We start from the raw sequence: 243,793 nt of genomic DNA, 5'->3' as shown, positions 1-243,793 counted from the left end.
GCAGAGCCCCACGGTGTAAGCACAAGGCTGAGAGCCAGCTCCATCCGCTAATCCCCTCCTGACACAGATCCCTTTCTCTGCTCAGAAATAAAATGAAAAAGGAAATAAAAAAAAGCTCTGAGCTGCCTTCCCAGCCCAAGCGGGGTCCCCCATGCCAGCACATCCCCAGCCCCTCCATCCCAGCCCCTTTCCACTGGAGAAACCCTATAAAAAAGGCACCGTTGGCAGCGGGCCTGGCCAAGGTGGAAAGCCGCACTGGTCTCAGGGCTGGAATTTAAGCCAGTTTTAGTTGAATTTAGTTTAAACATAACTTTACAAGCCCAGCCCTGCATCCCCCCCACCCCGGTCAGCGGCACTTCAAGTCTTCCCAAACCTGTACCTGTCGGCAAAGCTCTGTCTGTCCATCCATCCCCTTGCAGAGCCGCCCCCAGGGGACGGGGACATGGAAAATCAGGATCACCAGAGGCGGACGGGACAGCAATTACCTTTGGGAAAACCCTGGCAGTGGCAGGGATGGGAGCGCAGGGGGTTGCAGGGCAGAGCAGCAGGTCACTGGGGACGCTCCTCTCCAAAATCGAGCCAAGGGCATCTTGTTCCGGATGCAACCTGGGATCCAGACGCGACGTGGGCTCTAGGAAAAGCTTGGAGAGATGTTGGTCAAAGCGGCACCACTGGCTCCCTAGTCCCAGGGTGAAACCCGCCAAGAACTGAGCTACCAGCAGCAATGCTTATTTAAAAGGTTTATTTAACGTTTTAATTTGAGGTAAAATACTTTTTTTTTTTCTTTCAACTTCCATAACAAAATACAGAGCTATCAGATACCCCTGGAAAAAATATGTATATTATACATATATTTCTATAACATTACATCATATATATATAATATATATATGCAAACTTTTTTTTTTTTGAAGACTTTATAGAAAGTGGAACGTCTAAAGGCACTGCACAATGGAGTATTTAAAGACTACTTTACATTGTTATGTACATATACACACACGTTCAATCCTGCTCTCCGTGGACAGACAGCTCAAACTAACCACGTCCCCGCCATACGTGTATGCATCCACACTAATCCCTGCTGAATCAATTCTAGTAAAGTCAAAGAACATGCCTCAGGAAAAGTGATTTGTTTTTCTTTAAAAAAAAACCCAACCAAAAAAACAACTTTCTATTGGTAAATACTTTCTCCTTAAAAGCACTCTAAAAAATCGAACTTTTTTTTAAACAATCTGATTACGATTATTTCAAACCAAAAGAAGAAATTCATTTTTTTTAAACCCACCAGGATCCATAAGACAAAAAGAGAAAAAAAAAAAACCACGAAAAAAAGTTACTTTAAAAACAAAAACATAATTATGGAATAAATAAAAGCAAGGGACAACCAAGCAATGGGTGGAACCTCCCACAGGCAATGAGGGCAATTCGATCGGCTGCCAAGGTTAATGCTTCTGGAGAGGGGCTCTTCCTCCTCCTCCTCCTCCTCCTCCCCCCTGGCATTTTGAGGAGGGGATGGGCACAGTGGCCCCAGCCCGGGGCTCGTTTTGGCTCTGCAGCTCGTTAAGTTCTGCCAAGCTTGCTCACCGCCGCAGGGAGATGTATGGCTAATCCTCCCTGCCCCATCTTGATCTTTTCTTTCCCCCCCCCCCCAAAATCTTGGCTTACTGCTGGTTGTCCGATTAAAGTCTCTTTCCTACAGATTCTCTATGACTAAACAAAGCAAAAATGGTTTAAACATTAACATGCTCTTGATTAATTAATACAGGTGGACGTTGAGATTTCAACCATTTAAACTTTACAAGTTTAAATATTTTGGCACATCGGAATATATATATTTTTTTTTCATTTATTATTTAAAATGTATTTATAAGCGCCCTCCTCCGAGGCTGCTGCTAGGCAATGTGAAGTCTGGTCGGGAGGAGCCCCCGCCTTGCACTGAGGTGACCCCCTGAGCCGGTGGGGACGTGGATGATGCTGCCAGCGTGGAGGGAGCGGGGAAGGGGGGGCTGGCTGGCCACCCCCCGCCCACCCCTTACCCCCCCTCCTTTCCAAAGCGGAGCCCATCACCCGCAGTCGGTCACTGGTCCGTTGTCCTGAGAACCTGAGTCCTTTATCCCTGAACGCGGAGCTCCCGGTTTGCAGTGCAATGGCTATGAAGACAACACCCCCTCCCTCCCCTCCCCAGGCCCCCAAAACCAATTACAAACTTTTAAAGCCAAACAACAGTTCAACTTTTCTGTTTTTTGTTGGTTTTTTTGCCTTAAATTAAGGGCAAGAAGAGTGGCTCCCTGCCCCGCCAGCCCCCTCCTCAAACAGGAGAGGCACCCACGGGCTCTGGCACTTGGGCACGAGGAAGGGTGACGATATGCATTACTGATGGAAAAGGCCTCGTGTTTCTAATTCCTGAGTTCACTCGATCCCCTCTCCGGGACCGGATTGAGGGGTTCCTTCCCCCTTTCCTCCACACTCGGCTCTGGCCGTGGAGGTAAATCCAGGTGCCGGGGGTCCGGAGCTGAGCTCAGCCAGGTAAGCGGATTACGGCTCCTGCATCCCCCCCTCCCCGGGACCTCTCCAGGTACCATGCACGGAATCTTCTTTCGGCAGGGCCCAACCAGCCCCATCTAACAATGTCTGCAAATAATCTTGTGCTCACACACGCTCCCTGCCCTCCTCCAACAGTTACTGAGTCCTCGACTGGAAAAATCTGCCCGCGCACGCCTCTCGCCTACGACCGCGTGAATAATCAGCCGCTCTCTGGATACAGCTCTTAGCCCCATGGAGATGGGTTGTTTCCAAGCTCCTTTCAAGGAATCGTTAGGGATTCGTCCCGACGCAGCGGGAGACAAGCGTGTTCCTCGGTGTAATCCGGAGCCTAAGTTAATCAGCCTAACAAGAAACGCAGCTGCGTAGGGAAATAGCAGATTTATAGCAAAAATACAGCGAGATTTACATGGCGAACCCCGCCTCGACCCAGCCTGCGGAGACAGAGCCCGGCAGGCACAGCTGCCCCTCCATCATCCTTCGCTCCCACAACCACCGCACTCTCCATCACTTCTCCGTCATCAGGCAAAATTCAAAATCTCCGCGAAACCCAACCTCGGCCAAGCGCATCTGGCTCTGGCGCAGGCTGCTCCTGTCAATAGACCCTGCTCGCATAAAGTGTACTCGTAGTTAAGGCATGAGTCAAAGTGATAGGGGAACCAAACAAAGGAAGTAAGATTTAACAAAGCTCCTGTCATTCCTTCTCTATGAACTCACCACAATCATTTCAGTGTTAATCTTCCAATCACTCCCAACTCCACCCATACAATTAGGAAAAAAAAAAAAAAACCTAGGGTACATTTTAATGCGTATATTAAAGGCATTAGGTTATTTTTTTCCCACCCCACTCCCATCCCTGAAAGATTTTTTTGGTTTTTTTTTGTTTTTTTTTTTTTTTGTTTTGTTTTTTGTTTTTTTTTTTTTTTTTTTTTTAAATCTTTTGCTCATGGCTTCTGCAGTATTTCAGAAAGGCAAAAAGGACGACTAACGTATCCTGAAGCGCTACCAAGATCCGCTCGCCGGGAACACGGCTCCCTCTCTCCAGCAGCGTCCCACCTTGCTGGCGCGCAAGTGACTTTCCGAGTTGTCTTTCTGCAACCTTCTCCACTCCACAGACAGTGCAATATTCCCTCTGCCTGTCCCCCAGCACCCCCTCCCCGGAAAATACAGACGGCTTCTGAGGCTGACGCACGGCACGTCTTGAACGGGCAGGAAATCCTCTCCCACCATCGCACCAGGCTCCATATATAAAAAAAAAAAAGGGAACTAGATGAATTCAGAGATTCCTGCTTCTATAAATGCTAGAGTGTATATAAAATAGACCGTGTCTGGAGTTCCTCCGTCCCGGTGGAGGCCTCAACCCCACTGGAGTTCATGCAAGGCCTGAAGCTCACGCACAAGGGCGGCCGGCTTCCCTCGCCTCTCCTAATTGGAGCAAGACAACCGCGTCTCACCTGCAATTCAACAATGAAAACAAAGAACACAAACCCCCTAGTTTCTAGAATTACCAAACCAGGCTAGCCCCAGCCCCCCGCCCGCCCCCCACACTCTGCAACCTTGCTACATAAATACACAGATGTTTTCAGCACAGAAGGACTGCAAAGCTCCCCCAGGCTTAGGTGTCGGAGGCAGCTGTGGCCGTCATGGCCTTGGGACCTGCCGTGAGGTGTGGGCTGCCCAGTGCCCCGTTCCAGTGGACTCGGCCATTCTGGCGCTCCTCGGGGACGTCTGCTTGCCGGTCACCGTTCCAGCGGCGCTTGAGACGCAGCTTCGGAGGCATCAGGGCATCCTCTCTCTTCTCCTGAGCCCCCGATTCTCCAGCAGACTCTCGGGATGACTTCTCCCCGCTGCTCTCCCCTTGCTCCTGGGATTCTTCAGCTGAGAAGCCTGCTTGGGTGGGTGCCAGTGGAGCTGGGTGCCACGACGGGGCAGCTGGTCTGACAAACACAGGCCCTTTTTCCTCTTCTAGGCTGGCTGCCACGCCAGAGCCTTCCTCTCTCTCACTTTTGTCTTTTCCTTTCGCTGGTGGCTCTTCGGACTCTGCCTCCTTGTCCATCATGGGCTCAACCTTGACCCTGGGAGGAGGAGTAGCTAGCTGGGGGGCTGCCGGCTCCTCAGCACTTTCCAGTCTCTCTCTGTTTTTGCGCCCCACAGGTGGAGGCTGTAGCTTGATGGGGAACTGGGGCTGCTCCTCAAGGGGCATTTGGCACTGTAGTGGCGGCACCATGAGCGGATAGCGGGGGAAAGTCCGCGGACTCAGGTGGTAGTTGAAGACGGAGCAAGCTTGCGAATGCAGGTAGTGTTTCATTTCCTCGGGGTTAAAAGAGAAGCAGCTGCTACCTGTGAAGGGGCTGAGGCCCGGAGAGGGGCTGTAGGAGAAAAGGGTGGGAGTCAGGGACAACGCAGGAGAGATTGGGACGTTTAGGACCCCGCCGCGCCCTGGCAGAGGGGACACGGCAAAGGGGCTGTGAGGATCTGGGTAGATCCCGGGCCTGGTGAAGAGAGGGAGCATAATATCGGGCTTGCGCTTCTGGTGGTTGATGCTACCAGTGCCCATGGCATTCCGCGACGCCATAAGATCCACACCACGGCGCCAATCCGAGGAGCCGTCCTCCAGCTCTGGCATGTCCGGCTTCCTCTCGCTGCCGTCACCCAGCACTTCTGGGTTGGATGGGACCAGGGACCCACCGGAGAACCGACCAGGCTGGGCATCTTCGGTGGGAGAGTGGCTGTCCAGTGGTGGGAAATGGAAGCGGGATGAAGCTGTGGGGACAGGAGGAGCGCTCTGTGGCACAACACCTGGGACAGGGAGGGGAAAAGAGAAAGAGTACGGGAGAGAGTTAAGAGCGCAGCTGCTGAGGGAGTTAAATCACAGGTAAAGAGCTGCTTTTTGGCCTGTACCCGCAGGCGTTTGGAAGAGTAACACAAAAATACCATGCGCTATCAACAACACAGCAGGCGATTAGATGGGAGGTGCCTCTCCCATCTGCTCCCTTCCCCTGCATAGCTCCAGTCTCCTCTGCCCACCTCAAAACCTCGCCACTGCTGGGGATGAATATTCTCCTCTCTCCACCCTGGCTGAGGTTTCATGAACCTCCAGTGCCACTGAAATAACTTCCACTTTCAGACGCCCTCCCCTGACCTCCCCGCTCTGGTTTAACCAGAAAACATCTCGGCAACGGTGCGTTAGGTTAAGCAATTGTGCTCGAATGCCACCGGCAGAAGCGCTGCTGGTAAACCTCAAGCTCTCAGGGCTGACTGAAAGTCACTGATTTGTGCTTTTCTGGGAAGACATCTTTTCTCCAATGTTTCTGCCGGCAACACTGCCAGCTCTCGCTGGCTCCTCTTCCACTGCCGTTCCTATGAAGCCGCCTGTCTACAACTTACTCGTGCCATAACGAGCCATATTGAGGCAAATTCTTCCACCCGCTTTCTCACCTCCACAACACACCCGTTGATTCTCCCTTCCCTTCAAAACTGCACAAGCGAGAGTTGAGAGAAGAAACCTGATTCCAGTGCCCCAAACAGGTTTGATATCCCAACCCCCACCCCAGCCAGAAGGAAAGAAAACAGGTTGTAATTAGACAAGTGCATTCCAGTTCTCCAAACTTCTTTTTTTAAATGCATGCCCCAGAGATAGGAGGGAGTGGCTGCAAACAGGGAAAAGGAACAGCAGTGAGCAATATTGAGCTGGAACTGCCCAGACTCGTTGCTGCAAGTAATTATAGATTTGCAGCGCAGCTTCATACTACATCTTACACCCCCATGCTTTGGCTAAGGACTCCTGGAGAATACACTTCCTTCTCCTCACTGCCATAAAGGCAGCGTGTCCCACACAGGTGAAGCAGAATGCCTTTATGAATATTTCTATTCTCTCAGCCCTGTTTTGGGGTTACTGTTTGCTTAGAAGACAATGCCTTGAAATCGCATTTGTGCTCATGCCCGGCTGGGACTCCCCTGGGGCGGGGAGGGATGCAGGTCGCTTCAACTGCCAAGATGAACGAGCAGTCACCGCTGTATGTCGGCACAGGCTACACGAGCACTGATGAGAAATACTCTTGCCCACATGTAACCTGTTTTTCTCAGCCGCCGGGGTTTCAGAGTCAACATTCAATCCCCACTTTCCCCTGCTCTCTCCCTGCTAGATGAATCTTCAAGGCTTCCCCTGGGGCACTCCTCACAAGGTGAGAACTAAGTGCACAGTGCTGTAAGAAAGGCCGGCTCAGGCGCCTCTGCGTTCATGCTTTCTTTGCTGTGGAGAGTTTGCAGTCTCGGGCCTCGCTGTAATGACTTCCAGAAGGGCTGGGGTTTTTTTTGATGGACTCGATGGCCACTAATTTCCCTGGTTGTGTGGTGGCTGTGCAGTTATGGAGGCAATCACCCCAGCTGTAGAAATCTAGCTATGGGGGGACTTAACTCCACCAAAAAGTATCTAGCGAACAAAGGACCCTCTTCCAGAGAAACCACAGCAGTACTGCTGACTCTGGGACAAACCCAGAGTGAACTCCTGCTACTGCTCCTGGCAAGAGACTCAAAGGCCTTTTAGAACGAGAAGGGAACAATTATGCTCCATTCCCAAACTCTTTTTCGTTATCCTGAACGTCAGCACGCCGTTCTGCCGCAGGGAGAATCGAGAAATACCTGTGATTTTAGTCAAACTCAGACGAGTTACTACTCTTCTCTGGAAACTGCACTGCGCTTGCTATCACGTTCCTCTGAACTCTAGACAGAAGTTGGTCAAGAAAAGTTCCTTTTGATTTAAAAGGACCAGAACTGAAGCAAACAAGGGGCCTTTGCAGAAGCAGGGAGGAGAGCAAACTGCTGCTAAGCTGCAAACTTTCTGATAGTGCTCACATGCATGTCTTGCCATGCACCTCTAAGCTCCTTGTCAAGAAGGGTCACATTTATATGGCACCATAAAATTACGTTACAAGCATGTGAGTGAGGCAAGGTCCCTGCAACAGAACTAAACCCCTCTTATCCCAAGGACACCCGCCACCCGACAGCAAAGCAAAGCAAACCTGCGGCACCCGTAAAGACAGTCCAACAAGCAAGCTCAAATAGGAAACCAAGATGTCTCCAGTCTCCCCTGAAGACAACGACAGATGTGTCTGTGACAAACCCGAGGGAAAGAGCACTCCAGATAAGGCTTTATCAACGTCCAGACATTCCCACCACAGCAGCACTGATTGCCCCAGCAGTCTTTCAAGTGTAGGAGATGACTGATAGGGGATCTGCAGAGGCTGCGGGGTTGGTCCCGGCCCTGTTCCACATGCCAAGAGCAGGGACAGTTAAAAGAAGCCCCGAACCTGCACTCACCATTAGGCCGAATGTTAATGAATGGGTAGTTAGGCATCACCAGCTTGTTGAAGTTGAACTTGTAGGTAAACCTCTTGCCTTTTGTCTTGTGGAGAATCCTCTTGTTGTAATAGTATCTGTTAATGAAAGTGAAAGAGATCAATCAAAACATGTGGTGATCCGTTTAAAGCGCTCGTTTCTTTTAGCGCCACCAACATCCACCTACGACGTATCTACAAAAACAAAGTTGTCCAGAGAATTTATGTTATTAATACAAGAAAATATTAGTCAATCGGGAAGTTTCCAAATGACACCCACTCCTTTTACAACACATTCTTTAGCAGTAGGTTTCAAACCATTTTACAGGCCATTATGTTCCTTAGAACATGTGGGAAAAGGTGAGATCCTGAAAGGAAGCGAAAGCTGAACAACAGGCCAAGCCTGTACACGCTGTTCTCACCCCTGTCCAAACTGGGACCAGTGCCATGGGCTGGAGGGGTCTCGTACAAGCATCCCACATGGCGCTGGCATTACCTCCCTAATCCTATCTGCGCCAAGTGCCCTGCAGCCAGTGAAACATGCATGGTCGCTCCACATGGGCTGTGACTGCTGGGGAAATGTTACAGGACCCAGAACAGGACGGGAAAATTCAGGTGAACCTGTGCTAAGACACTGAACTGAAAGAGGGGAACGTGTACCTGGGCTAGGGCAGAACAAAACTCAGTGCAATGACGGAGCTAAGCAAAAGGGACCAAATTAACGAGATAGCCTCAGATTTGTTTTTTATTTCTACAACCTTCAAGGCCCTGGGTATTTGTAACAGCGTACAAGGCATCAGACTGGAAATGGGGAGAGCTGGTTTCTGCTGCTCTCACGCCGATGAGCAAGTTGCTTCCCTTCTGTTCACCCATTCACAGCTTCGGACTAGAAACACTCCCTCACCTTTGCAGGCAGCATTGATCAGGGCTGCGGAGGGCAGGCGTTTGGAGCCAGCCCTGACCGCTGGCCAGCCTCCCTTCCTCACCTTCCCAGCACCAAATGAAGGCAGAAGAACTTGGCCACAGGTATAATCCCCACCGCAGCCTCCTCCCCACTTACACCACCACTGTTTGTCCTCAGCCTCCTAAGACTGGTGTACAAACAAAGGTGTTACATGCGGATCATCGCCACCGTTCTCGGTACGTAGAGGTGGATTAACACATGCTGCCTGTTGCCACAGCGCGCACCAAATAAGGCAGGGCCAGCTCTGAGCAGGAGGGGGGAAGGAGCCACAGGTCCCGAGCCGAAGTGGCTGCTGATACCTGCAGTGCTGTTGCTCTTCTGCTGTCACACTCAGCATCAAGATGCCAAGACGTGATCAGTATTGGCAGGTGGAGGCTATTTTCCACTCCCATCCACCAATTACAGCCTCAGTGCCATTCAATTTATTGTTTCCTTCCTGTTCCAGTACAAGACTCTTGTGTTTGCTGCCTTGTTTGTCTTTGTCAGCTCCACCCAGGAGGTATCAGAGGGCGTAAGGCAACGAAGTCCACGTTACAGACTGATAATGCCAGAACCTGTTAGGAACCCAGCCACTCCTGCAGGTGACAGGCTTGAAATGCTGAAATACTTCAGAGGGTCATGCTAGTTTTCCACTGACTTCAAAATACATAGTGATAACCAGAAAAAAAAAACAACCAACACCTATGGAAGGGTCAAAATAGAGGGCAAAGTTGTACTGGAGGCTTTGGAGTTACAAAGTGCAAAGTGAGGAACGCTCAGCCCCTGTCTCACGCAAGGGGACACTGGTGGCCAAAGGGTGTCCTTAAGGACACCCAAATTCATGTCATCAGGGCTCAGGAAACACCCAGTCCAGGCCCTCATCCTGGGACTGGCACTGAACCTCTGCCTCGCACAGATTCAGCAGTAAAGAGGTGAGTACAAATTATGTTAGAAGTGCAGTTGCTTTCTCTGAAACGGTACCCTTGACGATGTGATAATAGAGTAACACCTCTGGTTTCCTCCCACACCTTCATTGCTCAAGCCAGCAGCGGCTATGGAAGCTGAGAAAGAGACAGAAAAGCTCCCCGGAAGGAAGCCATCCTGATAATAACAACCTGAACTAAAGGTGCAAACTTACACTGTGAAGCAGAACACAGCACGGTGAACCAGGGACTCCCTCCCCAATCACACCCAAGTACAGTCAGACCTACCAAAGCAATCTGGCATCCCAGAACTCAAAATTTCATACAAACCTCCCAGAAGTCTGGGTGCCACCAAACCAGGGACTGAATACCTATAGTCACCCAAATGAGGCAGGGAAGGATGAAGGGAGAGCTCGTTAGAAGCCCCTGACCTCCAAGGAAACTCCTGCTCACCTGAGAGCCCGGCTCAGCTTGTCGTAGTTCATCTGGGGTTTGCATTTTCTTCTGCCCCAGAGCCGGGCCACCTCGTCAGGGTCCTTGATGACGAACTCGCCGTAGTCGCCTTGCTGCCAAGCGATGACATGGCGAAACTCCTCCTTCCGCAGCAGCTCCAGGATGAAGTGCCATAACTGGATTTGCCGGGAGCCGGGGCTGGACTCAGTCTTGTAAGCCCACTCTGGGAAATGATAACCTTGGGAAAGGCCACAAAAAAAACCCCAAACCCAACCAAAAAAAAGAAAAAGTCATTCAGACAGCAACAGGAGCTCACCACTGCCAAGCTCTACTGTGTTTTCTCCAGAGCGAGACCACAGAGCATTGCTGGGGGTTGTAATTCTATTAAATATTCAACGTGGAAGCAGAGAAACCCGGCTCTCCTACTCTAGCTGCTCATTTTCGTCCTCCTTTTAGCCCCCTTGCCTTGGAGAATGCCCAAACAGCACCAAAAAAATGGTAAGACTGAAAGGGACATAAGCATGAGCAGCAGTGGAAAGGAGCCCAAAAGCTTTAGACATCGCTACAGTTTGGACTCCAGGTGGCTGAAATAAGGCAAATAATCCAGATTTGAGCATTTGGTGCGCTGATGTCGAGGAGGGGGTGAGGGCGGATAGCTCTCAGCGACTCCAGCTCCCCCTGATTTCAGAGCATGGCAGCCCGCTCCAGCTTCAACTGCACCGGCAGATGTTTCTGAGTGACTGCCAAGTTCAGCTTTCTCAGAATAGTTTCCCAGCACAACTACTAACGCAAGGGTTTTTTTTTTTTCTGTTGTGTTTTTTTTTTTGTTTGGTTGTTTTTTTCCCCCCAAAACATCATGGCCACAATTTCAGGCTCCGGCAGCGTGGAAGAAGTCACATCATGCTCCAACGCCACCCACACCACTATTGCAGGCTGCGATGGGAGACAAAACCAGGCACGAGCTGTACCAGACTGGAGGGGATCCACCTTAGAGATCCCAAATCCTTACAAATAAAACATCTCCGCGAAGATTTATTTGCATGTTAAACCCGGCGCTCTTAAAAATTCGCTGACAGCCCATCACGCAGACGTCTGATCGATCCACACTCACATGCGGCTTTTGCCCACATACGAAAGCTTTTGGGAGAGGTGGAATTAATCCTGCCTGAGCTCCTTTATCCTGGGAAAAGAATTCGTAACAGCTGAACAACTCAGCCTTTAGACTTCCTTACCTCCTCCTCCTTCTGGCTTATCCACAATGCTGCAGCCTGCTTTCATTTTCTCCCTCCTGCTGACTGCGAAACAGAAGGAAATCTGCATCAGCGACATCAACACGCCATCATCGCAGGCGGCACTTGGAATTTCTCTGGAGAGGCCACCTCGAGCTGTAGCCCTGCCCATGCCCAGAGATGCTGCCCGGGGTCTCCCTGACCATAATCATCCCTGTCCGTCTTTCCCAAAAACTGGCATTTAATCCCTGCCTCCCTCCTGCCCTGCCATTAAAGCCCATGAACGAAATGCGGCGGCACAGCGAGGCCGTCAGACAGACAAAACAAGCCAAACACAGTTTGTCTTCTGTTACTAGACGGGCTCTACTGCCAAAATACACAAGCTGCTGAGCTCGCCCAGATGTACCAGCGAGGGAAAAAGAGGGGGGGGGGCGGGAATAAAATCCCGGTTCCCGATCCCCTTCGGATATGGCACGTCTGATTCCAATCGCTTTAGGTGGGCTCAGCTCAAAGCTGTACCTGCCAGTGCCTCGGAAATCAAGCGTTGTTGGGGGGGATGTAGGGTGGGTGTCCCCCAAAAATGTAAAAGGGGCTCTAGTGTGCAACAGCAGCGACAGCCGCCGGTTCTGGGGCGGGGGGGAGCCCCCCTCCCACCAAAGACCCGGCAGCCAGCCGAGCCCCCGCGAGGAACCGGCCCCGCTAGGCTTTCCTGCTTTGAAATGTTCAAAGTATGTAAATGGCTGCCAGGAGGAGACCAGGCGCCGCCGCGGCGGCCGGGCCCGGGCTGCCGGGCTCCCGTTACAGCCGCCGCCGCCCCCCCATCCACCCCCCCCCCCCCCGCCGGCCTGCCCCGGCCTGCCCGCCCGCCGAGCCGCTCCCTCCCCTGCCCCGGGCAGGGCAGCGCCGGCACGGCCGCCCCCCCCCCCCCCCCCCAGCCCAGGGAGCTCCGGGAAGAGCCCAGGCCGCCGCCACCCCCCTAACCCCCCCCCCCCCCCCCCCCCCGAACCCTTCCGCCGCCCGGGCCCTCCCGGTTACCGGGGCCATTTCCCCCCCGCCCCCAGCCGTCGGGAACCATTCACCCCCATCGACCTCCTACGTACCGAGGCGCTCGGTTACCGGGAGGGTCCCCCATTACGGCTCCCCGTAACCGTACATCGTTCCCGCAGCCCCTCCCGCCGAGCGCCTCCCGGTAACCGGGGGCTCCCCACTTACCCCCCCCCCCCCCCCCCCCGCATCGCCGCCAAAGGCCTCCGGTAGCCGGGCCCGCCGCGGCCTCCGCCTCACCGAGGGCCGCCCGGTTCCCCGTGGCACCCACGTCCCCGTATCGTCATCCGTCCCCCCCTACCCCCCCGCCTCCAGTAACCGGCGCCCTAGGCCCCCTCCTCGCCAGCAACCGAGCCCCCAAGCCCGCGCGTACGAAGCGGCCCCACCGGAGGCCGGGAGGCGGCGGTGGCGGCGTACTCGGCCCACCTCGGTCCCGGGACCCACCTGCGGGGGCGGCGCGGGCCGGGCCGGGTCCGGCGGGTTGAAGCGGGTGCGGTGGGGCGGCGGAGCGCGCCCGGGCCGCGGTGCCGATGCGGGGTACGCGCCGCTTGCCTCGCTCCTGCCGCTGCCGCCGCTGCCTCCCCCGCACGGCCGCCGGAACCGGAACCGCCGCCACCGCCCACACACTTCCGGGCACGCTCCCACGCGCTTCCGCTTCCGGCTAGGGGGCGGGGCGGGCGGGCGCGCGCACACGGCCCCGCCTCCCCCGCCCCGCCCCTGCGACGGGTGGTGGCTGGGGACAAAGGAGGGCGGAAAGCAAAGGGCCCGGCTGGGCCGGCATCCAGCTGTGCAGAGGTCCTGGTATACGGGGGTCCAGCTGTGCAGGGGTCCCACTTTACAGGGATCCAGCTGTGCGGGGATCCAGCTGTGCAGGGGTCCCACCTTGCTGGGACCCAGCTGTGCAGGGGTCTTGGTATATGGGGACCCAGCTGTGCAGGGGTCCCACCTTGCTGGGATCCAGTTGTGCAGGGATGCCGCTGCATGGGGATCCAGCTGTGAAGACATCCTACTTTACTGGGATCCAGCTGTGCAGGAGTGTGACTGTATGAGTATCCAGCTGTGCAGGTGTATGACTGCATTGGGATCCACCTGTGTAGGGATCCAGTCATGCAGGATTCGGCCCTATGGGGACCAGGCCCTATGGGGATGAGGCTGTATGGGGGGACCTGCTTGTGCAGGATCCAGCCCTGGGGTGCGGGCAGCTGGGGAGGCCCCACACTCTAGGAGAGGGCACCCTGTGACCCACCCCTGACCTGCTGCACAGAGGCATGGGGTGCTATTCCCTGCCCCCCCATCACCCAGAGACCCCCACCACGCTGCAGAGCCCCCACACCTCTGGGTGCCCCAGGGAGGACTTTGGCCCCCATAAATCCACCCACACCTCACCTTCAACCACCTTTATTGGAGTCACACATGAGCCAAGGGGTGGGGATGGAGGTTGGCCTCCCCCCCCCTCCAGCCTGTCCCACACCCCCATCCCTGCCAGGCTGCTCTTGCGTTTGGGGAAAGGGGATGTGGCAGCCCCCAGGGCTGCTGCTTGCCACCCCCCCCCAACCCCCTGCCCCGAGTCCTGCTTTGCTCTCACAGCAGAGGTGGGGGAACATAGAGGATGCGGTGGGGGGGGTACACGAGTGTCCGTCAGCCCACGGCTTCATGTGGCAGCCACTCCTGCCCAGTGTCACGGGGGATCAGTGGGTCCCATCCTGCAGCTCCAGCTGTCCTGCTTGGGGACAATCACTGCTGGGACAGAGCCGGGTCCCTCTGCAGCTAGTGGGATGAGGATGGAGCCCCCGCCAGTGCCGGCATGGACGAGATGCCAGCGGCACTCACCAGCTGTGGCAGGCAAGGCAACTGTCTCGGCCCAGCTGCCTGTGCCTGCCTGCAGCTAGCTGTAGATGGTGGTGGGGTGGTCTTGCTTCTTGGGGCCAGAAAACAGGGAGAACCCCCCCCTGAGCCACCCACCTTTTGGCAGGGGGATGGTCACAGCCGCTCCCTGGCTGGGGACGAGCCCCCCGGGGACATGGTAGCCCTGGAAAGTGCCCTTCAATGTCACCTCGCAGCACCTCCCCGTCCACCCCAGGAGCCGCTTCCAGGGGGATGGGGCTTGAGGAAGGGGGCTGCAGCCCCCAGCTCAGGGGACTTCAGGGACATGGAGGGACCCTCAACCTGGAGAGAAGGGCTGAAAGCTGGAGCCTGGCCCCAGCATGAGCCAAATTCGGCCCCAGCATCACTGTGCAACTGGCCAGGAGCCAAATTTGGCTCCGGCCCCCCAGCCTCACCCACTCATGCGTCTCTGGGGGGGGGGTTCTCCTTTGGATCTTGGCATAAAATGGCTCCGGCAGAGCATCCTCGCTCGAGGGGGAGGCGAGGGCGGCTGTGGAGAGAGGAGCAGGTGGGAGTGAGCCGAGGGGAGCTGGGATGCGGGGAAGGAGGTGATGGAGCCATCCTGGTCCAGGCAGGGGCAGGCAGGCAGAGCCACAGCAAAGGAAAAAAGCCGGTTCCCTCTTTCCCAGCTCTGTTTGCCAAGCAATCCTGGCTGCGAGGACATAGCCTTGACCCAGCAGCACCCACCTCCCTCGGCTGCTTTCTTTCTCCTCTTCTTCCTCCGCAGCCAGTCGACGCTGAGCAGGGCTCCCACGCCCACGGCCAGCAGCCCCAGGCACATATGCCACCTCCACCAGTCAGGCGTCCCTGCTGCGACAAGCCGTGGTGGGTGCCAGGACCCCACTGGTTGGGTGGCAGTGGGTGCCGGGGGGGTGGGGTGGGTGCTTACCCTGCTGGCACAGGGCGTCCAGGCGGATGGAGGTGTTCTTCTCCTGGATGGGATTTTGGGCCACGCAGGTGTAGCTGGAGCTGAAGGTGCTGGCAGGCACGGCCAGGCACAGCGTCTGGCTGTCTTCACAGAGCTGTCCCCACGGCGTCCTGGGGGAGCTACTGAGCTGCCAGATGGCTTCAGCATTGCTGCTGGCCGGCACCCAGCACCGCAGGGTGACATTGAACCCTTGGGTGGTGAGGGGGAGCAGCCGGTGCTGGATCCCCGGCACTGGCACCGGCCCTGTTTAAGGTGTAAACAAAACCTGTCATGGAACCCAGCCTGCCCAGGGACACCCTTGATCCCCCAGGGAGAGCAAGCTGGGCCGGAGGGGCAGCAAGGGGGTGCGGGAAGGGGAAGTGCAGGTGGGGGTGGATTGTGGTTAGTCATAAACCCAGGAAAATTCCCATGACAGATGCTCAGCAGCAAGAGCAATTTCTCTTCCCCTTTCCTGGGCGCTGATAACTCCGGGCGTAGAAGGGTTTTATTGCCTCTCCCGCAGGCTGGTCCCGCTGGGGCTGTAAACCCAACTCTACCACCTGCTGCTTTGCAGCCGCTCACTGTAGACGGAGAGGTTGAAGGACTGATTCTCCACCACTGCTGGGTGCAGTTTAATCCAAGCCCCGTAGACCCCACTGTTGTCCCACTCCAGGGCCCCGATCTTCAGCGCTGTCTTGTTGAACATCTCCAGCCGGTCCTTGAACCGGTCCTTGGGGTCAGGGCGCTTGAAGGCACTGGGGCCAAACTCTTCCACTTGAATGGTGGCACCGGCACCGACTGAAAAGTTCCACTCGATCTCCTTCACTGTCTTGTTGGGGGGCAGAGCCGGGGAGAGCAGCATAGACCCCTCCCAGGACGCCGTTCACGTGCCAGGGCTGGGCAGCCGCAGCACCTGGCCAGGACAGGGATAGTGTGGAGGATGGGGACCCCCAGCAGACCCCCTGTTCCTGCCCACAGCCCCCACCTGAGGTACCTGTGGGCACCTGCCCACTGGTGCCTTAGTCATGAGAGTGCAGTGCCTGCCTGAGATGATTCATTTAATCCTACACCCATCACCTCTCCTGCCAGCATCCCTGGTGGCTGGGTACCACGCACGGGGCTGGGCATCCCCCGGGGCCAGGGGGGATGCTGGGCGCTCATGGTGCCTTCCCAGTATCATCTTGTGTTGTCCCAGTGTCACCCCACACTGTGCATGGGTCATCCCCATGATAGGGACCAGCCAGGGCTTCACGGAGAGGACAGGGATGCTCTCCCCACCATGCCTGCACCCAAGCAGGGCTCAAAACAGGGCGCATTTCAGGTTAAACCTTTGGGAAACGTGCCCATGGGTCCCAGTGGGGACAGGGACCCTCCGTCCAGGGCTGTGGGACAGCTCAGCGCTGAGCTTTTGGGGGGGCGCAGCCCCTCTATTCCTGGGGTGACAGTGAGATGCTCCCAGCAGCAGAGCTACCCACGCTGGGCGATGCAACTCCAAGACGTTGAATGCTGTGAGATGTCGATGCAGCCACCCCCGGACAGGGGAAAGACAGCCAGCCAACCATGTCCACACATCGCAGGGCTCATTCTGCACCCCAACTTGCCAGTTACTCACCTCTTGCGTGCTTTGGGGCCGGCTTTGACGTCTCCCTCCACTGCTTTGGTTTTCAGAGAGGAAGGCGAGGTGAAGGGCACCACACAGCCAGCATAGCTGCAAAATGCACGCACCAGCGCAGCGTTGGGGGGTTCATCACACCATCATGCGAGCATGGCCGTGGACACCCCCACCCCCCAGTTCAGGGCATGCGCTCCCCTGGGAGCGGAGTGGGGGGATTCATTTGGGTACCACCACGTCAGGTGCTGGCGGGATGCTGCGCTCAGTTCAGCGGCTGTGTGCGGTGGTGGGGAGCAAGACCATGGCACTGCCGTGTCCCAGCCGTCCCTGGGGGCACCCAGCTAGGTGGTGGTTAAATGCTGGGCAGCACCCAACCCCTGCCCACTCATTGCACCCATCGAGCGTTTTCCAGGTGCACCCGACAGCTGCAGGATACAGCCGCCCCCCCCCCCGCCCCCAAACCCCGAAGAGGTGGGTATGTAGCAGTAATGCTGCAGCACAGCCGGAGCAGCCCAGGGCCAAGCCACCCTTTGGCGTCCCTCTTCCTCCTCACGGAAACACACAGGCAAACAAAGAGGGGAGACTGCCCCTCCTTGCCTTCCTCCGTAACTCGCCAAAATTAATTTTCCTTTTTCCTGTGGCGGGTTGGCTGGGCCGAGGGTGTCCAAGCAGCAGCCACAGAGCAGAAGAAGGAGGAAACAGCCCCAGGTGCTGGCCCTGGGGTCCGTAAACCTCTCGAGGATTGATTTATGCCAGCAATAAAGTGAGGAGGGGAGGCTGAGCAATGCCCCACATCATTTCCCCCCATCAGCTGCAAGCAAGCAGCCCCAGCTTGCCCCAGCTCACCCTGGCAAGGAACCACCAGTGCCCTGATACATCATTCCCGGCTCCTTCGCAGAGGGAAATTCCTGTTCTTGCCCTTAATATTTCATGTATTTTCTGAACTCCCAGGGCTAGGGTTCATTTTGCAACTGGGACCCAAAGCCACGCCCCCCAGCTCTCTCCCACCGCCACCCGCTCCCTAAAAAATGGGGGTCACAAGCATCGGAACAGCCATGGTCCCCTCCCAGCACAGTTGCTGCCCTCCCCTCACTCCTACCTGCCACCACGAGGAGCAGCACCAGCAGCCAGGGGACACGGGGACATGGGCAGCCGAGCGACATCCCCATTGCTCCAACACTGCTGCGAGCTCAAAGCCTTGATCTCAGCTCGATGTACCAGCTTGGAGGGAGTGAACATGCAAATCTACCCACGTATGGTAACGCACCTTCCCAGAGGAGTGGTGACACAAGGACACCATGGGGACATCACCAAGCCACAGCCAGCACAGCCCAGCCATGGGTTGGGGTCAGTGGGATCTCTCCCTCCAGCTGCACCAAGGGTTTTTTGCTGGTCCCCAAAACCCCCAAGCTGATCCCCACTGCCCAGCCCTTGATTTCCCCCTGGGAACCAGGTGTAATAAATAAAGGAAGGAGCCGGATGCTATCTTCTCCTGCCTGCTGTTGGGTAAATAATACCAGCTGGGCTGGCTGCCTGTATGGAGCTGAGCACACCTGGGATAAGGATGAGTCCTTGTTCCCACCATGGGGCCAAGCTGGGGTGGCTGCTCTTCCCAAGGAGGGTTTCCCTGGCTTTAAATTGAGGGGAGAGGGTCCCTGTTGGCTTGGAAATGTCCTGGTTGGGTTCCCAGTGTCCAGGATGTTCCATCCCCATCACCCAGGATGTCCTGTTCCCCTGCCCTGATGCTGCACTTCTTGCTGGGGGCTTGGCCAGTTTCTCACCACCAGCAGCAAAGTCTTTGCTTGAGAAGCTTTTGCTGCACCAAACCCCCCACAGCAGCAGCAGAAGACAGGTAAAATAGGAGCAGGTCTCTGGGGACAGCCCTGCCCTGTCCCCATGGCGGTTGTCACCCCTTGGGACTCCCAGCTGTGATGGAGGGTCAGGCTGCGAGAGCCCCCTGGGTTTCAGGGAGGGATGTGGGGGGCCGGGCTGGCCCCAGGCAGCACACAGACCACAAGCAGAGGTCATGCCGCTGCTGCCTTTCCAAAAAGGGAAGAGAGAGGCAGCTGTGTCCCTCCCCTGCACACAGGGGGCCGGGCTGGGGTTTCTTGGGGTGCAGCCCCAAACCTGGGCAGTTTGCACGGCCCCGGGATGTTTTTACTGCAACGGGTCCACGTGCGGATGCACAAAGAGGTGTACGTGTGCACACGTATATGCATGCACACACAGGTATATGCATGCACACACACGCACATGCATGCACACACATGTACTTGCATGCCCACGCATGCCCACGCGTGCCCGCTCTGCCAGCTCTCCCCTGTGATCTCACCAACATTTATTTGCTGTTTTTACAACGGTGGGAGGTCTGGCCGAGCGAGGGGCCCCGTGACAGTAGATGCTGGACACACAGGCAGTGGGACACCCCCTCCATCGTCACAATACCGGCTACATAGGCAACAGCTCGGGGAGTAGGGAAGGGGGGGGTGCTTCTCAGTGGGTCTGCTTGGGCGACAGTCCCTTCTGCATCCCTCCATGGCCCTGGAGATGCCACCCAGCTCCACTCCAGTGGAAGCTGCATGGGATGGGGCTGGGGGGACACCCCAGTGTCCCCCCTCCCCGTGTCTCTGTGGCAGCAGCGAAGCGGGTGGGCAGGTCCACCCTGCGTGGGCATCTCCCGACAGAGGGTCCCTGTGAGGCCCTGGGGGGGAGCTGGAGGTGGGGGGGAGGCCTGGGAATGGGTGGGAGTGGGATGGGTTGGGGGTTGTCAGTGTGCCCAAGGGGGTCTCATCCTGGACGTGCAGTGCCGTGCTGAAGCAGCATGGCCTGGCTGGCACCAGGATGTGCCCCTGCCCTCCCCAATGCCCCCAGCCCCGGCCAAGCCCGGCAGTGGCGGCACGTGGGAGGTGAACCCCGGTGTGTGTGTGTGTGTGTGTCCCCATCCCGGGGTAACTGGGGACCACAGAGGGTCCCCCATCTTCGCTGCCACTTGTCTCTGCCTTGGTCCGGGATCCTGCTCCCCAAAACAGTCTCGAAGGGCATCAGACAAGGAGATTGGAGAGAAACCGGAGGTGGGGGGGAAAGTATCCGGCCGGTTATGGCCCCGAGATGGTGTCTCCCATCCCTGGAGCCAAAAGGGGGGCTGAAGGGTTCGGATTTGGCACACAACGCACTTTACAGCCCTTCCGGGAAATCCCGATGCTCCGGCTCTGCGGGTGCCTGTGGGAGAGAGGAGCCCCTTCAGCCTCCGCAGTGTGCAGTGATGGAGGTTCAGGGGGTCCCCACATACAGACACCCCCCGCAACCCGGCATCAGTCTTTTTTTGGGGGCAGCCCCCCCGCACCTGAGGGCCTATGTCACTTCTTCGGCTGTGTCCTCTGGCGCCCGGCGGATCTGCTCGTAGACGGTGGTGACCAGTGCTTTCTGTGGCGGGCTCTGCTCCTGGTTATTTTCGGGGTGACTGAGGCCCTGCGGCAGAAATTGGGGGGCTGCTGAGGGACCCGCCAGCCCCAATCCCCTCCCCAGCCCTGGGGAGGGCCTGCCGGTTGCTCTGCCCTGGCACGGAGTTCAGCCTGCACCCATGGGTGTCCCGTGGGGCCAGGACACTGCTGTGGTCAGGACCCCCAGTGTGACCAGGTCCCTGGTGTGGCTGGGACGCCGGTGTGGCTGGGACCCCCAGTGTTGATGGGACCCCTGGCATTGCTGGGACCCCCAGTGTGGCTGGGACCCCCAGTGTGGCCATGACCCCCAGTGTGGCCATGACTCCAGTGTGACTGGGACCCCCAGTGTGGCTGGGGCCCCCATGATGCCATGACCTCAGCGTGACTGGGACCCCTGGTGTAGCCAAGACCCTGGTGTGGCCAGGACCCCCGGTTTGGCAGGACCCCCAGTTTGAACAGGACTCAACTGTGGCTGGGACCCCCAGTGTTGTCATAAGCCCAGTGTGGCTGGGACCCCAGTTTGGCCAGGACCCCCTGGCATGGCTGGGGCCCCCAGTGTTGTTAAGACCCCAGCGTGGCCAGGACTCCCAGTCAGCCAAGACCCCCAATGTGGCTGGGACCCCCAGTGTTGTTAAGACCCCAGCGTGGCCAGGACTCCCAGTCAGCCAAGACCCCCAATGTGGCTGGGACCCCCAGTGTTGCCATGACTCCCGGCTTGACTGGGACTCCTGGAGTTGTCAGGACCCCAGCATGGCTGGGACCCCAGTTTGGCTGGGACCCCCTCAGCATGGCTGGGACCCCCCAGCACAGCCCTCCCTGGGCGGCAGCCCCCAGCCCCCCGGGGGCCTCACCTGGTCATTACCTTCCGGGGGGCTCCGGCGCACGATCTCGGTGTACTGGGGGTCAGAGGGGCTCTCCTCGGCGGGCACCGTGGGGGTGGCAGCTGCAGGGGAGCAGGGCATGAGGGGGGGCCAGGAACCCCCACACACACTCCCCCAGGCCCCTCAAAGCCATGCCAGCTCTCGGGGAGGGGGGCGGCTTCACTTGCCTGGGTCTGCTGCCTTCTCACTATTCATCCGCCAGCACCAGAAGGCTCCCCCCAAGCTCACCGCCAGCAGGATGAGGGTCAGGACGATGTACCCTGACTTTGAGAAGGATGTCTGTCCCCCTGGGTGGGTAGAGAGAGCGGTGCCAACCCCCCATCAAGGGCTGAGCCCCCCCGCCTCCCCGTGCCGAGCCAGCCAGCTGATGATGGACACCTGTGCATCCCCGGGGCAAGGGTCTCACCTCCGCTTTGGCAGATGGCTTGCAGGTCAAAGAGGACGACTTTCTGGTCAGCAGGGTTGCTGACGGTGCAGGCGTAGGTGACATTGGCGGCAGTGGGTGGTAGGGCCAACCGTAGGGTGGTCCCATCCGGGGAGAGCTGGTGGCGGTCAGAGGTCAGGTCCCAGATGACGTTGTCCTTCTTCCAGGTGACATTGACGGCGCCTTTGCCGGCGCCCTGGCACTGCAATGTCAGGTTGCACCACTCCAGGGTGCTGGCCAGGAGCTGGCTGCGAGTCCGGGGGCTTGGCACCGACTCTGCATCCGATGGAGGGGACGGATCAGCATGGGACAGCAGGGATTTCTCCACGCTGCTCATCCCCACCATCATGCTTGTCCCCAGCCGGGCATGGCACAGCCAGCCCGGGGGCCCCTGTGGTGGCAGGATTTGGCCTTTTGCAGAGCTTGAGGGGCTGCAGGCACTGGGGTGCAAAGGCAAGGGTCTAACCTAACCCTGGTAAACCCCAACATTGCTCCGTGCCTCAGTTTCCCCACCTGTAAATGTGTTAGTGCTCGCACTCAGGGCTTTCTAGGTTTGCCCCCAGCACCTCTGCCAAAACCCCAGCATGCAGCTGCTCACCATAGATGGAGAGGTTGAAGAACTGATCCTCCACCAGCGCCGGCTGCAGTTTAATCCGAGCCCCGTAGACCCCGCTGTCGTCCCGCTCCAGGGCCCTGATCTTCAGCGCCGTCTTGTTGAACATCTCCAGCCGGTCCTTGAACCGGTCCTTGGGGTCGGGGCGCTCAAAGCCGCCGGGGCCAAACTCTGCCACTTGAATGGTGGCACCAGCACCAGCTGAAAAGCTCCACTCGATCTCCTTCACTGTCTTGTTGGGGGGCAGAGCCGGGGAGAGCAGCACGGTCCCCCCCAGGACACCATTCACCTGCTGGGGCTGTGCCCTGGCTTGGCCGAAGAGGAGCTCTACGGACAAGGCAGAAAGTCATCGGGTGCGTGGGGACAAGACGGGGACAGCAGGGAAAAGACAGGGACAGAAGGACCCCTGGGGACGTGTCCCTTTTCAGGCGGAAGAAGCAGCATCTCCCCACCCTGACGCAGCCACCTGGTCTCTCCGCCGGCTGGTCCCTTTCTGGGCTGGGGACGGGGATGTCCCCACCCAAAAGACCCCATATCCCGACGGAGCCACTTCCTACTCTGGCAGGGAGGGAAGGATGCAGGGCTTGGAGACTGGTTGCCGAAAAAAAAATAAAGCATCTACTGGTTCAGATGCGGGTGCCCCATCTGAACGGTGCCATCCCCGGGGCTGCAGCCGGGCTCTCACCAGAGCAACGCTCCAACAGAGTCTGGGAGGAGTTCCCAGCCAGCATCTGCAAAACCTCATTGTCCGCCTTAAAACGCACCTCGGCCAAGATGCCTACAAAAGATCAACAAGGGTTAAGGTGATGGGGGAGAGCTGGGATGGTTGCTGGGGTCCCTGCATGGTGGAGATGCTGGACCCAGAAGGGATGGAGCCACCTCCGAGATGCAGGACCAGGGTGATTCCTGCAGGGATGGAGTTTGCTGTCTCTACCCCAGGCAGCTCCCCAGCAAGTTTCAGCAAGGGGCAAGTTTCAGCCCCTCCATCTGAGCTGCCACCATGGGGTTTTTTTTGGCAGCATCGACAGCTCTCTGCAAAATCATGCCAGGAGCTGCTCGGCACCACCTCCCTCGCTCCTGGCAGCTCCCGCCTACCTACAAGCTGTCTCCTCTGCCGGCCCCGGCCCCCGCAGCCCCCCACGCTTCTCTGCCACTGGGATAACAGCCTCCCCTTCTCCCTCTCCTTGTCCCACATGGGGACCGGGTTGCCCAGCTGTTGGAATGGCGAGGTCGGGGCAAGCGGCTTTCCCCCTGTCCTGGCTAGGATGGGTCCCCACAATGGGTTGATGGGTCCTGCATCGCCTCGGTGCAGCCCCCTGCCGCCTCCCCTCCTCTCCCCCCGCCCACAGGAGGCAGAAACAGATGTGCCTGTATATTAAAGCAGATTAAACACAGACATTCGAGTGTTTACTTTGTATAAAACCCTCCAGCAGCCCCACATTACAAGCTGCCTCTTCGCTTTGCTTTATAAGAAGTGCTCCATGTCACTGGAGCTTTTGTTGCGCTGATCCTGCTTATCCCAGGCTCGATTCCTGTTCTTCCAGGCGAATCATAAGCCCGATCAGATTTCTACCGCTTTCCTGGGTGCCTGTGAAGTTTTCGGGGCCCTGTGAAGCTGCCCCGGCCGTGGGCACCATCGACGCGTGGCTCTCGCTGAGCTTTAAGGGAGGATGCTGAGCCTGTGCGTGGGAGTGGGGTGGCATGGGGGGATCAGTGGGATAGTGAGGGGGAAGCTGGGAGTCCTGAGATACCAGGTTTGGGGTCTGGGGGGGGACAGAAGGGGACAGCCAGCACCCTGAGTAGGAAAAAGGAGCTGGGGGGGTCCTGCAGAAGCTCATCAGGTTCCTTATGGAGGACGTTGGGCAGATGCTCTTCCCCCATCCCTCGCCACAGCCATGCGAAGGCTGGAGGTGCATGTGTGCCCCGTCTGCCCGCCATCCATCTGTCCGTCAGCCGTGCTTCCCCAGTGGCGCTGCCCACCGCGTTTAAACCAGGGGTTGCTCACCTAGGGCACCGTGCAGGCAACGGCATGGGCACGGCATGGGCATCCTCCCTGCACGCCTCCCGGCGTTTTCCACCCTCCCACAGTACATCCGCCAGCTGTGGCTCTGTGGGGGGGTCCCCGCTGGCCACCCCCACCCTATTGTATGAGCGGTTAGAGGAAATGACGGCTGGGAAAAGCCGGCTGGTTCCAGGCCTCTGCCGAGCCCAGCCGCCGCCTTGCCTCCCCGGCATCCTCCCGGTTCATCCTGTTTACCACAGGATTCCGGGAACCCGACTCTCCATAGCCACAACTCCAAGGCAGGATCCAGTGGGCGAGGGAGGGGGACAAACACGTTGATGCTCGATGCATCATGATGCATTTGGCACCCAGATTAGTCCAACTCGGGTCTCCATCAGACCCTCAAAAAAACAGCTACAGGGCTGATTTTAGCCCAGTATTTATTCACCGCCAGCCCAGATTTTGCTCTTTCTCATCACACACACCCCCCACCCCACTACACTCTGATATCAAATAATTTTGATCAAAGAAAGCAGCTGGAAAACTCCAAAGCATCATTAACAGTCTATTTTCCATCTAGCTGGGTCAGATATTTGTCATCAGTGTGGCAGAGCTGGCACCTTGTACCACAGCCCTCCTGCCCAATGGCTGGCGACAGCCTGTCTTGCTCGTGAAGCCAATTAATCATTAGGAAGATAACCCCCCTGCCGCTAATCTGCCTGTACTACTAGATGCTTTCTGTAGGAATTGGAGGTTTTATGGGAATTATTAAAAGTGTGGATTAGCACGCTGGGAATTAAGGGGATTCCTCGCTCCTGCTTTACGTAAGGAGCTGCTTCACAGTCAGATCTGACACGGTCCCGGGGGGTTAAAGGGCTCCGTGGGGCGACAGCAGCACCAGGCAGAAGCCACGTTAGGGGTGAGGGGACCCTCACGGGGGGATGGAGTCAGGGGGTCCGTGGCCGCTTGGCTGCCGCCTCATTATGAAACCTCTCATTAAGGCTGGACCGCTAAACCAGCATTCCAGAAATCATCTCGCGCCCAGCTGGGAGTGTAGAGGGATGGAGGGGCAGCGTTGGGGTGGGCTGCAATTAGCCAGCAGCAGGCAGGGAGAAGGCAGGATGGGGTCGGCATCCCTGCCCGTAGCCCACCCTGCACCAGCCCCCTGCCACAAGGCTCCCGAGGGACGAGGGCTCAGCAGCGGCCGCCCACCCACTCACCTGGCCCGAGGCTGAGCAGCGCCAGGAGCAGCGAGGGTAGCTGGGCTTTGCTCCTGGCCAATTCCCCCTCCATTTCTCCTCCTCGACTCTTCGTGTGGCTCAGTGGGCAGAGTCAGCAGCAGGAGAGATGGGGAGGAGCAAAGCTGCCTCTCCCTGCAAGTCGTAGGAAGCCGTGCATAGCAGGGCACAGCCAGCTTATTAATTAGCTGGCCATAAATGATGAGGTGGTCAAGGGGGGGAAGCGTGCAGGACCCATGCCACCGAGGATGCTAAGCGAGCATGGTGGGGGCTGCTGGTGACCCCCGACCCTGCAGCATCCCTCATCAGCCTGGTTCAGTGCCTGAATTAACGCTGGCGATGCCCAGCACAGCCCTACCAGGTCTCCCCCACTGGCCCTGGGGATGACCGAGGGCTCATTGAAATGGGCTTCCCAATATCAAGAGCACTTCCCTGGGGAAACCCAGGCAGCAGGAGCGTCCTGGAGCTGGGTGGTGGGAGCACCCCCAGTTCCACTCCCATGGGGAGCATGGGGGTGCCTGAGCCCCCTTGGGTGCAGAAAACAGCATGGGAGGGGATGTCCCTGAGCAGATGGGAGGTCTTGCCTGAATCACAGGGGGCACACCTGGGAAATAGATGCCTTGGCAGGGTCTGGTGGTAATGCCAAGGCAGCCGTGGACCCACCAAATCGTCCCCATGGGCTCCCCCCAGTCCCTCACACACCTCTCCCTCTCAGGGGGCTGCAGAAGCCACCCACCAAGCCCTCCAGCCACAATGTCAGAGCCCTGAGCTGCTGCGGGGGCCGTGGCTGGAAGGAAGCACTTTGCATTAGCAGCACAGAAAGCTTATTTTTTATTTAAAACCTCCAGCAACTCAAAATGGAAAACAGGGAGGGGGAAAGCAGCCTCTGCAGCAGGGCTGCAGGAGAGAGCAGATGGGACAGTGTTCACTGCTCCCCACCTATGAGCAAGTCATTAACCTGCACCCAGGGGACTATTAACTCCAGCGCTTCTCCTGGGGCACTTTCAAAGAGGGTCCTCAAAGCACTGGGGAAACTGAGGCTGGTGCAGAGAGGGACACGGGCTGTTTGTGGCCGGTGAATGTCCCAAAACTGCCCGTTGGGGACCCCTGAGAGGAGCAGGCAGCCAAGCAGGGGCTGGACATGCTGCCCACTCTGCCAGTTCCTCCCACATCTCTCAAGGGCAGAGGGGAAATAAAAATCGCTGAGTTGAAAATTCCAGCTAACGGGGAAGTCCAGCTGGTCCTCTGAGAGCCAAGGAGAAGAAGAAGAATGCAGCTGGATGGCATGAAGGCCATCCATCTGGAGGCAGGGGTCTGCGGCAGGCGCTTGCTGGGGATGTCACCAGCTCTTGTGCAAGGCAGGGGCTTCCTCCTGCCAAATTCTCCTGCCTGTGAGCTGGCACTGAGGGGTTCTGCAAGCTGGGACATCCCTGGCGAGGTGAAGCATCACTGTACTGGACATCCCCCGTGGTACCTGCGTGAATGAGGAGACGGGCAGCATCTCACCAGGGCTTGTCTGGCTGGGTGGGCTGAAAGCACCAGGTGCTGGCTCAGGACTTCGGGAAACACCAAGCAGAGCTGCTGGATCTGTCACTCCCCCACAATCGCGCCGGGAAAAGCTGCTGACTCGGTCCTCTACGGGGATGTCAGGGTGTCCATGGGACCCAGGGGAAGGAGATGGTATCAGTCCCAAGGTCATCATTCCTGTCAGCACGTGCTGCTCCCAGAGCCGCTGTGGCTGGGGCCGTCTGACCATGGAAACAGGCTACGGTTCTTGGCATGTGACAGCGAGGGATGTCCCCGCCACACAAGGAGCTGGCCCGAAGGGGCAGCCAGGCAGCGCCAATGCAAAGTGGAGAGCATCAGTGAAGGCGGCCATGGAGGTCTGAGCCGTTACTACATCCCTCTTCTTCAGGGACGGTGCTGCGGAGGGACTTGGGGAAACTCCAGCGTGGTGGCGTAGGCTGCCAGGAGCACCACTGCAGCCACCGTGGTCTAGCAGCCGGGCCTGATGCTGTCCCCTGTGATGGGGAAAGGACCACAGTGAGGGGATGCCCGGCTCCCAAACCAGCCCTTTGCGGGGCAGCAGGGAGCTTGTGGGTGCCTGGAAATACCAGGAGAGCCCCCCAAGACCCTCACCTCCCCTCTGATCCCTCCATGCTGCCCTCACCTCCGCTCCAGCACATGCTGGCCAGGTCTATGGATTGGCTCCTCTCCTCCAGGTCATGCCAGACCCTGCAGGTGAGGGTGGTGTTGGGGGAGCTGGGCTGCACCCCAACACGGAGCACACTGCTGCAGAGGGGATGCACCCTGACACCCCCCCGGCTCTCCCCGGGGTTTCATCCAGATGATGGTGCCCCCAGCCCCGCTGGGTATGTGGCACCACAGCATGAGGTGGCACCACATGGGGCTCCTTGAAAGCAGCCAGCTCTGGATTTCAGGGTCCGGCAGCGGCTCTGCAGCAGAAGGGAATTATACACACTGGCAAAAGCAGATGCTCCCTGCTGCCCTCCTTTATTGGGGGAGCTCAGGGGCAACCAAAAGGTTGGGCAGAGGCTGGGAACAGCCAGGACGCAGCCCAACACGCACCATGGCTGCGGGGACCAGCCACACGCCCTGTGCCGCAGCCAGCTGCCAGAGTCAATTAGCTCAAGCCCGGCGTGGCTGCAGCATGATGGAGCGAGGAGGTCAGGAAACAGTGCAGGAGCAGGAAGCTCAGAGCCGGAGCTGCCTACGTGCTCACCAGCCTTGGCTCGGCAGCTGCCGTTTGACGCACGAGGAGCAGCGAGCGCCTGCGTGCCGTGCTGGGGGGAACGCGGGGCCCCGGTGTGCAGCCAGCAGCCCGGTGCACGGCTGATGCTGAGCGGCGCTGAGTCCTGGCTGGGCGGGGGGCAGGGACCGTGCTTTTTCACAGCCAGGAAAACCACAGAATGTACTGAGAACTCAGCTCGAGTGATTATAAATTGTCACTTTGCACACAAGGGGGGAAGAGGGACATGGGGGCGAATCTGTTCCCAGGGCTGGAAACATCCCAACTGCACTAGCAGAGGGGCCACGCACGCTGGCGTTTAGTGCCCAAATGAAAGAATTTCTGTAAAACCCATCCCCCCGCTTTGCAACCACCGGAGATGAAGAGGTTGAAGAACGGATCCTCCACCAGCGCCGGCTGCAGTTTAATCCGAGCCCCGTAGACCCCGCTGTCACCCCGCTCCAGGGCCCTGATCTTCAGCGCCGTCTTGTTGAACATCTCTAGCTCGTCCTTGAACCGGTCCTTGGGGTTGGGGTGCTCAAAGCTGCCGGGGCCAAACTCTGCCACTCGAATGCTGGCACCGTCACCATTTGAAAAGCTCCACTCGATCTCCTTCACCATCTTGTTGGGGGGCAGAGCCGGGGAGAGCAGCACAGACACCCCCAGGACACCATTCACCTGCTGGGGCTGTGCCCAGGCTTGGGGTAATTAAGTGTCTGAAAAACAGGGTGCAGAAGAGAAGTTAAGGGAGGTCCCAGGAGCTCGTTGCCCCGTCCCTCACCCCAGGGCTGCAGGCACAGGGCGATGAGGGACCGCAAACTACCTGCAGCAGGGGATCTGACTGCTGCAGCCGACCTAAGCCTACCGTCCCCAGCCATTTTGCAGACAACTCTGCTCTTGCCCTTCACCCACCTGCAAAGCCGGCGGCTGCGGTCAGCAAGGCGACCCCAAAAAGGCAGACACGGTGCCTGCCCATCCTCAACCCTTGCTGCCTTCTCATGCAGCAGCAAATGAAAGCACAAAGCTGTGGGGTTCCACATTCGCACTCCGGCATCTATAAGTAGCAACAACCCCCCGCAATTTCACACGTCACCCGTTTGCCAGCCTGCAGCTCAGCAAAGCCTTCCTTCACCTCCCGCCTCACGACCTGCGCTGCTGTCCCTGCGTTAGCAGGGTCAGAGTGACAAGGAGGGGACATTGCGTTGCCACCCGCCGTGCCACCCCTGCTGCTGTGGCCCCCCCAGGCGCAGCCCTGCCAGACAGGGAAGGAGGGAGGGCTGAGAAGTGACGTCCCTGCACCAGAACCGGGGGATCCCCCTGGCCCTGGGGCTGCCAGCTGGTGTCAAGTCCCCCTCAGCCAGGTCTTGGCAGTGGGGTGAGCGAGGGGGGTCCTGGGCGTCAGAGCCCACTTCTCTTTGTCCCCATCACTGTCACAGTAGCGATGACAAAGTCTGCTCAGAGCATGGGCTCGGCTGAGCCCCACGAGCAGCATAACCTCCTGGTGGGCATGCCTCAGGGCTGGATCCAGCCCTCCTCACCCACCGTCCCCCAGCCTCTCCCATCTTTCAGACAGCCACATTCAGGCTGCCCGGCGTCATCTCGCAGATGTTGGTCCCCACGGGCAGTGGTGCCCGCAGCTGCCACACTCCACAGACCCCAGGCTCAGCTGGCAGGCGAGGAGGAGGAGCAGTGCCTGGCCAGACCGTGCCCCTCGCTTCGGCTCCCGAAATGGGTGCGAAAGTGTCGTGTCCGAGGCACCGCCACATGTTTTCCTCACCCAGTGCACTGTCGGTCGTTTCTGTGCCTGCAGGCGACAACCCGAGGGGGTTTGGGGGTTTCCCCACTGCTCCCAGTAAACAAGATCTTATGAATGGAGAAGGATGTGCCCATGTGGCCTTCCAGCAGAGGGAAGTGTGGCCTCAGGAAAGGACTCAGCGACAGTCACAGCTAATCATCACCCGGTGCAGACAGAAAACATGTTATTTTGTAGGGATCTTGTGGGTCCCATGGGGCTGCACCAGCCCACGGCCTTGCTTTCAGCCCCCCATTCCATAGGGTACCCCTGCTGCAGCCACCCCGTTACCACCCTGCCCCGGCGCAGGGTTGGGATCTCATCCCCCACGACCCGGACTCCGGACTCGCCCCCAGTGCTGCCATCTCATGCCCCGAAGCACGAGAAGGAGCCAGGGGCCAGCATAGGCTGCGGGGGCGGGGCACGGACACCCCTCCCCCCCCCGGCAAGCTGATGCCAGCTCCCGGTTCCCTCCAGCACACACCAGTGACCGAAAACCAACCATTTAAAACCATGAGGGACTCAGCAGGTAACATAAACTGGGGGTGCCTGTGCACCCCACAGCCACGGCCAGAGCTCAACCTGCCAGTGTCGGTGCCGGGTCCTGATTTTGACCCTCTGCGAGGGGCAGAGATGGCCAAACTCAAAATAGTTAAGACACTTTTGCTCCTCAGAAAAAGAGTCGCGACATGGTTAAAGCACCAAGGGCTGCTGTGAGCGAGTCCCACATGCAGCAAGTGCCCCTGCCATGAAAGCGCATGTTGTGAAACAGGCCACTGCTCCAGAAACGGCTGCTGGAGGGGGCTGAGAACGCAGGGAGAAGAGAAACACAGTCTTTTATTATTTACCACCAATGGTTAGGGATAGAGATTCACTCTTACATATCGCTTCCTCCAGAGGCAGGCCAGCAGTAACACAATTTAGCACTTTGCAGGCAGCATCTTCACCAGGAGAGCCCAGCAGCGCTCTGCAAACCCCATCCTGTCCCTTCCTGCCTCCTCTCCCATCACTCTTGGGCATGGGCCTGGCCGCTGTGGCCGCCTCTGGGCCTCAACTGTGCCCTCCGGGCTGCTCTTGCCGAGGCTGAGGAGACCCCGCGCTGCTTGGGGTGCAGCCGGGGACAGAGGCCTGCCTGTGGGTGAGGCTGCAGATGGAAGCGAGGGGACAGACCCTGCCCACCTCAGCCAAGCTGCTGCCCCCCAGCCAGGGAGCAAAACAGGGTTATGGGGGTAGCAGACCCGCCCCCCCAAGGTCCCCAGTGCCCCCCAGCTCTGGGTGGAGCCCCCAGGCTCAGGCCCCAGCCCTGGGCCTACCACAGCCCCGGGCCTCAGCGTTCCCCCCAACACCTCTGGAGGCTCCCGCTCCCCTCAGGCCCCCACAGCCCAGTGCCCTCTGACCCTACCAAGGGCCCCTCAACCCCCAGCCCCCACCCCAGACTCCCGGGGACCCCCCTCCGCTGCTGCTTCCAGGCCCCAACCGGCACCCCCCGCCCCAGGGCGTGGCTGCCGCCGGGCACCGACTGATGACGCACGAAGGGAACGGCAACAGGCAAACCCCGCCCCGTCCCGCCCCGCCTCGTTCTCACCTGACGGCGGCCCCACCCAAGTCTCGCGGGATTCCGGAGGCTATAAGTAGCCCCGCTGTGGGGGCGGGGCTTCTCAGTGCCCGGCCGGGGCGGGGAGGGGCGGGGCGGGGAGGGCCTGGGACCGGCGGTCTTGGGGCTGGAGGTCCTGCGGCAGCTCGGGAGAGCCGGGGCGGTTGTCCTGAAGGGGCGATGCCGAGGCCTGAAGCCTGTGAGGGCCGAGGCCCGGCGCTGAGGCCTGCTCCGGAGGCCTGTGAGGGCCGAGGGCTGCTGCTGAGGCCTGCTCCGGAGCCCCGTGAGGGCAAGGCCTGGCGCTGAGGCCTGCTCCGGAGCCCCGTGAGGGCAAGGCCTGGCGCTGAGGCCTGCTCTGGAGCCCCGTGAGGGTAAGGCCTGGTGCTGAGGCCTGCTGCGGAGGCCTGTGAGGGCCGAGGACTGCTGCTGAGGCCTGCTCTGGAGGCCTGTGAGGGCCGAGGACTGGCACTTGGGGGGGTGCGTCTCATGCCCTCGGCCCCTCTTCTCCACTGAACTCAAAGCAGCTGTCTTGCCCAAGGGCTGCAGCTGGAGGGGTGGCCACTGGGTCACGCTGTCCCAGGGTCAGTGCCCTCCCGGTTTGCTCCCAGGACTTACCTGGCCCTGCCAGTAGGCAGCATCTGCTTGTCCTCTGCCTGTAACCTCTGCTTTGGGTGTTTGTGTTAAGCGCTGAGCTGGGGTGCTGGCATTAGCTCCCAATTCTATGTTGTTCTGCCACGCAGACAAATTCAGGGAACCTTAACCCTCCCGCTGTCTTTCTTCTCCAAGAGTTCATGACTTATTAGGAACGAAATCAAATTATATTTTATCGCCAGCCTGGGTAACAGATTAAATTCCAGCATGACAACCAGCACTGAGGGAAGGGACAGGAATTGTATCTCTCTTTGGTTACAGCGTGTTGTTATCAGGCGCTGGGCTCTGAGAGACAAATGATGGTTTTCATGAAGGAATCTTTAATTTTTTTTTTTTTTTTTTTTTCCTCACTGTAGTCGTCAGGGTGACTCAAGCTCCAAGCTGCAGGGTTGTGTTTCTTGGGCTGGATTTTGGAGAAAACCCTGGGATGTGAAGGTGGGTACGTCTTGGTGTCGTCCCGCCCCAAATGCGGGGACAAGGGCAGGGGTTTCACCTGCACCCCCAAACTTTGGCAAGAGATGCTACCCTCCTGCCTGCCACCCTCCTCTCTGTCACATTGAGGGGAGAATGGGTGTGCAGGGAGATGGAAGCAACAATAAAATCACACAGCCCACCCCAAATTCCGCCCCCTCCTGCTCCCCCCCCCCGCCGAAGGCTTCGACCTCAGTGAGGGAAGCGGGAGGAAGAACGAAGCGAGAGATTTCTGTGCTGCTGCAAGGAGACGGTGAGCCTGCCGCCGTCCTGGGGAATAAATTAGAATACATCTTGGGAATAAATTAGCCGGATGGCGAGGAGGGGAGATTTGTTTCCTGGGGAAAGGAGGCTGCCTCTTCAGCAAGGTAGAAACACCTTCGGGGCTTGGATTTCAGCGCTGAGCTGATCTCTTTGAAGCTGCCTGGCTTGGTTCGTGTGGCAGCGTTTGAGTTAGAGGGGTTATGGACGGAGAAGAAACTTAATGTCTCTTCCTTTCCTCCGTGTCCATCTATCCGTGCTTCCAGCTGCCTGCTCCTCGCTCCAGCAAAAACCATTAAGGATGACAAAGCACCTTTTTTGTTTTAAAGATGGGTCCCCAGGAGCAGGAGGCAAATTGCTTGGTTGATGCATAATAAACCAGGCGTGGAAACACGCCGAGTAATAGGCTACATTTGTAAGGAAACAAAATCATTAAGCGAGCCTGTTTGCAGGGTTTTCTGGAAAAAAAAAAAAAAAAAAAAAAAGCCAGGCTGGGTGTGGAGGGGCTGGCAAGCCTCCCCTGCCCCTCTTGGCATCGGCTCCGGCTAAAAGCATCACTGAAATAGGTCAGCGGAGCCCAGCGCGCATCCTGCTGCCCCCTCAGCTGCTTGGTTGGTGTCTGCAGGGCCAGTGGACCCTCCCTGGCCTGCCGACCCATGTCCCCGCTGGGGACGGGAACCAGAGCAAGTGTTCAAGTGTTGCCCCTTGCTGGGCATGGAGAAGGAGGTCGTCCCTCCCCGGGGCAGCTGTAGCACCTATGTCCCCAATGCGGGGTCCCCCAAGACCTTGCGGACCCCCCCCCCAGCCCCTCTGAGCTGCTCTGTCCCATGGGGGGGGGGGGGGTGTGTCACTTGCGCCCACCCCGTCACGATGCTCCCACAGAACAAAGGCGAACTGCAGCCCCCTTTTTTAACATTTATATTTATATATATATATAAAAAAATTAAATATATATAATATATTGTGTTTAAGACTAAAAATATAGTACATAATATTTAAAAAAAAGGAGAATGAAAAATAAAAAATGGGAGGTTGGGGCAGGATGGGGGATCACAGATACGTGTCTCTAGGGGTCTAAAACAGCCTGTGCTAAGGAAGGGACCCGCTCACCCGGTGCCGGAAGGGGTGGGGCTCAGCCGTGGTCTCGGGGTGGGCTGGGGGGGAGTCCCATTCCCCACCCCGGGGGAGTTTTAATTTAAAGCTTCGGCTTCGATTCACGGCACCCGGGGATGGCTGGGGAGGGTGCCCGTCCCGCGCTGCCGCAGTGGCTATTGCTATCGACGTGGGGGTGCAGCACCTGGGATGGGAGCCCCCCAAAAACGGGGCCGTCCCCGGGGAGGGTGTGTGTGTGTGGAGGGGTGCGGGGCGAGGAGGAGGGTGTTGGGGTGGGGGTTACATCAGGCACCATTAAAAGAAATGGCACGCAGTCCTGCAGTCGGAGGCTCAGGCTGGGCGCGGGCTCAGCACCTTCCAGGGTTTGGCCCGTCCTGACAGTACCTTTTGGGGGTGGTCGAGGAGGAAAGGAGGGGGGTAAGTGATTCCGCCCCCCCGGCTGTGCCACTGGGGCTGCATCAGCATCACGGCTCTGCCAGCCCCTTCCCAAACCCTCCCAGCAGCCTTCCAAAATCGTACCTGCTGGCGACGGGGCCAGATTCAGCTCACCGCGGTCCAGCTCTGTTGGCGGCTGGGAACAGGGTGTGCTCAGTGGGACGGGGACCCCAAAGTACGTCCCCCTTCCTGTGGCAGACCCCGTGGGGCAGGCATACATGGGGAGGTGTTTCGTACCTAATCCCAGGGGACCACAGGGACAGCTTTGGGCAGCAATGTGACTGGGAAAGGCTCCCCAGCCAAAACCCGCCTTGTGCCTCCACCCTCCCTCCAAAACTCATCACACGCCGGCAAGACCCCTGTCCCCCAGCTCCTGAGCTGGTGGCCAGGTGAGCATTATTGCTGCAGGCAGCGAAATCAGGGCCCCCATCGCCCTGGCTGCCCAGTGCCTCCCAGTCCTTGGAGCTGGGGGACTGGCCGAGCTCCCGCTCCTGGCTGGTTTGGTTTGCCACGGCTCAAAACATTCACCAAACCCTCGGGGCTGGGGCGTGAGCATGCTGGGGATGGGGTTGCAGAGCTGTAACGCTTGCTGGTGGCTGGGAGGGTGCTTACACCCCTTATATATGCCTTTATATACATTCATAAGAGGGACCCCCCCCCCTTCCCCAAATCCCCACGCCGGCTGGTGCCACCAGCTGTGGCAGTGATGGTGGGACAGAGCTGGCTGGTCCAACAGCGTGTTGCTCAGGGTCAGGCTGACAACAGCGGGATGGAAATCCACCGCTGCCTGTCCCATAGGTATGAGTGTGCGTATGGGGGGGGGGGCACACAGATGCCGGGGGTCTGCTGTTCAGAACTCACTGGTCCTGATCCCCTGGGACCCCTGGGGCACCCCCTGCTTGCAGCTCCAAGGGTGGGTGCAGGGGCTGTGGGCAGGTGGGACGGATGGGGAAGTGGGGAGCCGGCCCCGAGTCAGGGCTGTCCCCGAAATCAAGGCACAGGGAACGGGAATGGGCTGGGATGGGGCTTTTTTGCGCGAAACCAGAAACCAGGCATTGCATATATGTATGTACATACAGACACGTATATACGCACATATAGCACCTCCCTGCTCCCTCGCACGGGGGTCTGGCTGGGATGGGGGAGGTGTTTCTGGGGGCAGCTCATGTGCAGCCCCCTGCTCCTGCAGAGGAGGGAGAAGCGGGTGCTGGCTCAGGGGCACTGGGGACCCATCGGGGAAGGATCTGGCCCTGTGGAGCTCGGGGGGGGATCTGGGATGGTGGGAGAGCAGAGGCTGCAGAGCTGGCCCCGACAGCTGCGCGGACCTGCACGCACCCGCTGAGGCTGGGTGGGAAGGGGGGGAGATGGGGTGGGCACGGGGGGGAGGGTTCCCCCCAACCCTCTCCCTCCTCTGGGAAGGTACCGAAAAAGAACTGAATGTGTGGAAGCTCGAAGAGACTTGGGGCACATCCCCACCGCCAGCAAACCCCGGCATGGGGAGTCCAGCTGCCGGAGGAGAAGCGGGACAGGAGGGTCAGGATGAGCCCCTGAATATCAGGGGACAGTCTTGAGGTACCTGTGGACCCCTGCTACCTGTGCACCCCCACCCCCCTGTTTTCGGTGCTGCCTGCCAGCCCCCGCCCACCCTAGACGTGTGTCTGCATCCGCTGCTGGAAGCGCTGCCCGTAGTCCGAGTGCTGGGAGGTGTAGGAGAAGCGGGTGGCACTGGCGTACTTGCCCATGGGGTCGTAGGCGTCATAGGGTGCCCGGTCCAGGCTGGGGGGCTGACCGTACCCCAGGCGGTAGGTGGCATAACCGGTGCCGGCTGGGAAGGCAGCGTGACCCCCATAGTTCTCATAGGAGAGCTGGCTTGCCGTCTCACCACCTGCTGTGCCGGGAGGGGGTCCGGGACCCGGTGCCGCTTCGGCGTTGTAGTCGGACGTGGGACCACGGCTGTAGGTGTTGAGCTGAGCGTAGCCGCTGGAGTGGGAGAGGCGGGAGGGTGGGCGGGTGTCGTAGCGTGCTGGGCCGGGGTTGCGGTAGTCGGCGTAGAGGACGGTGCGGGAGGATGGGCGGTCCTCATGGGCGCGGACATTGTAGTAGCCGTTGGTGGGGTCCTGCAAGGAGACGGGGATAGTGGGGGGACATGCTGAGCCTAGCAGGGACTGGGCTCTGCAGGGGAGAGGACCCACGAGTCCCGGCCCCCTCCACTGAGCATCTCGCAGCCTCCTGACTCGGGACAAAACCGGGACTTGCCCCTCTTCTACACCCCACGTGCCCCAGCACCATCACCGGACCTTGAGCTCGTACTCCTCGCGGGTGTCGATGGTGTCACAGCGAAGGTCCTGCTTCAAGTCCACATCATCCTTGAACGACTGCAGGAGAGGGGGGAGAGATGGGCTCATTCCTCCCTGGTCCGATCTGTCCCGGCGCAGGGCAGGGAAGGATGCTTGCAGGGCGACACCCCGGCATGGGGTGTCCCTTACCGAGTAGATGGCCTTCATGACACGGGTGGCCGTGGAGACGCTGGCCGTGTCCTCGTCGCGGTCTGCATGCAGCGTCAGGGGCTCCCTGTTCACTGTCTCCACCTTGATGTCCAGCTTGCGCAGGGTGACATCCTTACGGCCTGGGGACATGGGGGATCAGGGATGGAGGTGGCCACCAGCAGCATCCTCCCACTCCCCGCCCCGTGGGCAGCATCCCCCCATGGGTAGCACCCATGTTCCCCTCTTGTGGCTGCAGACCCCCCGTGTCCCTCACTCACTTCCTTTCCGGCGCCGGTAGAGGAAGCAGGTGAGTGCGATGAGGAAGCTGATGACGAGGATGCTGGCCCCAATGGTGGCACCGGCGATGATGCCCACGGGCAAGACCTCTACAGGAGATGGGGAGACATTAGCTGGGGACAGGGGACAGGGGCACTACCAGGAGGTGGCTGTGGCAGGAGGGCACCTGCTGTTGCTGAAGCCCCGTTGCCTGCAACGCCTGAGACCTAGCCGGGCTCCCCAGTGTCCCGGCGTGCCAGGCAGCCACGGTGCCATGCCGGCGCTACCTTTCTCCTCCAGCTGGATGATAGCGGTCCCTGGCCCAAAGCTGTTCCAGGCCGTGCAGTTGTAGCGGGTCTGGAAGTCGGCGTCCATGACGTTGTTGATGGTGAGGGTGGAGAGGACCCCGCTGCCCGTGTTAGTCCGCTCCACTGTGTACCGCTCCAGCGTCCCTGCCTCCAAAATGTTCTCCTTCCAGGCCCATGCCTGGCCCCGCCAGGGTAGGGGAGAGGGGGCTGCGTCAGCACCTGCAGGTCAGCGTTGTCCCCAGCACCCCCATGGCACTCCCGGCCCCCCGCCGCGGCACTCACGATGCGGTCCGGGGGTGGTGTGCTGCCGATGAAACACTCCACCTTGCCGCGGTCCCCACGTACCGCGTACTGCACGGCCTCGCTCGAGATGATGGGGGGTCCTGCAAGAAGCAAGGGGGAGCTTGACTGAAACGCTGGGTTGAGGGGGACACATGCTGTGCCACAGGCACTGCTCATCATGGGCATCGCAATGCCATCAACCCATCTGTGTCCTGGAGCAGGGTCTGTCACGGGGGGGCTGGTACCTGCTCCCAGGGTGGGGAGCACTCACCATTGACAAAGAGGGTGACCTCGCGTTCGCCCACGCCTATGCGGGGGACGATGGCTTTGCAGACGTACTGCCCTGCGTCGGCTTGCGTGACAGACTTCAGGTACAACTGGTTGCTGTTGCTCAGGACCTGGATGCAAGTGCCATGGGGTCATCAGGGAGGGGGCACGAGGCCCCCCTGGACCACCCCCCCACCCCGGCCACCAGACCCTACCATGTTGGACTCCTTTTTGGTCCAGGTGAGGGTCAGCGGTGGGTTGCCGGACCACACGCACGTCAGTGTCACGTCGGAGCCAATGTCTGTGATGGTGGGTTTGGGGTCCACCACAATCCGAGGGGCAACTGGAGAGTGGGGGGAGGAAGAGGGTGAGGAGCAGAGCCTGGGGGGGGGGTGGCAGCAGCAGCTTGGGGGTGTCGGGGAGGGGGCTGCCCCACTCACAGTGCACGTCCACCAGCGTGCTGACGTTGGTGCTGCCAATGTCGTTGTGCACCTCGCAGGAGACGGGCTCCGTGAAGAAAGTGTAATCCACCTGTGTGTCGTACTTGTTCTCCTTGGCATCCTCAATGATCACCCCTCCCTTGGCCCACCTGGGGGGGGGGCAGAGACCCAAGGTGGGCATGTTCAGGGGACCCCCAGGGCCCCTTTTAAACCCCCCCATCTCCATATGATGCTGAACCCAAGCCAGGAGGTTGGGGGGGGACCTCCTGGGGTCCTGCGGGACCCTCACCTGTAGCCTTTGATCTCAGGGTTGGCAGTCGCCATGCAGGTGAACACAACCCTCTCGCCCTCCTGCACCGTCTGGGGCTGGATGGACAGGGTGACAGTCGGGGGATCTGCGGGGAGGGCAGATGGAGCCATCACGGGTGCTGGTACAGGCTCAGCGTGGCAGAGGGAGAGGGGACAAAGAGAAAAATCCCCCTGCCCAGCGCTGCCTGCATCATCCCCTCCCCACGCTGCCACCCAGGGCATGGCCCGTGGTGTGGGAGATCCCAAAAGCTCTGATGCTTGGTGTGGGCAACCAGCATCCCTGTCCATTGTGGGTGCTCATCGTGGGTGCCCTGCATCCCTTCCCAGTGTGGGCACCCAGTATCCCTGCCTGGTGTGGGTGCTCACCGTGGGTGCCCAGCATTCCTTCTCGGTGCGGATGCTTGCTGTGGGCACCCAGCATCCCTTCCTGGTGTGGGCACCCAGCATCCGTGCCCGGTGTGGGTGCTGGCGGTGGGTGCCGGGCCCTGGCAGAGCAGAGCCTTCCCGCAGCAGCCACTGGAGGTCGGTGTTCACCACGAAGACCCAGCCTGGCCTCCCGCCTCCAGCCGGGTGGGACTGGGTGAATCCCCCCCGTGGGCACAGCCCCTCTGCAGGGACACAGCTCCAAACACGGGGCTGGGGTCCCCCACGACACCCAGGTACCCCCAGAGCTTGTCTCCAGTTCCCTGTCCCAGCTGCAACCCTGTGCCACCTCTCCCTGCCTTCCTTGTGCCACCAACATGCAGGGATTGTCCCTTCTGCCCCCAGCACTGACTCACGGTGAACGTTGAGCTTGATGAAGGTCTCCTTGCCCGCTGGGATGGCATCATTGGTGCTGCGGCAGGAGAACACCCGCCCGATGTCAAGGTCAGTTGGGTTGATGGCAAGCTGGCTGGTGGTCGTCTCCCGCTTGCCGTCGGCCAACACCTCCTGCCAGGGAGAGGGGATGGTCCCTGTTGGCTCCCAGCACAGCCCTGGGGACACTGAGGCATGGTGTGGGGTGGAGGGGATGGATGCGGGATCCCGGCGCGTCCTCGTACCGTGCTGGTGATGGCTCCGTCCTGCTGGAGCCCATCCCGGTACCAGACAATGGTGGCCGCCGGCTTGGCGTTGCGTGCCCGGCAGGTCAGATTGTACGGCGTCCCCGCGCGCAGCAGGATCTCAGGGGCTCCATCGATGCTGGGGTCCTCGGGGGGGACTGCAGAGGGGAGAGGGGACACCGGGTGGGTGCCAGCTGCTTGGAGCCAGGGCTCCTGCCTGCAGCCCCAGGCACAGGCAGACCCCGCTCTGCACCACATGATGCTGAAAAATTGATGCTGCTCTGATAACGGGAGAGTGATTTAAGGGCAGCGGAGGCAGACCTCCTCCCTGCTGCCTGCAACTGCAGGCAGCATTTGACAGCAGAGTGTCAACTGGGCCGGCGCCACGTGGGTATTAATCCCCTTTTTGATCAGGAGCTAAAGCCCCATTACTGATTTATTAGGGCTCAGCTCTCGGGGAGAGGTAAAGATGCCATTTGGTGTTGGGAAGGTGACACTGTGCCGGCAGAAGCCGGGGCAGGAGGCACAAGCCAGGCACAGTTGCCTGGCCTGGGTCGTCCCTGATGTGGGGGCTTGGAGAGGGGGGCTTGGGGGTTTTGTGCCATGTGTGCGGAGATGGATGTGCTGGAACAGCCTTGGCTGTTTGCGAACCGCCCCGGGGAGCTGGCGGTAATGATGGAATGGGGACCGGGTGTCTGGTGGAAGAGTGTGGTAGTAGGACGGGCAGAGGTGGTTGTAGGATGGGCGGAGAGGGAGGGTCCCCCTTTTTCTGGGGACCCCAATACCCACAGGAGCCTCCTCTGCCCAGGGACCCCCATGCCCAGGGACCCCCCTGCCTGAGGAACCCCCTGCCTGGGACGCCCACCCTGTCCAGGGACCCCCCAGCCTGGCAATCTCTCTGCCCAGGGACCTCCCTGCCTGGAGAACCCCCTGCCCTGCCCCAGATGAGCCCCAACAATGGGCAGGGGATGCAGGGGGACCCCAATAAGCTTGGCAGGGGATGGAGGAGACCCCAGGTACCCCCAGCCTTGGCAGTGCCACCCCAAAGACCCTGGGGCAAGGCTGTTCCCACCGGCTCACAGGCCCCCAGGCCAAGCACGGTCCCTTTGGGCTGGGGGTCCCCAGGGACAGTCCCTGCCTGGGGGGGCTCCAGTGGCTGCGGCATGGGGAGAACCATGCTGCTCAGTACCCCAGCCACATCTCCTGCTTGCGTGCCTTTTATCTCCTGTCTTTCTAATGGGAATTTCAATGCCAGGGGAAGAAGGAGAAAGAGGGAAAAAAAAAAATTATTAAGAAAAGAAAGAAATCTGCCCCAAAACCCCATTCATGCAACATTTCTGCTGCGGCTCCAGCATCTTCTTTCCTTTTTTTTTCTTTTTTTACAAGACACAAAAGTCAGGGAAATCAAAGTTACTGCACTCGTAGGTCCCGTAACTCAGCCACGGCGTGAATATAGATTAAGGCATTAAAGATAATGGCACATCCAGGCTGCCAGAGGGAAGGGGGAGGGCAGCAGTGCAGGCAGCGACAGCCTTTCCTGTGCCTGCGAGCCGCCGTGCTGCCTGCGATGGCTCGGGAGACGTGGGGTGCAGTGGGGGACACGGGGTGCAGTGAGGGGCTGGCGTCTTACTCAGCACGGTGAGCTTGGCCCGGCGGGACCGCAGTGCAGCCTCGGTGGCCTGGCACTCATACACGGCGTCATCGGAGAGCTCGGCGTCAGTGATCTCCAGGTTGTACTGGCCGGAGTCGGCTGTGCCCACGATGCGGTAGCGTGGCCAGGCTGCAGGGACAGCACGGGGAGGGTCAACATGGAGGGGACGGGGTTTACCCAAATTCTCTAGGGCTGGGGGGATGCTCCAGGGCCCCTTTTTTAGGGAGGAGAGGCCGGTGTGGAAGGGAACCCCCTGTTCATGGAGAATCAGCTCCTGCCCATTTGGGTACATCTTGGGCAGACCTGAGGGGCTGCCAGCTTGCAGGCAGGTCTCTGCCTGTACCTGATGCCAGCCCTGGAGGGGACATGGGCAGCCAGCGGGGACCTGGCGCATGTGGGATCCCTGGTGCATGTGGGATGCTCAGTGCATGCAGGGACCCCAGTGCACGTGGGGACCCTGGTGTGCACAGGGACCCCAGAACATGCAGGAAGGAGCACAGCATGGGCACCCAGCCCCAGCTGGTGCTTTGCTTCTGGGGCACCTGGCACCGGCCCCACGGCAGCCGGGGATGCTCCACAGGGAGCTGGGAAACAGAGAGGAGGGAAGCAGCCATCGCACGAGACATAACACCCAAGAGCCTCCCGCTCGGTGACAGCCCCTGCCCCACACGGTGACGTCCCCAGAACTGCCTGCGGCCCCGTGTGTACCTTTGAGCCCCTGCCCCATCCCCAGGGCGAGGCCGTCTTTGGTCCATTGCACGATCCCGGAATAATTGAGCACCACGCAGGAGAGGACGATCCTCTGGCCAGCCACCACTGTCTGGTCCTCTGGTTCCTCCACGAACCGCGTCTGTGCCACTGTGGACAGAGGAAGGGGATCAGCCAGGGCTTGGGGTGCCCTGCATGCTGGTGGCCATGCCGGCAGCGCCGAGTGCTCCGTCATGGAGCTGCCACGGAGCTGCCTCCAGCACGGCCCCACTGGGAACCCCCCCAGAGGTCCCCGTGGTCCCTGGAGGTTTTGGAGAGGCTGCTGGGGGTGTTGGACCCCCCCAAGCCGGGCTCCGCTGTGCCCCTGAGCCCCAGCCCTGTGCAGCAACTGGGATTGATCTCGGTGCCCCAGCACGGCACCCGTCACATGGCTAGTGGGTATTGACCAGGACGCGGCGGGGGGGGACGCGTGGCATGTGCCAGTGCGGGTGTGCCTGACACATGTGTGTGCTGCTGGCCCCAAGGCAGGGGACGGGGACCAGGACCCTGGGAGGGTAGTGGGGAGAGGGGCATTGAGGCGGAGGAGCTGCCTCTCCTCCAGCGGTTCCCTCCCTTAAGAGCCTTTTTTCTAAAATATTCAAATGATTTCCGCCGTGGTGCGGGAGAGGGGGAGGCAGAAATCCCTTTTGGGGATGAGCGAGCTGTGGATAATGAAGCCACTAAGTCCCCAGCACGGCCTCCGCCTGCGTGGCCCTGCTGGGCCTGGCACGGCACGGCACGGCACGGCATGACCGTGCCATTCATGGGGTGCCCCATGCCCTTGCCACGGCCATGACAGACACAGCCACAGCTCAAGCACCCCAACCTGCTCAGATTTGTCCCCAGGTTGTGCTGCGTCCCGGGAGAGCTGGGGGCTCCGGCCTCCCTTCTGCCTTTGATCCTGCAAACAAAGCCCCCGACAGCTCCTGAAATCCCCCTGCCGCAGCCCAGGCTGCTGCCTCCCTTCCTGGCAGCCTCCGCCCTCCCGCCTGCCCCGAGGACATTGTGGTGCTGAGGCGCAGCCAGGCTGCCTGTTCCCGCCAAAGGGACGGGGACATGCTGGCGCTTGGCACCCTCCTCGCCATGCCCGCCACGGGGGACGGATCCGCCACCATCGCCCCGGTGCCTGCCCATGGGTCTTGGCACAGGGTGGGGATATGGCAATCCACAGGGTCCTGAGCTGGAGAGACCCCACAACCCACAGGTGGCATCCCCAGGTGCCAAACTTTGCCAAGAGGTACGCTGAAAGAGTCAGCATCAGACATCCCCAAAACCCCAGGATGGTGCACCCCAGGATCACCGGGACATGGCACCCCAGGACCCATGGGATGGGGTACCCTGGGATTCCCTGGGACTAAGCACTCCACGATTGCTGGGATGTGGCACCTCAGCATCCCCAGGATGGGGTACCCAGGGATCCTTGGGATGGGGTACCCTGGATCAGGCATCCCAGGATCCCCAGGATGGGGCACACCAGGATCCCTGGGACCTGGTATATTTTGGGATTGCTGGGACATAGCACCCCAGGATCCCTGGGATCGGGCACCCCATGATCACTGGGACATGGCACCCCAGATCCCTGGGATTGGGCACTCCACGATCCCCAGGACATCACACCCCAGATCCCTGGGATGAGGTATCCCAGGTTCCCCAGAATGTGGTACCCAGGTATCCCTGGGATAGGGCACCCCCAGATCAGACACCCCAGGATCCCCAGGATGGGGTACCCTAGGATCCCTGGGATGGGGTACCCAGGTACCCCTGGGATAAGACACCTCCAGATCAGACACCCCAGGATCCCCATGATGGGCCACCCCAGCACAACAGGGTGCAGCCAACAGGCCTCGCAGCACTGCTGGCTGTGCACCAGGGACCTGCAGCCCACAGTGGTGATTTGGGGACAGTCACTGCTCCTGGCCCCCCCTGGACTGACCCCGTGCCACCACCCTGGCCCCACTCCCCCAGCCCATGCCTGCCAGCCCTGTGGCCCCCCCCCGGGAGGGGAGACAGAGCAGGGATGCAGGCAGGGAGGGAGATAAAGGGAAGGAAAGAGTGGGAGAGGTGGGGGAAGGAGGGGAGGGATGGAGCAGGAATGGCGGGCCGAGGGGAGGGGGGAATAAAAAGCAGAGCGCAGATCAAAGAGGAAGGTGCCTGGAGAGAGGTGGGCGTGAGGGAAGATCAGAGCCGGGAAAGGGGGAGCGAGACGGGTGGGAGGAGGCAAAGGCAGCGGCGGCCGCCTGCCAGACAGCACGGGAGGGACACCCGCAGCCCTCTGCCTGCCCGACGGGCAGCGGTGGCCTGGCACCCGGCTGGCACGGCACAGGCCTGGCATGGTACGACGCTGGCATGGCGCAACACGGGTGATGTTTTCGGCAGATGAAGGTGACAACGGCAGGCAGCGAGGAGCTGCCCGCTCTGGATGCTCTGCCCTCCTCCAGCTGTGCCAGCATCCCCAGTGCAGGGGATGTTGCCCCTGCTCAGCTCCGGCAAACTCCAACTCGGCTGCTAATCCCAGCAGCGGATAATCGGCTGCCACGGGTATTTAGGGTGCGAGCTACCCAGGCAGCATCTCCCTCCTCCCCGGCAGGGCGAGGGCACCGCCGCAGCAGGGATGCCCCATGGTACCCACCCGGTGCAGAGGGGATGCAACTGCCACTGGCCCCCCGTGCCCATCACCACGCAGCTGTCCCCAAGCACTGAAACACCCATCGCCAGGACCCTCCCACACCCCAGCACCCTATGCAGCAGTTCCCCGGGGCAAGGACCGGTGGGTGCTGGTGCTACCCCCCCCTCCCCGTGCCAGCCGAGGCGACGGGTCACCAGTGGGTGCTGGCGGCGGTTGACACAGCGCGGGAGCCATCAGCACGTGTTGCACGCCAGCTTGCAGGGGGTTTCTGCCTCCTTCCCTTTCCTCTCCTCCTCAAATGAGCTTTGCTGGGGGTGCTCCAAGGGATCAGGGTGGGGTGGGGGGGCTTGAATGTCTCCACCCTCATCAAGCAACCCCCTGCGCTGCCTGTCCTGCTGGGCAAAGGGCTGTTTAGTCTGGAGGAGGGTGATAAGGGGCCAGAGGGCGCGGGGGAGGCTGCACGCCGAGCGATTGCCACGGCACAGCGAGGGCTGAAAGTCTTTCCATGTTGCAGGGGCCTTGACATTATGCTGAGGAGACGGGCAGCTTCCCAAAGGCTGGAGGCTTAAAAGGCAAGGGGTGCCTGCCTCGCCTCCATGCCCTCCCTTGCCTCGTCACCGTGCCCGCCTTGGCTCGCCACGCCGCCCACCCCGGGAAGCGTTGGCACCTCGGCACAGCCGATCCCACACGCTCCTCACCCTGCGGCAGGCATGGAGAGGGTTGTGGCCCTGGGCTCTAAGCGTGCATGCATATATGTGTGCATGGGAACACGTGCCTGTGTGCATGGGAACACATGCATGCATGCATGGGATTGTGCATGTGTGCATGGCAACATGCCTGTGTGTGTGGGAACACACATGCGTGCATGGGAATGCACGGGAGCATATGCATGTGTGCATGGCAATACACATGTGTGCATGGGAGCATGTACCCGTGTGCATGGGAACACATGCATGTGAGCATGGGAACGTGCATATGTGCATGGGAATGTGCCTGTGTGCATGGGAACGTGCACGTGTGTGGGAATGCACACGTGTGCCCGGGAGCATATACATGCGTGCATGGGAATTCACACGTGTGCCTGGGAACACACACATGGGTGTTGGGAACATGCATGTGCGCAGGGGAATGTGTCTGCGTGTGGGAACACGCATGGGGGGCATGGGCAGAGGCAGGCGTGTGGGATACCTGCAGGGCTCTCCCGTGCCCCCGACGGACCCACACGTGGACCCACGTGCGGCTCCCGCGTGTCTCCTGGGCGTGGGGCAGGCCGGCGAGGCGCAGGGACCCGGTGGGGGCCGGGGAGCCCCACTCCCGGCCCTGTCTCCCTCTATTTATCAAATGAAGGGCTGATTAAGCCCTGGGGCTGGTGCTCCAATCTCCCTCTCTCTCCTCTTGCTATTAAACTCAGGGTTCAAAGAAAAGCTTTTTATTTGCGCTGACAGCTTTCAGATGGAGCTAAATCTCTCCATGCTAGAGTTTTTGTTTTTTTTTTTTTTTATTATTTTATCTCTCTCCCTCCTCCCCTTCCTCTTCTGGCTGCTTTTAAATTTAAGCCTTTCCCCCTTCCTCTTCCCAAGTTGTTCGCTTCTATTTATATTGAAAAAAAAGAAAAAATAAAAAAATTAGACAGGGAGGGAAAGAGAAAAAAAAAAAACCCTCCACTGGTTTCATTCTGTGGGAGAGAAAAGAGGATTTGGCTTCCTTGTGGCCCTGCCTGGCAGAGCGGAAAGGAAGAGATGGGAGAAGAGGGCAGGATGAGGCCGTGGCTGGATGCTGTGGACGGGGCATCGCTCCTGTCCCGCTCCCCATCGCTGTCCCCCCTCTGCTGTCACCATGCTGTCACGGCCCCGGCGCCAGCGCCCCAAGCCACTTGTCACCCAGGGCGAGGCAATGGTATGGAAAAAAAAAAAGCACAAGTGCTGCAGCCAGCCCTGAAATAACCCAACAATGGAGGGGACCCTGTGGACCCCTCGCCTGCGACCAGCTGTGTGGGGAAACTGAGGCACGGAAGGGGCCTGAGCTCAACCCCAGCCAGCAGCACCGTGGCCTGCTGATGGATCCCACTGGGGACAGGGACGCAGCCCCTGCAGGGTCCCATCCTGCCGGGTGCTGGCAGAGCTGTGCCGTGCCTTGCCGCAGGGACGTGCCGGCGCCAAGACGTGATCGGCCCTGGCACATCCCCGCGCTCCCCCCTCGCCGCCTGGCGTCGGGGTCTATTTTTGGCTCCAGCAATTTGGGTCTTTCAGCTAAACCCAGCCACGTCTCTGGGTGGTTGGTGGGGGCCAGTGACCCCCCCACCCTGCGTGTCCCTGAGGGGGCCCAGGGTGGCAGCGGGGCCCCATCCTGACCCCAGGGCTGGGAAGCAGGGCTGGGACAAGGCTCTGGCGAGGTTTTCCGGAGAGGACCCGGGAGGGTCCTCACTTTGGGAATGCCCCCGACCATCTCCTGTAGCATCCCCTGGTCACTGCTGGCCCCAGCAGAATGGGGACCCAACCAGTGGCCGCCCACCCTGGCAGTGCTCTCGCCCGCAGCTCCCAGCCAGTAAATTGATATTTGCTCGAGAGGGTCCCTGTTGCCATCAACAATTTATGAGCCTCCTTTGCCGTGATTACCCCAGCATGACAGCGCTGGCCAGGAACAGGCAGAGCCGGGCGCTCTGAAAGCAGCTTGGCAGGAGAAGCCGCTTCCGCTCCTTGTTCGAAGTCACTCAATGCCGCCTTCTATTTTCTTCTCTTTCCTCTTGGCTTTTTAACGCTAATGTGGCTGGATGGTGGGTGGCAAAGCCGGAGCAGTTCCAGAGGGGACCCTGGGATGGTGATGTTGGGGGCACCGGCAACCGGGGACCCATCCTGGTGCCCGCCATACCATTTGGGGGTTGAAGCTCTGTTGTGTCCCCCCCCTCCGGCTTCATTATCAGCCCCTGGCGCATCCTTGTCAGAACAGCATCGACCCCATTTGACCAAAATCTCTCTCCTATAATCCTGCTCTGATTGACATTAATTGAATACTACTATCCTTTAATTCCTCATTAATTGAATCCCGCAGCCGCTGCTCCATGATGTGCGGGGAGCTGGCAGCATCCCTGCCGCGCCAGCATCCTTGGTGGCCAGTTGTCCCCATCCCTGTCCCCATCCTGGCTGCCTCTGGACCCTGTGCCCTGGCTCTGCTCCCAGTGCTGGCGGGTCCTCCCCATCCCGGCAGGAACGGAAAGTATTTCAACACCATCATATGACGCCAGCGCATCGTTGGCGAGCGCCCAGCGCCCGGGCTTGGGAGGCACTGGGACGGGGCTGCATCCAGCTCAGCCCCACTCCACCCCAGCCGCCATCTTGGGGGGCATTGCTTCGCCCAGCCGAGCATCCCCGGCCACCGCTGCGTTTGACGCCATTACTTCTGTGTGTGCGATGGCAGTGGCAGAACTGGGGCTGTTTTAACCCAACCCCCCCCGACGGGGAAAACCAGGCTGGGGGGGACACAGGAGCCCCCACAAACCACCCACAGACTCCCCTGTAGCCATGCTGTGCCTTAGTTTCCCCTGGGGCTGCGCATCCCTCCCCGTGGCTGGGGACACTGGGGCATCCCCAGCAGGCCGGCAGGGTGCTGGCAGGGGCTGCTCCATGCCTCCCCACTCCGCTCCTCGCTCCCGAAGCTGGTGGTAGCGAAGCTCTCCAGGGAAAGGATGCTCCAGTTATTTTCATTTTTTAAAAGGCAAAATTATAAAAACAAATGAGGAGGAGATTGGTTCCCCTCCCCCGGCCCCGCCGCCTCTCCTCCCCACCCGCTTTCAGCAGCGCCGGGTCCCCACGGCCTCCCTGTGCCCCGATCGGGGTCACCTTGACCGTGCCACCCTGGCACAGCATCCCCCGGAGCATCAGGATGCGGGATGGGTGCCCATCGGGACCGGGGCTCCCCATCCCCTCCGTGCCACCGAAGTGCACACGGTGATCCTGGCTCTGCCGTTCCTCCATGTCCCTGGCAAACCAACACGCCATGTCCCCACCGCAGCAGCACTGGCTTCTCCCGTAACCCGATTTCTCATTTCCCAGTCCTGGTCACCATCACTGGTGGCACCAATCTCACAACAAATTTAGCAGCTCATTTCCCATCCGATCAAATATTCCACCTCAATTATTCCCTGGGCAGGGAGATGGACGCTGCCATGCCGTGCTGGCATCCCCGTGTCGGACCCCATCAATAGCCTGGTGGGAGGATGCCCATGGTGGTGGGGACAGTCCCTGGTACCCCGTGTACCACTCCCTGGGTTGCCATGGTCCCCAGGAGATGCTGGCCATCCTTGTGGGGAAACTGAGGCACAGGGAAGGGAGAGATCAAGGAGAGATGGGAGTCTATCAGCTCCAAGGATAACCCCATCCCCTCTGCTGCCGGTGTGACCCATCCCCAAATTTTCCACCAGAATCTCCTGCCTTTTACAGCCAGCCCAGGTACATGGTGGGGGAAGATGGGCTGAGGCCCCAGGTCATCATTAGAGGCAGGGTAAAAACACGCAACGCGGGGACCATGCAAAACAATTTTCAATTAAAATCTCGTTGGGAAGAGGCATAAATACCGGGGGAGATGACGTGGTGGAATTGGGTTCTATTTTTCCTTCCTGAGGAGCCTTAAATATTCCCCACCTAATAATAATAATATAAAAAAAATGAACTCCCAACTTACAAAACAACATATAAATTCCCCTCGTAATTACATTACTTTCAGCACTGCAAAGATGCCAATAAAATATAAACCAGTGCCGGGCAGAGAGAGAAAATATAGAAGAAAATAAATGAATTGCTTTAGTGCGGTATGGCAAACGAGCCAGGCTGGGGGTGGAGGGGGAACTGTGGGGGGCTGGGACCCCCATTGCTGCCCCACAGGGACACCACTGCTGCCCCACGGGGCTCAGTGCATGTCCCCAAGGCCACACATGGGGGTCCAGGGTAGAATGGAGCCCCCCTCACCCCCCTGAGGAGGTACCAAGGGTTCATCCTAAGGGGACCCTGGTTTGGGGGTCCTGGCAGGAATCCCTGCACCCTGATATCCCGCTCCTGCCCCCCACCTAGTGCAGGCAGGGGCTGGGGGGGAAAAGGGGGAAGGCTGGGGGTCTTTCTCTCCCTCCCACCTGCCCTATGCTGGGGAAGGACCCACCGGCCACCCAAAGTTGGTGGAAAAACTCGGCCCCTTTCTCCCGCCATCAATCCCCGTGAAAGGGGGCAGCCAGGCAGAAAGACAAAGGGCTCAGCCGGCCCCGAGCGGGGCAATGCGGGGCGATGCAGGGGGCACGGGGAGCACAGGGGGCACGGGAGGAGGGTGCAGGGGGCACCGGGCAAGGCCAGCAGGCAAGGGGTGCAAGGGGTGATGTGGGGGGCATACACTGGCTGTATGCTTGCACGTGTGCATGTGTGTGTGCACACCAGCTGTGTGCTTGCAATGGAATGCATGTGCATGTGTGCACATCCCAGCTGTGTGCGTGCACACCAGCTCTGTCCTTGCCATGGAGTGCATGTGCACGAGTGTGTGCATGCACTGGCTGTGTGCTTGCACGGGGTGTGTGTGTATACATACCAGCTATGTGTTTGCACATGGGTGTATGTGCGTGCATGCGCTAGCCTGTGTGCTCACACAGGAATGTGTCAGTGTGTGTGCATGCACCAGCTGCATGCTTGCACGGGAGTGTGTGTGTGCACACCAGCTCTGTCCTTGCAATGATGTACATGTGCACATGTGTGTGCATGCATGCACTGGTTGTGCGCTTGCATGGGAGTGTGTGTGTGCACGCACGCACCAGCTGGGTGCTTGTGCAGGAGCGGGCACGTGTGTGCATGCACCCGCCGGGTGCTTGCACAGGAATATCTGTGTCTGTAAGAGCTGGGAGCAGGAGCGCAGGCCATGTGTGTGCACACGTGTGTGCCTGCGTGTGCAGCTGTGTGCATGCCCCAGGCGAGGACAGACACCACCGCGCCACCCCCAAACGAGCTCCTTTGGCCCCGCAGCACCCCTGGGTGGGGGGGTCCCTGACAGGTCCCGGGGGCCTTTGCACGCTCCTGCCTCTGAGCCAGGGTCGAGCTGCACCTTTGATGCTCAGGGGCTCTGCAGAAGGGGCGAGGGCACAGATCGGCTGCCTTTGCACCCCAGACTTCCTCCTCCTCCACCTCCTCCTCTTCCCAGCACTGCTCTTTGCACCGCTGCCAAAGGCCTGGGCTGCAGATGTGCGGGACGCTACAGATGTGCGGGATGCTGCAGATGTTGCTCCCACCCGGGTTTCCCGGGGCCAGCCCACTCCTCCCTGCACCCAGCCCCCCCCGCATCCTAGTGGTCCTCTACCCTGAGCATCCTACCCCATGCGATGTCCCCAGGGACACCCAGCATCTCCCAGTGGGGACCAGAGCCAGTGGGTCCCCAGGTCAGAGCCCCACAACGACAGTGCAGACCCTGACCCGAGCCCCCCGCAAACTGTCGTGGGGGAACCCAGGCATCCGGGCCCCCTCCACCCCCCAGCAGACAGAAGGAGCTGGTGGAACCTCTCCCCTTGTTATTTCCTTTTCATTTCTGGGGCTGTCAGAATTATGGAGCAGTGCTGTTTATTGGCTTGAGTTTAATTAATTTGTGTAATATCCCTGTTAGGAACAATGTCTAATTAAGACTTTTGTTTGTGTGTGCGCGTGGGGCGGGGGGAGGGAGGGGAGCTCTTCTTTGGGAAAAGTGTGTCTGTGTGGGGCGAAATAAAAATCCCTAATCATTAATGAAGGGGGAAAAAAAAAAATATTTAAACAGCGCTGGCATCCTTCCACCAAGCTGCTGGTAAGCGCTCTCATTACAGATGTCTTAATGAGACATCTCCTAATAATGGGATTATCATTCACATTGAATCGGGACAAGCAGCTGTGAGAGCATGAGGCTCCGATACGGGCCTCCGCGTCCCAACATATGGAAAAGGATGAGTCAGAGGACGAGCCCCGGCCTCGTTAGCCACCCGATTAGGGTCAGGGGGACCACATGTGCGATGGGGCGTGCACGCCTCATGCCGTGCCTCAGTTTCCCCATGGGTGGCTTGAGTCCTGACTGGTAAAGGCGGCACCATGAGCATCGGTAACGAGATGAGGTTCAATTCAACATCTCTGATGGAGTTGGCAGCAGCTCGTTTCGATCCCTGGCAAAGGGGGTTTCATAAAAAAACAAATCTGGGAGGAAATGGGTTTGAAGGTAAAAAAAAATCCCTGGGGATTGGGTGTGAGTTGGTGTCTCCCTCTGGCTGGACCCCAAATGTGGTGGGGACCCCAGGTTGTGTGTCCCCCCCCCCAGCCTGGATGCTCCCTTCCCCCTCTGCTCCCAAAGGGAGAACATGGACAGGAATTTTGGCTCCTTCCTCCCCAACCATGCCTGGCTGTGGAGTCATTGCCCCGGCACAGCATGGCGGCAGTGCGGGGCACCCGGTGGGGTGGGAGCCCCACGAGAGCTGGCCACCCAAACCGCAAGGCTCCCCACGCTGGGGAACCCCAGCTGCCACGTCATATCCCATAACCAGCCACAGGGCCCCCCTGTGAGGATTTGGGGTTCTTGGGTCCCCGAGGGACTCAGGACCCCACTTGGGACATCTGGGGCGGGGTGGGGGGCGGGAGGCAAGTGGTGTCCCATGGAAGTTTGAGCCCAGCAGTCCGCACACCAGCTTGGTCACCCCAAGCTGGGTGCTGGGGCCCCTATGAGCATCACATCTCCGACCATGGGGGAACCCACCCCAGTGGGGTGACCCTGGGGTTTGGGGGGGACACTCAGCCCTCCCTCCCCTCTGGGGCTCTGCAAATCCTGCTCAGGAGAAGTTGGAGCTGGAGGGAGCAGCCCTGGCTTCTGCTCCCCACTCCTGCGGTCAGAGCCCAGCAATGATCCCACAAGCCTGGAATTTGAGGAATTTCCTGCCAAGGCTCTCTGGAAGACGAGGGAGAGAAAGAAAACCCAGAGCTTAACCCTCAGCTCCCCATGCCTGCCCCGCAGTGAGTAGGGGGCTGAGACCCCAGGCAAGGGGCGGGGGGGGGGTGGGGAGTGCATTTTAGGGGGGAACATTTAGCTTTAGGGGGTTGCTTCTCATTGCTCCCCAGCTTTTTGGGCCAACGCTGCTGGGTGCAGAGCTGGCTGGAGAGCTGGGGCCCTGCATCGGGGTTGCCCATGTTGATGGGGAAAGCAAAGTGCTTTGTGCCTCAGTTTCCCCACTGCCGCTCTCCTGGCTCCTCCTTGGCCCCAGGGAGCCTGCTCCAGCCTTCACCCAAACACACCACCCTGCAGCACCCAGCCCATCACCCTGCATCCCCCATCCCATCATGAGCCCCCGAGACACCTCCAGCAGCCCACCGGCCCCAGCCAGGGGGGCTCAGCACCCCCAGCCCTCCCTGGGGACACATGATGGAGCTCCGCATGCCCCAAACCAAGGCTGGCAGTGGTGCAGGACAGGAAATCCCCTCTTTAAAGCTATTATTTTAAATCAAATCCACTTGAAAAGTTGGGGGTTTGGGGGGTTTCTTTTGAATAAAAAGAAAAAGGGATGGGAGGAAGCAAGAGAGGGGGTGTCTGGAACCCCCCCCCCATAAGGGGTTAAGAGGGTGCTTGCTCTGTCTGGGGGAGCGATGGGAACTGGGCACCCAGACCAGCCCCGCTTTGTCCTCGGCACCCCCTGAGCCTGGCGGCGGCACCTGGATATTCCCATCTCCGGCACCACAGTACTCCCATGCCTACAAGGATGCTCAGTGGCAACCTGAGGAGGGAACAACCTGGGTGCCCCCCCCAATCCCGCAGCACCCACGGGATGGAGCTCACTGCATGTCCCTGGTGTCAGAGGCCAAGGGCGACATGTTTGCCCTAGGGGAGACCCCAACGAGGGGGCTGCAGCCTTCATCCCGCTCCTCTGCATTGCCTCACCGCTCTACCCACTTCCCCCTTCATGCCTGTGATGCTTCCCGCAGGCACACGCACCCCCTCGCATGCCCACGTGCTCCCTCGCACACCTACACGCTCCCTCGCACGCCCCCGCATGCGCGCGCTCCCTCACACACCCACGCGCTCCCTCGCGCACACTTTCCCAGCTCCCTTTCTTTGCCGTTCCTATGGCAACCCCTCCAAGGCACACAACTGCTCTCCGATTGGAAATAAAAGTTGTTTTTCCTCCCCTCCTCCTTTACTCCACTCTTTTGCTTTCCCCCCCCCCCTTATTTTGATTTCCATTTGGATCATAATCCGCCCGTTGCCATGGCAGCGCTGGCAGCCCTTTATGTCCCAACCCTTGCAGAAAAGGCCTCTCTCCCCCTTTTTCCCTTACCTACGCCTTCCCCAAGTGGGTTTGCTCTTTAAATACCTCCTTCCGGCCAACCCCTCGCGGCGGCGACCCCAGCATCGCCGGGATCCAGCCCAGCACCAGGGCCTGGCGTCACCAGCCACGGCACATCTGATGCCACGCCGACGGGACTTTTGTGGCGGGTGGGTGGAAAGGAGCTCGTTTTCCAGCTCCCAGCCCCTGTGGATGTATTGCAGCAAAGTCCAGGCTGCATCCCGGACCAGAGCTCCATCCCTTTTCCAGATACGCTTAACTCTGCCCCATCGCCTGGCTGCGCTGCTTGCCAAGCACCCTCCCCTTTGGGCTGGTACCTGGCGGGGGGTCCTCACCTGAGCACCCTCTCCTGTGGGCTGCTACCCAGCCCTGCCCGCTTGCCCATCCGGAGGGTGACACAGTGGCCATGCTGCCACTGAGAGAAGTGACGTGGGTCACGCAGCCAGCGTGGGATGGTCCCTCCGTCCCCTCCATCTTCCCTGCTCGCTGCCTCCCTCCCACTCCGTGCCCACTCCTGGCTGGGAGCAGGAGGTTATGAAAATGAGCTGTGTGCCCAGGAGACTGTAATTATCTGCTAAGTGTGAAAGCTAGAGTGATTAATTAAGAGATAATAAAAAGAAAAGGAGGCTAGAGAGGGAATAACGGATGCTTTGATGATAAAACCTGAGGTAAGGCAAGCAATTAGGGGAATCTTTATGGAGAGTTAGCTATAATCCCCGTGTTGCCCACATGGTGGGGGGCTGCATGCCAGACGGACGGATGGACCCATGGATGGCAGTGGTGGAGCACCGAGGCCGGGCAGCCACTGCGTGCCACAGTTCCGTGACCGGAGCTGGCTCCGGCATTCCTGGGGATGTGCTCACCAGGATGGGCGTGCATCCCTGAGAGCCAGGATCCCAGGTAGGATCTAGGCCAGGAGGAAAGCTGGCTCGGGATTAAACCAATCCCAAATTAAAGGATGGGAATGTAATTAATGCCACTCAGCTCTGGTCAGTGGGAGAGGGGTGCCCAACGACCCTGATTTCACCTCTGGATGGTTGGGTTGCCAGAGGTCACCGCAGACAGACAAACGGACAGCTCTGGGTCCCGCAGAAAACAGGCAGGATGCTGCTGGCACAGGCAGTGCTTGGGGCCGGCACGGGAGGCTGCTGGGGGGCCTCCGTGGTTGGGCTGGCTGCCTCTCCGCCGGCGAACCGGGCCCCAGCGCGGCAGCGGGTGATTCAGCCCTGGCACAGACTGCCCAGGCAAGTCCCGGCACGGGGTGGTGGCTGCCGCGGCAGGGCCCGTCCCGTCGGCCCCAAAGGCTGCCTTGGCCCTGGCCCCACAGTGGGGCAGAGCTGGGGGCCTGATCCGGACCCCTCCTGCAGGGCTGCGATGCACCCTTCCCTCATTCTACTTCCCTGAGGAAAGATGGAGGCATCCCCAGGGTGGGAAAGGGGTTTCATCCCCTTCCTGTGCCCGTCCTGGAGAAGGGAAAAGCATTGGCAAAACCCCACTGGTGCCTGAGAGCCCCCATCCAAGTTGCCAGAATGGTTTCCTGCAGGGTGGCTGCGGGGCTGGGGGTGTCATCCTGCTGTGGGGAGGCTGCGGTGACCCGCTGTGGCTCTGTCCCCTCCACCAAGGGGTTTTGGGGACAGGGGTCCAGAGGGGTGGCAGGTACAATCGTGGTGACCCAGGCTCCTGCCTGGCGGGGACGTGGGGGACAACTGGCACAGGTCCGCAGAGCATCAGAGGGTGGGAGGTACACTGCAAGGGAGAACCCGGCCACCGTCAACACGCTGCCGGACACAGCAAGGCCAAACTGGGGCGAGGGATGGATCAGCTCCTCCAGGAGAGCAGCTCTGGGCTGAGGGCACCGTGTGCCCACAGGGATGGTGGGTTCACCCCAGGCAAGCACCCAAGGGAAGCCCGGGGACCCCCAGGATTGGACAGAGCCCAGGGGTCACCAGTATCACCACCAGTCCCCAAGTGCCCATGGCCAGGGCATGATGCCGAACACCACCAGCTCTGGTGCAGCCCCCAGCCGCAGGGAGGCGGGGGGTGAGGGCCACCATCCTCCCCCACCGCCACATCTCAGCCCTGGAGCGTCTCCTGGGGGTTTTTATTACCCTGCAGCAGACAACGGTCATCTTACAAACCACATCACGCCACCGTGGCTCCGGCAGCGTGCGGGGAGCTGAGCCGCTTCTGCTGCCGCTCCACCGGAGGAAGGATGGGCAGGTGCCCGCTGCCATCCCCATCATCATCTCCCCATCCCCATCATCATCTCGGCTGTGCTGGGACCACCAGGACCTTCTTTCACCTCCTTCCCCATTGGGGAGCCACCGAGGGCATTAACATCCCAGTTCAGGGCCAGCCAGCGTTGTCCCGTGCCCTGGCACTGTCCCTCCTGCCCCGGCACTGTCCCTCCTGCCCTAGAAATCGGGCCAAGGTGCCACATCCCTCCATCCAAGCTCCATCCAAGCTCACATGAAAAAGTCCCCAGCAACGGGACCAGGCTGACCCCAAACCACCTGGTGCCACCCCTGCTCATTCAGCGGTGACATCTCCTAAGGGAGCAGGGCTTGGCTGGGGACATGTAGTGAGCGTGCTGGGTCTCAGAGCCACACACTGGGGCAGCCCACAAGCCACAGGGTGGCTGGCATGAGCCCCCCCAAGGACAAGTCCCTGCTGCCACCCCTCCATCAGCCCCCATCTCTCCGCTGTTTCAATTTTGCAGCTTTTGAGAGGGAAGGGGGGGGGGGGGGAACCACAGAGAGAAAGAATCGCCCAGAAAATGAATAAATATTTCAATTTGAGGCGCAATCACGGTGAGTGATTGAAATGGGGGGAAGAATAATGGGTTTCATTTAGATAAGATACAGAAAATTATTTAGTGAGAAATGAAGAGTGATGAAACCCATTCAACATCTTTGTGTGCAAGGACATGAATGGCACCGGCCCCCCCCACACGCGTGCACATGCCGGCTAGCACGGCCCCGGCTCCAGGGGGAGGGAACCCCAAATTTTGTCCCCCAACAAAAGCAGGATCCTCCCCCTCCTGCACCCCCATTTAGAGCAAGGCTCTTCTCCGAGGCTAGAGCAAAACTTAGACAGTGGGGACTGCCGTGGGACGGGGCTGCTCAGGAGGGACCGGGGGGTCACCGGGTCCCTCGCCCAGCGATGTGACCAACCTCCCCTCCCACCAGAGCCCTGGGCCCAACCACCTGACTCTTTCCTCTGCCGATGCTGGAGCTGGGCCCCTCTCGCCGATGAGATCCACATGGCACCGGGCGGGAGAGCGGGCGCTTTTGTTCCTGGGAGGGCAGCGGAGTCCCGCGGTGTTTCCCCCAGCCCTGCGCAGGGGAGCCTGGGATCTGCCCCCCCGCCCCCGGCCCCCTAAGAGGCTTTGCACGCTCCTTTTAAACCCCGGGTCAACTCAATTTTTTTCCCTCCTCCTGGCATCTTAGCAACGCCGCCCCCTTAATTAAAAATTAGATTGGATTTTGCAGCAGGGAAGGAACCGGAGGCCGTGCAGGGGCTGCTTCAGTGCAGGGCAATGCCCGGCTCCAGCCCTGTGGAGGGACAAGCCAGCTGAGACCTCGCGAGCTCGCTGCATGCATGGCGTGCTTCCCCACTCCCCTCGCACAGCGGGGCAGGGAGGCTGAGCATCAGGGAGGCCCTGGGGGATGGGGGGCAGCGGGGCTGTCCCCCCACTCTGCTTCTCTTGGTCTGCGTGACCTTGGCCGAGCAACTCCCCGTGCCTCAGTTTCCTCAAGAGGGCACCTTGCAGTCCTTTGGGGGTCAGACAGGGACTTGGGGGGGGGGGGGGGGGGCTCAGGCTGTTCCCCGGCTTACAGCAAGCCCTGGAAAGCAAGCATGGGGGGGGAGGAAGGGTGCCCCATGCTCCCCCCAGCCCCTCTCCCAAGGGCTGCCCAGGTCAGGAGCCGGGGGTCCTGACTGTTCCCCAGAGATACCCCCTTCACTCCCTGCGGATAGACGGATGGACAGACAACAGCCCCCACTCAGCTCCCCGCCAGCATCGCCATGTCCAGGCCGGGTGCCCCTGTCACCCTCACAGCCCTGGCTCCCCCCCAGCACCTGGGGTGCCCAGAGCTGGGTCCCCACTGCTGGGGCACCCTACTGACCCTGGGTCCCCCCTCCCCACCTGCCCTGGCTTCCCAACATCCACAACTTCCCACATTCCGCCACTGCTGCCCACCCCATACCCCGACTTCTCCAGCCTCACCACGACCTCCCCGGCTCCGGCAGCACCGGGCCTGGGGACCCCCGTGCGACCAGGCTGGGGGGGACCAGGACCCAGATGTGGGGTGGGAGGGGACACATGATGACACAGGGGGGACACACAAGACCTTGACCCCAGACCGGGGCATCCAACAGGACCAGACCCGGGGGAACAGACACAGCCCCGGGGTGGCAGGAGGAGAACCCGACCCGGCTCCATCACGACTCCCCCAGTAACGGAGGGGGTTGGTCCACGAGGACCGGACCCGGGGTACAAGCACCCGGGCCGGGGCCTGGGGTCGCACCGACACCAGGATCCGCCCCCCCCCGCCCAGACCAAACCGCCGGTTCCCGGCGGACGAAACCACCGCCTTCCCCGCTCGAACCCGCTTTTATCCCACCGGGAACGGGGAGTGGGGGGGCACCGGATGGGAGCGGAGCCGTTGCCCGAACCCGGCCGGGGCTGGAGCGCTGCCCGCGGAGTTGGGAGTCGTACTTGGGGCGGCCCCGCGCTGCCGCTATTCGGTACTGCCCGGTACCCACCTTGTCCGTGGGTATCAGCGAGAGTCAGAAGGCAGAGGAAGAGGATCCGCATGCTCCCGTCCCGGCCGCGCTCCGGGCAGGGGGCGCGAGGGGGGGGGGGGCCCGCTGCCCCGCTCCGCTCCTCCGCCCCGCTCGGCCCCGCGCCCCGGTACCGGCACCGGCACCGCTAGAGCATGACCCGGCCGGGCAGAACTCGGGACCGGGAACAGGGGATGGAACCGGAGAAGGGCCACAGGCTCCGCACCGCTCCGCGCCGAGCTCCGGAGTGCGCTGCTGCCGGCGGGGCGGGGCGGGGCGGGGAGGGGCAGGGGGCGGCAACTCGGGACGGCTGGGGGGGAGTGGGGGAGAGGGCGGAGGCGGGCTTCTGGGGGGGGAGGGGGGGTGGGGGGGGGCTCTACGCGTGCATGTTGGGGGGTGAATTTGTGTGTGTGTGCGCGCGCGTGGGGGGGTGCATGCATGTCGGGGTGTGTACATGCATGTCGGGGTGTGTACATGCATGTTGGGGTACGTACATGCATGTCGGGGTGCATATATGCATGTTGGCATGTGTACATACATGTTGGGGTGCGTACATGCATGTTGGGGCGCGTACATACATGTCGGGGTGTGTACGCATATGTTGGGGTACATACATGCATGTTGGGGTGCGTACATGCATGTTGGGGTGTGCGTTTGCTTGGGTGTGCATGTTGGGGTGCATATATGCATGTTGGGGTGCGTACATGCATGTTGGGATGTGCATTTGCGTGGGTGTGCATGTCGGGGTGTGTACATGTGTGTTGTGGTGCATACACGTATGTTGGGGTGTGTGCTTGCATGTGTGTGCATGTTGGGGTGTGCATGCATGCACGTTGGGGTGTGCATCCACATGTTCTTTTGCACGCCGGGGTGCTTGCATGTGTGTGCATGTGTGCATGCATGTCGGGGTGTCTGTGTTCGTGTGTTTGTATGTTGGGGGCTTTTTGTGTGTGCCCGTTGGCACGCCTGTGTGCGTGCACATGGTCGCACGCTGGTGTGCATGCGTGCGTGTCCATGTTGGGGTGTCTACACGTACATGAGCATGCCGGGCTGGGTTTGTGCTTCTGTGTGCATCCATGTGTGTGTGCATCTGTGCATGCGTGTTGGGGGAAGTGTGCATGTCTCTGTGAGTATGTGTGTGCACACTGGGGCCAGTGCACGCTGTGGCTGGCTGGGTGTGTGGCCCCCCCCAGCACTCCCAGGGCAGAGCACGCGGGTGCCTGTGCTGCACCCCTCGCCCTCACCCTCGCCCTCGCCCTCTCGTCCCGTGTCCCAGGCACGTTCCTCTCCCCTCCCCGCACTGCACACGCTTTCAGCTTTTCCTCTTGCTATTGCTCTTTGGAAAACTTCCTAAGCTCCAGCTAAAGGCCCTGGATATCCGCGCCTCCAAAAATCCTCTTGCCCGCAGGCTCCTGGGAAGGGAAGCTTTCCAAGTTGAGTAGAACAAGCTAAGCTCTTGGTGGAGGCAGAAGCTTCAGCTTTCATGGTGGGGTTGGGGTTTTTTTGGTGCTTTTTTTTTCTTGTTGTTGTTGGGTTTCTTTCTTTTCTTTTCTTTTCTTTTCTTTTCTTTTCTTTTCTTTTCTTTTCTTTTCTTTTCTTTTCTTTTCTTTTCTTTTCTCTTTTCTTTTCTTTTCTTTTCTTTTCCCTTCTTAAATAGAATTTCTAGCCCTGAGGGTTTTAGAGAAAACATTGCAAATGAGAACCAGCGCCTGAGTCAGCAGGCATCTCCCGCGCTTCGCCGGCGGCTGCCGGCTTTGCCAAGGGGGTAGGAGACCAATGCTGCCCGGCCGCGGGATTGATTCGGGGCAGGAGTTAAGGCTGCTGAACTGCCACATGTGACAGCAAAAAGTCCAAATTTTTTGGCTCTGATGGGGATTTCTAGAAGGGATTTCTCGCCCCCAGGCTGGGCTGGGGTCTTGCACCCCTGCCCGGAGGCTGTGATTTGGCACGTCGCCGGCATCCCTGGTGTGACGCAGGAGGTGGCTCTCAGCTGACACACCGGGCACCGGCCTCCCCCTGAGTTCCCTGCCTGGGGGACTCCAGGCTCTCTCCTCTTCCTCAGGGACTTCCTTCAGCTGCAGCTTTTCTCCAGGGACCCGCTGCTCCTGGATGGGGAGTGACACCCAGAGACCCCCCCCCCCAGATAGAGCTGGGGACCCCCAAGCCCCTCCCAGCACAGCCCCCAGGGGCACCAGGAACCTTCGTGGGTTCTGAAGCAGCTGAGACAGATGATTGCAATAAAAAGGGATGATAATAAAGGATGTTTTATTAAAAGTAATAACAGCAGCTCTTCTCGGGAGGCAGCTGGTGGGCGATGCAGGTTGTGTCCGGATCGGCACAGGGGGGATGGGAGGTGTCGATGGGAGGACTGTGGCCATGCTGTCCCCAGGCACTGCCATGTCTGTTGGCTTCTCCTACCCCAAATCCAGCCAAACTCTTCCCTCAGCACTGGAGGGTCTCCCAGGGGACGGGCGGCCCCGCAGAACTACCCCCCCCTCACCCCCCCCAGCCACTCGGAGGAATTTGAGTAGGAGAGGAGATGGCTGCGGAGTGGAGAGAAATATGAAGGAGTTTGTCCAGCATGGAGAAAGGGGAGAGAGGTCAGGGAGGAGCAGTGACGGCGGCTGGGAATTTGCTGACAGGAGGAGAGGAGAGCGCCATCGTGTTCGCTGCTCAGGACTGGGGATGGCCAGGGTCCGGGACTGCGTTCCTCTGGGAACGGGGCTGGGCTGGGAGGTCAGGGGGAGCAGCAAAGGCAGTGTTGGACCTCCAAGGCCCCAAAAGCTTGGCAGATTGGGGGGCAAAGTCCCCATAGGACAGCACGGCTCAACCAACTTGGCGTTAGGCCCATCAACCCCGGCATCGGAGCGGGTTGAGCAAGCCCATCCTTGTGGTGAGCACCGGCCATCGCAGCCCTGGGGACATCCTTGGTGGCACGGTCCCCACGGTGCCAGGTGAGAGGTCCTTCCTCCCGTGCCATCCCACCACACTACTCAGGCTGGGGTGGAAGACTGAGGGGGGGAGCAGCCAGATCGGGGCAGGGGGGTACATGACCCCCCCCGCCCAGCACCGTACAGAGCTGGGACTGGCATCGGCAATTTGTTTTCTCCCACTCGCCGAGCACCGGAGGCAGAACAGGATCTCCCGCAGTGCGCGGCGGGCCATGAAAGCCCATCTGCGCCAATAATAATAACAATCATAATGATATTTATACAGAGTCTAATGTCTCCGAGCAGCTTCCAGAACCCATTTGGAAGCAGCCGCTCGCCTTTCCTCATTACGAACGATGCACTGGAGCGGAATGGCTAACGAAGTCGCTCGTTAGCCGTCCCCAGTCCGTGCTGGGTCAGGACCCGGGGGTCTCCGGGGAGTTGCAATGCCTGATGCTCCCACTGCGGCTGAGGTGGGATGCAGGGTAAGGGATTTTGCTTCCCACTTGCCAGGAGACAAGGCCAGAGAGCAGAAAAAAATAGTTTGAGATATTTTTTGGCTTATGAAAAGCACCTTGGCGGGGAAAGGCAGGTGAATTCCTTGCTTAGATAAGTGGCCAGGCTGAAGAAGTCTATACCTCAGCCCTTCAGACCTGCGTTAGGTCTCTTTACTATTATTATTTTTTTTTTTTCAAAAGCAATTACGAGGAAGCCTCTTTGCTGTGCTCGTATGCTCCTGCTGGCATGACCTCTATTCCATGGTAATTAACTGCCTTCCAGGAGGGGCTGTGGCGGGCACTGCTTGCCCAGCTCCTGCCTGCTTGGCGGATGGTGATTTGCAAAGAGCTGCAGGAAACTTGATTTCCTAAGGAAAGGCAGCTCCTCTCGCTTCTCTGGCCTCCTTCCCCCTGCCAATAACTCCTCAACTCCTTGGCTGATTTAAAACAAATTTCACAAGTGGGTCAAAGTCACAGGGATAAAGCAGATGGGATGAGAAGGGGGCTGGGGAGGTGGGAGCTGTTGGGGCTGCACTCAGTGGGTTCAGCCCTATATTAGACATCAGAGCATCCCCACCAGGTGCTGCAGGAAGCCAGGCACCAAACCCTCCACAACTCGCTGATGTCGTTTTTTCTTTAATTCCTTTATTTTTTGGAGCACAGATGAGTCCCAGGGAGAAATGGTTGAGAGGGAACTCCAGCCCGGGGGACCAGCCGCTCTGGCTTCCCCAGTTGGTTTCAGGGTGGATGCTGGGTGCCAGCGGGTGCTGGGTGCCACCCGGGTGCTGGGTGCCAGCTCACAGCTGGTCCTCACAGAGGCATTTGCTAAACGGACACCAAACAGATGGGGATGTGCCGGAGAGCCCCCGCAGGGCCGGCGTGCTGTGGCATCCACCACTGCCTCGATCACCGCCGTTCTCAGCTGAGCCGGGATGAAGGCAGTCGGGCGGGGGGGGGGGGGGCAGTGCCCTGGATCCGGCCGCAGGCAGCAGGTGATGGTGACCCAGCCCTGCCCTGGCATCAGTACCCCATCCCCAGCACCCCAAAGCGCTTGGCCAGCCACCCCCCAACAGTTCCTTGGACTAATCCTACACGGGGGGAAAATCTGCTCTCCTTCCTCCTGGCCCCAGACGGTGGCCGAAGACTGAGCCTGTTTTGCCAGCACTAATCTGTCTCTGTAACCCGCTGCCTGTGCTGCCTGTCCTTCCCCGGCTGCTCCCCGTCACCGCAACCAGGGTTTCCTCCACAAAGGGCTCCTCGAGATGAGTCTCCCTTGGGCGCCATGGACGCATCCCTTTGCCCCTCCGTGCCTCAGTTTCCCCATCTCCCAAATCCTGCTGCTCCCTGATGCTGGGCTCAGGCAAGGAGAGCAGATTTGGGTGTCACGGGGTGAAAAGGGAACACAATCTCACCCAGCAGCTCTGGTTGCACCCCTCGGTGCAGGGCCCCAGGGACAGCCAGGTGCCATCTAGCAGGGGATTTAGCTGAAACGCAGCCTCCAGCATCACCCCGGCGCTGGTCCAGCCCCAGGTCCGAGCATCACCTCCCTCTACTTCACCCAGCATGAGCAGCCATCTCAGGAGTGCCGTCGCCTTTTAATATTTATTTTTTCCCCCTCACACTAATTTCTGGCGTGTGCTTACATCTTCTAACGAGGGTTTTATTTGTTGTGTTTGTTTGTTTGCCTCCCAGGCTCGGCTCTCGGACAGAGGTGCTAATAAAGCAGACATCTGTCACCGGGGATTAGATTGTGTTCTTGTTAACATGCTGTTTCCTTTAAATAAATAATTGTCCCCCAAACCGGCATTCAATTATTAAAGCAAACACTGGTGCAGGCCTGATGCATGGGTGATGGCCAAGCAGGGCTCCCATGGGGACCCAGCGGAGTGGCCAGGGTGGCTTTTGCGCTGAAGCGGATGCAGGAGCATCCCCAGGGAGACCCATCCCCATTCCGATCCCCTCTCTGCGGGGGCAAATCCAGTTCTCCCACTGCGGATAACTGTGCAGCATCCTGGTCGCCCATTAAACCCCCAGCTCTCACACGTGAATTTTCTTCTCTCCTGCCTCACCCCCCCCTCCCCAACTCATCATCTTCCATGATTGATTTAATTGCCTCCATCACAGGCTGTGCCTCGTCACAGGGAAGGCACTTCCCCACCCCATCACCCCACGAGGTCGAGCTGTGCTTAATGTATTATTTTAATCAGCTCCACTCCTGGAATAAAAGGCAGAGCAAAGAGATTCATCGAAAGCGGCTGCAGTTCCCACGTACTAGTGGCGGGGAGAGGGATGGTAAAAGTGGAGGAATCCCCTCCCGGGGCTCGCGACTTTGTGCTTTGCCTCTGCATTGGGGTTGCAGCTGTCAAGCTCCTTGGGTGATGCTTTAATTATGCCCAGGACCTGGTAGAAATATGGTTCTTGGTGTGCTCGAGACATCGAGAGCAACCCTGGGCTGCTGGCAGGGAGGATTTAGGCTTGTTGGGGGAGATGGAAATGCATGCTTGCCGGGCGATGATTATAATGGCAATAAAACATATGGCCAGTGCAGTGTGCCATAGCCTGCAGGCAATAAAGCACAGGTAATGAGCCCAGGGCTGCCGCGGGGTTGCTTGAGGTGACTGGGGTGCTGGGGGGAACGCTTGTGGATTTGGGGGAGCCCCACTGACTCCCTCCTGCAATGGGGAATAGCGGAGCACGGCTGGGAGTGAGTGCTGCTTCCTCAGGCATTGCTGCAGGAAGCTGTCCACCGCTGGGATCACTGCCTGACCCTGGGATCACTGCCTGACCCTGGGATCGCTGCCTGTCCCTGGGATCAGTGTGGGACCCCGGGGATCACTGCCTGACCCCGGGATCACTGCCTGACACCGGAATCACTGCCTGACCCTGGGATCGCTGCCTGACCCCGGGATCGCTGCCTGACCCCAGGATTGCTGCTTGACCCTGGGATCACTGCCCGACCCTGGGATCACTGCGGGACCACGGGATTGCTGCTTGACCTTGGGATTGCTGAGGGACCCTGGGATTCCTGCTTGAGCCTGGGATTGCTGCCTGACTCCGGGATCACTGTGGGACCCCGGGATCGGTGCTTGACCCTGGATGGCTGCCTGACTGGTGCCTGTAGCTGGAAGGAGGGTGCTGAACACCCCAGGGTGGGGACAGTCCCCCTGGGACCAGTGCATAGGGCAGACCAGGATCTGTCCTGCCTGGTACCCAGCCAGCGGCTGTTGGGACGGGGCAGCACCGGGGATGCATTCGGGATGAAACGTCACGGTGAAGCAAAACCCTCGGGTGTCCTGGCAGGGCTCTCCTTCCTAATCGTCCTTATTTGCCCAGGCCTAATTCATAAATCAGCAGGCACGAGTAATTTCCCCAGGAGAGCATTTAGACGGGAGATTGAATGAGTAATTTACTGGGAACATTAAGACGGCACCAGATAACTTATTTATGAGAACTTTTTGACAGATCTGCCACTCAATAATTTATGCCACGCAGCATTTAGTCAGGGTCACCAGTAAATAATTCACTTATTATAAACTATAGAAGGTTTTATGAAATGCTGAATTATTATCTCGCACTGGATTTGGGGCCGTAAATATGAAACCGATGATGTCCCAGTAACAGAGGTGTCCCTGGATCAGGTGTGCTGAGACCCCATGCTGTTGCATGCTCAGTGCAGGGGCTGCACCAGGATGTGTTTTGGTCCTGCCGGGTGCCGGGGAGCTGCCGAGCACCCCATGGGCTGCTGTGGCCTCTGGAAGGAATAGGCATTGCTGCATTTTGGGGCAGCTGCTTGTGCAACAAATGAGGAAACTGGGTTTCACTTCGCATCCTTGAGGGGCCTTTATTAGAGCAATCTTGGCTTTCCCTGGCTGGGGAAACGGAGGCAGGGGAGCCACCACACCCGGAGCCCCGAATACGGGCTCATCGCTGCCATGGGGACAATCCCTGTGGAGCAGTGATGCTGAGGGGCTCAGACCCCACTCTCGGCCCCACTGAGACCTCATCCCCCAGCTAGGTGCCTTTGTCCCTGGTCACGATGTGAACAGTGGCTACCAGCATCAGCAGTAGCCCGAAGACGGTGGCCATGAGATACCCTTTCACCACACAGTTGTAGTCCTGCACCCCACATGCCTCCGGCCCACTGCTGCCGCCTGGGGGCTGCCCCCCACCTCTGCCCTGTGTCCCGGTATCTCCTGCATCAGGCTCGGTCACTCCCCTAGGTCCCACGGTGCTCCTGCTCTGTGCTCCCGTGTCACTGGTCCCGGCTGGCGTCATGGGCAAGCCTCCTACGGGCACAGGGCATGGCATGAGCCATGGGGCCAGTGGCTGTTTTGGGGACCAAGGACCGACCCCCACCTTGGGGGGGGGGCTGGGTGTCACCGGGGCTGGGTGCAGTGGGTGCAGCGGATGAGCGCAGGCACCGAAAGAGGAAGGGGAATTTCTCCACTGACCATGCTCATCCTGGGCTCCTCTGCATGGTCAAGGGGGAGATGTCATGGGATGGGTGGGCTCAGGGCTGGGGGCCTTACACAGTGGGAAAGCCCACCCCCATGGGGACATGCCCAGGGTGGACTGAACCCAAGCCTGGTCCCCACAACCCTCCTCCCTCCATCCTTGGACTTACCATGAACCCTCAATAAGTAGGAAAATGTCTTTGGTTTGGTGGGGTCAGACAAGGTGTCCATGACCACCTCGTACTTTCCGCTGTCCCCCAGCTTCAGTGGTCCGATCTCCAGTGACAGATTGGTGGGGTGGATGAACAGCCGGCCACAGAACCTGGGCACGTAGTCGATGGTGAACCTCTTCTCCTTGGGCTTGGCCTCAGTGATGTGGGTCCCCTGGGACCTCCAGGTGACCCGTGTGATATCTGCAAAGAAGGGGTGCAGGGCCGGGAAGGACAGGGACTATCCCTTCAGGCCCTTCAGCAACTCAATATCGCAACAGAGACACAGACCTGCAAGGCACCGGGTGCCACGAGACGGTTGCGGGGGGGACATGACCACAGCAGTGGCGATTGTAAGGGCAAGGGTGGTCTCCACCCCCCCCCCAGAAAAAAACACCCCAAAACCCTGAAGCATCCCAGGGTGCTCCAGCCCACCTGTCCCAGCATCCCAGCCCTGCCTGCGGCAAACTGCCCACCCCAGCTCTAGGAGCATCCTTACCCCCATCTGCAGCTAGCAGCATGCAGCAAAGAAGTGTGACCCTGGCTCCAACCATGTCCCCTCCTTGCATGGGGCTGGCTGGGGGGGGCTGAGCAGATGCTGTGGCCCCCAACACATGGGGCTGAGCCCCCCCCCAGGGCCAGGAAACCCCCTAGGGCTGGTGACAACGCTGGCAGAGAGGGATTGCACAAGGCTTGCTACCGGGAAGGACATGGGTTTTTGTGGGGCAAGGGAAGTGGTGACTTGGTGGGTGGGATGGGCTTCATGGAGGATGTGGTGGCAGCTGGTGTTTGCCAGGATGTACCAGGGCCTGACTCTGCCCTGGGACAGGCAGGAGAGCAAGGGGCTGCTCCCACTTCACCAGTCTTGTGCGGATGATGAATAACCCGGCAGAGGTGATGGGACCAGAGGCAGAGGGGAGGCAGAGGTTTAAGATCCTGCTTGCTGGGTATGACCAGCCCGGGGCTACAGGCAGAGCTGGGGCTGGGGTCCTTCCCCTGCGCATCCCGGCCTTTTTCCCACCGGAACCAGCTGGGAAGGGGGACACGGCTGCAGGGGCTGCCCCCCAGGACAGGTGAATTTTAGCTGGGGCTGGGGGATGCTCAGGTGCTCTATAAAATGCTCTGGGTGGAAAGCTGCTTTCCCCTGGATGCAGTCCCATCCTCCATCCCTGTCCCACTCAAAAGTGAAGGTTTCCACCCAGTTATCTCTTTCCCAAGTGATTTGGGATCAGCGTACAGAACCAGGGCTCAGCTCCTGTGGGGTCGATGCTGGGGGTGGGGGGTGGGGGGTCAGGGACCCCCACCCAGGGCCAGGCCTAGGCCCCCCAGGGACAAGCCCAGCCTGGCTGCCACCGAGCGCGGTCGCATGCTGCCACCTCTCGGGCAGAGCCACGCTCCGGCCTGGGAGAGAGTATTTTGGTTAAAAAAAAAAAAAAAAAAAGTAGCTTTTCCTCCCTCCGTGGTTTAGAAGCGGAGCGCAGGTAGAATGCTGCGGGGATGGGCTGCAGGCCCATTAAAACAGAAAAAGCATTTAAAACCTGCCTCTCTGAGAAGTGTATGTGTGGGGGCTGTGAGGGTCCCCATGGGGACCCCGACAGTGGCATCCGTGTAAAAGCTTCATACAGGATGGCCGCCCACTTCCCGCTCCCATCCTGCAGCTGTTTTGGCTGTACCGGCTGCGTTTCTGAACACCAGAGGGATGCTGGAACCAGGAAAGCAGCCACGCATCCCCGAGTTGTCGCCACCACAAGAGCAGCTCTGCCTGTGCAGACCCCCCCCAGCCCTCCGCCGGCCTCCTCGCCTGCGCATCTCCTGGGCCAAATTTAGCTGGAAGGGGAATGAGAAACCGCGGATGATGCGCTGAATAAAAACACCCTCTGCAATGCGGTGCTTCAAGTATGCAGCATCTTCCCTTCCTCCTCAACGTGGTATGTGAAAGATGGTAAATGTTCCCCTTTCATTCCCTCCCCCCTTTTTTTCCCCCCTCTCGCACTCCCTGGGCAAAGCTCTTCCAGCCCAAGGAAGGTCCCCTTGATGTAAATTGTTCCCTACATGTTGAATGGAGCCGCAGACAAAAGCTCTAATTAATCGGCTCAGCCCCTTCTCTGGAGCGGAGGTTTTCAACCTTGCAAAACGCTGCTTTTCCCTTTGTAGCCTTAATTAGTTTTTTTGCTCCTCTGCCTGCAAGGGGGAGGAAGGGGCCGTGGGATCCAGTGTGTCCCACGTCACTGCCGGGGCACCACAGGGGGAAGGAAAGCCCCGTCTCTGTCTGGGCTTGTGGGGTCAGGCCGTGCCTCAGTTTCCCCCACCGGCGGAGTTGAAGCCATTGCACTGTGGTCACTGCTGGGTGATGGAGCGGGGACCCATTGGCTTGTGCATCCTTGGGTGGGCATGCTGGTGGGTTTCAGGCTTGCAGGAACCCGCTCCAGCTGCTGGAGAGGCTGAGCTGATCCCATCTCTCTCTGATCCCCGTGCCACAGCCTTTTTCCAAGACTTTTGCTGGGAATCTGCCCCTTTCCCACCTGTTCGCCCAGTTCCCAGCAGAACCAGCCAACGGCCCCTTCTCGGTGTGGCTGTTTCGCAGCGGGGACCCCTGCTCCCCAACTCATCCCATGCATCACCCAGTTCCCAGCCACGGTTTCCCTGCCGGCATCCAACCCGGCATTGGAGCCGGGGAATGGCTCGGGGCCACCGCAGAGGCAATGAGCTTACCATAAGGTGATTAGTGGCATGGATCAGAGGGCAGAAGCAGACGCTGGGGCGATCGGATTAGGGGCTGCTGGCCCCTGCGCCTCTTGCTCTCTTCCAGTGGCACCGCGGCTGCCTGCAACCCACTGGCCCCAAATGATGCTGCTGGGCAGGGGATGGTGTGGACATTGGGGAAGCGTGGCCTCAGCAGGGCCGTGCTGGGCTTGGGCATCCCTGATATCCCAAGGAAAAGCCGAGACTGCTGCTGGATCCTAGCAAAACCACTCTCAGGACAAGCTCATTAACATCTACCAGCGATTTAACGAGGTGGTATCTGTTGGCCGGGGCTAGATAAGGGACAAACAAACTGCTGCTGCGCCCAGATAACATGATACTCCTTCCACAAGGCGCCCCATCTGCGGTTTATCTAAACGTGTCAGATCTGGAGTTAAGATATTTGGGAGAGGGAATAAACCTCCGGCGATGAGTGGGTGACACGCCGAGCTGCTTTGTTAAAGGATGGGAAGGAGAGTTAACGCAAGGCTGGGGTGGGGTAATGCTCCTCAGTCCCTGCATCCCGATCCCATCGGGATGGCTCCATCCCAGAGCGAGGAGTCTGGCAGGACGGTAGGGAGGGGAGTGTGTCCCTGTTTGCTCAAAACCGGAGGGACAACACCACCCCTGGGGTCTCTTCTGGGGTGGGGGGAAGCTTTGCCCTGGGCTGTTGGAGGGGAGCCTCATCTTTTGGGGTGAAAACCCCCGCAGCCAATTTGATCTGTCCTCTCCACAGAACAGCCCAGAACTTGTTCATGAACCCAAAATACAGAATACTGGGGGAAAAAAAAAGAAGCAGATTTTTCTTTAATCCATGCTCAGGTGGGTTAACAGCTCTCTGCAGTTAAAAGCAGCTCATTTGTTGGGGAGTTTTGAGGCCTGATGTGATGCACAAAGTGGGGTGGGGTCCGGTGGCTGCTTTGCAGGCTCCCCCTTTGAGGGGTCCTACCCAGTACCCAAAGAGCCGGGAGCAAGGTGGGAAGGGGGTTCTTGCTGCCAGACAAGGACGTGTGTGATGGCCACGGCTGCGACCAGGCTGCCCAGCAGCAGCAGCCAGAGGAGCCCTTTCACTCTGCAGTAGGACAAGGAAACACCTGCAAATAGAGAGAGACGCTGGGGATGGGGGGGACATCCCCTGCCCCCCCCGGGGGGCACCGAGGCTGGGTTGGGTGCCAGGTTGGATGCACAGGCTCAGAGCACTTGCGCGATCAATCCTGCCACATCCCCACCGCTGCCAGCTACGGTTCACAGCCACGCAGCACCTTCCACGCTAGCTGCGCGCTGCACCGCGGCCCCAGCCCATGGCTACATCTCCCGCCTACTCATCCCAAACGGATTTAAGTCCCAAATCTCATTTTGGAGCTGGAGGGGCAGAAACTCCCCCCCCCCAAACATTTGTCTCACAAACCTGAGGCCACGGCTTGGCAGGAAGCTACCGTGATGTTGGTGCTGTCTGTGCTCCAGCTCACCGGGTTGCTCACGTTGCAGCGGCAGATGGTGGGGCCAGCATCCCCATGGACCTCCAGGTGCAGCCAGGACTGGTGCTCCAGGGCTCCCCGGGGATCCCCACTGCAGGACCAGCTGTAGGAGACGTTGCCAGCACCAGACACAGTGCAGACCAGTGAGAGGTTGCACCAGCCCTGTTCCCGGTCCAGGACATGTGTCTCCAGGTGCAGCGAGTGGACGGGCTCTACGGGGACAGAGCTGGTGAGAGGGGACAGGAGGAACAGGCTGACGGGGTGATGGGGACCTGGCTACTCACCCCACACCGACACACGGAAGCACCGGGTAGTCAAGGTGCCTGATGTGTCCTCAAATTCTAACCGGGCTGATCCGCAGGGAGAAGGTCTCCTGCTGGAAAACAGCTCTCCCAAAAAAAGTACTGTTGGAGAATAGGTCAGCTTTATTCTTCTCAACCGTCAGGATCCGCTGCTGGTATCCTGCATCCAGTCTCACTCTCCATGTGACCTTTGTCCATCCCTGCGGGGGTTTCTCCGGCTGCAGGTGCAGCGCTCCGTTGGCAGACACGGCTTGTTCCCAGCACTCCAGGGGTCCTAAAGCAGAAAGGCATGAGCGAGGGCTTGCAGCCCTGGGAGATGCTCCATGGCTGGGGAGGGGGCATGGTCACCGCCACCACTGTGGGGTCCCACACCTGGCACAGCCCGGCTCTGTCCGTCCCTGGTGATCTGGGGCTCAAAGCCTCTGGCATTGTGCGCCTTCAGCCATCCCTTGGTTGCCCCTGGTGCGGCTGAGCACAGTTTGGCAAGCTGTTTTCAGTTCCTCCTTCTCTCTCATCCTCCGCCTCTGCTTACCTTTGGTTGGTAAGAAACAGCTACTCCAAACAGTGCATGTGGGGGTTATTTTCTCCCAATATATATTTGTTATCTAAGGCTAACATAAAGGGGATTCCATTTTCCAAAGACAGGGGAAGCACTGACAAAGCTCTCGCTCACTGCCCTCCCCCGTGCCTCCTACAGCAAGTCAAATCCTCACAAGCAGAGCATTTTTTCCTAGACACGCAGCCTTTTCTTAAAAAAATGGACAATTTTTCATAAAAATTCCTTCTCAATGGCCCAATTTAAGTGATACCTGTAGTGCTGAGGTTTTCTGATGCTCAAAAAGAGCTTTTTGCTTTTGGCTTCGGTTTGTGGGTTTGTTTTTTTTTCCCTCACCTGACAACCTGAGAGACTGCTCTGATCTCATGACAAGCTGTTTGCTTGCTAGTTTGCACAAGGAAAAAAACCCAAAAACCAACCCAGAGCAAGCACTGACCCTGGGCATGCTTTTAAAAGCAGTTTCCCAAGGAACATACCAGCCCCATGTGGATGCCTGGCACAGAGGCTGGACACAACTCATTGCAGCTCCCGTGGCAGAGCTGGGGGCCACCCACCCACGCTTACCTTGGGCTCGGCAGAGGAAGAAGAGGGAGATGAAGAGGAGAAGGATGATATGCTCCATTGCTGTGCCAGGGAAAGGTGGGAATTGGGGTTGGAGATCAGGGCAGGCACAGGGGGAGGATCAGCCCCCGCTCCGCATCCGCTGCCCCCCACATCTCCTGGGAGCCCCCCCGGCTGGGCTGCACTGCTCCCCAACTCCCTGACCACAAGGCACACAGGTTTTTGGGCTGACCACTGCTACCCAATGGGCCGAATCCTGCTGCTCAGGGCTGTCCCTGGCCTGCCGTCAGGGTGCTGGACACATCCGCACATTACAAAGTGCTGCCGTGCAGCTCCAAAGTCAAGCTGCAAAGGGAAAGCAAAACGCCTCAAACCTGCCCCCACCCCCTTGGGTAATTAAAATTAGTTTCCTCTGAGGTTTGCAGCCACCCAGCCCTGTAGCCGAACTTGCCGGGGCAGCCAGCAGCCCATCCTTCCCCACTGTGTTCTGCCCCACGGGGACTCGGGGTACCCTGGCATCCATGCTGGCGTCCACCACAGGGGAGAGTTGGGCTTGGGAGGGTGTGACAGTGGGGTCAAGAGTGGCCGTGTGGAGGATAACACATAGAGGCGGAGGGTGCAAAGGAACCGCAGGCGGGAGAGGAAGTTGCTGTGGGACAGTCGCCAGCTCTGAGGGGTTTTGCACCTCTCTGGCTGCAAGGCAGCTCGCTCGGGTGCCATTTGAAGATGCACTGGGATCGGGATCCCTGGTGCCCACTGGCACCGTCGGTGCTGCTCTGCCTGGTGCTGCTGGCTGCGGCCAGCGGCCAAGGTGAGGAAGGGGAACGCGGTGCTAGGCTCGCTGGGAGGATGGGTGCTCACTGGGAGGATGGGGGCTCGCTGCCTGGGTGCTGGCAGCATTCGCAGGCAGGGCAGGAGGGATGCACGGATGGGAAGGTGTTGCCGCTGCCTGCCCCAGGGAGCTGGGTGCTGGAGAAAGGCTGACTGTGCTGCTGGCGTGAAGGCATCCACAGGAACTCAGGCCAGGGAGGGCTGCGGGGTCATGGGCAGTGAGCCGGGCTTGGGGTCCCTCGGGAGATGGAGTGGGGCTAGCTTGGGTTTTTTTTGGCTTTTCTTCAGTTTTCTGTGTCCAGTCCTGCCCAGAGCAGGTAGAACCAGGACAGCTTTCAGGCAGCGCCGATTCCCCTTCACAGGCAGCATTGCTGCCTGCACCATGCAGGGTTTGCTTGAAAGAAGTCACTTCCCTGACAGAGCTGAGCCCACACCCCGTGGCCGGCCCTGACCTTTCCTGCACCCAGAAATGCAGCTTTTCAAGGCCAGGTCTCTCCACTGAACAAACACGGCACCTTTCCCCCACGATTTCAGTGGAGCTGGTGGTGGCTGAGGGTCTTCTTCCTAAAACCAGCAACTCCTGCATGAGGGGAACAGACAAACGCTCAATTTCGGGGGCCAGCTTGATGCCTGGAGCATCTCCTGGCTGCATTTCTGTATCCCCCATCATGCCACCCTTCCCTGTTCATGGGGAGAGCAGGCAAGTATCACCTCCACCTTCCCTCTCTCAGCACCCTAAGATGCGTCTCCCAACCCCATTGCCCACCCTGATGGTGCAGGGCTGGGGGGCACTCGCTGCTCAGGGGTGGGTGCACAAGATGGGGTGTTGCTTGCTTAAAGCAGTAAAGCCCACAGCAGGCACAGGCTCAGCTGAGCTGCAAAACCTCCTTGCAGGTGCTGGCGTGGTTAACCCGCAGCGTGCTGCACCGGCCTGACCCCAGCACTTATGCCAGCTGTAGGCAGTGGGTTACAATCACACCTCCAGGTTGCAGGGTGTGTTTTTGCATTGTTTGTTCCCTGACTCTGCACACCCACTGCCCTAGCACCCTCCCTCCAGGGCAGCTCCAGGAGCCTAGGATGAGGGCATTAAGGTGCCCTTACATCTTTCTTGCAGTTTTAGATGCCTGCAAAACAGTAATAAGTAATAACCCCTATTTCTTGCAGGCTGTTTAGTACCTGGGGTGGTGGGAAGGGCCCCCTTTGTAATGAGCTGCAGGTCCCAGGTGTGAGCCATCAGGGGTGGGAACTGATAAATAGAGCCTGCCCCTTCATTTCTCCAGGGGAGGCTGTTTCTGCCTTTGCTTGCTCTGGCTGATTGTATTCCTAGATCCGTTGAGTATGGGGATGTCTTCTCTACACCCCAGGGTCTGGTGAGGGCAGGAGTCCTCATGCCTGCGGCTTTGCAAAGACAAGGTTTAAGCTGGAGCTGCTTGGGGTCTTTTGGCTATGCCAGGAGATAGCAAAGCTGGTGGCTCCACAGGTGTCCTCCAAGCATGGCTCGGTGTTCGGACCGCTTGCATGGAGACAAAGCCTTGCCGGGGGCTGTGGGCTGGGTGGGCTAAGCCAAGCGCTGAAGGCTGATGCTTGCCTTGATGGCTGTGCAAGCCGGGCTTTGCTGAGGGCTGCAAGGCAGGTGATTGTGTGGGGCTGTACTGGACAAAGTCTACCCACGGCTGAGGCAGCTCCCGGCACTGCTCTGACCACATGCAGCCGTGAGGAAGCCATGAGGTTGTGTGCACACTTGGCCCCGGCAGCCATGGGTGTTCGTTTGTTTTAGGGGCTTTTTTATCTCGCCTCTGCCAGAGCCCTTGACATCCGGGGCTGCACTGAAAAGAGGGAGGCAAGCACAGAAACTCAAGAAAAAAGGTCCAGCGGGCAAAATTCCTGCTGTTCCCCAGGCTGGATGGGCAAGGAAGGAGCTGAGGCACAAACAAGCAACCAGATGCTATGATTAGAGGGTCTGCAACCATCCCTGCTCAGGGCAGGGCAGAGGCTATTGCGTGAGCATCTGCAATGCATGGCCAGAGCAGCTGCTGCAGTCAGACACACAACCAACCTGGGCTGGTGCAGAGCAAAGGGTACCACCATCTTGGGGATGATGATGGAGAATCAGGCTGAGCTCACCCCTGAGGAGCAGGAGGGGCTGTGCTGGGGACACAGGTGGCCTCCAGCAGCTGTGCCTCCTCCCCAGCCATGGAGCATCTCCCAGGGCTGCAAGCCCTCGCTCATGCCTTTCTGCTTTAGGACCCCTGGAGTGCTGGGAACAAGCCGTGTCTGCCAACGGAGCGCTGCACCTGCAGCCGGAGAAACCCCCGCAGGGATGGACAAAGGTCACATGGAGAGTGAGACTGGATGCAGGATACCAGCAGCGGATCCTGACGGTTGAGAAGAATAAAGCTGACCTATTCTCCAACAGTACTTTTTTTGGGAGAGCTGTTTTCCAGCAGGAGACCTTCTCCCTGCAGATCAGCCCAGTTAGCACAGCAGACAGTGGGGTCTATGAGGCAGAATTTGAGGACACATCAGGCACCTTGACTACCCGGTGCTTCCGTGTGTCGGTGTGGGGTGAGTAGCCAGGTCCCCATCACCCCGTCAGCCTGTTCCTCCTGTCCCCTCTCACCAGCTCTGTCCCCGTAGAGCCCGTCCACTCGCTGCACCTGGAGACACATGTTCTGGACCGGGAACAGGGCTGGTGCAACCTCTCACTGGTCTGCACTGTGTCTGGTGCTGGCAACGTCTCCTACAGCTGGTCCTGCAGTGGGGATCCCCGGGGAGCCCTGGAGCACCAGTCCTGGCTGCACCTGGAGGTCCATGGGGATGCTGGCCCCACCATCTGCCGCTGCAACGTGAGCAACCCGGTGAGCTGGAGCACAGACAGCACCAACATCACGGTAGCTTCCTGCCAAGCCGTGGCCTCAGGTTTGTGAGACAAATGTTTGGGGGGGGGGAGTTTCTGCCCCTCCAGCTCCAAAATGAGATTTGGGACTTAAATCCGTTTGGGATGAGTAGGCGGGAGATGTAGCCATGGGCTGGGGCCGCGGTGCAGCGCGCAGCTAGCGTGGAAGGTGCTGCGTGGCTGTGAACCGTAGCTGGCAGCGGTGGGGATGTGGCAGGATTGATCGCGCAAGTGCTCTGAGCCTGTGCATCCAACCTGGCACCCAACCCAGCCTTGGTGCCCAGGGACAATTAGCCTCAGCTCTGCAAAAGCAGGATTTAGGGGGCGTGCAAGCCGCACTGCTTCCAGTCCTCTCTCGGGGCCCTTCATCTCCCTGCCTGGGCCAGTGAAACCATGGAGGCTGTCACACTGACGCCAAAATGTGCCCAGCTTCCTCTCCTGGGAAAGAACCGGGGCTGAGGTTTCCTGGCCAGGTCTCTTCCCCTTGTGCTGTGATCTGTGATGGAGACTGTGTTTAGAAATGGCTCAAGGCTCTGCCCTGCATCGAAGATGTCCCCTTCTCCTTTCCTTCCTCCCCAGGGCATTCCAGCATCATTCCATGGTGGGCAGTGGCTGTGTCCCTGGGGCTGGCACTGGCCATCTCCATAGCCCTCATTGTCACCTGCAACTGGCGGAGGAAGCGAGCAAAGGACCCCCTGGCAGGTTTGTCCCTGGGGTTGGTGCAGTAGCTGGTGGGATGGGCAGCCATGGGCTTTTGGCTTTGCAGCCCCTGCTCTCCTCCTGACTGCTGTGACACTCCTAATGCTCTCTGTGCTGGCCCTGGGGTTCTCCTTCTCCAGTCCTGGGGCTGGTGCCTGATAAGCCACTGGGCACTGTCACCCCCCTGCCAGGTGCTGCACAAGGCATGAAGTCTTTGCCCATCCCTGCTGATGCAGGGTGGTCCAGGTTGATGAGCTAGATGAAGTATCCCAGCAGCCCAAGCATTGGTGCCCAAACCTGGAGGCCTTGTCCCATGGGGTCTAGAGGACTGTTTGGGTTTGGATATTCATTTTATTCTGAGTTGGCCCATCCCTCCCCAGCCCCTGCCAGGTGCCAACAAAGTAAAACCTCCCAGTTGCCAAGGGACTTTGCTTTGCTTGAGGGCTGAACCCCCCCAGTCTGGGGGCTCTAACATGTCAGCTGTCTTAAACTGACCCTTCAAACTCCCCCAGGACAAGTTGAGCAGATGCTGACTGTCTACGAGGAGGTGGGCAAAGCCCAAACTGGCCAAAACCCTGTAAGTGCCAGGGCTGTCCCTGGGCATCCCTTCCCCACACTGCCTGGAGGGATGGAACCTCTGTTTGGAAATGTCTGTCACCCCAGGCTGCATCCTTTAACCAGTCTGGGGTTGCTTTGTCCCCCAGAATGGGACCAGTGAGGCCACCATGGGAGGAAACACCATCTACGCTGTCATCTGCACCAAAATGCAGGTAGGGTCAGTCCTGTGCTGGTGAGGGGGGATTGGAGCTGCCTTGTGGGCTTGGCTGCGCAGCCCCTGTGCTGATTGCATCTATAACAACTGTCAAGATGACCCCTTTTGCCCAAAATTTGTTTTTCTTTGCGCATCTTGACCGTTTTTCCCTGGCAGGGACCCAGCCACCCTCAGGAGCCCAAAAGCTACACCATCTATTCCACGGTTCAGCCCAACAGGAAGGTGAAGTTGCCCCACTGTGACCCCGGCCCCTCCGCAGTGGCACTGAAACCCAGGTCCCCTCGGTTCATCAACCAGGTGCTGGGTTCACTGTCCTGCTCGTGCGTTGCCTAACGGCAGGTTTTTGCTCTGCTCCGCAGTCGTCTTCTCTCAAGAAGAAGAGGCTGGACCCAGCTTTGGTTTCCACTGCCTACGTAGAGGTAACAGGCACTGGACCAGTGGGAAGACAAGACCTGGGTATCTCCAAAGCTCATCAGCTTTTTGGGGCTGTGGCGTGCTAAACCTCACCCATTTCCTTGCAGGCTACGGCAGGTTCTAGAAGCTGGTGTCCCCCGTTGCAGACATCGCCCCTGGCTCCTGCTGGCCACCACCATTCCTAGTGCCCCAGCTGCCTCAGCAAGACCTTCCCTTCCCTACAGGCCTCTTCTCCAGGATCACACAGAGACCTCCAGCACGCACCAGGACCCCAACCAGGAAAGCCGGGGGCTTGCTCGGAATGGGAATGGTCAGACGCGGGTTTTTGCAAGGATGCAAACCCCAGCTGTGCCTTGGAGGCTTTCCTGTGAGGGAAGGAGGAAAGACTTGGTGATGGAAACCTGTCTTCGGAGGAGATGGATGTGAAATTGGACAGATGGGGTTGTGGGGGAAGAGGACACATGTGATGTGTATGTGTTTAGTGCCAGTGTGTGATCTTGTGGGTTTTTATAGGTCTTGACAGGTTTGATAGACCTTGGGAATTTATTTTTAGGCGCTAATATAAGCTGAACTGTATGAGGCATTATGGTGCTTGTTTAATTAGCTTAATTGGCTATTTATAGCCTGAAGTGTACCTCGGGCTCAGGGAGGAAGTGGGAATTGTCTTGTTTGTGGCTCGGGACCCTCTGAAGTGATCAGAATCTTGTGCACAGATGCACTTTGCAGAGTTTCAGCCACGTGTGTCGGGTAGGGGAGAGGTGGCCCTGGGCAGGATGGTCCCTGCCTACATTGGCTGGGCACGGCCCCGGATGCCCCATGGTGAGCTGAGACCAGAGACGCTGCCATGTCCCTTCCCACCTAAGTTATCCCATGCTCCTACAACATGAGTGGCCATGGGAGGAGGAGGTGAAGAAGGGCTCTGGCTTCAAAGATCTTCCCAAAGGCAAGATCAAGGGCTTTTCTTTGGGATGAAAATGAAACGTGGCACTTTGATGGCAGCATGGGGAGTAATGGTGGCTCCGCAATGCTCCTCTCCTGCCCGAGTCCCTGGATCAAAATAGCTTTGTGGCTGCTCCCTGTGAAACAAGCATTAATTGGGATCATTAACCGGAGCTGCGCTAGGAGGCTGGCACAGGGAGGGAGGGGGTGTCTGGCTGCCACAACAAGGGAATTTAGGGGGCTGGGCTGGCATGGATGGGGACTCAGTCTCAGCATGCCGGCACTGCCACCAGAGTTGGGCTGGTTTACAACATCCCAAGCCCTATGCTCTGCTTTTCACAATGTGCAGGTGTGAGTCAAATACTTCTTGCACTGTAAGGGCATTCCCCTCTGCATGTGGCAGGTGGCAGTGGGGCCTGTGGCCGGCTGAATTCAGTGGGAAAAGTTCAGGCATGATGGAGGGGATGGAAGTCCTTTAGCACAGGTGCTGGGGATGTGGTGGCCGTCCTTGCTGGGCTGTGGCTGCTGCCTGGGAGCAGGGGCTAAAGCAGGAGCCACAACTCAGCCCCTTTGCAGCCCAAAACATCTGGTCCCCATGCTCCTGACGAGCAGAAATGCCTGAAGGCGACAGCACAGAGCCTGGGAGCTGCCGCATCCATCAACATGTAGGGTTCCTGCTGAAGCCACGCTCCATCACGGGGCTGTAATTTATGCTAATGACCTGCTTTTGCATATTGGAGATAATTTGCAGCACTTGCTGCAAGCGCTGAGGCAGCACTTTGCTCCCTGCCAGGGAAGTTTGCTTTCCCATCTCCATTTGTTTCTATCAGCATGGTGTAATCAGGCGTGGGGACAAGCCAGTGGGTGCTCGGCACCGCAGTGCCACTGACTCGGTGCCAGTGATCCGGCCATAGCATCATTGCGTGCCTGCTGACGTGCTTATACTAATGTCTCCCTGTGCTGACATCGGATCTCCTCTCCGATGGACGGGGACCGCTCAGGGCTGAAATTAAACTGGGTCAGGGCTCAGCGGGTGCTGCTGTCGCCCTTTGTTCACGGCTGGGGTCGGCCCCTGTAGTCCTTACTTGTGGCTGGGGTGGTGCGTGGGAAGATGCCGGCAGCTGTTTGCCCCCGACGTGGGGGCTGTGCTGGCTTCGCTGCCCCACATATCCCTCGGCCGGTGCCAAACAAAGGGCCTGAAATGTTGTCTTTCAGAAAGGAATCCAGGTTGTAATTAAAATCATTTTAAGCATCTGCCCTGGTCAGAGGCCAGCATGCTGGGCTGTGGCATGTGCTTTAGCATCAGCAAGTCATTCCTCCCATCTCTTTCCCACCTGCAAACCAGGATCATGGGGACACCCTGAAGGCTGGTGCCAGTGGTCCCCACTCAAGCTGGGGCTGCTCAATGCATGTCCAGGGGCCAGACCTTGATGAGGAAACAGACCTGGGTTTGCATGTGGACAAATGGGAACCCTGTGGGTTAGTTATAGCAGCTGTAAAGGGGAGATGTGACCCTTGGGGTCTGCTTTTCATTTACTGTCAGGATAGCGGGGCGACTCTGATGGGGGGTGGGGGTGTCAGGGATCCATGGGGTGCAGTGCGTGGTGTCCCCAAGGAGGCTCAGGGGTCCATGGGGTCCTGTGCGTGGTTTCCTCAAGGAGGGTCAGGGGTGCAGTGCCTGTTCTCACTGGCCGCCCACTGGACGGCGTCACAAACCTCCCCCAAACCCCGCGTGGGTGACTTCCCTTAAGGGAGACGGAAGTGGTGGAGGAAGTGTGGTGGGTTCGTCACCTCCCAGCTGCATGGCCGCACAGCCAGCCCCCTTCCTGCAGAGGCCCCCCTCCTGGCCCTGGGTTTAGGGACGGTGGCAAGGGGCTGCAGACTCGGGGTGTCTTCGGTGAGCAGCTGCCTGGTGAGGAGGATTTCCACTCTGGGGTTTGGGTGCAGACGCAGAGAGAAGATGATGATGGGGCTTACAAGGGTGTTCCTCTTCCTCTTCTTCATCAGGCAAAGTATGGCGGTGGGTTCTCTGGGGGTGAGGGTGCTGGGTTGGGGGGGAGATGGCTTTGGGGATGGTGGGGGACCTTGGGGATGTGCCTGCAGGTAAACCCTCCCTGTCCCCGCTCTCTCCCCTGGCTTTTCCCATTCCAGCACAGGGCCCAAGGTGTGACCCACCGGCTCCCTTCCTGCGGGAGCCCCTGGCATCACCACCACCAAGCTGAGGGTTGAGGGGCTGCTCTGGGTGAGCCTGGAGCGGTGAAAGGACCCCAAAAATGAAAGCAAAGAGGGGAAAGAAAAAAAAACCACCGGGGCATCTGGGTGGTTGCATGCTCAGGGTGGAGAGGTGGAAATTCCGCCACCAGCTGTAGGGCTTGTTCATGCCACATGCCTCCAAGGCCAAGAGAGCGCAAAGCTGTTAGGAATTAGTAAGCAAATGGGTTATTTGCATTTTTTATGTGTCTGGGAGGAATGGAGGTCCCTGGGGATGAGTTCCAGGGAAGAGTGGGCTGTGTCTGGCTGGCCAAGCAGTACCGGTCTCTGCTTTCTCAGCAGCCTGGGCACAACACGGTCCATTGGAGGTGGTAGGGGCTGTTCATGGGGTGGCATATCTCAGCCCCAGACTGCAAACCCAGACCTCCTATCACCAAATCCACTGGCGGCGCAACAACTCGGTGAAGATCGCCAGCTGGGACAGCAGGGGGAAGGTCTGGTATGCCAACAGCACCTACAAGGGACGCCTGGAGCTCTTCCCCAACAACAACACCCTAAAAATCAGCTGCCTGCAGAAAAATGACAGCAGCATGTACCAGGTGTACCTGGAGGATGAGGTGGGCAAGGAGCACATTGAAAACATCCTTCTGACAGTGTACGGTGAGCTGGGAGAATGGGAGGGTTGTCCCAGCACCCCGTGGGGGGACAGGGTGGCTGTGACATCCCGCTGCCTCTTGCAGAGCTGGTCCCGAAGCCCACTGTGAACGCCAACGTGATCAGGGGTGACTCGACATGGTGCAAAGCCACCCTGGAGTGCTCAGTGGGGCTCGAAGGGGTGACCTACGAGTGGATCCCCCCCAGCAAGCTCCCGCTGGAGGATGTGGGTGCCTCTGAGCAGCATGTCTCCTTTGACCCCTTGATAGAAACCTACACCTGCAAAGTCAGCAACCCTGTCTCCTCCAACAATGCCTCACTGACCTACAGGCACCCTTGCTCCTGGACAGGTACTGCCTGCGGTGCACACATGAAATGGCAAAACTTGGGTGGGATGGGCTGCAAGGTGGCCTTGGCTTTGGAGGGTCCCCAGAGCAGTGGTGATGACCCTGAGGACAGTGAGTCCCTGCAAGGCTGAAGGTGGCCCATGGGTCAGGAGTGGTGGGTGCCTTTTCCCCCTGCACCGTGGGCTGGTGGGTGGCAGGAGCCCAGCTGGGGAGGGGATCGGGGGGGGTCCCCTGCCAGGGCTGGACAGCCCACAGCCCTCTCCATGTCCCAGGTCTCTCTTTGCTTCCAGGTGAGTCCTCCGCTGCTGCAGCCTGCACCACCACCAGCACGCTGGTGGTCCTGGGACACCTCCTCCCCCTCTTCTTGCTCCTCAGTCTGGCTTAAGGATGCTCTGTGGTTGACATCTCTCCTCATCTCATCACCCTCAGTGCCTGGATGAGGTCCCTAAACTGGCTGGATGCAGAATGATGCGGTTGCTCAAGGGAACCATTATAACCAGTGTCTGTTACACCAGCACCCACCTGCTTCCCACCAGCCCAGGCTCTGGCCTCTCTGCCGCTGCCTTCAGGGTAGTTCTGTGCTTCACTTTCCCTCCTCACCTTTTCTACTTTGCTTCAATCAGAGGTCATGTTCTCCAGATCTGAACAAAACTGGGATGAACACTGTTGCAATGGTGTTTCAAGAACCCTGGCAATCTAAATTGTTAAGTTCATGGTTAACTTCTTGGAAATCCTCCTCTCCCCAGCCCTGAGATCTGTGGGGAGACCCAATCTGAGCCTTTCCCAGGGGTGCCCATGGACTTGGAGGGATCCTTGGCCATTGCCTGCTGTTGATGATGCCCTTTATGGTGCTGATGAGCAGCGTGATGGTGCAGGACAGTACATGACGTGTTTAGCCTGAAACCTGTGACACCGGCATGGATGCAACTGGGTGCTGCCTGACCTCCAGGTCTGGAGCACCAGAACATCTTGAGGGGGCAGAGCTAAGATGGCTTTCTCTGCAAGGGAGTATTCAGCAGGGCAAGTATGGCCTCTGCCTTCAGAAATGTGTCTGTGTATACATTAAATTAATTTTAACCTTAAACACCACCTTTTTAGGTGCCTGTTCTGCATTCTCCTCTGGGTTGGGGTTGGCCACAGAGGGTGCTCAGGGACTGGGGAGGTGACGGAGGGACCCACTTTCCCTCCCCAACACCCTTGCTGGGGACAGAAGCCCTTCCACAGTTGTCCCCCATAGGAGGAGCTGGCTCTGGATGGTGGGACACAGGCCCATTGGTGTGGGAGGATGTGTCTTGTGAGCAGTGGAGACGGTCCCTCAACCTGCAAGGAGGGACGGGGACATGTTTCAGGGCCACTGCAGCCCTGGGATGCTGCTGCTCCTGCCAGTTCCAGCACACCAGCCCAAGAAAAGGGAGAACCGGGCTCTACTCTCTGTAAAACCCAAGAAGCATCACCTTCCAGAGCCATCTTTAAGCAAAGACTCCTAAGGGCAGATTCATCAAAGGGTCAACAGGGACCTTGCTGGCTCATTTGAAAAATCAATAATGAGCACCAGTTGTTCCAGCTCCTGGGTCTAATGAGCAGCTCGGGGTAATTCCTGCCATGTGGCTGATGGTTTTAGCACCAATGTATATTTTTGCAGAAATCTTCCCCCTTGAAAATATTTGCTTGGGTCTTGGTCCATTCCCATATGGAGGTTTGGGGCTTTTCTGCCTCTGACAAAATCCAAGATGACCGCTGAGCAACAGCATCATCATAAAACCTCCTGTGATGAATAAATACAGAGCCTGGTGCTGTGCCTCAGTCATCTTTCTAGCCAGGAGACTTCAGCCTGAGCTGAAGGGGAAAGTAAAGGCATTTAGGATCATTATTTTCAGTTAAAGGAGGTTTTTCTGTGACTGCCTGTATGTTTTTTGTGCCCCTAGGTGCCTCCTGGAAGGATTTTTTTCCTTGACAGTTTTGCTTATTAAATAATTTTTCCCATTTCTCCTGGCTGGTGCCAGCCCAGCCTGGGGCATGATGCTGTGGTAGGGCCCCATGGGTGATACTGGCATTTTATAGTTTTCCTGGACTAGGTTGCCATCAACAGTCTTCTCCATGCCGGCACAGCCTGTACCCAAGTGCAGGGCGCCTGTCTGTGGCAAGGGGAAGGTTGGGGACCATCCTGCTGCCCTACCTGGGGGGCTGAGCTGAAGGACCCCATCCACTGGAGACCCCTGTCCTGACCACCAACTTTTCAGGTGGGATTTGTGCCGGGGAAGCTTGCTGCTCTGCAAAATAGCCCAAGGCGATGTCTTTGCCCCTCTACCATCTGGCCATTCGGTCTGGGAGCTGGCTGCCTCTGGTAGGAACCACCGCCATGTTTCAGCTGAGTTGAAGCTCCTTGTGTGCATGTGGCAAGAGAAGGAGCTGAGTCCCTTCGTACTGCTCTTACTCATCCTTTCTTTTTCAGGCCTCTGTGGAGCTCTTCCCTTCAGCAAACTGCTGATTATTGGGAAATGGCTTGCGTTTTTTGGTTTGGTTTTTTTTTTTTTTTCTTTTCTCAGCCAGATGCTTTCTGAGCAGGAAAGGAGCGGCCTAGTAGGATGCTGGGGTGGTTTTAGGGTTTTTATCATTAGAAATAATTTAATGGCAACAAAACTCTTGGAGCTTGTCTCCACTGAAAAGCAGTGGGCTGCAAGATCACCCTTTATTTCCTTGTGGCACTCAAATTTGGTTTAAAACAGCGGAGGAATTCCTGCTTTGTGCTGTTGCCTCTGCTCTTTTCTCAAAGCCAAATAAAGCAATGAAAACTTGAAGAAAGCAATAGGAAAAAAACATTCTCCTATTTTAAAGCTGTGCGGGCTGAGCACCGACAGAGATGAATAATTCATTCCACTAAAACCAGAAAAACAACCAAGCTTTTCTCACCCCTTTTCAGCAGTGGAACAAGTGAGCGGTGTTTTCCCTGCGCTCCCCATCCCCAGCTCTCCGTTGAGTGCGGGAGGGTGCAGTCCCCTCTCCATGCCCACCCGGAGGGGGACACCAGCAGGACGGGTGACTGTCCCCGTCCCTGAGCACCCACTATGGCGTTGAACGATGGCAAATTAAAGTCCAGGTCACCTCCCTGAGCACTCAGCCTGAGAACAAGGATTGGGCTTTTCCTCGGTGAGTTTCTGAAGACCACCTGTACTCCTCCTTGCTGTAGATCCCGTGCAGCCCAAAGTAGGGGTATGGGTTTATCCCAGAATATTTGGGGTTTTCCTGCACCGGTAGGCATTGTGGCTACGAGCACAAGTGCACACCGTCTCTCTGGGTGAGCTTCGTGCTGGGTACCGGCCCCACGGCACTGGGATTGAACAGCAGCGGTTGGGACGATGCCACGTGGGGGGAGCGGCCGCCCGCCCCCGCTGTGGTAGCAGGGTTTGAAGGCTCTGTACAGCCCCGGGAAGCTGTTACTGTATGTGAAATTATTAACTTGCTGGTCGTTTCCTCTTCTTTTGCCGTTGGGTTAAGGACCTGTGGCAGGATGATGCTGTTCTGGCACAAACTATAAATTGATGCTCTGCTTCCTTCTGCAGGTCTCTTGGGCTGACTCTGGTGAAGCGTTCAGCAGCACGAATCAGCGCTTTGAATACTTTCCACTGAAGAAAAAAAAAAGAGAAGGGTTATTCAGCCAAAAACAGGAAACACATGGCCCAAGGCATCGTCTCTGATTTGAGTACACCTGTCCTTATAATGAGCTCGGCAGTAGATATTAACTCCACTGCAGCAGAGGCTCTGTGAACCAAGGCATGGGCTGCAGTGTGTGTCTCTGGCTGCTGATCTCTCTTGGCCGTGTTTGGGGTATGTATATTTTCCTCTCCGTGCAATACTTGGGTTGGATTGTTTGGGGATTTTTGTCAGATATTAAGACCTTTAGAAATCATGAGCTGTGTGCCAGGCAGATGGGCAGATTGAGTATAAATATGCATATAAAAGATAAATGGCTTGCAACTCCAAGCTGGATGTGTGGTGCATCCCTAATATGCTCCTACTAGTCAGGCTGAGGGAGGAGAGAATGAAAGATGATGAACAAAGATGGTGATGGACAAAGTGTAGCTGCAATAGTGAAGCACTCTACTGTGTGTTTTAATGGGGTATTAATAGCACTGAGCAAATAATTTAGTACCAGTTGTGAATTGAGATACTTGAGATGAAGGTCCTTGGTGGATTGTCTCACTCTGCGATACCAGGTGCCTCAGATCAAGAGGTGCCAGTGGGCTGGGAGACGGTACCCAAGCAATAAAATGTGTATAAGCCAAGTGGAAAGGGACTGGCAGCGGGGCAATGGTTGTTTTCTGGGTGCCCAAAGAGCTCTGGCTGGCTGTGGATGGTGTCCTGGGGATGATGGTGTCCCAGACAAGTCAAAATTCCCCCCAGACCAGCTGGTCAGGAAGTGAGGACCACCCGGACCCACCAGGGCTCCTGAGTCCTCTCCTCCCAGCTCGTCAGCAGTTACGGGAGGATGTTGCAAAATTGGTTTCCGTGGTAGTGAGCCTGCGCAAAAGCACTCGGGTGAGTTGGGGCCCCTGAGCAGAGCAGAGCAAAGGGAGATGTGACTAATCCTGATGCTCTTCTTGGTCCCAGCGTGATGTCTGTTCCCCTTCCCTGGGGATGCTGTGTGTCCTTGCAGCCCCGTCAGCCCTCTGCCACTGCATCTGTGTAATTATGGGGTATCAAACGAAGGGCTTGGCCAGAAAACCAGTAACCTTGGCAGAGCTGGGGCTTCTCCTCAGCTCTGCTGGCTCACTGTTACTAGAATACCTGCTTTTAAAATCCCCCCGGGGTTTTCTGCCTAGCCAGCACGCTGAAAGTCCCATGAACCCAATACCTGATGCGAGGGCTGCTCTGGACCTAGTGCTGTGCTGGGGTGGATTGCTTACCTTCCTCCATTTGGGCTTCAGTACAGATGGTTTCAGACCTCTTTACATCCCTCCTCCTGCAGTCTTGCTTCAGATGAGTCGTCTTCCCCGCAAAGGAGATGCTTCTCTCTGGGGTAGAGGGTTTTTCTAATGTGATGTAAAAAGGGCTTTTCCATTTGGTAATTAATGAGGAGCCTAACTGCTGTGTGTCAAAAACACATGTTTCTGAGAAAATACACCATCCGTCTGCATGCTGGGCTTTACAATAAATGTATCAGCAAAAAATGTATGAGGTACTAGGTCAGACAGACTGTGGGGCTTCTGGGGGATGACGACCATGTCCACATGGCTGCTTCAATGCTGGGGAGATGCAGTCCACAGGGACAGCTCAGAAACTACTGTGTTTCATGCCATGGAAGGGCCAAAAAGAAGTAATGCCACTCACTTGGGATGGCGGCAGGGAGTGTTTGCTCTGTAGTTTTTACTGGAACCATATGTGCCGCAGGAGAGGCAGATACTGGGCTTACCTGGGCCTTTCTAGACCTGTTCTTCTGGGGTAGCTCCTCGTCTTTTCTTTTCTGCTCTGGGGCAAAGCCTTGCCCCAATGGAAAGAAGTCGATAGGAAATGTGGAGGTGACACGGTGGGGTCCCTTCCATGTTCAGGGTGGCTGGCAGCAATGGTGAGCTGGCACTTCTCCCCACGCTGTTTCCTATGCAAACAAACTTGTTTGCTCAGGGGTGTGGGTAATCACTGCCTTGCAGCAAAAGACAGGAAAGGGTTTGGGGGAGAAGATCCTCCTGCATGCCTTCCAGGAAATCCGGGTGATTCAGATGCTTCAGGACACGTGGGAGATGCTTGCACTCTTCTTAAGAGCACTTTTCTGTGGCCACCAAGAAATGCACCTGGGACCACCTCGACCAGAAGGACAACCTGGGATTTACACCTGAGCCCACCTCCAAATTCTTGCAATTTCTACAAGAAAAGTCCCGCTGAAGGTTTCTGGCACTGAGGTGCTTGAGGGAGGTGGGTGCCATGACATGCACCCAACTGCAGGCTTTGGCCAAGAACCACTGAGCATCGCTTCCCTCTGGACTGCCCTGGTGTCACTGGGACTTCTCCAGGCTGGTCCCACCACAGCCAGCACCCTTCTCCCAGGACCAGCATCCCCACCAGACTGGGACCACAAGCGCCTTCCCCTGCTTGAGGCAGCCCCACTCCATGGGGTGATGTTTCACTGTTCTGGCTGGCTGCTGTTGTGCCAACAGAAAGTCCAGAGCCTTAAACCAGGATTCGGCCATCGTGCACAGCGGTGCCTGATGCAGGAGAATGCTGAGGCTGATGCAGATAAAGACTCTCGCCTTGCTCCAGGAGAGGAGCAGAGGAAGGCAATGCTTCCCCTCCGGCTCCTGAGCCAAGCCCTCAACCCACATCCTTCAGGGTCAAAGATGTGGGGCCAAGGGCTGGGGGTCGCTCCTTTGGTTCTGGGGATGGTCCTGTGAGGTGGGCATGGGGCAGAGCTCGTACTGAGCCCTGATTTACAGCGCAACTCATGTTCCCACCTGCTGGCAATCACTGGTGCAGGATGTGCTGGATAATCCAGAGCTTGAAAATGTGGTTCAATAATCTGTTCAATTTTTGACCCATTTGTCTCACGCAACCCAAGCTGTCCCCAATCTGTGGATTACCAGGGTGGGTCCAAAGCCATCGCTGGCTACCGCAGCTCTGCGGGCATCCGCCCTCCTCCAGCAGAGCCGGGATGGGGGGCGGGGGGCGGGGGATGTGGTTGTTCTGAGCCGTCCTGTGCCTCCCTGCCTGTCTCAGCCGTTCTCTCTGGTCTCCTGCCAGGCATGGGCCGTGGGGCGAGGGAGACTGTGCTGGGCACCTTGGGGAAGGCGACAATGTTGCGGATCCCCCCTGAACTCCAGGAGCTCACCCTGCGCTTTGGGGCAGCCGTCTGGAAGCGGGACACAGAGGACCCACAGAGGAAGCTTGTCCTGCTCAAGTACTCAGATGGCAACTACACCAACTACATGCAGGGACGAACTCGCTTCCACAAGTTGGACTTCTCCCTGGAGATCCTGAACACCAAGCGGCAGGACAGGCAGCTCTATGAATACATAGTCAGCAAGGGGCCGGAGGAGAAAGTCTGGCAGATACAGCTGGAGGTGTATGGTGAGACATGCTGCTTTGGGAGGACAGTGCTGGGTGCTCCCAGCCTCTCGTGGTGCTGGGAGCAGGTTTGGGAGGTGGGTGGTGGTCAAGGAGGTGTGGGAGATGCCCACCCTGATGTCAAGGTGCTGCAGTGAGTCTTTCAGCCCCATCTGGGTACCCTCAGGAGCCTTTGGGTACGTACAGACCATGTCCCTCCCTAATGCTGTTTGCAGTGGTTCTGGGGCCAGACCGGTTCCTCTCCATCTCCCAGGGATTTAGGAGAGGCCAGCAGGATTTCCCAGGCAGGGGCCAAGGCAACATTTGCATCCTTTCCCAGACACAAACTTTTACCCCTTCCCTCCCTCCCTCTCTCCAGAGCCGGTGTCTGATCCCAGCATCCAGATCCTCAGCTGGGTGCTGGCCAATGGCAGCTGCACTGTCACCCTCAACTGCACGGCGGAGCAAGGGGACAAAGTCTCCTACAGCTGGGGCAGCTGGGACACAAGCACCTTGGGGCTCTGCTCCCGCAATGGCAGCCTCCTGCACCTCTCCTACCCCCTGCAGAACACAAGCATCCCCTGCACCTGCACGGCCAGCAACCCAGTCAGCAGCCGGGTTGTTGCCTTCAACTTCTCCGAGTGCAGCTATGAGCAAGGGGGTAAGTAAGTCCCCAGTTGCTGATGTGGCTCTTTCCAGCCTCCTAGTCCTGCTCTTGCTTTGCAGGGGACTTCTTTTGCATGCTGCTTTAGGCAGCCTCAAAGGAGCCTTTTGCAAGAAAAGTGGCTGCCGTGTCACCTGCCCAGGGTTGCTGAGTCTTCCTGTAAATGCCGGTCGCAGAGCTGCAGGTCCCACCTGCCTCCCCGGTCAGCCAGGCCACTGCACTCGCTGTGCCCCAGTGCTCGAGGCTCATTTTAAATGCATGAGACTCATACGCCGGGTGATGTGGGGAGGATAAAAACCTCGGTGACAACTTCCCCTTCAGAGGCTCTCGGGGCAAAAGTCACGCTCTGTCTCACTGGGATTTTCTAGCACTCCCTTGTGACATGGGGGACTTTTGCCGGGGCTGGGAAGCATGGTGGCTGCCCCTTTCCCTGGGGACCCAGAGGTGAAGTCACACCTCTGCTGGGGCTCTCTCAGTGACCTGTGCTGAGAAAACATCCCCATGGGAAAAAAGGTCAGGACTTTTGCTTAGGAAAAGGAGGTGCTGAAATGAGATGCTCCAGGAGGGTTTCGGGCTTGTTTCTCAACCCGCCTTGCCCCATAACCCCTTACACTGTGGGACACCCCTGCATGGTGTCACCGTTAGTGATCCAGGAGCGGGGCCACTCTGGGTGCCTCCCGGCAGTGGGAGCCCAGCTGGCAGCTGGAGCTGCAGAGCTCCGTCCCAGGGCCCTCTTTCTCACACACCTGCAATGCAAGGGCATTATACAAAGGGGCTGCCTCCCCGCAGGCCTCCGTAAAGCCACCAGCGATGTTTTGAGGGCTTTGTCTGGCCCTCAGCAGTTTTTTTGCTGACTTTTGCTGTCTGGAGGTGATTAAAGAGAGCTTTGCTCAAGAGAAGCACTTCCTGCCCCTTGTTTCCTGTTCTACCGAAATCATCAGCCCAAAATTAGGTGGTGAGATGAAGAAAGATTTTAGCAGCCTGTTCTGCTCAGCTCTAGGTGACCCTGGGCCCCAGGGCCAGTGGCTGACCCCCTCCTCTCTCTGCCCCCCATACCAGGCAGTGCCGAGCTGAGGACAGAGCATCTCGTGCTGATGGTGGCGGTGCCCATCGCTGCAGTGATGGTCATCACTGGGGTGTTTGTGGCTGCCTATTTGGCCATGCCAATCGGTGAGTGCCACAAGGGAGGGGTGCTGGGGCAGTTGGTGGTCCATGAGTGGGGTGAGCCTTGTGGGGGGACAGAAGCTGCCCGCAGCCAGCCCTAGTGAATGGACCAAGGGGCTGATTCCTGCGGGCACCTTGTTTACCGAGTACCCTGGCCCTTGGGATGAGTGAAACCTGTTTCTCTTGAAGCACAGAGTAAAAGGCAGGAAGGAAATGAGCTTAAAAAAAAGAAAAAAAAGAAAAAAGAAAAAAAAGAAAAAAGAAAAAAAAAAGAAATGAACCTGCACATGATATCCAACACTCTACCCAGATGATGGGCTTCTAAGCTCATGTTGCACAGTCTCAAGGGGATTTGAATGATCCCAGCCCAAATTAGAGAGCGCCTTATCTCTATGAGTGCCTCATCCGGGCCGTGCTCCCCCTTCCCATTCCCTGTGTAATGACAGATTTGCAAAGCTGACCTGTGGCAGCCAGAAATCCTCCGACTGCGGCCGGGTGGCTACAGCGATATGGATGCAGCCGGGTCCAGCCAGCGGGCATCATGCTGGGGATGAATCCAGCATGGGCTCACCCTTGCTGTGCCTTGGAGCACAGGAGCAGGATGTGGCTTGCAAAGCGCTGGGGTCCCCCCCAGTCCTGCTCCCCTTGCATCTTGGTGACTTGCTTATCCCCCCGCAGCCAGCCAGGAGCAGGAGCAGGAGCACTTGCCACTCGCCGAGGACAATGCAGTGCACACCATCTACTCCCAAGTGCAGCGGGTGGAGGTGAGCCATGACCAGCATGACCCCAGCCGGCCTCAGCACCTGGGTGGAAAAATGCTCCATTAGTGATGGAAATGCTCCTTTAGTAATAGGACCCCGAATGCTGCAGCCGGTGGGGAGCGCGGGCATGACCCTGCCAGGGTTTCTTGGGTGGGGGTCTTGGACAGCGGCAGCTTGGCTTTGGGCAGCAGCAGCACCCAAAGCTCTGGGTCATTGCTGGGTGCCTCCTAGCTGGTCTGCGGCACCCTCTGATGGGCTTTGACCACTGGGTGTCAACACAGCCCTGTGGCTGGCAAGGGAGAAAGTGAAATTGCGAGCGGGGTGGGGGGGACACTGGGGTGGCCACGGGCTCCCTGGACTCACCCATCCCTGCCATTCCAGGAGTCAGCCCAGTCACCATTAATTTAGGAATTGCTGGGAATAAGGTTGGGTGCTGCAACTTCCCCAGCCCCCAGCAGCCCAGGGTGGCTTTGGGGCCAGACTGTGTGGTTTTCCCCCCTCCCTGAGTCCTGCTCAGCGCAAACTGAGGAGGAAACAGTGGGTCCATGTAGGGTGGAGGGAGGGAAGGGCCCCTGTGGCAAGCTGCCTACCGCTGCTCATCCTTCACTCTCCAAACAGAAGCAGAAAGGGGTCCCTGCCGCCGAGCACCCCTCCTGCACCACCATCTACGCTGCAGCCACTGGCCTGCCTCCGGACACAGTCCCAGCCCCCGGCAGAGCCCCACGACCCCCACACAGCCGCCCGGCAGAGCCGTCTGCCCCACAGGGCTACCCATCCCTCTCGCAGGTAAGGGTGGCTGCCCCCCACCAGGTCCTCACCCTGGCTGGGCATCACCATGGGGCAACCCACAGCCTCCCCTCCTCAGCTCAGGCACCTTGCTGACCCCTTTGCTTCCCTGATCCTTGCTGCAGAGCCCCGACAAGGAGCCTATGACAGTTTACGCCAGCGTGATGATGCCCATGGCCTGAGCCTCTCCAGGCAGTGGGCAGCAGCCGAGCCCAGCCTCCGCCTCTGCTCGCTGGGCACTGACATCCACGTTCCCGACTGGAGGATACTCCGCTCGTCCCTAGGGAATCGGGGCAAAACCCTCTGGCACACACTGACCCCCCACTGCAGCCAAGCTGGGGCTGCAATGGTGGCCGCGGAGGTGAAGGACGGTGGAGCAAAGAGCAGGGTTGAAGACAGGCAAGAAATCTCCCCAGGCTGTGGCTAAGGGTGGCCGGCAAGATGCTAAAGCACCGGGAGGGGGTCGAGGGGCTCTGGATACAACCCTGCAGCTGGGCATAAGCGAGGGAGAGAGAATCGGTGCCTCAGAGGGGAAGGGTCAGCCTTGTTAGCACAGTGAGGCAGCACTGGGAAGCGTGGCCAGAGCAGGTTTGCATCCCAATCTCATCCCGGCCCCATGGGTTTTCACCCTATGGCCTCATCCTGTGGCCCCTGGCTTCACTAGAGGGAGCCCCCAGCTCCTGGCAGCTAGTGACACTGGTGATGTGCAGGGATGTGGGTTCAATGGCAGCGGAGAAAAAAATCAGAAACGAGTTTTGTTTTTTGACCTCTGCTCAGCAACTGGTTACAAAATGCCTGGGTTTTGGTCCAAGCACTGAAGAAAGTTTTGCAGTCCCCTTGGGGCTGAGCCCTGCCCGGTGCCTGCCCAGCCCCAGCTGCCTCCTGCACTGGGGACACCGGCAGCCCATGCCCGTGCTTGGGGAAGCAGCTGCGTCCCACTGCACTTTTCCATCCCCATCCTTTTCCACTGATGACTACGGGAACAGGCGAGGATCTTCCAAGTGGACTATTTAAAGCTGAATTTCTGGCTGAGAGGGGGAGGCAGCCCCTGCCTGTGCCTTGGCCACCCCCTGCCTGCAGCAGCTCCTGACCTCCCTACAGAAATATCTGGTGTGGGGATGCTGGAGATGGCCTGGATGAGGGACCAAGGCTGTAAAATCTTTCCAACTCCCCGCTGAGTCCGAGCTATTTTATAATCCAAACATAACTCAGCTCGTACAGTAGGTCTGATCTTGTGTGCCGCTGCTAAGGGAAAGGAAAATAAATTTATAGTAAAGTGTTTTGGAAAGGTTTGCTGGAGGAGTGTGTCAGATGCTGCATCAGGCTTTAGGGGGAAGAGAAATCAGCATTTTTGCACCTCCCTAGCTTCCTTTTTTCATTGCAACAGAAAACCAGCTGAGCGGCTTCCTTGGAAAAGTCCACCCGCAAAGCAACCGCTTCCCCAAGGAGCTTGGGGGGGTCCAGGAGAGGGCAAGGTCACGCTTGCCCTTCTGCCTCTAAAATGGTGCAAAAGCCCCAAATTCTGTGCCTGGCACTTGCGCAGGATGGAGCCCAGCACTACCTGTGTTGGTCCTTGCAGAATAATGGGGAAGGTGCCTGACCCTGCAACGCACAGCCCAGGCATGTGTGCACTCATTGCAGCCCACCCCATGGCTCCAAGGGGTCATCAGATGCTCAATATGGGGAAAAGTTCAAATAAAACCGCTAATATTGCCATTGCAGAGGAGCACTGAGACACAATGCCACAGACACCCCCCCCCCCCCAGCTCCCAGGTGGTGGTTGGAGGTGGCAAAGGGGGGTTATGGGGTAGCTCATCCCTCAGAGCGTCTCTTTGTGCCTCTCATCTCAGCCTCCCTGCCAGGGTGTTGTGAAACACAAGCTGCTTTTAGGAGTTCAGGATCTTCCAAGTGGACTATTTAAAGCTGAATTTCTGGCTGAGAGGGGGAGGCAGCCCCTGCCACAGTACTGAAGGGCAACAGCAGCCCCCACTTCCTCGCTGGGTAGAGGAACCAGGGATATTTTAAAGCCTGACATCCCCCAGCTTGTCCAGCACGCTTCCCCCACCTGAATTTCAGTATGACACCGGTGTCATGCTACTTCCCAGAATAATCTGAATTAGGGAAGTGGCTGGTTTCCCTGCAGTTGTCATTCAGCTGTCCTGTCTAGGGGGGATGGAGTTTGAGGGGATGGGAGAGTTTGGATCTCAGCATCCCTTATGAAGGATGCCCTTGGTGATATTGGTCCATGGGCACCAGTGTGCTCCTGGGCACTGACCTGCGATGGTCTCCACGACACCCCTCTCTTAGAGCTGGTTCCCATAGAAGAGCTGGGACACTTGTCACACATGGCCATGATGATTCTCTTTGTCCCAGCTGCCACACTCATCTTTCCTTCAAAATGGAGTTTTTCAGCTCAAGTTTTTATTATGCATGTGGGATTTTCCTTCTTGTCATACCCCTTCTGGTACCAGACAGGGTATGTCTGTCACGTCACTGCAATGATGACACTGCCTGATGTCACTGGTGATCAGCCACTGGAGCGGAAGCTGTGTGGGTGCAGGCGCATACGTCTTCCTCTTGCTATCATGCATGATCTGTAGTAGATGCTGTGTGCGGTGAGCCGCTCTCCGTGTGCCGTGAGGCAATGGACGTGTTTTGGTGCCTGCTGCTCGCCCTCCTCCTCCTCCACCAAGCAAGTAAGTACAAGGTGCTCATTTTCCCTTAGTGGTGGAAGGGAAGGAGCCCACAGGGGGCTTGGGGTGGTTTTAGGGACTCCTGGGAGAGCAGGGACAGGGCTGGCATGTGTGGGACCAGCGGTGCAAAGTGCAGGTGCAGCTCTGCGGTGATGGAGTTTGTCCCAAGGATGTTGGGCAAACCAGGGTGAAAGACGCCCAGCGCAACCCGGTGCTGGCCTCTTGCTCTCGTGTGGTCCCCTTCTGCTAATGAGGGAATGCATCAGGTCTCAGCTCCAGCCCAGCCTCTGTCCAGCTGCTGCCAGATGTGCACCAGCCACCAAGTTTACCGATCTGCTCCTTGTTCAGGGTCTGTCCCCACCGTGTCATCTCTGAGTTTTCTATGTTCCTGTGGTTTCATTGTGGGGTATTTAGGACTGTTTGGAACAGGAGACACTTTCTGCCTTTTTTCAGGCAAGAGGGAAATGGGCAGACGCTGGCTCTGCCCCGGCCCCCTCCCTGCAGTCTCAAGGAGGGTTTTACCACCGGATGAGTCCTCATCTGCTGTTTTAGCTGAATTTCCTTCTGCAAGTTTATCCTCCCCGACCAGCTCTTCCTTCCATGTGGTCAAGAGATGCCTGCTCTCAATGTTCTGGAGGCATCCCCATGGGGTTAGGCAGTGGTGAGCAGAAATGCAGAGCCCTGGGGAGAGGTGACAACCTCGGGGTCTGGCTGCCTGGCTAAGCCAGGATCAGTTCCCTTTCCAGGAGCTGGGGAGAAAACTTTTGTCCCCAGTCCAGACTGGGCAGCACTGATTTTTAAAATGGGAAGTAGACAAAATAAGGGAAAAGTCGTCTTCCTCAGAAGAGGGAAGAAGCAGCTGCACATTTGGGGAAGAGGTTATCTGTTTTCTTGCCTGCCGATGTAGGTGAGCTTTGCCTTTTGGACCGGTGATGAAAGGGAACCAGCCTGACCTTTCTGAGCCATTGCAAACTCCCTCTTGCACTTTCATTTTGCACCTCAAGGGTCTGTCCCTTGCACCCCCTTTGCACGTGGGAAGAAGCGTGGGTGTCCAGTAGCTGCAGGGGAAGCTGGTGCTGCTCACTTCACAAGCTCTTCGGGTATGCGAAAGCACAGGTCCTCCTCAGCCCAGAGCCTCAGAGGCAATTAGTTTATTTAAAATAAAAAGGAATCCCCTAATTCCTGCAATCACCCCGCAATGGAGTGGTTCCTCAGTGCTCTCCATATCCAGTGTCAGTGATCCAGCATGCATCCTTGTCCCCAGGGATGCCCCAGAGAGTTTGGGTAAGCCAGCAATGCGTGCCTGCACCGCAGAAAACCAATTATGTCCTGGGGTGCATAGAGATAAGTGTGGCCGGCAGGTTGAGGGAGGAGATTCTGCCCCTCTGCTCCGCTCTGGTGAGACCCCACCTGCAGTACTGCGTCCAGCTCTGGGATCCTCAGCGCAGGAAAGGCACGGACCTGTTGGATTGGGTCCAGAGGAGGCCCACAAAAATGATCCAAGGGCTGGAACACCTCTGCTATGGAGAGAGGCTGAGAGAGCTGGGAGAAGAGAAGGCTCCAGGGAGACCTCACTGCGGCCTTTCAATACTTATAAGAAAGGTGGGGACAGACTTTTTAGTAGGGCCTGTAGCGATAGGACAAGGGGTGATGGTTTTAAACTAAAAGAGGGGAGATTCAGACCAGATGTCAGGAAGAAATGTTTTATGCTGCGGGTGGTGAGGCACTGGCCCAGGGTACGCAGAGAAGTGGTCGATGCCCCATCACTGGAGACATTCGAGGTCGGGTTGGACGGGGCTCTGAGCAACCCAATCGAGTGGGAGATGTCCCTGCTCATGGTGGGTGGGTCAGACTAGGTGACCTTTAAAGGTGCCTTCCAACCCAAACCATTCTATGACTTTACCCGCAGCTGAACAGAGGTACTGTGTGCGCGATAGCACAGGGGGCTCTGGCCCCTATAGATCAGCCTGTCCATGGCATCATGCTGTGTGATTGCAGCAGGGTGAGGCTCTTCTTTTCGGCTGAAGCTCTTCTTTTTGGCCAAGGACCCTTCCCCAAGCCCTCCTGCCTTCTCCACCAGCCAGCCCCCAAGCTTGCTGTGCATCCTCTCCCTGGGCACACCGACTCCAGCCCGGCTTCTCTCTCCAGCATGCACCAGCGATGGGGCAGAGCTGACTGGGGCCGTGGGCAGGTCTGTCACCTTCCACCTCAAGAACCTGGGTAGAAAAGCCACAGCCTGGAGCTTTCACAACGATGTCATAGTGACCGTGAAATTCGGCAATCCTCCTGAAGCCACGTTTTTTGACGACAACTACAAGCCACGCTTGGCCTTCCCCAAGAACGGCAGTGCGCTCACCATCTCCCAGCTGAGGATGGATGATGCTGGTACCTACACCGCAAAGACCTCGGGGGTAAAAGCCACCTTCACCCTACATGTGTACAGTAAGTGCCTTTTAGTGTTGACTTTTTTTTTTTTTTAATGCTTTGTACTAAATGGGGGGATTGGGGATTTCCTGACAGCCCCCCTCTTCCCACAGGGGAGCTGACAATGCCGACGGTGACCTGTGTGGCGCAGAACTGCTCAGCTGGTGGCTGCATCTACACCCTGCACTGCACCACGTTGGGCTCCGGCTCTGGCAACATCTCCTACAACTGGAGCACTGGGGGCTTGTCATGGCAGGAGGGGCCCACAGTGCTGGTGGAGGAGTCACCCCTGGACAAGCCACTCATCCCGCTCACGTGCACGGCACAAAACCCTGTCAGCAGCCGCAATATCACCGTCATCTCGCCTTCTGCCCTCTGTGCAGGTAACAGCCATGGAAATACGCATGGGTGGGTGGCAGGGATGGGCCATATCCTGCTCCTGGTGGCTCCAGCTTTCCCCTGAGCTGTGCCTTGGTGTGCAAAGTGAGAAACGCAGACCCCTGGCAGAGGCATTTACTTCTCTCCCTGTTCTTTCCCCTCGCCGTGTTGCTTGTGCCACCAGAAAACACAAGCCACCCTCCCACCACTGGTGAGATGCCAAACTGCGTGTCCGTGTCTGGCCTCGCTCCTAAATGTCTGAGTGTGCCCAAGCTAGCTAACAGCATCCGGCCGCGCCGGACCCCCACGCCTGGGGAGGGGAGAGATGGGGAGCCTGAGGCCAGCACAGTCCATCTTCTCCCAAAACAGCTCACGGGGGGATATTCAGGCTTTCTGGGCTGTGCCCTTAGCATCCATGTGCTTTGTCACCTGGGGAATTTGGGGAGAGGGGGGTGTCCCCCAAAAAGTCCTGGCTTGGGATGGGAACATTAAATCAGTTCATGCAACGGAGAGGCAGAGCCAAGGGTGGGCTGGAGGTGGGAGTGTGACTCTGTGTGCAGCTGCTGCCCCCAGCCCACGTGGGGTTCCTCCCCTCAAAAAGCCACCTGTGAAGTCCCTGGAGGGCAAAGGGGCACCAGCAGGGGCAGCCGTGGCCATGGAGGGGCTGGGGCGGGAGTCTCCCAGCTGCTGCTCTGTTTGCAAAGCCACTTGTCCTCATGCAGCGTGTCACCTCTTTTCTGTCTTGTACCACGTCATTGTGAAATAAGGGTCCCTGTGAAGCAGGGAAGGGCTCAGTGGGGTGTTGAAGCGGAGACGTGCCTATATTTCCCCCCTCTCTGATGCCAGAAAGAGACAGATTTATTTTGGGGATGTTGTTACTGGACCTTCTTCTCTTTCAAGGCACCTACTCCAGCAGGCAGGCTGGAATCATGGCTGCATTGGTGATTGGAGCCGGAGTGCTTTTAGCAGTGGTTATCTTTGTAATCTACTGTAAATCCAAAGGTGAGCTGCTTCCCCTGTGGGTAACCATGCCTGCAGACCTGGCAAGCAGGAGATAGGACCTGAGAGGGGAGGATACAGCCAACCCCAGTGCCCAGGCATCCAGGGGGGGCTGCAACAGCCAGATCTGAAGATGCTGCATGGGGTTTGCTTGTGTTGCCGCTGCTGATGGGAGCCCTGTGTTGCTTCTCCCCCAGGCTGGAGGATCTTCCATTTGCCCACAGCCGAGGCTATGAACACAGGTAGGACTTTGGGGCTCCCCCAGGCACTTCCCTCCTTCCCCTTTTTCCTGGTGGGAATAGCCTAGTCGCATTTAAGATCAGGAGGGAAATCATCCACCACTGTGGCTTGGTAACACAGCATACCCCAGCTCGCAGGACCCTGATACCTCCCTATGCCCCCACCCTGCACCCACAAAGGCGAGTGAAAGGGGATGATCCCAGGTGATATCGCGGTGGCTAAAGCTGTGCTCTCCCCCAGTCTCTTGCTGGAAAACTTCCTGCCAGCCCACCAAGAAGGAGCTGGGAGCACAGCCGTGAGATCACCAAAGCAAGAAGGATTTTTGGGAAAAGCTGGCAAGAGACAACTGGGGGTCAGAGACAAGCAATGAGGTGTCGTGTGCCCCATGACCAGAAACAACTCCCCTGCAGCACTACATGCAACTCAAGCAACCACTGCCTGCAATTGCTGCCTGCAATTGCTGCCTGAAATTGCTGCCTTAAACAGCCATTGCCTGGTTTCCCACAACGGCGGCTGCAGGGACTGAAGCATGCCCTTCATGTTGCTTTGGGATCAGCTCTGCTAGACTCAGGGGTTCAGGATATAAGTCCAGCCAAGAGACCTGGTGGAAGAAGAGACCACTGGACCAGTTCTCATCTCCTCTCCCTGACATTCAGGGCTGTTTTGTGACGGGACGTGCTGTGCCCATCACTGCTACTTCTGAGCCAATGCCCAGCAAAGATCTTGCTGACTTTTTTCTTTTTTTATGTGTGTGTTTTGTTGTTTCTGTAAGCTGAAATAAAGCTGACACGAATGGGGGAGTTCCTGCCTTGTATTTTGCATTTGAATGTGCCCAAGCGGGACATTGGGGTGCACCCAGCACCAGGACCACGGGCTCCTCCCAACCCATAATTTGGATCCAGCTCATTCCTCGGGAACCATGGGCAAAACCTCTCCCCGAAGCGCTCCTCTCTGCATGGGCTGAAGCCTGCATGGCTGTTCCTCTGCGGGGCTGGCAGCAGCGCTTCAAATGGGAGGCACTGACATTTTGAACCAAAACAGGGATTATGAAGGATTTAAATCCTCTCTCCCCACCTCTGTTTGATGAGCCAAAGAACAAGACGACACTAACAATTGCTTCAATGGTGGCAACATATGAAGGAGAGACAAATGCATATCACCCTCCAAAAGCAGCCTGGGATCTTGTATTTAAATAAAAAAGCACTGATTTTCACTGGCAAGTCCCTTCAACTGCTGTCCTTTGAACCGGAAGAAAGCTCCCTGCTCCTGCAGCGGCCAGGGCAGGAGGGTCAGTGGGATGAGAAGCGATGCTCACCTCCACCCAGACCCACAGCAAACACCTCCATCAGCTCCAAGGGGCTGCTGGGTGCTGCAGCTCCTGCATGGCTAAGCTTTTGCCTGAGCCTGGCACACTTTAAGCTGAGATTCCCTCCAGCCCTCAGCGAGGAGCATCCCAGCAACATCATGGGTCAAGCAGGAAGATCCATTACAGCCCCTTCCCAGCTGCAGCAACCCATTCCCTCGGTGACCTTCCACTTTTTTCTCCTTGCAGAGGCCGGAGCAGAGTACATGACTGTGTACGCCCAAGTCGGCCCTTCACAGCAGGTGAGTCCATGCAGGCTCATTGCTGTCCTCCCAGTGTGTGGCTGGACCGGGCTGCGCAGCTGGGGGGTCCCTGCACAGGACAGGGACGGCCTGGGGGCCACGTGGTGGGGATGGGATGGAAGGACAGTAGCTGGACAACCCCTGGCTTTGTCTGTTAGTTCCTCCTGGGAACCTGAAGGGGGACATGTCAGTGCTGGGGCTGGCCCAAGAGCAGCCAGGATGGCCACAGCCACCTGCCTGCACTTCCCAGTGCATGACCAGGGCCTCTGTCTCACCCAGGCTTTGAAATCCCTTTGCCAGCTCCGAACTCTGGAAACACTTTTTAAAACCTTTTCCCCAGGTGCACCTGCAGAATTTCTCTAAGGCACAGAAAGATGATCCAAAGAAGATGCCGAATGCCAGCGTGGAGACCTCCAAAACCATCTATTTCACCATCCAGGCTCATGGCCATCTCCCCTGCAGGGGTTCCAGTGCTGAGCAAGGAGATGGGCAAGACCCCAGGGTGAGAGATGTGCTCCCTGGAGCAAGGGGCACAGACAGATGGGTCTTCACTGGGCTTTCTCAGGGTCTAGAGCTCCAAGCCAACCCTGTGGGTCCCCTCTCTCTCACCAATGGAGGAATCAGCTCCCACGAGGCCAAGCAAAGCTTTTGTCTCTTCACAGTTGCAGACGGATGATGAGAAGATGGGCAACGGTATGGTGGGGTGCCAGGAGCAGGATGAGAAAAGTGTCTACTCGTCGGTCAGCTAGACAGACCCTGTGATGCAGCCCCGACACAGCTCCCTCCGGTGCACCCATAAGCCTGCTCTGAGCATGGTGCTCCTCTCTGCCCAGCCCTGGCCCATGGGGCTGCAGCATCCTCCCCTTCCCTCCCCATCACTGCTGCCTCCGATTTGCCTGTCGGCAAGCGGTCCCCAGCCATCGATGTGAGGATGCAAGTGCCGCGTAAGTGCAGGCTCATCTGGCACAGGAGCTCTGCCCATGTTTTGGCATCCGCGTGGGGTTTGGGCTTCTTTTTCTGCCCTCTCTGACGAGACCAAGGAACATGGACCAAAACTGGGGCTGCAAGTCCAGTCGTCCCAGTGCAAGGACATGAACTGATGCTCCTGGGATTTGTCCTGCAGCACCTGGCAGTTCAGAGCCTCAGGACAAGAGGACAGGAAGATTTGAGGAGCCTCTTAAAGCCCTTTTTTTTTTTTGCTATACTTTTAAACTTGGCAAATACTTTGGCTGCTTCCTTTGGTTGCTAAACCAAGAGAAAGCAAAAATAACACTTGGTAGAAAGCTGAATATAGAAACACGTGTGCCTTTGCCACGGCAAACACATCCAGGCTGCTGCAGTTTCGGTGCCGGCTGTTTCCCCAGTGCCTGCCGGGGACCTTCCAAACCTTGCAGCACCCCAGCACCATGCTCAGCATCACTTTATGCTGCCAGCGAGCTGCTTTAAGTCCCCTGAGATGCTGCAGGGCTGTGCCGAGGTCCAGGAGCACGAGGTGGTCTGGGCCTGGGCGAAAACAGGACAAGGAACGTGGCTGATGCTGTTCTGCTCCATTCCTTTGACGTGTTTGTATATGAGGTTTTTATTCTTGGATGAAATATTTTTATGTGAAGTGTTGTGTCTGTGGAGTTAGGCAGCTTCCCAGCAGAGCTTTAGGGAGGAGAGCAGCTCTCCAAGCCCTGAGTGATGCAGGGATGCTGCATGGCGTGGTAGCGGCTGCATCCCACCAGAATGCATGTCCTGCAGCAGGGTCTGAGTGGGTTCACCCTGAGCTGGGACTTAAGGGGAACTGGGTGCCCAGTGAGCAGGGCACAGGGCATGTCCCCACCCTTCCTGCTCCCCAAGCCCACCCAGAACCAGCAACTGCGTGAAACGCGCACATTGGCACCAATTTTCCAGTGCTGCCGGACAGACAGATGCTGCCCGCGCTGGGAAGCCTCTTCCCGTGCGTGCTGCTCCCCCCTGCTCTTTGTCTTGTCTGTGCTGATAGTAAATTATTCAGGGATGAAACCGGAGATTTCTTTGAAGTGCCTGGCACAGGAGAGCCTTCTAGGAGCTGCTGGAATAAAAATGCAAGACACATCTGAGCTCAATTTCTGTCTGCATATTATTTTGGGTGAAAACAGTCCATTATTGACGAGCCTGTGGAGTAATTTGTTTGTTCTCTGCATTTTCACAGTATATGACAGGCTTGTTTTTGAGTTCTTCAAATCCATGCCGATCAATTAAAAAATATATACCTCAGTGGGTCATGCATTTTACCAAGGGATTCATCTGTGTGGCACCAAATCTGTCCTTGTAACTCCTATCCCCAGCCTGGACAGGGCTTAAAACAGCAGTGATGGTACCAGGGACTGGCCTGAAGGGAGCCAGGGCAGCGCTGGAGCATCACCACCTTCGCCCATGCCGACAGCTGACGGGGCTCTATCCCTTAACCCTGGGCACAGCCCCAGAAATGACCCCCCAGCATGGTTTCTGGCCATTAATCACCCTATTTCAGTGCCAACACCTTTGAGCTCACAGGAAGCTGTTGGTTGGGCAGAAAGGGGAAGGAAGACATTGCAAGAGAGGGAGCGGCAGTGGAAGGCTTGGTGGGGCAGAGGAGGATGGAGCCAAGAGGCATCAGGACGGGGTGGCTCTGCATCGCAGTGCTCTGTTGTGGAGCTGGTGAGTGGGACTGGGGTGGCAGAGTGGGGTCTGGGGGCTCCCCCCTGTCTCTGGGGCTGGAGGGAGGAGGAGGAGGAAGAAGAGGTGGTGTGAAGGCAGCGGGCCCCAATGCCTTCCCAGGGGACCTTCTGCAGCAGGGCAGGACGCTTGCCTGGCTGTTTCACAGGGGTAAGGCTCAGGTTGACTGCTTTATTGCTTGGCTTGGGTCTGGCTTGTGTGCAGGGGAAGGGCTGGGGTTTCCTGGGCTGTGCCAGTGCCGGGCTGTGCCACAAACCTACACCCTGGGTTTCCTCACACCTGCCCAGCCCTTTGCTGGCCAAGCAGCAGGGATGCTCTCTGACCATCCAGCCCCTTTCACGTCCGGGACCGTAGCGGCCATGGGCTGGTTTGCTTGGGGAGCCTGTTTTGCCACCGCAGAGCACCCATCCATGCTGGCACCGCTACCAATTGCCCAACTTCCGGCAGCTCCATGGGGGCTGTGTCAACGTGATGCTGCTCGGCAGCATGTGGCCGTGCATGACTTCCAACAAGCCTTCGGCTTGGTCTCTCCAGCATTCACCACGGCACAGCCGCCATTTAGCACCTTCTTTGTTAGCGGGGGTTTGTCTTGGTGGAGCCGTGCAGCAGAACCGTGTGAACCCGGCTGCTCGCCGCCCTGGCAGGATGTGGGACGGCAGCACCCGCTGCTTTGCTGGCATCCGCTCGCCCGCTCAGGCGATGGCCCCCCAGCCCCACACCTCTGTCCCAAGTCACCTGAGGCCAGAGGGATGTGGGTTAGCTGTTTCTTGCTCCTGCCTTGCCTTTTCCTAAGCTACAGTGCTGCAGTGCAGGCTGAGCTGCCGGTGCAGGACCATGGTGGGGCCGGTGCAGCTCCCAGCTCTGCAGCTGCGTTCCTGATCCTTGGGGGCAGTTCTGGTTTGGGGAGCCATTAACGTGAATTAATGACACTTGTTCCCAGCTCTCATCCTCAAAAAAGAGGAGCCAGGGCATCAAAGCACCACGCAGAGTGATGACGTCCTGGAGCACATGGGAGAACCCACCACAACCGCTGAGGATGTGGACAAGCTGACAAGGTGGCCAACGGCTACCCCAATGCCTCCTTGGACCACAGACACCATCACCACATCCATGCCGACAAGAGCAGGTGCCGTGGGGAACAAAACCCGTGAGTCCCACAGAGAAAGGAAGAGATGTGACTTGGGGATGTGCCACCACCCTTGGAGGGTCCTGCACCCCCCCAGAAACCCCCCAGTGCCTGGCACCACCCCCAGCCACCTTTGCGGGCAGCATGCCCACATCTCCTCTCTCTTCCTGTAGAAAATACATCGGCTGTTCCCATCAGGTACTGGTCCCCGGCCATTTTTGTAGTGGTTGCTCTGCTCGTGCTCTTCTTCACATACCGGCGGACCAAGGGGGAAGGTGAGCTCCCCCACCGGGGTGCCAGCATCTCCCCCCTTCCCTCAGTTGCATGCTGGGTTAGCAGGAAAGGGTGACAGACATCTTGCAGCCCACATCCTCAAAGCATTGAGAAGTGCTGCAAAAAGTCAGTTATTCTGGTACAGCTCGGTGAGGGGGGGGTCTGGCTTCGTGCTGGGGTGGGGGGCAGGATCAGGCCCTTGCACCAGCCAGAAACCCCTTTGGCCACAGCTTAGCCCTATGGTGAGTGTTCCCCCTTGCTCAGATCTGGCTTTAAAAGTCCAGAAGTTTAACCCATAATTCCCTTTTCTGCTCAATTTTGCATCTCTCCGTGCCAGCTCTGCCATCTCTCCCCACAGCTTCTCCTTCCCTGCTTTAACACAAACTTGAAGCTCAAGGTTTTTTTTCCTCCTGGAAATCAAAACCTAAAGCTCACCAGCTCATCCCCCACTGCTGCCCTCTTCCCAGGAGGGTCTTGCTCAGCTTTTTGCAAAGCCCATTTGGCCTCACTGTTGTAATGCCTGTGTCTGCCCTGGCCCGCAGGGACCCAGGACCAAGCCACCCCCGCTAGCGACTCTTCAGGTAAGACGTGGTCAGCCTGAGCCCCGTGAGGCTGGGGCATCTCGTTATACCATCGCTGACCTGGTCTCAGTGCCGTGATTCACATCCCAGCTCTTGCATTGCAGATTTGGGAGCCCTGGACCATCTCCCTATCCAGGACACCACCCCGATAATCCCTACTTCCCAGGTGAGCCCAGCTGATGGGGATTTTCTTGCCAGCAACACGTGAGCTGTGAGGGCTGAGAGCTGTTTTCCAGCCACTGCATGGCTTTGGGCAAGCCCAAGCCCGTGCATCAGTTTCCCCATCCACCGCAACCGACGTGGTGAAGCTCCTCAAGCAGCCACTGCCTCTCTTGCAGGAGGAGAAGAAGGGGCCAGAGAAACCCCCAGAGCACACTGAAACCACCTTCTGCGAGCCGGATCCCCCACCGTCCCAACCACTGCCACCCCAGGTATTTCATCCCAATGCACTGAACCCCAGTGCCTGGCAGGGGGGTGTGCTGCTAGCTGAGTCCCAGCCCCTCCAGCCCATGCAGGTCCCTGGGGAGGGTTTGTAGCCCCCCCCAGCACCTGATTTTGCTTCTTCCCAGCCTGATACACCCACAGTCGCTGGTGGTCCCTGCTGCTCCGGGGAGCCTGGTGCTGTCTGAGGGCACCCACGGGATCCCAGTGGCTTCCAGACACCCCCAGGGACCACGAGACCACCCCCAAGGGGACTGAGCCAGGATGATGCTCCCGGCCAGAGGCCACGTGGCGACCGGGGTGCTACAAGCATCACGTGCCTCCTCAGCCCTTCCTACGGATACTCGAGCGTGTGCCCAAATCCTGGTGGGAATGGGGACCAGCGTGGGACAGGGAACTGCGTGGGATGTGGGCGTGTGTGTGCCGTTATTGCTGTGCCCGACGTGCAAGGACAGAGGCTCAGGGTGTCTGTGCTGGGCATGGCCAAGCCAATAAAGCAGGATTTCACCCCAAAACCCCTGAACTTTCTCTGCTGGGACAGGCAGCCCCCCCTGCCCAGCCCAGCCGTCACTTTTTCCCCCGTGTCTGGGAACGGATCAGAGGCGGCTGGCAGCCAGCTCACTCCGAGATGGCTGGGGGAAGGAGTTTCTTGTGCTGCCTCCGTTAGTCACGGAAAGGAAAAAAAACCACACAGGACTGAAATAACCCGCCCTCCCCACCCTGGGGCCAGCAGCTTGTCAGATGACTGTTGAACTCATCACAGGGCAAAGATAGGGCAGGAAATAATCACCCCAGGGAGCCCCAATGCCCCTGTGGGTAACACACCTTTGGAGAAGCAAGAATGTCCCCAGGAAAATGAAGAGCTGGGGGGGGGGTCCATGAGCCCCAGCACAGCCTGGCAGGGGGGCTAGCACCCCCTCCACCCCAGCTTGTGTCCCTTGTGCTGGAGACAGGGCTGCAGTTGCACTGCCTCAGTTTCCCCTTGCTCTGCTCCCCCCACCCACGGCAAACATCCTCCTGCAAGGAGCGGGGCACAGCGTGTGTGTGTGTGTGGGGGGCAGCCCAGGGCTCAGATGAGGGGAGAAAAGGTGTAAAAGCCAAAGGAAACGCTGATGCTGGGTCCCAGTGAATCAGTGGTGCCATTGCTGCATGAGGGACCCCCCACAAGCAGGGGTGCAGGGGCCCAGGGGTGGCTGGGGGGGGTGTGCAGGTGGGTGCTGGAGGGGGTGTGCAGGAGCCCAAACATCCGCCACCTCGATTGCCACAGTGAGGGGATTGCAGGCAGCAGCAGCCGCGGGGCAGGTGGAGGCTCTGCAGGCTGGGAGCAGCCCCTGCCCCGGGGAGCTGTGCATGGGGGGCACTTGTTCCCCCCAGCAAAGGGGTTGGGTCTTGCCCCCCCCTCCCTGCCCCGGGGAGGGTTTGGGCATTTCTCCCATCTGCACTGGGGGGAGGTAGAGCAGCAGCCCCTGCTCCCCTCTGCTCATCCGAAGCCCTTCACCCCCATAAACCCCAAATCCCTTGGTCCCCCAAACCCCTGGGCCCCCATAAATTCCAAGTCCTTGGCCTATAAACCCCAACCCCCTGACCTCACAGATCCCAAACCCTTGGCTCCATAAAGCCCAAATCCTTGGCCCTACAAACCCCAAATCCTCGGACCCCTCAAACTCTAAACCCTTGGCCCCACAAATCACGAAGCCTTGGCCCCATTAGACTCCAAGCTGTTTGTCCCATAAATTCCAAATCCTTGGCCCATAGACGCCAACCCCCTGACCTCACAGATCCCAAACCCTTGGCTCCGTAAAGCCCAAACTCTTGGCCCCAGAGACCCCAAATCCTTGGACCCCTCAAACTCTAAACCCTTGGACCCCATAAACCCCAAATCTTTGGCCCCTCAAACCCCACCCCCTTGGCCCTATAGACCCTAAATCCATGGCCCCCCACCAACCCCAAGCCCTTGTCCTGCACCGAGGATCCTCCAAGGGCAGGATGTGTTTCTCTCCGAGTGCTCCCTTGAGGCCACATCCTGCCACTGCAGCATCTCTGAGCTACCCAGACTGGGCAGGAGCAGAGCTGGGACCTAAAACTGCTGCCTCACCCCAAAGCACTGGGTGCAGGAAGATGAAGGAGAAAAAAAAAAAAAGTCAAAATGGGTTTATTTTATAAAAAAAAAAAAATTTGTACAATTTTAGTTGCTCTATGAAAAAAAAAAACCCAAAACAACCAACAAAACTTCCTACCACTGCCGTAATGCTTCGATCCACTGCAAACTGTAAAAACAAGCTTTTTATATATTAAAAAACAATTTTACATTTTACAATTTTCTACACGCATGCACAAGGTCTCGGCTCTGTGGAAAAAAAAAAAACCAAACCAAAACCAAAAACGAATGAAAAAGGGTTTATTCTTCTTAAACTCCCAAGTGGAAAACCCCCCCTCCCCGGTCGACCCCATCTGCTCGTACTCACTGAAGTCTCTTTTGCAGTAAAACACCCCAAAACAGGCTCCCAGCAGCAGCCACACTGATGGAGCTGGGAGGACCAGGGGGGTGAAACCCAGGTCCTTCAGCCTCAAGAAGCTGGAAGACGAGGGGAGCAGCAGGGAGGGGTTAGAATCTCCCCAAAAATGGCGATTTCCTGCAAATTGGGAAAGCCAGCCCCGAGCAGTGCGGTGCCTGGATGGGGACAGACCCCACGGAACCCCTCCAGCATCTTAATTTTGCTACTGGTACTTACTGGGGAAGCCTCCAGCCCCTCTGGGGTGGCACATGTGGCCAGCGTGCCATGGCCCAAGCGGCATCGTTGCCCCTGCCCTGAAATCACACCCCTTTTAGTGCTTAGGACAAAATAAACCAAAATCAAATCCAACCTCACGCCTCCCTGGGATGAAATTTGGCAGCTCCCATGACCAAACCAGCCACAACCCCCCCGCCGGGACCACACAAGCCCCCCGACCCGGCACAGCGTGGCCGGATGATAGGATCCGGGGGGGGGGGGGGGGGGGGGGGATAATCCATGAGGTATTTGCGACCTTAACAAAACCAAGGGAAGGCAAAAGGTTTTGCATCCCTGATGGCGAGCCAGCCCCAGCCCCTGCTTGTGGGACCACCATAGGCCACCTGCCACCATGGGATGTGAAGGACCTTCACTGAGCCACAAGCCTTCATCACCCTCATCAGGAACTCCTCGTTTCATTCACCCCGCTGGCTCCAGGGCCAGGATTGGACCCTGAGAGACATTTCAAGCTGCTGTGCCTGCAACCCACGGCCATAGCTCCAACCGGTGTGGGGAAGCCCCATGGAGATGCTGTTGGGACCAGGGACATGGGTCACCTCGGGAGCAGGGAAACCATATAAAAAAAAACCTTCTGCTTCTCTTACAAACCAGATTTTCACTTGCTTTTGTTAAGAGCTGAGCACAGAAACCATCAGCAGAGAGGCGAGGAGGACATTCCTACAGCCAGGAGCATCGCCACTCCGGTGTCTTGGATGCTGGGGGAGGTTTTCATAGCAGCCACGGATCGCGGAGGTGTTTGCAAAATACTCCCCCTCCAAAATCTCTAGGATTAAAAACCAGCCCCAGATGCCAGGCAGTAGTTTAAGGCCAGAGCCAGGACAGTTGCCAGGTAGAAAACGTGCAAGCGCAGAAGGTCCTGGGGACCTGATGGTTCTTGAAGACGCTGGTGAAGAACATGTAGAGTTAGCCCTTGAGTTATGGCACCGAAACACTGTCTCCTTCCTGGCCGTGCCACTGTCCTCCGCCGGCTGTGCCTTCTGGGGGGTTGCTACAAGGACCTGGGTTTCGGGGAGGAGGAGGAGGAGGAAGAGGAAGGGGCTCAGCCCACCCCAACGGGGGCCAAGCCGAGGCTGAGGGTGAGTGCTCACAGGTAGGTGATGGAGCCGGGCATAGGTGCTGCTTCCTGGCGCCTGCTGCAGTTCTGCCCTCGAGCCGTGGCCTCCCTGAGCCCCGTCGGAGATGGCGAGGATGAGACGGAGGGGTGCGGAGAGGGTCTCCCCCCCCGACCCCTCACCATCCCTCTTCAGCTCACACGGAGGTCTCTGACTGCAGCCTCATGACGAACTTGTGTGACTTGGGGTCCACGAACTCCTCTGAGAGCTTGAAGAAAGGGATCTTCTTGGTGCTCACCACGAGGCTGAAGTCCTGGCGCTTCAGCACAAAGACCACCCCATCTTTCAGGCCATTCGTCACCGGCTCCTCGCTGACCAGTGTCCACTGCTTGGCCAGCCAGCGGTCCTTGTGGTACTGGATGGTGGGCCCTGCCATCAGGTACCGCTCAAGGAATGCCTTGGAGGAGGGAAAAGACATGTGAACGCCACCTTCCCATGGCTCAGCCTATTTTTTTTTTTTTTGCAGCCTCAAGCTGCTCAGCAGGTCCTGCAGGAAAAACATCCCCGGGGAGCTGGTTCCCATCACTGTGTGTTGCTCCCTTGGGGTTACACCCACTTTTCTGGCTGTATCCCCCAATCTCTTGTCCTCCCAGGGGGATGCTCTCACATGGTGGGGAACCCCCCCCCCCCCAAGTCCTCACGATCTGGACCAAGCCCTTGGGCAAACCCGTGGACCCGTCCCACCTCGCCATGCCCTTCCTCCATGCACCTTGGGCGTCATGTCATGGGTGATGCAGAACTCAAGGTGCTGCAGGATGCTCTCCATGGTGTGGTAGGGCTGCTGCTTCGTGGTGCGCAGGTACTTCTGCATGGCCCGGGCCATGGAGGCAAAGATGGCCTGAGCCGCCTCCCGCGGGTCCATGATCTCCCGTGGGTTCTTCTGGTCTTCCTCCTGCAGCCGCTTGATGTGGGTAAAGGCTTCTTCCACCGCCACCACCAGCCTGTTGGGAGGAAAGCCATGGATGTGGCTGCAACAGGGCAGAGTCCAGCCACGGGCAGGAGATCCCCTGGGGTTGGGGGGGGGAGCCACTTGCTGCTGGCAGGAACCCAGCTTCTACCCCAAAACAGTTTTGGGGGAGATCTGGCTGTGCCACGCAACAGCTGGGCTTGGGATGCGCTTCCCCAAGAGCAGGGAAACCTCGTCTTGGGGGGCTGGAGGTGACCCCAGGAGCACCCACTCCCTCCTGCCAGCACTGCCCAGGTCCTCACGGGGGATCCTGGGATGGGCACCCCATGGGACACACAGCAGTGCAGCACCCAATGCGGCACGCAGCCCAGTCCCCACCACCGGCCCCGTACCTGGCTCGGCGTTTCCGCACCCTGCGCTCGTGCTCTGCCTCCTCATAGTAATACTCGTTGTGGCTGTTGTCGCGCCTCCGGGCAGCTGCCGCAATGACAGCCCGGGACTGGCCCGTGGAGTTGTTCGTTGTGTTTTCTGCAGGGAAAAGGGCGAGGTTAGAGAGGGGTTGGTGCCCCACACTCCCCCTGCCCCACAGTCAGGCTGCAGCGATCCCGCTCCAGGCTCTCTGGAGCCAAGAGGAGCCTCCGGAGAGGAAAACACAGGGATGGGAAAGGGAAGGAGGAGAGAGAACGAGAGGAGAAGCCAAGGGAAGGGGAGCTCACCCTCGCCGAGGGAATAGACTTTAAACCCGGACATTTTCTTGGACAGGACGGATTTTGGCAGGTTGAGGAGGGCAGGGTTGTAGACCGGGAAATCATGGTAATAGTTCTCCAGGATCCACACGGCTGCTCGCTGGATGCTGCAGGGAGACACAGCCAGGCATGGGGGGCACAGAGAGCCAGTTAGCACCGTGCCAAGGGTGGGAGGCACACACAGCCGGGGCAGGACAAAGAGGGAGGGAGGGATGGACAGCGTGCGGCACTGTGGGGACTCTGTCTCATCCCATGGATGGAGCGGGGCTATACCCGCTGCGGGGCACGCTTGCAGCTCCTCCAGCCGGTTGATGCTGGGGTGCCGTGGAGGGCAGCGGCGTGGGCACAACCACTTGTGAGTACACATGTGCACCTGCACATGCACCAATGCACGTGCACACATGTACACGTGCATGGGAATGCACACACAGGACTGCACAAACACCCAGGAGCAACCAGCAGACACACACACCTCATGCACACACACAAAGAGGGGAACCCACTGCGGCAGCAACCCCCCCCAGCACCCCCATACCTGAGATGGCCAACGTTGTAGAAACGACTGGCTCCATCAGCAGAGCGGACGGCTTTGAGGGTGAACTGGGGCTGGAGCTGGCGCAGCTCCAGCAGCACCACGGCCAGGTAGTGCACGAAGAGCAAGGCGTCCACCAGCGAGACGGCATACTGCACCACCCCCTGGTAGTTGCGGTCCCGCGAGTCCAGGATCCGTACACCATAGAAAAGCCAGTAGGAGACGACAAGGAGGAAGACAAGCACCATGAGCAACGCTCGGAAGACGAAGATGCGAGGGAAGAAGGCTTTGGGGCGACGGAAGAAGAGAGCCCAGCTGCCCAGCAGGAGGATGAGGAGTTTGAAGGCCACGGAGATGAAAAGCCCCTCGCAGGGTGTCCCGCAGGGCTCCAGCTCCTCCCGCCACAGCAGCTGGGGTAGGAGCATGAAGGCGAGGGGTGTGAGGAAGGCAAGCAGTGCCAGCGCCCCGGCCAGCGAGACGCCCAGGTGCCGGGAGCAGTCCAGGTGGGCACTGTCCTCCATGTCCTTGGTGATGCGGGTGATGTCATCGTGTGAGATGCTGTGCTCTGACGTCCCCGTCACCACTGTGGTGGTCTCGCCCCAGTTGTCATCCTGGGAAGGGCGGATGGGAGGGTTACACAGGGGATGGCTCCGTGTCCCCCCTTCCCCGTCCCCAGCACCCCAGGGGGCTGCCAGCTGCACTGGACCCCCACCCCAACCCAGCTCCAGCATCTCCCATCCACCAAACCTCAAAGCCCGGTGCGCTGCCTGGCGCCATCACCCCCATTTAGACAGTGGAAACCTCAGCCTGGGGTAGGGGAATGCAGCAATTTGGCTGGGACCCTCTAGGAAACCCCCGTCGGCGGCTCTGTGCCGTGCTTCACCTCTCCGGCACTGGTGAGAGCAGCTTTGGAAGTGGGAAGCATCCTGCTTCCAGGCAAACCCCCTCATTAGCGGGGCCAGAAGGAACATGCCCAGCTGCCGTCCCAACACACCCTCGCTGCTGCCGAGCGGGCGGGTGCTGCCTCCTCCAGCACTGCACTGGGCAGGACAAAGTGTCCGGCAATCTGGCAGCTCACTGCACCGGACGGGATTCCCATTGCCTCCAAGAAGACCCCTCCTCCAGCCAGAGGGGTGCGGAAACGACCTGTCCCCATTTGATTCCTTCCCAGCTAAAACGTGGGGTTTTAGTGGAGGGAGAAGGTGTTGCACCGCAGGCGCTGAAAACACCACCTTGGAGCAGCCACGGGTCTGTCCATCTGTCTGTCCTCTCACTCAGACTTGTGCATTCTGTTTTACTGCACTTTGGCATCCCTGAAACTTGGGGGTTTATCGTATCTTATTTTTCCCCCCCAAATTTCTGCAGGAAAGCCAGCAATTTCATTCCAAACAACAAAATAAAGCCACAGCCTGGGGCTTTCCAGAGGGATGGGAAGCAGAGGAGGGTCCAGGAGGACCAGTCCATGTCCCAGCCCATCCCCAGGTGAACCCACGCTGCCATCGGCTTGCTCTGGCCACAGCTGGACCGGGCAGGCTCAGCCGCCGGCGTCCTGGCCACCGCAAACCCCGGCCTCTGCCGGTGCCGACTTCTCGGTGGGGGAAGATGAAAAGAGCTGGAGCCGCCTGCGTAGGTGGCTGGGAGATGATTAAAGCCAGGGACCAGGCTCTGCGGCGGCCGGAGGAGTGCCGGCACCCAGTGTGGGGGGCACAGCAGCTCTGCCCCCACTGCCGCTCATGGCGAGGGACCCCCATGGGACGGGTAGCCAGTGGGGGGATGCAGCGTGGGACCCTCCTCTGCACCAACCCGCTCGCCGGTGTGATCCTGCTGGGAGCTGGGCTGGGGTTATTACGCCTTGGCATGGCCGAGCCGGCATCGCCTGCAGGAGGATCTCGCTGAGCGAGGAGCTGAAGCTAATCCCTAGGGAGTGGATCCCCAGGGAGTGGATCTCCAGGGTGTCTTCCACCCTCGGGCAGCCCGTGCCCAACCCAGCTGCTTCCCCAGGGTGCCGCGACAGCCGGTCCCCTTTCATTTGCACCCATGCCGCCCGTCTGCCCTCCCCGCTGGCTCTGCCACAGCACTCACAGAAGCCCGTCTGCCAGCCAAGGGCCAGCCCAACCGGCTCAACCGCTCTGCCGGGGAGCACCAGGCATGCCGGGAGCCCCCGCGCCCCGCCAGTGGCTCCCACCCTCGGCAGCATCCCCACGACGGGGCAGAGATGCCAACCCTATTCCTCCCCCTGCCCAACTCACCCTCTCATCCCCCCGGGTCGACTCATTGTCCAACAAGGGCTCGCCTGGTGCTTGGATGGTCACCGACTTGTCCCCGCGGCTCCCGTCCCGGCTTTTCGAGCGATGCCGGTCCCGCCGATCCCTGAAAGGCAAAAAAGGGGAGCAGGGTGGGTGCACCTGGGTGGCAGCACCCATTGGGGCCAGGGGACCCCTCCCCAGGCAGGCACTGACCCCTCACCTGTGCTTGCGGGAGCTGCGGGAATGCCCGGACTTGTAGGAATATCCCGAGTATTGCGACTCATTGTCCATGGTGTCAGAGTGCTGGAGCTTGTGCCGCTCCACGCCAAGGGGCTTGGGTCTCCCCGGCCCCGGGACAGCGGCCAGGGCCTCCTTCAGAGGGGGCTTCTTCAGGCCCAGGGGCACCTTCAAGAAGTCGACCGTCACCTTGAGGGACTCTATTTTGATCACTTGGTTGGGCTCGTCTCAGGAGAAAACAGCTTGCCCACCTGCGGAGGCGAAGGGGAAGGGTCACCAGTGGCACAACAGCATCCCGGCAATCCCCTGGGGGTCCTGGCCACTGGTGAGGATCCCCTCGCCCACTGTCCCTGCACCACTGCAGCTCCAGCCCTGGTGGCAAATGGGGATGGGACTTCAGCAGAGAAAGGGTATTTGGGTCACTTTGGGGCATTTTCTATTTTATCCCATGCCCAAGCTGGGCCCGGGATGGTCACCTTCCCCTTTATTAATGATACTGCAGGATTAGCTTCTGTTTTGGGAGATTTACACTTTAATTAATACCGCGATAGTTATTTTGAGTGCCTAGGGTGGGGGCCAAAAAAAAAAAAAAAAAAGGAATGAATAATTGGGTGCAGGCAATGTTTCAGGCCCATCTTGCAGCACGGGGCTCTGCCCGGACACGTTTCCCAGTGTGGAGCCGGGATCTTACACCCAGGAGATAGGCGCGGGAGTCCCGGTTTCTCGAGGAGCATCGCTTTGCACTGGCTCCAGCTCCCCTTGCAGCAGCAGCCTGAGCCGGGGAGAGCTCAGGATTGCTGGGACCGGGGGAATCGGGGGGCTCCCAGGCTGCCAGATGCCACCGCGGTGGCTCTGAGGATGGAACCACTGGCCTGGGCCACCCCGACAGCATCCAAGGACCGGTCCACCATCGCAAGGCTGGCTTGGAGCAGATACCATCACCCCACGCTGACTCACGGCTGCCATGTCGTTATTAGCCAACCCCAAACTCCCATTACAGCCATTTGTAGATGCACACATATATAAATATATACACACATGCACATGATTCCCACCTACACCTACTTATGGTGTCGGATCTTTGCTGGGTTGGGAAAAAGAACACCTGGCTGAGATCCCAGCTGGGCACCAGGACCTCAGGCAAAGGCTGACAGGATGCTGGCAGGAGCCGGGGTCTCTGTCGGTGGTCTCCTGGGGTACCGGTCTGGGTCACCCTGCTGGTTTTGGGGACTCCCAAGCCGCTTACAGACCTGATGCAGGTTCGGTGCTGGCTTGCCTGGGTCTGTGATCCCACTGGGGAGGGGACCCGGACACAGATGGGAGCCATCGCAGACACTGGGCTGCCTGACCCATGTCAGGGGATGCTGGAGCCCGTTGGAGGGGTCCTGCCAAATCCTCCTGCCCTCACCCTAAGGGTTCTGGGGGGCTGCGGGCATTAGGCATCCCCCAGAGCCCCAAACCCCGCTTCCCAGGCAGTACCGCATGCTGGGGGCGGGTCACGGCAGCTGTGTTTGGGGGTAAGCCCATGCTGGGTTACCACGGAAATGCCATTTCGACCAAATAAAACCCAAATGTCTTTTGGCCTCTTTTCCAAGGCCTCAAAGAGGGGGAGATGGGGTCGAGGAGGCAAAAAGGGAGGGAGGGGTGGTGATCCTTTTGTCCCAGATGCTGGATGCTCACACATTTATCACTATGGAAACAAAAGCCCCCCCCCAACGCTGGTTGTCTAGGAGATGGCAACAGGACCGGGAACTGTTCCCGGCATCCCCAGCGAGCGATGGGGGAAGGGGAAGGGACTGAGAGAGAAAGGACCCCCCTGTGCACCCCCCCCAGCCCCTGCCAGCCCCCCCTCTTCTGGGCTTTGTTTGCAGGCAGGGATCAGGTTTCTGCTGGGAACAATGCCGGGGTCTCGGCACAGGGGGGCTGAGGACTGGCTTGTCCCCAGTCTGGTCCCATTAACACCATTAGGAGGTTGACACTGGGGCAGGGGACAGACCCCCAGGGACTCACCGGCAGGGCAGTGTGGGAAGTTGAGGCGAGGTGGCTGCAGGCGGGTGGCTGCAGGCGGGTGCTCTCCGCCGTCCCGGTGGTCACCGAGGCACTTGAGGCATCCTCAGCCTCCGGTGGGGACGGCATCCAGCTGGCGGGCGCTGGAGGGGGGCTGCGCATGGGGGGGGGCCGCTCACAGGAAGGGTGGCCCTGTTGGGGGTCTGCTGTCAAGCTGGGGGAAGCAAGAAAGAAGGAAATCAGGAGCCAGGCATCCTTTGGGGCATCCCCTCCCCGGGGACCGGGACCATGCGTGTGCCATGGCAGCCACCCAGCCACGTGTTTGGGGGACAGCTGCAGCACGTCACACTGGGCACACTGGGCACCATCAGCCAAATTCCTTGTCCTGCAGGTCACCCACTCTGGTTCCCTCCGGGGGCATCCGCCCCATGAGAGCTCCTCGCTTCACCTTGACCCCCGGTGAGCACCCAATGGGCAGGGGAGGAAAATGAGGGTGGGCTGGAAAACCCCCCAGACACCACTACAGCCCAAAACCTGCCCAGGCTTCACCTCCACACCACACTGGCACCCTGGCCCATACCCCGGCACCACGTGGCTGTCTGCTGCTGGATGCGACCCTCCCTGAAGTGTCCCAAGCCAGGCTGAGCACTGCTCCCATGCCTCCCCACTCCAGCCAGAGCCAGGCACTCCTGGAGAGGTGCAGCTGATTTATCAGCCGAAATCAAGATGGGGTTTTCCAATGCATCTCAGTCATTCAAGGCACCAGCCTGTGGATTTAACGCTCCTCGGCCACCACAATCCCGTGACCAGCAGCCACACTTCAAGTCCACCCCTGGGTCAGGGGTCCCTACGGCTGCACCGGTGGTGTGGGGACCCTGGGGCCATCCAGTTCCCAAAAGCAAAGCCAGAGCTGGGAGATGAAGGTCGATCCATTCAGAGGGAGAACAAGGCACGCATTTCCAAGGGGAGCGAGCAACAAGCCATGGGAATGGCTGCAGAGGGCTGCAGCAAGCCCAGCCCTTCAATCACAAGCTGGTGAAGGGGCAGAGGTTACGGGCAGGTTTTGGGGTGCTTTCCCAGAGCAGAGCAGCGGCGTGGGACGGTTTGCTCTGGCACGATCCACAGATGAACCATGGGCAACCTCCGCATCCGGACCAGGGCTCAGCTCTGGCCGATGAGGACCCTCTGTCTTGCCTGTACCAAAACAACTGAACATTCTCCCCAGCAAAGGCTGGTGGGTGGAATAACCCCCAACCCAGTGGTTTTGTAAGGTTAATTTGTAAATCAAGCAGCCATCCCGCAGGTCACTGGAGCCAGGAGCTCCTTGTCCTCCTGTCCCGCAGCCACTCCAGTGCCAGCGGAGCAACTTGGCCGCTCCAGCGGGGAAGAGAGGGATTTTTTTTTTTTGGATGGTTTGCCTGGCAGAGTGGGGAAAGCCAGATCGGGAGCACAAGGTGCTCAGGTGGAAAGGCTAGAAATGGATGCCTCGTCTCCAGGAGGAGAAGTGGCTTCAACTTAGCGAGGCCGTGGAGACACGGAGCGACCGCCAAGGGCTGGGAGCGAGAGCCAGATGCATGTAAACGAGGAGGAAAACTCGCATTTTTAATAGCCAGGTGATTAACCATCAGAACAAACTCCCCAGGGGAGGAGAGGATTTGCCATCTCTTGACATCTTCAAGTCCAGACTGGATGGCTTCTCGGGATGATGCTGGAGCACATCACAGGGTTCAAAGCAGAGAGAGCTCGGCTGGGGCTTCGGGGTGGTCAGAAAAGCCGCTGCCGCTGTCTCTCCTGCCTTTGAGTCCATGAACCTCAAACACAAACTATCTTTTGCATTCAAATGCTCAAAAAAACATAGATCCAAGCGTTTCTAGATGAGAAAGCTTTCCTATTTCAAACAGCTGCAGGGCAAATCCTAAGAGGGAAATCCTCTCCTCCCATCCCCGGCGAGGCAGCATGCCCCTTGGACCAGGTAGCACAAACCCACACCGCGTGGCTCTCTCCCAGCTTTATTCAGTGCCAAGACCTCGCGAGAGCCAGGCATGACATTTGCTTGAGAAAAACCCACTTTGAGTGAAGGGCAGAGGGAGAAATCGGCAGCCGAACAACTTCTGTCCTGGCCAAGAGGGTTGGAACCAAACTGGTTGCCTTCGCACTGGAGCGGATCGGCGAGCATCCACCTGCTCCCACGCCAGAGCTCAGCAATTTATGCCAGCGGTGCTCTTTTTCCAGCATCTGCAAATCTAGATCAATTGAATAAATACCAGCATTAAGTCAGGATGCTCTAATGTGGCTATGAGAGGGGTGTGAACGCAGCCCTTCGCACACCAATGATCACTGGCTTCCCACCACTGGGGCCAAGCAGGAGCAGAAGGAACCATCAGCCACATCTGGGCAGGTGTTTTCCTGCTTGACTCAACAAGCATCACGGTGACTGGGAAACTGAGTCACAGAGCGAGCCAGGTGGACCCCGGGGTCCTGGATTCCCGGCACATGACTCCACCGCTGTTTATCCTCCCAATAAGCCTGGGAGGGCTGGAAGCATGGCTCTGCCCATGACAGAGATGGGGAAACTGCGGCACACAGCAAGCCGGAGTCCATAGCTGTTTATGAACAGGCAGAAAACCTAACACGAGCCTCAGCCCTGCCTCACACCATAATTTTTGGGCTGTCTTCCCTCACCACGCCGACACCAGGGAGGTTGGCCCGGGGACCCCTGGAGTAGCGATGCCCACGGTGGGGATGCCGCCGGCACACCTCCGAAACCAGTCTGGGAATGGGAGGCACATCCCGGCCCCAGCACATGGGTCTGCTGAGCCAAGCGCCCAGCACATTTGCTTGCTTGGCTACGCAAACACGCCTTGCTGCCTCCGCACAATAGACGCCTTCCCTGGCTGGCAACCACCGTGCTCCCCCGCCAGCCACTGGCCCCTCAAGCCCCGCGCTGCCGGGGAAGTGGGAGGTGGTAGAGGGGGGAATGGAGCAGTGGCCATATTTCATATATGCACCAAATAGGCTGCCAGCACCAAGAGCTGGGCATCCACAGGTGACCCGGAAAGAGCAGAAGGTTGGGTGCACGGTGAGGGAAAAACCCCAGGGGTGCTTCTGCTTGGATGGGGGGGGGGGGGGGGGGGAGATGGGCTCCCCAAGCAGGAGCTGGGGGGTCAAAGCAGATCCCCTACCACCATGTCTATTCAAGCCCCAAGCACTGGCCATGCATCACCTACCGAGGAGCTGGGGAGAGGCCACCAAGGCAATTCACTGCCCTCCCCCTGTTTGCACCCCCTTCCAGAAGCACAAACACCAACAATTTTCCTTCTCTTCTCCACGGGTCGTATCCAGCCCCGCAGCTCCTCTCACCTGGCAGAGCTGAGGCTTCACAATGAGCTTGTGGCATGTCCCTCAACCCGGAGGCTGCTCCGTTCCTTCCGCAGCCGAGTCCCCCTGTGTCAGGCTGGGAAAGTGGCCGCCCCGGGCCCCCCGCTGCTGCTGCCACTCCAGCCCCAGCCCTGGGAGATGCCGCTGCTGGGAGGAATCTGCAAACTTCCAGCTCTTTGGTCCGTTGGCACGACCGGGCGCTTCAGAGGGACGCGGGAAAGGCCCATGGGAAGCCCGAGTGGCTTAATCCAACTCCCCCATGGGGTCTCATTCTGCTCTCAAATTGCTCAGCGTCAGCTTGGATGCAGAAGGTTTAATATCCCTTCCAAACTGCCAGCTTTAATTACGATCACTTGGGATTGTTACAATATCCACAGGAACGTCCAGTCCCTCAAGCGCTTGGTCCCTACCAAGTTTCCTCCAGTGGGGAAGTCCCACTGTGCGACTACAGGACAAAGCCCAGCCTTTCACCCGGCATTTCAATCCCGTTGCATGTCTGGGAGTGATGGAGGTGGCAGACGCATCGGGCGGTGGGGATGCACTACCTGCCTCCGCGCAGGTAAAAATGACCGCACCGAGATCTAGAACCAGAGGAAATAAAAAAATGTACAAAACCCAGGGATTTGCGTGAGAACGGGGCTCGATGCAAAGAGAAAGGTATTTGCATTGCAAAACCTGCCCTGCTGGCACCAAGGGATCCTAACTGCAGCCCTACACCCAGCTGCGCTTCCAGACGCCCACTGGCTGCTTACCTGCTCCATCTCTCCCTTCCCAGGGCTCGGCGCCTGGCGGAGGGGCTCAGCCCACACTCCACGTCCTCGTAGCCCCTGTCTGCCTCAGCCCGAGCTCATGGGGAGCACTCGGGGCTCCCCAGGAAGATGAGCGGCAGCTTTGTCCTCGTGGTTTCCAGTGCCGGGTCCAAGCGGAGGTGGGATGGCATCATTATGCCCAGGACATCGCCAGTCCTGCGGCAAGGTGCTGCGGCTTCCAGATCTCCCTCCTGCTGCCCAAATCACATCTCCCGGTCCCCTCCTGCTCCCACCACCCCTCCAGCCATGCCAGTGGCACCTCTGGGTGGGACGCTGGCATGAAGTGACAAACCTACAGTCACCCTGGGGCACTGGAGAATGCAAATGCCAGAGTCCCAGGCTGCTTCTCCGGTGGGCACGAGCATCTGAGCGGTGCAACAGGATGCTTGGACAGGGCAAGCTGAGGAGGTGCGGGGGTCCGTGCTCATGGTTCGGGCTGTTACTTTCATTTCAGCGCGTTCTCCAAAAGCGTTGTCAGAAACTCTGTCCCCAAGGCTACAACCCAAAAGGCCAGTTCCTACCCCAAAGGGACACCCGCAGCATAAACAACTGCGCTTTTAGATCAATTATAGCTCTGTTCCATAGGCTCTGGGTGCCTAATGCTTAACCCTACTAAATCCTGCCAGGCTGCAGTGGGCAGACAACAATATTATCCATGTCTCGGAGCCTGGAAAAACAGCGTAGAGATGGGATCCGTCTGGGTCCAGGCAAGGAGCAAGGTGACCGCATTCACCCACTGACCACAGTGCTCAAGGTGGGGCCGTGCTCAGCCCAAGGCAGCAAACGCCTTTGGAGGGTACAAGGCAAAAAAATCCCTTGCGTGGGGGATTTTGGCAGCTAGTCCTGCTGCCCTGGCAGCCCCAGTGCCACGACGCCCACAGGTCCGAGCACTCACTGCTTCATTGCTGGCACTTGCACGGGGCTAGCCAGGGAAGGGCAGCGAAACCCCGTGGTTTTCTCCGAGGCCCTCTCCCAAGCATCCCGGCTGGACAATAAAGCCATAAAGCATCTGCCAGCCGCTCCGGCCCTCAGAAAACAGAACCAAAATATAAAATTAACTCGGACTAAAGACCTGGGGTTGATTCAGCCCTGACTGATACAGGGGAGATGGGCTCCTTGCCTTCCCCCCGGCCCCATTGTCTGCAAGCTGATGAAAATGAGAAACCACATCTAATCATTCAAATGGCTGAAGGGAGCCCAGAAGGAGCACGGGGATGGGCAGCCAGTGCCCCCAGCCCCGTGCCCATCCTCGGGGCCGTGCCTTCAGGATGGGGGCTGCCCATGGGACCTGGCGACCTGCAACCCTAAAACAACCACCCCATGGTCCAACAGCTGGTCGAGAACCATCGCTGGCTCCAATGAAGTCATCTGTTAATTAAATCAGCCAGTCTCATCCTGAGCTACGCCCCCCCCCCCAGCACAAAGACAGTGTAAATACACAGGAGAAGCCCCGGCTGCACAGAGATCGCATCTGACTCAGGCTGCTTCGGAGCCCAGCTCGGTCCCAACACAATCCCGAATTGCTGTGATTAAGCAACAGCCATCCCCAGAGGCTCCGCGAAGATAATATTTAACTCTTCTTTTTTTTTTTTTAACCTCCACCTCGCTTATTATACCAAGGCCTGGGGGGGGAAACAGACTCTACGCCGTCTCCCAAGGAAATAAAGCCTCTCACCCCAGACACAGCAGCAGGGCCGATGTCTGAGCTCGCACCCGGTGTAGCATGGAGGGAACTCCCTGTTGGCTCAGGGTGCTGCGCCAGGACGGGACCAAGATAAACCGGATCAGAATCCGGCCGGGTCTCTCCCAGAAGCAGGTGAGCGTGCTGGCAGGGACAGGTGAAGCGGGCAGACCCTGCCTCACAGGTCCCACAGATCTGGCAGGAACATCGGCCGTTTTCACTTCCCTGTCCTCAGAGCAGTCACCCAGCCTTGGTGCAGGGCAGGTAGCGGGGTGGACACCCCATAGGTGCCCACCCTTGTCCCCCAGCTGCTGCTGCGGTCAACTGTTGCTTGCAGGGGTTGCAGGCAGGGAGGAAGCCCTGTGCTTACACCCATGCTGGGCACAAAGGGCTCGGAGGCCAAGGGGTGGTTGACTGCAGCAGGGCAGCTTGGCCAGTAAACTCCAGTATAAGCATGACCCACTGCAGAGCGGAAAGCCACAAGCACCGGTGCCAGGCTGCGTGCAACTGGGGGGGACGTGGCCCCCGCTGCATCGCCCACCGGGGAGGTTTCCCAGGGCCAGCGGAGCCCTGCGAAAAGGGAATAAGCAGCACCCTGGGAGCAGGGCCCATCCCCGGGGTGCATCCTCAGCACCTCCCCACCCCGGCCCCTGCTTCAAGGGCTGGGGGGGGAAGGAAGAAAAAAAAAAACAAAACCCCTGGCAGCCCCGCATGTCCCCCTGCCACGCTGCGGGGCACCGCCGGGAGCGGGGCTCGCCGAGCAGCCGCTCCCCGCCTGGCTGCCGGCCCAGGAAAGTCCCCGGCTTCCCAGGCCCTTCCTGGAGGGACGCGCCGAGCCCGAGCCCGAGCCCGAGCCCGGCCCCGGCCCCGGCCCCGGTCCCCGCACCGCGGCTCACCCGGCCCCGTTCCACCCGCCCCCCCCCTCCCGCGCTGCAGCGGAGCTACCTCGCACCCCGTTTCCCCCCGTTCCCCCCCCCTTCACGCACTTACCATCGCCGCCGCACCTTTGTGCGCGTCCCCCCCTCCCCGCACCGAAATCCCGGGGCTGCTGCTGCTGCGGCGGCGGCGGAGGAGGAGGAAGAGGAGGAGGCGGAGGAAATCCCGAATCCCAGCGGAGCGGGCTCCCCCCCGCCCCCAACTCCGCTACGCCGTCTGCCCGGCCCCGGTCACGGCCCCGGTCCCGGTCCCGGCCCCGGCCCCGGTCCGCCGCACCCCAGACCGGCAGCTCCCGCCCGCGCCGCCGCTGTTCCCGGCCGCTCCCCCCGCTCCCGCCCATTGTCTCCGTTCCGCGCTCCCGGCGCCCCTCCGGGGCCATTGTCTTTAGGGGGGAAGAAGGCCCCAGGTCCCGGCTCCCTCCCCCCGTACCTGCAGGTGGGGAGCGGGGTCCCCTCCGGTCCTCGACCTGCAGCCAGGGCTTTTGGGATAAGGATGGCGGGAGGGTGGTGGTAGTGGGTGTCCCGGGGAGGTCCCCACTGCTGGAGGGGGAGGTGGTGTGGTGGAGCTCAGGGTTAAGCCCCACTGGCATCTCCCCCGAATTCGGTGGGGTCATGCACAGCCCAGGTGACCCCCTGGCCCGGGGGGGAGTTATCATGCCCCCAACTGCCCCTCTGCACCCAGGCATAAGCAGGGCCAGGCCGGTGGGGCAGGGTGGGGGAAAAGGACAAGCCTTCACCCTGGCAGAGGTGCCCCCAAAGGGGTAACAGCCCACCGGGGTCATGGTCCTGCTCCCACCTTTGGGCCAGGCCAGGCTGGTTTTTGTGGGGGGGAAGAAGGGTGTGTGTGTGAACAAGTGACTCCCTGTGGTCCTTGGATCCCCCAACTGATGAAAACTGAGTCCATCACCTAGGTCTGGCTCTGTCCCCCAGTGTGTCTGGGTGGACAGCCCACCCAGGACCCTCGTGGTGAAGGTGTCTGGGCTTGGCCCAGGAACAGGTCACAGCATGTAGGAGCCCCTGACCCTCTGCTGCACTGGGCTGGGTGGGAGCACCTGGAAGACCCCCCTCCCCAGCCCATCTCCCAGCTCCCCAGGGACAAGGGATGCACTGGGAGCAAAGAGGGATGGGGGACACACACAGGGGACAGCAGCTCAGCACATACCTGCAGACCACCCGTTTGCAGAGAGGGAGCTGGGGGGGCTGGAAAGGACAAACTGTGCCCCATGCAAGCCCCCACACTAGGTGTGGGGGTCCCTTGGCGGGGGGGGGAGGTCTTAGGGCCCAGTGCTCTGGGGCAGCACCATCCCCTCACCCAGCAGGACCCGTGGGAAGGAGCCTGGAAGCATGGGTTCGGGGGGGGGGGGGGGCAGCACCCCCACCTGCTCCAGAGGGAAGGACCCCCAATCACCCGTATGCCCCCACGGGCCAGGGACCCTCACGCAGAGCGCCCCGCAAAGCCAGTCTCTCCATTAGGCGAGGGGGAGACCGGGAAGCGTAGGACCCCCGACAGCCTCCACGCGTGGAGAACCCCGCAGCGGGGGCACACCACCTGCCCGGAACAGCCTAGCCGGACTGTCCGACGCTTTATATCAATGAGCGAGGGTGGGAACGGACCGGGCCCGCCCCCCCCCTCGCGCTGCCCAATGGCGAGAGGCGCTCTCCTCCTGGCGCACGCCATTGGTCGGATTTAAATGGCTTGTTTTCCCTTAATGGGGAGGAGGGTTTGGGAGGGGCGATGGGGCAGGGGCGTCCCAGGCCGGGCTGCGGGGGGAATCCTGCCCTGTCTGAGCCCTGACGCAGCTCAGCCCATGTGTTCTGGGTCCCTTTGGGTCACCTCCCTGCCACCGTGGTGTCCCATAAAGCCGAGGCACCAGGTAGGGGGTGTCTGGCAACATCCTCTCCACAGCATCCAGAAATGCATGGTCCAGGCGGAGCTCAGTCAGAGCTGCTGGGTGAGGAAGAAGGGCGGGAAAGGGCAGCCAGAGCTGTAAGCTGGAACACAGAGGTTGGGGCACCTTGGGAGGGACCCCCCCCCACAGTCTGACCAGCTTCTCCCTCCTTTTTTTATCAAGTGTCTTAGCTCTCTTGGAGGAGCCCATCTAGGAGCCATCGTTGTGGTGCTCCATGCAGCTCAGCTCAGCCAGTGACGTTTGTCCAACCGTGTATTTTTCTACCTCTCAGCTGGGCTCCAGACTGCAGGTGTCACTGGGAAGCCCAGCTCCAGCCTATTCCCTGGGGTGGCTTGAGCAGCCTCGGGGCTGCTCCAGCTCCCTCTCTGTCTCCACCTACAAAATGGCAAGGAGACACAATGCTGCATCCTGCAATGGCCATGGAGACTTGAGGGAGGTGGATCCCAGCCTGTGCTGGTCCCCTGGGTCCTGGCACAGAGCTGGGGGCGGTCAGTGCCCCCCCTTTTTACATGGCTCAATGGGCTGTGTGAGTCACTGGAGCAGCCTTGAGGTATAACCTTGGGAGTGCAGGAGCTGTGGCCAAGTTTGGGACCTTGTGACCCAGCAGGGCTTGGGGATCGCTGCCGGGTATGGGCCGCCTCTGCTCTCCCTTCCCCCTGCAGCCAGCTGCCCCGGGCCGTCCTCTCACTCCCGCTCCGGCTCCGGGAGTGATTAATGGGCCCTCAGAGCTCATTCCTGGCCAGCTGGGGTTGCTGGAGCCTCCCTGCCATCTGGGAAAGGGCCGCATTGTTCCACCTTGTGATTTACAGGGATGGTCCCCTCCCTCTGCACCCTGCTCTCAGGACAGAAGAGCCTGCCCGGCTCTGCAAGGTGCCCAGCCCTGTCCCATGTGGAGCACCTGGTATCAGCAGTGCACAGGGTGCTGGGTGCTTCCCATCCATCTCCTGGGGATGAAGGACTCCCAGAACCAGCTCTGTCTTGTCTTGTTCTTGGAAATTACCTTCTACAGAGCAGGGAAGACCCAGGGCCCTTGCAAAGTCCTCATACACCTCCCTGAGCAGAGCGGGGAGCAGTTGTGTCCCCTCACACCCGCCAGACCCCTCTCCTTGCCCAGAGCTGACCCACCACCCTACACACTAACAACCGGACCCCAGACAGGTCCAACACCCATCAGTCCCAAGGTGTCATGGTTGGGCTTCCCGCTCCGCAGGGAGGGGGGCAGAGACTCTGGGCAGATAACTCTGGAGATTCGGAGTCCTAGAAAGCAGGGTGCAGGGTGGCTAGCCTCTCCCTGCCCTGGGCAGGATCAGCAGCATCTAACCCATCCCCACAGATGTTTGTCTGACCTGTCTGCAAGCCCTGGGGCTATGCAGGCTGCCGGTGATCTCACCAGACCTTCCTTGGCCCGCTGGCCCTCATGCTGCGGACCCTGCCTGGGGTGGACGATGACCCACGGGTCCCAAACTGTCCCTGCTGCATGCTCTTGCCACACTGCTGTCCAGACAGGCTCTTTATCTCTGCCATGCGATTGCTGGCACGAGGCATCTGATGGCTCATTAGCTCCTGCTCCATGTCTCGAAGGAAGGGACCAGATCTCACCGGCTTTACCTAGTGAGCAAGTCGGCCCATTTGGGCCAGGGCCTGCCTCTCCCAGTCGCCTGTCTCTGATCAGCATTGCAGCCTCAGGGGACCCTTGTCCTCTAAACCAAGCACGAAAGAGCATTTAAAACGATGGGTCATGGAAGATGCTTTTGGGAACGTCCCACGTGTGTGCATGGGTGCCGTTTGCCTTTGTCCCTTGTGTTGGTCCCAGTCCCAGCCCTGCCTGAGAGCTTCAGTGGGGTTTGGGTCACTTTGCAGGGGACAGGGATGCTCTAGGGATGGGGTCCCCCGCCTGGGGTGTGACAGGGGTCTGGCATGAGCATGCAGGGCCCCGTCCCGGGGACCCAGCAGATGGCACTGCCGCCTCGTGTAGGCGAGCTGGGGACACAGCTGCTGCCCACGGTGACATCCCCTGGGGACCAGGGCACATGCAGGCAGCCTGGCCCTGGGGCAGCAGGCTGAAACAAGGGGTGTCCTTCCCCTTTCCCAACCCGGGGTGTCACATCCTGCCCCGGCTACTCCTTTTTGGGGGGAGGAAGGGACGTGGAAGGGGCCTAGCAGTCATCTCCACCTTGTTGTCCCTGGGGCAGGGACACAGAAATGCCACCAGGCAGAAGCAGCTGAGCAGTTTCATGCATGTCTCTATCTGCACTGTCAGGACTATTTTCCATGGGTATTTTTCAAATGAAAAGCCATTGTGAAACACTTTCCGTGCACACACCTACCTGTGCACTGGGACCGGTGTCCTCCAGAGGCCAGAGGAGAGATGGAGAGATGGAGCTGTGTATGGGGAAGGAGAGAGAGAAGGAAATAGCTGTGGGAATAGGGAAGGAGTTGCTAAGTGTCTAGGAAAACGCTCAGGGAGGTAGAGGAGAAGCCGAGCTGCCTGTTACCCTGCCTGCCCACAAGCACAAAGAACAGGCAAGGGACCCAATCTGTCGGAGATGACAGCAAGGCCAGAACCAGCATCTAAATTAGCATGAAGTGTTTCCATTGTGTGAGGCACAATGAGGACCATATGTCAGGGCCGGGGTTGGCAGCCGGGAACAACGGCCCCGCAGAGGTTTGGGAGCCGCCGCTGTGGAGCTCGCACTGCCCTAACCCGATTACCACCTCCTGGAGAGCGGGTGGCCAGGGGTGGGATGGAGATGGCCACCCCGCACAAACCTCCGTGCTGGAGGCTGGTGCCTGAGGGATTGGGAGAAGAGCTGGGTCTGGATGCAGGCGGCGGAGACACGGTGCATCCCAAGGGGTGAACGCCGGAAAGAAATCCCTGAGCTGGGACAAAAAGGGGCCCTGGGAGGGCTGAGGTCTCCCAAGGTCCCCTCCTATGTCCCACCAGCCACTATTGCCCCTGCAGCCTGGTGCAAAGTTTCCCTGCTTCCTTCCTCTGTTCCCTCCCCCATGTTTATTATTTCCCCTTTGACGCATCTCTGCTGAGCTGAGCTGCAGCCGAGGCCAATTGATTATATGAAGAAATTTGGAGCAAGTCGGCGAACAGCTGCAACCTGCCCCTAGGGACACGCGGGATCAGCGCAGACAAAGGAGACGAGCCGCAAACTTGCTTCCCCACGTAGCTCGGGGTGGGCCGAGGAAGTGGGGAGAGTGCTAGGGGCTCACAGGGGAGAGGGCTGGGGGACATGGAGAAGGGGATCCCAGGGGCTCTGCCAGGCAGAGGTTCATGGTCAAGTGATGGGTGACTTTGGAGCCAGGGCTGCGCTGATTTCCCAGGGGTGCACAGGAGAGAGAAGGTGGTTTACTGGGTATGTTTGGAGATGCTGATGTCTGAACCAGATGTCCTCATCCCTCTGCTGTCACCAGAGGGACTGGGCCATTCGGGGTCTGCTTGTCCCAGCAAACCCAAGCTGGGCTCAAACGGCAACTGCAGACCTGGGGAAAGCCAAAGACACGGTGTGCACCCTGGTTCTGAGCAAGCCCGAGCCCGGCTGGTGCTGGTAGGATTCTTTGAGTGCCAAGAGGACACATCCTGGTCCCTTGGCTGGAGCGGTGGCTGATGGCCTTCCTCCCCCCACCTCCTTTCACAGGCACAGCCGCAGCCATCAACTACTGCATGGGGAATCCACCACCACTGCCAAACAGCCCAAGGAAGAGATGGTTAAAAACAAGATTAAAAAAAAAAAAAAAAGAAAGAAAAAGGGAAGCCGGGCACTCCAAGTTCAAGATCTCTCTTTTGCTGGCAGTTTAATTCATTTCCCCCTCCCCAACTTCCTTGTGAACTCATAAATAATAAATTCTTGCACAGTCTGAGCAGCCAAGACAAACACACGCTGGGGCACACTGTGTACAAGGGTGGGTTGGTTGGTTTTCTGCTGTGGTTATTATTTTTTGTTTGTTTGTTTTCTAGTTTTCCTTTCCCAAAAGTGCACAACACAGCAAATAAATAATAACATTTATCAATAAATTAATTCAATAAATATCCTTGTGGCACAGAGACATGGCTGGTGAGTGGAGGGGAAGGGTGTGCTGCCCTGCTCTGTTTTGCTCTGCCGCTGCTCTGCTGAGCAGTGCAGTGACAGGGGAGCCGGCTGCGGGGTCCACTGCTCTGGCCCTCGGGGATCCCACATTCACTGGCGAGTCCTTGCGAGACAGAGGTAGCGATCATTCTCCCTGCTTTTATGGGGTGGGGGGGGAATGAGGTATGGAGCGAGGCATCGCTGGGAGCTGGCAGTAGAGGCAGAGGTGGGATGGAGCCAGGAGGTTTGCAAGGTCCCAGGAAGCCCACCTGGGGCTCCCAGGGCTCGGACACCTGGCATGGGCAGTGGCCAACACCTCGGGAGAGCAAAAAGCAGAGGGTGGGACCCCGCAGGGCAGTGCTGCTGGGACCCTCTGCTCCAGCTCTGGGGGTTTGCTGGTGTTTGCAGGACATGGCACTGACCCTCTCACCACGACTGTTTCATCTCTGGCACACCAAGTCCATCTCCCCCAGCACCTACCCTGTGGGCCGGATCACTGCCTGTCTCCCCTCAATGAGGAGCAGCCCCAACCCCTTCCCTGTGGGCCAGGCTGTGGCTCTGTTCCTGGCCCGGAGTGTTGGCTCTAAGCACAGCCAGTGGTTTCTGCGAGGTCCTGGTCCCCTGCCCGGGCTCTGCCTGTGCTCTTGCCACTGCCAGTGCAAAATTAACTCTTAAAACAAACACACACCCATAAAACAAGGCAAAACATTCACTCTTGCAACGAGCTTTCCCCAGCCTCAGCGTGCCCTTGGCTGGAGAAAAGGCTGCTCGGCTCTGCTTTCCCTTCCCACTCCCCTCCCTCTCCCAAAGTGCTGATCCATGTTAGGGGGGGCCGGGGAGAGCCCCAGCTGCTGGAAACTGGGCAAAGGGGCTGTGCCTGCTTCCTCCCCTTTCCAACCCCACTGCCCTGCAAGCTGCAGGTAAAGTGCAGTTTACCCCAGCAGAGCGCATGCTGTGAAAGGTCATGCTGCACCAGTGCTGTACTGGTGTAAACCAGGGGGCCTCTGGCACCCTGGGGGTAAGCCTCTTTGCACATGAGCCCCAGCAGCACCAGTTGCACTGCAGAGGACGGGGAGCTGAGCGCCGGTGTCCACTTGTTCTGGGGCATGTGCCACGCTTGTGACCCACTCAGGCCTTTTTCACCAGGAGCACTGAAGGGGAGACAGAGGAATAGTGGGGAGGAGGGATGAAGTGCTGCATGGGGAGGTCTGGTGCCCTGGGGTTGCTGTGTCTGTCAGTGCAATGGGCCAGGCCAGCGGGGCTTCACACTCGTTGTGCACTAGTGCAAAGGAGGGTCGGGCAGCAAAGCCTGGGATGCACAGGTCTGGGGAGCAGAGTGCTGAGCTTCAGGGAGACCAGATGTGTGATGGAGAGGCTTGGAGAGACCCTGGGTGCTGCTCCAGCCTGGCCAGCGCTGCTCCAGGCACCTTGCAGGCAGCACAGTGAGCGAGCACACTTCTCTGCTCCATCTCGAGGGGAACCAGCTGCTGTCATCTGTGGAAAGCGTGGCCAGGTCCTGCCAGGTCTGCACCACACTTTGTTCTTCTTTTGGGGTTGTGAAAAGCCTGGGCAAACACAGAAGAGCTGCTCTGTGCCCAAGGATGCTCCTGGGCTGTGCTCCCTCTGTGGAAAAGATAGTCCTGATGTGGGCCTTTAAGTGACCAGCACAATGCCAGGGGCAGAACAGCAGCAAACAGACAAAATGCCCAGACTGGCCGTGCTGGTGGGGCGGCCGGTGGCAGAAGGCGGAGGCAGACAGATGGACAAGAGTCCAGCGCTGCTTGGTGCTGCAGTGTTTCACAGGTCCATTTTTTCGTGGCTTGTAAAAAGAGGTGACACACACAGACTTGGGCTCAGTGGCTCCTGCTATGGGTCAGCGAGGGGATGTGGCAGACAGACTGACGGATGCAGGCTCAGGATCCCTTAGGCAGTATCAGTGGGATGGGCAGCAGAAGGACGGACAGAAGTTGGGAGTGTACACGGCCAGCACAGGCTTCAGGCAGCAGATCCAGCAGGACAGACAGATGGCTGATGGACCAAACATCCAGCCTGTCTCAGGCAGGATGGAAAGACAGACGGATGTGGGCTTGGTGATGGGGAAATACAGAACATAGTTCAGATGGGGGGTAGAGCAGACAGCTGAGGACTTGGTCCATTTGAACAGATGGATGAACACAGGCACAGCATTTTGGATGCCCAACATGTGGTTCAGGTTGTAGATGGACAGACGGACTTGAGCTTTTGGCTCAGATGCCCAGCACATGGTTCAGGTAGGAGATGTGGCAGACAGACAGACGGACGCAGGTTGGGCGGCTCAGACATCCAGCACATGGTTCAGGTAGGAGATGTAGCAGATGGCCAGGCGGAGAATCTCAATCTTGGAGAGCTTCTTGTCTGGTGGCAGGGTGGGCAGCAGCTTCCGCAGCTCAGCAAAGGCCATGTTGAAGGCTTCAACGCGGATGCGCTCCCGCGTGGCATGGGCTGTCCGGTATTTGGCCGTGGCACGCCGCCGGCGCCTACGCTCTTCCCGACTCAGGTGCTGCAGGTCTTTCTTCACAGCCTCACCCGGCTCAGCTATCCGGGACTGAGCGCACAAGCCAACGCCACCGGCGTCCTCCGTGCTGCCTGCGCGGCCGCCGCCACAGTCGCTGAAGACAGATTCGGACTCGGAGTGTGTCGGGGGCAGGTCAATCTCTGTCTGGTCTGAATTGAGCATCATCTTCGCAGAAGAGGGGTGGACAGACAGATGGATGCTTCAGAGATATGGTATGTCAGGAGGACACACTGACCCAGGCAATACGTCAAAGCAAAACTGCTCTACTTTAAAGGGAGGGTCTCTGGCTCACAGCAAGCCCCTGGTTATTCTCCTCCTCTTCCTCCTCATCACACACAGTCTCTGCAAGGGAATTTCAAAATTTTCCCTTTTCTCCGGAGAACTTGTTGGGCGGGCAACAACTTTCACAATAAATAATGTAAGAAAGATGGCAGGACGCATATAAATAAAATAAATATATAAATAAATATCCTCTGTGTGCACGTGTGCACAGAGACTGTGGGCTCTTCTGTGCAGCTGTGGCAGAACCCAGTTTCAGAGCTGTCAGGTGTCAAAGCCGAACTCCTCCTGCGTGCTCTAGAAAACAGAAGCACAGGGGCTCTCAGTATTGCCCAGCTCCTGGCAGACACGAGAGACGTAGCTAGAGAGCATGGCTGTTTGCTCCACCTGCCCTGCAGCATTGGCCCCAGCCGGAGCAGGGCACAGCCTGTCCCTGATGGGCTGGGCTGCGGCTCTGGGTCCCCCGTCACAGGCGGCGGAGAGGGAGCCTTTGGGGTGGCTCTGGGAGAAGGTGGAAGCCATTTCTCCGGGCTCTCCGGAGAGATGGCAGGTGGTGGATGAGCGAAGGGGAAAAACAGACTGCAGGGGCGAGAGGAAGGGGGGCTTATTGTATACTAAATGAGCCCGTATGTCATGGATCCTGGCACCCCCAACATATGGAACCCAACACAGCTGCTTTGCTTGATGTGTCCAAATAGACGCTGGCTCCCCGCTCCCTCTGGGATGCTGTGCCACCGGCCAGGAAAGCTGCCTCTCCTCTCCCTTCTCCTCCCCCTCACTGCCTTCCCTGCGAGGCTCTGGCATGGGTGCCCCAGGCCTGCACAGATGCCTCTGGCACCCCAGGAGCAGGTCTGGGAAAGGCAGGTCTTGCCGAAGGCGCATCTTCCCCCCGGGCAGGGGAAGGGCTAGGGTGGAGCAGGGGAAGGGAAACAAACTTCAGATGGGGAAACACTGCCGCTGGAAGAGTCGGCAGCCTGGTTGGGAAGCCAGCCAGGCAGAGATGTACAACATATTACCTCTCTCAGGCCTGACAAGCTTGTAATGAGCCATATGACTGAGAAACGGAAAGTAAACGAATATGGACAGGCAATGACTGGGAAGAAATAGTCCATATCCCATTTTAAAAGACTGGTGGGGGGGCAGAGCCCTTGATGTGTGTTTACAGAAACACTGCCCAAGAAACACAAGGAACCCCTTAAGCATGTAGAGAAGTGTCTGCACAGTCCCTCTGAGCCCCCCCAACATACATGGCTGCTTCTTTGCATGCTTACACAAACACACATGTACACACACAGATACACATATACACACAGACATATTTCCCAGCACATATGTGCAAATGTTCCCAGTCAAAAACTCCTCTGTGAGAATGCCACATCCATTTATGCACAATAACTTACACCTACACTCATAAATCTACCCCAAGTTAGGCATCTCTGTGTACACACACACACACACACTCACCCTTGCACTGTGGTATTCAGATTTCACAAAAAAAAAATTAACCTGGACTTTTTTTTCTATAACACAACACCTTTCAGCTATGCATGAGAGTACAAGTAAACCATTCAAATCCTAAACAAAAAGTTACTCTTGTGAAGCCCTTAGTCTGGAGATGATGGAAGGGCTGATGGCAACGCGGCTTTCAGGATCTGTGGAAATGCCCTCTCAAGGCTTTGAGCTTGCAATAAGCTGCACTGTCCTTAAGAGTACGGCTGAGTTTGGTTTTGTGTTTAACTTGCTCTCCCTGTGATCAGCTTCAGAGACAAACCAGCCAGGGACCAAGAACCACGACCAACGCAAGAGAGTGTATCTCAAGCTCCTGAATTAGCCACATCTGCTGTAGCTGTCCTCTATAGCCTTGACTCCTGCACCTTGTTTAACCTTCTCCGTTCCCCTCCGGCTCTAATATCTTTTCTCCTTCTGCTCTTGTCCCCTTCCTGCAGACCTGGGACCTCCTTTCTGGTGCTCGGCAATGGAGGGAGCAGTCCTGCCCTGCTGGCTGCTCTGCCCTCGGGAGCAGCGTGTCCGTGGGTGAACACCACCCAAAGCAAATCTGTGCATGGCCGGTGAGCCGGGGCAGCCCTTCATGGCCAGCTCGAGGCTTGTTGCCACAGCCCTGACATTCCCCTGCATGCTGGTGGTGCCACCCTGCTCCCACTCACAATAGCCGTCCCTGGACTGTTGCTCCCAGCCACAGCAGCTCCCCGCAGCAGGGCAGGACTGCTGCTCCAGCCGTGAGTGCAAGCTCTGGAGACGCTGCAGCCGGGCCAGGAGAAAGAGGGAAGGTCGTCTCTGGGGTTGGACATGTGCCACAGCAGCTCTGCACTTTCAGCATCTTGGCCGTGGTGAGGAGTGGGTGCATGGACTCAGGTGTGCAGCTCTGCACCTGTGTGCACAGCTTCTCTTTAAATACTCTCCCCCCTGCTCTTAGGGATGGGGAATTGCATTTAATCTCTTTCACAGCTTCACCGCTCTTCTGTCTCCCTCTTATCCAGGTGCTGCTGCTCTGAAAACAACAGGCCTGTTCTCCTCTTGCTCTGCAAACTCAGGTGCTGCCTCATCTGACTGGGGCCGTGCTGGAGGTGCAGTCCATGTGCGGGTGAGCCACCCTGGCAAGAAACTGCAGAGCAGCTCCGCTGCCTCCTGGCCCCATTGCTTCAGCACAGGGCAGGGAAGGAAACAAACAATCGCCTTCTGTCCCCTCCTGGGACACCAGCACTGAGGCACAAGCGTGTTACTTCATCCTGCAGTAGGGGAAGCTGCAAAAACTCCTTCTCCTTGGGCAGATTGGGATGGCGACCTGGCTCAGGAACAGCCTGGGAACCACTCACCAGTCTGCTGTGGTCTGCAGAGGGCACAGGCTGTGGGACACATTGCTGTCCCTGTCTCAGCATCCTTGCGAGTGAATTTAAGGTGTATCAAACATGGCAGGCAGGAGTCCTGCATGGGGTCTCTATTCTCAGTTGCAGAAGGATGTCGGCAGGAGATGCCTGACCATTTGCATGAAGACAAGTTTCAGTACTGGACCCAAATAAACTCCTTATCCCACTCCTCCTTTGCTGGGTTAGTCCAGTCGTCAAAAAGCTTTTCCTTTGCATGGGTGACTTGTGCTCTGAGAGGCTCTTTTTCACTCTTTCCTTCAGATGAACTGTAAACTGCCATCTTCCTAAATTCATCTACTGCAAGAACGTCTTTTAAACCTACACTTGCTCCAGTCCTGCCTTCAGTAAAACCCCAGTAATGCTTAAACCCCCAATGGGAAGCAATGCTTCCCATCTCCTCGCTTGCCCTTCAGACCAGTGGTGTAACCATTTTTGAAGACTCCCTGGCCATGCAAAGTGTGTCTGGGACCCACTTTCAGGCCATCTGAATGGAGGTTCCTTTTCTTTTTCCTGATCAGAAATCCCCCATGCCACCGCTGAGCCCAAAGCGAAGGAAGCGCACACAGGTTTGTGCGTTAAACATTGCACCGAGGTCAAGCCCCCTGCCCGGGAGAGCCTGCGGCTTTGTGCAGAGGGCTATCTTCCCACACAGACCACGCTGCTTATCTTGCCATCCCTCTCCCCACCTGCCACACTTCCATTTCAGCAGCATCAAACCTCGCAGCAACATCCAGGAGCACTGCTCACCCATCCCCAGGACAGCCACCTTACCCCCAAGCCGATGACCATTCCTGGGCTCCAGTTTTTCTCTTCCACCAGAATGAAGCTCAAGTAATCCAGGGAGGGAGGAACCGCTTGGCTCATCCATCCATTGAGGAGGCAGAAAGTTTCCCTAGGTGTGCACGATGTCCTTCTCTGCGGGATAGACCTGGGGGGTCAGGGGGAACCCCGGCAGCCTTGGGGCCCAGGCATGCTACTCCTTGGGCAGGAGTGCGAGCGGGCCACCACACATTGAGATGGACACCCCAAGGAGGCATGTGCCCCATACGCTATATATACACCCCAGCCTCGCACGCCGGGTCCGACCCCAGCCGCCTCATTGGCCGCTCCGGTGCTCCCCCCCTCATAAATATTAAAGTCAAGAGAGGGGATGCCATTGGCTGTGCGGGAGGTTGGAGCCCCCGGGAGAGGAGGGAGGTGGAGGTTGGATGTGGTCCTGGAGGGTGGATGGAGGTGGTGGGCTGGGAGGGAGGGAGGGAGGAGGGTGGGGGTGCTCCGGGAGAAGGCGACATCTGTTCTCCATGCATATTTCATAAAGGAGAAATAGAGAGATGGGAGTGAACGTGGAAAGGGGAGAGGGAGAGACAGGCAGGCAAGTCCCTGCGTTGGGGTGGGACGAGGAGCAGTGTCTGCAGAAGAAGTGGGACCAACAGCACAGCCTTCCTGGTGGCTCCCACCGGTGTGCAGCCCCCGCAGCCATGGCGTGGGTGTGTGTGTGAGCTGGCCTGTGTGTCCCTGCTGTGCTGGCATGGATGCATGTCCGTGCGCATGCAGCCGAGTGATGCAAGGGTCTGCAGGCGCGTGTGTGGGGTGGATGAGCACTGGTGGATGCCCGGACCATGGACAGCCTCTCCCAGACAGGTTCTACCAGCAGCAACAACTATCCCACAGGTCCTGCTTGTGAGCTGCTGTAAAATTCACCTGTAGTAAAGTTTGGTGAGGAAAGAGAAAGAAAGTGAAAGAAAGAGGTACCCAGAATACACAGGTATTGCTTTGAAACACTGATCCTCTATTTAATCATGAAACAATGATCTCTTTTGTGGGTTAGACTTGGTCTCTGCCTCTCACCCTTCTCCAATTTCAAATTATCTTGTTAAACTCTGTCCTGAGAAAATCAGCTCTAGTTTGTCCTCATTATCAGTAAACTCCCTGCTCTGAAATCCCCGCGTCCCCCACCCCACGCATACATATCCGTGTGTGTCCTCCCAGACCTCCCTGCAGCTTGCTTGCTGGAGTCTCTCACCTTCATCTTCTTCCACCGAGTGCTGGAGGTTATAGCCCCCCCTCATCTCCCTCCCAGGCCCTGGGGGCTGGTTCCTCCTCCCCTGCATGGCAGGCGAAGCCCAGGTGATGGACATTTGCACCTGGGCGGACTCCAGCCCATGGCACGGATCAGCAGATGGTCTCAGAGTTTGCAGGGCGAGTGGCGGATGAGGCAGAGGGATCAGGTGGCAGTGAGAAGCCTGCCTCACCATTGCTATGGCACCGATTATAAAACAATATTCGCCTAATGAGCTCGTGGCAATAGCCACATCCGCCCCAAGACTAACGTGCGCGCGATGCACAGCATGCCTGGATAATACACTGGATGCAATGCACGTCATGCATCTATCACATGCACGTCCCGCGCATACTTCTCACGCACAGATTACTCCTCTCTCACATGCGGACACACAAGCAGCACATACACGTCCACAGAGGCATGCACACCCTTCCCCAACCCCTTCCAGCCCCATTGTGCGCCCCATATCCCCCTGCCCGTGCACACACGTCCCCCTCCTCCCTCGCTGCAGTGCTCCGCCTGGGCCCCCCATCTCCCCCGAGAAGCCTGATGGGCTGTTTGTATTTATTTCTCGCTCTGTGCTCCCTGCCCCTCCTCTGTTCCCGTCTTGCCTGCCCACCCCCAGGGCCAGCTCCTCTCCCCCTGCCAGGACGCCAGCAGGGCCCCACCTCTCTCCGCAGCTGATGCTGCGCTGCTCCGGGCATCCTGCCGGGCTGGGCTCGGGGAGGGGGGAGGGAAGGAGCGGAGCTGGCTGCCGGAGCCTCCCCACTGGGGATGCCAGGCCCGATCTGTGCTGGCCTCACAGCCATTGCAGCGTGCAGCATCCAGGCGAGCGGGCAGGTTTCGGCTCCCTTCAGCGGGCTTCCACTCAAGTTCTTCCCTCAAGTCGAGGCATTGGCAGATCCATCCTCCCACCCCAGATCCTTGCAGTTCTCTTGGGGAGTGATGCACAGTGCTCTGTGGGGACACGGACTGCCCCGCTTACCCCCGAGGCAGGGGACACTAACTGGGGACAGCCCTCTCTGCTCGGCTGCAGTGACACAAGCACAGCGCCTGCTCCCAGCAGCCAAGGTCCCCTTCCCATAACGCAGTCACCTTAACTCTGCCCTGGGATGACGCAGAATCTCAGACTTCCTCCTCCTGCAGGTAAGAGCTGAGATTGCAAAGGCCCCTTCATCTCTCAGCATCCAAATTTTGCACTGCCAGGAGGGAGGATTTAATCTGGGATGTCCCTCAGCTTAGAAAATGGTTGTTCTTTGTACCTGAGAAGTGTCAAGGGGCAGGACGCAGCCCTGATGCTGAGTGTTGCATGGCCTTGCAGAGCTGACTGGCTTTTGGAGGGCAAGACGAACACCAGCAGGGCTGTGCTGGGGAGCAGGGGAAGATGAAGCTACAGCCACAGGTCTCATGGGAGGGTGACAACAGAGCGAGAAACTCAAGACCCTTCCCTTGCAATCGAAGCCAATATTCCCCCCATAGCTGCAATCCTCCCTGGTGCCTGCTCAGAGCCTGCAGCCCATGGAAGCTGCCGTGATCCCGGGGATTTTGGCTGCTGCCTCGTTCTCTATCTCCTTGGCAAGAGCTTCTAAGCTTCAAATATCCTAAGGCTGGCAAAAAACTGATGAGATTTGGGGGAGGTAGAACAAGAGACCCTCTGGCTTTGTTCTTCACCTCTGAGTTTCCCGACTTCCTGGCTGGCAGAAACTGGTATTCCTTGTCAAAACCAACCAGGTTTCTTAATCTCAGGAGCCCACAAGCTGGAGCCTGCAGAAAACCCTTGTTTCCTCTGAATTCCTGGGCCTCCCTTTCAATACAGCATTCAAGAAGAAAGAGGGTGGTGAACACCAGTGGGAGCACCACCAACTCTTAAAAATCTCTCGATATCTTCAGCTTGACCTATGAGGCTGATGGACCCAGGTGGGTCCATTGTGGCATTTCCATCCAAGGGGATGAAGCCCTCCAGGACTTGCCCACCTTGACCCACAAGGTTCAGGGATTGGCTGCAGAGAGAGGAGCTGTGGCACAGGGTCGGGGGGACCCAAGCTGGGCTTGCTGCTCCAGGCCTCCTGCATGCGTGCAGGGAGGGCACGGCGAGGTATGAAAAGAGACTAGAAGAAGCAGCATTTGGCAGGAGATGAGGTGACATATTGTACAAAGCCACTGGGGACCACACTGGCCTGGGCTTGTCGGGGAAAACAGGCAGCTTTAACCCTTGTGCTGCTGGAGCAGAACCAGCTGGAGTTTTGTAACTTTTATACAGTGAGGGGCTGCATGTCCAAACAATGGGTTGGAGACCTGGAAGAAGATCCCAGCCACAACTCACAGATGCTGGAAAGACAGAGTCCCTGGGGGGCATTACTACTCCTGCCCATCAACTGGTACCTTCATGCACATGGTGGGACTGCGCCCCATCTCTCCAGCAAGGACCCTCTGCAGAACAAAAGGTGCTGGGCTCCGCCGTGTTCCTGTGACCACCCAGCTGCTCATTCATGGCAAAGTCTTTTCTGGCAGACCTGCCTTTTTGGACCATTCCCTGCAGCCAAGCCATCAGAGATCCTGTAGCATCCACAGTGTCGCCTTTGGTGCCATTATACTTTGTCCAGACATGCACAAGTGCAGTTTGTGGAGGGGGCAGGTGCCAGCTCCATCATGTCTGGTTTGCAGCATGCTCTTGCAACTAATGGCTGCAGCCCAGGCTGGCTGTGAAGGTTCAGACACTCTGCACAGATGGCGCAAGGCCTCGCCGACCATGCTGCAATGCTCAGCCGGGTGATGCTCCAGCTACCAGACTCTTTGCAGACAGTGAGAGGGAAGCAGAGCTATTTGGATCGACGCTGCAATCACCTGGGCAGCCTGTTAATCTTCACTCAGGGTGATGATGACCTGCAAAGCCAGGGCTCAAGGCCTTTTTGGGCAAGGATGTTAGAACACGCAAATGTGTGTGCACATGCAGGCTGTCTATGCAAGCTGTGTGTGCACAAGTGTGCGTGCACGTGCAAACTTGGGCTGCAGAGTACACGTGCGTGCGGGTAGGTGGCTGAGCAAGGTCCAGCACCCCTCAGCACATGTGTTTGCATGCTCACCCATGTTTACTTGTGCATGTGCCTAACTAATAACAGAAGGCCCCTGATCTGCACAGCTCTCCCCATGCCCTGGGCACGCTTGCCTGGCTAGTGACAGAAGCTCTCGGCTCTGATAGCCCCTCTCCTCTCCTCGCCTTTGTCTCCCTGGCTTTTATGGAGTGCAGGTTTTGTGAGCGGTCGGTGACAGACGGCCCCGGTGCTCGATAACTAGACAATCTGTCACCACCACCACTGACAGCTTTCACAAGGAGCCCCTTTCCTTTCATCCTTCCCGGTTCCCTTCGCCTCTGCTTGTCCCCCTTCCACACGTGCTCTCTGGCTTTGTTCCCCCCTAAAAGCCAAATAGCGACAGAAGCTCCTGATCATAATATTGCTCTAATCGAGTCTGTCATAATCGGATCCAATCTAATTATGTCCAGATCCCTCTCTTCTCCTGACTCTCTATTGCCTGTCCATCTGTCCCTCTCTTCCCTTCCAGTCTTTGTGTCCATCCATCTGTTATCTGCAGGCCTTTCTCCCTTCCCATCATCTCCCTGGGCCCCTGCCCCATTCACAGCGTGGCCGCCCCAGCCCTTTCCTCCAGCGGCTCCCTCTCCAATCCATCTCTCTTAAAGGCCTCTCCATCAATCCACTTAGCAGCAGCTCCCTGCCTCCTCTAGCCCATCTGCTTCTCCCTTTCTGCTGGCTGCGAGATGCAGAGATGCTGTTTTGTTTGTATGTCGATCTTGATTAGCCCCAGAAACCTCACTGTTAAAGCTGTGCTGGCACTGGGGAAAGATCACCTGGGTAGCAGAGAGCTGTAGGTCCTAAGCAGCATCCTCCATCTCTGCCTCACCCTCTACCTCCTCTGAGCAATTGCACCACACACAAGCGCTCAGGCTGGACAGGCAGGTGAAAGAGGCTGGAGATAAAATGACAGGGCCCCAGGAACACAGGGCTGCACAAGGCAGGCTGGGGAAGACCAAGCTTGAATCATTATCTCCCCAAACTACCTTCCTTCTTCTCCAGCTCTGGTATTTTTCCTCCAGGGATGCATGCAACTGACTGGATGACAGACAGATGGATGGACAGACATGCAGGCGTGGTGGTGGCAAGATTTGACTGGATGTTCTTGCTGCACGCAGAGAGAGGACAAGGTTGAGCAGAGCTGGGACAGACAGCTGCAATGCCTTTCCCAGCAGCAGTGGGTGCTGGTCTCTGTCAGAGACATGGGAGGCGGCAGAGATGGACCCTGGGCATGATCCAGTCTGGCAATTCCTACACTCCTATTTGTAGTAGTCAGACCCTGATTTTAAACACATGTTGGACTTGGATGCCTGCTGGGTGCCAGCCAATGGCCCTTGCTTCCTGCGATAGTTATCCTGAGCTAAGCTGACTTCCTTCCTTCAGCTGGACCTCATTGCTGCTCATGGGTAGGACACAGAAAGCAGTTGTCAGTGATCATGGCAGCAGGACTACTGGAGAGGGACCATAGGCTACAGGACAGAGCACTGGATTGGGACACAGGACTCAATGTATCCTTTAGACAGCAGCATTACACAAAGGCTCCATTACATCTGTATCCACTTTATTGGTCCATGGACCAAAGACCTGCCAGTCTACATAGGCAAAGGATAGGCTCAGGCCCACTCCACAGACACTTGAGGCACAGGGCACACAAAGCTCAGATGTTTTTAAAGTATTCAGCACAGACAGATCTAGAGCAGTTTCGAAGGCATGCAGAGGAGTAGCTCTTGGGGCAGGTAGCAGGTTTTCTCTGTGTATTTATCTGGGAGTTAAAGCTAAATGCTTTCCCTTGAATAATCCATGCCTAAGCAATTGTCACTTGTGAAAACAGGGTCTGGTTGTTCGTATATGCCTTAAAGCAGTATGTAGGGCAAGACCTCAGTCTCTCTAAATCCTGAGCTAGATATCAGGCAGGCAATAGCCCAACTGGAAGCTGAACCCAGCCACACTGCAATACTGACTGTCAGGGAGAAGTGAAGGGGATGAACGACAGTCCTATCAAGGCCATCTGTGGGACAGCTCGACTCCAGCAAGCTGCAGCCACTGCTGCTGGGTTCCAGTGCTGGGAACAGGAGAGGCAGCAGAAGCTGGGAAGACTGGTGAGGAAAGGATGCTACGTGGGGAGCAGAAGTGTCATCTCAAGTAAGAGAAAGAGTGACTTCTTAGAGAAGTGACAGAGAGCATGGCACTACTAATACTGCTCTGCGATGTCCCAAGCTCTGTCCCCAGCCTGAATAAGGCAATGGTAGCTGTTCCTATAGCCCACCCAACAAACTCTCGTGCCCTTTGTCAGAAAGCCTCTTTCTTTGGTCTCCAAAAATCAATCCCTTCACCCCCACAGTGGGCTTCATCTCTATTTTAGCTGCTGACAAAAGGTAGAAAACAACTTATTTAAGACACCAATTTTTTCTTCCCGTCTCCACTGCTTCCTTCTCCTAGAAGCCAAACAGCCCTGGCTTTGTTCTGGGTATTAATTAACTTTCCTGCCTCTTAATATTCCAGAGCCATAAAGTTCCCAGGAGCTGGAAAGCCGGGTGCTAAGAAAACACACATTTCCTCTCTTTTCTCCTTGTCTCATTGACTGTCACCCCCATATGCCTCCCCCCTCAGGGCACAAGGGCAGCTGCAAACCCTCCTCTCTGGGCTCAGCCCCAGCCCTCTGCCTCCTGGGAAGCAGCTGAGTTCAGAGGTCAAGAGAGTCAGTGGCATCTTCTTTTTGTGCAGAAATCCCTGGTAGAGTTGCGTGGGGAGAGAGGAGAGGAAATTGATGCTTGCAAATTATGTGTGTGCATGAAGGGGGGAGTGTGTGTCTCAGCAAGATGCCTGGGGGCTCTACAGCAGAGAGAGCATGTGCCAGCTGCCCTCCTCAGCAAGAGGAGTTAGGGGCTGCCCAAAAAACCTAGTCTGGGCTTTGATATACACTGGAGGTGGTTTGGGGTAATCCAAGCACTATCTCAGTACCAGAGGCATGGCTGGGAGTGCCATGGAGTCTGCAGGGTTATCAGTAAGGACAGGACTTCTCATGGATCCATGCAAGGCAAGGTACAGGCATGAAGCTAATTTTGGAGGACAGTCACTGACAGTCAGGAGAAAAGTGAGGCAGAGAGATCCCTGGGTTTCTACTCCTGGCTTGGCACCTGGTAGCCAAAAGAGCCGGCAGCAGGTAGTGAATTACTTCTCTCCAAGTACAACAGGAAAGGTGGTTCCAGTGTCTGGTTGATCTTCTCCAGGGCTGTCCTGCCAGCACCAGACTCAGTGGAGCTGGGTGTGGGGAGGAGATGGGAATAGGCTCAAAGCTGCAGCCTTTACCTTCAAGAGCAAAATACAGTGCAAGGTGCAGACAGGCAACTGCCCCTGGGAGCAGCTGCCCAAGCCTTCGCTGGCATCAACAGCCTGTTTATTTTGAGGAGCAGTTCAGCAAGACTTGCTAGAAGTTGCATCACTTCTTTTTCCCCTGGCAGAACTTGCTTCTTCCAGGCTCCATCTCTTAAGGGTGAATCTGCCCTTGGCTGCTCAGCTGCTTTCTCCTTTCTTCCCTCTTTCTTTGGTCAAGCGTTGAGCAGGGGACAAAGCTTGCAAAACCCCTGTCCCACTAAACCGGCAGAATAACTAACCTGCTGAACTCAGTGCCTAAAAGATGCCAAAGATGCCAAGTGCTTGGACAGAACTCAAAGCTGTCCAGCATCTATGAGTGTCAGGAAAAACTGGTTAAACCAGGAGTGATGTAAACAACCTCAAAATGTAGTAGTTCTGGAAGAAATTCAAGTACTCATGCTTTGGAACAACAAGTCAAAGTCTTAAGAGTCAGAAAAGAGCATTTTCCCAGTACCTGAAGTTGATTGTGATGCTGAACTGAAATGGACTGAGCTTTTGTCTCCTCTGCTGACTGTGCTAGAGAGATGGTAACCTTTGTCAGCTGGGAGAGTATCTTAAATCAATGCAGCAAGGTTTGCCAGGAGAAATCTGTCAAAGCCAGAAAACAGCTATGTATCTCTAGAGCATTCCTGTGAATTGTTTCTCAGCTGGACTATGTCCTCCAAGACCAGCTACGACAGATGCAAGTGGTGCTTGCTGCATCCCTTCCCTAGACCAAGAGGCAGCCAGGGGTACTCTGCTGTGAGCTGCTGCTTCAAAGACAACCAGACACAGAGCAGGAAAGTTGTTTGCTTTCCATATGTTTTGCATAATTTCCCATGCAAACTTTTCTAATTATCAAAGCAAATGGGCTTTGAATGGGGGAATTCTTCTTCATGTCAGCCTACCTCAAAGAAGGCCGTACCACCAGCTTTGCACTGTCACCCAGCACAACTTAGACTCTAACTTATTTAGCCAGTACACATCAAAATACACACAGTTGTTCCTCAGAACTCAGTAATTTTGCTTCTATCGCAAGGATAAAAGTGAATCTACATGTATGCCGATACTCAAACTATTTTGCACATTAATGTACTGAGAAGGCACTTATTCCCCATTGCTTATTAGCATTAGGGATGCTCTAATTAATGCACATAATGTCAGGAGTGATGGAGGAAAGTGTATCAGGGGAGTTATCAACTTTAAGGTTTGCGCAGCTGAGGACAGCTGCTGTTATACCAGGATAGTAAGGAGGAACTATAGATACAACTCAGCCCCAAACCAAAGGCAGCTACTGTACATTATGAAGGAAGACACACAAGGGGTCAAGCCTGTTTCATTTTTGAACTGGGGACATGTATCTACTGCAGATAACTGTACTCTGAAGGTACAGAAAGGGTGGCTTAAGAGCGAGCCTTTCCAGGGCTAAGACACTAACTCCGGGCTTAAAGCAGCAGACAGCGATTGAGCAGTCGTACACAAAAGCAACAAAGACTTTCCTGGTCCCAGCAGAGGTGAATGAGCACTCCCAAATCCACTGTCAGCTCTTTGTTTGAAGATCAGGAGTGAGACTAAATGACTGAATAGGTCACAGAGATCCCGATCCCTCCCATCTTGCCCCGTTTATGATCTGGGGAGGGATGCAAGTGAACATAAGACCTTTTTGCATGGTCTTGTTTCTGTGTAAAATGAGATTTCATTCTCCACGTCACAAAAAGCAGCTTTCACCAACATTGGCTTTACTTTAACAAAACACCTTTGTATTTCAAATACCATTCACCTCAAGATCTCAAGAGCATCCCCTCACCCCTGTGAAACAGGGAAGTAGCGGGGTCCATGTCACCGGTGAGATTCTCTCTCTGTGAGGGGAAGGACAGCAGCTGCAGCCAGTCGGGGGCTGGACAGGGAAGAGAAACCTAGGGAGTAGGATTCACTCTCGTAGCTTATTTACTTCCCAGATGAATCCTGCAATCCTGACTATTTCTTCCCCACCCCCTTTCATCCAACAGTCAGGCCCAATTCCCTAGAGGAGGGAAGGCTCAGATCTGCACGGCGCAAGCCTCGTCATCAAAAGCCAGCTGAGCAAAACAAATTTACTGACCATGGCAAAACAAAATGAGGAGGGCTGGAAACACCGATGGCTACTGCCTTCCTTTTACCCCTCTGAGCAGCGAGCAACACTGCTGGCACCAAGAGAGTTTGAGGGACACGCAAACCCCCAGCTCAGGGTAAATTTTGGGCTGACAGTAGAGCGAAGACTTGCGGTGTTCTCCAGCATTGGCAGCAGGAGGGAAAATGTGTCTCTGCTGCAGCGCCTGCCAGCCTAGCCCCCTTGCTTCTCCCCTCCTTTTGTCAGCCACTGATAGGAGGGTTGCTCATTGCACTGTCCACAGGGGAGACCTGTTGGCCATCCAAGGAGCGGTGTAGGCACAGACAACGGAGGCAGCTGTTTGTTTGCCTCGCCAGAGAGCAGCTCGGAACAAAAAGCTGGGAGTGGAAAATGGGGCTGGAAGTGGTAAAAGGGTTTATTCCTGTTTGTATGGGGAAAACAAGGAGGGAAAAAAATTCCAACCAGAAACCTTCAGGACAAGAAAAAGGAAAAAATTAAAAAAGCCCAAACCCGAGCACAGAATCTAGATTTGAAAGACAGGAGAGTGAGCAGTATGGGAAGGACAGACACATTTTTAATTTGAAAATTATCAAGAACCCTGTGTATATTGACCCAATTTGCTGATTAGCCATCACCGATCCCAACATCTCTCCACACAGCACTGCTCCACCTTGAATTAAGCATTTGCATTTTGATATGTACAAAACCAGAATGAACTTACCTTAGGGAAGGAAAAACACATTCTACAAAATTCTCTGCCAGACCACATGCTGTCTTGAGGTCCTCCGTCTCACTCCAAATACTTTCATGCACAGAAATAGCTTACTTGCATAATTTTGGGGAACTGATTTTGTTCTGACAAAGTTGGAATGAGTCCAAAGATTAGGAGTTAGAGGCTATGAAAATTCTTATTGTAAAGACAAGATATCTCCATGTAAATTGAGATATGAGTTTCTTCAGCATTGCTAGGAGAAATTAAAAGAAATCAGGCACAGAAACATTCCACCAAGTATCAGGAGCAGTTTCCTGATAGCAGGATGCATTAGCAAGTGGAAAAAGTCTCCCTCAGGGTAGCACTGAAAGTACAAGGTCTGAATTACTTTAAAACTCCAGAGTGTATGCCTCGTTGAGAAAAGACTTAAAAACAATAAGCTCTCACTGTCCTCTAGGGAAGGGAAAGTGATGTCTGCTTTAGTGCTAGTCAGCTCTGATTTCTGGAATTAATCCTCTCTACCTATTTTTGAGCTCCTCGCTTTGGACAACAGCACTATCACACCTTTAAATCACGATTGCTGAAGAGCAAGTGAATTTTCATACAAAAGGAACAACCAGGAATATCCAAGTGCCTGGTCAGTCACAACCGCTAGCACTGAGAGCCCAGTCTTGCTGGACCCTAAGCAATAGCATCGAAGGAAACAAAGCATGTGAGTATGCTCATTAAAAAACATATTTATTATACCAGTGCCTAGGGATCGACCGAGATCAAGGTACCATCGTAGAAAGCGCTGTTTGGAGTGATCAGCCATCCCTGCCTTGGAGAGCTTACAGTCTAAACAACAGCAAGTTAATTCCCTGTTCTGTCTGAGGGCACAATGTCTTTCTTTTGTCCAGCTGTAGAAAGAATTAAAAGTTTCAATGCAAGTCAAAAACCAAATCAGACAAACTCTCCTTCTCCCAAGACCAAAACATATTGCAACACTCTGTTTTTGGTCCTTTTGGCAGCAACTAAGACAAAACAGGCAATAGGTTAATTTGTAAGTGGAGGTTTTTTTTTTTTTTTAATTAAACGGAACTATTTATATATATACGAAACCCAGAAAATATTGCACCATTAAAAAAAGGACATTTTACACCTAATCATCTGTTAAACACATCTTGCCCTCCCTGCATTGTAGTATACACAGACTCACAGCAACTGTTGGACATTAACAGGCAACCTGTGCTGTCAGACACCATGGAAATCTGCTGGTCCACATACATCCCAGAGAAAATACCTTTACCCTTTCCACCCTTGCCTTCATTTAGGGAACACATCCATCACATTGTTGTCTCAGTGGCATTCAGGACCAATCCTCTCAAGTTGCTCAGAAGTAGGGACAAATTAAAAAGAAAGGTTTTGGGAACTTCTCAGTCACAGTTTCTTTAGGGCTTGGTCGGCACAGTTTTCTGGGAAAGTCTCTTAAGTTTTAGGGCTCAGTCCCCAGAACCCGAGCAGGGAAGCTCTGGAGAGAAACATTTGCATCCCTATCCAGAGAGAGGGGCATTCCAGTGTAGTTTTATCTTTGACAATTGTAATCCAAGGGCTAAGACTTCTCAAGCCCCGAGAACATCTTCAGTAAGCCACAGCCCCAGGGTCCCGTGGGATGCTAAAAAGTACATCTGCTTTGGCGTTGATGAAATACGTGGCGATGAGAGAGAAGATCAGAATGGCAATGCCCACAACCAAAGTGATTATCTAGGAAGGGATGAGAAACACTTAGCATTGTTGTTACAAATATAGACCTGCAGCACCTCACAATTTGCATCAAATGGGGGTCTCTGAGAGAAAGCTACAGAGAGCAGCTCACTACTGAGGCACTATATACATTGAAATAAAAAGATACTCTGAGGACCTTCCAGTCTTAGACAAAAGCAACGGCCAGAGATGATCAGGCCAGCTTTTGTAGTTATCAACAGAGCACACAAACTGATGTTCAAGAGAAAAAGGTAAGAAAGTTGTATCACAGATAAAGAATGTATTGCGTTTCAGAGTGGTTGACGCAGTTTGCAAGGATTTTTAGCAAGCACTTAATGTGACACTTTGGCTACTCCTGCATGAACTGTCATCTCCTCCGGCGAGGACTGTAAATGCCTTCAACAAGCACAGTTGCTGGCAGAATCAACATCTGCCAATAGCCTTTGCATAGCCGAGATTACCTCCTGCTCAGCACCTTTCCTGAAGCCTAAGTTCCAGACAAATCTAAGGCCTGTCAACCCTTCTCCTTGCATGCTAGGACTGCCATGCCCAGTCTCCCCTGGATATCTCAGAACAGTACCCATATAGCAGCCAGACACTCATGTGCCGCTACAACTCTCTCAGTACATTTTCTATTGGGTCAACACTTCAGGGATGGCTGGGCTCAAACTGTGCCTCTCCAGGGCACCAGTATCTACTGGGCTGTAACAGGCCGACAGACACAGGCAGGGCATTGTGCTTGCCTGACAGTGTTAAGGCCCAGCACCACACAAGTAAATTGCTCAGATTTCAAATAACTATCTGAGAGATGCAACAATTGCCTGGGCTTGCATGGCCTTTGGGTGGCTTACTGCTAGCACAGGATGACAACAGCACTGTGCACTCCTGAGTCTGTCCTGACAGGGTATGACATCATTAACAGCCAACCAGAGGGCATCAAGAGAGGTAGAGAGTCCCAGAGTGACTGTACACTTAACCCCTATTCTGCTGGCACTTAAGCCACATCACACCCAGCTAAGGGGTACGTAGAATCTGAGACACTGAACCAACAGCAGCTTTCATTTGTGAAGGTTTGTGCAAAAGTTATTTCTGCACGGTTGAGAGGGGATTTGAACTGCAGGAAGGAAGATCTGGGTTGCACATCAGGCAAAACACCTTAACAGTCAGACTCATGGGCTTGGCTCCCTGCGCTTGGGGAAGGGGTTAAGACTCCTGTCACTTCTATCTTTTATTCACAGAGCTCAGCCTGCTCATGGGACTCTTGATTATTCTGGACTGTCTCAGCTCCAGCGACTACATTATTAACCCACAAATGGCTGGAGGTGGTAGGGTTATCACCAGTGATGCATTCTTGGTTACCTTGTTTTCAAGGATCAAAGCCTGGCTGCTCTTAACTAGGGAGCTCACACAGGATGATGGCACAAGATCTTGTAACAAACTCTGAACTGTTTCTCCAGCTGTCAGGAGATGTTATTCAAAGCTAGCCACACTTCTTTCTCTACTTTCTTTTTCAGACATGTACAAACTCACCTCGAGCTCCTTGCTGGCTACCAGAAATATTCGGGCATGGATCTCTTTCCACCGACTCTCTGTCCACGTGGAATACTCTGTAGATCCCCATTGCCTCAGCTCAAAGGCAGGAGAGAGTGCTTTGCTTAGGTGAACAGTTGACCGAACACAGTAAGGGACTCGTGATGTTGAGTTTGGCTCCAGAGAACCCTGCACCCAGGCATATTCATACAGCTGCAAAGAAAACAGGAGAGTAGGAGACAGCAAACAGCCACTAGCAAATAACCAGACCATCCCTTGTTCTGGAACCTTACCTGTCTTTGGGGACAGAGAGAGAGGGGCTTTACTGACTGTTGTCACTGTAAAGGGATCCTTTTGCCCACTCCTCCCCTGCCCTTGGGCATTAAGAGATGCCTCCTTGTTGGAGGAGTTTCCCAGTTCTCCCATGTGTTATTATGAGCAATAAAAAGCAATCCTAACCAGCTTTCCTCAAAAGCAGAGATCAGCAAATTGGACAGCAGATCTGTCCTTACCTATCACCCCACTCTAATGGATACATACTTCTTTCTCACTGTTGGGTGTTTTTTCAGGGTTCAGGCACTCTTCCTTGGTGAGGTTAACAACAGTGCCTGTGAGGTTGGCCAGGACATACTGTACAAGGTAGGTAGTGTTCACAGGGCTGGAAACAGCGATGTAATGTTGGGGAACATCACCTGGAACAGTCAGAGAAATGGGATTGACGGGGAGATGGCCAGAAGCAGACAATGCTAGTATAGCGCTTTAGAAAGCTGCCAGGTAACATATGGGGTCAAACCCATCCCCTTGTTCTTCTTCCCTATGTTGCTCTTACCCAGAATTCCTTTTATGTCTGGTTTAATGATGGACTGAAACCAGGAATTGTTCATTTTAATCAGAAATCCATACAGCATTCGAGACACCTGGAAAGAGGTGGAAATTGGTTTATACAAAGAGGAGAGAAAATAGCATCTTAACAGCTATACCTCTCAAAATTATTTGGCTGACAGATGTTTCCCGCTACAGGGGCCAAGAGCACAGCAAAGGAGAGACTATATCTCACAACTGTATATAAGTCAGGACTGAGCTGTGAGAATTGGGTTTGATTCCAGCTCCACTGACTCCTTAGCTGATCCTTGTGGCACACATTGCCATTTCACCTCGGCTTCCTCTTCTGCTTTGTGGAAAGAGGATAAAGGAGCTCTGTTTTGTAGAGGGCTCGTGAAGCTTGATGTCTGCCCTGAGATCAAGAGGCAAGGAACTAGAGAAGGGTGAAAGGTTTTTCATTCAGCTGTGGTGGGGAAAGAGAGAAGGGGGGGAGGCAAAGCCCTCATGGAAACAGACAGGACAGCATGCTGTGTAAACACACATAAACAGAGACAGAAGGGAAGTACGTGAGGGCTCATAAGAGATGCCAGGGACTCAATTCCATCTGCTCGTACCGTTTTTGGATCTGCCTGAATAGCAGAGGTGTTGTTGGCTCCCCCCGCAAGCTGGTAGAGAGCACGGGCGACCACTGTGGCAACTTCTGCCAGGGACTGCAAAGGAAGAGTGCTCTGTGTTAATCAAGATAGGCAGTTCCAGCAAAACAAGCAAGGAGAGCAAGCCAGAATCTACACATCCATCAAAACGCTTACTTCGTGCTAGCATTTGAGTGCCTATTGCCTTTGTCACTATACAAAGCACTCCCACCTTCTTTCTGCCCTTTTTGGAAACAGCTTTCCCCCTCTTCCCATGACCCTGCTTCTATCTGCCCTTACCCAAAGCCCCATCCACCCCAGATACAGCAGCTAGAGAAAATGCAAAGTAGGAACCTTGGCTGTGTCTGTGACATACTCCAAGGTCTCCTCAGGGCTAAGCCCCTTGGGATATTGCATCCGGATGTTCTCTGAAGTGTCATACATGCTCTGGTAGTATCTGAAAAGAAGGCAAACAGAGGTTGGGGAGGGGCAGAAAGAAACCACAGGGCATGGAATTAAATTCAGAGTATGCCTAAAGCAAACAGTGGGAGCAGTCTCCTGGGAGCAGAGATACAGCCCTGCCAAAGCACTGCCCTGCCACACGCTCCTTAAACCATTTAATGAGGCTTTATAATTAACTTGGCCCTTCCACAGCTTCTCCCATCTGAGGATCTCTAAGCAATTTACAAGCTGTGATTAGCTTTCAGGTGGACAACAGCCCAATCTATTAAATGGGTAGAGAAACTGAGGCAAGGACAACCCATGCAGAAGGTCTCCTGGGAAGAAGGCTTTTGATGCAAGTCGTGCCAGTGGATTTTATTAATGCCTTATCTTGAAGGTGGCAAGGAATTCCAAGTGAACTCTATGAGAGATTTACACCAAGGCATCTGCAGCACATGCAGCTGAACTGGGAATTGGGCTGAAAGCCCACTGCATGGTCTTTGCGCCTGACATTCCCAGCCAGTCTGGGACTAATCCCCCCAGTCCAAAGATGGGTCACACCGCAGTGAGTTGCGCTTTCCTCCACCCCAGCTCTTCCCACCCCTTTACAGCAGTGCAGATTTAGAGGTGAAAGGGAAGCTACTTCCCCTTGATTGCTACAGAGATCCTCAGAAACAGCAGAAAAGGATAGAAGGTGAAGGGAAAGAGACAATTTGAAGAGTTTAGGGAAGAGGGGAGAAACATATGTCTGTCCTCTACCCTATATTTCCACTTCCAAAGTTGCAGAGGAGCAGGGGATACCCAAGGAACATGCTGCAGTAGGGTTCATGTGGGGTAAATGAAAGGGCCCTTTCCAATGCCTGGGGCTTTCTGCCATCACAAATAGAAAGCTATACTGAAAAAAAAAAGGAAAAAAAAAAAAGTCAGCTAGCTTCTGGAAGAACAGATGAGGCTTAGGCACGCTCAGTTGCCATTTGCTCACCTCTGGCTTCCAGCCAGCTGTGGGGAACATTTTCTGTACAAAACTGGATTTCTTTCGGTTGTCAGAATAATTATGTTGCGCTTGTTCAATCCCATGGCACATGTTTGCTCCTCTGCTCCCCCGCGGGGACTACCGCTTTACATGTATGTTAGGCAGCACACCCCTGGCAGAGGTGTTGCAGGAGCTCAGATGCCCTCTGCCGGCTCTGCTGCCTTCGGCCACGGGCCAACCTGCGTCCACTGACCCCGGAAAAGTACCTGTTCTGGAAGGCAGTCTTGTGGTCAGTTAGGACCACTCCAGGGATGTGCCGGGCCCGGAGGAAGCGCTGGAAGGAAGATGGGGGAAGAGGCTGCGAATATCCAGCTTCTTGCAAAGTCACGTTTGCTCCCACGCTGCTATTACTCAGAATATCTAGCAAGTTTCTAACCTGAAAGAAGAGAAAATGGCACTGTTCTGCTATTCTTCTGGATGTGTAATTTCTCTGGAAAGGTTAACATCCTGATCATTTGCAGTGTGCTAAAGATCCCACAGCATTTTGGTTAGATGAATGACTACAGATTGCTTTCTATTACCTGCACTTCAACAGATTCATTCATCCGAGAGACAGGGTCTGTATGCATCCATAGAATTGAGTCATTCCTTAGAGCCACCTTCAAGAAAAAAAAAACCCACCATAAGTACATGACTGGACATCACTGAGTCTTGCAGAGCAGGGAGGTCCAGTCCAAGGAAAAAAATCAAAAACAGTGGAAGGCTAGCTGGGAAAACCACAGCTAAATTATCACAGAGAAACAGGGAATAAAAAGGTTCCCTAACTTATCCCGCACCTGGTTCAACTCCACAAATGAATGAATGTTGTCCAAGCGGAGAGGAAACTTGTCTTTTTCCATATCATACACCATTCGTGAGCTGCCAATATAATCAAAGGTCTCCTACAACAGAAAAAAAATTAATACATGAATCACATACGGAGAGCTGCTTGGCACAACTAACAGCAATATTTGAGGTGCTGAGATGGAACAAAACCAGGAGTTCAAGGGCCAACTGCTGCACCAAGCATTTCTGAAGGTTCACATAGCCTGGCACACACCAAAAGACCACAGTAAATATTACATTGTGCCTGGCTCCAGAGACAAAGGTATTGTAGGAAAGGATGCAGCAAAGGACAAAAAGGAAGGCAAAGAGCAAAAAAAACCAGGGGACAGCTACTGAATTCCACAAGCAAGAAAGGCACGGAGGCAAAGTTAGACTTAAGTAAGCATTGATATCTAGCAAGATACTGTTTCTGTGAGTAACAGCAGAGAGGCATTAATACAGCCTTTACTCTGGCATAAGTCATCCTCTTTGTTTTTTGGTAAGGAGGACAGCAAGTCAGGGAAAAGGGCAATTCTCTATTCCAGGAATTAAACATATTAAGCTTTCCTGAAAGGAGGGGTGTCTGTTTCCCTGGAAAAAAGGGAGGGAAGGCTAGATGACAGAAATGAGTTTGTCATGGGAGCTGCAAAAAGCTGAGCATTGCCTGGGGAAGAATAGGTGCCCCTAAGAAGAGAATCCCCACGACAAAGAAGGGCAGTGAAGTCAGCCAGCCACCAGACTTCCCCCTTGACTAATTTACAGCCAAGTCTTATCATTCCTCCTACATCCCGGGAGCATGACAGAGAATGTCTGCTCAGTAGCACTGTATGCCTCCCTGTCTCCCCCAGGGAAATCCTGACTAGGGGTATCGGTGCTGAGGAGGGTGAATGAAGGGAATCACATGGCCACAGCATGGGGCTGTGGGAGCCAGTTTCACAAAGCTGCACAAAAGAAGCCATCAATGTAGATGCCTTGAGGGGAACATCAGCTGTTGGCCATCACTCCCTCCTCTACATGCTTGTTCTGCTTTTCCACAGCTGCCAACTCCAGTGCTGGGCTCTCAGAAATGAGCTACATTTTGCTGCTGTCAACACATATATTTTTAATCTAGCCTTTTCTGGGCTTCATTTCAGAATTTAAAGCCTGGCCATTGCAGTTCATCCTGAACGGGGGTGAGGCAGAGAACAGACATACAGACAGGCACAATGGGAGGAGACAGGAGGGAAAGCAAAGTTTGAATCATTCATCCAGAATGAACTGTGGGGCAGAATATGCGTTGCCCCAGTGGAAGCTCCATCTGCTGTTGTTATCCCAATGCAATTAAGATCCTGTTCTCACTGGGGGAGTGGAGAGAACCACAGTGTCGGGATGCAGACAAATGACTCCACACAAAGAGTATGGAAAAAGTTCATTTGCAGGGAGCCAAGGGCTGAATTGCTATCTTAGAACAAGCCAAATGGTGGAGCAATGCTGCTGCTGTTACCCCTTGGAAGAAGGTGAACATTATATTCCTTTGCAGCAAATGAACATCTGATGCTTTATGAAGGGCTTCAGCAGCAGCCAAGTGGGTCACAAAAGAAGAGACAGCACTCTCTGCTCCAGGTGCAATGTTCCAGAAGAAGGAATGGCTGTCAATCTGTAAGCATGAACAGGAGGTGTAAGAAATGTGCAAATAGACAGAGGAATACTGTATTGGGAAATCAAATCTATCACCTCTCTCCTATCCCACTCATCCTACTTACAAGGGAAGAATCAAAGCACCCCACCTAATGAAACTTAAAATACCAGTTGCATTGCCATGGCAGTCCTAAGGCCTCAGAGCCCTGCCACTGCTACCACCCCTCAGCCCTGATCTGAAAACTAGGATTATCAAGCATGCCGTAATTTTAATGCTAGCATCACTGTTCAGCATGAGGCTCTGAGATGGTGACAAAATGGAGTTTTGAACTTGCATCTCTGGAGAGTGTAAAGTGACTGTAAAACAGACTGCTAGATGGGGAAGTGAACTTCTTTCTCAGCTCTTGACACTGACTCACTGCTTGACACACAAGAAGATCTCCATGTGATCCAGCCTCTCCCCCCCCAAAAGATATAGATGAGCCAACCATGCCATCTCCCTCTCTGCAACGCTTTTTAAGGATGTGAAGTATCTTAGGAAAGCATAACAGACATGCTAGCTATTTCTACTTGTCTGGTTCCATCAGTGAAGAAAATGCTGAAAAAAGTCTCACATAACAAGACAGAAAGAAACAAAAGGCAAATGTCCTTATACTGAAAGAGCAGGTAAACCCACCAACTAAAAGGCTTGTACCGGTAGAAACACAATAGCCAGTCAGATCTAAAAGGTTTGGAATACAGAAGAAATGAAAAACATATGAGAAGTCTATTCCCACGAGACCCTAAGCCCACATCTTCCCAGAATCCTTCCAATCCATGCTCTACAAAGCAATATTAAGAGGTACCTACTCGTGTAGCGACAATAACAACTTCCTTCTCGGGATCGACTTTTCCAGAGGAATTGATAGGTTGCAAGGTGCTCCACACATTGTAATCAAGAAGAGGATCACATACAACCTCTAGGAAGCAGAAGCAACATTACTTGAGACTACATCAGTGATAAGTGAGAAATGAGCTTTCTGGTCAGCTGTAGCTCATCAGTGGGTCTATCAGAGGAGCACACTTTTGCTCAGCAGGGGTAAAGTCACTGGCAAAACATTCACCAAGACCAGGATTTCAATTCATGTACACACAGTCTAATGGAGCAGTAATCTCAGAGCCATTCTTGATGATGTAAGTAGCAGGTATTAGGTACCTTTCTCAGCCAGCACCTCTTCTACATATTATTTTCTAAACTGATGACAAACATAGCCAAAAATTCCTTACCACTTGAATAGTTTATTTTGGAAAGGCTCACTTGGCAAGCAAGCCTTTACAGAAACTCTAAAATTTTCTTTCTTTTGCACAACTGTATTCCACTGGGATTTTTAGCACCAGCCTTATCCCACATCATGACAAGGAAAGAGGAATCTGCTCACCTGGATTAATGCTGAAGGTGCTTTGGAGGGAGCTGCGTCTCATGCAGGTAACCGTGCTGGTGACAGCATGCATGTGGGAAAAAAGCTGCATGGCACAGAGAGGGTACTCGGGGCCAGATCCGTCACGAGGAACATTATGGTCTTGATAACACTGGATGGAAATAAAAATCATTACAAAACTTAGCCTTTCTGTAACAGCATTGTATACTGCATATAAAATTGGACCATACATTTTTACTGTAGATTTCAACATTTAAGCTGAGAGAAAACAAAACTTCTGCCCCCTTTCCCGAATAGTGCAGCAGTTCCCCTCTCCTACTCACTGAGGAAGTGCAGTACCTGCTTAATAACTTGTGTCTCATTGGCATCTTCAAGGAGAAAAATAGGGAAGTCAAAATCCTCATACGAAAGCCCACTCCCCACAGGATTCCACACAGTCTTATTGCAGTGTGCAAACTGAGGGCCATAATCTTTGGAATAGACACCTGGAAACAGAAAGAAATGGGCAAATCTGAGCCTGCATGAGAATAACAGACTGCAGGAGAGGTAGGGCCTGCTGAGAAAATAGCAGCAAATACAGAATGAGCACTATTATGGGCTGAGGAACCAGCTAACAAAAGCTTGGAGAGATGGAGTTGGTCACTGTACGCGGCAGAGTGGCAGAGAGAGCACTGTGCCACACAGAGAGAATGAGAAACATGCATGCTCAAAGCCATCACGTGCCAGGAGGCTGGCATGAGCACTCAGTGAGCATTTATCACATGCTGAGAGAGCGGAGGAGGCACACAGAGAAACATTATATTTCAAAAGGAGGAACATACAAACCCGTATTTTCTGAGCTCATCATGTGCTGGAAGTACCCCTAAGGCATCTGTAATGTGCCAATCATTTTAACACCTAGATACCATGCAAACTGCATGAAGGCAGAGACACAACAAATGCCAGTACACCAAACTCATCTCAGGAGCGTACATGGCATCCTTCACAGCAGAAAGCTTTGTGCAAACTACAGAAGGTGTAGCAATTTCTCCCCTCAAAGTGCAATACAGTAAATTTGCTGCATGAAAAAATAGTGAAATGAAAACCTAACTGAAACCACAAGGGGAGTTCAGGGAGGCAGAATGTAATTTTAAAAAGTAGCAATTGGCCCAGACAGAGAGGTTAACACACACTCCACTCAATCTATGCAAACACAAGATGCTTTAATGATCACGTGTGGACAAAGTACAACTTTCACATGTTAAAGAAAAAGAAGTTACAACAACCCTTGGTCACGTTTAACACTTTAGTGACTTAATGCTGTTTTAGCCAGCTTATATAACAGTCTTCCCCTAAACACCTGTCCCAGCCTTTGCTGAGAAATGATGAGATTCCAGCTCAGGCCAACTACTTTGAAAGAACATATTGAGCCTGTTATCTTAAACACCATTTTGACATTAAAGTGCAGCTGCAATTTCAGCTATCCTTTGCGCTTCTTTCTTTGACCATACAACGTAAAGGCACTATTCCTCTTCCTCCTAACAAGGATAAAGACTTAATATTTCCTTACCAAACCCATCATTGGGGCACTTCAAACCAGGAGAGAATCCCTGGGGAGGGCTAGGTTTGGAAATGGCCACAGCAAGGCCTGACACTCTTGAGGTTCCCTTCAGCTGCAGCATTACCCTCCTGGAAGACAGAAAATACAACAAAAATTATGAATTAATTAATGAAGAGTTACAATTCCAAGACATGCTAATGCTGGCTTATTACAGTTGAGCATGTCATGATGCTTTTGATCAGAATAACCAACACGTCCCTTTTTCTTCTCAGAACTGCATAAGATTATCCATACAGCAACAAGCAGAAAACTTCAGCTACTTCTTTCCTGCCCAGGAAGAGATGCGACCAATCTTAATCATGTTGCTTAATGAACTTTAGTAACTGCTACAGTGATGCACATGGCATGAGAATTTACACAGAGCAGAGCTCTTGTAACAGCAAAGCAGCCCATTTAAGAAGAAACAAATTCAGGCACTAAACCACAGTAAAATCACAAATGTTTCCACCTCACTATACTTCAATGCAGTCAGGGCTGATTCTGCCATCTGTCACTTGAAAAATGACATTTTCATCACCAGATTAGGGACCCATATTGGTCTTTGGGGCTTCAGTCAACCTGGGAAGATAAAAACTGATGATGACTGACCTGTTGAAGAGGTTCCCATCGAGCAATATCATGTAGGGTGGGTGTGGGCCATCAACAAGCACCCAGTTCAGGTCCTCCTCCTTCTCAACCACGTGGATCACCCCCGTATCTCCACTGATGGAGGCTGCGGAAAGAGAGTGTGCCCTTCCTGTTTCACAGTGATCTACTTCGTTCACACCCCCAAACCATCCCGGAATAGCAGAGCAGTATGTTACTAAGGGCTTTAGGGAAGAACATCTCATGGGATTAGAGGGCTGGAGGAAGCAATTTGGTGAAATGGCACCATTTAGCTAGAGCAGGACAGAAAAAGGAACAGTGGCTTTTAGTAGGGGAAAAAAGAGCTGAACAGCATAGATTAAGAAACAAGCACTCAGGCTTTGAAAGGATCTTTTGTTTAAGCACATCAAAGCACTTAAGGACCTTCAGCTAACTAGGAGTTTCCTGTGACTGAAGAGAATAAGGAGGGACAGCAGGAAACTGAGGCCCTGAGAAGAAAGGCACACAGGGGAGACAGGACCTGCCTCAGGGACCACAGTCACAGAAGCAGTTCAGTGCTGCCCCTCAGCAAAGAGTAAAGATTGCAAATTCAGAAACTGAGAGCTCAAAGACAGCTCAGCACGAGGCGCAGAGGAGCACAAGGGACAAAAGATTGTGACAGCAAAGGGGACTAGCAACAAAGCAGGTCCACCCCTTGTCATTTTGCCCCATCCCAAAGAAAATGGATGACAGACAAAGGACTTTCATAAGAAGCTACTGATAAAAACAAGCATTTTGTCAACCCCCCCAGTTAGTAACCGCTGTCACTGTTGGAAACCGCCTGTGACCAGGAAGGCAGGACTGCGTACAGCTGTCTGACCAAACACTAGGCTCTCACAGAAGGTGAAAGAGGAGGCAGAGAACCTGGTACTCTCAGTTATCTGACAGACCAAGTGCAGCTGTGCTGCACTGTAGTGGCACCTGACAACCTCTGCTGCAGGGAGTAGCTCACCATGGAGGCAAAACTGAACTGGAAATGAGCAGAACACTGACTCACACTATCTTCAGCCAGCTTGAATGGGGTTCCCTTGTCTATCTTTTAATTTTAACAGTCATGTGGTCCTGCCTTCCCTATTTCAACATGACAAAAAACCCTTACAAAGTTAACAAGCACTGCACAAGCAGCTCAACCAAGCCCCCCACTCCCTTCAGCCATCACCTCACTTCTTCACTTTCTGCTCCCTTCCTCTCATACTTTGTTAACCCCTAATTGCATTCTGCAGTGCTCACAGCTTTGCCTCATACCCCTAGAAGCCGTGGCTTGGTTCTGCCCTGTGTGTGCACCGACTGCAAAAGTTCAAAATGCTGCGCTCTGCCTTGGCAGGGATTTTTGAGGTCTGTAAGAACACAGTCTCTCTAAGGTCTCCACCCCTCAGTTTAGCAGAAACAGGTCAGCATTACTAGAGCAGGATTAGAAAAGAGAGAAAAGAGTGCTGAAAACAAGGGCGATACTGATCTAGACAAGTCTAACAGGAGAGCTGCGTTACACCCCATCACAACCATGCCAAGGAGCTGCGCCGGGGCCCCGCAGCTGTACTCACACTGGCAGCCGATCTGGTGGGTGGCATTCAGGAGGCGAACACACGGTGCCGTTTTGTTCAGGGGGATGTAGATCTTCCTCTCGACAGAATTCCCCTGGCAGGAGCCTAAGGAGAAGACACAGCCCCACCTCAGAGGAGGACAAACCAGGGGCTCTTCGCGTCTCAAAAGGCTCTCCCCAATTCGGGGAGGGAGAGGGAAGACGAGCCCCTCCCCAACTCAAAGGGCGACAGGCAAGGGCTCCCAGTGCCGCCACCTCAAAGGGGGCCAGGCGAGGCCCTCCCTCCCTCCGTCCGTCCGTCCCTCCCTCCGCCTCAGTCGCGGAGCAGCCCCAAACCGGGGGAGGCCAGGCCTGCCCTGCCCCGCCCCTCTCCCAGCCAGCCTCACCCGCTGCCAGCACGGCGAGAAGCAGCCCCCACCATGCCGGGAGCTGGGCTCGGCAGCTCCCCACAGCAGCCTCCATCCCCCGGCTGCCCCAGGCTCTCCCCGCCGCCGCCATCTTCCCAGCCCTTCCGCTTCCTCCGCCGCGGCCACGCACAGGCGCTGCCGGAAGCCGTTCTGCACCGGCGGGAGGACTGACACTCGATCGTGGGGGAGGTGGCGGAAGCGGAAGTTAGCTGGGGCACTTCCGGGGCGCCGACGTGGAGGGCTGGGGAGGTGGCGGTGCCGTGGGCCGGGGTGGAGGGCGATGCTGACCAAGTTCGAGACTAAGTCGGCCCGGGTGAAAGGTAATAGCGGGACCGGGCTCGCGCCGTTCTGGGAGCCCCTGGGGACCTGGGGAGGCCGTGCCGGGAGCTCCCACCCGCCCCTGGAGTCCCTGAGCGGAGCGGGGCGGGGCGGGGGACGGGGCGGACGGCTCCACCGGGGCTGCTCCGGGCCTCTGGGCTCCCAAGTGCGCGGAGGCTTCGCTGTCACATCTCTGTACCTCGGCAGGGCTTAGCTTTCACCCCAAGCGGCCGTGGATCCTCACCAGCCTGCACAATGGCGTTATCCAGCTGTGGGATTATCGGATGTGCACCCTTATCGACAAATTCGATGAGCACGACGGTCAGTGTGCTGGGGGGAGGTGTTGAGACCTGCGTGTGGAGGAAAACTGGGGTGTGAGAGGAGGAAGGGCGGCTCTGCTGAAGTGTTACTGAGGCCTCTGCTTGTTTGGCTTCAGAGCCTCTCAGTTTTAGCCTGTGTTTTTTTGTGGCCAGTTTGCTAGCTCTGGACATTGCTTGCACATGCATAAAGTGGGGTAGTAGTTTTATTTTTGGTATGAAAATGAACCTGTAAATACAGATCTGAAGGGCCTGGATGTTTTGTGGTGGGTTGCTGCAGGCATCTTGATGGAAAGGAATGGGTTTGGGGATGGGATGTCAGACTGTTACATGAGTCTTTATTGTTGCTTTGAAGCTCTTAATTTATCAATAGCAGCAGGAGCGAGGAGGAATGCAAGTTGTAGTCTTTAAGTGGTACAAGGGACTGCTTCAGCTGTCAGCCATCTTGCTGTGTCCAACCTGCTCTTCCTATTTGTAGGACCCGTTCGAGGTATTGATTTCCACAAACAGCAGCCTCTGTTTGTTTCTGGAGGTGATGATTACAAAATAAAGGTAAAATTTTACCCCTTTAGCTCTTGTTCTCTAAAAGGCATCATTCAGGGAAGGGAATGTGCAAAGAAATCGGTTAAAAGATGAGAAAGAGTGTGTGTGGGAGGGAAACAGGGCTTGGCAATTGTGATTCTCCTGTTTCAGGGACCTTAGAGTTAACTGCAGCGAGTTGAAGTCTCGTTGTAGCTTGCATTAGAAACAGATTTTAAAATGGAAGAGAGGCTTGTTGGTGAACGGAAACGTGAGAATGCACACAAAAAATCTAGCAGGTGGCAGCACCTACCGTCATTGTTCTACTTCTGTGTTGTGTAGGTCTGGAATTACAAATTGCGCCGTTGTCTCTTCACTCTGCTCGGGCACTTGGATTACATTCGCACTACCTTCTTCCACCACGTAAGCTCCTCTCGTCCTTACCCCAGTGATTGGTGTCTGCTCCCTTTGTGTGTGAAAGGGAATCTCTTTTGTTTCCCTGGTTGGGAACCTTTGCTAAAGAAGTTGTGCTTGTCTTGCTGGTATAAGGGCGCTCCAGATATGGTCGTCTTCTGTAGAGGTGTAAGAGGCATAAATTCTGCCTCCAAGATCTTAAATAAGATTTAAAAAGGGTCATACCCGGGGACAGTTGGAAAATACCATGTAGGGAGGGAATGTCTGGGGTGCGTATTACTTCATATACAGAATACTTTGTCTTTTTAGGAATATCCCTGGATCTTGAGTGCTTCTGATGACCAGACCATTCGGGTTTGGAACTGGCAGTCCAGAACTTGTGTTTGGTAAAATCAATGGTTGCTTTAAAAAATAACTGCATAGTTTGGGGACGAGCTGTCTGTTGTTTTCAAGCAAAAACTGTGCTTAGTTGAAGGAATAGAACTGACATCAGTTATGAATATTTCTGTCAGTCTTGTCTTTTGCTTGTTTATTCTGATGCCACTAGACTTGTATTCGTAAATTCACGTGTTGTTTGGTTGAAAAATTTTTGAGGTTAAAATCATACATGTCAGTGCTGAGCCTTTGAAGTTATTGACATCAGAATTCGACCCTTGAATGTAAGAACAGATGTGCTCAGTGTTCAGTACTCTTGAAGAGTAGCATTTATTTAGCAATCCTGTATTCCTCATCATCCTACCTGAGACTGAGCTTACTGCTGTTGGTGCAGATTGGAATGTGTATTAATATATCTAATGTTCATATGGTATTTTCTGTCCTTTCTGTTGTAGTGTGCTGACAGGACACAACCACTATGTGATGTGTGCCCAGTTTCACCCGTCTGAGGACCTGGTAGTGTCAGCCAGCTTGGATCAGACTGTGCGCGTTTGGGATATTTCTGGTGAGCTGCCCAGATCAAGGGGGTACCCAGTGGCAAAGCCCACTTCAAAACTGCAATTGCTGAAAGCCAACTGAGGCAGGAAAGAGGGGTTCGGATCTGAGAGCAGGAAGAGAGCCTGTTGACTGCAGAAGCCTCAGGAGAAAATTAAGATTTCTCTATTGATGGGGACCTATTCCCCTCAGCTGCCATGAAGTCATAGGATATTGGCTGGGAGGGAGCTCTGGGCATCATCTAGTCCACCCTTTTGCTTGAAGCAAGTCTTCTGTGACAGTAGATGTGGTGAGCTGTAGCTTTGTGCAGCCAAAAAACCCTCTAAAGATGGAGATTCTGCAATCTAATCTCCCAGTCTGGTTTTATAGCCAATATAGGCAACAAATATTGCTGTCAGAAGGGAAATAGTGTTCTCAACTGACCAGCTTTGCAGATGTGACAGACTTGTAGGAGGATTTTAGAAATTTCTGGACCACCTTTATCCCCTTGAAAAACTCTTAGAGACAGCAATATGTCATTCATTCTGAGAGAAGGATAAAAAGGCCTCTGTTGGGTTTTGGTTTTTTGGGGTTTGGGTTTTTTTTTTTTGGTAGCCTAGTTGTGGGTGGTGACAGGAAGTTAATATTATTAGGGATTCTTTCAGGTTTTTCAGTCTGCTTGTCCATTTCATAAAATGAAGTGTGGCCTAAAGATCAGAACAGGAGTTGCAAGTCAAAACTCCAGAGTACTTTGCTGATATCTTAGCTGTTTCTTAGTTATAGAAAGGCCTAGTCACCTAGGCCACAAGGTGACTTAATGGAATGAAATATAATCCCTAAATGAAAAGCTAGAAATGGAGAAAATATTAGATGGGATAAGGGACGGGTGGGAGGCTGGCAGGGGCAATACTGGTGGTGTTACTACATAAACTATTCTAGAGACAGGCTTCATCCGACCTGCCGCTCTTGCCATTGCAGTTTTGGTTGGGCACACTGCGTTGTTTGTAGTACACGCTCAGACATGGCCAGCTGTGTCAACAGTAGGGGCTGGGGACAGGATATCCTGGTTATTTAAAACCTGTCCCCCTGTCTGTACTGCCAGCATGGGGAGTTTAACAGCTATTCTGCCACTAAGCTTTGCTGCTGCATTCTCCCACAAACACTCTCTCTCAGCAGAGTTCCAGCTGCGAAATTGGTTTGGAGATAGTACAGACCTTTTTTTCTCAGCTGATATGTGATGAGGGGTTTTAGAGACATGGTGAATTATTGACTCAGCTGTCGCTCCAGTCAGACATGACACTGTGAGAATACTAGTGTGTGGAAAAGACTACAGAGAGTCAAGAAGCGGATTCAAAATACAATTCCACTCCCCAGTTTTTCCCCCAAATAACTTATGTCCTTAGCAGGATTCTGTTCTGGCTCTAGCAGTCTCCTGGGAAGGGTTATTCCCCCATTTTGTCTGATGTCTGTTGTGCACATAATCCTAATCATAGAGAGCATCATTTGGTGTTGAGCTTTAACTCCATTTCTAAGTGCTGCTATTAACTTGCAGCTTCTGCTGACATCAGTGGGGATTTTTTTCAGCAGGTTTTGGGATTATGAGCACTGGTTCTTTGATGCCCTCATTTAAGTGAGTTTAAAGGTCACATTCCAAAATCCTCCTCCCAAAACTGTCAGCCTCAGCAGAGAGTGTGAGAGATGAGGAGCATGACCCAGACTGGGCACCAGAATGTGAAGATGGCCCTGTTGTTTTGAATTCCTATACAGATAGTGCTCCTTGGTTTGAAACCTGCTGCAAAAGGATCTTCAATGCAAAACAAGTATGCTCGAGGTTAAAGGGTCTGTTTCCTGCAAATCTCCTGAGAGAGACTGTGTGAATGCAGTCAGAATAAGCTTGTTTAGATATATTAAAATGCATGAACGTTTGTGTTGTATTATTCACCTGTGCTGTGGAATGAAGTCCTTGCTCATGATGCTGATATTAACCTGCAGAAACTACAAAATAATCTTCTGTTTTTCTCTGTCTCTTTATAAGTATTAACCCCCAAGGAGGGTCTTAGTGGTCTTACCCTGATCAGACTGCTTTTGTGTGTGCTCTAACATCACACACCAACTCCTGTTTAACCTTACTCGTGGTTGGCAAGTGTTGACGTCTGATGCTTGGCAGGAAACTCCCTTGTTCTGTCAGGGCTCTGTTTAGTCGATCTGGATGACGAGCTTAAGTGAGGATCACCTGAAGGTTTGGGCTGGCAGTGTTGAGAAGCCCTGGGACTGGGAGGACCTGAGCTGAGAGTCCCCAGATAGCATATGTAGACCTAGACTGCCTCTCTCAGCACCCTCAGTGGATATATGGTGATGGCTGGCAAAACCTTTGGTACAACTTCAGCTTCCACTGCACTTCTCTGATTACCCACTGAATGTGGATGGATTACAGGGACAGGAAAGAATCTTAGCCCAGCAATGAAAGAGTCTGCACCTGAGAGCCCTCTTTAGTTTCCATTGAATAAGAGAATAGACCAAAAGAATTTGCAAAGCACTGTCTGCTTTCTTTCTCTCCTAACTTGCAACTTGTCATTCACAGTTAGCATGTTGCCCCTTCACTCTGGTTATTTTAATACCTGTTCTCCTGAGTGCTTGTGTGCATGTTGAGCTGAGTCTCCTTTTCAGGTTTTTTTTTTTTTTTAACAGTTGACCTCAGAATGCCTAATAGCTGCCTTTCTGCCACAAGTCCCTTTTCTGTCCCTGCTCCCTCCCCAGAGCAACACGGGAGGCTGGTGTGTTCTGTGAGTGTCCTGCCTTTCCTCTCGATTTGTGCAGTTATGCCAGAAATTTTCCACTTGTATCCCAGTCCTGTTTCACTGGCTTGTCAAAGGCTCAAGTGTTTTCTCTTCCAAAAGTCTGGTGTTTCTTCACTCATCTTTTTTGGATTATGGATGTTTTATTCCTCCTTTCTGGGGTACTTTGTGTCAGCTTTGTAGAAGTATCTACTCAGCCATTCAAGTCTTTCACTGTTACCTGGGCCATCTGTATGTGCACCTCACTCAGTGCGCTGAGCATCTGTGCTTTGCTGTGAGACACTGCTTGACATGTTGGTTTCATTAGACTAACTTTGCCAGAGAGGTTGTTGAGATGTTGAGCTGTTAATCCATGAGGAGTTTGGGAATCAGAATTGCAACAAGAAAATAATATTTTTTTGTCTTCAGTATTGTTTGTTTTCTTCTTACATTTCCCTCTCTCTTGGCATCCGCACCAGTGCAATTCTCCTTTTATCCTAGACAATTTTTTCTTATCCTTGATAAATTTCATGGTAGCATCCTTGGGCCAAGTACTTTTAAATGGAAAAGTACATTTTCTAAGTTTTGTTTTAGAGTGTTACATGTACAGTCTTTTCCCTGTGCACTGTTGGAGGAGAAGCTTTTCTCAATTCTCAGTTTCCCTATTGTGTTCTGTTGGGTTTTAATGAAGGACAGCAGATACAGGTCTGTTTTAACTTGGATGACTTAGTTTTCTTCAGAATTGGGAACAGTCTTTATTTCATACAGTTTTAGCTTCAGAAAATATTTTGTGTCCAGGCAGATTGTTCAGATCCATAACCAAGAGGTCATCAAAGTGGCATGGGTGAAAGTGTCCTGAAAGTTTCAAGCTTAGATTAGCAAAGGGGTGAGAGGGAGAAAAATCAGAATGCGTTGGTTCTCCTTTGCTGAGGTGCTGCTGTCTGTGTCCCAGTGAGCTGAGGTGATCCTTTGTACGATTTGCTGCATCGCAAACTTTCTTTTTGGTGTGTCTAATCAGAGCTTGAGCTTTTGGAGGAAGTGGAAGGGAGTCCTGGATGTTTCTCACCCTCTTTCAAGTTCCCAGCACAGGGAGAGTGCTCAACTTGTTGTTAAATTAGAAACATTGTCTTGATAATATGATTTTTGCTTCCTCCACCCCTGCTTCTCCTTCCTCTTTGTTCCACAAGGCCTAAGGAAGAAGAACCTGTCCCCTGGAGCTGTGGAATCGGATGTCAGGGGAATAACAGGGGTGGATTTGTTTGGGACAACGGATGCGGTTGTGAAGCACGTTCTTGAGGTACAGTGTCAATGTGTGTGTGCAGTACAGCCTTTTCAGATTTATTTAGTGAAATCTCTGTAACACAAATGATCCTCTAAAAGCCCAGGAAAATAGCAGAGGAAAAAAAGAGTTGAAACACCTGACTCAGCTCTGTAGAGTTATGTGCTCTTTAGATTACAGCATTACTTTTTCTGAGTTGAAAATCTGAAATCTGGAGATGTTTGCACTGTAACCAAACAGATACGGTTTTCTCTGTACAGCCAAAAGCACAGTTAAATAGCAGATGTTATTGCCTTGTGTTACTGGAAGCAACAGAGGAGATTATGGTAGAGACAGCCTTCTGTAATGGCTTGTTAAAGCTAGGAAGCAGTGCTGCTCTGCTGCTGAGCTTCAGCTTTGCTCTACTGGTGAAGAACAGTATCCACAAAGCTTATTATTGTGGGCATCTATAATCTTACTATCTGTAAGCATTTGGTATGAGCGGCATGGTGTATAAAAACAGTGAAAGCTGTGTCTTGGCAAGCCTGTCTGCAGTCTTTGTTGCTTTGTCCTTCCTTTGCTCATTCCATTCAGTCACCAGATTGCTTCAAGTGACTGTTTTCTTTTTGCCTGTAGGGCCACGATCGTGGGGTGAACTGGGCTGCCTTCCACCCTACAATGCCACTTATTGTGTCAGGAGCTGATGATCGCCAAGTGAAGATCTGGCGGATGAATGGTAAGAGGATTCTCCAGGGGGAGCCCACAGGGAGAAGGGGGTTAAGAGTTGAAATTTATGTTTGAATATCTGTAGGCTGAACCTGGAGGTAATTTACACTTTGCAAACGTGTCTGTATGATAGAGTGGTAAATAATCCCAGGCAGCATTGGCTTTTGCAATTTGAGGAGAGCTTATTTCTCTAGCGAACACTTCTAGCTTCTTTTGGTTTGCATGCACTGCCGAGCAGAAGCTTGTAGGAGTACAAAAACTTGAGACTGAAGTTTTTTGAATATATAAGACATGGAGATTATTCAAGAGCCAGAAGCCCTACATCAGGACTGGTTGTGCTTTTGTCAGCTCAGTCCAACTAAAATATATACAATTCTTATCACCTCTTTAGTAATCTAGCTTATCTGTCTCTCTTAGGTGAGCTGTGGTAGTGGTTAAGGAGAGGTGATAAATGTAAATTGCAGAGAATGGTATAGTAACTAGTGGCCGATGCAGTTCGCTTTATAATAAAGCACTTGCTCTGCTTCCGCTATGGCAGAGCTTAACCTGTTTAAGTGTTATTTTCCTCATTCTTTTCCACTTCTGGTTAGAATCGAAGGCCTGGGAGGTTGACACTTGCCGGGGACATTACAACAACGTCTCGTGCGCTGTCTTTCACCCACGGCAGGAGCTAATACTCAGCAATTCAGAAGACAAGAGTATCCGTGTCTGGGATATGTCTAAACGGTTAGTGCTTGTCAAGCATCTGACTCAATCTTATTATGAAAGTTTTTACACGTATGAAAGACCTACAATTATTCTTAGAGAAACCGAACACTAGCAGTTCTTAAAATATCAGTGCTAGTGTTTGATAATTCATGAATGAGAAGCCGTGTTTTTCACATTCTGTGTCCCTTTGAGACACACGTTAAGAGCAAGGCTTTTAATTTTCTGAAAGCAAGTGGAAGAGGGCTGACTTGTCTAGTGATACTGCTGCTGAAAATATGTTAAATGAGAATACATTATTTGACAGAAGGCTTTGAATGCAGTGTTTTTACGCTCCGTGGACGACTTGTGCTGAATGCTGGAGATGGTCTGTATGGCAAAACTTAGGATCTTCGTTTTGGGAACTGAAGTTTACGCCAAGGTTTCCATTTTGTTTATATTCTTTATTCCTTTTATTGCACATTTAGCACGGGTGTCCAGACCTTTCGGCGTGATCATGATCGCTTTTGGGTATTGGCTGCTCACCCCAACCTCAACCTCTTTGCTGCAGGTAAAAAAAGCTCCTACTCAGTGTCTGATAGGTTGCTGTGAAGAGAAAATGTTTTCCGTATAGGAAATCCATATAGGATTTGCTTTTCTCAGCACGCTTTGCAGAACACACTGACTTGCAGATGCTTTTATTAAATGTATTGTGGGGAAAAGATCCTTATTTACTGGAGCATAATCTCATTGTATCAGCTGTAGTTCAAAGCTAGAACAAGATAGGCTCTGCATTAACTAGCTAAATATTCTAAGGCTAAGAAGGGATGGGACAGGTCCTAGGGGAACCCATGCTGGACTATTAACACTTAAAGAAATGCGTGACAGTGAGGCAAAGTGTTTCTAGAAGAGCGTCAGATCTTAGATTTATTAAGAAACCTAAAGGGGTGTGGGCCCTTAGGAGGAATCACTTAATTCAGTCAGGCTGAGGTGTAGCAGACATGGCTCCAGTCATTGGTTATGATTTTTGTTGGCTCTTTCTTGGTTTGAAGGGCTTGGTAGTGTCATCTTCATAATGAGAAAAAAACCACAGGATTTAATTCACATGTTTGAATTCTCGCACGCCTTTTCTCAGGCCATGATGGTGGCATGATTGTATTCAAATTGGAGCGTGAGAGGCCTGCTTATGCTGTGCATGGGAACATGCTGTATTACGTGAAGGACCGTTTCCTCCGCCAGCTTGATTTCAACAGTTCAAAAGATGTTGCTGTCATGCAGCTGCGAAGGTAGGAGATGGTGCTCATCATTTTACAAGAGGTGTTGCCAGTATCCTGAATCCCTTGTTAGTTTCTTGCTTACAGATAGGTCTTATTATTGTATTCACATACTTCAGTTTCAGCCGACTCTTCTGTCAGATGAACTTACAAAGCCTACAAGAAGTTTTTTAGGTCAATTTTTATCTGTGCGTAGATATAATTTTTTTTAAATTAGTTTTAAGTCTCAAGCTGAAGGGCCAGCTCTTTCATTCAGGAAATGCTCATGCTCTTACAGTGTTTCCAAGTGGTTTTGATTCAGGAAATTCATCAAAACTGAGCTTTTCTGGTAGTTGGTATATTTCAGAGAATGAAGAGCATTTACCAGAAGATGACTTTAGTAGAAACAATCTTGGTCCACTCTAACTTTCTCTTTTCTTCATGACTCTTCTTTTCTTCAGTGGTTCCAAGTTCCCTGTGTTCAACATGTCATACAACCCAGCTGAGAACGCCGTCCTTCTCTGCACAGTAAGTCAGTTTTGCTGCATAATGTGCTAAAGAACTTTCCATGAGGCTGTGAATGTTGGTTCTGTGAAATCCTATCTCAAAATGGGTTTTTCCCCTTCTCTGCAGAGAGCCAGTAACTTAGAGAACAGTACTTATGACCTATACACCATTCCCAAGGATGCAGACTCCCAGAATCCGGATGGTAGGCATTTCTTATTTCACATTAGTCCTTGTGAATGTTTATTACTATGTAGCTGTCCCCTCCTCCGCTCTCCAACTGTGTGTGTTATATATAAAAAAAGCTTCTTTTCTCTAAGCCTCTCTTGTTGGACTCTTTCTCTGTGTTTCCCAATGCCCCTGCAGCACACATCATTTGGCAGGCTTCCTGCTCACTATATCACACTACACTGACTTGAAAAATTCATGTTCATCCCAAACTTTTACTGCTACAAATATATATTTTATAATTTTGTTATTAGGAATTTTCTGTTTTCCCTTTCAACGCAGCAGGCAGCCTTCCTGGCTTGTCAACAGAGATGGATTTTAACCAGATACGTATTGTTCTAAGAGGTTTTATACTCTGAAAAGTGGCTGTAAAAGTGACAATGCCAGGGTGCCAGTAGTCATTCTTCCTCTTGGCAAATTCCAGATCAGTTTTGTGCAATTTACAAATCAAAACATGATTTAGGAAAAAAAAATAATTCTTTCTCCTAACTATGAATTCCATTTGGGATCTGAAACTCAGCTGGTTCCTCCTGCCTCTGTCGTCACGGCAATAAAGATTTTGAAATGAGTGGGAGTGATGAATGAGTTAGACTGGAATCCAGCTCACTTGTTCATCGATTTATTGATTTCTGTGGGTCTAATGAAGGGAGGATTTCTTTGCTGAGTACCGTCAGCAGGTGTATTTGGAGAGAGAAAGAGAAAGGGAGCTTTATAGTAACATTACATAGATTAAATGTTACTGAATATTTTTAAATATTTAGTTTGATTGAGATGTTCAAAGCTGACCTGTCTGGGGACACCCAGCTTGTGACCCTTTAAATGAGGAAAGGGGATATTCTTCTTCCAGAGGAAGAAATGTCTAGGCCTCATGAAAACCATGCACTTTTAGTGCATTTTCAAGAATAGCATAAAATTCTACTGGTTGGTAAGTATCTTCTCCAACAAGCTGTTATGTGTGCAACCTTCTGATGATCTCCCAGGACTATAATGTAGGTATTTAACATGTGCCTTGGAGTTGTCATCCTCATGTCCTTCAGCTTATTTACCTGACCTACAAGGGAAGCTTTCTTGTCACTGTTTAACAGTCTTCTGGTTAATATATGTCAATCATTTTCGGCCTGATCTACAGTCGGCATTAAAGACTTAAAGGCAGTAAAAATGTTGCGTTGTGGAGGTTCAGAAAAACAGCTGAAGTTGCCATCAGAAAACCCCAGGCAGAGCTGGGAATTGAATTCGGGCAAGTCTTTCTTGTGTTGGTTACTAAATGAGGGCTGAGGGGCAAGCCAGTCAGGTTTAAATCATCATTTGTTAGGATGTAAATCTGCCACAAATGGCACTATGCTTGGTGAAGTAGTGCTTGGTCTAGCGCGTGAATCTCCAAAAACACTTGTGTTGAGCTGCAGGACGGGTGAGAAAAGGGGCTGAGAGCTAAAGAAAATTTTATTTTACCAAAACCAGCAGCAGCTCTCTCACTCTGTTCCCTTCTGCTGCTGCAAAAAGCCTTCTCCACATCTGATACACATCCTGCAGTACTGTTCTTTCTGTGCTGTCTGACATGCAGAGTGCTGTGTTTGTATTAGCGTTTTAAAACTGGGAGAACAGCTGCGTGCTGGGGAGAGTGCAGCCTTTCTCCTCCAGCTCGTTATATCAGTTTGCAGGGGGGAGAGAGAGGGGGGCTTACGTTGAAGCCGGGACCCTCGCTGCTCAGTTCGTTTGGCCAGCAAGGCTCTGCTCGTTAGCTTGACAGACGGTGCTGTCGCCCAGGATGGCCTGCTTCAGCGCCAAGCAGTGGCATTGGCGGTACAGACAGCCACTTGTCTTGTGCCTTGGCTGGAGAGAAGGGCTGGCGCTGGCCACACTGAGATCTGAAAGGACATCGGGGGAGGAAATGAGTCTTTTGAATAGCCTCAGGTTAAACATGAATTACTAGGAAGCAGCTACAACAGCCAAGATGGGATCAAACAAGACTGACTAATGTGTTGCCATAAGAGCCTGCCAGAGGTTTTATTCACTGCCTTCGTTTTACTCTCCCTAGCCCCTGAAGGGAAGCGTTCCTCCGGGCTAACAGCTGTGTGGGTAGCTCGTAACCGCTTTGCAGTCCTGGATCGCATGCATTCGGTAAGGGGACAAGCTTGATAGGGTCATCTTTTTAACAGGGTATGTTGTCATTTGGAAGCATGCAGATGGAAAGCGGGGAGATTGGGTTAACAGAATTATTGGAGATCCACGTAGACTGGCAAAGCATTGTCAGTAGAGAGTGGGCTGCAGACGTACATGAAGAAATGTAGTACAGTGAAAATGTATTTGAAATATTATTTAACTTCTTTGACAGTACATCTTAGCTCAGTTGCTGGAAGCCTGCTAGAGCAGGTGAGTTCAGGAATGAAAGCTAACCAGAACAGGACTGTGAAGCCACCCAGGTCACTTTCACAGCATGAAAGTAATGGGGAAATGGTAAAAATACAGGTTAGATTTTTAATAAAGCTCTTTGTTCTCACTTGTGGAGTGCAGTAGGAGAAAGAAGGGGGAAAGACAGTTGTGGAAAGTTTTCTCTGCTTGAATTTACTTGATGTGAAGGGGAAGAAAAATCTTGCTCTTTGCCCCATGCAGGATGTTGTATTTTTTCTTTTTTTTTTTCTTTTTCTTTTTTTTTAATAATTCAGGGTGTTTTTTGCCTTAGTAAATTCAAATTTATTTCATGCCTTTTCTGTTACTCCTCCCTGCCTTTCCCTCCTCCACTTGCCATTCACCCCTCTCAACTTCATCATTTCCTTTTTCTATCTACACTGTGTTCTCTCTCACTTTGCCCTAATATTACTTTGTTCATATACTCATTGTAGAGGGGGTTTGCGAACTGTATCAGCCAGCTAGTAATGACAGCAGTGGGGCTGAAAAGGAAGGATACGCTGTGTCTGCACCCTGGCAAACTTGAGGTTGGGTTTTCTAGCAGGATAAAGTCTGATCCTGCTTTGAGAAAAGCTGCAGCTCTTATTTTGGCCTCTTGTCACTGAGATTCAGCTATACAAAATTTCTGAGTTGAAATAATCCTAAATTTCTTTGTAGAATCTACCTAACTGTCCTGTGCTGTTACATTTCCTCTTATCAAATGGCAGATCCTAATCAAAAACCTGAAGAATGAGATCACGAAGAAGGTGCAGGTGCCGAACTGTGATGAGATTTTCTATGCTGGCACAGGGAACCTGTTACTCAGAGATGCAGACTCCATCACCCTCTTTGACGTGCAGCAGAAGCGGTAAGATCCAGTCTGCAGGGAGAAGTTTTAATATTGTAATCCTGCTGGTGTATGCCCTCTGGGGACAAGTAATAGCTATTAATGCGCTCCAGAATTTAGCATCAGCTGCAGGCTGTGTCAGACTGATCCAAACCACGGCTAACAACTGTTACGAAGAGCAGAGTGTAAACATAGCCAAGGTGCAATTTATGCTGCAGGCATCGTGCCATTGATCACAGGGGGATGTGTGCCATACCCTTGTAAATCCCGTGACTACAGAATTGGGTGCTATAAAAGTGGAGAGAAATCAAAAAACCCAAACTCAATCAAGCTAAGCTTGCCTGATGTCTTGTCCCTTAGGTTTTATATCTGCTCAGAATGCTCTGTTAGCAGCATGTTTGTGCTGGTGTATGTGTTGCTAGCCACAAAGAAACAGGCAAGGAGTTGGTGCTTTTGTCCATCTTGGTAGGCTTGAGAAGGTTCTGGATTATCTACAGATAGATACGGTCTATGTTGATCACTTATGTCCCAGAACTTGTCTCATTTCCTTATTTGTATGCCTTTGTCTTTCTAGTATTGTTGGGAAAGTTACAAGTAAATCAATGCAAATGCTGCTTGGAAATACCTTATTTCTCTCGTTCGGTTAAATCTATCCCTAAAACCCCCTCAGAAATCTAGGTTTTGAAGTCAATTGTCATACAAATATATTTGGTTTTGCACAGGTATGGAGAGAGGTTTGTTTTGCTGTACTGGACTGCAGAGACACTCAGTTCTGCCTTATGATTTTATAGCTCCAGAGTGGCAAAAAGGGGCTTCAGAGCATCTGCAAATTGGGTTCGGGGGGTTGAGCACTGGTAGTTATCATACAGCTTGATCATAGAGCTTGCTGTTGGAGGGATATTGTTCAACTCTCTGATGTCAGTGCTGTCCTTTCCCAGAACTCTGGCCTCAGTGAAGATCTCCAAGGTGAAATACGTCATCTGGTCGGCTGACATGTCCCATGTAGCTCTGCTGGCTAAGCATGGTAAGTGGTGGGGGGGGTGCAGTGTTTCACCTGGATCCTAGAGTACACTAGCTCCTTCCTTGGTTGGGAGCAGTGTCCCTGCTAGTACGGCCTGCTAGAGAAACCATTCAGTGCCATGGCTAGCAGTGAAGGTGCAGCTGAAGACATTCACAGTGTGAGCCCTGCCACTTTGTCTCTTCAGCAAAACCTTTCCACAAGTTTGTAAAACAGAGGGCTGCTTGTATTCTTCAGAATGATCCAGCTAATCTCTTTCATAAAGCAAAGGCAGATAGTGACAATTTAGTTGTGGTTGCCATCATATCCTTATTGTCTGACACTCTGAATGTAGTCTCTATTGCTGGGACTATGGAAGAGAGAAGCCATAATTCAGAGGCAGGTGTTTAACAGTAGAGGGTTCCCTAGCCTTATTTCTTTTGGCTTTCCTCTCCAGCCATCATGATCTGCAACAGAAAGCTGGAGTCACTGTGTAACATCCATGAAAACATCCGTGTCAAGAGCGGCGCCTGGGATGAAAGCGGTGTTTTCATCTATACTACCAGCAATCACATCAAATACGCTGTCACCACTGGGTGAGTCTGGGAGTCCTTGAACTGGCAGGCCTTGTGCAGACTACCATGGGGTTTTTTTGGCAGACTCCAAAGCTGGTGCTTGTGAAACAGCACTTCTGTTACAGCATGGACATACCCAAATACAGCTAGAGCTAAATACTCATGTTTGGTTGCTTACCCTGTGCACTGGTATTTTATCGCTGGGCTGGATGGCTGCACTGTTCCTCTGACTGGGGCTTGCTTTTATAATGCAGGCTAAAATAACATACAGAGTGTTGAGCATTCTTTGAGGTAGAGAATGTAGTCATACATGTGTTGTGTTGGTGTGCATGTTATGTGTGTGCTGTGTTGGCATAGGGATCATGGAATTATCCGCACCCTGGACCTGCCTATCTATGTTACCCGTGTGAAGGGGAACAACGTGTACTGCTTGGACAGAGAGTGCCGCCCCAGGGTCCTCACCATTGATCCCACAGAATTCAAATTCAAGCTGGCATTGATCAACAGAAAGTATGATGAGGTGAGGAGATGTAAGAAACCCTGCACTCTTCCTTGACATATACCTGAGGGTAAAGGAAGTTGTTGACAGCTTCAGTGCCTGGGCCTTTTCTTTGCAGGTGCTGCACATGGTGAGGAATGCTAAGCTTGTGGGCCAGTCCATCATTGCCTACCTGCAGAAAAAGGGCTACCCAGAGGTGGCCTTGCACTTTGTCAAGGATGAGAAGACCCGTTTCAGCCTGGCACTGGAGTGTGGCAACATTGAGGTGAGGCAGCAGGTGGTGCTGTGAGAAAGGCACGTCTTTTGGGGCATTGCTTGCAAACCTTACTTTTTGCTGCAAGGAGGAGCTGTATTGGGAAGAAGAAGCGTTAGTTGAGAGTGATAGAGTTGAGGATGACAGCAGCCTTACTAAGGTGCAGGCCTTCGGATAGGGGCATGATTTAGTGCGGTGATCCTTGTAATCCCACGCTTTCCATCACGGGCATTATCAACAGAAGCCTGCAGATAAAGTTGCTTTCTGCAAAGCCTTTGTAACCATGTCAGTTCTCTTGTTAGATTGCTCTGGAAGCAGCCAAAGCTCTGGATGACAAGAATTGCTGGGAGAAACTGGGAGAAGTGGCGTTGCTGCAGGGAAATCACCAGATTGTGGAGATGTGCTACCAGCGCACCAAGAACTTCGATAAACTTTCCTTCCTCTATCTCATCACTGGCAATCTGGAGAAGCTTCGGAAGATGATGAAGATAGGTGAGTGGCAGGATGGTGGCAAAGAAGGATGAGATAAAGAGGATCTGAGTGTCATTCCCAGAGGGAATGAGTGGCATCACAGTGGAGGCTAAGAACAGCAAAGCTATTGTGACTTTTTTTTTCTTTTGGTTTAGCTGAGATCCGTAAAGATATGAGTGGCCACTATCAGAATGCCTTGTATCTAGGAGATGTGGCAGAGAGAGTGAGGATCCTGAAGAACTGTGGGCAAAGTGAGTAATATCAGACTAACGTGTGTCCCTGTTGTCTGGGGAGAAGCTGGGGAGGTTGTTGGGATGAACAGTAATCTCTGGAGACAGATCAGCGTAATCCTTTACCTGAGAAACTGAATCGGATGAGCAGAAAGTAACCCAAGAGCTAGAATACCATCCAGGAAACCTGAATCAACTGTAGAGCATATTCAAATGATCAGTCGTTGCCTACACATTCTAGTCCTAAATCCAGTAACACCCCCAAAGGTGTGATTCTACACTTTGGTATGCTGCTAATCTTTCCTTTGTGACAGTGTGGCCATGCATGCAGGTATGAGAAATTTTCTTTCTCTAGGCAATGAAGAACCCGCACTCATGTTAGCTGTATCTCATTTCAGAGTCCCTGGCCTATCTCACGGCTGCAACTCATGGTCTGGATGAGGAAGCTGAAAGTCTGAAGGAAACATTTGATCCTGAAAAGGAAACGGTTAGCAAACTGACTTAATGCTTTCTACTTCAAGAGCTCTGGAGTTTGGGAAGAAGGTGACAGTGGGATCTGGTGTTAGTGTGACTGGCTAGGCAGCTTCTTTCTGGGAGGGAGGAACAATCTCCGTTCCAGTCGCCACTTATCAGGCTTGAGACTGTCTGTGCTGCTTGGAGGCGGGTAGGTCAAAGAATGGGATTTTCCTTATGTGGCCTTTAACTGTTTTCTGCTCCTCTCTGCTCAGATTCCAGACGTTGATCACAATGCAAAGCTGCTGCAGCCTCCTGCTCCTGTCATGCCTCTGGATACCAACTGGCCATTGCTGACTGTCTCCAAGGGGTTCTTCGAAGGAACAATTGCTAGCAAAGGTATTGCTTTGTACTTGGAAAGTTGCATTAAGCTGGGATATGCAAAATGGAGATGTTTGTCTCTGTGGCTCCTGAACTGTTGCTGTTAACCTCAGGTTTGTTGTGTGTTACCAGCAGAGGTTGGAATCAAGCTTGGCATTTACACCATCTTTAGCAAATCTCTCAAATCTTTGGCCTTTTAGCACAAGATGGGACTTGACAGTTGGAGGGGAGGGTGCTGGCCTAATGTAATTCTTTGCTTAACACCTGACCCACTTGGAGATTTGTTAATGAAGGATCCCACCCTTTTTGTAGGCAAAGGGGGTGCCTTAGCTGCCGATATCGATATTGACACTGTTGGCACCGAAGGCTGGGGAGAAGATGCAGAGTTGCAGCTGGATGAAGGTGGGTGAATCCAAGAGTTTTTCTTGCAGAAGAATAAGTGTGTGCCTGTGTGAGAGCTCTGACTGTTTCCCCCCTGCCTCCTCTGTGCAGATGGCTTTGTGGATGCTGGAGAAGGCTTTGGAGAGGAAGGTTTAGGTAAAGGCCAGGAAGAAGGAGGTGGATGGGAAGTTGAAGAAGATTTGGATCTTCCCCCTGAACTGGTAGGAGGCTTCCAGGAGGCTTCTTAAGTAGCCCGGTTGTAGTTACTTGGGAAGGCAGTGACAGCTTGTGGTGGTGGCTGTGGTGGGGGAAATGTGTTATGGGTTTCTTCAGTGACTTGGACACCACAGCTGTGGCCAGCTCTGATTTCATCTGGGTGCTGGAAACTTCCACACTAATCACTGCTCTGTGTGTTCCCCCAGGATGTTCCTGCTGGTCCAGCAGGAGCAGCAGAGGATGGATTCTTTGTGCCACCCACCAAGGGCACCAGCCCAGCTCAGGTAGTGGCACAAGTCTTTGACTGTCTTTCTCAGAAACTTTCTACTTTGGCTCTTGTTTTTTTGGGTTCAGTCCTTCTTGTTAACACTCATCTGTGAGCACAGCATAGGAACTTTCTTAAGGGGGGTTAGGGATGATAAGGATAGATAATACAAATCTGTGCATATACACAATTTCTGTTGTATATGTTCCCCTTCCATTCTTGTAGGTGTGGTGTAACAATTCTCAGCTTCCTGTTGACCACATTCTGGCAGGCTCCTTTGAGACAGCAATGAGAGTAAGTTTCCCCTGGAGTTTCTAGGGAAAAGATTGTGCCCTTGTCCCCATATACTTTTGTCTGTGATCCAGTCCGAAGCTTCTTTTTGTGTCCTTTTGTGAATCATTTTGTGCATTTTTTTTCTCTGGGTATAAAATAAGAGGTGCTGTGAGCCTGAGTGATGTCTGTGCGACCTTTGTACAGCCCTGGACAAGATTTACTCAGCAGACCAATGTGTCTATTTCAGCTCCTCCATGACCAGGCAGGAGTAACAAACTTTGGACCCTACAAGCAGCTGTTCCTGCAGACCTATGCCCGTGGCCGTACGACCTACCAAGCCCTGCCATGTCTCCCTACCATGTATGGATACCCACATCGCAACTGGTAAGCAATTGGGTTAGTTCCTTTTCTGTGCTTTTTAACTTGTGCCATATACCTCCCAGACTCCTTGACAGTTGTAGCCAGAAATGTCTCCTCCCTCTGTTGTGAACGGAGGACCCTTCCTGTTCGCTGGATATAAATAGGGAGCATTCTGTCTTTAGTGGGATTTTTCTGCTGCTTGCTGTTTGATGTAAAGATGTTAAAGAACTGCTTTCGTGTTTTTTAGAGACTAAATCCAGGGTGAGGCAGTTGGGATGCTGTGTTTTCTAGCACTAATGCTCTGCCTCTGACAAAGCTGGTCTGAGGCATCTAGAGAACCACAGGTGTGTTTTTACAGTGGTGCCTGGAAGCCACTGTAGAAAAATGAGCGAGACTTCCCAGCCTGTGCTAATGCAGAGGGGGCTGGGATTGTGGGTGGCAGAATTATGGAAGCACATATGTCTTTTGTGCTAAGCTAATGGCAAAGAAAAACAGCGTGGCCCTAGGTCAAAACATTTCTGACAAGTTGCAGTCGAGCTGACAATATGTGTGTTCCTGCTGGCCTCTGCAGTGGTCCCGTTTGTACGCCCAACCCCTCTTTGGTGCCCCCAGGAAAGAAGCTGGCTTGAAGAATGCCCTCCCTGCCATTGGACTGAAACTCAATGACCTGATCCAGCGCTTGCAGCTGTGCTACCAGCTCACTACGGCTGGCAAGTTTGAGGAGGCCGTGGAGAAGTTCCGCTCCATCTTGCTCAGCGTGCCCTTGCTGGTGGTGGACAACAAGCAGGAGATTGCTGAGGTGAGAGGCATACTCTTCGGTCTGTGTGCCTGTGGGGCAGGAGGCCAAATGCCTGACTCTGTCTCCCTCTCTGAAAGGCCCAGCAGCTGATAGCCATTTGCCGGGAGTATATTGTAGGACTCTCAATGGAGATTGAGCGAAAAAAGCTGCCCAAAGAGACCCTGGAACAGCAGAAGCGAATCTGTGAGGTACAGAAACTCTGTGAATTTCTTCACCACGAGGGGGAAGTAGCCTTTAGGTTTAAAAAGGCATTGGAAATCCTGAATTCGGCCATTTCCTCCTTTAAAGCGGATGTGGCAGTGATTACTTGGGAGGGGTTTCTTGCAGCATTTTCAGGGCATCCAGTTATTTACGTGGTTGGTAGTGATTGTATCCCTACTTTCCCTCCTTCTCCCTAATGCAGATGGCTGCCTATTTCACCCACTCCAACCTGCAGCCTGTCCACATGATCTTGGTGCTGCGTACTGCTCTCAACCTCTTTTTCAAACTCAAAAACTTCAAGACAGCTGCTGCTTTTGCCCGTCGGCTGCTAGAGCTGGGTCCAAAGCCTGAGGTGGCCCAGCAGGTATGTCTGTGAGGTGCATGGGTAGAAATATCTGCTGTGGCAGACCCTATTTGGACTGCTTCCTAGCTGCCTCTCTGGTCGATGTGGTTGCTTTTTGCAGACTCGCAAGATCTTGTCAGCATGTGAGAAGAATCTCACTGACACCTACCAGCTCAACTATGACATGCACAACCCCTTTGACATCTGTGCTGCCTCTTACCGACCCATCTATCGTGGCAAACCCGTGGAGAAGTGTCCACTCAGCGGAGCCTGCTACTGCCCTGAGTTCCATGGGCAGATCTGCCGCGTCACTACAGTAAGGGAGTCTCAACATCTATTAACCACCCACTCCTAACCTGTGATGTTTCCCTTGAGAGTCCCCTCCAGCAGCTTCCCCCATGCTTGCCCCTAACTTGGCATAGGTTTTGGGTGAAGTTGAATGTTGGAGGACTTGGCATGTGCGGTGGAACAGTTTGGGAATTGTGAAATACTGTGTAGTTTAAATGCTACCTTCAGGGACTGACATTGCAGTGATCAGCAGCATGTGTTCTTGAGAACTGTCTGGGCTCTGAATGCTGCATATGGGGTTGGGCTGTTGAGTTGCTTTTAAGCATTAATCATCTCCCTTTTATTCCTCAGGTGACAGAGATTGGCAAAGATGTCATCGGGCTGCGGATCAGCCCACTCCAGTTCCGCTAGGGCATGCCTGTCCTGGGGAGGTGTGAGATCAGAGGGAAATGGTCTCGTTTCACAGCACAGTGCGGAAACTTTCACCTCCCACCATTCCAGCTTTAGTCTAGTCTCTTCACCATAGCCATGCCTGTGTTGTGTCTTACCTGCTCTTCCCCACCCAGGAATGCTGTAGTGAGACTCTTAGCTGCTTCCAAGTAGTAGCAACTTGCGCTTCTGTTTCCAGATCCAGCTGATGTTGAAGTTTCTATGTACCATCGTCTCAAGAAAAATCTTTTCCAGAGGGTAAAGGGTGGCTCTTGCTGAGCCCTGGTTACCACACATCGTGCTCTGTAGAAACTGCTTGAGGGGCAGCAACTGCCTCTTGTATCCTTTTGTGTTAGGCTCCTGAAAGAAGAGCTCAAAAACCCTGCTGCAACCTGGACAGCAGGAAGAGCGGAGCCTGGCTCTCACAGGAATGCGGCACTGTCTGGAAGCGGGGCCAGCACAGAGCCTGTCCCTGCTCCCGGGCAGCTCTGCTCCCATCGGAAGTGGCAGGAGAACAGCTCAGCATCCAAGTGCTAGTGTTGACTTTTTGTTTTGTTGTCCTAGCAATGTTTCTCAAAATAATCAGCTTCTCTCATGAATAAAGTAAATTGATCTTCCTGTTCTGTAGCTCAGTTGGTCTTGCTGAGATAGAAGAGAGATTAGACTTAATTTCCACTTTTCAGACCCGCCCCCCTGTTTTGTACTCTTAAGCTACCAGACTTGGTGGGTTTTGAAGTTTCCAGAAAATGGAGGCTGTAGTCCTGAAATAATTTATCATGCCAGCAGAGGCTGCTTCCGCCAATTATTAATGTGTAATTGCTTTTGCCAGTGCTCAAATTATCCTTATTGGTAATGCTCCTGTCTTTGCATTTACCTTGTGTAGTTGTACCCTTTAGTATTACTGTACCTTTCCCCATGGTACTTGACAGGCTGGAGGATCTCCAAAGCCAAGCAGGTTGTAGTTTCTGGCAGTGACAAGGACGAGAACATGCATGACCTAGAGATCCTGCTCCCTTTGTGGCTGGACTCCTTTCCTAGTGGTTTCTCCTCACTGATGATGCTGAAATAAAACCATGCCTTACGCTAGGATTTTAAACCTTTTATTTTATACATAAAAATGAGGACTGGGGATGTCCCCATCTTAAGGGCACTGCTTCCAGCTTTGCATCGGTCTTTTTTGAGGAATGTCCACAGTGGTGGGGGAGACACAGGAGCCAGGTCTAGGGGTGAGGGGTGTTAACAAGCAGGGTATTGTGGCAGGCCACCGCAATGCCCCCGATGAGGTTCAGGAACTCCTGGAAATCCAGCTGCCCATCACTATTCAAATCGAGTTTCTTCATCATCCTGTCCATGACACCTGGGTCCTTCTGATTCTGCAAGAGACCAAAGAGATGGGAATCGATGTCTGCCTCGAGGCAAAGATGCCCCTCACTGAACCCCCCTGCCCTAGGTGTGGAACTGCAGCTGCGGAGTTCATCACCAGTGGAGAGGGACTGGCAGAGGAAGGCAGAATTCAGTCAGGCCAACTCTTGTCAGGCCATGCTCTGGCTTCTGATGGGAGTGAGCTCTTCCCATTGCCTACCCCATGGTGCTTGTGGGGGCAGAGGCTTTAATTGCTGTCCCGGGGGCTGAAGTGCATGCCACGGGAGACTCTATTTTTGCTCACCTTTGTGAAGGCAGCCAGCTCAGTGTTCATGAAGGCCAGGAACTCCCTCTTGGAGAGTGTGCAGTTGTCCCCTTCACGCCCTGCGTACCGCTGGAAGACGGCTAGCAGGGACTCGATGCAGCGTTCAGTCTCCGTGGGCTGCAGGAGCCAAGAGCAAGTTCAGGTCAGTGTTGCAGGGAGCTCTGGGCTTGCAGAAGAGGAACCTGACTCTATTTCTGGAGGAAGGTTGGGCTGAGTGGGGCCTCCTGCAATTGCTTTCCTCGAGGAGTCTCCTATGCCCAACCTGTCCAGCTGCATTTTTCTTTGGTATTAATTTCTCTGATGCCTTGGCACAGCACTGTGGTGCAGGAAGGACCCAGAGGATTGGGGAGTGGTTAATGGAAAATCCCCTGGGGAGATGTCAGTTCCCATCGGAGGAGCGTCCTGGACTGGGAAAAGCTTGCGCTGCAACCACAGCGACGTGCTAGTTTTTTCTGTGCTCTCCGGCATGGCTTTGCTGGGGCTGCTTTTCTGGAAAGATAAGCCTGCCTCCCCCTTTCCCTCCCCCTGTCCTGTCTGGACAGAGGAGAAACTGAGTCATGAGAGAAAAATTTGAGCAGAGTTGTCTTGCCAAACTACTGCCTCCAGGCAGGAACAGAGCTGGGCTGGCCTATGGGCTTCTCCAGTGGGGATGGATAGGGCAAGGTGAGGGAGGTGTGGGGGATGTGGGGCTCTTTTCCCTCCCCATGGCTCTAGACTTTGGGGAAGGGCAGTGCAGGGAGAGCTGGGGGGGAATCCACCCTTCTCTGCCTAACCTCAGCATCCAGGGGACTCCCTGCCCCATCCTGCCCTGCCTGAGGCTCAGTTCAACCGTTTTTGGTTAATGGGAGAGGAGCCGAGTTGCTTCCACCCTCAGCCACAGGTCCTCTGCTCTTGGCTCCTCTGCACCCCCCTGCCCTGGTGCTGGGGGCGGGGGGACGGGACAGTGGAGGCAGAACTGTAGCCCCAGATTGGATGATGGGCATCAGAAACATCAGTAGGAAAAAAGGAGGGGAGGGGGCGTCAGGAAACAACCACATATGCCACCCCCTAGTCCCCCACCCCTGCAGGGACCCTCTGCCCGCCCTCTCTAGCTCGGCACCCTCTTCTCATGCCCAGGCCCCCTCCCTGGCAGAGATTTAGCTCAGCCCTTGGCACCATTTCCTCTTTCTCGTGCCAAAGTACATTTCGCCTTCGGCTCTGGGGCCACTTGTGGGAAATGCTTCTCTCCTGTCGCCCTCCTGCCCTTACGGAGCTGCCTCTCCCTCCCTATCCCGGTTCACTCACCATGGCTGGGGTGAGAGGAGGGGGCTTGGTCCTCAGCACAGCCTCAGTGCGATGTGGCAAAGCAGGAGCTGGGGTGGTTATGAACCTCACCCTGCAGCCACCGCCCTTCCCAGTGCAGCCAGCGCCTAGCCCTGACTCAGCCCCCTGGGCTGCGTTGTGCAGTTGTCAGCTCTAACGGCAAATCTGGACATGCCTGCGGTCCCCAGCTCAGGCTCAGAAATGTGCTGGGCCCCTCCCCTAGACTCTCTGTCCCTTCCTCTCCCGAGTTTTATTCTTTACAGTTATTTACGCTTCCATTTTCTCCTTGTCTGTTTTCTCCCCTTGGTCCTTTGCCACTTGTCCCTTTTTGCTCCCTTCGTTTCTTCCCCAGGGTCAGGGCTAAGCTCCCCTCAGGGCTGCCTTGCTACTACCTGGAGCATGCTCAGTGTTTCCTCTTGCTGGGGCAAAATTTGGGCTTCCCCAGCTTTTCTAATGAGGCTGGCAAAGGCAGATGAGGCATAGGGGAGCAGGCAGTGTTCTGCTGCCAACACAGCCAGGGCTGCCCACCCCTGGGGGGCAATTGCTGCCTGTCCCCTTCAACCCTGACCGGTCCCACCTGCTGAGCTTTGCTGATAACACCTTGTAACCTTCTTGTGGTGTAAAAGGAGGGGGAAAGGCAACCGCATGGGTTTGGGGTGCTGCACTGGGAGCTGGCTGCAGCCAGGATTTGTCTGCAGTGGTGCTGGTCTGAGCTTTTCACTGGGGCTGGCCCTCCTCGTGCTGCTGCAGAGCAAGAGACCCTGGAGGGCTGAAAAGAGGAGGGAGACATGGAGGTGGAGGAGGGACAGGAGGCACCCAAAAGGCAGCCAGAAAAGCAAGTGATGTGCCCAAATAGCTCAGAGCAGGGAGGATGGGGGCTGCGGGGCTTGCAATGCTCAGAAACCAGCACATGGGGCTGTGATGGCCGGCTGCTCCCCATCCATTGAGAGCCGGGGAAGCTGCTCGGACCTGTGTTTATCTGTGTTTGCACAGTCCTGTGGTTATGGCATCCAGCTCCACGCCTTTGCAACCAGCGCTGATACAGAATCGCCCGCCCAGGACCAGATTTCCCTGTGACACCCGGCCCTGGGTGCTGCCGCATTTCCCCAAAAGCTTTGGGGGGAGCCTGGAGCGGAGAGGTCGGGGTAACATGGGCTGTCCCAGCGGTGTGTGGAAGCCAGGATGTGCTCTGGGATCTGGGACAGCTTCCAGGGATGGGTTCTTTAGGAAATCCTGGTAGAGGCTGTGACTCAGCATAGAGCAGGAGAAAGGGAAGCCATAAATCAGGGGGACAGCTGTCCCCAATGTACTTCCTATCTTGCCCCAGTTTCCTGCCCCCAAACTTCTCCTTTTTTCTCATGTATTGGGGAAAAAGTACTCCTCGCCCCCATCCAACTCCTCCGAAACTGGAAACAGTTCAGTCCATGTAAATCAAAAGGACTTTCCAAACCTGGGAGCTGAGGGCAGGAAACCTGCTGCTCTTCTTAGATTTTGCACTTCTACCTGCATTTTACAAACTCCTCTTTGTGCTCCCTTTACAATAAAATATGAGCTGGTTAGAAGGACAAGTGTTATTTCTCCCTTTGCAAGAGCAAATCCTAGAGGGGGTCATGGCTCAGCCCCATCCTGGCTGCAGTGGGGGAGTTCAAGAGGTTTCTGTTTCTTGCTGCTGCTGCTGCTGTGTGTGTTTGCAGACAGACCATCTGTGCTGCCATGTGTTTGTCACCAAGACATGCAACTGTCACGTGCATGAAGGGGGCATTGCCGAGAGCATCGCCCCATGCATCTGCCTGCCCTTGGCTGGGGCAGACCCTTCCGAGTCCCCCTGGCACCAGGTTCCAAACATCACAGGATGGTGGCCATGGCTAGGTGAGTGAGAAGCCCTGGGTGCTTCCTGCTGAGGCTGCATCAGGCTATGGTGGACCCGAGATGCCCTTATTCCTCCTGGCCAGCCCCATTACCAGCCAGCAGGCTCTGGTTGCATTTAAGAGAAAGACACAGATGGTGCTGGGGTTGTCCTCGCTTCTCTCTCTCTTCTTGCAGAATTGCAGCCCCATCTGCTGCTGAGGGAATTGGTTCGCTCTTGCTCAAGGGAAAGAAAAGAATAAAATCTGGTTTTCTCCAGGGAGGGTCATGGATGTCTCAATCTCCAGCTCCATGCACCATGTGTGAGATCCGGTGCATTTTCCTTGCCGTGCTGCTGCCTCTCTCCTGCCCAAGGATCCAGGAGTCGTCCCAGGTACGGGGCAGCCCAGGGGAAAAGGCAGATGGATGCATGTGGCCAGGAAAATGTGTCTGGATGGCTTCTAACCAGCAGTGGCTTTGCACTGCTGGCTGTCCCTGTAGTGCATGTCTGCCATGAAAGCTGGAGCACACAGGCACATCCGCGTGTCCCCATGTGGATGTCAGATCACAGCATGTGCGAGCTCTGCTGGGAGCCCCCCAAATCATGCAGATCAGTAGCGAGGGCCAGAGTTTTAGAGGGATGTGGGCTCCTAGACATGTAGTAGGGGGGATTTGGTGGGATTTTCAGCAGCCCCTGTCTGGATTAAGTGCCTGGGGTTAGGAGGAACGTGTGATCTGAACTGGGACACCCTCTCACCAGGCTGAGGCCCTTGTAGAAATTAGATGCAAGGATGAAGGATGGCAGCAGTCAGTGCAGTCATCAGCTATTTATTCTGTTTTCTCATGCAATACATCAGTGTGAAGAAGAGAGAGGACCCCCCCACCCTCCACTGTTACCCTGCAGTAACCACAGTATAACTCAGCTGCTTCAAAGCCTCTGTGAGGCTGGAGCCAGGATTCTGCTCATCTGTTAGGGGAGCAGAAAGGTGTAACCAATACATTGAGTCTACAAAAGTGGTTTTTTTTTTTCCCAGCCTCAAGGATTTTCAGGCACAGCTGACAGGAGAGCTAGTCACGGGGCTAGGGAGATGTGAGTGCAGAGAGATGCAGAACAGTCATGCCACAGGGTAGAAGAGGTGACAGGGACATAAAGGACAGAGAGACCCAAGGAATCCTATTAGAGCAGAAAAGTGAATAAATAGTGCATTAAGGTGGATAGACATAATGCAGGAAGGCAGAAGCTGCAGATCCTGGGTTAACTATCTGCCTACCTACTTGCTGAGGATTTGTTACATGGAAAACCCCCAAACCCACTTGACACCCTCTCAGAGCACCCCATTAACCCTTTTGTGTTGAACGCTTCTATGCCACCACATGGTGACATCCTAAGCTGAAAGCAGAGAGCAGAAGTGATCCTCAAAGAGACTTGGAGAAGCCCCACCAGCTCCAGGGAGAGAACTTCTCCTTAAGATGCCTTGGCTTCCTCCCTGACAGGACGGCTCGGTGCCTCCTCTGAGACTGGGGGGCTAGGGGGGCCCTGGCTCTGCTTGCTGCAAAGATGTGCTTCCTCCTCCTGTTGAGGCTGGACATTGCTCACTTGCTGGCAGCTCCCCTTGCTGTTCTCCTGCCGTGGCTGGCGGCTCTTCTCTGGCAGGGAAACCTCTGCATCCTCATGGCAGTGGCTGGCTTCATCTCTCCAGGGTGGCTGGGAACGTCTCTCTTTGGTGGCTCGCTGGCCTGGCTCGCAAGCTTCCTGTGGCTCTGGAGCCTGGGGCAGAGATGGGCAGCTCTTGGCCTCCCTGTCCTCATGCTTGCTCACTTGGCAGCTGGATTCGGGCTCTTGCAGGACCTGCTCCCTGGCAGGTTTTGATCCATTTCCCTGGGGCTGATGCTCATTCTCTTCTGCATCAGGCATCGTGGGGTGCTGGCTGTCCCTCCTTTCCGCCTTGGGCTTTGCCTGACAAGGGTCACCCTTAACACCATCTGGCTTAGAGGCATAAGCCTGGTGAGACCCTTCTTTCACCCCTGTTTCAAACCTCTCCTGTGGCTCATTGAGATCCCCTGTGTTTTCCTGGGAGCTAAAAGCTGGTGTGCTCCCTTGCCGTGGTGGTTCGGGCTCCCCTGTTTCTTGCTCATCCCTTTGAGATCGTGGCTCTGGGTGGTTGCTCCTGTCACATGGGACTGCTGGCAGCTGGGGTGACGTGTAGCACTTCTTCATGTAGATGGGCTGCCCAAGGTCGTGGGGCTGGTGGCAGACAATCTCGTAGGTGGTAGCTTCAGGATCATTCAAATCCCGAATCACGTGGATCAAGTACGCAATGGTCTGAGGCTCACAGGGCTGAGGGACGACCTGTACCTCTGGCTGTACATCGGGCTTAGCGGAGACATAACAGACCCTCATGTCGGTGACAGATACCTGCTCTCCTGGGGGAGACAGGTGTCTGTTATCCACCTCTATGGTTTGGTAGAGGCTCCTCTTGTGCCTTTGTTCTTCATCATGTGTAGGGCACCCATTTGGCTCATGTACTTCTTCCTCATATAAAAGCCTGTGGTTCTGCCATTCTTGGTCTTCTGAAGGCTCAGAGGCAGTGCAGTCAGAAGGCTCACATTGTAACTTGTTTGCCTGATGGTGCTGCAGAATTTCTCTCTCTTGTTCTTCTTCGAGTATCAGGAGGCTGCTTCTCTTGCGTGTATCTCTGCAGGATCCCATAACACCTTGCTCTTCTGTTTCCTGTGTCAGGTGGCTGCGGTGCTCATAGAGCTCCAGGTCCAGCTCCCATTGGCGATCGATCCTCCTGTCGCGCAGGGGCTCTTCCCTCTCTCTTCCCTGGCAAATCCTCCTCTCATCCTCTGGTTCTTCGCGCTCACGGGGACGGTCCCTCCTTTCCACGTCCCCACGTGGGTCCTGTTGCTGGGACACATGCTGGATCTTCACGTCGGCTTCTGCTGCTGCCACTGCGGTCTCTCGTGTCCTTTCGCACCTCACCGACTCACGTTGTCTCCTTGCATCGTCTTTGGGCTCGCGTGTTTGACGGTCACGTGTCTCGCGTGTCTCCCTCTGGTTGGTCGTGGCACCTTGCTCTTCCGTTTCCCGCGTCAGGTGGCTGCGGCGCTCATAGAGCTCCAGGTCCAGCTCCCGTTGGCGATCGATCCTCCTGTCGCGCACGGGCTCTTCCCTCTCTCTTCCTTGGCAAATCCTCCTCTCATCCTCTGGTTCTTCGCACTCCCGGGGACGGTCCCTCCTTTCCATGTCCTCACGTGGGTCCTGTTGCTGGGACACACGCTGGATGTTCACGTCGGCTTCTGCTGCTGCCACTGCGGTCTCTCGTGTCCTTTCGCACCTCACCGACTCACGTTGTCTCCTTGCATCGTCTTTGGGCTCGCGTGTTTGACGGTCACGTGTCTCGCGTGTCTCCCTCTGGTTGGTCGTGGCACCTTGCTCTTCCGTTTCCCGCGTCAGGTGGCTGCGGCGCTCATAGAGCTCCAGGTCCAGCTCCCGTTGGCGATCGATCCTCCTGTCGCGCACGGGCTCTTCCCTCTCTCTTCCCTGGCAAATCCTCCTCTCATCCTCTGGTTCTTTGCGCTCACGGGGACGGTCCCTCCTTTCCATGTCCTCACCCGGGTCCTGTTGCCGAGACACACGCTGGATGTTCACGTCGGCTTCTGCTGCTGCTACTGCGGTCTCTTGTGTTCTTTCGTACCTCACCGACTCACGTTGTCTCCTTGCATCGTCTTTGGGCTCGCGTGTTTGACGGTCACGTGTCTCGCGTGTCTCTCTCTGGTTGGTCGTGGCATCTTGCTCTTCCGTTTCCCGCGTCAGGTGGCTGCGGCGCTCATAGAGCTCCAGGTCCAGCTCCCGTTGGCGATCGATCCTCCTGTCGCGCACGGGCTCTTCCCTCTCTCTTCCCTGGCAAATCCTCCTCTCATCCTCTGGTTCTTTGCGCTCACGGGGACGGTCCCTCCTTTCCATGTCCTCACGTGGGTCCTGTTGCTGGGACACACGCTGGATGTTCACGTCGGCTTCTGCTGCTGCCACTGCGGTCTCTCGTGTCCTTTCGCACCTCACCGACTCACGTTGTCTCCTTGCATTGTCTTTGGGCTCGCGTGTTTGACGGTCATGTGTCTCGCGTGTCTCTCTCTGGTTGGTTGTGGCACCTTGCTCTTCCGTTTCCCGCGTCAGGTGGCTGCGGCGCTCATAGAGCTCCAGGTCCAGCTCCCGTTGGCGATCGATCCTCCTGTCGCGCACGGGCTCTTCCCTCTCTCTTCCCTGGCAAATCCTCCTCTCATCCTCTGGTTCTTTGCGCTCACGGGGACGGTCCCTCCTTTCCATGTCCTCACCCGGGTCCTGTTGCCGAGACACACGCTGGATGTTCACGTCGGCTTCTGCTGCTGCTACTGCGGTCTCTTGTGTTCTTTCGTACCTCACCGACTCACGTTGTCTCCTTGCATTGTCTTTGGGCTCGCGTGTTTGACGGTCACGTGTCTCGCGTGTCTCTTTCTGGTTGGTCGTGGCACCTTGCTCTTCCTTTTCCCGCGTCAGGTGGCTGCGGCGCTCATAGAGCTCCAGGTCCAGCTCCCGTTGGCGATCGATCTTCCTGTCGCGCACGGGCTCTTCCCTCTCTCTTCCTTGGCAAATCCTCCTCTCATCCTCTGTTTCTTCGCACTCCCGGGGACGGTCCCTCCTTTCCACGTCCTCACGTGGGTCCTGTTGCTGGGACACACGCTGGATGTTCACGTCGGCTTCTGCTGCTGCCACTGCGGTCTCTCGTGTCCTTTCGCACCTCACCGACTCACGTTGTCTCCTTGCATCGTCTTTGGGCTCGCGTGTTTGATGGTCACGTGTCTCGCGTGTCTCCCTCTGGTTGGTCGTGGCACCTTGCTCTTCCGTTTCCCGCGTCAGGTGGCTGCGGCGCTCATAGAGCTCCAGGTCCAGCTCCCGTTGGCGATCGATCCTCCTGTCGCGCACGGGCTCTTCCCTCTCTCTTCCCTGGCAAATCCTCCTCTCATCCTCTGGTTCTTCGCACTCCCGGGGACGGTCCCTCCTTTCCATGTCCTCACGTGGGTCCAGTTCCCGGGACACACGCTGGATGTTCACGTCGGCTTCTGCTGCTGCCACTGCGGTCTCTTGTGTCCTTTCGTACCTCACCGACTCACGTTGTCTCCTTGCATCGTCTTTGGGCTCGCGTGTTTGACGGTCACGTGTCTCGCGTGTCTCTTTCTGGTTGGTCGTGGCACCTTGCTCTTCCGTTTCCCGCGTCAGGTGGCTGCGGCGCTCATAGAGCTCCAGGTCCAGCTCCCGTTGGCGATCGATCCTCCTGTCGCGTACGGGCTCTTCCCTCTCTCTTCCCTGGCAAATCCTCCTCTCATCCTCTGGTTCTTCGCACTCCCGGGGACGGTCCCTCCTTTCCATGTCCTCACGTGGGTCCTGTTGCTGGGACACACGCTGGATCTTCACGTCGGCTTCTGCTGCTGCCACTGCGGTCTCTCGTGTCCTTTCGTACCTCACCGACTCACGTTGTCTCCTTGCATCGTCTTTGGGCTCGCGTGTTTGACGGTCACGTGTCTCGCGTGTCTCTCTCTGGTTGGTCGTGGCACCTTGCTCTTCTGTTTCCCGCGTCAGGTGGCTGCGGCGCTCATAGAGCTCCAGATCCAGCTCCCGTTGGCGATCGATCCTCCTGTCGCGCAGGGGCTCTTCCCTCTCTCTTCCCTGGCAAATCCTCCTCTCATCCTCTGGTTCTTTGCGCTCACGGGGACGGTCCCTCCTTTCCATGTCCTCACCCGGGTCCTGTTGCCGAGACACACGCTGGATGTTCACGTCGGCTTCTGCTGCTGCTACTGCGGTCTCTTGTGTTCTTTCGTACCTCACCGACTCACGTTGTCTCCTTGCATCGTCTTTGGGCTCGCGTGTTTGACGGTCACGTGTCTCGCGTGTCTCTCTCTGGTTGGTCGTGGCATCTTGCTCTTCCGTTTCCCGCGTCAGGTGGCTGCGGCGCTCATAGAGCTCCAGGTCCAGCTCCCGTTGGCGATCGATCCTCCTGTCGCGCACGGGCTCTTCCCTCTCTCTTCCCTGGCAAATCCTCCTCTCATCCTCTGGTTCTTTGCGCTCACGGGGACGGTCCCTCCTTTCCACGTCCTCACGTGGGTCCAGTTCCCGGGACACACACTGGATCTTCACGTTGTCTTCTGCTGCTGCCACTGCGGTCTCTCGTGTCCTTTCGTACCTCACCGACTCACGTTGTCTCCTTGCATCGTCTTTGGGCTCGCGTGTTTGACGGTCACGTGTCTCGCGTGTCTCTCTCTGGTTGGTCGTGGCACCTTGCTCTTCCGTTTCCCGCGTCAGGTGGCTGCGGCGCTCATAGAGCTCCAGGTCCAGCTCCCGTTGGCGATCGATCCTCCTGTCGCGCACGGGCTCTTCCCTCTCTCTTCCCTGGCAAATCCTCCTCTCATCCTCTGGTTCTTCGCACTCCCGGGGACGGTCCCTCCTTTCCACGTCCTCACGTGGGTCCAGTTCCCGGGACACACGCTGGATCTTCACGTCGGCTTCTGCTGCTGCCACTGCGGTCTCTTGTGTTCTTTCGTACCTCACCGACTCACGTTGTCTCCTTGCATCGTCTTTGGGCTCGCGTGTTTGACGGTCACGTGTCTCGCGTGTCTCTCTCTGGTTGGTCGTGGCACCTTGCTCTTCTGTTTCCCGCGTCAGGTGGCTGCGGCGCTCATAGAGCTCCAGGTCCAGCTCCCGTTGGCGATCGATCCTCCTGTCGCGCACGGGCTCTTCCCTCTCTCTTCCTTGGCAAATCCTCCTCTCATCCTCTGGTTCTTCGCACTCCCGGGGACGGTCCCTCCTTTCCATGTCCTCACGTGGGTCCTGTTGCTGGGACACACGCTGGATGTTCACGTCGGCTTCTGCTGCTGCCACTGCGGTCTCTCGTGTCCTTTCGCACCTCACCGACTCACGTTGTCTCCTTGCATCGTCTTTGGGCTCGCGTGTTTGACGGTCACGTGTCTCGCGTGTCTCCCTCTGGTTGGTCGTGGCACCTTGCTCTTCCGTTTCCCGCGTCAGGTGGCTGCGGCGCTCATAGAGCTCCAGGTCCAGCTCCCGTTGGCGATCGATCCTCCTGTCGCGCACGGGCTCTTCCCTCTCTCTTCCCTGGCAAATCCTCCTCTCATCCTCTGGTTCTTCGCGCTCCCGGGGACGGTCCCTCCTTTCCATGTCCTCACGTGGGTGCAGTTCCCGGGACACACGCTGGATGTTCACGTCGGCTTCTGCTGCTGCCACTGCGGTCTCTCGTGTTCTTTCGCACCTCACCGACTCACGTTGTCTCCTTGCATCGTCTTTGGGCTCGCGTGTTTGACGGTCACGTGTCTCGTGTGTCTCCCTCTGGTTGGTCGTGGCACCTTGCTCTTCCGTTTCCCGCGTCAGGTGGCTGCGGCGCTCATAGAGCTCCAGGTCCAGCTCCCGTTGGCGATCGATCCTCCTGTCGCGCAGGGGCTCTTCCCTCTCTCTTCCCTGGCAAATCCTCCTCTCATCCTCTGGTTCTTCGCGCTCCCGGGGACGGTCCCTCCTTTCCACGTCCTCACGTGGGTCCAGTTCCCGGGACACACGCTGGATGTTCACGTCGGCTTCTGCTGCTGCCACTGCGGTCTCTCGTGTTCTTTCGCACCTCACCGACTCACGTTGTCTCCTTGCATCGTCTTTGGGCTCGCGTGTTTGACGGTCACGTGTCTCGCGTGTCTCTCTCTGGTTGGTCGTGGCATCTTGCTCTTCCGTTTCCCGTGTCAGGTGGCTGCGGCGCTCATAGAGCTCCAGGTCCAGCTCCCGTTGGCGATCGATCCTCCTGTCGCGTACGGGCTCTTCCCTCTCTCTTCCCTGGCAAATCCTCCTCTCATCCTCTGGTTCTTCGTGCTCCCGGGGACGGTCCCTCCTTTCCATGTCCTCACGTGGGTCCTGTTGCTGGGACACACGCTGGATGTTCACGTCGGCTTCTGCTGCTGCCACTGCGGTCTCTCGTGTCCTTTCGCACCTCACCGACTCACGTTGTCTCCTTGCATCGTCTTTGGGCTCGTGTGTTTGACGGTCACGTGTCTCGCGTGTCTCCCTCTGGTTGGTCGTGGCACCTTGCTCTTCCGTTTCCCGCGTCAGGTGGCTGCGGCGCTCATAGAGCTCCAGGTCCAGCTCCCGTTGGCGATCGATCCTCCTGTCGCGCACGGGCTCTTCCCTCTCTCTTCCCTGGCAAATCCTCCTCTCATCCTCTGGTTCTTCGCACTCACGGGGACGGTCCCTCCTTTCCATGTCCTCACGTGGGTGCAGTTCCCGGGACACACGCTGGATCTTCACGTCGGCTTCTGCTGCTGCCACTGCGGTCTCTCGTGTTCTTTCGCACCTCACCGACTCACGTTGTCTCCTTGCATCGTCTTTGGGCTCGCGTGTTTGACGGTCACGTGTCTCGCGTGTCTCTCTCTGGTTGGTCGTGGCACCTTGCTCTTCCGTTTCCCGCGTCAGGTGGCTGCGGCGCTCATAGAGCTCCAGGTCCAGCTCCCGTTGGCGATCGATCCTCCTGTCGCGCAGGGGCTCTTCCCTCTCTCTTCCTTGGCAAATCCTCCTCTCATCCTCTGGTTCTTCGCACTCCCGGGGACGGTCCCTCCTTTCCATGTCCTCACGTGGGTCCTGTTGCTGGGACACACGCTGGATGTTCACGTCGGCTTCTGCTGCTGCCACTGCGGTCTCTCGTGTCCTTTCGCACCTCACCGACTCACGTTGTCTCCTTGCATTGTCTTTGGGCTCGCGTGTTTGACGGTCACGTGTCTCGCGTGTCTCCCTCTGGTTGGTCGTGGCACCTTGCTCTTCCGTTTCCCGCGTCAGGTGGCTGCGGCGCTCATAGAGCTCCAGGTCCAGCTCCCGTTGGCGATCGATCCTCCTGTCGCGCACGGGCTCTTCCCTCTCTCTTCCCTGGCAAATCCTCCTCTCATCCTCTGGTTCTTTGCGCTCACGGGGACGGTCCCTCCTTTCCACGTCCTCACGTGGGTCCAGTTCCCGGGACACACGCTGGATCTTCACGTCGGCTTCTGCTGCTGCCACTGCGGTCTCTCGTGTTCTTTCGCACCTCACCGACTCACGTTGTCTCCTTGCATCGTCTTTGGGCTCGCGTGTTTGACGGTCACGTGTCTCGCGTGTCTCTCTCTGGTTGGTCGTGGCATCTTGCTCTTCCGTTTCCCGTGTCAGGTGGCTGCGGCGCTCATAGAGCTCCAGGTCCAGCTCCCGTTGGCGATCGATCCTCCTGTCGCGTACGGGCTCTTCCCTCTCTCTTCCCTGGCAAATCCTTCTCTCATCCTCTGGTTCTTCGCGCTCCCGGGGACGGTCCCTCCTTTCCATGTCCTCACGTGGGTCCTGTTGCTGGGACACACGCTGGATCTTCACGTCGGCTTCTGCTGCTGCCACTGCGGTCTCTCGTGTCCTTTCGCACCTCACCGACTCACGTTGTCTCCTTGCATCGTCTTTGGGCTCGCGTGTTTGACGGTCACGTGTCTCGCGTGTCTCCCTCTGGTTGGTCGTGGCACCTTGCTCTTCCGTTTCCCGCGTCAGGTGGCTGCGGCGCTCATAGAGCTCCAGGTCCAGCTCCCGTTGGCGATCGATCCTCCTGTCGCGCACGGGCTCTTCCCTCTCTCTTCCCTGGCAAATCCTCCTCTCATCCTCTGGTTCTTCGCACTCACGGGGACAGTCCCTCCTTTCCATGTCCTCACGTGGGTGCAGTTCCCGGGACACACGCTGGATCTTCACGTCGGCTTCTGCTGCTGCCACTGCGGTCTCTCGTGTTCTTTCGCACCTCACCGACTCACGTTGTCTCCTTGCATCGTCTTTGGGCTCGCGTGTTTGACGGTCACGTGTCTCGCGTGTCTCTCTCTGGTTGGTCGTGGCACCTTGCTCTTCCGTTTCCCGCGTCAGGTGGCTGCGGCGCTCATAGAGCTCCAGGTCCAGCTCCCGTTGGCGATCGATCCTCCTGTCGCGCAGGGGCTCTTCCCTCTCTCTTCCCTGGCAAATCCTCCTCTCATCCTCTGGTTCTTCGCGCTCCCGGGGACGGTCCCTCCTTTCCACGTCCTCACGTGGGTCCAGTTCCCGGGACACACGCTGGATGTTCACGTCGGCTTCTGCTGCTGCCACTGCGGTCTCTTGTGTTCTTTCGTACCTCACCGACTCACGTTGTCTCCTTGCATCGTCTTTGGGCTCGCGTGTTTGACGGTCACGTGTCTCGCGTGTCTCTCTCTGGTTGGTCGTGGCATCTTGCTCTTCCTTTTCCCGCGTCAGGTGGCTGCGGCGCTCATAGAGCTCCAGGTCCAGCTCCCGTTGGCGATCGATCCTCCTGTCGCGCACGGGCTCTTCCCTCTCTCTTCCTTGGCAAATCCTCCTCTCATCCTCTGGTTCTTCGCACTCCCGGGGACGGTCCCTCCTTTCCATGTCCTCACGTGGGTCCTGTTGCTGGGACACACGCTGGATGTTCACGTCGGCTTCTGCTGCTGCCACTGCGGTCTCTCGTGTCCTTTCGCACCTCACCGACTCACGTTGTCTCCTTGCATTGTCTTTGGGCTCGCGTGTTTGACGGTCACGTGTCTCGCGTGTCTCCCTCTGGTTGGTCGTGGCACCTTGCTCTTCCGTTTCCCGCGTCAGGTGGCTGCGGCGCTCATAGAGCTCCAGGTCCAGCTCCCGTTGGCGATCGATCCTCCTGTCGCGCACGGGCTCTTCCCTCTCTCTTCCCTGGCAAATCCTCCTCTCATCCTCTGGTTCTTCGCGCTCCCGGGGACGGTCCCTCCTTTCCATGTCCTCACGTGGGTCCTGTTGCTGGGACACACGCTGGATCTTCACGTCGGCTTCTGCTGCTGCCACTGCGGTCTCTCGTGTCCTTTCGTACCTCACCGACTCACGTTGTCTCCTTGCATTGTCTTTGGGCTCGCGTGTTTGACGGTCACGTGTCTCGCGTGTCTCTCTCTGGTTGGTCGTGGCACCTTGCTCTTCTGTTTCCCGCGTCAGGTGGCTGCGGCGCTCATAGAGCTCCAGATCCAGCTCCCGTTGGCGATCGATCCTCCTGTCGCGCAGGGGCTCTTCCCTCTCTCTTCCCTGGCAAATCCTCCTCTCATCCTCTGGTTCTTTGCGCTCCCGGGGACGGTCCCTCCTTTCCATGTCCTCACCCGGGTCCTGTTGCCGAGACACACGCTGGATGTTCACGTCGGCTTCTGCTGCTGCTACTGCGGTCTCTTGTGTTCTTTCGTACCTCACCGACTCACGTTGTCTCCTTGCATCGTCTTTGGGCTCGCGTGTTTGACCGTCACGTGTCTCGCGTGTCTCTCTCTGGTTGGTCGTGGCATCTTGCTCTTCCGTTTCCCGCGTCAGGTGGCTGCGGCGCTCATAGAGCTCCAGGTCCAGCTCCCGTTGGCGATCGATCCTCCTGTCGCGCACGGGCTCTTCCCTCTCTCTTCCCTGGCAAATCCTCCTCTCATCCTCTGGTTCTTCGCGCTCCCGGGGACGGTCCCTCCTTTCCACGTCCCCACGTGGGTCCAGTTCCCGGGACACACGCTGGATCTTCACGTCGGCTTCTGCTGCTGCCACTGCGGTCTCTCGTGTCCTTTCGTACCTCACCGACTCACGTTGTCTCCTTGCATCGTCTTTGGGCTCGCGTGTTTGACGGTCACGTGTCTCGCGTGTCTTTTTCTGGTTGGTCGTGGCACCTTGCTCTTCCATTTCCCGCGTCAGGTGGCTGCGGCGCTCATAGAGCTCCAGGTCCAGCTCCCGTTGGCGATCGATCCTCCTGTCGCATACGGGCTCTTCCCTCTCTCTTCCCTGGCAAATCCTCCTCTCATCCTCTGGTTCTTCGCACTCCCGGGGACGGTCCCTCCTTTCCATGTCCTCACGTGGGTCCAGTTCCCGGGACACACGCTGGATGTTCATGTCGGCTTCTGCTGCTGCCACTGCGGTCTCTTGTGTCCTTTCGTACCTCACCGACTCACGTTGTCTCCTTGCATCGTCTTTGGGCTCGCGTGTTTGACGGTCACGTGTCTCGCGTGTCTCTTTCTGGTTGGTCGTGGCACCTTGCTCTTCCGTTTCCCGCGTCAGGTGGCTGCGGCGCTCATAGAGCTCCAGGTCCAGCTCCCGTTGGCGATCGATCCTCCTGTCGCATACGGGCTCTTCCCTCTCTCTTCCCTGGCAAATCCTCCTCTCATCCTCTGGTTCTTCGCACTCCCGGGGACGGTCCCTCCTTTCCATGTCCTCACGTGGGTCCAGTTCCCGGGACACACGCTGGATGTTCATGTCGGCTTCTGCTGCTGCCACTGCGGTCTCTTGTGTCCTTTCGTACCTCACCGACTCACGTTGTCTCCTTGCATCGTCTTTGGGCTCGCGTGTTTGACGGTCACGTGTCTCGCGTGTCTCTTTCTGGTTGGTCGTGGCACCTTGCTCTTCCGTTTCCCGCGTCAGGTGGCTGCGGCGCTCATAGAGCTCCAGGTCCAGCTCCCGTTGGCGATCGATCCTCCTGTCGCGTACGGGCTCTTCCCTCTCTCTTCCCTGGCAAATCCTCCTCTCATCCTCTGGTTCTTCGCGCTCCCAGGGACGGTCCCTCCTTTCCACGTCCTCACGTGGGTCCAGTTCCCGGGACACACGCTGGATGTTCACGTCGGCTTCTGCTGCTGCCACTGCGGTCTCTCGTGTCCTTTCGTACCTCACCGACTCACGTTGTCTCCTTGCATCGTCTTTGGGCTCGCGTGTTTGATGGTCACGTGTCTCGCGTGTCTCTCTCTGGTTGGTTGTGGCACCTTGCTCTTCTGTTTCCCACGTCAGGTGGCTGCGGCGCTCATAGAGCTCCAGGTCCAGCTCCCGTTGGCGAACGATCCTCCTGTCGCGCAGGGGCTCTTCCCTCTCTCTTCCCTGGCAAATCCTCCTCTCATCCTCTGGTTCTTCGCACTCCCGGGGACGGTCCCTCCTTTCCATTTCCTCACGTGGGTCCAGTTCCCGGGACACACGCTGGATGTTCACGTCGGCTTCTGCTGCTGCCACTGCGGTCTCTTGTGTCCTTTCGTACCTCACCGACTCACGTTGTCTCCTTGCATCGTCTTTGGGCTCGCGTGTTTGACGGTCACGTGTCTCGCGTGTCTCTCTCTGGTTGGTCGTGGCACCTTGCTCTTCCGTTTCCCGCGTCAGGTGGCTGCAGCTCTCATGGAGCTCCAGGTCCAGCTCCCGTTGGCGATCGATCCTCCTGTCACGCAGGGGCTCTTCCTTCTCTCTTCCCTGGCAATTCCTTGTCCTCTTGTTCTGTATGAGTTCTTTTTTCCTTGCATCTTCTCGTTTTTGCCGGTCTTGATTCATATGGATGTTTCTCTCACCTTCTTGATATTCCAAGTCATGTTCCTTTTTTTTCCCTTTTTCAGAGTTTTTTTTCCTTGGCTCAGAAGTCTCATAATATCTGTGGTCGAGTTCTAGCGGTTTCTGTATGTATGATTGGTATGTGTTTTTTGAGTCCCGGCGTTCAGGCTCACGTGGGTTGTGGCTGCTACATTCAAGTGCTTTTTGTTCCAGCTCACGTACATGGTAGCGGCTTCTCTCTTCTGCCAGTAATTCAGGTTTACGTGGCTGATTGTGACTTTCTATATCTGCTTTTTGTGGCTGCTGGGTTTTTTGATCATATGTTGGTAGTGTTGTCTCAAGTGGCTGATGGCTACTCCACCGGTTTGGCAGTGCTTGAGGTTCACAGCTCTGGCTGCGACTCCTCACGTCTGCCAGTTGTTCTGGCTGCAGCACCTCTTGATTTTGCCTCTCATCTTCCTTCAGTCTGGCCTCTTGTGCTTGCAAGCTGCTGCACTTGCGGTGTCGTACTTTTGCTCGTCTGTCTGGCTCTGGTGGCTGACGTCTATTTTGGCTCTTCTGTTGGTTATGTGGCTTTTGGTTTCGTTCTTCATATTCCTGAGGGATTGGCTCCCCTGGCTTGCTACTTTGTTTTGCATCGTTTTTGCTTTGCGTGTTATGTTGCTGGTGATGACTCCCCATTTCCTTTAGCGTTTCAAGCTCGTTGATCCTGGTGTCTCGTTGCAGCTGAGGTTCACAGGGGGGATGATATTTACTCTCACTAGTTTGTTGTTCCTCCCCCTGGAGCTGCTGATGGCTCCCTCTGTTCTTAATGTCAGGATCTTGGAGTGACTTGCCACCGGTTGTCAGCTTTGTTCTTTGCAGGAGGCATGGTCCCTTTGGCAGGTACCAGTAGCAGGCCTTAGCCACTCTGAACACCAAAAGCAGGAACTCATTAAAATCTATTTCCCCATCACCATCCCACTCCAGAAACTGCAGAATCTTGTCAACCGTCTGAGGGTCATGCGGCTTCTGCAGGGGAAACACACACAGGGAAACAAAAATGGAGTTTAGTCTTCTTGCTCCTTGTTAGAGAAATGCATAGGCAGGGACAACTGCAATCTTTTCTCCTTCCATCTGTAACACCTTCACTTTCATAGCTCAGCAGGAACTCCATGTCTTTGTTGTCCATTTTCCTGGTTGTTCCCTGGCTACAGCCAACCAGCTGTCTTCTCTTTGGGATATGCTGTATCCCTCTATTGGATGCATTTCCTTCCTACCTTTGAAAGAAAACCATACCTCCCCACAGTTCATTCTCCAGCTTTTGCCCATTTGTACATGGCAAAACGGGTTGGAAGAGCTGTTGAAGCTGTCAGTGCAAAGGAACACAACTGCTGCTCCCCTTTGAAAGCCTTCCCATCCCACTGTCATAAGAATCATCCCCTCTCCAGAAGGAGATTTTGCAGTCTCTTGCACTCCAGTGTCAGCCTCAAGCCCTCCCCCTTGCAGCAGCACTCACATCTATGATATCTGCAAACTCCCTCCGGATGAACTCCTTCATCTTCCTTTGGCTGAGGTTGGAGCAGTCTCCATCTTCCTTTGCATGTTTGTGAAAGACGCTGATGATGGTGGAAATGCTGTCTAAGAAGCGAGACATCTTCCTGCAGATTCAAGCAAGCCTGCAAGAAAAGGAGCAGACCTAAGGATGGGAGATTGGCTTGCCTCTGAGCCTGAAAAGAGGAGGGAGAATTGCCAGGGTCAGGCTGTGTGCGTTAATGGGACGCTGGCTACCATGTTCTGTGTGTTCGCTCCTGTGCCATGGCGAGCTCTTTCACCAGAGCACTGGGAAGACACTCAAATGCTTACGAGTTTTAGTGGGATGGGGAGTGTCCTCCAACTTGCATACTGAGGTATTTGAATGATAGGGGATGGCAGGATGCCTGCATTTTTGGATCGCAGGGAGGGAACTGGGGATGGTGACTCAAGAGATGCCCCAAGAACCCATCCCCATGGGGCTATACCAGGTACTTATGTTTCCAGGACCCATGCTGCTATCTCTGCCTGGCACCAAGAGAGATACACTGGCTTCTGTGAAGCAGGTTAGAGGATGTCTAACACAACACTGGCACAGCCTGAGACAAGATCTAGCTGGGTCAGAGACAGGTAGAGTGCTTACAGAGAGTTAAAACAAGCCCTGTGGCTGGTGCTCCTCTGACCAGTAGTAATGCAAAATAATTGATAAAGCTTTCATTACAGTATCAGTTCATTGGCAAATAGATTTTGGCCAGAGGGGAACTGTCAGATCACCTAGGTCAGAACTGCTTATTTAATTTTACTGAGATCTGCTTGGCAGAAAGCAGAGCTCTTGTTGGAGCTTTGTGTCTGGAAACCTCAAAAGCCACCTCCTTCCTTCCTCCTCACAGGATCCCCAAGCCTGTTATCAGGTACATCGGTGCTGAGAACAGCTTGCCGCTGGGGAAACTGTGCCGTGTCTGCCTTGCTGCCTCTATAACGTGTACATATGCATGAACACAAGTGCACAGCTCTGCATACGAAATCCTGGGTTTTGCTGTTTCTGTAGGAAACAGAAAATTTCTCCAATCTGTTCATTCTGGGTGGGAGCTGACTCCAGACCAAAGTAAAGCATGAAACCTGGCTCCCTCTCTCGTTTTCTTTTTGAGAAAAGCTGCCTCTACACATGGACACACAACGACAGCATGCAGGTATCCGAATAACATGAAACAACACTTCACTGGATATAAACACAGAAGACTCAGAAAATACTGTGGCAGGAACAACGCTGCCACCCAACATGAATCCTATAGAAATAACATGTCCTTGCCCAGCAAAGTGCACGTTTTAGAAGGAGTGACTTACCCAAATCACCAATGGGATCAAGCGGGATTCCTGTGAAGCCGTGCGGAGTGATCGGAGGACCGGAGTGCTTTTATAGGGTCCTTGACAGAGGTACAGAAAGGAGACACCCTTTGTGGATGTTGTCCTGATTCATCTTCGGCCAAGCCCAGCTGCACCTTGACGTCCTCAAACGGGTTATTTAACTTATCATCCCCTTACCTATCATTTTAACCCAGAAATAGCAGTTGCCATGTGGCAATTCAGGCACTGGCTGGTTCCACCTAATCCAGACTGTAAAGTTATTTTATGGGCTGATTGTATTTCAGATTTTAAAAAATCTAGAGTAGCTATAAAGCGTATATATGTATTAATGGGAGGGTGTATTTTTATATAAATGTGCATCTGCATAGGTATGAATTTATATATGTACAATACACACACATAAAACCAGTATGAAATGAAATAGAATGAAATTCTGAGGATGGGGGCGGAAGTATTGATGGTAGCAGAGCTCACTATGAGCAGATTTGGGACAGATGCGATCTGTATGGCCCATGAGCTCGGTACCACAATACCAGAGATTATTTTTGTTTGCTTTTTGTGCAGTTCCTTTGGCACCTTGGGCCTGAGGTCTGTGGGGTTTGGGTCTGGCTTTCACTCGCAGAAGGACAGAAGAAGACCTAAGCACTACAAAAATGGTGGAATGCAAGTGCGCAGCAGTGAGATCCCCAGATCCTCCAGATCTTGGCTTGTGTGGCATCCTTGTAGAGTGTTTTATTTTTGGTAACTTCTTATTAAGGAGCCTTTTTGTATATTATCCAGGTTTTTGTTGGGAAAAACCCAACCACAAACAGAATATTTTTAAATGGTAAAGTTTGCAAAATGAATTTTCATACAAGAAAATGTCTGTTCAATAAGCAACAACTTTTCATTGAGAAAAATAATGACAAAATATTTTTCATATTAACTGTCTTCCATGAATGACTTTCATTTCAACTTTCCTTGATCTTTAATTAAAAGTAAAAGCAGGAACGTCTCTGCTGAGAGGTCAATTCATGTTGAATCTTGATCTAGTTGCCCTAGGCAGCTTTTGCTGTAATTACCTCTACAATCTTCTTTTTTTTTAATGTTTTAACAATAAATTAGTTAGAGACCAACTGATTCCTTTATTCATCCTGAACTCTCGCAGCACACAGAGCAAATAAGGAAGATACCAGCCATGCCACCTGGGCCCCTGCTTTTGGAGGTAGGATGCTACCTTGACAAGCATGACGGAGACATTGCAGAAAGCCTTCAGAGCATGAACTTGTCATGCAGCCTTGGGTGAGTGGCTCACCTGGCCCATCTGTAAGGTAAGATCATACTGGGTGTAGGAGCCTAATTAATTAGTGCTGGTAACACCTTGGGGATACTCATACAAGTGCGTACGAAGATTTGTTACTAACCATACTTCATTTTTGAGCTTTTTTTCAAGATTAAATTATACTTGTGCAAATTATACCCCACCTGTGGGATAATAACACCCTTGGGAAACTGTAATTTTATGGTAGATTGGAGTTGTTATTAGAATTAGAGTATTACAGTGCGGCTTAGTGTCCTGTAACAGTCTGTAATCCCCCCGCAGGGGCTGGGACAGTGCGGGATGGTCGAGTGCCACGTGAGCCACTAGGCAGAGTTGGGGTATCAATGCAGGAAAAGGTATGTCGTGTTTCGGCCATGCGCATGCTGGCATGCTCGCCTGCTTTCCTGTGCTTTGCTGCCATTCCCAGGTCAAAACAATGAGTTGCAAAGCACGTTCTTGACAGCACTGAAACCCCCTTTTCTCCAACAGCTTGGTTTTCCCCAAAGATGCTTTCATAAGACAGGACTTGGGTAGGTTTTTAAAAGCTATTACCAAAGAGGGTGGGCTCTGTCCTCCTGCTTCTTACCCAAGTCTGTGCCCATCCACGTCACTGTTTATACAGGGTGACTGAACTTCTATTGCATTTAATCTTAGAGGAAGTGGGCTTCTTGTGTGGTGTATAAAAGACCTTTTCTCTTCCAACACCTACCAGGCTTGCAGGACTCTTAGACAGGTTTTTTTGTCAGTGGGATAATTTTCATGTTCTCCTTAAAATGAACCACCCCCCCCCCCCCTTAACTTCAAATATGATACCCCTGATGGCAAAGGTAGTGTTGTTTAGAATAGAGCATATAATTAACGCAACCCTAACAGGGCTTGGTGCCTGCCTGAACTGGGAGGTCAGTTTTTTACTGATGCTGCAAAAGGTGGCAGCTGATGGACAGACAGACTACAGGGGGATGGTTGGGTCTAGTGATTTTAGACCCTAAGCCAGAACTAATAAGAAGCAAAGAGCCATTGGACAAACCTCTAAGACCTATTTTACAAGAAAAATGGAGTTCTCTGTAAAATGAAATGTTTTGAGGAATGTCTCAGATGGAATCGGGTTTTGACAGATAGGTGGTGAAAGTCTTGACTCTCCCATTTCATGTCCGCAGCTGTCATGAGGTAAGTCAGAACTTATTTTTGCTAATATGTTTTATCAGAAGTAGAGCACACTGGCGTACTTTGTGTCTAATACATTTAATTATGACATTAGCACTTTTAAACTAAATCATTTTTGTGATGTATGTTCTGGGGATAGTTTTGAAATGCTGGTTTTTCTGATTCAGCACTTAGCAAATTGTGAAATTCTGGGGTGTCCCAGAGGAATGACGTTTTATTTTCCAGTGAGGTCTCTGTGTGCTGCTTGTCACCAGCCACAGAGCAGGAGGTGCGGGTGCATTTATCATGTGCTGATTTTGCTGATAGGTCGCAAGTGAAAGATAGCATGGTGAAAAACAGGCTGAGCATCACCCTCCCTGCGGGATGCCGAGTCCTGGGCCTGCCTGGTGGTCCAGCACGTCTGAACCCCCTAATAAACCCAACTGACTTCACCAGACTGCTCATGCCCTCAGCATTATCCACATTCCTATGTGCATGCTTGGACAAGTGCCCAAAGACCTGGTACCCCGAACTGCTTGAACTGAATCTGAGTTTGAGATTGTCTCCGTTTGTGCATGAGTTGCATGTCAGCTTTTTATCTCTGGCGTCTCAGTTGTTGCTGGGACTGGATGTACCCGAATAATCATTTTTCCTGTGTTTAATAGATCTCCACTCCTTCCTTTGGAGACTTCTATAGCTAATAGGGATTTTTGATCTTCATAGCATGCTCCACATTCCCCTTGCATCTGAGATTACTAATAAAGTGAGGTTAAATAGGACAAATCCCTCCCATTCAGTGTTAAGCAGCTGTTTGTTTTTTTCATGACAGACATGAAAAACGCCCGGAACAGATGGATGCTGTGAAGGATCTGTTCAGGTCGGCCGTGCTGTTGTGTTAAGCCAGACTTCTACCCTCTCTGAAGACATCTCTCGCAGGGATGTCACATCCCTGCCTGTAGGGAGCAATTGATTCACCTCGGCTAAATTGCAAAGGCAGCTGAGCAGCAGTTCCTTTAGGCTATCCACCCCCAAGACACACCTGCCTCTCTGCAGCCATCCCTCCATCTGCACCCTGGAGCAGTCTGGCCATATGTCATGCAAGGGACGGACGCTCAGGTCCTCTGCACCTCATCATATCAACCTGGCTGTTTGCTCAGGCTGAGGGCATGCTTGCAACACCACACTGGGACACTGTGCCCTTTTGCCTTCAGTTTTATTGCTTTGCTTACACAGACAGAGGCAGCCTAACACAGAGTAAGAGGGAACGGCTCTGGTCATGCATAGCTCAGTACAAACCAGGGGTGTGAAGCCCAGGTTTAATGAGGAATTGGACAAGACATGACAACTAGAAATACAAAAAACAGAGTGGGACTGGACAAAATGTACCTCCATGCAGGGGGCAACAGCCTCACTTAGATGGGGGCTTGTTTCAGCCTTTACTGCTGTGGTGGCCACTGATACAGAGACTGCAGGAGCTGTTGCTCTGTAGCGGGTTGTCTTTGGTGAGGACCGTCTTGTTGCTGTTGTGCTGCACAAGACAGAGCGTCTGCCCCGCTGTGCTTCTGCTCCAGCTCCTTGGATTCAGGGAGCTGATGGCAAGTTGGGTTATGGCATGTTTCCTGGGGCTTGGGATCCCAATGGGGGCTTGCACCCCACTGTGGGGGCAGCAGCTTCTGGGTCTTGCCGGGATTGGGGTCCTGCCGGGATTGGGGTCCTGCCAAAAGGCCTTGCAGATGTGGGTCTTGTTGTTTGGGTCTCTTCCTCGTGTCTCCGAGGGACAATTCAGGTTCTGCTCTGCTGACTCTGTCTCTGGGCTCTGATGGTGGTTTGAACCCTGTCCTGGTGCCTCATTTTCTTGGGCCTGGTGGGTTTTTGGGTCCTGTTTTGGTGCCTCAGTCTCTTCAGCCTTATGGGTATTCTTGTCTTGCTCTGGGGTTGCAGTGTCCAGGATCTCAGCTCTCTCTGGATCCCCTTCTGGTGCTTCAGTCCCATCATCTTGGTGGGTGTCCTGGTCCTGCTCCTGTGTCTCACCCTCCTGGATTTGATGGCTGTCTGGGTGCTGTGTCTCAGTGTCCTGGACCTTGGTTGTTCACACCCTGCTCAGGGACCTGCTGGTTGCAGGAGACCCTCCCTGCTGCATGCAGCCTTGGCAGCTGCTCCCTACCTGCCTTCTCTTGCGCTGTCAGCTCTTGACTATCTTCTGGTGCCTAGTGTTGCTGGAGTGGCTTCCAACAGGCCTTGGTCACTTGGAAAACCAGGCTGAGCAACTCACTGAAGTCAACCCTGCAGTTGCTGTTATCAACCAGGAAGCACAGCACCTTCTTGATGGTTTTGGGGTCCTGGAGGGTTCTGTAAAGAGACAAATGGTGTTGGCAAAGCCCGTGAGCCATTTGTGCCATCTCTCTAGGAGCACTGGAGCAGTCTCAGGGCAGAAATCCAGCCCCATGCCCCCACTCCCCCATGGCTTGTGTTGCTCCCCGCACTGAGCTCCACAAGCTGCTGGCGCCGGGAGAACGAACAGCCTCTCCTCTTCCCTGCAGATCCTGGGCTTTGAAGGTATCTGTGCGTTTCCCAGGGAGCCAGGTTTCCTGTACACCCGCATGGGAGTGCACAGCTTTACCCACCCTGCCAGCCCTGCAGCCAGAAGGCACACGCAAGGCAGGTGCCAGCTGTGGGGCTGGATCCTCACCTCCATCGCATCCGTGAACTGCTCAATGAGCTGCCTCAGCTCCTCCCTGCTCAGAGGGCTGCAGTTGCCGTCGCTTCTGGCACACGTGTAGAAAGCAGCAGTGATGCCACTGATGTTTTCCTGGAGCTGGGCCATCTCCCTGCAAATTTGAGGCAGCATGCAAGAAAAACCCAGACAAAAAGGAGCTTTTTTTTCATTCATTTGTTTAGGTTTCAGATAAGTTACTCTTAAACAACACAGCTGGACAGAGAGAGAGAAAGAAGAGCCAGAGGAGGGCACAGATAAAATGAAACAGTATAAAGGAAGGGAAAGAGAGAGCAAGAAGGATCTCACAGGAAAACAAATCTGAAAAATGAAACTCAGCTGCAGAAGTGGCTAGATGTGAGGACCAGCAGGTGATGGCTGGAGGGGTGAGGGACAGTGAGAGCCAAAAGGCTGGGGACACACAGTAAAAGAAGAGAGAAAAAAAATCCCATTTGGCTTTCTCTGGCGCAGAACAGAGCTGTGAATGGAGGTTGTCTATAACAAACCATGGAATAGTTTAATTCCAGATCTCCTTTATTACTATTTTTTTCCTTCAGGAGAGCTCAGCAGTGGCAGCTCCAGGGACATCCTTATGGCCAGAAGCTCCTGCTTTCCTGCCAGTCGCAAAGTCAGACAACGTGAAAAGTATGTCCAGGCTTAACTGGGCGAGGAGGAGGAGCGCTGAGCTTCAGGAGCGCAGTCTGGAGCAGATCAGCTCTTGGCCATCTCATATACAGTTCAGGATCACAGCTTGCATCTTCCAGAGGAGACACCCCTTCAGCAGGGTGACCTGAAACATCTCACACCCAATTATGGTGGCATGCCCCTGTCTTCAGTTGTCTCTTTCTCATTAACTTCTGCTCTGATGCTTTTCTCTGGAGTTAATGCACGATCCTTCCTTCCTAAGCTTGCCCCACCTGCAGACACATTTCAGAGGAATTTAACAGAAAAGGCTATTTTTACCACTGGAGAATTTAGTTTAAGGTGATGCCTGAGCAATGCCTGGGACTCTTGTGTTTGGCAAACGTGTTTTGTGAGAAGGAGGTCCCCAGTGACTGACATGCAGGGGAGGAGACCAGCCGGGCGTGCTTGCATGGTAAATAAAGAGAAAAGAAAACAAAGGAAGAAAAATGAGGATATTGTGATGCTAAGATTAATGTGATTCCTTCCAGATACTCCCTCTTCTGGATCCTAATCGAGCAAAGAAATCTTTTCAAACAGTGCCACCAAGTGGCACTTGGAGTAGGACAGAGGTGTGACATGGTGTGTCCCAGAGCCAGTGAGCAGCTGGGGACTATGGGCATGGTGGGCTGCAATCACCGATTTACCAGAAGGGGAAACTGAGGCACATGGCAAGGAAGGGACTTAAACTCCTCGTGCTGTCCAGCACCAGTCCCCGCTGCAACCCTGTGTCCTGTGGGTGACGCCACCATACTGAGGTCCAGTGGGTTAACTGGGAGCCTCGCAGACCTAAATGCAGTTATTGCTGTTTGCTCAGGAAAGTAAATTTTGTATCTCTCTATGCTGTCTTATTGCTCCCCCAGCTGCTCCAAATGCAGTGTGACATGACAGTTGTCTCCTAGACACTTTGAGTAAGACTTTTAGGTGTCCTTTAGCTTTCTCTTTTTTAGAGTCCTTTTCTTGGCCAATATGTGGTTAATAAGAAAGACTGGAAAAAAATGGTATCAGAAATCCATGTGGCTTTTAAAGTGCAAGGTGTTTTAGGCACAGAAAATAATATACATCCAGTTTTGTACTAAAAAAAGCACTTTCAGGAAAATGCTCTGGCTTGCTCCGTGCCTGGCAGGGGGGAAGGTTAATGGGTCCTATTTTGTTTATGTGAAATCCTTGCAGGTGTGCATGGAAGGGCTTGGAGAGGATAACTATGGGAGGCTGGAGGGTCAGGAGGGCTTTGCAGGTTGTCCCGTCCTTTGGTTATGTGCTGAGTCCTCTTGAGCTCAGGGTTCCTTTTTCTCTGGCTGGTTCTGTCTGAAACCATGTCCTTTCTTTAAGCTAATATATCATGGTTTTAATCCCAGGTGCCATCAAGCAGCTCTTCTGTCAGCCTGAGTAGGCAGTGTCCATGGAGGAGCTGTGATCTCCTAAACAGTACCCTTTTATTTCTATTTATCAACCTTTCTATCATACCTGCATGGAAATGCACCACTTTCCTCTAACATGTGGCATGTTCACTGCTAATCTTGTCATTAAGCTGCAGTGAGGGTGTGGGGCAATTGCTGGGGCACCTTGGAGAGGCAGAAATGTTTAGGGTGTTCTTGCTAAAGTTATTTCTAGTCGAACCAGCCAGACCTTGAGCAGGGTGGTTTCTCCTCTTGTAGACAACTGTAGACAATAACAGGTTTATGTTGTATGGGATTTCATGCATGCTTTATGAAGCAGAAGAGGTTAGAGGATGAAATTATACGTGAAGAAGTTAAAAGTGCTGCAACAGAAAAGAGAAAAAACATCACTTTTAGCAGAGCTTGCAATAAATTATGTTGAACCCAGGGAGTGAGGGCAGGTGCTTCTGAGACTTGTACTAACCTAATCACATGAAACTTCAGTGGTGCTGCCTTGAGAGCTGTGAATAGGAGGGGAGGCTTTGCACAAGCTCACACCTGGTTTGCAATGATGCTGGGGGGTTTTGAAGAGGATTGGGATGGGGCTGGGAGGGCTTGCTTTCTGAAAAGGTCTGGAAAGAAGCTGATCTTCCTAGGAACACCTCTACAACAGAAGAGCAGCATTTGTGCTGCTCTTTACTGTGAAAACTGCTCTTGCAGCAGAGCCAAATTGCCTAATACAATTAGCTTGTAATGCCTTTGGCTGAAATAAAGCTTAGGTTCCAATTTCTCTGTTTTCACCCAGTATCAAAAGGAGCCAGCACCTTCCAAGGTGGTGTCCTGCGTGGTTAGAAATTCCTGGGCACCCCAAGACCTTTAAGCCATGCTGGTGCTAGAAAAGCATCATTAGCCTAAATTTTGGGGCAGGAGGTGTAGCTCTTTCCGCTGTGATGCCACCTGCACTTCAGAGAAGAACAAATAGTTTGGGAGTTTGCGTTCAAAGCAGCCAAAATGCACATTAATTAGGGATGGCTTTCCAAGGTGGATTTCCTGCAGAGGTAAGGTGCATAGTGTGGCAGAGGAGGGAACAAGTCTGCAGCACTTTGTTTACTTGGCAAACTCACTCCACTAAAATTAGCAAATCTTTCAGGTGTATTTGCTGAAGGAGCTCCATTTTCTGAGCTCACCAGCAGAAAATGTGTTGGGGCACTGGGTAAACCAGCTTCTCTGGATAGGCAGAGTGTGTATTCAAGCTTAGGCTGCTGGTAAAATGCTCTCTGGTTGCTTCCTTTAAGCAGTTTGATTACCTAATTTTATCCACATCTGTCCAGTTCATCGTTCTTTCTCTTTCTTGGGCAAAAAGATATTCTAAGCATGCTGGTTCTGTGTGTTCACACGAGGGGCAGCTGTGGTTCCCTGGGTTGTGGACTGCACCACTGGCATGGGTTTGGAGGAGTGATGCGCACCGGGGCTGAGTGAAGCTGGAGGTGACACCTGGCTCACAGCAGCACTGGGACTCTAGTGTGATCATTTGGAGCAAGATTTGTGTCAGAAGTGCAGGAAAAAAAAAAAAGGTGTGGAAAAATCTAAGTGTGCATGGTTACACAAGAGTTTTAAAATAATACAGTAGCTGTTATTATCACTGTGGTGATTGCTGAAGATCTACAACTTAGGTCATGCTTAAATTTCTCCTGCTGTATTTTAATGTGTGAAACTTCAGCCATCTCACCTAAAATTATTCTCTTTGAAAAAAGAACTAGAAAACCGGTGCCTCCTCAGACAGTCCAGGGTTATTTTCCTCTCTTCTGCCCGAAGACCTTGTGGATCTGGGAAATTGCTCAGCCCCTTGGTTAATGGGGAGGAAAGGAAGAAGCAGATGAAGGAGGCATTGGGAGGGAAGGGGGCACAGAAAAAGCATTGCCAGCAGTTGGGGCTGTGTCATGAGTGCATGTCAGGCAGTAATGGCAGGGACTGGTGTTCAGCTGGTGTTGGGTGTTAGGCTTTGGGGGTGTTTAAGGTCTGGTGCTCAAGGAGGTGGGAGTTAGGTCAGAGCGGTCAGGTTCCTCAACAAAAACTAAAGCAGGAAATTACTGTTTATTCCTGCATGACTCTGATTATTCCTGCTCAGCAGGGAGGAGCAGAAGTGTAGGTTAGTGCTGATGAAGTAGGGAAAGTACTCCACTGAAGGTTTAATGTGAGAAAGCATTTAAATATGGGTTTTAGAGAGCTGGAAGTCTTCAGGGCTTGAATGGATGGGGCTTGCTTTAGGGGGGAGGTTAGAAGAAAAAGCAAATGCCTGGTTAGTGCCTGCACTCTGTGCAGCCATGGGACCCAGAGGTTTTATCTGGGGTTATTGCCTTCCTCACATGCCTTCTTTGCCTTTTCTTCCTGTTGTTTCCTTCTTTCTTTTGCCTGCTGAGAGCTGAGGGCAGTTTACACCGAGGTTCGGGCTTACCTCGTTCCACACACGAAGCACATTTCCTAAACTTTCCTGGGGCTGGAGCCCATTGTACAGAGAGTTTTATCGCTACATCTATGTCATTATCAGGAATTAAGCTAATTGGAATAAAATGCTGTGTTTTCCTGTGCTGCCTAGGCATTTCAGCAAGTTATTTCTGTTGCAACCTTCTTTATTGCTAATTCATTGTGACATTAAGAAGTGTAATATATCAGCTTTTCTCTAATAGATGTTTCCACTTTTTTACACGTTAATGACCATATTTAACATATTTCTTCAGAGATAATTGGATTCTAAGTCTCCGTGTGGTAATGCACTGAAAGCCAGCTAGCAATGCCTTTAATATCTAAAAGACTTTCTGCATTTGAATAATCCCACAATTAAAATTAGGAATTAATCTCTTGGCTGAAACAAGGCTTTTGAGGATACTTTTCTTGTTTTGAGGCAGTTTTAATACATATGTTAATTATACTTATGGAGAATTTAATTAAGCCCTTCCTTTGCATTTGTACCCTAGAACTCACAAAGGGCATGGGTATCTCAGATTATCTTGTTCCTCTCACCCATTGATACTCCTTGTGAAGGCAGGATTTTTCTGTGCTTCGTTTGCTCATAACTTATGCAGCTGTCTGTTTTAATTCAAAACATAGAAGCTGTCATGGAGTAAATTATGTTTTATGAAGGTGCAAAGGAACTCACAAGTTTACTTAAAGAGCTCTAGGTCTGGAAAAGGAAAGGAAATGATGATATATAGATAGCCAGCACATAGAGAGCACGGATGAAATTCTGTGTCTCATTCTAAACAAATCTTTAGCAATTAGAGACTAAGAATAAATCTAACAAGGAAAAAGGGTAGGGAGGAAGGTGAGATGAGATTATCCCACATTTACTGCTATGAGGAATTATTTCACCTCCCTCTGAAGGCACCTGTTTTTCACTGTAGGGAGGCGGAACGCTGGTAAGGCAGCATGCTGTATGGCAGTCCTTCACCCCAGATGTTTGGGAATGCTGTTAACTGGCGGACGATCAAGATAAAATTAATAATGCTGCTACGACTCTTTACCTCCAGCCCAGAAGACTCCAAATCCTACTTTTTATCTGTCATCAGAAAACGAGCTTTCACACTGCCTGTATGTTCCTCGCCTTTCAACTTCTCCAAGCTCCAGCAGGACACGTCCTCCTGCCTTCCCATGCTGTACATCGCCAGAGGACGCTGCGTGTGTGCATGCATGGTCACACGTGTGCGTGTTTGCTGTGGGTGCCTGGGCCAAGTGTGTGCATGCACAGACACACCTCTGCGCATTTGGTGTGTGCAGCTGGGACGCCGTCCCTCCCATCAGGTCTGCTGCCTGCACCCAGACCTCACTCAAACGCACTCCCTGAGCTGGCCACGGGGTTTAGCTTTGGAAAATCAGCTTCTGGGCAGAGCTCTGACCATGAACCAGCTTTTTGTGCTAGTGCTCAGAGGCTGGGCAGGTATAGCAGCTGGACTGCGAGCACTACTCTTTAATTTTCTTCCTGTACTGTATCATCCTGAGCCCAGAACCATCACTCCTGCTGTGTGCGGGGACCCTGACTGGGGATGGAGGCAGCGGCAGTTTGCTCCTGCCACCCATGCACCCATGGAGCTCGCTGCCTTCTCCCAGGGCTGTCAGCAGAGGAGTTGGGCTGGGACAGGACGGGGCACTTGCCTTGGTTGTGGTCTCTGCTAGCTTGTTCCACTCAAAAGCTGAGGGTTTGGTGGAGACCTGAGTCACCTCTTGTGGCCGTGGTGGAAGTGAGTCACGGGCTGCACTCATTTCAGCTGCTCCCCTTGGTGGTGGGGACAATTTTGGTGTCTTTGCCCGTTAGCTTCCTCACTGCTCAGCACATCAGCGGGAGAATTTCAGTTCCTTTTGCTAGCTCATTTTTGGAGGAAGCTGCAGTTTTGGGCAATGGATTAAAGTCTCAGGTTTAATGTCTTCTCTGGTTGGGGTGGAAAGCTGCTTTCTGCTGTCCTGAAAAGCAGCTCTGGTCACCAAGGAGTGACTGCAGGAGCATCGAGGGCAGGTGGAGAGGAAGCAGCTAAGAATTGCTCAGGGGTGGCTGTGCTGCAACAACAGGAGTGTCATCTAGAGCAAAGGGTGGAAGGGGACAGAAAGGATGTGTTGGGAAACACGACCTGATAGAAACCCCACCAAAGCCTGGCTGGCAGTGTGGTGGATCTGGCTGGGCAAGGTGCCGCTGGGGAGGAACAAGGCGTTGTGTCGGGCCGGCAGCTGAGGACTGGAGCGGGTGCTCTGGGGCGAGATGGAGCTTGCCTGGCAGGGACGCGTATCTGGCAGCGGTGTGGCAGCACTCAATGAGGCAAACAGTGCAGGTCTGGAAGCTGCTTGCACAAGGCTTGTGGGCTGGCAGCAGGGGGGAAAGCCAGGCAGTAAGCAGGCTGATGCACCTTGTCCTGCACTGTGCTACCTGTGCTGCTTGCAGGAATGCAACTTCTGTCTGCCCTGCCCACTTCTCTCCTTTTTTTCCAGAGATATACAGACAGGGAAATCACCTGCTTTCTTTTTTTCATGGGGGTTCATCTTTCTTTAGCTGGGCTTTCCCAAGAAGTAAAGCTTCTACGCTCCCGTGTTTAATATCCTAACCTATTATTTGCAAGCAAATTTTACACAGTGGCATGGTTCAAACAAATGTTAAATCTCTACTAGTTTCATGAAAATTGGTAGAGGCTTGGTTCATGCTGCTGTAGTAGAAAGGACTAATCAGTTGTCCCTTCATCAGGCTGTTGGACACAGGACAGATGGTGGAAACCAGGTGCTACCAGTTCTGCCTGTGGCCTGCCTTGTTTAAGAGCAACATTTCTGTTTGTTTACACTGGAAAGGCGAGCGCAGAGGAAGGTGTGCTGGGCTCTGGCAGGCTCCCAGCTATTCTCAGAAACTTCTTGCCCAGGTGTACATTTGTGCTGAAGTTTAGAACTGTGCCCTGCTTGAAACAGAGCCGCAGAGTCGCAGCCCATGGGCGGAAGTCACCTGGTCCAGAACCCAGCAAGATGCTGGATGGGAACCTGAAAACCAGAGGGGAGAAAACAGGGTGAAGAAATAGGGAATTTGGAGCTGATGTGGCAATGGCTGAACTTGTTATTTTTGTTAAATGCTTCACTTAGTGCAGCTCGTGTGTGTTTTGAAGAGTTACTTGGATGTGCTAAGGGGTGCTGACCTCTCTGGCTTTAGTAAAGAGTGGGAGATGCCTGTTTTAACTGGACTTGTCAGTCTCCTCCCTGTGCCTGGAAGACCCTCTGGAGCTGGTGACTCAGGCTAGGAGAATGTGGACTCCAGACTGGCAGGGCTCACAAGTGCAGACATGCAACAGTTGACCTGCTTGGAAGGATCAGCTTCCTAAAATGACTCACCAGGCTCCATGAAATAAGCAGTACCAGCCCTGAGGTACTGCTTACAGTCCTTCATCTCAGTACCGGCTGAGATGTCCGTAAGCAAGCTCTCAGCCTTGTCGGCCATGTCTGAGAAATGAGGTCCTCGACTTTTGTTTGCAAATAAAGTTTGGCCAAACCCAGGTTGGACGGCATTTTGTCCTTTCCTTCCTCTCTGTAGGAAAGGTATAAATTACTAGCTGATATGTTAGGAATGCCACAATCACACCTGATGCCTTTTTTCCAGCTGTACCAATTACACTCCACCCTGATGATGATGAGGTGTCACAAGGCAGGAATAATGACAGATGAGTGAGGGGAGGAGATCATGGTGAGGGGAACATGAGAACCATCAAAGGAATGAAGAGCTGGGAGAAGGCAATGAACAGGCTGCTCTTGAGTTTAGAGATGCAAACACAGTACATCCTCAGATAACATGGACCAGTGAAAGGATCTAGCTGGATCTAGTCCTTCCTTCCTGCTTTGCTGCTTTACCACCAGCACTGCAGGCCTGGGACTGGGATCAGGGCACTGCAGTCCAGCCACAAAGACCATCCCTGCCCCCCATTGCTCGAATGAATAAACGCTTGCTGAGATTACATTCAATGCACCCAACAGAAAGGACAAGTTTTTCTAGGTTTAGTTTTCATATAAAACATGACATACTTATGGCCCTGGGTGGACTGTGGAGACCTTTAAAGAGCTAAAGAAACCTTCACCTTGGTCTTGATGAGCACTTAGTGACACTTGAGGAAAGGAAACCCACTTCCTCGCCTGCTGAGCAGCTGCTGTGCTGGAGGAAATGGCTCAGTCTCCAGGTTGTTGTTGGTAAGCACTTAGAAGCACCCAGGATGATGCCAACAAACTCTTGAGTATCAGTAAATGGGTGTGTGAATGTCGAATGTGCTGGGATGGAGCATGCTGTGTTGGCATAACCATAAATGTTGGGGTTGTGAGGGGAAGTGCCAGCCAGGGCAATGCAAGTGTGTAATGAGAAGTTATTTTTGTAACTAACTGAGATGATGTGGGACAGCATGACAATTTGTAAAGGACAGCCAGTAATAGGGTGTCAAAAGAGCATCTTGTAACAATGAGCTGAGCTGATTTAACTTTGCAAGGGCATATTTGGTACTACAGTAAACAGTATTCCTCTGCTTATCATCTTTGCTTGTTCATCTTTAGTTGTCATTTTTACATTACTATAGGCTAACTTCACTAATGTTTGATTTATAGGTGTTTCCAAAGTCTAATACTGCAGATGTAATCTAACTCACTGAAGAGTCTTATTACATAATGGGTGATATATGTAGTTTCAGGCATGGTAATCTGACATAATGTCTTGAGAATGATATCTGTTGATTTATTTACTGGGGAAAAAAATGGAAACAGCTGTCGAACTTTTCAGATTCATCAAGATTTATTCCCTCAATCCAATAAGCTGCAATTATAGCTACGCTATAAGGACTTGTTTCATCTCTTTGCAAATACACAGAGAGCACTAACACATAGAGATATTTTATATGATGTGCATAAGGAGACAGAAAAATCATTTCTAACAGAGAATGTTAAAGACCCAGCAAGCAAAGTGCCATAATCCAATAAAAATGGCTTTCATTGAGCAGCTATTTACAGATGCCTAGGCTGGTTCTCATCACTTTTCCAGGCTACCCTGAGCTGCATTGGGCTCTTCTTGCAGCGGCAGCAAACTGCCATATCAGCAAACAGCAGCTCATGACCAAGTGCCACTGGAAGTACGGAGAGCCTTGGATGCTAGCCCTGAGTCTGGTAGGACTGCTGGGCAAGAAATATCAGGTGATACATCAATTACACAGCAGGCAGCTGCAGGAATAATTGGCATATCCTTCTCCCCCTGGTCTTTCTATAACTTTTCAAAAGCTTTATCCACGTACTGCATCAGGTTGCTGCTAATAGAGATCTAACTCCAGTTCTGGGGGAAGCTGTTACATGACAAAACCTTTTAATTATACAGTTTTACCCAGTCTTCAACTGAACATTGTGCAACAAAACTTCCATTTCTCAGCATTACTCTTCTCCTGGTGTTTTCTGCAACTTCTTTCTGTTCAGTGTTTGCTCTTACTTCACCCTAAATGCTGTCTGTCATTTTATATCTCCTTAAAAGACCTTTCTCAGGCTATGTTAAAATGATGCCTTTGAGCTACTTTTCTCAATATTCTCATAATAATTGCAATCTAAAAGACCATTAAAAAAGAGGATAGAAAACCCAAAGGCAAAATCATAACTGAATTTAAGACAGACTATGAAGGTAGTTATTTGTACTTGGGAAGTAAAAAGGTTGAAGATGATGAAACAGGTCTCTCTGAATGCAATTAATACTTGCATTGCACTTTTGCCATTACTATTGCAGTTAACATTAGGCAATAAAAATAAGAGCCATAATTAACAGATGATTGAAAAGTATTTTTTATTTAACATGAAGCAATTTTCTCGCTTGTTGTTACACATGAGAAACCAAGAGACTCACCAGAGGAGGTCTCATTTATGCAGGGAAACTTCTTACTGTGTGCCCACTGATGCCACTCTTAGTTCTTGCCTCGCAGCCAGTTTTGACACCTGGAAAGGCACCGCTCCACGATGGTGGCGGTGCGGGTGTTCAGGTGGAAAGGTGCTCTTGGGGACGGGTGGGCACCGGCACCCTTGGCTGTGCCCTTTGTAGAACTGGTGTCTGTGGGTCCTGCAGTGCTCTGGGGTGTGCATGTCCCTGTGGGTTCTGCGGTGCTCTGGGACACGCATGGCTCCGTAAAAATCACACTTTGGGATGTGGAGGGATCCATGCATGCAACCAAGCTCTGATTGAGGCAGGGATCACCAATGATCGCACCCTGAGCACAGCAGGGCTCTTCTGTGCAGGTCTCGAGCACCTCGAGGGTGCAGGGCTCCACAGCTGAGACTGGGTGCTCAAAGGGGTTGTTTCCCATGCAGGTCCCAGCTGTCTCGGTGATGCAAGGCTCCACTGGTGAGGTTCCTTGCTGGAGGAGGAGGGTCTCCATGCACATCCCAGCTGTGTCAGAAAGGCAGAGCTCCACCGTTGGGATTGCATGCTGGAGGGGGAAGGTCTTCGCACAGGTCCCAACTGTCTTGAGGGTGCAGGGATCCTTTTCTGAAGTTGGGTGCTGCATGGAGAAGGTTTCTACACAGCTCCCAGCTGTCTCAGGGATGCAGGGATCCACTGGCGAGATTGCATGCTGGAGGGGGAAGGTTTCCATGCTCATCCCAACTGTCTCAGGTGTGCAGGGTGCCATTGGTGAGACTGTGGGCTGGAATGGGAAGCTGGTCCCTCCCTTGCTTTGAGGGGCGTCACAGGGGATCGCTGCTGGGCATGCACAGGCACCTACACATGGAGGTGTGCAGGAGTCCCAGGCAGCTATGTGCTCAGGGCAGCAGCTGTCCCTGGGCACAGGGACAGCAGGAGGTGGGCAGGGGGGCCCAACCTGAGGGCAAGCATCCAGGCAGGTGGCTGCACCCTGACATGGGCAGGGGTCCACCTGGAAAGTCTGCTCAGGACAGGGTTGCATATCCTGCACAGGGCACAGAGCGTCCAGGTCCACCATGGCACAATGCAATGGGCAAGTGTCAGTGTGTGCAGCCTCCCCTGTGCAGGCAGAAGGGGGCAGGCAGGGCAGCTTGCACTGGGAAGACATCTTGCTGCACTGCAGGCAAGCCTGAAAGAAAAAGAGCAATTTGGTGCCTACTAACCCAAAGCGTCAGACATTTAATTTTCTTGGCTGGTAAATTCTTCAGCAAGATGGTTGCTGTATGTGCCACAATTTGTTTGTGAAATAAGGAATAGAGAGAAAATTTGCTGCTTTTTTTTTTTTTCTCCCCGAAATTTTGCAAGCATTCCTTATGAAAGAAGTTTGGTCATTCTGTTTTTCTCTATAAACTTCCAAACTCAGCTTTGCTTATTAAAATCTCTTTTCAGCCAAACAATTTCACCCTAGTACCATTTTTTTTTGCACAGATAGAAGTGGACTGAGTAACATTTTCAGCAGGTTTATAAACTTCAAGTTAATCCCCTCTCTTTTCCAGATGTTTTCTCCTTGCCCTGAAACTCCCTTGCAGGCAAATACCCATCTCGCAGCAGCTGCAAGAGATGCAGCTGTCACTGTCCTACTTTTACCATGGCTAAAAGCAGCAATAGGCTAGACAGGTAAAAGAAAGGCGTAGTTCAGGTTTACCGTGAGGCTAGGAACTCTTACCTGGGACTTTGGCCGCTGCCTTACGTGATGCTGCAGTCACTTCACTGCTTAGATGATAACTACATGCACAGCAGTTTCAGCTCCTGCCTGCCGTGTAGGTGTTCACCGAGCAAGATGATGTTTTATCCCTCTAAATCCAGTGCTGAGACAACAGGAAGCATTTTGCAGAACATCCATGGGAATTACACCAAAGTAAGTGTGAAGGAAGATTATTTACTGTTTCAAACCCTTATCACCAAGGAGGTGTGAGAGCCAATAAACAATTTCCCATACACAGCTGGTAGCAGTGATCTATTTCAGCACATAGTACAAAATTAACACCAGCAATAGGCTTAGATCTGTACAATCCCAAAGATACTTACCTGGCTCAGTACCAGCAAATAAAGACGGCGAGCAGACACAGCAACTTTAACCTAGGATTGCCTTGTATATTCAAGAGCCTGGCCTCCAGAGATGAGGTGCCCCAGGCACACAGACAAGCTACCCTTTGCTAACCCGGACCTGCTCCGCCTCTGCCCTGTGATGGGTTATTTGGCTAATTATTTTTAATGGAAACCAGCTATTTCCATGGCTGTAGCATAACCTTGAGTGAGCAAAGATGGCTTGTGAATTCACGTGGCCTTTCAGCAGGGCTGACGCCAGAGAAGAATTTGGGAAATGAATGGGCTCTCGGCTTGCTCTCAAATAGTCGTCCAGTCATGGGTCAGTTTTTCTGTGACGGTAAAACATCCTCCAGCCTAACACATCATTTGGGCCATTAGAGACAGGATGGGATGTGGGATCTGGGGGATTCTTTTATTTTTAGCCACATCTGACCTCTTTCTGTCACTGCCACTGTCCTGTTCAGACGTGGTGCTGCTGGTGGCAGTGTCCTGACGTGCTTCTGGAAACTCTTATATTATCACTAGTCGCATGATGTTTTGCATTTTCTCCTAAAGCTCTGACTCAAATAACACAGCACTACTCCATCGCCATGATGTTGCCTTTATCCTCATGCAGGTACACCCCTGAAGAGCAGATGGGTGACAGGAGGAGTGACCACCACCCTTTTCCCTTCAGTCCACTGGTTTGCCAAAGTCACGTGAATTATACTCAGGGTTAATTCGAATCACTGTGGTCAGCAGCGGACTGGCAACCCAAGTGGTCACGCATCCCAGATTTATTTATTTCAACTTAAATAACCAAAAGCCACTAACTTGGACACCACCGTGCTCAGCAGTATGGACATGTGCATTTAAAGGGAGAACAGCACGCAGACACAAGAACACACCTTCGTCTCCAGATGATATATGCCCTTGTCTCTGTGTGCAAGTAATACTGGTTTGATGCTTGTGTCACCAAGTGACTTAAGGCTAGTTTGGAGTGAGCAGAGAAGGAAGTTTCAGAGTCTTTGATCTTTCACAGGCAATGCACTTGTTGGCTCTCCCTTTTCTCTTGTAACGAAGGATCTTCAGACAAGAACATCTTTACTTGACCACAGTTGTGGCAGGCAGAAAGCGGCGACTCCGTGCTGTGGCAGTCATGCACAGTTAGCTGTCTTTCGTGAATGGTGTATCTCAGTCTTGGTTTAGCCTGCTATATGAAGGAAATGTGCACAGCAAACTGAAAAGGGCCACTACCATGGACACTGTGGTCAGAGCACCAAATACAGATGGTTCATCACCCTGGAGTGTCACTGCATAGAGATGGGCAGATGCAGGAGAAGTCCTAGAAGGAACCTAAGTGACACTGAAGATCTTAACACAGTGTGAAGCCTTCCCTGGCTGCCTAACTGCGAAAATCATAGCAATATTTGGTTATGCTGCCATACTGCACTTGATTGAGGAGCAGAGATGTCATGAAGCTTCTTGGAAAACTTGGGTGCTCCCATGTACTGGGCTACATTCTCCAGCATAAACCAGCAGTTATGGGGGGGGGAGTGGTCCCCTCCATCTGACACATGTGAGACCACATCTGGATGCTGTGTCCTATTTGGGGCCCACAGTGCAAGACAGTCTCCAACAAACTGGAGTGAGTCCAGTGGAAACCACCAAGATGGTCCAGGGACCTTGAGGAGATGATGGTTGGGAAGAGGCCGAAGGACCTGCTCACCCTGGAAAGGAAAAGACTTAGGGGACATCCTGGGGCCCCTTTCAGCTATCTAAAAGGTATTAATGGAGAGGCTCTTTTCAGAGGTGCCCAGAGAGAGGGTGAGAGGCAATGACTGCAAGTTGCAACAAGGGAAATTCTGACCAGATTATCAAGAATAAAATTCTCAGTAGGAGGGATATTGTGCACTAGTAAGAGCAAGCAAACTTGCACAGTAGAGCAGAACAAAGCTGCTTAGAGTCCTACCCTATCTGTAATCCTGGTCTGTATGGCTGTCTTGGGGAAGGGGCAAGAAAATGTACCAAATTAACTTTTATCAAAACAAAGTTTAATCCTGAGGGGGATTGTTTCCAAGTTGTATCATCGGTTCTTTGTTCCTCATCCACCATAGAAAATACGTGGATCAGGAATTCAGGCTGCAGGCAGCAATCACAGTGTCGTATGTACCACCTCAGTGGCTAGGTTTCATTAAAAATTATAATGTAAGCAAGTAATTTAAGGATTGGAGGTGGAGCAGGTCTGGATTATTAAAAATTTTATTTCCATACCCTTGACGTGTCTCACTTCCGGAGACATGGACACTGAAATCATATAAAAGGATTCATATTGTAGTGTTTCTCAAACCATTTTGGTTTCGTTTGCTAGTTGCTGGTGGAGAATTGGGTAAGTCTCTCTTGGCTTACTGGGAAGTAATGTAGTGGCTGGGGTTATTTAATTTTAAAATATTATCTGCAGAAGCAATTTAGAAGACTTATGAGTGCTTCTGCTTAGCAAGTTTTGTGTATGGTACTTACCAAGCAGCTGAGCTAAGGGTAAATATTCATTCCATCTTCTACCAGTCTTTATTTGCTGTATGTTTTGCAATTGCTTTGCTTTCTCCATCAAGATACATCTCAGGGTAGTTGAGAGTGGACTAACCTCTCTCTTTCCCCAATGACATTGCTACCCTGTTTTAACCAGGAAATTACTGGGTTTGAGAGAGATCAAAAGGCAGGGCTAGGACTTCAAAGGAAAAAAGTGGGAGGGAAGATAAGAAGTGGAGACTTGCAGGCTGCAAGGGTAAGCAATGCCTGGAAGGAAGTCTGGATCAGAAGAGCTAGGAGGACTTCTGTGGGAGAAGTGGAAAAGCAGCTGCACTGTGAGCATCAGATCCTCTCCCTGCGGAAGTTTTCCAGCATAAAGCCTCCACTCATGTCCTCTAGCTAAGGACCTGCATGTGGACAGGGCGCTATCAGAAGCCTAGTAGTCTCCTTTTCAGGTGGAAATAAGGAAGTAGTGTCAAAGAGTTAATCCCAAACCAAGGGGAGCTGTGGGGAGGTGGGGGCTGTCATGACTTCAGATCCTGCAATATAATCTAGTCCAAATAACACCACTTTTCTTTCCTGTTTTGAGAAGAAGTTGTTTGAAATGTATGTGCAACCAGTAGCTACAAACCTGTCTAAAATGCTTTCATGTGGAATTAATGCCCTGCTATGGATTTCAGGCTGTTTTCCCAGTATATTGTTCAGTATTCTGCTGGAAAAAATATAGTTTAACTCTGTGTAAAATAGCCTTGTGAAAGCTGAATGTCTCCGTTTTCCACAAAGTATATTCCTTTCCTGCTTTCAGACATTACCCCTCCCTCAAAGATGCGTTGCCAAAATGATTGCCAACTGAGACAGCTCTGCCTTCCACCTCCCACCATCTTGGTGAAGAGTTTCCCCATGAAAAAATATGTGGATCCCTGTGGCGCTGTCTGTAATATCCAGAGCTTGCCTCGATGTCTGGATCCCTGCTGCTATGCTAGGATTCCTCAGGGCACCACCACTTATGTGAACCTGGGCAATCTTGATGTGACACAGGCTGCGGGGTGCGTGGATCCATGCTGCCTTGGAGTCACCACATGTGTTCGCCCGTGCTGTGAGGAAGTGACCAAGTGCACCACCACACGTGCAGACCCATGCTGCTGCAAAGTGACTGAGTGCAGCACCAGATGCGAAGATTCATGCTGTGAGGAAGTGACCAAGTGCACCACCACATGCGTGGATCCCTGCTGCAAGGAAGTGACCAAGTGTACCACCACGTGTGTGGATCCATGCTGTGAGGAAGTGTCCAAGTGCACCACCACGTGTGTGGATCCCTGCTGCAAGGAAGTGACCAAGTGCACCACCAGATGCGTAGATCCGTGCTGCGGACCTGTGACCAGATGTGCCACCACATGCGTGGAACCATGCTGTGGGCAAGTGACAAAGTGCACCACCACATGTGTTGATCCATGTTGTGGGGAAGTGACCAAGTGCACCACCAGAAGTGTAGATCCGTGCTGCGGACCTGTGACCAGATGTGCCACCACATGCGTGGAGCCATGCTGTGGGCAAGTGACAAAGTGCACCACCACATGTGTTGATCCATGTTGTGGGGAAGTGACCAAATGCACCACCAGATGCGTAGATCCATGCTGTGGAGGTGTCACCAGATGCACCACTAAGTGTGTGGATCCATGCTGCGGCAGAGTGACCCAGTGCACCACCAGATGCGTAGATCCATGCTGTAGAGAGGTGACCAAGTGCACCATGAGGTGTGTGGATCCCTGCTGTGGACGAGTGATGAAGTGTGCCACCAGGTGTGTGGCTCCGTGTTGTGGAGGAGTGACAAAGTGTGCTACCAGGTGTGTGGATCCATGCTGTGGACATGTGACCAGATGCACTACGAAGTGTGTGGAGCCATGCTGTGGGCAAATGACAAAGTGTACCACCAGATGCATGGATCCCTGCTGTGGCGGAGTGACCAAGTGCACCACCAGATCTGTGGATCCCTGTTGTAGTGAGATGACCAAGTGCACCACCACGTGTGTGGAGCCCTGCTGTGAAGGTGTGAGTGAATGCACCACCATGTGCGTGGATCCCTGCTGCAAGGAAGTGACCAAGTGCACCACCACGTGCGTGGATCCCTGTTGTGAGGAAGTGACCAAATGCACCACCACAAGTGTGGATCCGTGCTGTGAGGAAGTGACCAAGTGCACCACCACATGCATGGATCCTTGCTGTGGGGATGTTCAGGCTGTTACGAAGTGTGTGGATTCCTGTCCCACCGCCTGTGTTGCACAAGGCCCCCCCCCTGTGTATGGGTGTATGCACCTCTGGCTGTGGCCGGCACTACTCCATCACATGCGCAGATGTCTGCTGTCATAAATGCATGGCTCCTTGAGGGGCTGCATGAGGGGCTCCTGTGGTGGGAGCTGCAAGGGGATCCCACTCTGCAGTGCCATTGCCCTGTGGAGTCTCCAAAGGCTAAGGAATGAAAATGGTTTGCAGATCCCTGCACATGCCAACGTCTTCCTCCCATCCTTGCTTCCCTAGTGCCCTTCCTGTCCTAGGAAGAGTAAATCCTCAAATGGTTTTCCTTATGTTCTGCATCATTTCTGCTATATTTACCTCAAGAACAATGCCTTTCCTTGTAACATTTAACTAATTGATTTTGTGCCCCCAGGAATATTGCCTGGGAGAAAGATTCTGTAATTCTTCTTTGCACTGATGTGGATGGAGGAATTTCCCCATTTGTTCTTTCTTGTGATCTTCTCCTTTTCTTGTATGAAGCAATAAAAAAAAAAAAAGACCTTGGCATCAGCTGTCTGCAAGTGTTTCCTTCACTTTTGCATTCCCCCAGACTCACATGTTCTCCTTTTAATTTCTTCCAAAAAGCCTGACCTCTGTAGATTGGCAGCTCCTGCTAGAATGCATGGGGAGGTCTAAGGCAATAGCCGGAGACCTGGGACTCATCTGGAATATCCCAGATCATTGCTGGGAGAGGGGATGCTGTACATCACGAGGAAGCACCACTCTCCCATGGTTTTGAAAAGACTTTGAAAACCCAACCATTTGCTGAAGTGCTCCTCCAAAGCTGGAGGAGCTCAGGGCCAGCTGTGTCTGCATCCTGCAGGCAGAGATGAAATGTTCCATTATGAGCAATGGGTAAATAAGCCACTAACGAGGGGAAAATGAGCAGGTCTGGGAGACTGTGCCTCATGACCGTCACCCATGTGTAAGAGGTCCTATCTGAGCTTTTTGCAATTGACTTCTATTTCCATGTCTCTGGTGGCAGTCGGGCAAGCCTCATCAGTTAGGGAGATCGACACAGATTCACTCACTGCTGAATTCTGCAGAAGTGTTATTAGTATTAGCAAGGCGTCTTGGACAATTTTGGTAACCCTCCATGAATATCTGCTAACAGGATCCCAGTGCTTCCTCCTTAGCACCAAATTTGTTTGCAGATTGCTCACCCAGGAGTAAAGCAATGTCCTCAGGGACTCAAAGTCACCCTGTTACACAGGCCAAGGGTAGTGCCCTGCAGGTGTCCAGGGCAGAGATGGTGCAGAGTTGGACTGGGCTTAGCAGCAACTGCTGAAGGGAGGAGAGACAGGGGAAGCAGACTGCAGGGGAAGCCAGACCAGCTGCTGGAGCAGCAGACATGGGTGCAGCTCTGTCTGCGCGCACGCACCCACTGGCTCGTTCTTTAATGATGCCCCAGGACATGTGGCTGGTGACTAACCTGCAATTATCACTGTCTCACTTTTTCTAGTAGAGGAGTCTGACCAATAGTAGGACATGAAAAATCATACCCAATGGCCATGGCATTGCACGTGGGTTGGGGAGATCCGGCCTCGGACAAATCGTTCCACCCTCACGGCTCTTCTGTTTCTGTCTTTCTCTCTCAAGAGGTTGTGGCAGGCCCTGGCTCTCACCACTGGTTGTATAGCACTCACCACAGCCTGTGTCTGGACTTCAGCAAGTGCTCTAGGCATTACTTAAGCACAAATGCTACACAATAGAAATACCAAACCAATTGAGGCTTCCTAATCATCCCTCTGTGGAGGTCTGATTTGACTCCAAAACTCCTTTAAAACTCATTAAAAGGTTCTGTGCAAGCAATGATTTCCTTTGCTCCTGCTCCCAAATCAACAATCTTCAGGGAAATAAGAAACTGTAGGTGGAAAAAATGGCATTCAGATAAGATTTTCCCTTAAACTATAGGAGATGTAGCAATCTTCTGATGGCATGATGCTTGCATTATATTTAATCCTTCATATGAACATGGAAATTCAGATTGTAAAAGGCTGGGACCATTAGCAGAGAGCAGAGACTTCATTTGTGGGTGAACAACACAAGATTGTGCCATAGGAAGAGAAACAGAGATCCTTCCTCCCTGAAAACAGGGATGTTTATACTACATCTATGAAACTATTATAACAGTTAGGGAGAAAATTGCTGTTCAGCATAAGCAATTGTAGTAGGCCCACAGTTCTTGCTCTTTCAGGCAATGTGCTCTGAGCTTTAAAATGTATTCCTCAGAGATCAGGACACAGTTTCATTCAGTAATGTAAAAAATCCTAAGGAAAGCTAGATTCCCGTTCTAAAATATTGGGAAAATCAAAGCAAATATCTGCAGTAGTCAGAAGGCAAAAGATAAAACAGACGAGAGATTTTTTCATAATCACAGCTAGGTCCTTTTTTTCAGATTTAATTGCATTCAGATGCTCACTTATCATTCTTCATGGAGCACTCACCTTCCTGAGTAAACAGGAAAAGAGGTAGATAGTGCCATATTTGGGTTCCTCTCAGCCCCAGAAGTAATGATCTAATTACTTGATCAAATACTCCCTAGGGCATGGACTAGACAAGCCACTTGTTTTCATGTGAGGCTAATTGCATTCTACACTCAGCCTCCTGGCATCTCAGCTATGTGATGATTTCCAAAGCCGGAGCAAGTGATGGACCAGCAGCCTGGAGACCAGCCTCACCTAGAAGCTGCCCTCGGTGCTGGATCACACCCTCGCACCTTCCCTGGGCAGTTGTGGTAGGCAATGATGAGAAGGGAAAGTCAGGTGTAATGAAGCCCCAGACTTTAAGATTTAATTGCAACAAAGTGCAGGAGAGTGGGCTGGGAAGGCCTTGCCGTGCTGAGAATATGGGGAGAATCCTTGATTCCTATGAAAAATGCTTTGCTCACCAAAATGTGGGTAGTGTACTATATGGGATGCTGCACATAAGCAAAATGAAATCCCTGATGCTGACCAGTGTTGGGTGCCACAGAGGAAGAAAGCTTACTTTGGAGGCTTTTAGGTAAACCAAGGGATGCAAAGAAATCCAGAGGTATCATATTTTTAAAGCAAAGTGTTCAGCAGTTTAAGAATAGTTTTTTTTTTTTTTCTAGCAGGAATCCAGCCGGACAGCCCAAAATGGTGCATATCCAAACAGCTGCACAGGGAAAAATTTCAGTTTGAGATGTTTCCATCAAAAATTATGACATCTGCACATCCTGAAGTTTTGTATTTATGTTAACAATCATGTCTCCGTGGCGATGCTGTGTTTCATGTCTGCAGGGAAAATTCTTATGGCTGTAAGAAAATGGCTCCAATCTTGATATGGCTCCATCTTTGGTAGGTCTTGGTGGTGAAATATGAAGTCTCTCTTGGATTACTGGAAGCCAAAAGTGTTGACCCTGTTCTTTTTTACTGAGTTTTTCAGAAATATTCTCCTGAGCACGAGAATACAGTGCTCAGGGGGTCCTCTTCTGCAGCGCCACACAGACCTCTAGGTAGGGGAGTCTGTCTCCTTCTGGGCTCCAGGAACCTCTTCTGCTTCAGGTTTGTGCTCTGTTGTGCTTTTTTCATCAAAGCACTACCCATCACACCAGCCTCTGGTTCTGCAAGAGACCTCAACATATGCCATTTAATTAAATAGATCCCAGAAGTGTCAGTTTTGGAAAAAAAAATCACCTCTTTTCGGCACTTTTGCCAAAGGAGGATAGCCATGAAAGGATGTTGCTGTAGGGTCCTGACTCACTGAAGTTAATGTGACTAGTAAAATCACCAAATTGCTCATAAATGTAATAGAAATCCATAAATAAGAATCAACTAAGAATAATAATCCAGCCCTCTGATGTTCTCACATATTACAAATGCAGATCAATTTATATCTCCTAAAATGTCTATTTCTCTTAGAAGTCATTACTATTTCTTGCTAATCAAATATAACAATAGGGTATACAATAACCCACTATAGTAAGGGAGATGTAGGACCGGTCCTCAACATTGGTGTTAGAGGTGAGCCTGGAGCCCTAGGAAGGCATGAGGAACTCTACAAACTGGACTGTGAGAAACTCCTCGGCAAGATAAGTGTTGGAGGCTGCTGCTTTGAGGGGACCTAAAAGTACTGGAGGATAATTGCCTGCTCAGCATCACCCAGCAGGGTTAGCTCTAGGAGGAGAAGATGGGGAGAGATCAATCTGTCGAAATATTAGACACCTAAATCTGAGCTAGTCGCTCTCTGTTTTACAGTCTGCAGGGTCTATTTGATGCAGTCATGAATGTTTCTCCTCACAATGAAGCTGATGTCTAGACCACACTGTAAAAGTCCGTATTCCTTCCTATCTATAAAAGCTGCCAGTGCAGCAGTATGAGTCTTAGGGGGGAGAAACTGCATGTGAGGCACTGACTCTGTCCAGCAAAGGAAGAGAAGTGGAAAGAGTGAACGAACCATGAGGTGCTGCTGGGAGGATGTCAAGAGCACTGCAAATCCATCAGCTTACATGAGCTTAGGACAGGAATTCTGGTTTCCCCATGTAAACACTAGAAAGGAACCAGTGCTGATGCCTGCAATTCTCCGGCAGGACTCCTGGTTTCCAGTGTAAACAGGATGCACCGCTCATGCTGAACAGGTTGGGGTTTGGTTTTTTTTGGTTTTTTTTGTTTTTTTTCCCATTTAACATTTGTGTAAATGATCTCATTGGGGAATTTGGTCACCTAAATCCTAAATGTAGTCTGATGATGACATTCCACCTCTATGATTGGAATATCCCAGAGAAATAAAGATTTTCTATGCTGCAGAGCTGAGTGAGATCTCATGATCAGCAAAAGGCTTCAATACACTAATATGGAGTCCTGGGCCTAAATGCCACTTAAACTGAAGCCCTTTACACTGCTCTGGCTGTGAAAAATGCCTTTAAAATGAGCGCCGCTTTACTTAGCCCTGAATGGCTTGAAGAGGTCCTCAAGGTAACAGGAGTTGTGTCCCTATTGGCATTGCCAAGCATGAATATTGTTAATAGAAGGTGGATAGGAACGGGTTGGGTACATTTAATGATTAAAAAGGTATTAGAGAAACTGATACCTCAACAGTTTGTGGAAGCGCTGATAGCCCACTGTAGGATTAGCTGTTTCTTACCATGAGAATTAGGACATGATATTTCTCATAGTAAATCAGATCAATTGTTCATCTTCCCTAATAATAGCTATCCATTCTTACTGCACTGGAAAGAACCTAAGGTATCATTCAGACATTTATGGAAATAAGGAGATGAAAATATCCAAGTGTATTAAATCTTTTTTGAAAAGCAATTAATCTGGTACCTGATTTTTAAAAATTACTGTGTCATTGCTGTTGGGAACCACATGACTCGGGTATTAAGTGGAAGCAGAATTTGCTCAGGATCACATGTTTTTCCTGGAAGACCTTTTCCATCAAAAATTAGGATGTAAACAAATATGTAAAGCATGTATAGGTGGAGCCTGTTCAGGTAGTTAGTGGTCAGGTGTCCATACCCTTGGGCTCCCTTGTTTCCGGAGCTGACGCCATGCAAGCCATATAAAAAGGTTTGCATTTTGATGTGCAGACCAGTTCATTTGACTTCTCCCTCACTCACCTGCATTGGTGAACTGGTAAGTCTTTCTTGGATTTATCAGAGAATAATGTGATGGCTGTGTTACTTGGTTGTTCTGGTCAAGAGAATGTATTACTGATCACAGGAGAGCTTTGCTTCTGGTGTTTCTGTTCCAGGATTTGTCCTGGAATGGGGGAGAGGATGTTCTACTCTAAAAAAGAGTTTGCTCTTCCTTAAGTAGCTTGCAAATGTCCTGTCACCTCTTCAGAAACTGTGACTGTCTCTCATCCTCCTTTGTATTCTATCTTCATTAATTTTTTCATACCTCCTTAAGTCTGGAAATTAAATAAATTAGTGGATGCTGCAGAGTAAGTCCTGGGACTTCAAAAGAGATGGGTGGGAAGAAGCATTATCTGGAAGAAGGAAGCTGGAGAAGACCTGAGGGCAAAGCTGCAGGAGACATCTGGGAGAAGTCAAGATGAGGAAATGAATTGGAAATAGGAGCTGCAACCTCTGGGCCAACCCTTCTCTTATGAAAGGATGAGCCCATGAATTTTGATACAACTCCAGTGATGTACTATGATATACCACTGGAGGATTTGGAATAGTGTCTGAATTTGTGGTCTTTTGACTTTATCCTCGGGCATTAGCAGCTCAGCATCTACACAAAGGGAGATATGTGCTGTGGTGTGTGTGAGGAACTGAAGAAATGATAAGCAGAAGATGGGCCCTGGAACATTTGCTGATTTAATTAAGAAAATAAGGAAATGAACTGTTTTCATGTTACAGCTTCTACAAAGTTTAACTGTGGGCAATTTTATAAAATTCAGGGTTTATGGCTCTAGTCTCCATAACAGTGATGCTTGCAGGTTCCCAAGAAAGGAAGGAATAATCTGGTAGTGTTAGTTGCATGTGTCTGAATCCAGAAATCATTCACAAATGCAATTTTTTCTAACAGTTCTTTTCTCAGTCCAACAACTAACTGCTATATATGTTTCAAGAGTTCAGGTTGTGAATAGTGGCTCAAGAAGGAAAGATGAGTGTCCTGATTTTGTATCTCTCTTTTTATCTTTTTCTTTAGCTTTACCAGCAGCTCAGAAGGATGTCTTGCTATGAGCAGTGCAAACAGCCCTGCCTGCCCCCTCCCATTTGTGTGCAGAAATGCACCAAATGTGTGGAGCCCTGCAAGACGGTGTGCATGGAGCCCTGTGGCAGCATCTGTGTGAAGCCATGCTCCACGCCGTGCATGGAGGTCTGCACAACACCCTGTGCCACCCAGTGTACCACGTCCTGCACCACGCAGTGTGTAGAGCCTTGTGCCACCCAGTGCACCACGTCCTGCAGCACCCAGTGCGTGGAGCCCTGCAGCACCCAGTGTGTGGACATCTGCCCCCCTAAGTGCATCGACGTCTGCATAAAGCCATGTGCCACTCAGTGCCCAACCCAGTGCACCACCCAGTGTGTGGAGCCCCGCGTCACCCAGTGCTGCACCAAGTGCATGGAGCCCTGCCCACCCCCATGCGTGGAGGTGTGTGCCACCAAGTGCGTTGATTCCTGCGAGACGGTGTGCCTGGAACCATGCAGCACGGTCTGCTCTCACCCATGCTGATTGCTTTAATGCATGAGCCTTGCATGCAGCCCTGCATGCAGCCCTGGTGCGTCGGTGCATTGCAATATCCATAGGCTCATGAGCACCTGCGGAATGAAAAACAAGTTAAAGACCCATCTGCAACGTACTGAGACCTCTCTGATCTGGTTACCCCATGTTCTCTTTGTCTTGGAAAATATTTCTCTGAATGTTTCCAGCCTGTATCTTTGCTTCCTATGATACTTCTGCTACTGCTATCTCAGCACCTTTTTCTTGGTAACTGCAGTTGGCCAATATTATACTGCTGGGCATCTTGGGAAGTTATTTAGCAATGGGTATGCTGTAAGCAGTTGATGTTGGAAGATGTCTCCCCTTCTGTTCTTTAATTCTCATCTTGTCTTTTAACATATGTCCTTTTGTCTTTTAATGTCTATGTGTAGCAATAAAAATTGACCATTGATGGCATCATGTGTCTTCTGTCTTTCTTTCATCTCCCCATTTCCATGTCTTTGGACCCAAGAACATCTTCCTTTAATCTTCATTTTAAAAAGCTGCTATGGTTGTGGAGGATTTGTGCCTGAAATGCAGTGCTGTAAACAGAGAGAGCATGCATTATAATGTAGAGCAATGTCTTCTAATGCTATAAGTAAAGCATTGTCTGGTCAATACTTTTCTGACAGATACAAAAAAAAGAGTTTTATCCTACTTGAAAATAATGATAGAAATTAATTTTCACCTTCATTAATGATATAATTTTGATCTTTATCTCTCTGGATTGTGGAGGCAAATCTTAGAAACTGTTAAAAGGTGAATTTAAGTGGAAGAAAGCCCCAAATCCAAGAAAGAAGGAATTGAAACATTCTTGCTGGGGTTTTAATTATTTCTTAAAAACATTCTGATGGAGAGAAAAATGGTATTTTTGATTAATTCTTCCCATGATCCTCACTGACTAAATATAGAAAGTAAGGGATTTGGCTTCAGGAGATGAATCTTTTTGTGGTTTAGGAACAGGTCTGAGCCCTGCAAGATTGCAGTTTTGTTCCCAGGTTTGCTGCAGATACTTTGTGTGGCTTTGGGCAGGTCTCACTCTTGTTATCTATCCGTTCCCCATCTGCAACAAGGAGAAGTCACATCCCTGACTGATAGAGTGGTTGGCATTTTGGGTTCATTAACATCTGGCAGGTGCAATAATATTTTAATTCACTTATAAATGCATCTTCTTTATTTGGAGTCATAATTTTGAAACTGAAGGAGGCCCATTATCTGGCAGGATGTTATACCCATTTAAAAGCTGAGTTTCAGAGGTAATGCTCCCATTGTCTTCCATATTGTGCATGTGACTTGCTTACCTGTCTCTGTGATGACCACACAATTTCCATGTCTGGGATGTAGAGAATTGCTATCCACCTACCATATCATTATGGTAAGGGTGGAGGATATCTAATCTAGAAAAGAAAAGAGTTATATTTAGGTGTGTGTAAACACTGTTACCAAATCAGCTTTTAATAAAACCTTGTGTGCAGGTGTAGAGAGTTTAACAGTAGATTCCTTTTTGTGTTATTTCTGTCAACACCAAAAGGTGACACCATCAAACAGGAATAATGATAGGCAAAATATGTCTCAGTAAGGCAAACAAATTCTACATCTGAACGCACCTTTCAATTGAGATAGACAAAGCAGGGGTAGGTGGACCAGATATTCAACAGCATGAAAATGGAGGGGGAGACTAGGAATGTGCACCTCTAATTCCTACTGTTGAATGCAAACCTTTGGGGGTTCAGCAGTGAACTCTGCCTCGCTAATAACTGCTTACTGCTGCCACACATGTAGTGTCAGTGCACCCTTTCAGGCATGGAAAAAGTCTTAGTCAGGAAGTCATATGCAGCTACTAATGAGATCCATCCCATAGGTTCGTCACCTATGACTGATTTCCAAGCATCTTCATCCAGCTCTATCAGCTGTGTTAGTAATGTAAAATTCTTTCTTCTCTCCCTCTCTGCTGCAAGCATTGCACCAGGCACAGTAATCATAGATGGGAGCACACAGCTCTAAGAACCCCAGAGGAAGCGACAGAAGAGACCTGTTGGTTTGTGCTCATCATGCTTCCTGTGCCTGTAGGAAAACATGTTGCAAAAGCCCTGACACACTGCTCACCTATGCATCCGTGGTTAGTTCTGAGCATTGCTAAGATTCCCCTCTATATTTACAACAAATTCGTGACATTTGGTCTATGTCAACCTTGGGGTCATTAAGACCCCTGGTAAATCAGGCGTGAGTGAGGGATGTTAAGATATGGGATGATGTTGTTTCCACTAGCACCTTCTGCTCCTCTACACCCAGTAGAAGCCATGTGCATCATCTCTCCATGTATCACACACCTGTAATGGAGACTGGGCTGTAATTCCTAGGGCTGAATATGACCCTACAGGGCATAGCATTAAGGAATACTCAAGGGAGGCTTGAACTACCTTTTCCATTAGCGCTAAAGACAATGTTTCCATGGAAACATTTTCTCTGTTCCTTCCTTCCTTGAAAAATTTCAAGGGGATCGACATTTTTCTGAAACATAGATCCATCCCCAGAAAAAAATTCTGCCACAACTTCAGCAAGCCAAACCCAGTGTTTGTGAAAAAGAAGTTTTAGTTTCTTCAGTGAAAAGCTGCTTGAAAGTGCAAGAAAAAAGTAAGGTGAAAGCTTTCTAATTTCATGGCAACGTAAAATGTTTCATTCCCCTTTTGGGGAAGGAAAACGGAGAAGGACAGGAGCAAAACCCCAAAATACAGACTGCCACACACAGACTTGCTGTCCTTCCCAGGAGCTGGGATGCAGCACACAGCCGTCCCCCTGACCTCACTCAGATTTATGCCAGCTAGAGATCTGTCCTGGTGATCACAGGCAGAACTATCAGGAAACACCTAAACATTATGCAAACGTGTTCTGCTAGCTCCGGAGTGGATCTGAGCCGTCTCTCAAATCTGAGTTTGGTTGTGGGATCTTTGCCCAAGGTCAGGACAAGATGAATTATTAATAAATTAGCCAGTTATTACCAGATTGGGTGTGCCTTGCATTAAAAACAACAAATCCCCCGCACCTGAAAGAGGAGGCATCTCTCACAGACGTTGACTGAAGTCCAGGTGTACGGAGGTGTCAGTGGAGCAGGTTCTGGTTGTGAAAGATTCTGGTCATCAAGTTAATCTGTTGTCATCAGCTCCCAGGGCTGACTTCTGAAAGCATATAAAAGCCTCCCATTTGGGAGGCTTGTTAATCTGAGTGGCCTCTTCTTCCCTTCCTCCAGCAGCAGAAGACACCAGGTGAGTCCCTCTATGCACTTTTAACTATATAGGTGGGGGTTTCTGGTGCCCTGTTCTTGGGAGACAGGGTGATTTTTCTTTATTTTGTGTGTCTAGTAACAGTTTCAGCTCATCTCCCTGGCAATTTCACCTCCATACAGGTGAAAGATGTATTGTTATTTTCAGACTTTCTGAGGCTCCAGACAGTGGCTTGCTGACTCTTTAGACCAGCAAACCCTCATCAACCCTCATAACTCTTTCCCAACTGATAAGAATCCTTGTGGATAACCACTGGGTATTGAGTATTGGCTACCAAAGGATGGCATCTGCTGGCAGCTTGTTTTGCATCTGTTGAGCAGCCATGGGCTGATCCCTGCAGTCTCCTGGATCTCCAGGGCTCTGAGTTTCAGTTGAGCTTCAGTTCTTTGTATAACATCACATCCTCACTGAGCAGGAGTTCACCTGTGTTTAACAGCCGGAGACATGGCTCCTGCTCTGAGGCGCTCAATGAACTGAGCAGAGACATGGCTGTTGCTGGAAGGGATTGTTATCAAATGATTTTTCTCTTTCAATATATTTGCAATACTGAGAAGTCACTGGCTTTCTGCTCCTCTTTGACTAGTTTTAAATATTGCTCTGAGGTTCTCCTTGAACTAAGCATGCTTTCATTAAAATTTGTATTGCTTCTTAGCTTGTCAAAGTTGAAATGTTCAGAAAACAGTGAGCAGAGGTGGGGGGGAAGGAAAACCCCTCTCATTGTTTCTCTTCCCTCTGCCTCTGTAGCCATTTACCTGTTTGGATCACAACTTTGTTAGGATGGTGCTTGCCTCCTATTCATTTATGCTTATATACAGTTATGCCCTGAGGCCTCAGCAGAGTGGCTGATCTCCATAGAGGCTAACCATGACCGGAGCCCAGAAAGGCAATATGGGGCAGCTACAGCAAATTGGAGTCACCAACACAAATTTGATCTGAACAGCAGCATCCTCAGGGATTTCCAAGGGATTTTTTTTGTGATTTTGCTGGGAGGATTACCTTCTAAAGGCTCTTCACTGTTGGTTTGGTGTCAAAGCACTGACTGAAACTGTAATATCCAGAAAGGAGAAGTGTGTAAGGCTTAAAATAACTGAAATAGCACCTTGGTTTTCTTCCAGGCTTAGCAAAGATGTCTTCCCACCAGCAGAAACAGCAGCAGCAAATACCTTCAAAATGCCAGGAAAAGTGTCCTCCAAAGAGTGTGGAGCAATGCCGGCCCCCAAAAGGGCAAGCTAAGTGTCCTGTGAAGAGCATCCCACAGCAGCAGCAGCACCAATGCCCAAAGCAGAAGTAGCACTAGCAGTAATGGCTGCAAAGTGCCATGGAAGATGCAAATGCTTATTTCCAAGCTCTCCTTCTGTCTTCTGGCTCTGCCAGAATAGCTAGAAATTTGCAGCATGCCTCCTTTGTTTGCAAGCAGAAATTACAAAGAGGTGCAATTCACTAACTTGGACTTATTAATCTTCTACTATGTAAAAAAAAAAAATAATAGTGGGGTGTTTTCTTCTGATCTTTAATTTGGGACATACTACAATAAAATTATAAGTAACCTCATTACTTGCTTCCTGATATTTTTTGTTTTCACTCTACTAGTGTCATTCATTCTGTTGCTTTCTTTTATCAGCCAAAGAATTACCTTTAAACATAGACTTGTATACAAGGCATGCATACCCAGGGACCCATGCACATTTGCCTTCTAGATTTCCCAAGGAATGATTTGTTCATAATTTTTATTTCCAATAGATCCAGAAACCTACAGCTGTTAATATGATGACCAAGTGGACCAGAAATGTGAATTGTCTAGTGCAAACAGGACACAAAATGATTGCAATTTCTAGAAAGACCATTTAAATTTGTGGTCCTTTGGGGCAGAGCTGCTGCCTGGGTGTCAAAAGTGGCTGGGGATCAATGTGCTTCCCATCTCAGGGCAATCATCCTGAACAAACAACCTGAGAAAACTGGGGAAACTCAGTTTTCTGCAGGATATAATAATCTAAAGTATATTCTTGTGGATCTATCAAAACTATTAATTGTGGTTTTAGAGTCTCAACTCTACTGTAGGAAAACAGTCTTTGGAAGTGTTTAACACTGAAAGGAAGGTTTTGGTTGCTCAGAATGAATAGTTTCCATTTTAAAAGGACCAGAAAGAGGATTCAGAATGTTTTGGTTTCTCAGCAGGATGTATGGGCTTGGCTAATTGATTTCTAGTCAGGTGTACGGCAGAGTAGAGGAGGAAAATTATAAATACAGAAACTGTTGAACGATATGATATTGGTGTCTGGCAGACAGACATAAGCTTGCTCTGCAAACCAGAAGCCATGTGTCTTGGTGTGATTCTGTGATCAGACGGTGAGGTTAGATGTATCTAACACCCATCTAACAGGTACAGGGCCAAACTAGTGAGATTACATCACTCCTGGCTCATCCGAAGCGTGGGAAAAACTCATTTGCTTGTGCTTGCAACCTGCCTTGTAGACATGCCCATGCTTTATGTCTGTTGAAGGTCACAGAGTAGCTGTAAATATGTTTAAGTTGGGCAGACTGACCACAGGGCAGCTTGGTGTGAGCAGAGGCCATGTGCCATGCTCTCGGATGGGGTGTCTTGCTGAGAGGTATTTCGGTGCTATTGGCCAGCCCAATGGACTGACGCAGTGCAGGGGCTCTTGCAGGTTCTCTAACCTGGGCACATGGGTCCCCTGCAAGCACCCAAGTTTCTGAGTCCTGATTCACCCAGCTTTGAGCCTAAAAATGACTGACTGTTGCAAGCTGAGGCTCCTTTTCATCTTTTTAAGCAGAAGCTATTAAAAATCTCCACAACTTGGTATTCAAAGTCATTTTTATTGTTGATTTTCACAGTGAAATAAATCCTGGATACAATATCAGCCTAAAATAATTAAAGATAAGTACTAAACACATACGCAACAGCACTGTGTGGTGAAACATGTTCCAGGGTGTAATTGAGACAGCACTGTGTATGCTTCCTCCTTTATCCTAAGAGATGGAAGCCATGCCTGAGGTTAATCTATTTCAAAACATGTCTAGATTGGATTTAATTATCTATATATTTTCCATAAATAATCTCAGCTTGAGCTGTTCTTTTACACATCCTAGAAAATCCAGGGTGAGTTCTCTGAGGAAAGGGCTGATTACTACCAATTCAGCTAAGCAGATAATTAAGAGGTGATGGCTCTTTTGTAAAAATCTTTCTATTTCCTCTAGCCCAATGGACTTTTTTAATTGCATAAAATATTCAGCACTATGGATTCATGATTCAGAAAGTCTTGTTGCCATTGACAAGAACGCCTTAGCAGCAGGTCCTGCACAAACCTCAAATCCTATTATTAATAGGCAAAACCCCTAAATCCAAAGTGGGAGATGGCTTTTGCGTACACGGAACTGGGGAGGAAGGCATGAAAACCAGGAGGCAGTGTGTGGGTCTGGACGATGAGCTTTAGGTCCCTAACTGCATTTGGGTTAAGTTTGAATATTTAGCTTAATGAACCCTGACTCGTGCGTGCCATCATGCTCTTTGGTCTCTCTCTGGGCCTTTAAAAGCCAGCGGGATGATTGGGAGAGGGCAGAAATTCAGGCCGCTGGAAAGCTGAACGCACATGCCTACAACACTGCTTGAAGCCTTATTATCTATCGACAGTCCTGACGTGTCAGTTAGCTTATGGCTGTTAGTACAGGGTAACGCTAGCGTTAGCTGGGGGGAGAGTTGGAAGCTGTGCTTAACAGAAATTCTACAGTGAGTAAAAGGGTGTTGGAAAATGACCTCTGATTGTGAGACACGGGGAGAGGAGGTCTGGGTTTGCAATCTTCTCTCTTCAGGGCTTCCCTTGTCAGCTGCAAGTTACTTTTGCATGGGTGGCCACTGGCTGGGCTGCTTTACCTGCTGCTGCTCAATGGGAGGACAATCTGCTGGAAGGGAGCACTTCCCTGGCTCAGGGCAGGGAGCAGGGATTGGCATGGGGATCTCCTTGCAATCCTGCTTCTCCTGGGGACATGGTGCAGGTTCAGGGTGTGTAACAGGGATTTGCACAGGGATCTCCTTGCATTCCTGCTTCTCCTGAGGACACAGTGCAGATTCAGGGCATGGAACAGGGATTGGAACAGGGGTCTCCTTGCACTGCTGCTTTTCTTGGGCACATGGTGTGGGTTCAGGGCATGGAACAGGGATTGGCACAGGGGTCTCCTTGCACTCCTGCTTCTCTGGAGGGCATGGAGTGGGCACAGAGATCTCCTTGCACTCCTGCTTCTCCTGGGGACATTGTGCAGGTTCAGGGCATGGAACAGGGATTGGTACAGGAATCTCCTTGCATTGCTGCTTCTCCTGGGGACACGGTGCATCCTCTGAGCAGGTAACAGGAACTGGCACAGGGATCTCCTTGCACTCCTGCTTCTCCAGCACGCATGGAGTTGGTTCAGAGCAGGAAACAGGGGCTGGCACAGGCAGCTCTTTACATGCTGATTTCTCTTCAGGGCATGGAACAGGCTCAGGGCATGATACAGGTGGGAAAGTTGGTGGTAGCTTGCATTGCTGTTGCTGCTGCTGCTCCTGGGGTGGACAGTTGGGTATTTCAACCACTGGTGTTTCTCCCTTGCATGGTTCCAGCACTGGTGTTGGCAATGGCACTGTTTTTTCTGAGCATGGTACCACTACTACTGGGGCTGGTTCTGGGCAAGGTGTTGGGACTTGGGCTTCAGGTTGCTGCTGTGGACATGGGACTGGCTCAGTGCATGGCTCAGGCTCTTGGCTTTGCTTTGAAATAGTTTTGCTCAGGCCAGGTGGGAGGGTGATTTCCTGCTTGATTTGCATTTGATTCAAAGACATCTTTGCAGGAAACAAGATTATCTGAAAGAAATGTCAGAGTGTTATTGTGTCTGCTAAATGAACTGCATTGGGATAGGGGTGAAATGATTATAAGAAACATGAATCAACTGCAAGAGTAAAGTTCTCTTAGCTTGCCCTTGGTTTCCCAAGGCAGGTTGGCTCAGAAAGAATTATGAATTGCTCATTCTTTTTCATCCTGCCTTTCAGCTTCTGCTCTGACTCTGTCTTATCTTGTTCCTTTCCGTTCTGCAATGTGGGACAGCCCTGTCAGGTCTAACTGAGGTAAAGCCACTCCTTTGAACTTGGAGCTGATTTACACTTCAGAGACCTTCCTCCTGTTGCTTAGCTCTTCCCAATGTGTTAACTCCCTTTCATTTCTGTCCTGGGGAATTGATGAGAGGAGCTGGCAAATAACCGATCTGCTGGTTTGATAGCAGTTTCAGAAAGTCACAAAATAATAATAAAAAAATAATGAATGCTGAAGACAAACCTTTAAAAACATTTGGTGTATCAAAAAGTAGAAGTATATAAATCTGGGCCCAACAGGATATTTTATGTTGACAAAACTGAAATACTTCATTTGATTTTGCCCCTTTTAAAATGGTTTCCAGATTTTACTTGGATTAGAAACCTGAGGTGCTAAGGCCTCAAGGTGGACTTCACCAGTAAGCTGAGATCTCTCTGTAGTATTAAGAGTCTTTACAGTAACAATAGGCCAACTCTTCTTGTTCTGGTTTCACTCTGACTTCATTGATGATGTAATGGATTGAGGTTACCTGTGGCACAGTCCTTCCAACTGTCATGGAAAGAATTAGCAGTGGTAATGCGTCCCTATGTTTCTGGATTATCATGGCCACTAATAATACATGTAGGTCGCATGAATCAGAATAATCAGGAGGGATTTATTCTCCCAAGGCCAGTAATGTGCAACAGGCCAAATGGGTTTTCCTAACAATTTATGAAACACTCTGTTTTGTGGGCTGCTGAAGGCAGGCACCAGGCTCAGCTGGACTGGTGCTGTGTCTTTGGTAAAGCCTGTGCTGTTGTTTTTCTAAAGACAATCTAATGGCACAAATAAAAGGTTAGAATCACAGAAGTGTTGGTTGGAAGGGGCATTTTTAAGTCCCCTCACTGCAGGACTAACACCAACACAGCTCATGTGAGAGTGTGCAAATTTTTTCTCTCTTCCCCATGTTGTCTACTCCTCTCAACACATCTTCAAAGCAAATTCATTCCTCTCTTCTACATCCTCCTAGATCCTCCAGATCAATATCACTTGTCTCTTGCTATTTTCTTTATAAGGACCTGATAAGATCTTAAGCCAAATTAATATATTGCTCTTGACATGGTTAGCATAAATGAGACAGCACACTAGGAATACTTTCACCCTTCTGCTCCCTACAGCCCCTCACACTCACAAATCTATCTTTTGCAAAATAATTCTTCAATGAAATTGAAGGTTAAAAATTTTTTTTGTTATAAATAGCAGAATCGCAGAAAATAGATTTGGAGGGAGCTTTAGGAGGCCATTTAGACCTTCTCCTTCCCTGGAGGCAGGATCAGTTATAGTTAAACCAATATAATTTTATCTAATCTCTTCTTCAGAAAGGGTCTAATTTAGCACTTGACTATCCTCAGATTTACGCACAATCTGAATTTGCCTTGTAGAGTCATTCCAAGACTGCTTGTCCTACCCCAATGCCCACAATTTCTCTTCTTTGCAGAAATCTTTTGCATATTCAAAGGTATCAAATAAAACATTTATTTAAAGAGTCTGCCTACATTAAGCCAAGCAGTAAAATTATAGACATCACAAAAAAGTATCAGTATTCTCTGACTTACCCAACCAGTCAACAGGGAGAAGCACGAAGTCGAGTGGATGGTGAAGCACAGAGATTTGAGAACTTTTATATGGTTTCAAAGCCCTGCCTTCTGGGAATGAGTCCTCCTAGGTAATGAGCTCATTCTTTCACAACTGCTGTTGTGCATTTCCTCCACAAACTTGTTTTACACGTAGGCATTGTAAAGAGAGGCTTTTGATGCAGAATGCGTTTTATTCCCCTTTCTGACTAATCCGATTTAACAAAAAACTTGCTGTGTGAATAAAGGTCATACCCTCAGGTTAATACATTCATTGCAGACCCCATCGAGATCAGGGGTCTTGGTGCAATGTCACCCAGCGTGGTTCCACTTCAACCCATGCATGAGTCATTTCATGTCAGCTAATGCCCTCACTTCTTAGGATGTATTTGTAGTTTAAGATGGGGGACTAATCTGTACGTCTCTGTATTGGGTCTGGCTGAGATGGAGTCAACCTACCACAGTCTCTCACCTGCTTTTCATCAATGAATTGTCTAAAGTGACTTTCTTGTCATTCTATAAACTCATGATGGATGGGTTTATTTTTTGTTCCCCATGAAGATCTTAATAGATTTCATTCTTCTTTCATTTCAGAACACAATTTTGAATGCATATTATTTTCCATGGTACAGGAGATGCAGCTCCCAGCCTTCTAAATGTGACAGAAGAGGGAACTGAGTTTATCTCCATGTACCATGTGAAAAGTAAAGCGTTTTTTTAATAATATACAAGATTTATCACATCCAAATGGAATTTGGACACTGGTCTTATTTAGGTGCCAGGATGGCATTTGAAAAGATGTTTCAATCTACATGTGAAATAAAGGGAGCTTGTAGCGTATACAGTTTATTCCCTACAGTTTATTTCCATGTAAAAAAAGTTTATTGAGTGAAAATAGCTCACTGATTATTACCCTCAAAATCTCAGGGAGCTATCAGGAGACGAGTCAAACAGTCCTAATTTCTGATGGTAGGATTATTTTCAGCAGCGGAGATGACTCGTCCCACACAGAGGTGAATTTCATCATATTTGGTTGTCTTGGGACTATCTTTGTCTTGTCTCCACCATTTTACCAGAGCCCTTATCAAAGCATGCACTACAGATACAATCGTTGCAACAGGCTGAGCTGGTACCTGTCACCAGTTGGGATTCCTGGGCTGCAAATGTAAGAAGCTGTTTCTAGCTGTGGTGTAACTTCCTCTGTTAATAATCGTTTGGCAACTGAAGGACAGAACACCTGAATTTTAGACCACATCTTCTTCTCCTATAGCGTGACTTCATCCATGCAACTTCCTTTCTTACCTCATGGCAGGTGGGGCCCAGCCTTGCTGCCTGCCTGGCTGACTCTGGAAGCTGCTTAGTTTTAGTTGCCAGCCTTTCCTAGCAAGGAGAATATCCCAGCCCAAGACCTAACCCTGACTCAGGCCTCACCTGCTGCTCTGCTGGTACAAATTGCAGTTGCAGCTCTGCTGAAGACAGGAACTAGGACACTTTCCAGCAG

General features: G+C 54.0%; 23 protein-coding genes and 1 long non-coding RNA gene across 56 annotated transcripts; 9 read left to right on the top strand and 15 right to left on the bottom strand.

Annotated features, from left to right (window-relative positions):
- Positions 1–1,643: 1,643 nt before the first annotated feature.
- ETV3 (ETS variant transcription factor 3) lies at positions 1,644–13,084 on the bottom strand. The gene is made up of 5 exons (XM_030024066.2): positions 12,914–13,084; positions 11,429–11,491; positions 10,197–10,434; positions 7,861–7,976; positions 1,644–5,340 (listed from the first exon to the last, which is right to left on the bottom strand). The coding sequence occupies exons 2-5, from the start codon at positions 11,472–11,474 to the stop codon at positions 4,157–4,159; spliced, it is 1,584 nt and encodes a 527-aa protein (XP_029879926.1). The 5' UTR covers positions 11,475–11,491; positions 12,914–13,084; the 3' UTR covers positions 1,644–4,156.
- Positions 13,085–13,851: 767 nt separating this feature from the next.
- LOC115346451 (SLAM family member 5-like) lies at positions 13,852–17,874 on the bottom strand. Its single transcript, XM_041125997.1, has 4 exons — positions 15,843–17,874; positions 15,243–15,524; positions 15,041–15,163; positions 13,852–14,843 (listed from the first exon to the last, which is right to left on the bottom strand). The coding sequence occupies exons 1-4, from the start codon at positions 16,120–16,122 to the stop codon at positions 14,611–14,613; spliced, it is 918 nt and encodes a 305-aa protein (XP_040981931.1). The 5' UTR covers positions 16,123–17,874; the 3' UTR covers positions 13,852–14,610.
- A 1,321-nt stretch (positions 17,875–19,195) lies between these two features.
- LOC115346450 (SLAM family member 9-like) lies at positions 19,196–25,588 on the bottom strand. Of its 3 annotated transcripts, none has more exons than XR_003925141.2 (8): positions 25,453–25,588; positions 22,916–23,008; positions 22,216–22,557; positions 21,600–21,893; positions 21,361–21,480; positions 21,175–21,255; positions 20,216–20,340; positions 19,196–20,091 (listed from the first exon to the last, which is right to left on the bottom strand). XR_003925141.2 is itself a non-coding variant. In XM_030026513.2 (8 exons), the coding sequence occupies exons 1-7, from the start codon at positions 25,523–25,525 to the stop codon at positions 20,224–20,226; spliced, it is 1,131 nt and encodes a 376-aa protein (XP_029882373.1). In that variant the 5' UTR covers positions 25,526–25,582; the 3' UTR covers positions 19,196–20,091; positions 20,216–20,223. The 3 variants fall into 3 exon arrangements, 2 of the variants coding, with proteins under 2 accessions (XP_029882373.1, XP_029882374.1); XM_030026513.2 differs by having other exon boundaries at positions 21,164–21,255; positions 25,453–25,582; XM_030026514.2 differs by lacking the exon at positions 22,916–23,008 and having other exon boundaries at positions 21,164–21,255; positions 25,453–25,584.
- Positions 25,589–26,314: 726 nt separating this feature from the next.
- LOC115346611 (SLAM family member 9-like) lies at positions 26,315–31,500 on the bottom strand. 3 transcript variants are annotated; one of them, XM_030026772.2, is made up of 5 exons: positions 30,860–31,500; positions 29,132–30,166; positions 28,594–28,917; positions 27,641–27,926; positions 26,315–27,491 (listed from the first exon to the last, which is right to left on the bottom strand). In XM_030026772.2, exons 2-4 carry the CDS (start codon positions 29,271–29,273, stop codon positions 27,694–27,696), a joined length of 699 nt encoding a protein of 232 aa, XP_029882632.1. In that variant the 5' UTR covers positions 29,274–30,166; positions 30,860–31,500; the 3' UTR covers positions 26,315–27,491; positions 27,641–27,693. The 3 variants fall into 3 exon arrangements, 2 of the variants coding, with proteins under 2 accessions (XP_029882632.1, XP_040981936.1); XM_041126002.1 differs by having other exon boundaries at positions 30,893–31,500; XR_003925179.2 differs by lacking the exons at positions 28,594–28,917; positions 29,132–30,166; positions 30,860–31,500 and adding an exon at positions 28,060–28,225.
- A 2,455-nt stretch (positions 31,501–33,955) lies between these two features.
- KIRREL1 (kirre like nephrin family adhesion molecule 1) lies at positions 33,956–59,339 on the bottom strand. 2 transcript variants are annotated; one of them, XM_030026399.2, is made up of 15 exons: positions 59,049–59,339; positions 42,304–42,453; positions 41,575–41,724; positions 39,945–40,102; positions 39,684–39,834; positions 38,885–38,990; positions 38,596–38,744; positions 38,371–38,498; positions 38,160–38,286; positions 37,889–37,989; positions 37,586–37,784; positions 37,301–37,408; positions 37,023–37,162; positions 36,834–36,911; positions 33,956–36,653 (listed from the first exon to the last, which is right to left on the bottom strand). In XM_030026399.2, exons 1-15 carry the CDS (start codon positions 59,098–59,100, stop codon positions 36,183–36,185), a joined length of 2,268 nt encoding a protein of 755 aa, XP_029882259.1. In that variant the 5' UTR covers positions 59,101–59,339; the 3' UTR covers positions 33,956–36,182. The 2 variants fall into 2 exon arrangements, with proteins under 2 accessions (XP_029882259.1, XP_040981901.1); XM_041125967.1 differs by lacking the exon at positions 59,049–59,339 and adding an exon at positions 44,972–44,986.
- Positions 59,340–66,308: 6,969 nt separating this feature from the next.
- On the bottom strand, positions 66,309–73,292 carry LOC115345904 (natural killer cell receptor 2B4-like). The gene is made up of 5 exons (XM_030025421.2): positions 72,799–73,292; positions 71,723–71,952; positions 71,307–71,652; positions 67,118–67,360; positions 66,309–66,779 (listed from the first exon to the last, which is right to left on the bottom strand). The coding sequence occupies exons 1-5, from the start codon at positions 72,854–72,856 to the stop codon at positions 66,505–66,507; spliced, it is 1,152 nt and encodes a 383-aa protein (XP_029881281.1). The 5' UTR covers positions 72,857–73,292; the 3' UTR covers positions 66,309–66,504.
- Positions 73,293–73,384: 92 nt separating this feature from the next.
- CD244 (CD244 molecule) lies at positions 73,385–81,988 on the top strand. Its single transcript, XM_030026633.2, has 10 exons — positions 73,385–73,606; positions 75,871–76,191; positions 76,264–76,545; positions 77,102–77,224; positions 77,734–77,798; positions 77,926–77,991; positions 78,150–78,215; positions 78,353–78,412; positions 78,515–78,877; positions 81,900–81,988. The coding sequence occupies exons 1-9, from the start codon at positions 73,522–73,524 to the stop codon at positions 78,590–78,592; spliced, it is 1,146 nt and encodes a 381-aa protein (XP_029882493.1). The 5' UTR covers positions 73,385–73,521; the 3' UTR covers positions 78,593–78,877; positions 81,900–81,988.
- LOC115346560 (CD48 antigen-like) lies at positions 78,884–86,216 on the top strand. Of its 4 annotated transcripts, XR_005933175.1 has the most exons (5): positions 78,884–81,358; positions 81,897–82,217; positions 82,298–82,561; positions 85,479–85,705; positions 86,119–86,216. XR_005933175.1 is itself a non-coding variant. In XM_041126001.1 (4 exons), exons 1-4 carry the CDS (start codon positions 81,307–81,309, stop codon positions 82,996–82,998), a joined length of 750 nt encoding a protein of 249 aa, XP_040981935.1. In that variant the 5' UTR covers positions 78,884–81,306; the 3' UTR covers positions 82,999–83,642. The 4 variants fall into 4 exon arrangements, 3 of the variants coding, with proteins under 3 accessions (XP_040981935.1, XP_040981934.1, XP_029882545.1); XM_041126001.1 differs by lacking the exons at positions 85,479–85,705; positions 86,119–86,216 and adding an exon at positions 82,886–83,642; XM_030026685.2 differs by lacking the exons at positions 85,479–85,705; positions 86,119–86,216 and adding an exon at positions 82,849–83,642 and having other exon boundaries at positions 78,885–81,358.
- Positions 86,217–86,308: 92 nt separating this feature from the next.
- SLAMF1 (signaling lymphocytic activation molecule family member 1) lies at positions 86,309–94,253 on the top strand. 2 transcript variants are annotated; one of them, XM_030026415.2, is made up of 7 exons: positions 86,309–86,383; positions 89,288–89,614; positions 89,970–90,251; positions 91,314–91,424; positions 92,097–92,182; positions 92,798–92,965; positions 93,091–94,253. In XM_030026415.2, the coding sequence occupies exons 1-7, from the start codon at positions 86,332–86,334 to the stop codon at positions 93,145–93,147; spliced, it is 1,083 nt and encodes a 360-aa protein (XP_029882275.1). In that variant the 5' UTR covers positions 86,309–86,331; the 3' UTR covers positions 93,148–94,253. The 2 variants fall into 2 exon arrangements, with proteins under 2 accessions (XP_029882275.1, XP_040981930.1); XM_041125996.1 differs by lacking the exon at positions 86,309–86,383 and adding an exon at positions 88,179–88,452.
- A 213-nt stretch (positions 94,254–94,466) lies between these two features.
- On the top strand, positions 94,467–103,388 carry LOC115346400 (SLAM family member 5-like). Its single transcript, XM_030026413.2, has 8 exons — positions 94,467–95,661; positions 97,807–98,100; positions 98,196–98,465; positions 99,361–99,462; positions 99,657–99,701; positions 101,252–101,304; positions 101,645–101,806; positions 101,967–103,388. Exons 1-8 carry the CDS (start codon positions 95,610–95,612, stop codon positions 102,051–102,053), a joined length of 1,065 nt encoding a protein of 354 aa, XP_029882273.1. The 5' UTR covers positions 94,467–95,609; the 3' UTR covers positions 102,054–103,388.
- Positions 103,389–103,621: 233 nt separating this feature from the next.
- Positions 103,622–108,572, top strand: LOC115346002. 5 transcript variants are annotated; one of them, XM_030025601.2, is made up of 7 exons: positions 103,622–103,968; positions 104,927–105,133; positions 105,286–105,387; positions 105,928–105,966; positions 106,071–106,132; positions 106,308–106,397; positions 106,536–108,572. In XM_030025601.2, the coding sequence occupies exons 1-7, from the start codon at positions 103,908–103,910 to the stop codon at positions 106,593–106,595; spliced, it is 621 nt and encodes a 206-aa protein (XP_029881461.1). In that variant the 5' UTR covers positions 103,622–103,907; the 3' UTR covers positions 106,596–108,572. The 5 variants fall into 5 exon arrangements, with proteins under 5 accessions (XP_029881461.1, XP_029881460.1, XP_029881459.1 ...); XM_030025600.2 differs by having other exon boundaries at positions 106,305–106,397; XM_030025599.2 differs by having other exon boundaries at positions 104,927–105,112; positions 106,305–108,572.
- A 1,154-nt stretch (positions 108,573–109,726) lies between these two features.
- VANGL2 (VANGL planar cell polarity protein 2) lies at positions 109,727–128,045 on the bottom strand. Of its 9 annotated transcripts, none has more exons than XM_041125991.1 (9): positions 128,027–128,045; positions 116,990–119,229; positions 114,963–115,230; positions 114,746–114,866; positions 112,500–113,107; positions 111,935–112,071; positions 111,611–111,746; positions 111,021–111,252; positions 109,727–110,708 (listed from the first exon to the last, which is right to left on the bottom strand). In XM_041125991.1, exons 3-9 carry the CDS (start codon positions 115,031–115,033, stop codon positions 110,448–110,450), a joined length of 1,566 nt encoding a protein of 521 aa, XP_040981925.1. In that variant the 5' UTR covers positions 115,034–115,230; positions 116,990–119,229; positions 128,027–128,045; the 3' UTR covers positions 109,727–110,447. The 9 variants fall into 9 exon arrangements, with proteins under 9 accessions (XP_040981925.1, XP_040981921.1, XP_040981924.1 ...); XM_041125987.1 differs by lacking the exon at positions 128,027–128,045 and adding an exon at positions 123,845–124,053 and having other exon boundaries at positions 116,990–120,945; XM_041125990.1 differs by lacking the exon at positions 128,027–128,045 and adding an exon at positions 123,845–124,053.
- Positions 128,046–131,590: 3,545 nt separating this feature from the next.
- Positions 131,591–136,600, bottom strand: NHLH1 (nescient helix-loop-helix 1). Its single transcript, XM_030024695.2, has 2 exons — positions 136,265–136,600; positions 131,591–132,905 (listed from the first exon to the last, which is right to left on the bottom strand). The coding sequence occupies exon 2, from the start codon at positions 132,492–132,494 to the stop codon at positions 132,090–132,092; it is 405 nt and encodes a 134-aa protein (XP_029880555.1). The 5' UTR covers positions 132,495–132,905; positions 136,265–136,600; the 3' UTR covers positions 131,591–132,089.
- A 10,937-nt stretch (positions 136,601–147,537) lies between these two features.
- On the bottom strand, positions 147,538–161,176 carry NCSTN (nicastrin). Its single transcript, XM_030024690.2, has 17 exons — positions 161,011–161,176; positions 160,626–160,730; positions 159,049–159,172; positions 158,410–158,528; positions 157,200–157,345; positions 156,861–157,011; positions 156,292–156,401; positions 155,309–155,461; positions 153,798–153,902; positions 153,543–153,620; positions 153,228–153,397; positions 151,902–152,004; positions 151,530–151,625; positions 150,923–151,010; positions 150,634–150,785; positions 150,094–150,306; positions 147,538–148,563 (listed from the first exon to the last, which is right to left on the bottom strand). The coding sequence occupies exons 1-17, from the start codon at positions 161,120–161,122 to the stop codon at positions 148,441–148,443; spliced, it is 2,148 nt and encodes a 715-aa protein (XP_029880550.1). The 5' UTR covers positions 161,123–161,176; the 3' UTR covers positions 147,538–148,440.
- A 56-nt stretch (positions 161,177–161,232) lies between these two features.
- COPA (COPI coat complex subunit alpha) lies at positions 161,233–182,201 on the top strand. The gene is made up of 33 exons (XM_030024580.2): positions 161,233–161,351; positions 161,557–161,670; positions 162,145–162,218; positions 162,528–162,608; positions 162,909–162,985; positions 163,430–163,539; positions 167,470–167,579; positions 168,177–168,276; positions 168,857–168,992; positions 169,439–169,521; positions 170,086–170,236; positions 170,665–170,731; positions 170,837–170,912; positions 172,971–173,053; positions 174,049–174,188; positions 175,106–175,191; positions 175,622–175,760; positions 176,097–176,259; positions 176,357–176,503; positions 176,794–176,983; positions 177,118–177,213; positions 177,591–177,679; positions 177,921–178,044; positions 178,339–178,428; positions 178,519–178,628; positions 178,830–178,907; positions 179,114–179,182; positions 179,409–179,545; positions 180,134–180,320; positions 180,398–180,508; positions 180,724–180,885; positions 180,986–181,180; positions 181,504–182,201. The coding sequence occupies exons 1-33, from the start codon at positions 161,312–161,314 to the stop codon at positions 181,561–181,563; spliced, it is 3,675 nt and encodes a 1,224-aa protein (XP_029880440.1). The 5' UTR covers positions 161,233–161,311; the 3' UTR covers positions 181,564–182,201.
- A 464-nt stretch (positions 182,202–182,665) lies between these two features.
- Positions 182,666–184,805, bottom strand: S100A11 (S100 calcium binding protein A11). Its single transcript, XM_030024594.1, has 3 exons — positions 184,553–184,805; positions 183,248–183,385; positions 182,666–182,954 (listed from the first exon to the last, which is right to left on the bottom strand). Exons 1-3 carry the CDS (start codon positions 184,553–184,555, stop codon positions 182,802–182,804), a joined length of 294 nt encoding a protein of 97 aa, XP_029880454.1. The 5' UTR covers positions 184,556–184,805; the 3' UTR covers positions 182,666–182,801.
- Positions 183,185–225,888, top strand: LOC115345572 (keratin-associated protein 9-1-like). 12 transcript variants are annotated; one of them, XM_030024591.2, is made up of 7 exons: positions 183,185–183,410; positions 203,782–203,944; positions 204,217–204,290; positions 220,959–222,148; positions 223,656–224,154; positions 224,470–224,566; positions 224,702–225,888. In XM_030024591.2, exons 4-7 carry the CDS (start codon positions 222,016–222,018, stop codon positions 225,215–225,217), a joined length of 1,245 nt encoding a protein of 414 aa, XP_029880451.1. In that variant the 5' UTR covers positions 183,185–183,410; positions 203,782–203,944; positions 204,217–204,290; positions 220,959–222,015; the 3' UTR covers positions 225,218–225,888. The 12 variants fall into 12 exon arrangements, with proteins under 12 accessions (XP_029880451.1, XP_040981920.1, XP_029880448.1 ...); XM_041125986.1 differs by having other exon boundaries at positions 223,656–223,951; positions 224,042–225,756; XM_030024583.2 differs by adding an exon at positions 186,696–186,809 and having other exon boundaries at positions 183,333–183,410; positions 223,656–225,754.
- Positions 187,223–190,058, bottom strand: LOC115345570 (retinitis pigmentosa 1-like 1 protein). The gene is made up of 2 exons (XM_030024581.2): positions 189,491–190,058; positions 187,223–189,130 (listed from the first exon to the last, which is right to left on the bottom strand). Exons 1-2 carry the CDS (start codon positions 190,023–190,025, stop codon positions 187,881–187,883), a joined length of 1,785 nt encoding a protein of 594 aa, XP_029880441.1. The 5' UTR covers positions 190,026–190,058; the 3' UTR covers positions 187,223–187,880.
- On the bottom strand, positions 190,030–201,479 carry TCHH (trichohyalin). Its single transcript, XM_030025420.2, has 4 exons — positions 201,256–201,479; positions 199,696–200,768; positions 190,130–193,164; positions 190,030–190,040 (listed from the first exon to the last, which is right to left on the bottom strand). Exons 1-4 carry the CDS (start codon positions 201,391–201,393, stop codon positions 190,030–190,032), a joined length of 4,257 nt encoding a protein of 1,418 aa, XP_029881280.1. The 5' UTR covers positions 201,394–201,479.
- CRNN (cornulin) lies at positions 207,070–208,880 on the bottom strand. Its single transcript, XM_030024596.2, is given in 2 exon segments — positions 207,070–207,416; positions 207,767–208,880. Coding segments are annotated over 2 exon segments (474 nt in total). The 5' UTR covers positions 207,968–208,880; the 3' UTR covers positions 207,070–207,143.
- LOC115345573 lies at positions 218,192–220,379 on the bottom strand. The gene is made up of 3 exons (XM_030024592.1): positions 220,322–220,379; positions 219,960–220,101; positions 218,192–219,422 (listed from the first exon to the last, which is right to left on the bottom strand). The coding sequence occupies exon 3, from the start codon at positions 219,399–219,401 to the stop codon at positions 218,283–218,285; it is 1,119 nt and encodes a 372-aa protein (XP_029880452.1). The 5' UTR covers positions 219,402–219,422; positions 219,960–220,101; positions 220,322–220,379; the 3' UTR covers positions 218,192–218,282.
- A 4,798-nt stretch (positions 225,889–230,686) lies between the features above and the next one.
- LOC115345574 (proline-rich protein 9-like) lies at positions 230,687–232,750 on the top strand. Its single transcript, XM_030024593.1, has 2 exons — positions 230,687–230,742; positions 231,766–232,750. Exons 1-2 carry the CDS (start codon positions 230,689–230,691, stop codon positions 232,291–232,293), a joined length of 582 nt encoding a protein of 193 aa, XP_029880453.1. The 5' UTR covers positions 230,687–230,688; the 3' UTR covers positions 232,294–232,750.
- Positions 232,751–235,347: 2,597 nt separating this feature from the next.
- LOC115345568 lies at positions 235,348–237,149 on the top strand. Its single transcript, XR_003924883.1, has 2 exons — positions 235,348–235,583; positions 236,717–237,149. It is a non-coding gene; the product is annotated as an uncharacterized LOC115345568 (long non-coding RNA).
- Positions 237,150–238,416: 1,267 nt separating this feature from the next.
- Positions 238,417–242,389, bottom strand: LOC115346014 (keratinocyte proline-rich protein-like). The gene is made up of 2 exons (XM_030025621.1): positions 242,275–242,389; positions 238,417–240,453 (listed from the first exon to the last, which is right to left on the bottom strand). Exon 2 carries the CDS (start codon positions 240,430–240,432, stop codon positions 239,452–239,454), a length of 981 nt encoding a protein of 326 aa, XP_029881481.1. The 5' UTR covers positions 240,433–240,453; positions 242,275–242,389; the 3' UTR covers positions 238,417–239,451.
- Between the last annotated feature and the right edge of the window lie 1,404 nt (positions 242,390–243,793).

This window comes from Aquila chrysaetos, chromosome 9 (genome assembly GCF_900496995.4).
Source record: "Aquila chrysaetos chrysaetos chromosome 9, bAquChr1.4, whole genome shotgun sequence".
NCBI classification, from domain to species: domain Eukaryota; kingdom Metazoa; phylum Chordata; class Aves; order Accipitriformes; family Accipitridae; genus Aquila; species Aquila chrysaetos.
Note: the sequence above shows the minus strand (reverse complement) of the source record. Positions and strands in the feature narration are given on the sequence as shown.

Bases quoted from the DNA above. Each gene is read 5' to 3' on its own strand.
- ETV3 (XM_030024066.2), bottom strand. From the start codon at position 11,474: ATGAAAGCAGGCTGCAGCATTGTGGATAAGCCAGAAGGAGGAGGAG. The intron at 10,435-11,428 runs GTAAGGAAGTCT...GCCTTTCCCAAG, and splicing joins TAAGCCAGAAGGAGGAGGAG to GTTATCATTTCCCAGAGTGG. The intron at 5,341-7,860 runs GTGAGTGCAGGT...TCCCTGTCCCAG, and splicing joins CATTAACATTCGGCCTAATG to GTGTTGTGCCACAGAGCGCT.
- LOC115346451 (XM_041125997.1), bottom strand. From the start codon at position 16,122: ATGCTGCTCTCCCCGGCTCTGCCCCCCAACAAGACAGTGAAGGAGATC. The intron at 15,164-15,242 runs GTAAGCACCCAC...GGCTTGTCGCAG, and splicing joins GGACGCCCTGTGCCAGCAGG to CAGGGACGCCTGACTGGTGG. The intron at 14,844-15,040 runs GTGGGTGCTGCT...CTCTCTCCACAG, and splicing joins AAAGAAAGCAGCCGAGGGAG to CCGCCCTCGCCTCCCCCTCG.
- LOC115346450 (XM_030026513.2), bottom strand. From the start codon at position 25,525: ATGGAGGGGGAATTGGCCAGGAGCAAAGCCCAGCTACCCTCGCTGCTC. The intron at 23,009-25,452 runs GTGAGTGGGTGG...GATCTTTTGTAG, and splicing joins GCTGCTCAGCCTCGGGCCAG to GCATCTTGGCCGAGGTGCGT. The intron at 21,894-22,215 runs GTGAGCAGCTGC...CATCGGATGCAG, and splicing joins CTTCAACCTCTCCATCTATG to AGTCGGTGCCAAGCCCCCGG.
- LOC115346611 (XM_030026772.2), bottom strand. From the start codon at position 29,273: ATGCCGGAGTGCGAATGTGGAACCCCACAGCTTTGTGCTTTCATTTGC. The intron at 28,918-29,131 runs GTGGGTGAAGGG...AATTACCCCAAG, and splicing joins CGCAGCCGCCGGCTTTGCAG to CCTGGGCACAGCCCCAGCAG. The intron at 27,927-28,593 runs GTGGTTGCAAAG...CTTCTGCTGCAG, and splicing joins CTTCAACCTCTTCATCTCCG to AGCCGCTGCCGGACCCTGAA.
- KIRREL1 (XM_030026399.2), bottom strand. From the start codon at position 59,100: ATGCGGATCCTCTTCCTCTGCCTTCTGACTCTCGCTGATACCCACGGA. The intron at 37,990-38,159 runs GTGAGTGCTCCC...TGCTTCTTGCAG, and splicing joins GGTCACCCTCTTTGTCAATG to GACCCCCCATCATCTCGAGC. The intron at 37,785-37,888 runs GTGAGTGCCGCG...TGGCGGGGCCAG, and splicing joins CACCACCCCCGGACCGCATC to GCATGGGCCTGGAAGGAGAA.
- LOC115345904 (XM_030025421.2), bottom strand. From the start codon at position 72,856: ATGGAGCATATCATCCTTCTCCTCTTCATCTCCCTCTTCTTCCTCTGC. The intron at 71,653-71,722 runs GTTAGAATTTGA...TGGGGTGAGTAG, and splicing joins TCTCCCTGCGGATCAGCCCG to CCAGGTCCCCATCACCCCGT. The intron at 67,361-71,306 runs GTTTGTGAGACA...CCTTCTTTGCAG, and splicing joins CTGCCAAGCCGTGGCCTCAG to ATATCACACGGGTCACCTGG.
- CD244 (XM_030026633.2), top strand. From the start codon at position 73,522: ATGCACTGGGATCGGGATCCCTGGTGCCCACTGGCACCGTCGGTGCTG. The intron at 77,992-78,149 runs GTAGGGTCAGTC...TTTCCCTGGCAG, and splicing joins TCATCTGCACCAAAATGCAG to GGACCCAGCCACCCTCAGGA. The intron at 78,413-78,514 runs GTAACAGGCACT...ATTTCCTTGCAG, and splicing joins TTTCCACTGCCTACGTAGAG to GCTACGGCAGGTTCTAGAAG.
- LOC115346560 (XM_041126000.1), top strand. From the start codon at position 81,307: ATGATGATGGGGCTTACAAGGGTGTTCCTCTTCCTCTTCTTCATCAGG. The intron at 81,359-81,896 runs GTATGGCGGTGG...CTGCTTTCTCAG, and splicing joins CCTCTTCTTCATCAGGCAAA to CAGCCTGGGCACAACACGGT. The intron at 82,218-82,297 runs GTGAGCTGGGAG...TGCCTCTTGCAG, and splicing joins CATCCTTCTGACAGTGTACG to AGCTGGTCCCGAAGCCCACT.
- SLAMF1 (XM_030026415.2), top strand. From the start codon at position 86,332: ATGGGCTGCAGTGTGTGTCTCTGGCTGCTGATCTCTCTTGGCCGTGTT. The intron at 86,384-89,287 runs GTATGTATATTT...GTCTCCTGCCAG, and splicing joins CTCTCTTGGCCGTGTTTGGG to GCATGGGCCGTGGGGCGAGG. The intron at 92,183-92,797 runs GTGAGCCATGAC...CTCTCCAAACAG, and splicing joins CCCAAGTGCAGCGGGTGGAG to AAGCAGAAAGGGGTCCCTGC.
- LOC115346400 (XM_030026413.2), top strand. From the start codon at position 95,610: ATGGACGTGTTTTGGTGCCTGCTGCTCGCCCTCCTCCTCCTCCACCAA. The intron at 98,466-99,360 runs GTAACAGCCATG...TTCTCTTTCAAG, and splicing joins GCCTTCTGCCCTCTGTGCAG to GCACCTACTCCAGCAGGCAG. The intron at 101,305-101,644 runs GTGAGTCCATGC...CCTTTTCCCCAG, and splicing joins AAGTCGGCCCTTCACAGCAG to GTGCACCTGCAGAATTTCTC.
- LOC115346002 (XM_030025596.2), top strand. From the start codon at position 103,908: ATGGAGCCAAGAGGCATCAGGACGGGGTGGCTCTGCATCGCAGTGCTC. The intron at 105,134-105,285 runs GTGAGTCCCACA...CTCTTCCTGTAG, and splicing joins TGCCGTGGGGAACAAAACCC to AAAATACATCGGCTGTTCCC. The intron at 106,133-106,304 runs GTGAGCCCAGCT...CCTCTCTTGCAG, and splicing joins CGATAATCCCTACTTCCCAG to GAGGAGAAGAAGGGGCCAGA.
- VANGL2 (XM_041125991.1), bottom strand. From the start codon at position 115,033: ATGGACAATGAGTCGCAATACTCGGGATATTCCTACAAGTCCGGGCAT. The intron at 111,253-111,610 runs GTACGGGGCCGG...TCCTCCCAACAG, and splicing joins GTGCGGAAACGCCGAGCCAG to GCTGGTGGTGGCGGTGGAAG. The intron at 110,709-111,020 runs GTGCATGGAGGA...CCCTCCTCCAAG, and splicing joins CCCATGACATGACGCCCAAG to GCATTCCTTGAGCGGTACCT.
- NHLH1 (XM_030024695.2), bottom strand. From the start codon at position 132,494: ATGATGCTCAATTCAGACCAGACAGAGATTGACCTGCCCCCGACACAC.
- NCSTN (XM_030024690.2), bottom strand. From the start codon at position 161,122: ATGGCGGCGGCGGGGAGAGCCTGGGGCAGCCGGGGGATGGAGGCTGCT. The intron at 153,621-153,797 runs GTGCGGGATAAG...TTTTTCTTGAAG, and splicing joins CATTTGTGGAGTTGAACCAG to GTGGCTCTAAGGAATGACTC. The intron at 150,307-150,633 runs GTATGTATCCAT...TTTTCTTTGCAG, and splicing joins CACCCAACAGTGAGAAAGAA to CTGTATGAATATGCCTGGGT.
- COPA (XM_030024580.2), top strand. From the start codon at position 161,312: ATGCTGACCAAGTTCGAGACTAAGTCGGCCCGGGTGAAAG. The intron at 161,352-161,556 runs GTAATAGCGGGA...GTACCTCGGCAG, and splicing joins TAAGTCGGCCCGGGTGAAAG to GGCTTAGCTTTCACCCCAAG. The intron at 178,908-179,113 runs GTAGTGGCACAA...CCATTCTTGTAG, and splicing joins AGGGCACCAGCCCAGCTCAG to GTGTGGTGTAACAATTCTCA.
- S100A11 (XM_030024594.1), bottom strand. The intron at 182,955-183,247 runs GTGAGCAAAAAT...GGTCTCTTGCAG, and splicing joins AGCTGGCTGCCTTCACAAAG to AATCAGAAGGACCCAGGTGT.
- LOC115345570 (XM_030024581.2), bottom strand. From the start codon at position 190,025: ATGGAAAGGAGGGACCGTCCCCGTGAGCGCAAAGAACCAGAGGATGAG. The intron at 189,131-189,490 runs GTGCCACGACCA...CAGAAGAGCAAG, and splicing joins GCGGGAAACGGAAGAGCAAG to GTGTTATGGGATCCTGCAGA.
- TCHH (XM_030025420.2), bottom strand. From the start codon at position 201,393: ATGTCTCGCTTCTTAGACAGCATTTCCACCATCATCAGCGTCTTTCAC. The intron at 200,769-201,255 runs GTGAGTGCTGCT...TTTCCCCTGCAG, and splicing joins AGTTTGCAGATATCATAGAT to AAGCCGCATGACCCTCAGAC. The intron at 193,165-199,695 runs AAGGAATTGCCA...CGACAGGAGGAT, and splicing joins CTCATACAGAACAAGAGGAC to CGATCGCCAACGGGAGCTGG.
- LOC115345573 (XM_030024592.1), bottom strand. From the start codon at position 219,401: ATGTCTTCCCAGTGCAAGCTGCCCTGCCTGCCCCCTTCTGCCTGCACA.
- LOC115345572 (XM_030024582.2), top strand. From the start codon at position 222,016: ATGATGGTTGGGAAGAGGCCGAAGGACCTGCTCACCCTGGAAAGGAAA. The intron at 222,149-223,655 runs GTGAGAGGCAAT...TCCTGCTTTCAG, and splicing joins CAGAGGTGCCCAGAGAGAGG to ACATTACCCCTCCCTCAAAG.
- LOC115345574 (XM_030024593.1), top strand. From the start codon at position 230,689: ATGTGCAGACCAGTTCATTTGACTTCTCCCTCACTCACCTGCATTGGT. The intron at 230,743-231,765 runs GTAAGTCTTTCT...CTTTTTCTTTAG, and splicing joins TCACCTGCATTGGTGAACTG to CTTTACCAGCAGCTCAGAAG.
- LOC115346014 (XM_030025621.1), bottom strand. From the start codon at position 240,432: ATGTCTTTGAATCAAATGCAAATCAAGCAGGAAATCACCCTCCCACCT.